Source organism: Phodopus roborovskii, unplaced genomic scaffold (genome assembly GCF_943737965.1).
Source record: "Phodopus roborovskii unplaced genomic scaffold, PHOROB, whole genome shotgun sequence".
Lineage (NCBI taxonomy): Eukaryota > Metazoa > Chordata > Mammalia > Rodentia > Cricetidae > Phodopus > Phodopus roborovskii.
The window spans coordinates 4,586,794-4,875,151 of NW_026126541.1; the positions used below are offsets into that span (position 1 = coordinate 4,586,794).

Consider the following 288,358-nt stretch of genomic DNA (forward strand, 5'->3'; position numbering starts at 1 on the left):
GCTGTGTCCTAACACAGTAGGAGGTTTCGATTACCACATCCGGAAGGCTGGCCCTTGGTGATGCAAGGCCGATAATGTCCCGTGCACCGCAGAGACCAAAGGAAGGACTGGGGTCGGAAACTGGCCTTCGGTCACCCAGCCAAGGCTTCTCCTGCTTAGGAAAAAACCAGTTAGAACGCAGAGGCTGTCTACCACTGTCCCTTTGCTACTCTGACTGCGGCCTCCCTTATCTCCAGGATCTCCCCAAGGCTTTGACATTGGGGCTGCCCGCTAGCCAAGGCAAGGGCTGATCATGTCAGTGTGACTTTCTCCAGCTCGCCAGTCCCGAAAGACACCCAGCCTGGCCTAAACAGGTACCCGAGCCCCCCCCCCTTCTCCATTGTGTCTCACTTCACACCCCGTCTTTCTTCTCTTAGCATTGAATCTACCCAGAGACATGCCTTGATCTCTCCTTCTCTTTGTCATTTGCTACAAGCATGGAACAATCTGGAAAACACATCTATAAATGCATCCACACCCAAGTCCCCTCTGTGACGGTCTCCAAGAAAGGACCGGGGGGGGGGGGGGGGGGAATTCACCTGGCCCCTTAGGAGATCGGTTAAAAGCTGCTTACCTGACATGTGAGACATTACATTAAAATGCAAGGCAGACGAAAACAATGTTTGACAGACGCCTCCCTAGACTTGGTCATTCAGAGGGAAGCTGGTTATGTACCGAGAGTCACAATAGTGGAAAATAGTATACTTCAAGCTACTGTGAAAAATTGCCACCATTAATTTCACTCCTCCTACCGTAACAATGGCAACATAATTTAGCGCTCTTACAAAACAAAAAATAAAAAGTATTTTTCCTTCTGTTAATTGTACAAAAAACAAGGGCATACGTTTCCTTGCTCACTTATTCCCTGTATTAACATCGGTTGCCAAGGAGAACAAAAGAGCCATGCCCTGGAAAGAGCCGTGCCCTGGAAGGAGCGTCATTGGCTGTGTAGAGTTACCTCTGTATTCTGACGAGCTGTTTTTGCTCCCTGGCAATATGGTGACATGTAAGAGACCCAGTCTTTGATCTTCTCCCTGGGGGTGGGAAGAGAGTTTCAGCTAGCACTGGCAACAATGTTCCCAAACTCCTTCTGAGCCCAGCAGATTCTCCGATTGCTCTTTGGGGTCAGGCGCCCACAAAACAGAACTCTTTCCCCCAGGTAGTTTGGATGGCTCACTTCTCCCTGGCTGCCCCTGTGTCTACACAGGTGAATTAACCCTCCTGGCACCTCCAGCAGGGAGCCCGGGGTGCAGGGCTTCTGATTCCCCTGGTGTCTGCCCCCTTCCACACCCTCCAGCCTTCCCCACCCCCTCAGGAAGTGTACTTTAGGAACAGTGGCATATTGGTTAGGTTTTTTTTTTTTTTTTTTTTTTTTTTTTTTTTTTAATCAGCTTGACACAAGCCCAGGACATCTAGGAAGAGGGAAACTCAATTGAGGAAATTCCTCCATCAGATTGATCTATGGGCAAGTGTGGGGTATTTTCTGGATTGAATATCAGCATAGTAGTGCCCAGTCTAGTGTGCACTGTGCTGCCTGTGGGCAGAGGGGCCTGGGTGCTATAAGAAACATCCCCCTTTACAATAGCCACAGACAACATAAAGTACCTTGGGATAACTCATACCAAACAAGTGAATGACCTATATAATAAGAACTTTGTGTCTTTAAAGAAAAAAATTGAAGAAGATACCAGAAAATGGAAAGATCTCTCATGCTCTTGGATAGGTAGGATAAACATAATAAAAATGGTAATCTTGCCAAAAGAAATCTACAGATTCAATGCAATCCCCATCAAAATCCCAGCACAATTCTTCACTGACCTTGAAAGGATAACAATCAATTTTATATGGAAAAACAAAAGACCCAGGATAGCCAAAACAGCCCTGTATAATAAAAGAACTTTAGGAGGCATCACCATTCCTGACTTTAAGCTCTACTACAGAGCTATAGTTCTGAAAACAGCCTGGTATTGGCACAAAAATAGACAAGTAGGCCAATGGAATTGAATTGAAAATCTTGATATTAACCCACACACCTATGAACACCTGATTTTCGACAAAACAGCTAAAATTATACAATGGGGGGAGGAAAGCATCTTCAACAAATGGTGCTGGCACAATTGGATGATCGTGTGTAGAAGACTGCACACAGACCCATGTCTGTCGCCATGCACAAAACTCAAGTCCAAATGGATCAAAGACCTCAATATAAATCCAGCCACACTGAACCTCTTAGAAGAGAAAGTGGGAGGTACCCTTGAACAAATTGTTATAGGAGACCACTTCCTGAACATAACTCCAGGGGCACAGACACTGAGATCGACAATTAACAAAGGGGATGTCCTCAAACTTGGAAGCTTCTGTAAGACAAAGGACACAGTGGACAAGACCAAATGGCAGCCCACAGACTGGGAAAAGATTTTCACCAATCCCACATCTGACAAAGGGCTGATCTCCAAAATATACAAAGAACTCAAGAAACTAGTCACTAAAACACCAAGTAACCCTATTAAAAAATGGGGTACAGAACTTAAGAGAGAATTCTCAGTAGAGGAAATCAAAAAGGCTGAAAGACACTTAAGATGTGCTCAACATCTTTAGCTATCAGAGAAATGCAAATCAAAACAACTTTGAGATACCATCTTACTCCTGCCAGAATGGCTAAAATTAGAAACACCAATGATGACTCATGCTGGAGAGGATGTGGAGAAAGGGGAACACTCCTCCACTGCTGGTTGGAGTGCAAACTCATACAGCCATTTTGGAGATCAGTATAGCGGTTCCTCAGGAAAATGGGAATCAGTTTACCACAGGACCTGGCAATCCCCCTCTTAGGCATATACCCAAATGATCCACATCCATGCAACAAAGACATCTGTTCAACTATGTTCATAGCAGCAGCATTATTTGTAATAGCAAGGACCTGGAAGCAACCTAGATGCCCCTCAACTGAAGAATGGATAAAGAAGATGTGGCACATTTACACAATGGAATACTACTTTTTGGGAAAAAAAAACAATGGAATCTTTAAATTCGCAGGCAAATGGATGGGACTTGAAGAAACCATGCTGAGTGAGGTAACCCAGTCACAAAAAGAGGAACATGGTATGTACTCGCTCATATGTGGATTTTAGACATAAAGCAAAGGATCACCAGCCTATAATTCACACCACCAAAGGAACTAGGATACAAGGTGTATTCTAAGAGATTCATATAAAGTCCCTCACAGAAGGGGGAAGGGACAAGTCCCCCAGAGCACAGGGGAAGTGGGGGGGGCAGTGAATGGAGAGAGGAGTAGGAGAAATACGGGGAGGAGAGGAAAGCACGTGGAATTAGGGAGATTGAGCCAGAGTAGGAATAGAAGACCTAAGAGAGAGAGAGAGAGAGAGAGAGAGAGAGAGAGAGAGAGAGAGAGAGAGACCATATAAGAGGGAGCCATTATAGGATTGAAGAGAAAACTGAACCTAAAGAAATGGCCACATACTTACAAGACTGCCGCCAACTAACAATCTGAGCAACCGTGGAAAGTCTACCATAAATGCCCTTCCCTGATAATGAGATCAACAACTAACTTATCCACCATCATGGAGTCCTCACCTAGTATAGGTTGGAAACAGAAGCAAACACCCACAGCTAAACACTGCGCCAAACTAGAATCCAGATGCAGACGGAGAGGACAAGACCATGCGGCAGAAACACATAGAGACAGCTGACCTGAACAAGGAGGAGCTAACGGCCACTAGACTGATAGCTGGGAATCCAGCATGGAACTGACTCAGGCCCCCCTGAATATGGGTCTCAGCCAGAAGGACTGAGCAGTCTAAGGGACCTCAGACAGTGGAGCCAGGATGAATCCCTGGTGCACAAAAGGACCTTGCGGACACATCCCTCATGGAGGGATAACTGCCTTAACCTAGAGACAGGAGAGAAGCCCTAGTCCCTACTTCACATGACCTGTCAGATCTACATGACCCCAACTGGATGGCATTGTCCTACATATGGAATTGGGGTGGGGGGATGGGAGGGGAGGGTGGTTAGAGTGCATGTGAGAGGGCAGAGAGGGTAAAAGGGAGGGAAGGAGGGAGGGAGGAAAGAGGGGAAGGAGGAAGGGAGGGAGGGTCAGGGAACTGGGATCGATATGTAAAGTAAATAAATAAATTAATTAATTAATTAAAAAGTAAAAAAGAAAGAAAGAAAGAAAGAAAGAGGCCAAGCAAGCCATAGTGCGCAAGCCGGTGAGTACAGCTGCACACTCCATGGCCTCTGCATCAGCCCCTCCTCCAGGTCCCTGCCTCAGCTTCCTACCCTGACTTCCCCCAAGGATGGGCTGTAACGGGATGGACTTGTAAGCTAGTGCGCCCACCCCTCAGGAGTCGCGCCATGTCAGGGTTGGTCACCGCAGACAGAGAAGGGACAAGGCCAGTGAGCCTGAGTGAATGGCTACAGCCTCTCCTCATCTTCTCCTCTGCTGCCTTACGTGACCAGTTCCAAGAAAACTTTGCAGCTTTGTGCACAATTTACAAGAAAACTTGGGCTTCATGCTTGGCTTCCGCCTCTGGCTTCTCCTCCCACACCACAGTCCCTCTCTCCGGCAGACAAGCGGGTGTGAGAATCCACGTGGGCCTCTCTTAAAATCTGCAGATGCGTCCAGGGTGAGCACGGCCCCTCGCCCTCTCTGCAGCTCCTACAGATGGTTTTGTTTTTTTTTCTTCTTCACGGAAGGCATCTGGGTGATAGTGACTGTTGTGGCTGGCTTTGTGACCCTCTCCTGAGCTACTGTGTCTTAGTTCCAGCTCCCAGGTCTCAGATGTGACCTTATGCAGAAAGGGACTATTTACAGAACTAACCGGTTAAGTTTAGATCATAATGGAATAGAGGTACCTTCTAAACTAGTAAGACTGGCATCTGTGAAAAGTAAAAAGGAGAAATTTGACCCAGCGATGTGTGAATATGGGGAATGTCATGTGGAAGCCAGGGTTTGGCTGCTGTAGCCAAGGCAGCACTGGCAGTTCTGAGAGAGAGGTTAGAGAAGAGCCTGCCTTCCACAGAGCTTCACAGGGGTGGCCATGCCTGGCTGCTGACTCCCAGCCTTCAGAGGTTATAAACCTCTGCTGTTGTAAACACGTTACAACACTCACAGGTAGCTAGCATGATTCTTTATTTTAAGAGCCAGGAAGGAGGCTTATCTGGCACTTGCTGTGCAACCATGAGAATCTGAATTTAATCCCTACAGAAGATCCAGGCCTGGTGGAGTGTTTATGACACCAGCTGCAGAGGCAGAGGCTAGCAGGTGAGTCAGCCTAGCCTAATTCAAGTTCAGTGAGGGACCCTGTGTCAAAAAACGAAGTAGACCTTCACACCCACACACACATAAGCACACACTCACATGTGCAGCCAGCCACACACTTATGTGCACACACACACTTGCATGTGCACAATACATGTGCGCATACACATGTGCACACACTCAGATGTGCAACCACACATATACACACATGCACACACACTCATGTGCAGCCACACACATATACACAAACACTCATATGTGTACACATACTCACAAGTCCAGCCACACATGTATGCACACACACGAGCACACACTCACATGTGCACGCATACCCACATTGCAGTAACACATATATGCACACATACATGCACACACACTCACATGTGCAACCACACACATGTACACACACATTCAGATGTGCGACCACAATATATGCACACACTCACATGTGCACACATGTGCAAACACACATGTGCTGTGCAAGTACACACATGAGCAAACACACATGTGCTGTGCAAATACACACATGAGCACACACACAACCACTTTAGCATACAAGGAAGACCAAAGCTCTGCATTTGCAGCCTGGTTTATGTTTACAGCCTGTCTGTTGTCTAAAGGCTCACGATGCCTTTGCTTCACACACAGCAAACATGCCACGGACATGCCTTTGCCATCGCACCACTCACCTGTCATGGCCAATGAGGAAGTAGTCCCTGCTCACGGTTCTGATGGACATCACTTCGTTGGGGTGGCACTTGAACATCTTCTGCACAGATTGCATCTTCTCCTGGCTATTTATACCAACTTCTATGGTGGTGCTTCTGAGACAGACACAAAGTAACTAAGTTGATAGATACACAGAGCAACTTAAGTTAAAAACAGACTCCTGTTTTAAATTGGGAGTGAAGCTGAACATCCCATTGACCCACATTTTAAAGACTGTCTAGTGCACGTCATAAATCTCATTTGAATTCTTTCTATTTTAGAAAATAACTCTGGATCTGGTTCATCAGTAATTGAAAATGCTCTGTTCAGCCTGAAATTCAATTCTGAAGTTTCTATTTGGGTTGGGACCCTGAGTCCACAAATTGCTGTATTTTCCAGTGTTCCTGGTACATGACTTCTGAAGAAAAGACGAAGTATAGTTGATCTAAATATTTCTTGAACTCCACCTTGGCTCTATGAAATTGGATTTCAGGGGCTCTAGCTCACTGGAAAATTAAGTGAGACAAGTCTTCAACCAAAAGCAGAATTAGTGATGCCCCGCCTGTAACATACAGTATGAAGTAATGACCTCACTTTTGCCTACACCGATCATAGTTTCAGTTCTTTTAGAGGCACAGATGCCATGGCAGGGCTGAAGCCCTTGCTGCTTTTTGTCAGAGACTCAGGGTTCTGTGTGGCTTGTTTAGTGTTTGACTTGGGGGCGTTTGCTGCCGTGCAGGTTCCCTGGTTCAGATACACACCCATCCAGCTCGATGGAGCCTCGTTGTTGATGGTCTTTGTAATAGGAAAGACTCAGGCCCTTTGCCCCATTCTGGGACAGGATAAAAAGCCTCTTTTTCCAGGAGGTCTGAAAAATGAAAAGGTTTTGCTGTTCAGTTAAACCTCAGCAGATGAGCAGGGACTTTTTTTCCCAATGCTCAAGAGCTGGTGGGAGGCTGGTTAAACCACAGCCAGTGCTTTACTTACCGCAGAGAAGAAAAGCTGAGGGGGCGGAGACTTAATGAAGTAATCTTGTTTATGGACCTCATTTCCATAATCAAATGGAAATTGTTTGCCTAATAAAAGAAAGCCAAGAGGATTCAGTTTGTTCTCTCATAAGTTTCAGAAAAGAATGGCTTTATTTGGAAAGCGTCATTTATCTTCAAATTATTCAGCTATTCCAAAGAACATGCACAATAGCTGTCCCCCCCCCCAGGGTCCTTTCCCCCCCCAGGGTCCTGTCCCCCCCCCAGGGTCCTGTCCCCCACCCCTACAAAAGACCACATGAAGAGCAACAGCTGGTGCCACCATTCGGATGTCTTTAGTGGCAGCTTCATTGGGCTCACACATGCCTGGCTTGGTTTCTACACCTTTCTCTCTTGGGGCCACAGAGCAGGAAATGCAGGAGGCCTCATCAGCACAGATGGATGCCAAGGTCTCAGCTGTGCTCTCTCTCTCTCTCTCTCTCTCTCTCTCTCTCTCATACCACCTGAACTCCATTTTCACCCAGCAGGCTTTAATCCTGTGGTAAGGTCTGTCTTTTCTGAACCCAAAGGCAAACCAGACCCACAGCCAGTGATGTCAGAGACAAATGTGTCCTTAAACACAATTTTAACAGCACTGTTTTCCTAAATGAAAGTAGCATGTAGTTCATTCAGCCAGCTTAGAAACCACAAAATAATGTTGATATGATGACGATAAAAACTGCCTTTAATTCCAAGAATTACAATGAAACAGTTAATATTTAGGAGTCTCTTTACTGCTTCTGCCACCCCAGTTTCCACAACAGGTATTTCTGCTTTTATTTGTTAAACTGTGTGTGCATGTTTAGTACATGAGCGTGTGCACACGTGGGCATGCATACACACACACACACACACACACACACACACAAACTCTTCCTCACACACTAGGACTATTGATCTATACAATGTGCAAGACACAGAAGAGTTAGGAGAGATCAGAGCACCCCACCCACATTGGACAAGAAGAATGTATACTCTCTCCAACTATGCAGGACAAGGTTGTAATTCATGGGACATTAGGTAGAATACTGAGGACTGTGCCAGATGCCCCTAACAAATCATAAAGGCAAGTCTTAGAAGACCAACTTGTTCCCAAGAAACTTAAGGTTTATAAGGTTTATAATTCAACTAGCTGAACATAGCAATGATCTGTGCAGATTATAATGATGTGTAAATGATGTGGATCTCAATAGCAGTGTAAAAGCTAGGGACGGAAAATGAGACTACATCTCTGAACGAGTCTGGATTATCTGTGAACTAATATACCATTACTTGGGGTTAGGCTGTTGTGTGTTTAAAAATATATGAGCACTAAAATAGTGGCTAAAATAATACGGCACAGTTTAATAAGCTAATGAGACAGATTCACAAGAATTGGTTCACAAGAAAGTGGAAAACGTGATGACGATGGGGAGGAGGCAGGCCAAACGAGGAAAACAGAAAACCGCCATATGATACAGTCAAGCCTGAACACAACAGTCGCGCAAAATCTAGATTGCCCAAGCACCTGAACTAAAAGGAAGACGTTGTCAAGTGAGATAAAATAGTAAGACCCAACTCTGTGCTGCTCATGAGAAACACATTATGAGTGTAAGAGACACAAGTACAGAAGAAACCGTGTGTGTCTCAGTCAGGGATTCTACTGCAAAAGCAACTCGGGAGGGGTGGTCTGTTCAGCATATACTTCAGATAACTGTCCATCACTGAGGGAGGTCAGGCAGGAACTCAAGGCAGGAATCTGGAGACAGGCACTGAACCAGAAGCCATGGAGAGGTGCTGCTCACAGGTTTGCTCCTGGTGGCTTGCTCAGCCTCTTTTGTGTGAGTCAAGGCCACCTGCCCAGGGTTGGCCCCACCCACAATGGGCTGGGCCCTCCCACACCAATCATTAGTCAAGAAAATGCCCCCAACAGGCCATATGGTGGGGGCATTCTCTCAACTGAGTTTTCTTCTTAGAAGAGGATTCCGCCACGTACAGGGGATTCTGCCACGTACAGGGGATTCTGCCACGTACAGGGGATTTGGCCACGTACAGGGGATTTGGCCACGTAGAGAAACAACAAGCAAAGAAAACCCTAGGCAGAACAACACCCCTGTTAACCCAGGTCCCAAGAAAGCAGAGTGGCTACAGTGTATCACGCAGATTTCAAAGCAAGGAATAGTGCCAGGGAATAAAGGTCACTTTATAATAATATAGGAATCAATTACTCCTAAGAGGTCATAATAACAGTAAACATGTATGTACTGAGTAACAGAGCTTCAAACATGAAGCAATACCTAACAGAATCACAAAGAAAAATAGACATTCAAAATGAAAGGCGCCCTCCCCCTTAGTGCCCTCCCCCTTAGTGCCCTCCCCCTTAGTGCCCTCCCCCTTAGTGCCCTCCCCCTTAGTGCCCTCCCCCTTAGGCGCCCTCCCCCCTTGCCCTTCACCACCTGAGGCAGGCAGGGGACTGACCCAGCCCCCACCCCCAACTGCAGCACTCAGGAGAGTGGGCCCTGACCCTCACCCGGGCAGCACAATAGAGCTGGCCCTGTTGACAGACACCCGAGAATCGTGTGGCACATCTGGCCCGGCCCCTCATCTGCCACACAGTGGAATGGGAGAGGTGCCCTCCCCACCCCACCGCTCACTGCCGGTGTCAGGGGGAAGAGCCGCCCGCCCAGGAGGTCGGGAGAGGAGAGGGCTGGCCCTGCCTCTCACCAGCACTCAGGAGAGACCCTGCACCTGGTCTGGGCAACACGGTAGAGCTGGCTGGTAGACAGGTAAGGGTGAGCCAGCCCTAAGGGCGTGAGAGCAGCACGGCTGGCCCCACCCCTTGCTGCTTCTTGCTGCAGAGAGCATCTAGCCAGGGCAGTGACACAGAGCTCACTGCGGTGGTGAGGATGAGGGAGAGACGGCAGGCTGAACCACCCTGCAACCACCCAGGCCCAGCTCCAGGGCTACGAGTTGGCCCTCCCTAACATCCACCCCATCTGTGATCTGTTGGAGCACCTGAAGAGCTTAACCTGATTGGCGCACAGCAGCGGACTGGCCAGTCCTGATCTCCTGAGAGAAACTTCAGTCAGCTAGAAAAAGAAGTTCCTTCAACCAATTTCAAGACACCTCCTTCTGTTTTAGATCTATAAATAACAGTGGAGACGATGGCCTCTTCTCTAAGCTCAAGGGCAAGATAAGGTGTTTGTGTTTGCCCTGTGCAGAGCAATAGAGCAAGAAAAGGGAACAGGATGCATCAGAGTTGGAAAGAAGTATAGGTATTGCTCGTTGCAGATGACGCCATCCCGTGGTAGTCATCTGAAACAGTCCGCAGACAGCTACAAGAGCTAACGGACAGGTTCAGTGGCAAGTAAAGTTCCAATTCAGCAAGCAGTTCTCATATTTCTATAACGTGTAATAAGATAATCTGAAAATGAAAGTAAGAATTTCCATTGTTATAAAACCTCCCCAAACAAAGTACATAAGATAAATTTAACCAACGTGGTGGAAGACTAATATGCTGAAAATTACTAGAAGAATTTAAGACAACATGTATAAATGGAAATCCATCCCTTTCCCATATTCATGTACTGAAAGGCAATAGTTCTAATAATAACATATTAACAGTCACCCCCAAAGTAATCTACAAATTCAAAGCATTTTTCATCTGAGTTCTAATGCATTGTTCATAACTGGAAAAGCTCATTCATATTATCATGTGGATTTCTCAATAGTCTTGAACAGCCAAAACGATCTTGAAAAGTGAGGAATATTCAGGTCTCCAAAACAAACAAAGCAAACCTTACAGGATTGGAGAGATGGAGACATGGCTCAGCAGTTAAGAGAGAGCACTTGCTGCTCTTGCAGAGGACCAAGGTTCAATTCCCAGCACCCACATGGCAGCTCACAACTGCCTGTAGCTCCAATTTCTGGGGATCCACTACTCATGTCTGGTCTCCCTGTGTATCAGGCATGCACAAGATGCACATGCGTGTACTTGGTATGCACATGGTACATATACCTACATGCTACTAAAACACTTATATGCATAAAAGTAATATAAATACATATATAAATACATATTTTTTTTTTTTAGAAAAAGAATCTTACTACAAACTTGAAAGAATCAAGAGCATAGTATGAAGACAGACACACAGACCAAGGGAATAGGCGGGTGAATCTAGAAACAAACCCACATCAGTGGCCAAGGCCATTCCATGGACAGAGTACAATGCTCTTAACAAAGTCCTCTTAGAGTCTGTGTGCATTCACGCAAAACCCTGAGGCTGGGCTCTACAGCCCATTAAGTTGACTCAGTGAATGAGAATGGGAGGAAATACTTGTCTCTGACAGTGACAGATAGCTGGCTGGGGGTGGGGGGATGGAGAGAAGCCACTTACCGGATTAGGGCTTTTATCCTAGAGAGACCGGATGCTTTAGAATTGGATAGAGGCTGTGCTGTATAGCATTGGGAACACACTACATCTTCCTAAATCATGCACTTTCCCTTAAGTCGGCCGGCCGCTAAGTTAAAGGCAGGCAGGGCTGTAGCTCAGAGGTTGAGTGCTTGCCTAGCATGGGAAAAAGTTCTGAGTTAATCCTTAGCATCATGAAAAAAAAATTAGGTGCTCTAAAGTCAAGGGGTATGTGATCACACACAGGCTTTTCACATACGTTCCGGCAGCTTTTCTCTGACTAAAGACAGGAAGCATCCCGGTTCACTGAAGGTCAGTGGGTTAATGACCTGTGATAGGCCTGTGCATAGGGATATTACTTAGGAATGGGAAAGAAACAAACTATTTATATGTGCAACAGCTTAGGTGAATCTCAAAGGTTTATACTTAGTGACAAGCTAGTTAGTTGTTGGGGATATAGCTCAGTTAGCAAAGTGTTAGCCCAGATTGCATGAGGCCCTGAGTTCAATCCCCAGCATTGTGCCAAGAAAGCATGTTGGTATGTGTGTGATCCTTGGGAGACGGAGGCAGGAGGATCAGGAGGTTATCTGTGGCCAGCCTGGACTACACGAGACTCTGTCTCCAAAGAAAGAAGGAAGAACCCAGACAAAGAGTATTCATAGTTTATGATTTATTTCTGTAAAATTCTACAATAAAGAATTAGCTTTATACAGAGAGAAAGGAGATCTGTGGTTACATTGGAAGGGCTGTATGAAGGTCAGAGAGGGAGGCAGGGGTGGATGGCTATGTTCATTATCTACATTAAGGGATAGTTTATGGCATTTATTTACTTATTTATTTATTTAAATCTGACAATATTTGTGACTTAGCCTAAGGCATCATGGATGCTAGACAAGTGTTCTACTGTGACCCACAGTCCCACTTGATGGTATTTCTACAGGACAACCTTATCTAATTGTAAATTTTAACACAGGGACCTATTGTCTGCCAATTATGCCTCTAAAGATTTCTAAAATAGGAAACACGTTTGAAAAAACGGCTAAACATAGTTCTGCACTATGACCCAGCCATTCCACACCTAAGCAAATTAAAGAAATATAAATGAAAGCGGGTTCCACTTGTACATGTGTGTGCATGCATACATGCACACGTCTACATGAATGTGTACACACAACACACATGTACTATATATGCATGTATGTATGCACATCATACACTTATGTACAAACACAAATGCTCATACAACCTTTTTAATGTGAAGACAGAAAGTACCCTAATGTTTCTGGATGGTGAGTGAGCCACCCAGTTATGACACACTCCCATACATGGAAAAGGGACCAAGACAATGCCATGGCTGAGCCTCAATTATGACGTATAGAATTATGCTGCGCAGAATCAGCCAGATGGAAGCATCTACTGTGTGCTCGCGTCTATGCAAAACTCTAGCAAACGGAGTGACAGAAAGACAGGCCGTGGGACAAAGCACTGGGCGTTGAAGGGAGGGAGGGTTTACAACAGGGCACAGGAAAGCTTGGGAGTGGGGAGGTAGTCACTGTCTGATTGTGGTAAAGCTCTCCCGAAGAATGCGTCTGCTGAGATCTACCGGACTCATTACCCACCTCAAAGGGATTCACAATGACCTACAGCAAAGCAGGTAAAGGCTAGGCCAGCCTAAAGTGCATGATCATGCCAAATCCATGCGCAAAACGCTTCTAGTCTCAGGAGGCCAAGGTCTAGCTTCCTCAGACTCCCTTGCGTCCCATCCTACCATAAGGCGCTGCTCAGCTCTGACACGTCCTGCCTCTGCACCACAACCAGGGCTTTGGGTCTCGCCATCTCTTCTGATGAGATGTGGCTTTTTTCCAGGAGGGAAATCACGCCTTGTACTAGAAGCCTAGCCAACCACCTGGGGCTGGTGAGACCATGCATCTTAGAAGAGCACCTCCACCATAATTCCTAACCACGTTCTAAAATGTGCCCCCAGATAAATGGGACTCACAGTTTTCACCAAAGACGCTTCTCTGTACAGCTAACGAGGAAGTCACAGAACCGACTGTGGCAACCTTGTCCCCAGTAAATACATCAACAACATAACTCCTACACCGAAGGCCCAGGAAACATCCAGGGAGAAGGAGCATAAAGTTTGCAAGAGCCAGAGGTCCAGGAAGTCTACTGTGAAACTGCATCCTCTAGAAATGGCAGCTTCAATAAGATCTTAACAACGTGCTAACCGTGAAAGGGGTGATCTCATAGAGTGTCATCAGCCTGATACAAAGAACGATGTATGACTAATGACTGTGAGAGACGGGTAATTAGCGCCTCACAGGCATGAATGAGCCCCTTAGCTGGCTACCCAATAAGAAGGGATCGGCCCTGGAATTACATACACATAAACAAAAACATGGACTCAGTAGTTGTATTTCATGTTTGTGTATCTGTGTGTGTGCTTGCATGTAATACCTATGTGTGCGTATGTGTGTTTTCATCCATGTTTATAACAATAATAAATCACAGAGTTGTTTTGATTTGCATTTTCCTGATAGCTAAGGATGTTGAGCACTTTCTTAAGTGTCTTTCAGCCTTTTTGGATTCCTCTATAGAGGGTTCTCTATTCAGTTCTGTACCCCATTTTTTAATAGGGTTATTTGGTGTTTTGGTGATGAGTTTCTTGAGTTCTTTGTATATTTTGGAGATCAGCCCTCTGTCAGATGTGGGATTGGTGAAGATCTTTTCCCAGTCTGTGGGCTGCTGTTTGGTCTTGTCAACTGTGTCCTTTGCCTTACAGGAGCTTCTCAGTTTCAGGAGGTCCCATTTATTAATTATTGATCTCAGTGTCTGTGCTACTAGTGTTTTGTTCAGGAAGTGGTCTGATACCATCTTACTCCTGTCAGAATGGCTAAAATTAGAAACACCAATGACAACTTATGCTGGAGAGGATGTGGAGAAAGGGGAATACTCCTCCACTGCTGGTGGGAGTGCAAACTCGTACAGCCATTTTGGAGATCAGTATGGCGGTTCCTCAGGAAAATGGAAATCAATCTACCACAGGACCCGGCGATCCCCCTCTTAGGCATATACCCAAATGATCCACATCCATGCAACAAAGACATCTGCTCAACTATGTTCATAGCAGCATTATTTGTAATAGCAAGAACCTGGAAGCAACCTAGATGCCCCCCAACTGAAGAATGGATAAAGAAGATGTGGCACATTTACACAATGGAATACTACTCTGCAGGGGGGAAAAATGGAATCTAGAAATTAGCAGGCAAATTGATGGAACTAGAAGAAAATATCCTGAATGAGGTAACCCCGTCATAAAAAGAGGAACATGGTATGTACTCGCTCATATATGGATTTTAGACACAGAGCAAAGGATCACCAGCCTATAATTCACACCGCCAGAGAAACTAGGATACAAGGAGGAACCTAAGAGATTCGTTCAAGGTCCCTCACAGAAGAGTAAAGGAACAAGATCTCCTGGCATATGGGGAGTGGAGGGGCAGTATGTAGAGAAGGAGCTAGGAGAAAGAGAAGGGGAGGAGAGGAGAGCATGTGGGACTAGGAAGATTGAGTCAGGGGAGGAATAGATGAGAGAGAGAGAGAGAGAGAGAGAGAGAGAGAGAGAGCTGACTCTAGAGAAATGTCCAGAGACCTACAAGACTGACCCCAACTAACAATCTGAGCAATAGTGGAAAGGCTACCCTAAATGCCCTTCCCTGATAATGAGATTGCTGACTAACTTATCCACCATCATGGAGCCCTCATCTAGTAGTTACTGGAAACAGAAGCAAACACCCACAGCTAAACACTGAGCTGAACTTGCATCCAGATGCAGAGAGGGAGGACAAGACCAGGCTACAGAAACCCACAGAGACAGCTGGCCTGAACAAGGAGGAGCTAATGAACCCCCAGACTGATAGCTGGGAATCCAGCATTGGACCGACTCAGACCCCCTGAATGTGGGTCTCTGTTAGAAGGCCTGGGCAGTCTAAGGGACCTCTGACAGTGGATCCAGGATGTATCCCTGGTGCACAAAAGGACTTTGGGAGCACGTTCCCCATGGAGAGATGCTCCCTTAGCCTAGAGGCAGGAGGGAGGGCCTAGTCCCTACTCCAAATGACTTGACAGATTTTGTTGACCCCTCCTGGAAGGCATCACCCTCCCTGAGGAGTGGGGGGAGGATGGGATGGGAGGGTGGTCGGGGGGCATGGGAGGGATGAAGAAGGAACTTGGATCGATATGTAAAATAAGAAAAATAAATAAATAAATAAACAGTAATAAATCAAAGAAAGAGAAGCCACTGACTTGATAAGGGTGAGGAAGAACCTAAGAAGGGTGGGAGGGAACTCAGAGAAGTGGGGGCATAATGTGATTTTTTTAAAAAATTAAAAGTATGTGTAAAAATTAAAAAAAACCCATTCCACAAAAAAAAAAAAAAAAAAAAAAAAAAAAACTTTCCACAGGAGACTGGGGAGATTTCTCAGTGTCTACTACAAACGTGTGAGGAGCCAAGCTTGGATCCCAGAACCCCATACATAAAGGTGGGTGTGGTGTCATGCATTGTAACCTCAGCATTGCGCATTGGAGCTCATTGACCAGTCAGCCAAGCTGGGTCACTAGGCTTCAGGGTTAGTAAAAGACCCCTACTTAAGCAATAAGGTGGAGAATGATCAAGAAAGACACTCAACATTGATCTCTGGACTCCATAAGCACACACATGTGCACATATCCAGTTGAACACACACACACACACACACATTTGTACATATATGTGCAAATAAAATAAAAATCAACCCCTGCACATACACTAAGGTGCAGCTTGGACAACTTTATAAGACTTCTCTGGTTTCCCGTGACCTCAGCATCTCCCTCCAGCTTCCACAGCAATTTGTTCCTATCCCGTGATTACACCGTGACCTGGCTATGTGTGCCGAGCTAAGGTTCTCCATACAGACATTTGCCTGTGTTTCTCCCAATTTCTCAGTGAGATTATAAGTTTCCTGCGCACAGAAACTCATCTGAATTAAGATCCTACAACCTGAAGCACACAGACTGACAGTAATGGGTTTTGTAAACATTTTAGAGTTGAATGGGATGATTTGTTTCCAAGTTCTGCTGCTTTAACTACTTTCCTGGAGTGAATTATGCGCGTGTATAAAGCAATGTGTACTGAGTGTTTGCACAATGAGCTGTCCTCCTGATAAGCCCTAGTGACAATTTAGGCAGCTTAAGTGAGAATCTTATGCAAAATTAAAGGAATAGATCCCAGTCTTAGCTGGGCTGTAATTTACTAAAGGCACCGTCTCTAACCTACAAGTGGTATGCTGAGCCAATAAAAAACAGAAAATGCTAAATTTCTAGATAGTTCAGCTTTTACAGATAATGAGTCCAACAGCTTCTCCTTTCTCTAGACCAAGAGTCACTGTCCCAGAACATCCGTGGTCAACCTGACGACTTTGTTCATCATTTTTGTTGGAAAGATGTCTCCTCCCGACATTACACCCCTTAGGTACCTGAATCCTTTGGAGGTCTGGCTTGCATCTGGATGGTTCTTCTTACCTGCCATGAGAGGGGTTAGACAACAGTTAGCCTTCAGATGTCAGTGGCCACAGTTACTAACTGTGAGGTCAGGACAGGCCTCACCAGTTCTGGGTCTCTCCAGGCTTGGAGCTCACCTCGCTGGCCAGCCAGGCCCCAGGAGTCTGCCTATCTATCTCTGCCTCCCCTGCTATCGAGAGCATTGCCTCTAGTGTGGACTCTGTGAAGTCAGGCCCTCACATCCGGACAGCAAACCCTTTACTGACGGAGCCAGTCCCTCCAACTCCATCCCTCCCAGTCCTCCAGCTCTCTGTTAGCGAATCCACCACTGTATCTCAAAGATGATGGCGATGATGGCAGCCATGGTGACAAGGACAAATCCAGGGAGCCTGTGCTCACCCAGTAGGTGATCTGGGAAGCCTCTCTGTCCCTGCCACATGTGTCTGTAGAAGGGGAGCCCCAGGGAGGCAGGCAACACCAAGTGATCAGAACAGCCCAGAGGGCAGAAGATCCGGGTCAGGCAGCATTGAGAGGCACTGAGGGTAGAGAAGCAGCCGGACAGGCTTGCTTTCTACAAAGGGAAACTCATGAGCACGGACCAGGGCCCCCTGCGCTTCAAGTGCTTTTGCCATCCGTGAGGTCACTCTCAAGATTTCCTCATGCCGAGGCCCAAGCCTGATCCCCGGAAGCTGAACCTAAGTCTAGAAAGTTGTCTGTCATCCGTAACACCCCCCCCCCCAGGGCTGTGGTTCTCAACCTGTGGGTCACGACCCCTTTGGGGGATTGCATATCAGATATTCTGCATGTTGGATATTTACGATTCATAGCAGTAGCAAATTACAGCTACGGAGCAGCAATGAAAATAATTCTACGGATGGGGGTCATTGCAACAAGAGGAATCCGATAAAGGGCCACAATGTTAGGAAGAACCACCAATTGGGGGTGGGTGGGTAGAAGGGACCTCTGCAGGGTGAAGGCTGCCGGGCTGATGGGGACTTGAGAGACAGGACCGTGCCTATGGCCAACCTCTACCTTGAATTAGTAACACCTCAGAACGGAAAGCACCAGCAGTTTGGGGCAATCAGGGAAGAGCAGAGGGCTGTCCCCATGTCTGTCCTGGCCTGATAACGCCTTTCCCGACCTGTGCCCTTAATTAGGGTCAGCCCATTCAGCCCTCTCCTGTGCTGTTTTGAAAGGACCCATGGGTTTGAAGACCCATGTGACTTTCCCTGGACTCTTCAATCTCGCCTCCTCTGCCCAGGGAAGGCTTTCCCTTCCTGAGCACTAGCAGAGGCGATTATCTCAGTGAATCACAACCTTCTGGGGCATCTTAGGGCACACACTGAAGAACCAACACCCTTGGCCATCACTTGGTGTGATGGACACATTCCATTGGGTGGAATGCCAAGGTAGACAGGCCGAAGGCCTCTGTCTCCTTGAAGAACAACTCTGTAATCCTTTGCCCTTCATTCCAAAGGCACAAGTAATTAAAAACTGTAATGTGCATTTTCAAATTACCCTTGGGAATTTTGTGTCTAAAGCATACATTTCTGGCCACATCTGTAATTCCAGCACTCGAGAGGTAGAGGCAGGAAGGTCATATGCTCAATGCTAGCCTCGGTTACATGGTGAGTTTGAGGCTAGCCAAGGCTAATTTGAAATGGTATTTTTTTTAAATTCCCTGACCTTGTTTTTAACGAGAGAACGACATTGCCTGGAGGAGTAATTAGGAAGAAATGCTTTTCAGCCATCCCTTTCCTCCAGCCTCTACACGTGCTTGGCCATCCACGAATGTAGCCTTTAGCCTGGTGAGTCAGAACGCACAGAACATAGATCCAGTAGCAGTGCCCGGGAGACAGGCTGTGAGCAACACATTTCCAAGCAATTTAAAGCAAAATTAACTGGAAAAAAAATGTTTGGAGGCTGTTCTTTGAAAAAGAAAAAAAATTTTTTTTCCTGATAAAGCAATTGTTTTTGAAGCCCATATAGTCTGTAAAGGGGAGGGATGAAATCTTCCCAATAACACCAGACTGAGACCATCCTGCTGCATTGCAGCTTGCACAGAACCCGTGTTTAATCCTCCCCCCAGCAGCAGAGCTCTGAGTGGGGGCCAGCAAGAGTACAAGCATCCCAGGCTCCGAGCACCAAAGGCACTTAGGCATCTGCATCCTTTGTGACTTCGCTTCTCAGAACTAGCCTGTTCTGAAGGGGCTTATTTCACAAGCGGGACCCTCCCTTTGAGAGACAGTGAGATGGAGTGTATCTAGTTCCCCCGGGGCAGAACTCTGGGGACTCCACACGGATGCTCACGGATACTTCCAATGACATCTGCTCTCCTTGTGCACTGTGCAGAGTATGCTTTGCGGGCAGCGCCAGCCCTGTGATGCCCATGCGTGCTGCCTGTAGGGACTGCTCACCTGTCTTCTCCCCCCACACCATAAGAGGACACAGCAGATAAGGCTGTAGGGTGTGATGGCTTGGTGTGCTAAATGTGGAGTCTGGATTTACATTTCTTCCCTGGCACAGAACCTCTCCACGCCTCCGCCCTCAAGATTGCTGAGTTTTAGTGGAACCAATCTGATTAAGAGCGCTCCGAATGTGATAAGTGTTCAGTTACCAGGAACACTAGCTACCTGGCCCTCTCTGTCTCGAATATTCTATGGTTGTATGGTTATTAATCATTGCTAGCATTCATGGAACACATAATACACCCCAGACACTCTTAGACAGGGTGCACTCAGATCCTCGTCACAACACTAAAGCTTAAATTATCTTTATGATGCTGTAACACCCAGCCACAAACAAAGAAACACTTACTAGGAAGATTAAGCAACTTGTCTTTGCAGAATTAAGAATTCAGAAAATGAGCCAAAATTCTAACGTGAAAGTAAGTAAGCCTTCAGGGTTGTGCACTTCTGCCCATTCAAGAGATGAGAACTTGAGGCGACACGTGGCTTTATCTCCGGCACTTGGTAGGTGGAGGCAGGCAGATCTCTGTGAGTTCTAGGCCAGCCAGGGCAACATAGTGAGACCCTATCTCAGAAATAAGGGATGAGAATGGAATCTTTTTATAGTTTTCCTTACACTCCTTGTCACTGGCCCCAAGTAAGCAGACAAGCCCCACACCTAAGCATATCTGTCCGATTCAGCACTTTGACCTCTTTGGGAAGATGTCCCTACCCTGTTTATTCTCATGTCTGCTGGGATTTGACAAGTGTGGTTCCGAGAGGTCCCCTTACAGCCCAAGAAGATTACAAAGAAAAAGCCTAAAATGTTAACTGCTCAACTGGGAAATTTGCTGTTTTCCAGTTTGTAATTGCTCAGTTGTGAGAAGACTCCCAGACCCAGCATCGCCCTGAGACTGCAGCCCGTCACAGTCCAGCAGTACTTACCAGGCCACTGGACAGTCCTGTGCTGTAATGTCCCCAAGGCTCCGGAACTCCTCCCGTCCACTGTGGGCGCTGGTGTGAGGCTGAGGGTTAAGTACAGGCTCTGTTTGAAATGTGAATCAGCAGGAAGTTCTCAACAAGCCCTGGGAAGATTTTACTTTTGTCCCTCCCAAATGGGAGCTGGTGCTCAGGGGAAGTCCTGGGCTTTTCATGCTTGTGGCTTGGCACAGAATCTCACCTGATGTTACAGGTTCCAGGGGGAGGGGGGAGATGTAGGAGGGGTAAAAAAAAAAAAAAAAAAAAAAAAAAAAAAAAACAAAAGCAAACAAGTTTTAAAAATTCCTGCAATACTTTGGACCATGGTAACAATGGCTTTTATTGAGGACAATGCCAACCTAGCCTTGACCTTCTGCAGTGACTACCACTGAAACAACTCCCTGCCTCCACCCCGGCCGTATCTTAGAAATACATCTTCCCTAGGAAGGACCGCTTTGTTCCCAGTGAGGAAATGAGAGTTTGGCTCCTCTAACACAGTTTGCTCCTTCAAGCGGTTTCAGGGAAGGTTGGCTCGTGCCTGCATGAAGACACGTGGAGGAGGAGGAGGCAAGAAGCAAACACAAACGGTTGCCATTTGGCAAGTGCAGTGGTACTGGACAGCTGCAGGGCTTGCGTGAATTTTAATTCGTATTTCAGAGAGTCAGAGGAGATGGCAGCATGCTAATGGGCCGTCTTGTCGGGTCACCTTCAGAAATGAAAGCACAGGGTCTTTATCCGAGTCATACCCCTCGTCTCGTCGTCTTTCACACCCCAGACTTTCTTCTTCATTGGCAAAAGGAGGATGGATAATTCTTTCGGTTTTCCTTTGAGACAAGGTCTCATTGCTTTTGAGGCCAGCCTGGAACTCACTAGGTAGTCAAGGCTGGTCTTGAACTGAGTCTGAACCCGAGCCTGCTGAGTCTGGGATTATAGGAAGGTGCAACTATGCCCAGTTTTGGGATACATAGTTCTGACTTCACAGGTCTTTCCTAAGAAAATAAGACTTCAGGTCTAAAAAGCAGCCAGCACAGTGCTGGGTAGCCTTCGGCCATAGTTCTTTCTCTGTTGTTTAGTTTTGCACCTGTGGAGGGCGTGGATCTTGTTGGTTCCTTATTTGGCCACTCTTCTGGGCTCCAGGCATCCAGAAACAATTGGTTTGTTCACCTGCCACACAGCTTTGCTTGTCTTAGGAAAAACCATCGCTTGAACTGTATTTCCAGCCTTGGACCTGGAGGCACTCTCTAGCTCCACGGGGGGGGGAGGGGGGGGCGATCTTTGTCTAGGTGTTACCTGTTAGAGCCTTCAGAAGTTCCTCAAAAGCTGGAAACCACAGAGCTACGGACAGTCTGCCACTGACAGACAGCAAGACCTAATGAAAGGGAAAGAGGAAATGACTTTACAATCCGGATTCGTTCATAACAATAAAACAGGTGGCAGGCCCATGAACTTTCCATCTCTGTCTGCTTGTCCACTCACCTCACTTCGGTCTTCCTTCTTATGTCCCAATAACCTTACACAACTTTTCAGGGAAGATGCTCAGTGTATCTCACAGGTGTCCAAGAGACATACTTGTACTGCAGATGCAACCTATAAACCGAAAACAATGTCTGCTCCTGGCATCAAATACCAACCTTGTGAGGTGTCTGTAAACATGCCACGGGACGGAAGCATGATTTTCCTTATTAATCATCGCCCACAATGCGGGCGATGCTGTCAGCCAAACATCTTTGCAAGTAAGCAATTTCTTTAACATTTCAGGCAGTCATTTGGCTAATTTCATGATGGGACTCTGCCCATGAAATCACTCTTTAATTTCCTGTTCCTCCTTCACCAAAACAGAGCTGAACAGTGTGTACTACAGGACGACACATAGTGTTTATTGGGGAATTTTAACTCACTTAGAATATCATCGAATCCCAACAGTTTTGTAGGGTAGGAATGATGACCTCTTTAAAAAAAAAAAAAAGAGGAAACTGTAATTTAGAGATGAAATAGCTTGCTACACAGCCAGGCCACACAGCCAGGGACAGACATGAAACTCTGATCTATGCTCCCATGTGACTGCTGCGCCCGCCTTTGTATTCTGCGCCTTTGTGTTCTGTAACATGTGAGACCTGAGTTGGGGCCGGTTCCTCTGGGCTCTCAGGCTGTCTGGTACTGGCTGGCAGGAGTAACCAGGCAGGCTGCCAGCTCCCTGTTCCTTAGGGTCTCATTTCTGCCCTTATTTAAAGCACCCCATGCATCCAGTCAGGCCACACTCTGATCTTCTTGCCCTTGGCTCAGTGTACAGTCTGACCAGCCACATGTTGTATGCTCAGTGTCCGTGTGGATAGGACATCCATGTGGATGCTACCAGGAACTGATGACATCAATCACACCGCAGACAACCTTTCCTGCAAGTTTGTTTTGGGGGACAAATAATTAACAGAAGCAAGGCAAGGAAGAGGTTCTACACACAAAACAATAATGGGGGTGTCCCTACAGACACCGTAAAAATGGCAGCGCTGCAAACACTCGTTTCCTATCCCATTTGGTGTCCAAATCACCCTATCTTAGTGAAGACAAAGAATTTTATGAGTCACAAGACTGGACTGATGGGCACTGTGGGTAGGGCCATTTCTACCTGCACATGAAAAAAAAAATCTCAGTGGCTAATAACTGTCAGCCATCATGCAGGGTGTCTGGGTGACGCGATCCAGAGTCAGCCTGATGACTTGGTGATATTGTGACACTGGCTTTGTGGCTGATAGTTTTGGTCATGGCTGTCTGCCATATTTATCATGTTTTCACAAGAAAGCAACAAAGCCCCAGGGAAGGGATGGGGGAATGAGAATCCCTGTTAAGTACTTTTTGCATCAGGGAGGAACAGTTTTCCTACAAGGACCGAGGAAGATCTCCCGTTACATGTGACTGGACTGATCATGCCACCTCAAGGCCAGTTGCAGAAGAGGAGGAAATGGAGTCTCCTTGGCTTGGACCATTGATGGTTCTTTTCACTATCACCTGAATGAGGTCAAGGCTCAGCCAGGAAGGCGGGGATGACAGCCCTGCACCAGCCAGGCCGGCCCCCTCTCTGGGAAGGACTCCAGAGGCAAAGCCTTTCCCTCGGTCTGGGCACTCTGGCCATCACTGTCTTCTCCCACACTGTCCCCTCCCTAGCTCACCCCTCCTAAATCCCTCCCCTGGCTAACTCCTCCTCATGCCCCAGATGCTGCTAATGCCTTACTTCTCAGGGACTCTCTCTCTCTCTCTCTCTCTCTCTCTCTCTCTCTCTCTCTCTCTCTCTCTCAGGCAAGGGCAGGATCTCAGGACACTATGTGGTCCTGTATAAATTTTGGAGCACATCTTACCACTTGCCATTTCATATTAATTTGTCTGATCATTTAACCAATGACGGTCTTATCCTCCACAAGACTGTACAAACCGCTGAGATAAACGTGTTTCTCCTGAATGATCTCCCCACAGCTAGCTATAGTTTCTCTCACACACTAGACATGACACAGTGCCTGCCATTACCGCATGCATTATGGATGCACAGACGATGGGAAAATAAGCCCTTTGGGCCAGGGAGACCAAGAAATTGATATGATAGCGACAGCATCCATGTCTTTCCTCCCTCCATGGCCACCTTACCCCTTAAAAACTTTTGGCATCCATTCTCAACTGCACCTTACGTCAAACCGATCGTCAATCGTCTCTATCCCCTGAGGCCCCAAGATTCTTGACCTTCCTCATTCCTTCTGCGTATCAGCATGTCAGCTACGGTGACTGATCTTTTCTAGGTGAAGAAACTGCCATTCCCTCACCCCCTGCAAAGGCTGATGAGCTAGGCTGGGATTTGCATAAGATGGACCCCTGAAGGGAGAGTGAGCAAGAGGCAGACCCTGGCACTGCCCTTTGGCTGGTGACATGCACAGCGGCCTGAAATGAAGGACTTGACTCAAAAGACAATGATAGTTGGCTACCCTGGTTGAAACCCTATTGCGGTAAATAAGGATCAGGATAAACAAATAAGCCGAATAGATGTTTATTCAGGGAGAAATAACTTACAACCTAGACAGATGAACACCAGGAAATTCAACCCGATCCTCTCCTGTCCGAGTCACGCCAGAAAGAGAGCGCCTTCCTGGCCCCCTCCGACCTCCTTCCTCAGGTCACCTCCGCCCATAGCTCCACCCCCCAATGGGCGTGGTCAGTGCTACAGAAGGACTACCTCACTACAATTCCCCTTTTAGTCTACAGAAAAGATTTAGGCTTAATACAAAATTATATACAAAACAGTGAATAACAAGTGTGCTCTAAGAAAAGGAAAATCGAGAACAAAATGACCTACATATCTAGTCCTAGGGTGAGGGCATAATGGAGTTTACAATAGAGTTGTCCTAAGCTGGAAAACGTAAGTCTAGTACCTAATATATCTAAATAGGAAGAGAGAATAATAGTTGTGATAGTTTAATCTTCAACCTCATCAAGACCTGAGAAGGAAAATAACAATACTAGAGTAGACAGGAAATGCGGATGGACAACTTCCAAAATGGTGCAGCAAGGACAGAAACAGCAAGCCACCTGAACAGTCACCCTAGGTCTCACAGCGACGTTGGTACACCCAGATTTGGCTAAGGCCAAGAGAACTTGACAGACCACAACAACAGCAGGGAAATAGAATGGCTGTCTTACCCTGACTTGGCAAGGTCAAGCAGTCTTCTATATTTGTCTCCTGCAAGCACATAGGACTGCATGTCCAAATCAGTGGTCAAGGTGGGGGCAATTCTATGCCCAACAGGCCATTAGCTGAGGCGAGATTGAACTCCAGCAGGAGCAACAACAGTGTCCAACATATTTTCGGGAAAATGTACGGTGCTGTCAGGAGCAACAGTGTCTCATGTCAATGGAGTACTAATATTAAAACATTTAAATGCCATGTTCTGCATGTCTATGAAGGATTGAAGATTAAGCATCTATATCTGACTAATCTCATAGGTACAGGAAATGTGAGTGAAGATAATCTGTAATACTCGGGAACTTAGCTAAAAAGACTGATTAAAACTTTCCTGAGTAAAGCAGGAACAAATACTTAAACAATATAACTATTTACATATACCTACATGTAAATCCCTAAAATAGAGGTAGAGTATAAGTGTCAAGACAAGAGGTAGAACTATAAAGGGCAGCAAGATAAATATCCCAAATTGTATCAATATACAAAATGTCTTGAACACAAGAAAAGTATACATACATAGAATATGGTAAAAAATAATGTGCATAAATATTATAAGTGGAAACATTTAACACAATATAACAAAATATAAACTTAATTTTACATAGCTTACCACATAGGAATACATAACAATGTAAGCTGTAAAATACTATCTCATTCATACTCAAATTCTCAAGGAAATAGGCTAATCTACTTATATCCCATCTAAACCATACCTTTACCCACCATTCCCTATTCCTGTCTAAAAGATAAACCCGAGTGTAAGCATCACCCAATCCCAAATAACTAAAACCAACCCAAAGACGATGACTATTATCCCAAATTTTCAAGGGTAGGGAAAGGGGGCGTAGTCATATTAAGATTACTTCCTGCTGAAATGGGACGATGATTGCTCCAATGGATCCTGTAGGAAGAAAATTTTTAGCAACCAAATTTCTTAACAGAACTGGCTGTGACATATGTAGTTAGTCACTGTGTGGCAGAAAATTTTTGACTGTAGTTCTATTTGAAACTGGCCAGGGTGTAATAAAAAGGTGTACCATTACAGCTAGCTAGTCATGAGTTGTCTCGAGCAAAACAGTCTCAAACCGGTTTTAGGGTGATGTTTGTAGTTTTGATGTATTAGGTTGAGTCAAGTGGAAATGATATTGCGGTAAATAAGGATCAGGATAAACAAATAGGCCGAATAGATGTTTATTCAGGGAGAAATAACTTACAACCTAGACAGATGAACACCAGGAAATTCAACCCGATCCTCTCCTGTCCGAGTCACGCCAGAAAGAGAGCGCCTTCCTGGCCCCCTCCGACCTCCTTCCTCAGGTCACCTCCGCCCATAGCTCCACCCCCCAATGGGCGTGGTCAGTGCTACAGAAGGACTACCTCACTACAAAACCCTCCACTCTTTGTTTCTAGGTTCTCTCTTCTGGTTCATATCTACACTGCTCAGTCTTCTTGGTTCCATCCATTTACTTCCCTGTCCACATGTAACTTCACACTTCAGAACCCTCTGAGGTCCTCAAGAGACATCCTTCCCCTGCCTCTCCCCTTGAGGATCATCAGATTTAGATCTTGGGTTCTGGAGCAGATATGGGAAATTCTTGGAGGGTTGGGCGGGGTCGGGGAGCCTCCACCCTGGGTTAGCATCTGTTAGGGAGATGCTACAAAAGAACCGAGGACTTCAGCATCCTTACAAAAGAGCACTCAAACGATGGCCCACAGAATCAAAGGGGTATAAAGAGGGTAGACATAAAGAGATAAACTCATAAAGGAAGTGAGAAGGGGCTCTTTGGGGCGTCTGGTGAGGTCAGGGATGGATGGTCCAAGCTGGCTAATAGAGGGGTGGTTCTTGGAAAGAACAAGTTTGCATAATCTTAAAAGTAGAGCAGTATGCCTGTTAGGGCGGTAGACTGTGTGCGAGGCCCTGGGATCCACTTGTCCCCCAAAGTAGAGCAGCTGCGGGAGTCAGGCAATTGAACTGAGCAGTACAGAGATCAGTGGCCATGAGAAGATCAAGGGACTGAAGACGAAGGTGTTTCATCCTCCATGTGGGTGTCCAGATAATAGAGCAAAACCCGTTTGAAGTTTCCAAAAGTGATTTTTATTTTTTCCCTTGTTTGTTTGTTCCCTAATATGGTTGCAATCTGAGCCTTGATTGTGGCCTATAAAGGTTTTAGAAACAGGGAAAACATAATGGAAGTAATGATCTCCTCCCCCTCACACACACACACACACACACACACACACACTTTATATTGCACTCATCTGTAAAAGCAAAGACACAGATGCCAAAGAGGACTGTTAGAGCCACAGAGTGCTGAAGTAATATATCTCTTTATTTCAAAATGACATTTGGGTCCACATAGGGGCTGGAGGATGGAGACAGGCAATAAATGGTGAACCAAAGATTCCAACTCAGGAGACAGCTATCGTAGTGATGCTGGGAGGCGGGAGGGATGCTGGGAGGCAGGAGGATGCTGGGAGGTGGAAGGATGCTGGGAGGCGGGAGGATGCCGGGAGGCTTCCTCCTTTTACTTCCTTCCTTTCTCTTGTCCTAAATATTCGTATTATCATTGTGGCTGGCTCTGAGCTGCGGGGTCTTGGTGGACAAGGGAAGGGACAGTGCAGTTCACAGTATAGGAGACAGAGGGAGAGAGGAGGAGGAAAGTCCCAGGAGCAGTGGTCCCCACACAGACACTTACTTTCCATGCCCGTTACATTTCCAGGCTGTAAACTGATTTCTGGTCCCTGTGGCTCAATGATGGGGCTTTCCTGCTGCTTAGGGTGTGAGTGGTCCAATTTTCAATCTCAAACATGACAAAACTGGCCATCTTTCATTCCCTGAGCTCATATAAGAGAAAGTAGGCTGTATATAAACTTATGTGAATCAAAGTTTGAGGAATCAGATAAACCCCATAAAATCAGATAATACTCCAATTGCATTTTGTTCTTGTTTTTTTTTTTTTAAATTGGGGAACGTGGTTTTTCTTCAGTGTTTTAATCTCTTTCATGCTCTGTTCTAGCCTGTTTTCTCTTGCTGGGATAAACACCACAACTTAAAGCAACTCAGGGAGGAAAGGGTTTATTTCATCACACAGGCCACAAGCATTGTTGAGGGAAAAGACAGGAAGTAAAGCAGGATCTGAAGTAGAAGCCACAGAGAAATGTGGCCCACTGCCTTGCTAACAAGGCTAAAAATTCAGCCACCTTTCTTACAATAAAAGCTCAGGCCCACCTGCCTAGGGATGGTACCACCTCCCTGGACCCTCCTCCATCAATGTGGCAATGAAGAAAATGTCCACAGGCCAATCTGATGGAGGCAGTTTCTCAGGCTGACAAACAAAATCAGCCATCATAACCTCCTATGTCAGCTGATGACGCTAAAAAAAAAAAAAAAAAAAAAAAAAGAAGGCATATTGAATTTCATGTTTATTGGTATGAATTGGGTAGGAGGCACCGGAGGACCAGAAAGAGAGATTAGAGATGCAACTGGGTATTGGTGAATGTGAGAGAAACCGCATGTGTGGGGATAATCAGTGCGTTTGTCAGTGGACACGGGAGAGTTCCTGAGGGGTATTTACTTACAGAGGTGTCAGCTGGGTGAAGGCATGGTGAAACGCCACGGCCCACTAGCTGCAAGCCTTTTTACCATGCGCAGGCCTGGTGAAATCGGAGAGAGGGAAGGGTCACCAGAATGTGAGGAGATCTGTAGTCACGGAGGAGCTACCACACTGCTGCAGCAGGGGCTCTGCAAATTCCAGCGTCGCTGTGGAAACCACCACCAGAGTGGAGAACGTGGGGGCAGTGTGAGCGGGGGAGGGGAGGGGGGAGAAACCAGCAAAGGAGTGGGCACGTGGGAAGAACCGAAGCCATGTTCAGGGGGGCCAGCCATGTCCTCTGCCGTCAAATGGGTGACTGAGACGTGTCGCCTGGATTTGGCAAGATGGAGGCCCTTCCTAGTGGCTTTAGAAGAACTGTGTAACGTGAGGTTCCCACAGCTGTTTTGCCCCAAATAAAATCACAGATGCTATATTAGTTATGAAACTGTTGGCTGATGACTAGGGCTTCTTATTGGCTAGCTGTCTTCATTATTAACCCTTTCTATTAATCTAAGTATTTCCACATGGCCTTATATTACCGAAGAAGGGTCCGGACATCTTACCTTCCTGGTCTCACATAATGTCTGCCTACGTTTCCCAGAACTGTCCTCATCTCCTAATCCCGCCTATCTTCCTGCCTTACTGGCCAACAGTGTTTTATTCATCAACCAATAAGAGAAACACATACAGAGAACGACTTCCCCCATCAGGGTGAAGGGTACTGAAATGAGAGTCTGATTAGGGTGGGAGACAGCAGAAACGACTCATCTATCTTCTGAGAGCCAAGGGGGGAAGGGAAGAGCAAGGGTAGCGGAGTAGTTCTGGAGGGTCGCATGGAGAGATCTAGAAGGAATACGATCTGGGGAGGCAAGTGCTGGAGTTAATCCATCCATGAGTAAAAGCTGGGGTGCCTCCTGCCACTCACCAGAAAGATGGCAATCCACTGGCACAGGTAGCTTTTCGTCTTTGGAGGCCACAGGTGTCCCCAGGCAAAACCACAGTTGCTGACAGATGGTCAAAGGGCACTGGCTGATGTGACTGGACCTCCCGTCACCATGGATGACTGCACAAAGGAGTGTTTAATTGGGCACATGAGTGTCCTGCACTCAGAGTTTTGAGGATAAGGAGTTCAGTGTAATGGGAGCTTAATATTCTATGCCCAACCAATGTTTTGAGGATAAGGAAGCCAAAATACACCCTGCATTAAATAATGGTTCCTTCCTCCAAGAGGTCTCCATCCATAGTCTCCCTTCCCTCTTCCAAGAAGTCTGCATCCACAGTCTCATCTCCAGAAGGCAGGAATATCTTACTTTATATGGCCAAACAGGAATTCAAAGACACAAACTGAGGGGTTGGAGATGGGAGAAGGGGCCAGGCTTATTCAGCTAGACATGATTGGCATGGGCAAGGAAAACGCTGTACCTGAGACTCTGAAGACTGGGTATCTAGGAGCCAGGGCATGTGGGTGTCCTCCATAATATGGAAAGGGCATGGGTTCTTCTCTGGAGTCTCCTGAAAGAGCCTACCCTGCAGATGGCTTGGTTTTATACATCTGGCATTCATAACCAAGAGCACATCTGTGTCATTTTAATTTACTAAATTTGGTAGTTCAATCGGGAACTCTTATGGGGAGAGTGACTATGAAATGGGTTAACGGAAGAACCGGCCGCAGAAACTACTGAGAACCCCAGGCATCTGCAACTTGCAGAAATACTGGTTTCTGCTCTGTGCACCCTTACTTCCCACAGACTTGGTAGAGAGAGTAGAACCATTCCACATAGCTGTGTAGCCAGGTACCTGGGAGGTACCTTCTGTAGGATGGACTTTACAGACAACGCACAGCTCCTCATGACGATGGCCTTACGGGTACTCACCATGCAGTGCGTACGAACTCTGCAAGGCTTTGTTATCAGTCATGCTTCAATATGAAGGAAGGCAAAAGCACAAATCTGAGTGATGCCCTCTCCTCCCGCAGGCGCTACCCTGCACTCCATCTTCACCTAAGCTGTCCCCACGACAGCCTCCCACGGGGACTTCTGCCTGCACGCTTTTAATCCCCTTGACATGTTTGCGGGGACTCTCCTGCAGCACCACAGCCGATCTTCACCTCCGCTAAAGCATCTCTAAGGGGTTCCCGTGTGTGGAAACCCCGTGGAAACATGGCTGAAAGGCCCCTCTCACCATTATCCCTGGAATGCTGGCCTTCTCGCCCTTTCTCACATAGGCCTGGTGGGAGCTGCCACGAGGTCTCTGCCTCCCTTCCCCACCCACCTTTGCTCAGATGTTAATCTCCCCAGTGAAGCCTTTGCCAGCCAGTCTTGCCTGACCTCTGGCGTCTCTGTTTTTGGGCCCCGTATCTTACTGATCTTGCTACTCAATACTTCCTGGTACACGAAATTGCATTAACTATCAGTGTTCTTGACCAAAATACAAATTCTTCCAGGGCTATTTTCTGCTATGTCCCCGGTAACAGAAGACTTCTTCAAGAAATACTTGATTAAATACACACACACACACACACACACACACACGCACAGAGGTCACTATGAATACGGTCATTTCAGGAGGCATGGACAGTTAAGGACGAAGTCTCTACAGAGCTGTGGTTTGCTGAGAATACACTGGGGCAAGCTTTTATGTAACCGCCCACACCTCCTTTCTTCATTCCCGAAAGGGAAATTGGTCTTCAGCCCCCACGAGCCTTGTCAAGCTAGAAAAGAAATCAGGAGCCAACTGCGATTTTGTTGGAAGTAAACCCTCCAGCACAGCAATTGTCAGTCACAAACGTGGTCTTTCCTGCACCCTCAAGTGAGAGAGCTTTGTTCCCACTGGGCAAGGGCATGGCCGACGGACACGGCAGTCTTCCCGTGTGCTAATCCTCCGCTTACAGCTCATGCCCAGATCTGCTTTTAGAGCGTGTGTGCTGCTCTGCCCCTGCTTGCATCGGTTTCTTTCCTCACAGTCCTGACAAAAACAGCTTCAGCGGTGATTTTGGGGGTACCATCTAACACTGGGGGGAGGTGTGGGGGCGGGGGCTTTCTCCTCCTTATCCAGTGAGCGGTCCCTGGTGTGGAGTGCGGCTGCTTACACAAGGGTGTTGTCTGTCTCCCTTGATGACTCTCTCCTAGAACATGCCTCGTGGACATGCCCAGAGGCGTGGCTTCTTGCCAGTCTTGACTCGCATCTAGTTGACCATCAGTATTAGCCATCACTTGATAATAGTAATATTTTTTTTCGATTAAAACGACGACATCCTTTTTCCCCTTTTCTCCCCCTAACGTCTCCCACACACTTGCCGCTCTATATTGAATCCATGGCCCCTGGCCCCCTTTCTCTAATTGTTTAGTCTGTATAATGTTACTTGATGGTTATGATTTCAGGGATGACCACTTAGGATTGGATAACGCCCCCCCCCCCAAGTGCTCCTTAGTCACCTGGAGCTCTTTGTCTAGGGTTGAGGCCCCACAAGATTTTCCCCTCCATGTTAGCTTGTCTGGTGGTTCCATCCTTGCTCAGTCATGCTATTGACACTTCATGGATGTAGCCTCCCTGGCATTTCTAGGAGACTTGGTCTCAGCAGACACCCTGCTCCTCTGGCTCTTACGACCTTCCCATCCCCTCTTCCCCCGTGTTCCCTGAGCCTTAGGTGCAGGCGTTGTGATTTCTACGATGATGATGATAATGATGGTAAAGCTGATTGAAGAAGTCCACTTTAGCACATTCCCTCTGCCCCCCGTTTCTCCTTTATCCAGACCCCCTATCCCAACATCCTTTCTGTGTCATAAATTATCATAGGGTCAGGCATGAAAACATTTATTGGAAGCTTTCCGTATCCTACGCATCGTGCTGTGTGCTCTGCCTCGTCATTTCATTGACTCTTCACAAGACAATGGGAAGAGGTGATAACGAGAACAATTTCTATTCTGAGATGGAACCACAGCTTTGGGTTGGTTAAGACTCACTGGGTCACTGGGTCACTGGGTGTGGGTGCAGTGGGATTGGGGACTGAAGCTGCGGTCGTCTGACACCACGGCCTTTCTTAGCTTGTACACCAGGAGAAAGGGGACACGACACGAACAGCCTCATGCCTTTACTACTCCAGTCTTATGTTTTGTTCCGCTTGGCTTTTCTGAAGCTCCCGGGCTCTGGAACAACCACTGTGTAGACCTCTGTTCCATGTGGGTGGCTCGGGAGATTAAATGTGTTATCGATATAGTGATCCTTAAAAGATGTACACGTATTCTTGGAAACCTTATTTTTAACCATGAAAAAGAGTGCCATCCCTTTTGATGAAAGCTTTTGAAGAAAAACATTGCAGCCATTGCCAGCACGCTAAACTCTAAACTGACCCAGGCACAGCATTCTTTAGACGCATTTGCTGAAGCCGAGGGGCGAGTAACTTAGAGTTGATTCTGGGTAATGGGCCAGGCCATCCCTGTGTGCCAAGAAACCACTTTCTGAGTCCTATTCTTCCTCGGCAGAAGCTGCTCTTTGTGCTTATGTAAACATTTGAGCAATTCACCCAGGCTCAAGGAGAAAACCGGTGTCCTCACACTGAGCAAAATCACGACGAGCAGCCCTAAAGCAAAAGAATTTGTCTGCTCCATCCTGTCGGTATTTGTTATAGTTGGGGAGCAGGGCAATCTGCAGGAACTGTTCCCAGGCATCTGAGGAAGTTCTATACCCTCAGAATAAATGTTTGAAGATGCTTTGCTCCCTTTCCCACATAACATTAGTCAAGTTAATATTAATTATTAAAGGCAATGCAGAAAAAAGAAATTCCCTTTAAAAACACCAGTAATGGGTCTGAAGAGATGGCTCAATGGTTCAGGGTAGGTTCTGCTCTTGTACAAGAGTTTGATTTCCCACACCCACGTTGGGTATCTCTACCGCATACACATAATTAGAAATTAAAACCCTTAAATGTCGGTATATATGGTGCAGTAAGTGGTCCCTCTTGACTAGGGATTTATCCCAGAGGCAGGAAAGGCTGTTGTCCCTATTGACGGCTGCTGGTTCGTGTCTCTCTTACACTTCACAGCCTTCCACAGTAAGTTGCCTTGGCCTTAAAATCCCTAGGTAGACTCTCAAAATTCCTTGGCAGAGGCCCTCCAGCCCTACGCACACCAATCCCCCGAATCTCCAGCCAGTGAGTGTGGGGAGAGGCTGCTGTGGTAGTCACCGTCCTCGCTGGTGTATAAACACACTTGAGAAGCGACTGCAGGGAGCAAAGTCTGTTCTGCTCACTCTCACTGCTTTAGTCTAGAGAGGCTCACGCCAGCACGGACACACAGCAGGGCCTGTCATCTTCGTACCTCAGAAAGTACACAGCCGGAGCCAGCATCTTACCTGAAAGGTCAGCTCCTAATGCCCCGGCTCTTAATTCCGCTTCATGCCCCGAAGTTCCACAGCCGTCTGAAGCAGCTCCACTAGCTGGAGACCAGGTGTCCAAACACAAGAGTCTCTGTGGCATTTCACATCCAAACCACAACCCAACAGACAGACAGACAGACAGACAGACAGACAGGCCTGCAAACAGCCAGCACTCCCTGAGCTGTGACCGTCCTTCCTGGCTGTTTAGCTTAGGCTTTGCTGAGACTAGCAAAGATGTTCAAGGGAGCCTTTTAGTAACGCCAGGAAGGCTGCCATCCCCAGAGCACTGAATCGCAAACTCCAGCAGGAGTGGTTGAAGAAAGATTCCTGGTTTTCATCCCAGACCTTCTGAACTGCAGTTGGAGCAGGGCAGACGAAGAAACTGCTTCAGAAGCCAGTCCTCTAAGGATGCTCAGATACACCAAAGCTTTGGACTCACTAAAGCAGTCATCTATCTGCGGCCCCAACCTCCCCTACCTCCATTTTGCTGGAGGTTAGAATGGAAAGTATTCTTCTAGCAACCTGTCTCTGGAGTCCTAGGCAGAGGTAGACACACAACTCTTCAAGTTTCCTGGGTGACTTAGTTATCTTTTCTGGGGTAACGTCATTTCTTGGTCACAGTTGAAAGGACCCAACATAACATGACATTTTTGGTAATGAGTTGGGTTCATTAAATGTTCACTCCATCGATCAGTAAGACTTCAGTTTGGCAGCATGGGTTATAAAGCATGAACAAATAAAGAGATTTGGGGACAGAAAAAGCACGTGGTTAATCTAAATTCTTGATTCTCACAGGATGAGTCCCACCACCGCCGCTGTCACCCCCAACATCTTCCTGTCGCCGCCATCTTTGATGCCCACTACTTGGTGATCTTCGTGCGAACATCTCTCTAAACCCTGCACTTAACATCACTTCCTCTCGTCTTCATGTCACCTCACGTGGATGACGAAACTAAAGGATTTACGTATCATGTGGTCAAAGGGCAGAGATGGAACCAGATATTGGATCAAACTCAGTGTAACTTATAGGCATTTCAATGCTTTTCTGCTAAAAAGAAAAAAATGAAATGACAAGTGGCTATGTCTTAAACAACTGAAGCTAAAACTAACAACAGAGACCAAACTCATCCTGCCATTAACACTCCCTTCTCCTGCCCTCTATAACCCTCACGCTATTTGCTCAGGTCAGACCATCCAAGCTCGAGAAGTCCTCAGTCTTGTGTACCCGAGGCTACAATTCTTCCTAATCTACACTCCACTGACAACATTTGGCTTTAAAGGCTTGAAACAAATTTACTGAAAACCGTGTTGGCAGAAATGTTCGTAAAACCATGTAAACTAAAACTAACTCCATTGGCCCATTGTATCTTCAGATGTCGATCACATACTAGAGGGCTCTGCATGCACGGATCTACAAGCTAATGGAGTTCCCCTGCCCGCAGCAATGTTGAGGTGTTGGCTGGGACTTCCCATGTGTCTTTACTGTGTTTGTGTTCATGATTTATGAATCCACAAGAATGACTTACTGTGTGATCCCAAACAAACTCCCGAGGTCTATCAACAAAGCCAAGGGCACAGCAGTTAAGAACGCGGCCGTGGGTAGGCTGCAAGGACAGGATGGGACCAGGGAGTGGAGCAATAAGCTCCCAGGCTGCAACGCACGAGAGCTTCCTTCCGGTGAAAACACGGGATGCAACACTCGCCTTCTGACGAAGCCGTCTCAAGTGTGCGGTTCACTGGGACAGCAAGTGTCCCCACTGTAGCAAATGCTTTACAATGGAGATGAAAAGCGCATAGGCCACAGTGGGTGGGGGAATGCTATGGCTTAAATGTGACTTCAAAAGCTCCTATGCCGGAAACCTGCCTTCCAAACTCACAACTCACGTTCTAACCGCGTTTGGAGGAGGGGACCTTGGGAGGTCTACTAGTTGCTATGGTAACATCTCTTACAGAAGCAATTTAAGAGAGCATGATGGTTAGTTTTCACCGTTATCTTGATACAATGTAGAGTCGCTGAGTAGGAATCTCAATGTGGGGTCATCTTGATGAGGTTGGTTCGTGGGTGCGTGTGTTGGGGGAGGGGATCACCTTCTTTACGTTAACTGAGGTGGGATGACTTTTCCCCACTGTGGGTGGAATCCTAGAAAAAGATTTTTTTTTTTCTGAAATGCATAAAAGGGGGGAAAACCATCTGGGTATTGGCATGTGTTAATTCACTGCTCTGTGCTCCTGACTGTGGATATGTGACAGTTGCTCGAGTTCCTGTAGCCTTGACTTGCACACAGTGATGGTCCCGTACTCAGAAACTATGAGCCAGACGACCCTTCTTCCTTACGTGGCTTTAGTCAGGGTATTTCGTCACAGAAACAGGAAATTAAACAAAAGGGTTTATTTTAGTTCACAACATGAAGGTATGCAGTCTATCACGGCAGGGAAGGTGTGGAGGCAGGGGCTGGGTTGGCTGGTAGGACATTACAGCAGCCAGAAAGTCAAGAGCCATGGACACTGTTACTCAGCCAGCCTGCTCCTTTGTTCCTCTAAGTCCACGGGACAACTCTATATCATCTTAGGCTGACAATGAAGATATTGCTGGAGGTACATATTTTAGTGTCGAGGAAAATAATGGTGTAAATATGTGATCTCTGAAGCTGATGAGCACATGGGTCTGGGCCCGAACTCTTGTTGAAGAAGTCTGAAGCAACCTTGGACGAATCGCTGAGATGCTGGGACACTGCTCTTGGCCTTCCTGGTTCATTTCAGTCCGTTGTTTGTACTTCTGCATCTGCAGATCTAACCAACCAAAGATCAAGCTTATCCGATGAAACTGCGTCTGTACCAAATATGAACAAATGGTTTTCTCATCCTTTCCTAAACGATACAGCAGTATGACATCTGCAGAGCTTCACATTGTACCCCATGTCATGAATAAGCTAGAGGTGACTTAAAATATAAAGGAAGGGACAGTGATAGGGGATATTCTTCTGTGTGCTGTTAATATATGATTCTCTGATTGGTTGATCAATAAAATGCTGACTGGCTAGTAGCTAGGTAGGAAGTATAGGCAGAGCTACCAGAAATGCAGAATTCTGGGAAGACGAGACACAGAGAAGTGCTCGGGAGGGAGAGGCCATGTAGCTGCCAAAGGAGAAGTGGGTCCAGGCCTTCTCTGGTAAGCCAAGACCACTTGGAAATAGATTAATAGAAACGGGTTAATAATTGAAAGAGAGCTAGCTAATAGGAAGCCTGAGCTATTGGCCAGTTTCTAATTAATATAAGCCTCTGTGTGTTTATTTGGGTCCAAACCGCTGCAGGACCAGGTAGGTCAGAAACTTCTGTCATCAAATGGTGCCCAACAAGGGGCCCGAACCCATGACCCTGAGCTAGCTCAACTGGTAGAGCATGAGACTCTTAATCTCAAGGTCATGGGTTTGGGCCCCATATTGGGCACCAAAATGTAAATGGGAGTTCTTAAAAAAACCCGGAGTCAAGAGACAGAGGAAAATGCTGAGATCAGAGAGAAGGAGCGGGCTTACCTCCTAGTGTCTCAGGAGACAAGAGAGTGGGTTCCTGTTTCTCCCTGCTTATATCCTGTTTCCTCCCAGCTACCTCACTTCCTCTCTGTCTCTACAGACCTCCAGACCTCTATGGTTAGCTAGTGGAAAGCTCCGTTCTCTGACCTTCAGACAGGCTTTATTTGTACAAGCAAGGTGCCGGCACAGAATAGGGAGTATAATACTTAGTACACAAGCAGGTTTGGAGACTGCCAGCATCGTAGACAATGCTAGGTGGGATGATGGCCTCTCTGTGACTTCATCGCCTGGAAGGCTGGCTAGCCAGCCCACTAGATGACACAGCAAGCCCCAGGCTCAGCTGAGAAGCCTTGCTTTTGTGACAGAGGAAGATTTCATAGTCTTGGACCTGTGTGCACACTTGCCAACACATTCACAGACATCCACACAACTTACAAATAAAACATACAGGGAGACAGGCAAAGGCTTATGTGCAAATCAATGTCATTTGATGGGATGTGAGCGTCCACAGACCATGATATCCTGGGCGTGTGTCCTGGAACTAGCTCTCCCATGGATACTTACAGCTGTGGCAACCACGATGAGCTGCTGCTGTAAACTGATGGCTAGCTACCACAGATGCCCACCTAGCCCACTGTTTTGAGGGAAAGGTCCCAAAAGACGAAAACTTGGCGGGAAAGGTGTGCACTCAGGACACCAAGAGGAAACCCTCGGTCACTGGAGAAGCTGCCAGTGAAAGGTGGCAGGTAATGAGCTGCAAGACCAGACTAAAGGTCAGTCAGAGCCTGTGACACATGCACAACAAATCCCACCACTTTATCCTGAGATCTGTTTTAAGCAGTTCATAAACATAATGGGCTTATGACGGTTTACAGAAATGTGTGCTCAGGAATAGAGTTGCGGCCAATCTGTGAATACATAAATAGCCAACTGCTTAAATAGGCTGGCGGCACCCCGAGGAAGAACAGGCAGAAATCCAGATCTGTGCGCCTGATGCCCACGGACAACACACGGAACACTGCCTTCCTCGTAATACCACATGCCGCCAACTCTTGTGATGAAGACAGTGCTCTGTCGGATACTCCTCCTGCAAGGGAAGCTTGGGTTCTCCACACCAATGAGAACTGGGAGGGAATGCTCATCAGGGCTGGGTTCTACGACCTCCCAGCAGCTTGCATCACAGGTCAGAATATAAAACAGTAAGAACCAGCAGGTGAAGATGCTTGCTGGAGAAGCCTGGCAACCTGAGCTTGATCCTTGGAACCCAAATAAAGGAGGGAGGAGAGAACAGATCCCACAGAGCTACCTTCTGACTGCCACACACCACAGCATGTGCACAACTCCCACAATAATAAGAGAAGTGTAGCCACAGAGCTATGAATGAACGTGGGCCCACATGAAATAGGGTATCTGATCTTGATGAGCAACATCACTGTGAATACCCAAGAAAGAAGATGCTTTCCTAACAGGCTTTAAGGAATATGAAGTTAAGTTGTGTATCCCTGAGCCAAATGCCTGGAGTCTCAAGTGTTTCAGATTTTAGGTTTAGGATTGCTTAGATAGATCTTATTGGTTGGAATCCTTAATCCTAAATTGCTCAAATCTGAGACCTTATGGTTTCATGAACTTCAGATCATTCTGGATACTAGGCGCTCAACCTGTAATACCCACTGATTGTAACCTATGCAAGCAGGGGTCACTTTCCTCTTGCTGTGATAAAATACCACAGCCAAAAGCAACTCTAGGAAGAAAGGGTTCACGTTCCCTTCTGGTTTGTGTGGGGGGAAGTGGGCAGTGCTACACACCCCAAAGCTGGCTCCCCAAGCCACACTTCTTTTTGCAAGGCCCTGCTCGCTGAAGGTTCCACAGCCTCCCGAACAGCACCACCAAAGGAAATCAGTGATTTTGATACAAGACTCTCTGCTCCCCCTTTTTTTTTTCTTTAGAAGCGAGTGGGGTTTCTGCAATGGAAAGGGGTAGTCCATGGTAACAGCGGACATGAAGAAGGACAAACATTCAGAGCGGCAGCCAATGAAACATCATGCATGTGCATACGGAGAATGTCACACAGAAAATGACACAGAATCCAAGGATCCAATCAGACAGAGAGAACGCTGACACAGAGTAGTGCACAAAAGAAGCAAGCTTGGGAGTTGCGGTGTTTGACGAAACACGGGGATTCAGGAGTGTGCCTCCATCTGAGATGGGGCAGCCCATGTCTCAGTGTTCTACAGCTTTTGATTTTAGCACACTTATGAATACAACTCAGGTGTATGATTTCATTTTAGAAACGAGCTTGTATTTTCACGTATAAAGGCTTTGGTTCATTAAAATAAATAAACAAAGCCCAGCACTTGGGATCATTTCTTCCCCATTGGTGGAACTTATAAAGCAAACAGCTAGGCCAACAGGGCTCTTAATGCAAGTCCGGTGTGCTTGGCGCCTTTATTTCTAGCCCACGTTGCTTACAACGGCCTGTGGATTCTGGTAGTCAAAGGACTGATGCTTGAGTCATGGTCTCTACTTAAACTGCGACCATCTGGTGTAGTTTTCATGGCAGGGACCAACAAACTGGCCTTGAGTGTCTTTCTTAGCGGGAAGTCTACTTTTACATGGCTGATCCTTCTTCCCAGATTAACAGGAGGCAGGCCGCCCAAGGCCACTGCACAGGTTAAATAACCCTTTTAGTGAAACGCTTGACTTCCAGGTGATTATGTGCTCACTGTGTTCTAGCTTCAGAATGAATAATGTTTGTATATGTTTGGGGACACAGTCAGCAGGGCCATTCTCATCTGGTTTCCTAATGTGTTGTCTTCTTCTATTTTTTTTAATGTTCTCTAATTTCTCACTGCCCTAAATAACTTCAATAACTTCAAGAAGAAAGCAACCCAGGCCGGTTAGGAGATACTAAATCACATTTTAATCAATAAATAGGAACATTTGTTAACTACTTTTTAGAAGGGGGAAAAAATAGGAACATATAGCGAATTCCAAAGAAAATAACACCTTGAAAAGGAAGTGCCAAGGTCTTTTCCCTAAGTGTCATTCGTAGGATCACAGGTAACAAAATATTACTCAGAAAACAAAACAAAACAAAAATCCAAACAAAAAGCTTGGAATATTTTAAAGAATTCCAGATGTGTTTGAAATACAAAAATATTACTTTGCACACGATGTGGAAACATGATTCTTCAGCACCGGTGAGGATGGTCAGGCAAACCGATGAGCAGAGGGACCCTGCTGTAAACAGGAAGACTTCGCCATCTAAGTGCACATACATCATGGGCCAGGCTCACACCCCGGCTCAACAGCTCTTGCTCTGCTCTGTATCCCAGGGGATCTCTATCCCCAGGGGCCTCACCAGCTGCTTTCGGGTACCTTGGAATGGTGAGGATGTGAGAGGACAAGCCTGGGGATCTGACTCAGCTCCTGCTTGGTTTCTATCTCAGACAGTAGCTTTGTCTTCGGTGTGGCTCCATTTTCCACAACCCTAAATGGTCCCAGCTCCTAGGAGGTGGTGCTACCACAGTTTTTACTGATGCCCAGGGAACCGACCTCCTCTTTCAGCCTGCCAGTCACACCTGAGGTAAGGGGTCTCTGCTGCTCTTTCTCTTAATTACCCACTGAAGGGAATCCCTTGTGTCAATGTTTCCCCATGGAAACGCCTGCATGCTAAAGCATTAACTGGTTTCTCACGTCCCTAGGAAGGTCTGCATCCGAATCTGTCCTACACCGATGAAAACAACCACTCTACAAAGCAGCCACCTTTCCCAGGAGAGGAAATGAGCATTTCAGCTATATTTGTTCGTCAAGAACTGGAATTCTCTCTGCCAACTTAAAACTAAGACTTTGACTTTCCGTTAATGCCACCACCAGGAATTTCTCTCCAGAGGTCATTTTCATAGCATGCACTCAATGTGAATACCAGGGAACAGGAAATTAACCGTGAAAGGAAAGCACAAAGCCATCCAATGAAGACAATTATTTTAAAAACGTCTAGAAATCCAGAATATCAGATATTGCCAGAAACTTCCTCCCTGCTGAATCAATATACTTTCCCGAAATTAAATCTCTTTTTAACATTTCCAGATTATTTTGAGAGCATCAAAAAGATAAAAATAAAATAGCAACTAGACTCATGGATGAGTGGCTGCAGGCTCTCCGCTGGAAGGCATGGATGTCAACGGCCAAAGTAGAGCTCTTTGGTGAGCATGGACACCATGCAAGGGATCTGTTTCTTCTCATTGAAGCAGGGATCATCACACTGGGACTCGAAGTGCCGGGCCACCCTGTCGTTCACTCTGGTCAGGATCTGCATGATCTCCAGGTCTTTGCCATGCTCTTCCAGGATGGAACAGAGGGCCTGCACAAACCAGGAGCCTTTTCCTGGGTTCCTCCATGAGTAATAGCCTTCAGGCAGAGGGGCGGGAGGAGGAGGAGGAGGAGGAGGAGAGAGAGAGAGAGAGAGAGAGAGAGAGAGAGAGGAGATCCATTAGTCAACCTTGCGAGCTGTGTCACCCACTGGCAAGAATGGATGCCCAGCACTGTGGGCCTGGGTGCCTGGGTGTTTGGACATCGTCATCTTTTCTTCTGCATCAAAGTCACCAAATGGGAAATTTGGGAAATGCTTCATGGTGTGAGGACTATATAAAGATGCTCAAAATGCTTGGGGTATTCCAGCACGGAAACCAATAACAGATGAGGCCACTAAAGGCCAGGAGCTGTGGATACTGCCAGAGGACCTCCTGTGTCCGGGTGCCCGAGGAACCCAGGAGAGTGAGGTGTGTGGAGAGTACCCTGGGGGAGGCGCAGGACACTTGACCGCACTGAAACACCTCATCTCCCTTCTGGATGTGTGCTACTTTCTAGCCCCAGCCCAGGGAAGAGCTGCAGAGATTTCTGGGGTGTGTCTTTACTGGCAGGAGGCACGGAATGAGGGGTAGGAACGGTTGAAACACTGCAGGGGAAGAGCTGCTGGCTGCGTTAGGGGCAGAGTCCGGGGAGGCTCCTGGTCCAGGACGGCAGGCATTGCCGGGCAAGAAGTGTGCTTCTCACGGACCACACACGGTCTCTGGAAAAGACAGCTGACTCTGGTGGGTTTTCCTGGGCCTGGACCCAAAAGTCTTAAAAGGAAACCCTAGCAGACCCAGGTGTCACACCTGACACAGAGGAGCAGGTCCCCGGGAACCCAGGACCTCACAATCACAACAGCTGCTAGCTTTACCGCCTGAACTGTGCTGAGGTCCACTGGACTCTTAACCCCTGAGCATGGCTCCCTCCCTCCCGCCCTCTGTGACTTCCAACACCTCTGACTCAGGAATCTAAAATTGCTCCTTACACATGGGAAAGCTGGCGGGAAAGTCGACAGGTCAAGTTCCCACAGCACTTTGGCACGGCTGATGGAGGACTCACACCTGCCCATCCAAATGGTTACCATGGAAACCCTAAAGTGGAGGTCAGAGGACACAAGCCCAGACAGTCAGGCCCTGGCCAGCCTCAGCAGGTCGCCATGAAGAATGAGTTCTACAGGGCAATGCAATGACGTGGACTTTCAGTCACTGCCTTTGTGATGTTAAACGGTGTCCACCGTGTTGCCTAGTGCCTTAGACTAAGCACCAAAGTCACCAAACTGTGGCCCCTTCACCTGAGAGGGTGGGTACATGGCTGCCAACGAGAGCAAGAGCCAACACAAAGCTGTACTCGGTTCCCATGACGAGCTGCGCAGAGGCGGCCTCCTGATAAGGAACCCAGATCCAGTCACAGGAGACCTGGGCCCGCCACACTGTCACCCTTACCACCCAGTCACCGCGTACGCTTCAATGAGCAGGGGACACAGGATAGGAAGATACAGGGCAAAGTACCCTTAGGATTCTCGCCTGCAGTGAACGCACTGGCAGCCACCAGCCCAAGTCAGGAAGGAGCTGGACGGTGCTGCCACCCGATGATACACTCGTTTGTAGACAAGGTCTCACTCAACTCAGTGGCCTGGCAAGGATGCACGAACTATCACCTCCCGGGCTTGTGCTTGCTGACCTTTGGCCTCTAGGGGTACAAGGAACCATTTGCAAGTACAGATGTCATCCTGTGACTCTGACCTGAAACAGCTTCCTTGCATTTTTTTTTTTTTTTTTAAATTCAGGGCAAAGTTCAGGCTGCTTGACAGCACACACAGCCTACAACAGGCTCCTTTGCATACCCTCCAGAGGCTGCCACACGCTGAGCCTCAGACTGAACTGTGCCCCTATCCTCGAGGCTCCATGTTGAGAGGTCCCAGCCTGCAGTGAGATTGCCATCGTGGAATTAAGTTAACGAGGTCAGAAGGGTGGGTTCCTGCCCCAGTAGGATTAGTGTCTTTATGAGACCATACGCCAGAGTACTTCCTCTTGCATTTTCTCTGCCATGTGAGGAAGAAGGAAGCCTTTTATAAAGCCGGAAGAGAGTCCTCTTCTGAGACCAGTTAGTTGGTCATGAAATAGATGTCTGTTGACATATGCCAACTGGCATCTATGATCCATTCGTCTCTTGTCTAGAAAGCGCACTGGGCCATTTGGCCTAGAATGGAACGATGGCTGAGCTCGGGAGTCACTTACGGCAGTAATATGTAGGGGAGCCTTCCTTACTGGCCCCTGTAGAGGAGTTCGTCCTCTTCCTCCAGCCCCTAAAGACTTGCCTGAAGCATTTACAACTGGGTGTATTCACAATGATGTCTGCTAATCCTCTCAGGGCCAACCTGCCAAGAGTAGGAAGACCAGCATACTTTCTATCTCATACAGTGCTTGAGCATGTGATGTCAAGTTCCTCCCAGGACCCAGCCGTAGATCCTGCCAGAGCTGGGTTTCTTTTCTAGATGTACTGACTAATACCATGCTTTTGCAAAAGTCCTAAAGCTGGGGGATTCTCATTCTGCGAGGGTCTATGGACAACAAAAGGCTTGTACTGAACGCACTCTGGCAATCACAGAGCTTGGTAAACAAGAAGTCACACTCCGGGCATTGTGTGGTACCTGCCATAGTCACAGCATAAACGATCCTGGTCTGAGACAATACAGAGCATCTGGGTGCTGAAATCTGAGCCTGGCCACATTTTTGAAGCTCACCCAAGTTCAATTAATTTTTCAGCTGCAAAGAGCAACAATGACTTCCTCCATTAACTATACAATTATTATAAAGATGACGGGAGGGGGAAGTTGGTTTATAGTTATTTAAAATGGCATTCTTATAATAGCATCGTTACTTATATGTACAATTGTTGCTTACCGTGAAAGTCTTGTAATTACTAATACTAGTAAGTTATGCAAAAGGAGAGAAATCCACTTTGCTAGGGAGAGAAATGAATTCTGTGGTGGGCAGAATAATTGTCCTCGAAGATGGCCACGCCTAATCTGGAACCTGCGACTATGCTAACCCCCTACACGACAAAGAGGACGTTTTAATGTCATTAAAACGATACACTGGAGATGGGAAAAGTCCTGATTGCCCAGGCAGACTCAGTCCCAGAGAGTGAAGGAAGGACGAGGGGCTGGTAGAGCAGAGGGAGAGACAGAGGTCCGTGCAGAGCGAGCTGAGGTTTCTGGCATGTGATGGGAGAAAGGGCCTCAGGACAAGGGATATAGAGGAGGTTTCAACATGCTAGGAAAAAGAAGAAACATTTCCCTCGAAGCTTCCAGCAGAGAGTCAGCCAGGCAGATTCACTCAGGGATTTGGACTTCTAGAACACTGAGGTAAGATGTTTATATGACTTGAGTCATTCTGTCTGTAGGAAAGCCTGGGCATGAGCGGAAGTGTTTCAGACTTCAGAACATTTGGATAGGTTTGACGTTGACAATGGTTTTTCTTCTTTGTGTCTGTGTTACATGTTATGTGCCCCTGTTGGGTGTCTTCTTCTACTGGATCTCCACTTTTGTTTTCTGAGACAGACTCTTGGAGCTTGCCAACTCAGGTAGAGTGACAGGACAGTGTGCCTCTAAGGGTACTATGTGCAGGCCCAGTGCTGGCCTTACAGGCACACATCGCTACATTTGCCTTTTATGTCGGTGCTGGGGATTCAGTCCTGGGTCCTCATGCTTGAACTGTAAGCAGCCTACCCCATGAGCTACATTTCTAGTAAGGAAACACAACACCTGAAACGCTACAGAATCCAGGCTTTTGAACAGGGTACCGACACTGTTTCGAACTTGGAAACATTTTGAGTTAGAGTGCTAAAACTGTAATTAGCTACTGTAGCAAAGGAGACTAATACAGTGCCTGACTGCTGATGTAGGGATGTGGACTGGTGAGGTCAGCAGACAGTGGACAGGGTACCTGGAACTGTGGAGTAGGCGAAGAGAAAGTCAGCTTCCACTGGGATCTTGTACCGGGGATTAGCATCGGTTTCGTTGATAGGCCCGGAGTCGGCTTGGACCCCGTCATCGAGCTCCGTGCCTCGGCACGCCTAAAGCATATCAAAGAAGAGATCACACATGGGCTGGACCAAAACTGCTTGTGCCGTTCCTGCTGTGCCCCAGCAGCCCAGTGGATGAAGCGATAAGCACCTGGTTTGCGTCAAATTACAAAGCGAGGCAGAGTGATGGCTTCCAGAAATGAAGCAAGTGCCCGTGCCAACCAATTCTGGGCAGAACGCCCCAGCCCCACGGAAACCCAGCATCCCAGGCATCGCGTCTTGCCTCCCCACCCGACCCCGCCCCTGACCCCACCGGCTCTGTAAGCACCTGAATGAAGAAGAGTTTCGGTTTCTCTAACAGGGTTTTGCACCGATCCCCCCTAAAATGAGCCGTCAGATCCTTTATCGGCGTCACGCCATCCTTCCCGTAAATTAGATTCTCTTCTCCGTGGCTCAGCAGGACGCAGGCGAAGCAGGCTGAGTTGCTGTGGTCCTCCTCAGAGGCTGCAGGGGAGCAACGTTTGACACTGAAGGGCTCGGCTCCACAAACGGCTGAGTTCGGGGCCAGGGAAGAGCATGGCGTCCCCTTTTCAAAGGACAGGGTTGGGCCACCTCCCTGAAGGGACTGCAAACTGCTAGGGAGAATTCAAAGATTTCTCCCAGTCAGAACCCAGGGACCTATGGGACACTGGGGAGCAGAGGGGAATGGTGGTCCTGTGGGCTGATTCTACGGTGCCACTAATTAACCTCCATTTCCTCATCTGTCTGTAAAAAGAAAGAGGTGGTTATGGTAGTTACTAAATGAGTTCATATTTATTTACTTATTGACCACAGGGTCGCACTGTGTAACTCTGGCTGGCCTGGAACTTGCTATGTAGATCAGGCTGGTCTTGAACTCAGCCGACCTCTGCTTCCTGAGTACTGGGATTAAAGGTCTGTTCCGCCACACCCAGTCACTATTTTTAAAGTTAAAGTATTTGCTAAAGAAAAGGTTAGAGCTGGCATGAACAAGGGGGAGTTCATGGACACCAGACTGATAGCTGGAGACTAGAATAGGACTGACCCAGACCCCTGATCATGGGTGTCAGTTAGGAGGACTGGGCAGTCTATGGGGCCTCTGGTAGTGAAACAGTATTTATCCCTAGTGCACAAATGGACTTTGGGAGCCCATTCCACATAGAGGGATACTCTCTCAGCCTAGACACATGGGGGAGTGCCTGGGCCCTGCTCCAAATGATAAGACAGACTTTGAAGATTCCCCAATGGGAGGTCTCACCCTCCCCGGGGAGCAAGAAGGGGATGGGATGGGGGGGCAGGAGAGGAGAGGAGGGAGAGGGAACTGGGATTGACATGTAAAACAAGATTGTTACTCACTTAAATTGAAAAAAAAATATAGAAGGAAAAAAGAAAGAAAAGGTTAGGCCCAGCAGAATAAGCCAGTCACAAAAAGGGCTTCACTCTGGTGAGACACAAAATAGAAGGAGGGCGTCAGTGGCCAGGGAGGGAAATAGTGTGTGGTTCGTAGGTAGGTAGGTTGCTTTGGCTGTAGAAGATCAAAAGAATTCTAAAAGTGACTGCTTAACTCTGCTCAACTCCTCCCTTTAAAATGACTAAAACAGTGACTTTGTATTACACATCATTTATTACAACAGAAAACAGAATATAACCCTGACACACAGGCATATCCTTGTCTACTGTTGGACCAGTCACAGTAGCCAGCCCATCAACAGCGCAGGTAAGGAAAGCGTGGTCCATAAGCACAGCAGGGTCTGTAACTGAAATCACGACATCGGCAGGAAAACAGACGGAACCAGAAATCACTGCGTTAAGTGAAATTAGCTAGCCTTGACCCCAAAGACCCTGCGATTTCTCTGGTGTGTGGAGCCTAGTTTTAAAAGTATGCGAACACGTATGTGTGTGCCTGGATATGTGTGTAGGCAGGTTATAAAACTAGAGGAGGGACCCTGAGAGGGGACTGGAGGAGGCAAAGGAGCATGCAGGCTGAGAAGACAGGAAGGGGGCGGGGCGCTGTGGAGCGGAGTGGGGGGTGTGACTGGGAACAAAGCATAACCACGTGCATATGAAACCCACTACAATGCACGCTAAACGAGAAAGTCAACAGGAAAAAACCAGATAGCTGTCAATACAGGGATCAGGAAAGGAACCACAGAGCACACCGCCGGCCGGCTTGGCTTCAATTTATCCATGGCCATGACACTAAAAACCTACTGGTTAATTCCAAATTAGCCACAGGGGGGAAAATATTTAGAATTTCAGGGATACTGCCTGTGTACCGGCACTCATCCAGGTACTTTAGGTGAATCATATGTACTTTTGAAGATTTATTTTATATTTAACTGTGTGTGTGTGTGTGTGTGTGTGTGTGTGTGTGTGTGTGTGTGTGTAAGGGCAGTATACACTCTTAATCACCGCTGACCGCAAGAAGTTAATTAAAAGGAAAATAAGGAAGATTACATAAAACCTTTCTTTTTCAGATATGTAGTTAAAAGCTGAGCCCTCTGCTGTCTCTAGGTCCCTGTCTAATGAACAGGTAGCATTCTAGTGTCAGACACTTACCCCAAGTGTGGGAGTAACCCCCAGTGGCTTCCCTTAAGGCAACCCATGGCTATGGACAGCAAGTGCCTTAGGCATGTCCAACCCATGGCTATGGACAGCATGTGCCTTAGGACAGCCATGAGCTCAGGCTCAATGCAAACTGGGAACCTTACCTAAAACATGGTCTTCTAGGATTGATTTTGTAACTCTACGTGGTTCACGAGCATGAGCTTTACAGATGCTAATGTCACTGTCACAATGTTAAAAGGCCTGGTATAGAGTAAACACACCTCTCCTAGATATGAGCACAGCTCTTAAAGTCTGATCTGGTCCCTAATTCACTCTGCAGCCTCTCTCTCACCCTTCCCAAAGTCTACCAACACAATCACAATCTACAGCCCACATCACAGGGCCCAGATCCTGTTCCTCTAGACACAGGACGTAGGACAGACAGGGACGGCTCGCACTCACCTTTCCTAAGCAGGTCTTGCATCTTTGCACAAGAGCAGTCATTGTAGACAATCACTTCGAAACCCAGACTTCGGAAGCACTTGAAGAGGGCCTCTGCGTCTTTGTCCGTCCCGTTCCGGACATCCATACCTGTGGGGGGAAAGCAAGGAGAGAGGATGAGCAACGTCACGGGCAGGTTCTGGTCAGATCAGGTGCCGGGCAGCGCTTCAACACCGGTGCCGGAAGCAGAGAAGCACCTTCCGATGTTACAGCTTAAACACACAAGGACACCAGGGGCAAAGTCAAGAGGAGGGAGGGGCTCTGCCTCCCAACAAGAGGGACTTCCTCATGGTAACAGGAAACCACCAGGGTCTTGTGATGGCCAGTATTGGCTGCCAATGCCACGAACTAGAACCAGCCCATCAAACGGGCCATTTTATTATAGCAATAGGGAAAGAAACTAAGACAGTCTCCTCGAGTCTCAGCACTCTGTTAGCTACAGCACACGGCAGGACCTCAGACAGAAAATTCTCTGCATCCCTCTCTCCTGGACATGGGATACCGCTGGCAGAGGGTTTGGCACAGCCGGGCTCTCATGAGTGTTTGGTGTGATGTGGACAAAGTTGAAGGGTGGGGGAGGCTGGCCCTGCCCAGCACCCACCTGTCACTTTGTCGAAATTCTTGTTGTTTATGATGATGCATTTTCCCATCTTCTCGAAATCCATTCTGTACAGGTATGTGGGCACTCGGTCCCGGGTGGTCCTGACGGGGCACGCAGAGGCATTTTTCTTCTTTTTCCTTGGGTTACAGAAAGTCAGTTAGAGGCACTGGAAGCAGTCTGGGCAGCTGTGTGCTCAGGGAAGCCACGGTATTTGTGAAGAGAAGACCCGTGGTGGGCAGACAGCTCTGTTTAACTGTCATGCTTAAATGGAACAAAGCTCCAGGGTAAATTTCAATAGATGCCAGAAAGTGCAAACTGCAGTCACAATGTGCCTCCCAGAGTGGCCACGGTGTGAGAATGGCTGGCTCAGCATCTGCCATGGACTTGTGGGGCCAGTGCGGACCTATCAGGGTATCCACTGTGTCCCAAACTTACACAAACCTCACAGCACAACAGCCGCCCTGGGTCGGGCAGAGGTTTTACTAGAGGACAGGGTCACACTGTGCATCGTGCCGCAGAGAGGAAATAACCCGCGGTCCTGTTACCATAAGTGGCCAAACTGAGGAATACTCACGAAACAGAGCGACACAGAGACCAAATGAACCAGGACAACATGAGGCACACACACGGCAACCATCAAGGAACACAGCAAAGAGCCAGTACATGAAGGATTACACAGGCGTGAGCGCCTCGTACAGAGTCCGGAGAGACTTCGAAACCAGAGGACCATGAACACCTTGGGGGGTGCCAACCCTGTTTATTTCAGGAAGGTGCTCCGTGGATGTGCTGCAGGCATGTGTGCATGTGTGTGCACAAGTGTGCTCACCTGAGTGTGCTGGTAGATGCCACCAATGTCAGGTGTCTTCCCTCTGTCGCCTGGATCCACACCCCGCTAGTGCTTGGGTCACAGACCCTTGTTGCCATGTCTAACTTTTATGTGGGCGCAGGAGAACTCAGGTGTGTAAGCTCCCACGCAAGTTCTTTACCCACTGAGTCTCCTCTTACACACTCGTATTTTCTTTTTTACACATTGGTGGCGGTTATACATATATGCCCACTAAAGTTCACATATGTAGACACCTTTCTGTGTAGATGAATATTTTACTAGTGGGGGACGGGGGAAGCAATGTTTAAAAGACCTGTGGTTTTTTTTTTTTTTTAAAGATTATTTCCCCCCCCCCCCACAAACTGTGGTTCTATTGAGCAAAACCACCCAGGTATTGTGGTGACAGCATGCACATCACAGGGTGGGCAGAGGACGGAGTGGGATGGAGTCTTGCGCATCCCCTCTCCAAAGTGAGCTTCACGGAGGCGAGTTTCATCCGATCTGAAAATCACCAAAGCACCCCACATCTATAACGACGCTTGCCATGTAATGTGCTGAGTATATATTCCTTATACGGCTCTCCCCAAAGACAGTCGAGTCAAGGAGTCGGCACGTGACACCCATGCACCTTTGAGGTCAGTATGTGGAGCTCCCCTGGACTCTTCTCCATACCAGTCTCTCGGCATCTCTGAAAGGCCGTGTTCTCTCTCCTCCCAACTCCTCCTGCGGTCCGGGTAGCACATGAGTTCACTATCCCCAACTACCCATTCTTTCCTTTCCCTGTACCTGAGCACAACTGCATCCTCCACCTTTGCAAGGTCAGGAATCTTCCACAGTGCAATTTCATTTTAAAGAGCATCACCCAGAAGCTTCCCCTTTTGTCTGCCCATGCTTGTCTGTGATATATTGTTCATGGTGATATATTGCTTATGATCTAATGAAGCTTGCCTGGAGATCAGAATTGAAAGCTAGCCACAGCCATGGAAGTGGGGCATTGGTGGCCACACCTTAAATCCCAGGACTCAGGAGACAGAGGCGGGTGGATCTCTCTGAGTTCAAGGCCACCCTGGGCTACACGAGAGTGCATCAGTCTAAAAGAGAAACAGAGCTCACAGCTTTAATCTGAGCACTAGAGAGATTATAAGGGGCTCAGTGCAGTCTGAGATTTGTCGAGGAGCAGTGCAGTCTGGAGATGCAATCAGAGGTTTGGTGGATCGACCCTTCGGTCTGATTATCGGTAGAGGTGAGAGCTCTCTAGTGGCTTGGCCACTCTGCTTCTCATCTTCCTGTCCTTAGAAAATAGGACACTGGGCTTGGGGTAGATAGAGTCCTGCCAGTGAGTCACAGGGCATAAGCCAAGTGAGGTTCCGTACGTGTCACAGGGCAGGGGCAGAATTTACCTCTCACTGCCACCTTCTCAGTGGTCCTACAGATGGTGTTCCCTGTGTGTCATTAAAATGCAGATGCCCCCACCGCAGGAGCTTTCTGTTCAGTAGATGTATGGGAGGTGGGTAGGGGCCCACAGGTATCAATAACAATTGACATTTGTCGGAGCCCATGGAGCCTGCTAAAACTCCTAGCTGCATCTCCTCATCGACTCTTAATTCAACTCATAGGTGGGTAGTTACCACCAAGATTCCATTTAAAGGCGAATGATGGAGGCTGCAGTGGGCGGTTAACTGGGGTGGGCGGTTAACTGGCTGGCTTCGGGGAGAGTGAGCACACACTATGTCCAAGTGTGTGGACTACAGACTTGTCACTCATTGGACAATGGTGACCCTCAGATGGGACCAAGCACAGACAGCCTTCTGTTTTCAGAGAGGTCATCCATGGTTTCAGCTGTGGTGATGTATTATTTATGATTTATTAAAGCTTGCCTGAGGATTCAGAAAAGCAAAGTTAGCCTCATGCGATAGGGATCAGGCAGTGGTGGCACACACCTTTAATCCCAGAACTCTGGATTAAGAGGTAGATGGAGTCTCTGTTAGTTCAAGGTCATCATGGCCTACACAAGGGTGAGGAGTAACAGAGCTTTAATCTCAGCGTCAGGGAGGTCTATGAGACTGGAGCAGGGTCTCGGAGCTGCATTCAGTCTCAAGATTCTCCGGCCATGTTGGGGAGAGCAAAGCAATCTGGATTTAGTCTGAGGTTTGGTGGAGCCAGGATCACGTGAGCTAGAGGTGAGAGCTAGTGGCCGGCTGCTTTGCTTTTCTGATCTTCAGTTTAAAGCTTGAATGCCAATATCTGTGTGTGTGTGTGTGTGTGTGTGTGTGTGTGTGTGTGTGTGTGTGTGTGTGTCATCTATCTAGGCCTCAGGATTCACAAAGTGGTGTGCAGGGGACCCCTGGGCAGAGTTCACTAATTCCAGCTCCCAGGCCCCACAGCTGGGTCAGCAGCTGCCTTGGGGAAAAGGGAGGTGTGGAGGTTTGATCTTCTCAGTGGTAAACACAGCCCTTGTTATCACTTAGGGTTGAACAGGGTAAGGCTCCTGAAAGTGCTTTGAAACCTATCCAGTTTAAAACAGACACAGCCTTCTTTCCCTTGTTAACACCTGCCACCTACAGGCCAGGAACTGAATAGGGTCAGTGCACACTCCCAAGGTCCAGCTGGGATGGGATTCCCCATGAATCAACCCTCCTGGTGTGTGCTTCCTCTACACATCGCCCTCTGAGCAAACACTGCCTTTGATGCTGCCATCCAGGGCAAGGTCCTCTCATCTCTCAGTTTACTTCTGGGGAAGCTGGTGCATAATCCAAGACCTTTCTTAAACCAGTTCCCCTAACCCTCAACAAAGGCAGCTCTGGGGTCGGCTTTATCCAGCATTTTCTGTGACTCCTTGGAAAAGACCAGAATGGAAAGAAAATGAGAGGAAGCTTAAGGCTGAGTAGGAGTCGTAGCATATCAAGCTCATTTTAGGGCACAATTCCTGCACCCAATAGCTGACTGAAGGCCACCCAAGGGCTATGGCAGTGTGTCCCCCAGGCTGGAGGACACACTTTATTCAGGACAACCTGGGTAGGCACAGTAGAGACACAGTTCTGCTTCTGTGTTCTGTGCTGAGAATTTCGGGGGTGGGGGGCTAGCGAGGTGGTTCAGCAGGTAAGAGGTGACCTGAGTTTCGATCCCTGAACTCCACATGGCGGGAAGGCAAAACTAACTACAGCAAGCTGCCATCTGGTCTCCACACACAAACCACGGCACACGCATGTACATGCATGCATAGGTGCTTCCTGCCACACATGAATCGTAATGTAAAAACCCAGTGGTTTCTAGGATGACAGGCATGGCCGTGGCCCTTAATTCTAGCTGTCATTACTCATCCCCAGTAATGAGCAAAACAAAACCAGCAAGCATCTTTTGTAAGACAAAAAAGAGTAGGCAAGAATGTTAAATGGGAAAACAAAGGCCTCTGCTTCCGTAAGAACAGAACCTGCACATTACTTCACTATTTAAAAAAGTAGCTATTTATTTGATTAAAAAAAAAAAAAAAGGAACAAGCTTGGGGAATAAGAACACACATGCTGTAAAGACAATAGCGCATGGTTACAAAAAGTCCCTAAAAGTTGAATTGCAAATGATGTGCTGTTCTAAATCCCTGGTAAATATCCCGGAAGAGTGGGAGGAACAATTTCCCTCCCCGAACCTGCCCCTAAAGAGAACTCCTCAAAAAGTTAAAAATTGTAATTATTTAGTATGTGTGTGTACAAGCATGCATATGCCATGGCATGCCTGTGGAGGGCATGGGACTGGCTCCCTCCCTCTGTTTCTTAGGGATTGAATTCAGGTCATCAGACTTAGTGACAAACACCTTTACCCACTCAACCCTCTCCTCAGCTGCAAACTTTTATTTTTTTTTAAAGGAAGCCAAATCTCCTCCTCTTGATGATTCGGGTTAGTCAATATCAAGGACTCCTTACAACTCAAATAGCTTTCAAGCTGTTCAAGCCAGGTATGCCCAGATCACAGATGCACACCAGAGGGTGACCATCCACCCGATTCACACCACAGATGCACACCAGAGGGTGATCATCCACCCAATTCACACCGCAGATGCACACCAGAGGGTGACCATCCACCCGATTCACACCACAGATGCACACCAGAGGGTGACCATCCACCCAATTCACACCGCAGATGCACACCAGAGGGTGACCATCCATCCGATTCACACCACAGATGCACACCAGAGGGTGATCATCCATCCGATTCACACCACAGATGCACACCAGATTGTGACTTTCCAGCCGATTCCATCAAATTTACCTTCCCAAGAAGAGCCAGCTCTGGGCAAGCAACTCTTGCATCAGCTACAGCTCAGATAAACAAAGAAACGGAGGAAGTGACTGTTGAGACAGCATCAAGACTGAACCAGGGGGGGAAAAAAAAAAAGAAAAAGAGGAACACCCAGGGTTCGATGCACACAATTTCTGCACGAATGAGTGTGAGACCGTCACCTGCCAATTAATAGCTCTGTAGTTTGGGGCACCCTTTTCTCTGTATTTCTCTCCCTTACACACCCGTTAGCCCTTAGAAACTTGGGGTGGCCATTATATTGTACACACTAATTGCTCAGCCTGTTCCCCTGACCATTAAGTGATGGCCACAGTCTCTCACAAGAGGTTAAAATGAGAATTTTCAGGGGCCACGTTTCAGCATGTGGCCTGGGAAGCCAAGAGGACGGGCTGGCAAAGGAGAGGATGGGGAAGAATTGTGGAATGTTTATCTGCACTGTGAAGATGAGTCTCTGCCTTCCGACTGGTTCAATTAAAAAGCTCAATGGCCAATAGGTAGGCTGGAGAATATAGGCGGAACTTGTGGGCAGAGAGAAGGGGAGAAGAAAGATGGATTTCTCCAGCAGATTTGGAGCAAGTTGGATGTGCCATACTGGGAAAAGGTAAAGGCCACAGGAGCAGGTTAATTTGTGTTGTGACAGCTAGTTGGGGACAAGCCTAAGCTAAAGGCCACGCTTTCATAATTAATAAGACGTCTCTGTGTTGTTATTTTGGGGGCTGGTGATCTAAAGATCATCTAATAAGGAAGCTTGCTACATTTGGTGCCCAACATACAGCAGGTGAATCCACACAGGGCCTGAAAAGGCTGGATGAAACGTTCTGAGTAGGCTGAATGCTCACTGCGAACAGGCTGTACAGAGGTGTGGCTATTTACAGAAGCGCTGGTACGGTTTGGCTCACATCGTCAGAGAAAGCTGCAGATGTGTAAACCGTCAGATCCAGATGGGGAAAACCTCTAAACAGATGCAGTATGCTTAAAAATGTGCTTAGATGCTTAAGAAAAAAAAAAATGGTCACAGACAGTCATAGAAAAAAATAGTTTAAAAATAATAAAGTCTTCAAAGAGAATAATATGACACAAAAGTAATATAAAGAGAGTAAAGTAATATAGGATAATTAAGAAACGCAGGAGTTAGTCATCTATAACAAGGTCAAACAGAGATATAGTTCAGATAGACAGATGGTCTTCAAACATTCCAGAGACATAGAGAATCTGGCAGTTAAGATGTTTTAATAACATAAAGCTTTCCATGACCGTGAGTTATGTCTGCTCCTGACAGCACCAACCAACTTCTAAACAGGATGACGGGCATCTGTGAACCTCCAAATGGAGTTTGCTTTCAACGTGATAAAGCCAGACATTTGGGCAAGAAACTGCCCTTGCCTCCACTACTGATAATATACTGTCAAAATTGGACAAGTAGGACACAAAAGAAGGTGACTGCCTGACTCTGCCAAGACAAGGTAGGGCGGTCCTTCATTCCCACGCCACAGAGAACTCTGTGGGGCTTCTAGGCCTGTAGGCCTTAGTGGACGCCAGACATTACAGAGGAACCTCAGGCGACTGTCCAAGCTAGCTGTCATTTCTATAGTTTGGGAAGTCACTTGCTTTGCATTTCCCATTTAATCAGGTAATATTATATCCTTCTTGGGTCTTTGATGGGGTGGGAGACTAGATAGTTATAATCACATTTTTCTTGTTACCAAATTCAGCAAAGAAACTTACATAAGGGATGTAAAGTTTATAAGGTTGAGAAACACAAAAGCTTAAGTTGTTTATCTAAGAAAATGTTTTAAGATCTAAAAAGGTATTTTTAGGATGGTAATACAAGTTATGATAGAAAGTGGTTTAGATATAAAACTTGGAACTCACTACGATAGGATAGATAATACGATACTTTCTCCAAATTTGCCAAATACGTATATAAATCTTACTTGATAATTATTCTTATTGTATATAATTTCACTTTGTTAAAGTTAAAAACCTTTCCAGCTGGGTGTTGGTGATGCACACCTTTAATCCCAAAACTGGGGAGGCAGAGGCCAGCCTGGTCTAAAAAAGTGAGTTTCTCTTGAAAAAACAAAACAAAACAAAAAAAAAAAAAAAAAAAAAAGGAAAGAAAAGAATAATAAGAACAATAAAGTTAAACATTTCCTTCTTTTAGAGGATACATGATAATTGTTCTTATTATATATAGTTTTATATGTTAGAGTTAAAACCTTTTCTGTTTTTGAGGCGGTGGGGGGGGGGAATGTTGAGACAGGATTTCTCTCTGTAGACTAGGCTGGCCTCCAACTCACAAAGATCCACCTATCTCTGCCTCCTAAGTGCTGGGATTAAAGGTGTGTGCCACCACCACCCAGCTAAAACCTTTGCTTTTTATTGAGACTAAAAAGGGGGAAATGTGGAATAGTATTTTTGTACACTGTGAAGAAGTGTCTTTGCGAAGCCACCTTCTGATTGGTTTAATAAAGAGCTGAATGGCCAATAGCTAGGCAGGAGAGGCTAGGTGGGGCTTCCAGGGAGAGAGAGAGAGAGAGGAAGAGGAGGCAGGTTTGGCCAGCAGACTTGGAGCAGTTCAGATGCCCTGTACTGAGAAAAGGTAAAAGCTATGTGGCAGAATGTAGATTAATAGTGACAGGTCAATTTAAGTTATAAGAGTTAGATGGGAAAAATCCTAAGCTAAGCTAAGGCCAAACTTTTATAATTAATATCCTTTTCCAATTCACATTAAGTCTGCATGTAATGATCAATGGGGCTGTGGACATGCTCAGTGGTTAGGAGCAGTTGCTGTTCTGGAGGACCCAACTTTGGTTCCCAAAACCTCAGTCAGGTGGCTCACAACCATCTCTAGCTTCCATTCCAGGGAATCCATGCTCTCTTCTGGACTACACAGGCACCAGTACACATGTGTAATCACACACACACACACAAACACACACACACACACACAGAGAGAGAGGAACAAAAACAAAAGTTTAAAAAGATGCAGCCGGCTCAGCGGGCAATGGAAACTCCATCCCAGGTTTCCCAAAGGTCCCTTGTGGTTCCTTCCTGACTCCACATGCTCAGGCCCACAGTGAGTTCACAAGGCAGAATCATGCTTTGCCCAGCTGTCCACCTTCCTCTGCACACAAGATTCCTAACATCTGACCACTGGCTCAGGAAGGACCCCGAAGCCACACAGTCTCCCAATCTGATGCCTTGTTACCTCCATGTTACCTAGACATGCTCTCCCGCCCTCTTCTTCCAAGTGAGTTTTAAATAACAATGAACAACCAAAAGAGAAATCCACGTTTGTCTCTGCGCAGAGCTAGCTATCCAGTGGGTTTCTGTTGCCTAGAAAGATGCTAACATCCTGGCCACCGCTGAGTATGCGGCTGAGCCACATACCATCCTTTCTTTCTCCAGTCACCCCAGTCTGGAAAACCATGGACTTGTCCAGCTTCTGCCCGCCACAGGCGCTTGCCATCACTCTTTCCTGTGCCCAGCCTCTCATGGCGTCACATCTCCTTCATGTTACCAGGGCTTCTGACCCGTCTTTCACCATCCATTCTGGGTCTTGCCTGTTTCAGCGTGTGCATCACGTCTCCTGACCTCAGTTGCACAGTCCCATCTGTCCTGCTAGAGGGCAAAGAGTTTTATTTCTCCCTCTCCCTCCCTCTCTCATTTTTACTCTCCATATGTTGCCTAGGCTGGTCCTGAACTCCTGGGCTCATCACGGCAACCAGCTGAGGGTAAACCTACAAAGGCCGGACTCAGACTAACTGCCTGGTGTCTCCACATTGCCTGGGTAAGCATCCTGTTCACCTGTGGGCCAGCCAGGAACTTCAGGTGAGCAGAGGGCAGACACCCGAACCCTTCCACCACAAGGTCTGAAGGGAACTGGCTTCATCGATGGGGTGTTCCGAAAGTTCTGGAGAGCCAGGAATGGTGGTCTGCCTTGGGTCTTTCCTCCGTGTTTGGAAGGTTTTCAGACTGAGGTGATTTCTCTCCCAACCCTTTCTCTGCTCCCATCTCCAGTTTTGGACCTTTGGGACACGAGGTTACTAAGAGCCTCCAGGCAGGCAAAAGCATCTTTCTTGGCACCGTGCTCACATGCAGCCAGCAGGGCAGGAATGTGTCCACTGGCTGGCTCAACCTCATCTGTGCCGGCAGCACAGATGTACAGGACCCGTGGAGGCCACAGAGGAAATCAGATTCCCGGAACTGGAGTTAGAGATGGATGTGAGCCGACACGTGGGCACTGGGAATGGAACCCGGGTCCTCTGGAAGAAAAGTGGCTCTGAACTGCTGAGCCACTGCTCCTGTCCCAGAGGAAGACTCTTAAATCATAATCACACCTTCAGCAAAGAATGAGGACGCTCCCACGGAACCAGCAAGAGGCATCGAACATGGACCCAAAGAGAGGCGTAGACAAGAGCTGCATGCTCCAGGAGAATACGGTATTTTCAGATTGGCTTGTTCACATCTCCAAGAGAGTCTGGAAGATGGTGTGATAGAGACAGCCATAGAGTCTGGGGTAAGACTGACCGCTTGAATCCCCGCTTTACCACGCAGGTGTGTGGTCACGGACTCAGGCTGCTCACTTCCCTCTGCTCAGATCCTTTCCTTTGTGAAGCAGATGAAAACAGCTTCTACTTCAGAGCTGACAGTCAAGTTAAGATCCACAAGTGTGGCATGCAGTTAGAAACGTCACTAAGTGTCTAGCTGTGCTGTGCCATCAAGAGAAGACACCGTTTCCACGCTCCTGGTGGCCATCGCACTCTCCTGTGGGACGGAAGACGGCATGCTGCTCGGTATGGTCGCTGGCCTCTCTCTACACGGCCTCCAGTGTTCAGCCCCATCCCTCTGGCAGCAAGGCCTTCTGGGAGATGCCTCTCAGCAGCCACACAGATGAGGTGGAGTCCCCCAGCACTGACAGCAAATTGAACATTATGTCACTTTACCATCAGTCAAAAGAGACCTGGGACATTCCAGTGTGATGTCATCTCAGAGCCCTGGTCTTTATACCATCAGGAGTCCCGATGTGTGAGCATAGGAGATTCAAATTCAGGTCCTCAGGCTTAAACAGCAGGGACTTTATTCACCTCTCTGGGTCTCTGGCTGAGGATTTCCTAACCCAGTTCTTATCAACTTCCTGTTCTATGCCCATCTCACACACGCACACACTTCCTCTCCCTTTGTTAATTCTCTGCTGACAAAGCTACACACCCATAGTGTCAGTCAGAGGCGTTCTTCAGGCCTAGTCCTAGCTGCTAAAAAGGAGCCATCTCCTGCCTCACATCAGCAGCTGTGGCCAAGCAGATCTCTGGACAGACAGGTGTCACTGGACAGAAGAACAGGCTCTCGGGACTCCTGGAGACTGCGCTAATTAATTAGCTCCCTGTAGAAGGCAGCAGGTCCCCAGCAGGGGCAGGGGAGGAATAAGATGCTTTGAAAGATCCAGATTAGGGACTGGCCATCACCCCTAGAGTCAGGGCTGTCTGAATGTGGCTGTGCTCATGGGTTCTCATGGGTTTTCTGTTTAAGAAGCTAGAACACAAGGGCTGTGGCCACAGGGGCCCCGTAGAGTCCCAAGGCCAGTCGAGGGACAGGAGTCTCTCTGAATGTTACACAGGGAAGAGACCCTGTAGGAACAACTCAAGGTGCTTCTCTTAGCGACAAATGATGAGTCACAGTGAGTCAGCAGTCATGGTCCAGTGGAGTCTGAGAGAGACAAAGATACAGACAGCATAAAGCTGGCCATGGGCTTTCTTCTGCACGTAAGGGTGGGCATGTGCTGGCATTCACCCATGCAGGCAATCATGGAAGCTACTCTCTTCGTTCACTACATTCCAGCTGTGTGTGTGTGTGTGTGTGTGTGTGTGTGTATGTGTGTGTGTGTGTGTGTGTGTGTCTGTGTGTGTGTGTGTCGTGTGTGTGTGTGTGTGTGTGTGTGTGTGTGTGTGTGTGTGTGTGTGTGTGTGTGTGTGTGTGTAGAGGGGATAGGGAGGGAGGGAGGAGAGAGGAGGTCTTCCACTGAACCTGAAGCTTGCCCTTTGTTGACCAGCAAGCCCAAGGTTTCCATCCCCAGTGCTACGGTTACCAACACAAGCAAATATCCCCACATCTTATTAAAGTTTTAATTAATTTAATTTATATCAGTTTTTCAAGACAGGCTTTTTCTATGTAACAGCCCTAGCTGTCCTGGAACTCACTCTGTAGACCAAGCTGGCCTGGAACTCACAGAGATCCACCTGCCTCTGCCTCCTAAGTGCTGGGATAAAAGGTGTGCGCCACCACTGCCCAGCTACTCCCAGATTTTACACAGGCGCTGAGGATTTGAATTCAGGGTCCTCAGGCTTAAACAGCAGGGACTTTACCCACCTCTCCACGTCTCTCTGTCTGAGGATTTTCTAAGCCAGTTCTTATCACTTCCTGTTCTATGTCCATCACACACACACACCTACCTCTCCAACCCTTCCTCTCCCTTTGTTAATTCTCTGCAGATAAATCTAACCTTTATCTTGGCCCTTTTCACATCCAGAAGGCCCTTCCCCCAGCAAACACAGTATTCTTATTCAGAGGCTGTCATCTGTAAGTGCAAAATCCAGGATAAAACAGACTAGTGAATTAGAAGTTCTAAATCCTCTTAAAAGCTTGAGTGTTCCACAATTGGCTGCAGATTTAAAGAAATAATAAAGCTGGCCACTAAATCATTGTACTTAGGCCAGATAATTGAGATCCCAACAGACCACAACATCTTGGTAGAATGACTTACAAAGTGTCCTGAAGGGTACTCTGAGATGCCATGGGAAGCACAAATCACAATACACACACACACACACACACACACACACACACACACACACGCCGGACAGACAGACTGCCGGATAGAGTTGCCTAACCAGTCTTGATGCTGGCTTCCCCACTGATATAGCCAAATACTGCTGTCTTCACAGCCCAGAAAGCCTCAGGACTCTTCCGGGGACAGATAACAAGAGCACTGATAACCAGGAAGGGATCAGATTATCCTGGCTTCTCAAGAAGAAAGCTGTTTCTCCCAGCCTCAGATTTCAGTGTGAGGCCCGCTCACTCATTTTCACAAGTTTTAAAACTCCGCAGTTTATTTCTATGAAGGGGCTGTATGAAGAAGTTCCAGCAACTGTTACCAGACAACAGTACGGGATCCAAAAAGTGTTCTGCCTGCTTGACTAGGACTCGAGAAACCCCAGAGCACAGGGGACTTTTACAATCCACTCTTGGTGCCAGTATAATTTTCCCCATCACTGGAGTAGATAAATACAGGTTTTATCCTCTTACAGACTCCCTGAGCTGCTCAAATTGTGAATTATGCCTTTCTACATTTGGAAGGGAATATAAGCACACAAACCCATGCCTATTTATTTTCTAAAGTGCTTCCCTGAATAGGATTCCCAGTAGCCCAGTCCTGCAGCCGTCCCTAGGCACCAGTAAACACAGTACCAGGCACAGCACTAGCTCCCTGCTGCTGATGTATTTGGAACCGAGGCTCTGGCTTTCCTAGCTGCTTTGTCTAAATATTTTGGGGATGATTCACTCATGGTTTGAACATTCCAACAGAGGGCATCCCCACAATCTTTTCCACTCCACAGCAGAGGCAGGCCAGGGTGCCGAGAGCCGGGAGCAGAGAGGTACCTGGTATCGTTGTCAGGCAGCTGTCCCCTCTGCAGCAGAACCAGGCTTCCCCCTGAGACCACCGGGAGAGAGTTACCGCCTTCTCGGTAGTAGTGAAAACTCAACATGTTTGGAGCTCAGCTGGTAGCAGGAGGCTGGCACTGGCCAAAGTCCTGGAGGCCTGGGACTGAATCAGCAGAGACCCGCCTGCTGGAGTTTTCCATAGGACGTTCCCACTGGGGCTGGGGAGGTCACACAGGCCTCTGGCTTCCCTGCTGACAGGCAGAAATGACGGGCCTGAGGCCACCACCCTAGCCCGGGGACAGCTCCCTATACACAGAGTGGCAAGTACTGGATCCAAGGGGAAAGATGGTGTGTGTGCTGGGGTACCCAGATGTCCACAAATGCCACCTTTACAAAACGTGGACGGCTGAACAGAGGGCCAAGTGTCAACAGAATAAAGCATGACACAGCTCTGTGAAAAACAAAAAAGACTGAGTAAGTATGCCGCCTACCCAAGCATGTTCACACACGCACAACAGCCTGTCCACCCCGGTGCCGGTCTACAACAGACTGTGAACACCACAATACATATTACATAGGTTTGTAAATGTGCAAACATAGGAAGTGAGCTCCTGGGGAAGACAGCAGTCCAGGCTCACGAGGTCGGCATTTCCTTCAAAGGTAGTGAGGGGAGGTCAGGATGAACAGACTCTTGTAGGGGCTTACAAAGTCCCTTCATTTTCAGAGGAGGCAGGTGGCCAGAGGCAATGGTCCAGAAACCATATGCATTCCAGTCTCAACCTTCCAAATACAACTGGGAAAAACACAGACAGGGAAGGACCCAAAGGCACAGGAGGTAAACTACACGCAGCTCCCCCAGGGCTCGGTCAGGACTGCGAACACCGACACTGGAAACTGGTGAGGGGCGGTAGCTAGCCATAGAGGTCTGGAGGTCTGTCCAGACAGGAAGAGAGATGGGTGGGCGGGGAAAGGGACATAGGCAGGGGGAGGGAGGAACGTGGGTCCTCTCAGTCAGAGGGTTTCACAGAGGCAAAAGCTCTGCCGGCTCCGCTCTGCCCTCTGATCTTCGGGCAAGCTTTATTTGTTAGGGTGTAAACGAGGCATCACCACAGCCATCCTCAGCTGGGGACAAGACAGCCAGCTCTTGACAACCTTTCCCCACTTTGAAAAAGACACAGGCAAGGTAGCAATGCGAGTTTCCAAGAGCTGAAGGGGAAGGACACGTCTGAGCCTTTAGTCCGCTCCTTCCACGACTCCAGTCCTCTGGCTTGGCAGGAAATGCCTTTATCTGCTGAGCTGTAACTCCGGCCCTGACCTCAGAATCTACACTTTTGACTTCCTGCTGGCCAACCTATACACTCACCACCAGGAGCCTTGCTAGACAGGTGCCGGCGAGTGTGGCTTTAGTCGTGTAGCACTCATCTATTTCAGAGGGGATGGGCTGTCCTTTCTCTGACCAGTGGCGGTTCACGCTTCTATCCCTGTGAGGATGTTTTGTCCCTACCCAAACACACACTTAACCATTCGAGTTATTAACAGGTAGAGGGGCCTTCAAGAGGTGACATTGTAGTTCTTCAGGGCCTAGGAATTCTTAGGACAATGGGGGCAACATAATATCTTACATAGGCCGGAACTTCCTATCCCTGGGTACCACAGACCCCAATCAACTCTGTGTAAATTATGCCATCTCGGGCATTCTGTTATGGTAAAGGAAAACAGGCGAAGGCAATCTGAAACCTGATTATTTTTTTATTTACCCCCCCCCTTTCCTATTTCCTTCATATTTTTTCTCCCATGGATGCTGACGAACACGAACCTAAAACGCCTGGGTGAGTGTCGCGTGTATAGGAGCTGCCACCTCACGCTCTCTGGACTCTGGGACCGCGCTACCGTGCTTTGTGGCTCACTGCCCCTGAGAGGTGCCCTTGGCTGTCTTCACTGGAGGGCCATCGCCAGGCCCCCTGCAGCCGTCCACACCATCCCTTAACTGAAGCGATGCGGGAAAAGGGCAGTGAGCGTGACCCACGCGTTTGCGGGTCCCCTCGGGTGAAAGGAAAAGCGCTGCGCCGTGGGCGGGCTGGTGTGGTTGCACTTGGCGCGTGGTTGGAGGCAGCCACTGAGCCCAGGTTAGACCTGCCCCTTCACTGTGTTCCTGCCGTAGACAGAGAGTAATACTCTGTCTCGCTGACCCTGCCTTCCTTGTCCATACAGAAATGAGTTTGACACATCCACCCGTCATTCCTTCTAGAGTCTACTGCTTCTTCCTCACCAGGCACAATTCGGGAGCTTATGAAGCCGCATCGCCTTATTAAATTCTCAATCCAGTGGGCAGGAAGAAATAGAGGCTAAGGTGACTGTGCGGTTCCCCCGCCCCCCTTCAGTGAGCGGGAGACTGGGCCAGGATCTCTGGTTCCACCAAACCCTCGAGAGAGCTGTGGGCTGCAAATTCAACATCACATCTTTACTACCTTAAAACAAACAGGGATGCAGGCACCAGGATTTCAGTGCTCAAAGGAAAGGTTTTTATACTGAACACCAAGTATGTGAATATAAGTTAATGTTCCTATCTTTTAGGACACTCAGTTCTGGACTCCTAGGATCAACCGGTACCCCTGCCTTCACAGGAACAGGATTCAGCCTGATTTAGCATCTTTGACTGGGGATGGGGAGCAGGGGGAGGCATCTTCGTTCTTGCCTACTAATTCCCAAGCATCGTTCCCTCTGAACTTCCCTCCTTTTCCTCTGAGTGAAAGGCAGCCACCTGATCCTTCTTATAATTACACAAGCAACACATTTTAAAATAGGGAGCTGTTTACATATAACACACAGGAGTGTAGAAACCCAACTACAGGCTCGGAAAAACGAATTAAGCGAATAATAACCAAGTGGCATTTATTAAACAGTCCCCAGGGGCTGTGACTCGAGCCTGTAGGAAGGGGAGTTTATCAGATTCCGGGGCATCCTCTTCCACAGGGAGCTAGACGGACACAGGGACCCTCAGCAGGGACATGTTAAGGCTGGAGACGCCTAGGGGATTGACAGGGTGTGCAGTCCGTTTGCTACTTTGCTGTATGCTCTTGGATTCTGCCCTGGGTGGCCCTCATGCAAGCTTTGGAATTTTGCAGGTGACATGTTGAAATACAATGTTTCTAGGGTGGGCAGACTGCTCTAAGGTCTGGATCTCTAATGACGGTTGGTACCCACTCACCATGCAGCGTCTATCTGGTGGCTTCCAGCCACTTTTCCAGGCAGAACCTGTCGCTGGCATAGTCTGACCATTTCCATATTGCCTGCCCTCCAGCGACCCCTGGCGGTTCCTTGAAAACCAAAATCCCAGTTCCTCTGGCCTTTGCAGCATCTCGGAGGTCCTAGCCTACAGCAATTAGATTATATTTTCTGTGGACATGCCCAAGTATTTTTACAAAAACTTAGCCCATGGCCAGGGCAGAGACTACATGATGCAGCTATTGGCTCTAGACCCTCAGGAGTCACCATTGCACCCAGAGAGGGCCCCCTTCAGGGTCCTGAGGGCACCAGGCCTTGTGCTATAAGCCGTGATCTATATTTAACATACACTGCCGTACTGACTTCTTCTGGAGTCAGTGCCTTACTTTGAGACTTAACATCATCTTTTGTATTTTTCCTTTTGCGGTTTTCTGTTTCATGAATGCTTTCAATAATCAGAAACGGAGAAAAATATTTTAATAAATAAACTAAGTAATGGATGGCTCAGATTATTCAGGAACAGTGACACAAAAATAGAATAAAACAATGCAGTTCTGCCATCTAGTGGCCACAATGCAAAAAAAAAATCAAAGGAGGCAAAGGCCTTAACTCTTGGGCCAAATTCCCATCCAGGCATTTGGGGGAAGGAGGTTTGTTTGGGCATGACTTCAATCCTAGCACTCCTAGAGACAGAAACAGGTAGATCTCTCTGAGCCCAAGGCCAGTATGATCTACCCAGCAAGTTCCGGGACAGCCAAGGCTACAATGAAAGACCCTGCCCCAAACAGACAACAAATCGAATAAAACAAAGCAATCCAAGCAGAAAGTTCCTGTCACTTTTTTTCACAGAGACATATCAAATCTGTCTATCTTTAGCCCGGTTTGTGCTGGAACGCTGGTAACTGCTATGTGATTTAACCTTTCTGAGTTTCACGAAAGGCTTTTTAGCTTGGGATCAGGACACAATTTACAACCATTTCTACTCTTGTTGTCCATGTACCCTGGCCACTTTGTGTGCAGAGTGGCATTTTCAGCCTTGAGACTCTTTAGATCAACGAACCATCTGGGGCCTTTTAGGTTCTGCAGTACCAAATATTCAGCTAGGGTTTCTTCGTTGTTGTTTGGTTTATTTGGGGGCAGGGTTTCTCTGTGTAGACCTGGCTGTGACCCTGGAACTGACTGTAGACCAGGCTGGCCTCTTCAGGGATCTTCCCGCCTCCTGAGTGCTGAGATTAAAGGTGTGAGCTGCTGCCCCTGCTCAGCGGAGACTTCCTAATGTAGAAACAATCAGCCACATGGGTCTCACTTGAGCACAAAGTCACTTTCATCTTTAATGAATGGTAAAGTTACACAATGCTTATTTAAAAATTCCTTTAATGCATAGGAGAGTGGGTATGTGCATATGTGTGTGCAGGTGGATGTGAAGTGTGTGTGTGTGTGTGTGTGTGTGTGTGTGTGTGTGTGTGTGTGTGTGTGTGTGAAAGCTGAAGGGTACCCTCAAGTGATGATCCTCAGGATCCAACCCCTTGGTTTGTGGGACAGGTCTCCCACTATTCTGTAACTCACTAGTAGGCAAGTGTGCCTGGCCAGTGAGCCCAGGGACCTGCCTGTCTACACCTCTCTAGGCCTGGTATCGGAAGTGCTCTACCACAGACATGGCGAATCCCAACGGCACTTCATTAACATGGGTTTCCTCCCAGGGAGTGGTTACCTACATGGGTTCTGTCAACAGAACTCAGACCATCATACCTATGGTAATCAATGCAACCACTGAGCTGTCTCACAGAAATATACAAAATTTCCTGATGGTTATTAGTAAGCATTTGACTTATATATACACCCCCTATACACACAGAAACACACACAGACACACACACATAGACACACACATACACGGACACACACTGACACATACAAACTTCTTGGGTCATAAATGGGAAGACTTTAAGGAGCTCTGATTATTTAAATAATCACATGCCTAAAGAAAGTCGAGAAAATAAACTAATGTTTCACAGCCTAGGAGAATATGACATAAAATCATCATTCATCATAGCTCAGAATTGTTCAATAATTTAACAGTCTTATACTCCATGCAACAAAATCAGCATTTAAGAAATGGTAACTTAGATACCACGCAAGACACTAAAGCCTTCTCTTGGATAACACAAACCCTGATGTTGTTATCAGCCCTGTACTGAAAACGTACAGAGCACCAGAACCAAGTTACCCAAGCTGGCTCACTTTCCAAAGGCAGAGGGGCGTACCACAGACTATCAATTTAGCAAAACAGCAGAGCTCATGCCGAGCTCTAGGTCTTCAAGCAGAAGTCTCAGTCGTCCCAAAGGCTTAGTCATTTGCTTTAAGCAAATATATGGCCAGATCCTCAACTTCCCTTTGTGTGGGTCCCCCCAAACCTTGTCTCCATGACACCCCATCCTTTCCTCCTCCCCATCCTCCCATCTCCACCATGTGTCTGGCAGAACCACGCTGCACACGGCTCCAGCCACCTAGCAAGGGGCAAGTGGGGTTTCCTGTAACGCATGAGAAGGCTGGTATTTGGGACCCGTGTGCCAAACCCAATTATACACTGGAAAGTGACCTGAAGAAATCTCTTCGCTATGTTGCAGAATGGAACAGGGTGGTGGCTTAACAGCAGTGCGTCTTTCAGCCCCACAATTCCCAGCCGTTCCCTCCTGGCAGAACCGCGGGGGGGGGGGGGGGTGGGCACGACATTTGGAGCTGGGCTCCATGCTATTCCCTCCCTCCCCCGCCAAAGGGAACGTCACTATTACGAGGTGCGGCCTTGATGGAGGAAGTATGCCTTTGAGATCTCCTATGCTCAAGCCACCATGATGATAATGGACTGAACCTCTGAAACTATAAGCCACCCTATATAGTCATGGTCATGGTGTCTCTTCACAGCAATAGAAACGCTAACTATGACAGGTGCCTAACGAGACGCTTACTAAATGAAAAAGTGTTTTCAGAGCTCTACTGAGAGAAAGCCAGAGTGGTGTGGGTAACTGCTTGGACCAGCTGCCTTTGCAAACTGTTATACAGGCTCTGCACGCCCGAACAAGCTATGTTAGCAGCTTGGCAGCCCTATTATGCTCATACATAGATATATTACAAAGAATAGTTTCGAATGCTCACAAATGCCTCTTTTTCTAACACGTTCAGTTACCCAGCTTGGCATCTAAGTAAAAGGCCAAGCGGCCTTGGAGACAACTGGCAGGAGTTTTGCTACAGACTTTTTTGATAACCCTTCCTAAAAACCGGGGGTTGAATGAAGTCGGGTAATTTCTGATTCTTTACTTTGAACACGAGGGAGCAGCTAACTGAGTTGTCATTTTTGGTACGGAGCTCAGAAGGAATTCGGGAATGAAATGGCATTACTACCGCCATGTTCTTCAATCCCATACACTTTTCATGAGTCTCCGCTGCTTACATATCTAAAAACGGGAAACAAGCAGAAGAGGGATTGACTTTGCTTCCCAGCACTGAGTGTTTCTTCACTTACTAAGAAACATTTTTAAAGCCTGCAATTTCAGCGTAATTCGCAGTATCTACTTATTTTGATGAGTAACAAGGTAATAATGCTAATAACTTATTTCTTTAGAGCAACCCTGAATTAGCAACAGGAACTCAGCCGAGTGTGAAGTCCTCTCAACATTCGGGAAAACTAGACGATGCCTTCAAACGCACACAAACGTGCACGTGGCTACATGGTTAGAGTGGACAGGTGTACGCCGCGGTGAGGACTTCCACATGACTAAATCTGAGAGTGAACTGAAGGGGAAGAGAGGCTTTAAAGAGGGCAAATTTAAGAGGAAAAAATAAGATAAAAGCGTTGTGCACCAAAGTGTCGTTTACAGTTTTTAATGAGTAAGGACAGCTAAAAGTCCCTTCCTACTTAGACTCCACTGGATGCACTGAAACACGGGATGGTCAGTGGTTAGCACACAATTCTTTTTCACATCTCCCGGGAAGTACAGGACTCCAGAGATGCACAGAGGGCTGGATGGTCCTACTTCTCTTCACCTGAACGGTACAAGGGAGTGTACATTGTTACAGTGTGACAGAGGGAGTGTACATTGTTACAGTGTGACACTGAACACTGGAAGGCCACTGCTCTACCAGGCTTTCTCTGGCAAAATGGGCTAACCTGGGCTTCTGAGCGCTCCCAGGAGTTGGAGCTGTCTCATCTCTGACTCCAGCGGATTATTCTTGAACTCAAATGACACTGGATGACATTGAAGCCCACTCTTGTGGCTATACTTTCCTGTGTCCTATCTGCGATGGTGTGGCCTGAAGCTGCCTCGGGAGGTTGCAGGTGGGGACAGAAAGCTCTGAGCACTCATCATAAAATAATCAAACCTCTTAGTGCCTCAGTTTCCCTAACTGCCAAATGGCATTAGCGACGGCACCACCTCCCTGGGATACATATGGGTTAATTGGATAGTAGCAATAATAAATAACGATGTGCTTACTCATACATTCAGATGTAGACTACAAAGTGAGCTCAGCAAATGCAGGACCCTGAGCACAGATGGCGCTAAGTTTCATCCAAGGAGCAACTCATTCTGGTACCCACTATTCCTAGCATCCAGATTCTGCCCTTCAGCCACGTTCTTTACCAAGCAGTGTCAGAAGCCCCAGCCTTGCTCTGCAGGACTCCCCGAATGAGAGCAGCCTTTCATTCCTGGGAATGAATTATCCCTCATACACATAGCCGGTGAGCAGGAAGCCCCCAAAGCTTGGGCCTACCTAAGCAAGAGGGCACTCACTGCTACACAGAGCCTTGCAGTCCACTCCCACACACACGCACAACACAGACCTCCCTCCCTATATGTGGGTGGTAATCAGGCCTAAGTGGCTGAGGGACGATGAGCGCAGCAAAGCAGAAAACTTACCCAAGAATCGATGAGATAATGGAGGAGCGGTCGGGCTTAGCATCAACTCCATCTTTGCCGGAAGGATCCACGTTTTCCATCTCTGAAACACAGTTCTGGTCATCCGCCATCTAGGAGGGAAATCAAACCAGAGAGGAACAAGGATGCAAAGTAGCGCCATTGCCTTGCAATGCGTGTGTGTGTGTGTGTGTGTGTGTGTGCGCGCTTATGTGTGTGCAAGTGAACACACATGTGTGCCTGTGCATGTGGAGGCCACAGGTCAACCTTGGGTGTCATTCCCTAGACATTGTGTGTCCCCATTACCCCCCTCCCCCTGTTTTCTCTGTCTCTTAGTATTTTTAAATGACACTCCCTTGTTCTTGCATGTTTAAGCTCCAGGCCTCCTGTACCATCTCTGTAACAGTGTAATAGAACACAAGCCAACTATACGGCAGGACTCCTCCTGGCGACCAAGTATCCACACCAGAAGCCAAAGCCCTTGACCTTGGAGCTTCCAGCCCAGCACCCATGGCCTTGCTAAACTTTTGGCGTGCGCAATAGACCGGGTAAAGCCGTCACGGTTTGTAACAATGAGGAAGGCCCCCTAGATCCCCGGCAGTCACAGGGCACCCACATTTCCCCTGGAGTCACTCAGCACACCTCAAAGACAGCACAGAACTCTTCACTGCAGGTGACTTAAGTGATCCCGCCCAGGAAGATTCCCATCAAACAGTTTCCCTGCTCAAGAATCTTCAAGATGGCTCATTGGCTGAGAGCACTGTCTGCTATTCCAGAGGACCCAGGTTCAATTCCTAGCATGAACCTGGAATCCCAGTCTCAGGGATGCAGGCATGTGGTCTAGCTTAATCAGTAGTTCCAAACCAATGAGACAAGAACTTGTCTCCAAGACAGAGAGACACAGAGAGAGACAGAGAGACACAGAGATAGAAGGGGGCAGACTCCTGAGGAATGATGCCTGAGGTTGACCTTTGGCCTATATCACACATGCATCCCCCCCCCCCACACACACACACACTATTTAAAAACTCAGTTTTTAATCTGTCTCCTTGGATTTGAGGGCCCTTCACAACCTGGGGCAGGCGTCAGCAGACTGGCCCACCTTTGCTGACGTGAGTAAGCCTGCGTGTCGTCTCTGCTTGTTCGCTCTCTGTGAGCAGACACAGACGTATTTACTACCTGGCTGTTTACACCATGCTCTCTGCCTACTTGGCTCTTGTGTCTGTCACTGTATTTGTGCCACGCTAATTGCTTGGCTCCCGAAGGACAATATAAACTCATTGTGGGTGAGGCATCTGGCACACAGAAGGTGCTTATTAAATAAATATTAACTGAGTGGAAGACAGGAGGAAATGAATACCCCCTTGGGAACAGAATTAGCTAAACACGATGCAGCTGGTCCAAGGAGCGTCCATATTGGAACCACTGTTTGCAAGTCAATCCTGTTTCATTCTGCATGGAAAGATCAGGGACGCAAGCTTCAGAGTTTATCTGGTCTCGGACCTTCAGGAGGCGTGTATGCACACCTGTCAGGGCTGGCCTAGAAGACTGTTCACACGGCTGGAGAAGGTGGTTTTATATAAAGAAGGTGGTAATACCATCTGTACCCGTGTCCCAGGGTATGATGGCGATGGCATTGGAGGTGGAATCCAGCCTAGAGAGGGTGTCCGTGGAGGCCAAGCAAGAGCTTTGTGGACTTTAGCACTGAGGTATCTCTATAAAGTTACTTTGCAGAAGATGACAGAGAAGGGAGGAAACAGAGGAGAGGGAGGGGAGGGGAGGAGAGGAAAAAAGGGAGGGGAGGGGAGGGGAAGAGAGGGGAGGGAGGGAGGGAGGGGAGGGGAAAGGAAAAGAGGGAGGGGAGAAGATGGGAGAGGAAGGGAGGGGAGAGGATGGGAGGGGAGGGGAAGAGGGGAGGGGAAGGGAGAGGAAAAGAGGGAGGGGAGAAGATGGGAGGGGAAGGGAGGGGAGAGGATGGGAGGGGAGGGGAAGAGAGGGGAGGGGAAGGGAGAGGAAAAGAGGGAGGGGAGGGGGAGGGGGAGGGAAGAGGGAGGAGAGAGGAGAGGCTTGGCTTGCGTTCCAGGCACTGGAGAAGGACCTGAGTCAGGAAGGACACACTCATGGTGGCCAGGAGAAATCAGGTGGCCACCAGCTCTGCACATCACAAGTCCCCCCGACCAGTGACCAAGAGCTTCTGGTCAGGATACAGAGCCCCAGATGTTTCTTACGAGCAGAGATGACGCCATCAGAGATAAGCAGAGGCCTGGCACTCAGAAGACACCAGCAATTTCCAGTCAGTCTTCTTCACACAGAGTCCATTACACTTACAGTGTAGCCATCAGCACGGTACATGCTCGAAAATCTTCCAAATTAGCCAGTCAACTTTTTTGCTAAAACCTAACCCCCACAGACAGTGTCTCCAACGTGGTCTTCAACCTTGACTGTTTTGCCAAATTTAACCTAAAAGGTTAAACTTAAGATCCGTAAGACAGAGAGAGAGGAGGGGTATGGAAGAGATGGGAAGGGAAAGAGAGGAAGAGAGAGAGGCAGAGGCAGAGAAAGGTCCTTGTGTCTACAGAATAGGAGGTTACAGCTCTCATCCTGCCCTAGAAGCGACAACTCTGGCCACTCCCCACAGGCCAGAACACAGCCGGGAGGTGTAGGTGTCTACCCGGATTCTAGCACCAAGAGATCAAATTCTCAAAACTGTACCTAGCAGAGAGGCTAAGAGGGCAGCTTCATGTTCCCATCATCCTTCCTAGAAGGATGGAGCAAAGCAAGACATTTTAACAGTGGATGGATGAAGAAAATGTATTACCTGTCAAACGGATAACACCCCAAACAGGAAGTCACACAACTAAATAGCAAAAACTAACAAAATTAAATATATATATATATATATATATATATATATATATATACATATAATGTGCAAAACATGTGGCTGGTTTGGGTCTGGTGTGTCCCTTCCCCCTTCCCCAAGGTCCCCAGCAGCCTGCTGCTAGAAGGCACTGGAACCCAAGGTGAGGCCTCCTGGGAAGTTTCTAGTCAGTCACTCATGCGTGTTAGGAAATTTAAGTACTTGTCCCTTACCTCTTCCTCCCCACCCAGCTGTAGAACTTCCATGCAAACAAGGTTGTTCTCATAACTTTCCGGTGCGCAGTGCAGGTGTGCCTTGACCCCAGGTGTGGGTGGTGCATGACTTCCTCCTACGCTCAGCCCATCCCCTGGCTTGGGTAGATAAGCCCATCACTCTGTAATAAATGGTGTCAGCAGCTTCCTCTTCACTTCTCGTGCTGGTCTGTTAAGTGTTTCAACCCCGACACCCTCCGCCAAGCTCGGTATCTGGCTGTGCAGGCGCGGCACATGGGTCCTCAGAGGAAATAGGGACCTGCGTCCTCTTCCTTTTTACTTCCAAGCCACAAAGCAAAGACCCCACTGATGTGACTTCAAAATGAAATGCCCTCACGTGCTGAATGAAGTCTTGGTCTCCAGCTGGTGGGGAGAGGGAAACTTCCGGAGGCGGGCCTTGCTGGAGGAAGAACGTCACTGGGGTAACGGTAGGAAGCGTGGAGTGTACCTGGACCCTTCCTGACACCTTCTCTCTGCTTTCTGGTTGCCACAAGGGATCAGCTTTACTGGATTAACAGTTCTGTTGCTATGGTACCCTGCCCGTGTGCTGAGGCCGCGCTAAAGCAGGGGTTCCCAACCTGTGGGTCACACACCAGATATCCTGTGTATCAGTTATGAAGTAGGAAAGTAGAAACCAAACAATGTTACGGTTGGGGGGGGGGTCACCACAACATGAGGTTAAGTGTTAGAGGGTCATCCGTTAGGAAGGTTGGGAACCATCGCTCTAAAGGGAGGCTCACTCTTAGTTGTCCTCTGAGGTGTTGGCTACTGAGGAAAAAGAGACCCATATGTACCAGGATGTGCTACTTCATCAGCTCAGGTCCCACAGCAACAGGCCTGGGCAGTCATGGGCTGGAGCCTCCAAAGTGGTGAGGTAGATGGAGGATATGGCGTCTCCTTCCAGAAGGATCACCTCACGCATTTGTTACACAAACAACAGAAAGCTGACGGACACAGGAGGGACCCACTTGCGGATGAAGAGCTAGGGTCAGTTTTCCTTAGGTACACCGCCTGTCTCCAACGGGAGGCCTCACACGCGGACAGATGGTTAGCACTAATTGGATTCAGCCGTGTCTTCTTCCCAGCGCCTGCACCACCGTCTGCTGGAAGCTTGTGGTGGTTTGAACAGAAATGGCCCCCACAGGCTCACAGGGAGTGGTACAATTAGCAGGCGTGGTTGGTCTTGCTGGAGTGGGCGTGGCCTTCTTGGAGGAAGTGTGTCACTGGGGGTGGGCTCTGAGGTCTTGAGTGCTCAAGCCAGGCACAGTGGCTCCCTCTCTCTTCCTGCTGCCCACAGTGCAGATGTAGAACTGTCAGCCACGCTTCACGCCACGATGGCAATGGAATAAGCCAGGCCCCAAGGAGATGCTTCCCTTTATAGGAGTTGCGGCAGCATGGTCTCCTCACAGCCACAGAACACTGACGAAGACAAGGCCTAAAGCACCTCCCTGGCTGCCTGGGGGTGAACGTCTTTGCCCTACCACACGCTCTTATCAGCTGGATGCTCTGCCTTGCCACAGGCCCACCGGAAGGAACGGGGCAAGCAGACCAGACACCGAGATGCCCGAAACCAGGAGCCAAAACACACCGTAAAGGGAGGCGTTTTGTCTAAGTCTTCAGCTAACCTCTGCAGTCTGTAAGGCTAAGCACGTTAGCTTCCTTGTTCCCATGGTGAGGACAACTCTTGATTTTGGCTCCTGGTTTCATCCCAGGAAGATGTTTCACCTTGACTCTGCTGCGCTGGCCAAGGGTCTTCCTAGCATTACTTTCCCCGTCCCCTTTCCAGGAGCTGCAAAGAACAGTCATTACAACCACAGTGCTTGCCCGCGGACAGAGATGTGTCTCTTTAAATGACCTGGAATGTGTGATGGCTGCTGTTATGGTGTTGGGGTAATTGGTCCCTCGGTGAGGGCTGTGGTGGAAGGCTAGTCCCCTACATGATGCTAGGAGGTGCTGAGACTTAAGAGATGGGATCCAGAAGGAAGCCATGCTCTTACGGGGCCCTGTGCTAGTTCTCAAGATGTTGCTTAGCCAAGAATACATGCGGCCACTCCCTGGTTACTTCAAATTCCTGCCCTACCTGTAAACACTCAGGCCGCTGGAAAGCCATCTGCTCTGAGAGTGAAACGAAGCCCACACTGATGTGTGCTGGCTAGTTTCTCAGTGTCAACGTGGTATAACCTACAGTACCCAGGAAGAGGGAGCCTCAGCGGAGGAGCTGCCCAGACGATCCATGGTAGCGAGTGTGTCTTCACGGGCACGCCCAGCCCACTGTGGGCGGTGGCATGCGCAGGCAGCTGTGTCTGAACTGTGAGCGAGCTAGCTAGTGAGTAAGCACTTTCCCAGCCTCTGGGTTCCTGCCCAGATCCCCTCAGTGATGGACTATGGCCTGGAATAGTCAGATGAAATAAACCCTGTCCTACCTGAGTTGCTTTTGGCCCTGGTTGTTTTGTTATTTGTTTGTCACAGTAAGAGAAAGCAGACTAGATAATGCTGAAGCAAACCGTGTTGAACCGTGCTGAGGCTGGTCAGGATCAGGATACTTATTTTCTTTCTTTCTTTTTTTTTTTTTTTTTTTTTTTTTTTTTCATGAGGAAACAGACTAGCCCTGCCTGCTTCCTGGCAGTGATGTCATACATACCTCCAGCCCAAATACATCCTTCCCTAAGTCCCCAAAGACCTGCCTTTGCCACCTTTCACACCAGTGTCACCCGAGGTTGGCATGGCTAGGTAACCAGACTGCCCACATCCTGCACGGAGGGCATTTGTAAGGTCTGAAGGGAGAACCGGGCCCGTAAACAGGAAACCGGGGCAGGAACCTACAAGTAAACTTACTCTCACACAAACCATAAAGGCTGAGGAGGAGTACAGGTCGGGTGTCCCCTGGAGCCCACACCACCCAGAGTCACCTCTGCCAGCTTCCTGCCTTCTCAAATCGCTGCAAGAGCCCCGAGGCTTGCAAGGGTCCCCCAACGAGGAGGAGTATTCAAGCGCAGTCTGCCCTGCTCAAAAGACCTGTGCACCCTGACTCCCTCCTTCCCGCGCACAGGTCAGGGCCGCCCTAGATTCCCAAGCTGCCCGGCCGGTCTGATAAGTTAGTCCTCCCGAGGCCAAAACCCTACCTACTTCCCTACTACACCCGTTCTCCTTCCCGTTACGTTCGGAACGGCGCCGGATGTCGCTAGACCCCCGGAGGGGAAGCCAAGGGAGGGACAAGCCGAGCAAAGCCTGCGCAGGAGGGCGTGGAGAGCCCCAGCCTCAGCCTGCAGAACCGCCAACTCCTGCAAGCCTGGGGGAGGGCGGGGACGCGCGGGAGGAGGGAGCACGCGGGAGAGGGGCGGGAAAGAGGGTTGGGGTCCAAGTTACCGTGCCCAGGGTGGCGAGCGGGAGCCCACGATGGCGTCCGGTCCTCGGCCCGGGTCCAGAACCGTTTTTAGGAAAAGCGAAAGTGAAAGTCCGTGAGCCCGAGAGGGAGGAACGGGCGGGGCAGACGCGGCCCGGGCGGGGCTGCGCGCTTAAACCCGGGAAGGCTGGCCGCGCGCCGGACCGCCGTGGGAACTGCCCTTTCCGCCCCGCGCGCGCAGGCTGCCCCGTCACACGCGCTGCAAAGCCGACTGCGTGCCGAGCGCCACGTGCGTCCTCCTGCCCACCGTGAGGTTTGGGCGACCCCCGCCGCAGCACGTGCTCTGAAAAACTGTGTGCACGGTCCAGCTCTCTGCAAAGTTGGTGGCCACCATCACCTTGGGAGAGGGGCCCTGCGAGTGTCAGCCACACCCTCACCTGACCGTCTCTCCGGCTTCAAGTCTGCAAAATTCCCAGCGCTCACCCGACAGAGCGCTAAGCCGTTTGTAAACCAGTTAAAGCCAAGGATCTCACTGCCACGCCATCCCCGAGAAAGCAGAAACGGCAAAAATGCAAACTGACCCAAAGATTTGACATGCAATCAGCAGCTCTATCCCATACCGGTCTGGTGTCTTCCCAGACGACCTTGGGGAGCGGGAACTAGGGCAATAACTCTTGTCTTAAGCAAGTCTCTACCTCCCAACCCGTGCTTGCACGGATATTGCACCAAAATCATGCATGTGTGCTCCCCTGTGCCAGACAGGTTTGAGGAAGCAGACAGTGCATTTCCACAGGTTCCTGTCCTTTGCACCTCCGACACATGTGTGCACGTGCACGCACTTATATACACGTGCCACCCACCCACCCGGGGCTTCCAATTCCCTCAGCCCAAGAGAGTACTCAGAACGGTAGTTTTAGGAATACCAGAAATACGTGTTTCTAGGACCTGCAAATTGCCAAAGCTTGTTTCCTTCTTCCTTCCTTCCTTCCTTCCTTCCCTCCTTTCTCCTCCCCCCTCTCGTTTTTTTTTCTTGAGCCCGAGAGTTTCATCACTATCTCTAAAATTTTAGCAGGTATGGACTCTCCTTCGATGTCAAGAAAGACTCGCCCCTGATAATTGTGAGGGAATAATTAAAACTGACCATTCTTAATGTGTGGGAACTGCAAAACTGACTCCATTCCATTTTGACCAAGGTCAGGGAGTTTTTGCCTGCCCTTGCTTGCTCTTCCAAGGGGAAATAACAATGATGTCTGGCTTAAGATGTAAATGTAACAGGATACTTGTCCTAGGGTGTGGTCACCTGTCCTGCCTAAACAACAGAGCACTTGGAGATAATTGCGTGGAGTTTGGGTTTTGGGGAGGTAATTGTGCTTGCTTGCTCTTTGTATCCTGGTAAGGGAGTCTTTCGCCTCCTCCCTCTCCTTTGATGGGGTATACAAAGACTGCCCAATAAACTTCAGTACACACGAACGCTCTCCTCTTTTGTGTATTTTTTTCCTCAGTCCACACATCCCCTTCCAAGCATGGACGACAGACTAGCGGTGAGACTGGACAGAAGCCCCCTTCCCCAGGGCAATGTGGGCAACTACGTTACAAGACTTCCCTGCTTTTTATTTAATGCTTGTGTCCGTTGTGGTAAATGTTGTGGTGAACCACGGCTCACACTGAGATGATTTGCTCTTTAAAATGATTCAGCTGGCAATCCTTTGAAAAATGAAGAATTCTATTAAGTGAAACCGCTCTCTGATTTATCTAAGTTGTAAACTTAAGACTTTTCCATGTTAGCCCTGGAATGTGGAAGGGACCTTAACAGCTCATGTCTGCTCGTTGGGTGGTAAAGAATATGAGGAGCCTTTGAGAAGCTGCCCATGTTCAAGCTTGGGCGAGGAAGCCAGGTGTTGTGGAATATTGTTTTGACTAGGCAAGGATGTGTGACATTGCCACAGAGTATTACTTTAACTGTGTGAATGTGTGTTAACATTTGTTTATGCTGCGTGGTGATTGATACATTATTTGTGATTTATTAAAGCTTGATTGAGGATTCAGAAAACAAAGTCAGCCACAAGCCATAAAAGCCAGGCACGCACTGAAAGACCTGCAGAGGGCTCGAACCCTCACGCCCCGACTCAGGAAAGGCGGCCCTCCCCAAATCACTCACGAGAAGCGGTCTTGATGCAAAAGCATGAGGTCTTTTATATTCCAGTGCACTGGGGTCCACAGCCATACTCCACGTGGGGTGGAGGACTGGGAACCCTTGGTACAGGGTTCAGACAGCTTTTATAGGGTTACAACAAAGCCCGCGCATCACAAACCAATCATCTCATAGCATCCAGTGTGGACCAATCAATTTGAACTATCCAAGCCTGCTCTTTGCCCAGGAAGTCTGCTTTCGATAGGGCTCCTGGGTAGTGTGGCACAGCTCATTTCCTGTTCTCATTCACTCACAGGTGCTCTCGGTAAACCCGCCCTGTCGTAAACAGTCAAGAATGACCTTTTGCCTACTCACTGCTAGGGGGCAGAGTCTAGGGAGAATTAGGCTAAATTTTTCCATCCTTACAGTAGGACTCAGGATTAAGAGATAGAGGGATCTCTGTGAGCCCAAGGCCACCCAGATCTACACAAGAGTGAATCAGTCTAAAAGAGAATCACAGCTCACACCTTTAATCCCAACATTAGGAAAATATGTGTGACAGAAGCAAGGTCTCAGAGAGGCGTTCCTCTCCAGCCACACTGGAGAGAGGCAGCAGTCTGAGACTTGGCGAAGAGCTAGTGTGTGATCAGTTCTTTAAGCCCGAGCTAGAGGCGAGAGCTGGTGGCCGGCTGCTTTGTTTTTCTGATCTTCAGCTTGAAGCTTGAACCCCAATATCAGTCTCTGGGTTGTTTATTCATCTGTGTTACAATGATGCATTTGTCTAATATGTACGGATGTGTATTTAACTATGTAAAGATGTATTGGATCCATTTCACCTTGCCTGCCTAAGGCACCTAATAGGTTTAATAAAAAGCTGAATAGTCAATAGGTGGTCAGTAGAGGGATAGATGGGGCTGGTGGCCGACAAAGTAGGAGGAGAAAGCTAGGCTTGGGAGAGAGAGGAGGAGCAGGGAATGAGGGAGGAAGAGGGGAACATGCCCAGGGCCAGGAGCCAGGCAGAAGCCAGGAAGGAAGGAAGGAAGGAAGGGAGGAAGGGAGGAAGGAAGGAAGGAAGGTAGAAAGTTCCAAGGCAAAATGTAGGTAAAGAGAAACAGATTAAAATAAGAGCGAAGCTAAGGCCAAGTGGCAAAACTAACAATAAGTCTTGTTGGTCGTGATTTAGGAGCTGGTTGGTGGTTCAAAAGAGAAGGCCTGGAACAGCCAGGGTCGTGTTGCCTCGAGAGACAGTGACGTTTCCCTCCACCAGAAGATCCCACAACATGTTACAGCATGCAGGACACATAGGCACACAGGAATCCCTCGCTGGCTCAGATGGAGAGGGGGTGTGATGAAGGGAAACTTCTCAGTTCATTCTTGTGGGCTGGCAGGAGGAGCCCCGTCATTTGCTCCAAGGCTGGATTATTACGGTATCAACGTTCGAACCCCTGGGAATACAAAAGAGAAGAGGCCTGCCTCAACTTCCCGTCTGTAATGTTATACTAGCAGCTTGAATGCAAACGATAATCTCTCCTGAATGTCACTCCAGGCTCCTCCAGCTTTGGACCATGTAATTATTTTAAGTTCACTTATATATTTATTTTCGTTAGTATGCTTTATTTTTAATTAATCAATTAATTTCCCCCAGCTCTGTGGCAGTCACCCCTTCTCCTAGTTTCCCCCCCAGCCTCCCCCCCCCCCCGCATCCGCCCCCTCTCCCTTCCACGGATATCAGCCAGCCATGGCACGTCCAGTTGCAGCGACACTAGGTACCTCCTTTCTCCTCTCATATTGAGGCTGGACAGGGCAACCTTGCAGGAGGAAAGGGTCCCAAGAGCAAGAAACAGAGCCAGAGACAGTCGGCCTCCACCCCACCCAACCCCGACTCTGCCACACCACTGCATCGCATGTCAGTTCTGCGGGCTCCCTGGTTGTCGGTTCGGTCTCTGTGAGCCCACAGGGTTTTCTGAGGTCAAGCTAATGTTTGGCCGTGGGTCCCTGCATCTGTTTCCATCTGTTGGGTGAAGCCTCTGGCGACAATTGGACACTGTCTATGACTATATCACAGTATCAATGGGAATCATCACTTTGATTTTGTTTTCTGTTTTGCCAGTCATATTTAATTCTATCCTAGGTCTCTGGGCTGTCCAGCCCCTGGGTCTTGGCCTTCCAGGCAGTGTCGGGGTGGGGGGGGGGCTCCCTCTCATAGTATGGGTCTCAAGCTAGAGCCAGGCATTGGTTGGCCACTCCCTTTGTCCCAGCATAACTTATGGGAAAATTGCAGGTCAGGGGGTATGTGGCTGTCTTGGGGACCCAATCCCTCCACTGGAGTCTTGCCTGGTTACAGGCCATGGCCAGTTCAGGCTCTGTATCCCCTAGGCTAGGGCCACCCTCATAGATTCCTGGGAGTTTCCATTGCATTAGGTTTCTAGTTCGTTCCCGAGATGCCCTGATTCCAGTCGTCTCCTCCAGTACTCTCTCCTCCATCCTCCCCCTACTTGACCCCTGCTGGTCCCATCCCCACCCCCATCCAGACTTCCCCGCCACACCCTATCCACCTGTGTACTTGTTTATGGGGTGGTGATGGTGGTGTTATGGACTGAACCCAGGGTCTTGGAGTGAAGCGGTCTACCGATGAGTTATACCCCTATTCCCAGCCATTTACTGGTTGTAAGCTTATGGAATGTACTAGTGGGAACCCTCCTCACTCCTAAGATCCCTACCAGCCATCAGATTGTTTCCCTATGATTGGCTTCTTAGCTGTTCTTGGCTTTGTCTCTCTAGATAATGTCTCTGGTCTCCTCTGGTAGTCAAGCTAAGTTCCCGTCCCTATCTGCAGGACACCTGACCCTCACCTCACCCCCAAGATCTCCCACAGCAATGTTCTCCATCTAATACTCCACAAGACATCTCTGGCCAGCCTACAACTACACAGGGCTCCATTAGAGACACCCCAAGATTAGCAGAGATGCTATTGTCTGTACCCACAGACCCAGAACCAAATTCTGGCCCGTGCTGAGATACCAATGTCCTTCTGCTAAGTAAGAACCTCACATGGGAACACAGGGCCCAGGAACAACCCTTCTCTTCCCACAGAAGGAATTCACGGTTGCCTCTCAGCTCCAGATGCAATCTGTCTGCCCTGTGAAAATTCCTTTGGACCCTTTAAGTAATTCTCCTTTGCGTGTGTTAGGACTATAAATTGTGAGGGGCGGGGGTGGGGGTGGCTGTTGAGACTCTATGGGACAGAAAGTTTTTCTTGCCATCTCAGTACCTGTTGTGCCTGCAGAGGGAGTTGACCTCTGACCTCGGTGCCAGGAGCTTCCCTTGGAACCCTCATGAAGTGCTTTCTAAACGAGGTTACTCCCGAAGACCAACTCTGTCTGGTGCCACCAGGATCCGTTTCTGTGGAGCTCTGGAGAAGGAACTAGCAAATTCCACTGGATACCTGCTGAGCCTCAGCCATGCCCTCTCCAACAAGGCTTGGACCTCAGCCGCGGTGAGAGCGTAGGAGGTGACAGAAGCTTTCTTCGTCCTTGTCCCCGATGGGATGGCTATTCTTGGTTGTCAACCAAGAAAGAACTCCGCTGAAGAACTTGCATATTGGTCTGTGGGCATTTCCTTTGTTGCTGATTGGTGGGAGGAGACCCCACCCAAGGAGCAGGAGAAGGAAACAAGCCAGTTACCACCACCCTCTGAGGTCTCTGCTTCAGTTCCTGTGATGTGGGAGTGTGGGCCAAGTAAACCCCTTCCTCCCACAAGCTGGCATGGTCAGTTATCACCGCAACAGAAAACAAAGGGGACAAAGCCCCTTAATTCAGCTCTGTGAACTGCAGTGCGTTTGGTGTTACATTACACACTGCAAGGTAACACTTGTTACAGTGTGCTTATCTCCCAGGACAATTGAGCAGGTGCCAAAGTGCTAACCTCCAGCACCTCAGGATCACCTGTGATCAGATCGAGGGTCCTTTATAAAATTGTATGTATCTTTTAATCATGCGTGCATGTGTGTGTGTGCATGTGTGTGTGCATGTGTGTGCATATATGTGTGTGTGCATGTATATGTGTGTGCATGTGTGTATGCATGTGTGTATGCATGTGTGTATGCATGTGTATGTGCATGTATGTGTGCATATGTGTGTGTACATGTGTGTGTATGCATGTATGTGTGTGTGTGTGCATGTGTGTGCATTTGCAGGGGTCCACAGAATCCAGAAGAGTATGACAGGTCCCCCGGAGCTGGAGTTACAGGACGTTGTGAGCTATCTGTCAAATGGACTGGACAGGGAAGCAGACACCTCCCGCTCAACCTCATGTGTGTGTACAGGGTGGGAGAGACTGTGCCTTTCAGTGCCAGCCCCACCTTGGCTCCATGGGCACTGGCCATCTTCATATGAATGTAAGTAGTTGTCTTACTTTGGGCTGCCAGATCCCAAATAATGACATAGAGACTTTTTATTAATTATGAAAGCTTGGCCTTAGCTTAGGCTTGTTCCCAACTTAAATTAATTTGTATTAAATTAATTATAATTATATTTATGTTCTATCACATTAATTTTACATAATACATAATATACCTATATTAATATGGCATGTTATGTTAATCTATGTTTTGCCATGTGGCTTGTTACTTTTTCTTGGCACAGTGTCTGACTTCGTTGGATCTGGCTGGCAAATCTCCTGCACCTTACAATCTTTCCCAGAGTTCCAATCTCTGCCTGGAAATCCAGCCTATTCCCTCCTGCTTAGCTACTGACTGTTCGGCCCTTTATTAAACCAATCAGAAGGTGCCTCAGGCAGGTGAGGAAGGACAGAGACATCTCCACACAGTGTATGAAGATTGCCCATGGCCTTCAGCTTCATGGTATTTACCCGCTGGTATGAAGGCCTGAGCTGCCCTGGGCCCTCTGCCACACAGTTAATACACATGAGCTCTCACCAGCAAGGGCTGATGATCAATTCCCTCTCTTTCCTTCCTCTGGTAGCTATTCATTTAGTGTGAGAGAGAATTTTTTAATTGCCAGGTTTATTGGGTTGAGAGAGTCAGAGAAGATTAATAAAAAAGCACGCCCTTTTGTATGTATGAGAAGGCATTCCAGAGACTGTTAGGGCGTGAGAGCTTTGACGTAAGGAGGGATTTACCCAAGATGGAGCCCAGCTGAGCAGACTGAGAAGTGGTGGGATTGTGGATGTGGGATCCAGTTGGAGGATGAGGGTCACTGGGGTCATGCCTTTGAAGAGGGTGATGGTTTGAATGGGAATGGCCACATAGGCTCATATATTTCAATATTTGGTGGACAGTTAGCGGAACTGTTTAGGAAGGATTTGGAGGTGTGGCCGGCCTTGTTGGAGGAGATGTGTCATTGGGTGCAGGCGTTGAGGTTTAAAAGACCCATTCCATTCCCAGCTAGAACATTCTCTTTCTGTGTGTCTCTCTCTGTCTGTCTGTCTGTCTCTGTCTTGTGGTTGTTGTCTCAAGATGACAGCTGTGCATTAGTGATCACGGCCACACCTGCCCGCCCGCCGGCTGCCATGCTGGCCAGGGACTCAGCCCTCTGGGACTGTACGCTCCCAATTAAATGCTGTAGTGTTTTCACTTGCTTTGGACGTGCTATCTCTTCACAGAAACAGAAAAGCAACGAAGGCAGAGGTGTGTCTGTTTTCTGACCCCCCTTCTCTGACTTGCGTCCCTGCTCGTTGTGGGGAAGTAAGCACATTCCTCCATCATAAACCCTCGTCCTATTTCTGCCTCCCCCTAGGTCTGAAGCAATGGAGTCATCCAGTTGTAGAAGGAATCCTCTAAAACCCCAAGCCAGTGCAGATCTCTCCTCCATTTATGCCCTTGCTTTCAAGCTGACTAACACATGTGGCCCCCTTGAAAGGTGGAGGTCGTGTGGGCTGATACGCTTTCTAGGATTTAGTGTCCCTAAAACTCAAAACTTTGTGAGCGCCAACATGATGCTACAGGGGGAAAATTCCACATCAGGAAAAGTTGCTTCGTGCACATACTTATTAAAAATATGCACAAAATTATTTCCTGGCTGTGTATTTAAGGTATTATGAAACACGAGTTTCATATTAAAAATGACTTGTTTATCAGGATGTCTCATAAAATGTGTAAACATCCTAAACTAAAATAGAAACTAAAACCCTAAACACTTCTGGTCCAATCTCACACCAACAATCTCCCCTCGTTTCCTGCCTCCACACTCTGAATCCTGAACCAGGATAATGAAAGTACTCCCCTAAATAAGGGCCTTGAACACAGGCCCTTACCTCAGCTCCTGTTGTCTGGAGAGCCTAGGCTAAGACTCACAATATCTGGAGCCTTCTCTGAGATCAGAGGAGTCCCCGTGCTCTCTGGCTTGGTGGCCTCATGGTCCAGGTGTCAGGGACAGTTGCCAAGACCTGGAGTCAAGGGGCCCGAGCTTGGACTAAGAAGGAAACCTGGAGAAGACTGGCGTGACCCAGGCGCAGAACCCATTGTCTCATCCCATGTCCTACAACCACAATAGCACTTAAGGTTCACGGCTTCATCATGAACAACATTTGGCCTGGCTGAGGGCATGGCACTGACATCCGGAAGCCACTTGCTGCTGTGTCATCCTTGGCAGACAGGATAAGAGCAAAGAGAAGGGAAGGAGGGGACAACCTCAGCCTCTCCGTGGTGACACAGATTCACTAATTCCACTGGTTAGGCTCCATCTCTCAACATTACACTGGAGAGAGAGTTCCTAAGGCATAAACTGTGCAGGACACGCTTAAAACTTGGCGTCTGCACATGGGGGAGGCCTGCGTCCATCTGCAATGGGCATTTACTTCTGCCTGTAAGCAGAGGTCACATCCCAAAGCCAGGAGGAGGGATTTTCGTCAGCAAGCCACCCGTTAGGACCTTTGAGGCAAGGAAGTGAGCAGAAAGGCCTTTTGAATATTCTAGGACAAACACCAAACTTCTTGTTTGTCCTACATGTTTTTGAATTCTAGTAAAAGTTAAACACAAAAAGTATCTTGGTAAGTTCTTAATTCTGTTACTGCAAAGTAGATAAAATTCAAATTTGACATTCATGATTCCAGGAGAGTGAATCAATTCGCCTTTGTCCCCGTATTTTGGGGAACTGTCTTGTCTGCATTAGTCAGAGGGGCTATAGCCAGCTTTTCTAATTTGATTCCCAGAGCAGATATGGCTATTTTTTAGGCTCCTTTTCTGGGGTATGATCATAGCTAGTGCTCACCAGGCCCAAGCGTCTGACCACACACACACACACACACACACACACACCAAGATTTGGTTATCCACGTAAACATGATGCTGCCATGAGTTAACTTTTCTATTTTGAGAAGCATGACAGCTCGAAATACCTCCACCTTGTCTCAGACGCATGCGTGCTGACAGAGTTGCCAAAATTGTCCCTTGAGTAAGTGGCAGCTTTAAAAACCAACCAGCTGGGGACTCCAAAGCAGAAGGTCAGCACAAGAAAGTTGAAGTTGGATTCTGAAGGTTCCAGCCTTCCCCGGGAGTTTCATAGCGGTGAGAGACTGGCCTGGGATTCTGATTGATCTTGCTTGCTCCGTCTCCCACACTCCAAGATGAACGTGCAGGCCTGCTCTCGGTGTGGCTATAGAGTTTACCCTGCGGAGAAGATCAGCTGTATAGATCAGGTCAGTAGAGATGGTCCTTGGCCTTTGGGAAGAACAATATACCTGGGGCGTGTATCTTCGCACACAGGGAGTGTTAATTGGATGATGAGGGAAGGATGTGGTCTGCCTTTCTTAGGTTCTGTTCATTTCTATGTCTTCTGTGATGCTTCCAGAAGAAGACTGTTTCATTTCAACGTGTGTGTAGCTCATGTATTTTAGTTTCATTTTATTTTCGACTTTTTACCCTAAAGTTTTTCGAGCCCCGAGTCTAGGGGAAAAGCACTAATGGCCGGATCTTTTCCGTGTCTTTCAGACATGGCACAAGGCGTGTTTTCACTGCGAAGTCTGCAAGATGATGCTTTCTGTTAATAACTTCGTGAGTCACCAGAGAAACCCTTACTGTCACGCGTAAGTGTCCGATACCCGGCTGACACAGCGTGACTTCTGGTTTTCAACAAGTAGCCAAACTGGGGGGTTGGGTTCTAAGCTCCAGGCGGGACTCTAAGCTACCCTCCCCCAAAGTGTCACTCATATCTAGTCATGGAAGAGCCCTAACATGGGACTTTAGGCAGCAGACCTACTGTACCGTGTTACCGTGTATCAAATTATAAAACCCGCAGAACATTGTAACTGCCAAAGATATGCCTAGATGGAACTTAAAAGTTTCTCTCAAATGATGCCCAGATCCATGACCGTCCTCAGTGGAAACTCATCTCCATGTTACATGTGTTGAGTTTACTTGGTGTGAACTTTTGAAGGGTAAGATTTAGTGGAAGTCAAGAGCTGAATTCTTGAGTTTTGTGCTCGTCCATATTAAACGAGACCGGTGTCCTGAGAGGTCATTTGTCCCCTGGGATCAAGTACTTTTCTAATTTTGATTTGCATTATATTTGCAGCCATAACCCTAAGAACAACACCTTCACTAGCGTCTACCACACGCCTTTAAACATAACCTTGAAGAAGCCTGTGCCAGCCACAGGTGGGGTAAGTCACTCAGCTTTGCATTTTGAAATAGCTGTTAGGGAAATCCCTGGGCTCAGATTAGGCATTTCTGTCCTACACACACACACACACACACACACACACACATACACACACACACACACACACACACACACACACACACGCAAAGTGCTCCTTAGTGACTAATGCTGCTCTTGTCCTACTGCAAAGTTAGAGGCCAGGACACGGGTCCTCGGTTCTAACATGATCTTTGTGTCTGGCCAGCCAGGACAGAGTGGTATCACTGTATGTGATAATAGGCCTTTCCTACACCAGGTAGTTAATACATAGGACAACATTTAAATAATTGAAAAAGGTTACTAAGAGTCCTTCTTTATCTCCCTCCTCTGCCGTATCTTGGAGTAGAAAACCAACGCTCTCCAGCTCCATACACCAGCACTCCCTTGAACTGAGCAGTGGCTTACAATTATTTATAATCTCACCACCCCCCTTTGTGGAGGATAGCTCAGAGATATTTTGAGAAATGGAGTTTGCTTCGGGTCGTGGGTGAGAGCACTAGGCAGGCGAGGATGGTGTGTTCATATGTCCAACAGCGAGCATTTGTCACCCATCCAGCTGTTGGAGCCATCGCATCTATTAATATGATGAATCATTGACCTTCTCACGCCAGGCCCATGAGACACTGCTCTGCTTCTAAACTTAGGAATTCCCCAGCAGGTGGAGGACTCTCTAGTAATCTCTGTTCTCCCGAGAGTCCCTTCCTGGTATGGCCCATTTGCACCGACTCTGGTGCTCACTGGACTGAATCTGAGAAAGTATGCTAATGCTGCTGTCCTTGCATTTGGCACTACAGCTCCCCAAGTGCTCCCCAAGTGCTCTGCATTGAGTTTGTGTTTGCCGAGCGTGTGTGGCACTGACTGGATAATTGCTTACATCACTCCGTACACACCCAGGGGAGCAGATACTATTCTTATCCCATCCTCCTAGGCAGCAACCTGAGGCTCAGAGACATTATACAGCCAGCACAGTTCCCTCCGATCTCTGTGGACAAATCCAGATCTGTCTGGCCATGGAGCCCGTACTATTGGCCACTTGTGCACACACCCAGAAGGTGGCCAACTACAAAAGCCAGGAAAACTCAAACGTCATGCCTCCCAGATGTGTCCGCAGTTGTGTGCAGGGGGAAGTACTTGCCCTCAGAGTGCTGTTGGTGTGTGTCACACTCTGTACAAAGAGACCTACGCTGTGTGCCATTTCCTAGTTTCCCTCAAGCATCAGCCGCCAGGTTATACAACGAGGCATGCAGTGTTTATCTTTCCCTGGGCGGCGGTGGCCTCGCTGCCATTTAACTGTGCGGGACAGACCTAATCTGGAAGCATGCTTGGGTAACCTATCATTCTCTTTTTAGTCCATAGGCAGGAATGGCAGTTTCCCAGAATGCCTGTGTGTCTATTTATTTGTACCTATATGACTATGTGACAATGTGTACATAGTCATGTTTGCATATGGGCAGTGTGTATGGGTACGAGCAAGTGTGACTAGGCATGCATGCATGCACATACAGACACACGATACATGCACCGCTGTATGTATGCATACATTCATTGTTTGTGGTATGTGTATATATATACACATATGTGTATATTTGTATGTGGTATGCATATATGCGTGTGTGGATCTGCCTGTGTGTGTGTGTATTTTTGTATATATATGTATGTTGTATATATGTGTATGTGTGCACATTGGAATATTGCAGCATGCATTTTTATTTATGCACATGTACAGTTGTATATGGTATATACATGTGTACCTGTATGTATGGTGTGCATAGTGTGTGGGCATATAAATGATAAGTGATTTAGTATTGGAACCCTATTCTCCTATTTAATCATTAGGAAAAATTGAGATGAACAATCATGCCCTTCTAGGCCTCAAATCTTTGAACTACCCTACAGCATGTGATGAATTAATTTCTCCGCATTACCCTCCCACCTCTCAGAGAGACACGACCAATTCAAAAAGAGAGAAATGCATTGCTTATGTGCTGAAATTTTCAAAAGGAAGGGAAATTGTACTTCAGTGGCAGGGAAATCGGGTAAAGACTTTGAGCTGAACTTTGTCACAGATCTATGATTTTCTGATTCACAAATGCCACTCTGAAAAGTAAATTATTAAGCCAGAACTTCCTGGTTTCTCAGAGTGGATGGGAATTCTAGAAACGCCACCTGGCAGCTGGCTTCTGTTCAGGATGACCTTACACAGCATGGCCAGCGGCATTTGCAGCCTTTGGCTGTACCCTCTCTTATTCCTGGGTGTGGTTGTGACTCTCACCCGGGGCTTACTGTGCTGGGCAAGAACGGCAAGGCAGCTCTCTGAAAGTGGCTTCTTGTTCCGGCCACATGTTGCTTATTCCTTCAGTCATGGTTCTCTAGCAGGGTAGTTTTACCCATGTAGGACAGCATTTGCTGATTGGGGACATTTGTCACTGCCACAATTGGGAGGGAGGAATTAGTGTATCTGGTGGGTAAGAACTAAGGTTGCTGTGAAATGTCCTGCTACGCTCAAGGAGTCCCCCAAAGACACAGACTTAACTGGGCCCATGTTAAGCCTTGAGGCTCTGTTCTGCTCAGACAGTCTCTCCAAGCCCAGTGAGGGATGTGTGGAGAGCTGTCCCAGCAGGCACTGATGGCCACCTGCCCGGCTGCCCAGGACGTTAATGACAGGAAACTGCAATTCCTAGGTTTAATTTTTCTCTCTGCCCCTGTTTCTCCATTGCCTGTAAAACTAAGGGTTTAAACTTCAGCTTGTAAAAACTGAAGTTTAGCGGCCCCATCTCTGATCTAACAAATTGTGATATCTTTGCTTTGGACCTAAGAACTTGTTGGTTTTTCTCTTACGGAGGCTGAGTCCTTCCACAGTTCTCTTTAAGAACCTTTGCTTGTCCCCAAATTGGTCTAAACATGGGCGTGACATTTGTACATCTGTGTCTTTGCCATCACAGTCAGAGTCCTGGCGTGATCTATAGATGCCGCCAATCACTTATAACATTGACGTGAAAATACAGAGGCTCCGTCCGGAACGGCTGAGAAATTGACGAAGGCTGAGGAAGGCAATAGGAGATCTTTGTTTCCCAGTTCCCCAGATTCCCTATATGAGTAATGCCTACTCATCGAGTGGGCAGACTACAAAGGCAGACCAGGGGATGAGAACACAAAGTCTGGCAATGAGTTGCCCGCTCGTGTGATCACTTGAATTACAAAAACAAACAGACAAACAAAAACACCCAGTGTGGTTCAGTGTGGAAAGAATACTGTTGTGGACACATGCTGTTGAGATTGGTGTTTGTACACTCAATTACAGCTAAGTGGCGGAAAAGGGATACGACTAGATAGGTGTGTGTGTGGGGGGGATTAACTTGACTCCTACCCTAACACTATACACAAAAAGCAACTGGAAGGGTAGTACCCATCAAAACAGAAAAGGAATAAACTTACATGGAAATACAAAAGGCAGAGAATCTCCATGACATCAGAGAGCCAGTGTTTAATCTACCCCCGTGGCTGGTGAGTGGCAGATTAATGGGAAAAGAGTCAAGTGGAGAGACTTTTCCCTGTGCTATGTTTGTGGAGAATTGAGCTTTAAAAAAATTACATATTCACTTGTTCACGTGTGTGCGCGCGTGTGTGAGCGTGTGTGCGTGGGTGTGCATGGGAAGGTTAGACATTACATATTCACTTGTTCGCATGTGTGTGTATGTGTGAGAGAGAGCATGTATGAGCATGTGTGAGCATGTGTGCCTGGGTGTGCATGTGGAGGTTAGACATTACACATTCACTTGATCGTGTGTGTGTGTGTGTGTGTGTGTATGAGCGTGTGTGCCTGGGTGTGCGTGTTAGACAACTCATGGGAGTCAGTCCCCTTCTTCCGCCAGGGGGGTGAGTGTTGGGGGTTGAGCCCAGCACTCAGACTTGGTGGCCAGTGCCTTCCCTAGCTGAGCCACCTCTCGCTTTTTAATTGCACCCCTCACTAGAGCTTTACACACAGCAGGAGTTCAATCCTCCTCACCTGGCTGGTGTCACAAATAGGCCACAGTGGAACCCATAGCTGGGTGAGCTTTGTAGCTCCACCAAGACTCGGGAGAACTGCCCTGATTTAGCTGCGCATGGCTTGCTTGTTTTCTTTCCCTTCCCTGATGGGAATGCTACTGACCACGCTTTCACACTGTACAGATCAATGGTCAAGAAGATGGCGAGATGTTTAAATCCGTTTTCCACTGGGACATGAAGTCCAAGGAGGGAGCAGACGCGCCCAGCCAGCGACCACTGAAGAGTGGGGTGAGTGGGGAGGAGAGAGGGCGCAGGCTTCGCAAAAGACCAGTGCTGTTGCCATTTCTGAGGGGAGCACTGGCGTTTCTTTCTCTCGCCCTTCGCTCCTCCTGTCGTTAGACCTCGATTAGCCCTGCCCCAGAGCACCCCAACTGTCCCTGCCCAGGCCAGGCTCGTCACCTTCTGTCCCCTGGCCCCAGTCCTTCCTCTCTGCTTCTCTGTCCCCCTCTGATCCAGTCATTTCTGCCTGGCCCTGTGACATTCCCCAATGGCTTCCCCTCTTCCATATTTCTTGTCCCCAGTCCCATGTGCCACACCCACCACACAGTGTGCCACACCCACCACACAGTCCATTGAGCGGCATCAGTCATGCAGGTTCTTGGATGTCCCTGACCTATCTTCTTATGGCCTGTCTATTGATGGCCTGCTCCTTAACTATCCCTAGGCTATTTATTTCTGAGCATTTTCCCAATGTAAAAGAATCTAATGTGCTTAGAGCTAACCCTTTAACCACCATCTCCAATCCAAGTTCACACAATTCCAGTGCCTACCTTACTAATCTTGCAGATATCCTTCTAGAATTTGCCGTGTACTTCTATCTGTCTGATATCTGTTTATAACCATCCCCTATCTGTGTCAATCAATCATCTACCTGTCTCCCAATGTCCTATCCATATCTAACTTCTAGTAGTTACATTTGGGCACACTTACTACCTTCCCATAAGCTGAGTTACTTAGCCACTCTGTTTTAAATTTTATTTTATTTTTGAATTATTATTATTATGTTGTACATACACACACGTAATGAATTTTAATCATTATTATGCCTCTATTATTTCATCCACTGAAAGCCCTCAAATCACCCTCCTACTTTCCTAATTGTGTGTGTGTGTGTGAGAGAGAGAGAGAGACAGAGAGACAGACAGACTCACAGTTTAATTGAGATTACTGACATGGGCATGGGTGGGAGGTGATTTACTGGAATGTGGACTACTTATCGGTAGCTACACCACTGAAGAAAATTAATGGCCAATAGTCCCTCAGGGACGGATGAGGCATCATGGGCTCCTGCATGATGGGACCACTCTTGTGCAGATAACATTTGCTGTGAGTCCTGAGTGCTAGGTTGGAGAGACATCCCCCCCCACCCTCAGACAGGGTTTCTCTGTGGAGCCCCGGCTGCCCTGGAACTTGCTCTGTACACCAGGCTGGCCTTGAACTCACACTGCCTCTGCCTCCGAAACCCCGGGATTAAAGGCGTGCACCACCACACCGGGCTGCAGGAGACTTTCGCTTGCTTGTTGGTTGTTTTATAGCGGCCCGTTTCCTCGTCCTTCAGCTCTCACAGTCCTCTTTTCTCCCCATTGCCTCTGATTTTCCTTGGCCCTGGAGGGGGTGATATAGATGCAGTTAGGGTTATGAATCTACTGTCATTTATTCTTGGAGCGTGGACCAGTTATGAGTCTGTGCCTTAACCGCTACGTGTCTGGCAAAGGCTGAGGGCGTCACTAATGTGTGGTTATTAACATAAATACCAGGTCTCAGTACCAGATCCATGTGTGTCGTAAAGCAATTTTTATTACCTACAAAGGAAACTTAAAAATTGTGTTAGCCCACAGGGCTATTGAGAAGACTAAAGAACAGATAAATGCAAAGGTGTTGGAATAGTGTCGGGTACACGGATGTGGGCTATCCTATTATTGGTAATTATATGCCAATGTATTTTCTTTCTCATTAAGCAATGTACATTATTTCCCTGATGTCTTTTGCTTGCCCTCCCACCCCACAGGCACTTGAGAGCTATTTGTTTATCAGCGTTCTTTTCAGCTGGTTGAGACCAGACGGAGGGTGTCACCCTCTTGGTGGGCAGGGCTGTCTGCTCTTACAAATGATAAAGCTGCACATTGACTCTTCCTTTGGATACAGCGGGTGTTTTCCTAGGGCAGACAATGGAAAAAGCGGGTGTTTTCCTAGGGCAGACAATGGAAAAGGGCCCTGACGTCCCAGTGCACCCTTTTAATTTTCACTGAGGTTGTCAATTGCTCTCTCATATAGGTCACCTTAAAATGCTTTATTTTCCCTCAAGTGTGTGTAAGCACGGAAATGTTTTCTAGTTGTTATTTATTTCCTTTGTTTTACTCCTGAAGTTTTACAGCAAAATATTTTAAAAGAAAAAAAATCTATCTTTTTTTTTTTCTTTTTCCTTTGCTTCCCCTTGGCAATCTTCAGATACAAAGTAAGTAGTCAGGTTTTGAAGATTTCCTGAGCAAAGCTGACTTACCTCAGACCTCTTGCCTATGGGGACTTCTCCCTGCCTAGCCTTAGCGCATAAAGGAGCAAAGAAAAGTTTTATTGCCCTGGAAGGTTTCTGTAACACAGAAGATCTCAGGGGATTCAGTTATTCAAGATGTTAGGTCGTTTTCTAGTCTGAAAAACATGAGCAGTTTGGTTGGCTGAGACCCTGCACGTAGGAGCAACTTGCTTTTAGAGACCAGATTATCTTCACAATATAGGATTGCTAGGGGGTGTGGGGTGAGCTGGGGAGTGTGGGGTGGGCTGGGGGGGGAGTGTGGGGTGGGCTGGGGGGAGTGTGGGGTGGACTGGTGTGTGTGTGTGTGTGTGTGTGTGTGTGTGTGTGTGTGTGTTGGACAGGCAAGCATGTAGGGAATGTTCTGGATGTATGCTCCTGCTTTCTTTATAGAGAGACTGTTGGCCGGGGTATGGAGAAGGAAACACTTGGTGTCCAGGAGCTCTGCCAGACCCTGAGATCGTAAGGATGGTTGAAGCTCAGTCTCTGGGTGAGGTAAGGACTTATGTACCACTTACAATCAGTCGATAACAATCCCTGTACATTTTCCTTTATTTTTAAGATTGTGTAGATAGAACACCTGCCACTTGTCACTGTGGTTAAAAACAAACAAACAAACAAACAAACAAAACACCTGGCAGAAACAAAGGGGTGTGTTTGATTTTGTCTCATGGATGCAGAGGCCTCTGTCAAACATGGCAGTAACTTCTTCACTGTTCCATCAGGAGGCAAGGATATCAGTCTAGAACCTGATGTGGATATAGCCTTCAAAGGCTGATCCCTAGTGAGCTACTTCTGACAGCCATACTCCATCTCTAAAGGCGGCATGCCACCCTCAAATAGAGCCACACGCTAAGCCAGGGAAAGGGCTCAAGGCCAGGAAGCAGGAAAGCGAGCTACAATGCCTCTCTCCCCAAGATCCCCACTCTGTGGATCCCTTTACTTGGTTTCTTCACACATCAGAGACACTGGACGATATGATTGGTTTATGGTCTGGCGGTGACGGGAAGAACCTGGCTTCTGACTGTTGCCCTACACGGTTCCCGCTAGCCAGGAGGCAGGGAGGCCAGAGTCAGAGAAGTCACTGTAGTGACAGAAGAGACCAGAGCCGTGTCAGGCCAAGAAGTGAGGAACAGCAGGGCCTGTGGAAGACAGAAAGGAATGGGACAAATTCTGCTCTTGTTCCAGAAGGAGCCAGTCCCGATGGCTCACAGTAGAGTCCTCACCCCAGGCCCACGAGGCAGGGCTCAGACAGTGCTGGAGTATGTATAAAGTGCAGCTGGTGCCCTAGCCCCTTCTCCACACGGCTCTGTGCAGAGCTCCCCGCCGAAGACCCTACTTGGGAAATTGCTGTTAGTGTTTGCAACTTGTCCCTTTGGAAACAGAAAGCAAGAGGAGCATAAGTGATGCTGTCATATTTCTCATTAGACAAGTTAACCCTCCGGTAGCTCAGACAGTAAGGAGGAAAAATGAGCCATCTCCCTTCCTGTGCCCTAGAACTCTCCCCGGAGACAGGTTCCAGCCTATGGCTGTGTTATGATACAAGGGCACCCGAGAGAATTGTGCCAGGCTCCCCATAATGTGATACAAACACTGGAGGTGACCCCCTTCGCCTTGGGGAGCATGGGTCCTCAGTCTTGATGGTGTCTGTTATTCAAGGACCATGTCCAAACCTACCCCAGCAATTGGCGTGGTTCCCGTGAATGGATGAGTCTAGCATCACTGATATCTTGCAGTTTTGTGAGTTCTGTGGTTCTTCAGCAGGGCTATGCAGAAGACTATGAACAGCCACAAGGCAAGGGGAGCTTCCCAGCCATGATCACACCTGCCTACCAAAGGGCCAAGACAGCCAACCAGCTGGCCAGCCAGGTGGGAGTCCTGGGCTTATTTTTACCCTTGATGATGGATGATGCTAGCTTTTGACATGAATGCAGCCAGCCCTGCAACCCAGGAAAACAAGAAGGAGGAGGAGAATGCTTTAGAGGGTCGTGTGGAAATCACATATTATAACATGTCTTCTGAGTCTTGACTGGGCTGCACTTACAAAATGTGCAAAGAGGGAAGATGCAGAAACCATAGAACTCACCCAAAGACTCAAGCAAACCTTTGCCCAGGTTGCTGGTTTTCTTACAGCGGTCACTGATCCACCTGAGACTGTCCTAGCTTGTAGGTTAAGGGCCCAGAGTTTAGAGACAGAAACTTAGGATTAGAATCCTGGTTCTCCCAAACATTCACGGTGTAGCTCTGGTCAAATTACTCAGCCCCTCTGTCCCTCAGTTTCTCGTTTGTGGTAAATAATCGTCCCATGGGATGTGACTGTTGAAAGGGTCACATGAGTTGTTAGTTGGTGACACCAAGAAGCATCTGGGACTCTGTAAGCTGGCACATCAGCAAAGGTCATGTTTGTGAGCTGAGCACAGACTTGGCTTGTTTTGAGCATGCCTGAAGGTTAGCTTTTGCAGAGCTATAAGTCAGGGTCCTGGAAGAGGCTTGAGGTAGGCGTGTCATGGCTTTGACTCAGCTTCTCCATACCAGGTTCAATACAAGAGAGGCCACGATGAACGAGTCTCCACGTTCACTCCAGTGGCAGATACTCCTGAGCTGCTACGGGACAAAGCTGGGGGACAGCTTCAAAGTGATGTAAGAAATGTTGTCGGAGGGCAGGGGAAATGGGTCAGTGGACAAGCATTAGGACCAGAGTTCAGATCCCCACAACCCTTACAAAATCCAGACAAGTGTGCTGCCCAGCCTGCAAGCCCAGTGCTTGGAAGGCAGAGACCCGGAGTCCCCGGACAAGCTGGCTGGCTAGACTAGCTAGCATTAGAAAGCTCCATGTTGAGTGAGAGACTCTGTCTCAATTCAGATGTGGAGAGCAATCAAGGAAGATACTGACCATCAACTACAGCCTCTCCATGTAAGCACTCACATATGCAGAGGACATGTGTGTACAGACATATGTGTACCCACTCTCATGTGAATACACATATACACATAGACGTGTACCACACACACATACACAATGAACAATGATTCAGTCCAAGGCATGGTGGTCCTTCCTTAAGATCCCTCATCTTCCTCCCTCCCTTCCTTCCTTCCTTCCTTAAGATCCCTCATCTTCCTCCCTCCCTCCCTTCCTTCCTTCCTTAAGATCCCTCATCTTCCCTCCTTCCTTCCTTCCCTCCTTCCTTCCTTCCTTTTGTTATCTGGAGGAGAGGGAAGGGATAATGGATGGGGAACGATGGTCCCTCCTGGGTACCAGAAAGAGCTTTCTGAGGTCACATGCCATACGCCAGTCCTCACAGGCCTTGCAAAAACTCTTTGAACAGATTTCATTAGATTATCCTCACACCCAGCCAGTCATCTTAGACATGTGTCAGAGAAACCTGTCCAGCCACCGCGGACCTGAGAGGCTGACTTCTGAGGATGCTCTGCCATGTCGCCTTTCATAGCCCATATGCTCCACAGTGTGCTAGCTGAGTCCAAAAACAAAGTATGATTCTGATGGAGATTGGGCACAAACCCAGCTTCTTGTTCACAAGTGACACCATCAGTTCTTCGGAGACAGCCTTGCTGCTTAGCTCAGCCCCACCCCTGGCCCACACCGGCTGCAACACAGGGATGTGCTGAACTCTATCCATACTGTGTCCTCATGAGCCAGGCATTGGGGATGAACAGGCAGATAAGATGAATGTGGCCCACCACGCTGTAAGGGCCGTTCAAGGCAGTAGGCAGGGGCTCATGGTGCTCAGATGGTCTGGCGGGACTAAGGTGGGCCTTTCTGTTACTTTCTGATTGTCCAGGCGAGGTATGCTGAAGACTGCGGAGCTCAGAGAGGGAAAGGCAGCTTTCCTGCTATGATCACACCTGCTTACCAGATAGCCAAGAGGGCCAATGAGCTGGCAAGCGATGTAAGTGTTGTGGTTATGTTGCTGTTAAGGAGGAAGCGGGAATTTAACCTGGATCTGGAAGTCCAGCTTCTGTCTGTTTTTACGCGCTTGCCAGAGCCAAGGAGTGCCTTTTCTTCATCGTTTTCCCTGTGACAGTGGCTTGCCACTTCATGTCTGAGTCATGCTCCTTAGACCCACGCAAGTGTGTGTTTTTCCTCTGTGGCTCTCATAGCGGGACTCACGGAGTTTTTTCTAACCCTCTGAACAGGTGAGGTACCACCAACAATATCAAAGAGAAATGAAGGGAAAGGCTACTTCCCTTGGAGCTGAGGGAAGGGCCCCAAAGCAAGGTGCCGACCAGTACGGCCAGGTACGTGACCTTGGTCTTCTCCAAGGCCGGCTCTGTTTGTTCCCTACAGCTGTGACAGCCACAGATGTGTGATCAGGGTCTGGGACTTAGGTCCAAACAACGAACGGGTAACAAATCCCAAGCACCTTGAAAAACAGAACCTATGCCAGTACGGTGACTTGGCCAATAATAAGATGTTTGTATTTTCCTCTGTTCACTGAGGGACAGTTAACTAGGAATCAAACCGATTGTGTTAGTTAGCACTGTATCTGTAAGGAGTAGGGTTTTTCCGCCCTCCGATGGTCTTGTCCCACCGCCGCACCAGCCCCAATTAACACACTGAGACTCTGTATTTGATATAAAGCTGTTGGCCAGTTACTAGTTTCTTATCAGCTAGCTCTGTCTTAAGTATTAACCCATTTCTGTTAATCTATGTATTTCCACGTGGTCTCATCTTACCGGAGAGCAGGCTGGCGTCCTGCTTTCTTCAGACTTTCCATCTTGAATCTCCTCCCTACTCCTTCCTCTCTCCTCCTTGTCTCCTAGTCCCTCCTATCTTGCTTTCCTATTGGCCAACAGTGCTTTATTCATTAACCAGTATGAGAAACATATTTACAGAATGACATCTCCCATCACTGCATGAATATTGAAAGGGATCAAAATGTTATGTCCTGAGGGGTTGAGGAGACAGCTTAGTGGGTAAGAATGCTTGCTGTGTAAGTAGGAGAACTTCAGTTCAAATCCCCACCATCCACATTTATTAACAAACAAACAAACAAACAAAAAACAAAGAAAGAAAGAAACAGAAGGATAAATTTAAAAAAGCTGGGCATCGCCATGTGCAGCTATAACTCCAATGCTATGCAGGGTGGATACTGGGGATCCCTGGGGCTTACTGGCTGCCAGCCCAGCTCCAATTTCAATGACAGACCGCATGTCAAGGGAATAGGGTGGAGCATACTAGAGCAGTCCTAGAAGGCATCCCTTGGCTTCTGTAACATGCATACCCACACATACACATGCACATTCAATACACACACCAAACATCTGCACAGCTTGAAAAGTATTGCGTTTTTCACTGAACAACAGAAATTACTTCCTTAGGAAGTAAATAGCTCACCTGGGTTGCTAGATAAAGCAGTGTGTTCTAGAAATCTCAAGCCTTGTTCCCAGTCCCATTTTTCCACTGGAGCACATCAGGTCAGGGAGCGGGAGGTTCAGTTAACAGACTCAGCGTGATTGGTATTTATACATCTCTGTGTTATTATGTGGTACTGGACTGTCATCAAAGTCACAGGTGAGAAATACTGGAAGAGTGTGGGTGTGTATGTTTCTGTGTGTGTTGTGATGTGTGTGTATGTTTGTGTGTGTGTGGTGTGTGGGAGGTGTATGTTTTTTGTGTGTGAGTGTGCTGTAGTGTGTATGAGCATGTATGTGTTGTGGGGTATGGGTATGTGTATGTTTCTGTGTGTGTGTGTGTTGTGGTATGTGTGTGTATGTTTGTGTGTGTGGTGTGTGGATGTGTGTATGTTTTTGTGTGTGTGAGTGTGGTGTGGTGTGTATGTGCATGTATGTGTTGTGGGGTGTGGATGTGTGTATATTTCTCTCTCTGTGTGTGTGTGTGTGTGTGTGTATCTTTCTCTGTGTGTGTGATAACGATGCATTCTGTGAGGTTGAAGGATGTTTCCCTCAATTACATGGCAGCATGTTTGAATGATACAGGAAACCACAGAGAGCTGATTTATTCTCTGTTGGAAAACCAAGAACCACGGGTCATAAGCCCGTGAGACTCTTGGGATATATGTGAAGATGGGTTTTAATCCTTTTGGAAAAATATCTGCCTAAGCAAATTACAGGCATTTGTTGTTTTAAACTCAGTGAAATTCGTTCTTACTTATCCCATGTTTTAGAAGACTCAGAAAATCTTCTATGAATCAGTTTTATTTAAAAAACAAAATAAGAGGCATGGCAGGAACTAAGTGTGTGATGACTTACATCTGTAATCATTTAACTTGGAAGGATGGGGCAGCAAGATTGCCAGGAATTTGAGCTATGGTGAGTTCCAGTCTAGACTGGGCTACATAGTGAGATCCTGTGTCAACAAACAAAAACAAAAAAACCAACAAAACAAAACAAAAAACCTTTTTCTGTGTTTTGCAAAAAATATCCAGTCTATATTTTCCATACCTTATCCACCCCCAGCCACAGCACACATATGATTTCTTTTGTGTCCACACACATTTGGAAAGCCACAAAGCCCAACTCAAAAGACCTTAGAACCATCCTTCTATCCCCACCCACAAACAGATGTGTTTTTACTAATTATGTTTGGTCTAGAACATTCTGGCAGCCAAACAGGAAGGAACACTTAAATTAACCAATTTTCATTTTTTTTTGGAGGGACTGGGTCAAAAAGAAGCCTAGACACTAAGTTTGGCCTGTAGCTGAAGTGTAATTCTGTAGTTCCTTGTTGTCAGAGCATGTTGACTGAAATTTCCAGCCTTGATGATGACAAGGTCAAGAATCAAAGTGGGTGTCATTGGATGGCACTGCCAACAGCTGTGGAGGGGATTCAGCAGCCCGGCATTGCTGTTTGCTTTAGCATAGCTTGTCAGGGCATGAGTCAGATGGAATTAGAGGCAGGCAGATAATCTATACATGTCCGTAGTGCCTCAAATACCATGCAGTCCATTCCTGCTAATGAGTAAACACATGAAAAAGACTTTGTGTTATTCATAACTGAGCAGTTGTTCCCTAATAGAAGTTAGTACCTCACAAAATGATTCACACACACACACACACACACACACACATGCATGCATGCACACACACACCCATGCACACACATATACACACACACAGAGGCACACACACACACACACAAGCACATACACACAATAAAGCTACCAATACAAAACTAGACAGCAGAAAACAAAAACCATGGAAGTGGCCATCAAAACCAAACAACAAACTTACAAACTTACATCCTTGTCCTTCCTCCCAAACTACCTTTTTTCACTTGCTACATTTGACATTTGACCTAAAACACTCTGGCGAAGCAAGTGAAAAGGGACGCTCCAGCTAGCCTTTTTTTTTTTTTTTTTTGTAAAAAGAATCCTGGCTACTTAAATCTGATCCCAGTATTTTACCTAGGAAAATGTGTGTGCTAGAGTCTGTCATGGTTCTCTGGAAGGTAGGCTCTTGCCTCAGAGGAGGGCCCAGGGAGAGAGTACTGTGCTCCTAAGGGATTCTGTAGGACTGGTGCAAGCCCTGGGCAAAGGGCTGGCGAAGAAACGTTGATTCTGCCCAGGGGTGAAGGGGATTCTGGGATCCCTTCTCACTCGTGGGGTGCCGGTTTTGTGAGAGGTTTTCTTTCTGGGAGCTGGAGAGTGGTGTTCCGGAAGGGAAGGAAAAATGAAAATGAGAGAGACAGACCTTATTCTTCAACATAAATTTACCCCATTTCAGAGATGAATAGCAACACGTGGTTCCTCTTCACAAAGTTACAAAAGGTTTCGTTCTACTGGATTTCTGGTTACACAACACTCATGGCTGACGGGGAGCAGAGTCAAAGCACTCTGAGCATAGATTGCTGTTGTTGGGTCTAAGCAAAGTAATGTTTGAGACTAACGGAATACAACCACCTGTACACTCAATGAACTGTGGGCGTGGGAGAGTCTCTGGCTTGTCTGGTAATGTGATGATTGATGATGGCAGATATGTATGTATGTGTGCATGTATGTGTGTATGTGTGCATGTATGTATATGTATTGTGTGTATGTATTTATGTATGTGTATGCATGTATGCATGTGTGTATGTATATATATGCATGTTTGTATGTATGCTTGTATGTGTATGCATATGCATGTATGTATTACATAGTGGTCCAGACTCCAGGATCTACTCATATTCACCACATGGAACATCTCTGGCAGTCACTGGAATGTCCCGTGTGGATGAGCTTTTCTGACAGCTGTCTCTTGAGCTGTCACTGCTGAGCGCCCATGCCAGGAGGGTCACATTACTGACTGAAGCTTTTGGTTGACTCGTCAGGTTTACTCAGAAGATGAACCTAGGGGAAAGGGCAGCTTCCCGGCCATGATCACCCCAGCTTATCGGAATGCCAAGAAGGCCAATGAACTTGCTAGTGATGTGAGTACTGGCGGAGTCGGAGGTGGAGGTACGGGAGTTCAGAGGGTTGCATTTACTGAAAGCCCGTACAAGTGAAAAGAGAGCCAGCCTAGCCCCAGGTCCAAACTCACGGTGTCCGCTCGCTCTGCTTATAGACTTTGAGTCCCTTTATCTGTGCACAGGGAAATAGAGCTAGATAAGCTGCCCTGCTCGTTTGTCTTTTGAAAAGACACACACTAAGTCGAACCAAAACCCACTGTGAAACCAAACCCGCATTGTGAAATCCAGCCTCTTAGGGCAAAAGCTCGCTGAAAGAATGTAACAAGTCTTTCTCTGTCTCCCTGCCCCCCCCAGCCAGCTCCCGAATAGTGACACGGAGATTGTGATTAATTATGAAAGCTCAGCCTTTAGCTCGGCTTGTTCCTAAGTAGCTCTTACAAATTAAATTAACCCGTTTATTACCTCTCTTCCATCTTGTATCTCCTGTTTCCTCTCCATGTGTCCTGGTGACGTGTGTCAACTACCTCCTTCTTCCTGTCTCTGCCCGGAAGTCCCGCCTACACCTCCTGCCTAGCTATTGACCGTTCAGCCTTTTATTACACAAATCACAACAAATACATCTTCACACAGTGTACAAACATCCCCCAATAAGAGCAATCGTGTGATTATCAAATTGGGTGTGAGCCAGTGAGTGATGAGTGGTTTTTATTTGGAGGATGCTAGGCAGCTGGCAGTCCTTGAGGGGCAGGCTATAATTAAACATGGTAAAGTGTGGTACTCACTGCAATTCTTAGCATGCCAACTTGGGCTTGGTCTCTGACTAGAGCCTCTCATGCATTTCATCCCTTTCCCCTTCTTACTGCTCAGTGAGTACCCAGGAACCCTGGACAGCGCCACCTTTGCTCTGAGGAGGGAAGTGCAAACGTTACTCCTTTCTCTTCTGCAGACAAAGCAGAGATGGGGTTGAATTTGAAGGCTGGGTGGGGTCAGAATTTCTCTTTGCTGCATCTCAAGAACCCCCCTCCCTTTCTCCAGGCAGGGTTGGAGAGCAAAGGGTGAGAGGGTCCAGGAAAAGTTCTAACGTAACTTCGAGTGTTTTCTAGACTTAACAATCTTCCTTTCTTTAGGGAATTCTACTGTGTTAGTGTTAGCATTATCTCTGGGCTTATTTCAGGTTTCTCCTGCAGAGTGCAGCAACCCCAACTCTTGGCTCTCTTTGTGTGCGTTTTCCAGATAAAATACAGGCAGGATTTCCACAAGATGAAGGGCGCCGCCCACTTTCACTCCCTCACAGCCCAGGACAACTTGGTTCTTAATCGAGCTCAGAGTGTGAACAAGCTTGTGAGTGAGGTGAGTGCTGAGCAGAGCCATACTCCTGTACCGCCCGGCTTCCTCTCAGAGGCCCTGTTTAACAATAGCACTGATGCTGGTGGCACATACCCATAACCCTGGCACTTACCTGACAGGCAGGGCTGGAGGAGCAAGGGTTCAAGGCCACTCTAGGCATGCATTGGAAACCAGCCTGTACTGTGTGAAACCCTGCCTCAAAGCAAACAAAATGAACCATGCATACTATCATACTATCTGCATGTGACCAGTTTCCAAATAGTGCATATATATATATATATATGTATGTATGTATGTATGTATATATATATATATATATATATATATATATATATATATATATCTCCTCTGTTGGCTCAAAACTGTCTTGCTGAATATTCAGATGTGCCAATCAATGGATTTGTAGTTGTCAAAACGAGTAGTAGATGATGCAACTTTTAGAGATTTGTTTTAACTTTTAATTTGTGTGTGCGAGTATACACACACACACACACACACACACACACGTGAGTGCAAGGACCCTCAGAGGCCAGAAGAGGGAGCCATGTCCCCCTGGGGCTGGAGCTACCGGTAGTTATGAGCCGTCCAACTTGAGAAGCAAACTCAGGTCCTCTGCAAGAACAGCAGGCTGAGCCCTCTGTGCAGCCCCTATGCTCCAACTTTTAAAGCTGTAAGTTGTTACGTTAGTGTGGAATCAAAGTCTAGAAAGACTGTTGTGAATGCCATATTTCCCTTATCACTGGGGTCAGAGTTCAGAGGAGCTGTGTCTACCACGTGGGCTCCCCTTTCCTTCCAGGCTGGCCTGGCTGCTCTGGGGTGCACATCGTTTGACCCACCCCATATTTAAGCCTTTCTGAACCAGGACTAGTTGGCAAGAACATTTGTCCTCTAGCTCCCTGGAGCTCTAATGTCTCTCCACAGTGAGTGGCTCCTGTCCTTTGAGTGGCAGCTCTGACTAGGGGGAAGAATTGTGGCTATGGTGACTCAGATGCTGACATGCAGATATCTTAGAACACCCTGTTACTTCTGTAAGGCCTTGACCTCAAACTGGACTGACTGGTGACCCTCTGACCTTTGACCTTTGGATGTCTAGAATCAGACTTCCCTGAGCCTTGTCAGGAGCCTTGGATGCTTTGATGTGGTTGGTGGTCTGGTGCTGAGAGCTTAGAAGTTCTAGATGATTTTGCTCCAGAGCAGATATCAGCACACGGTGGCCTTTGTTTCAGATCTGGCTCATGGCCTGAATCTAGTTCAGGGCCTATTTCTATAGATGAAGTGTCTAGCACACAGCCACAGAGTATCTGACTTCATCTTGCTTTTGGTTGCCATTAGGCTGTCATGGTAAATTTGGGCACCTAACATAGAGACAGTGAGGAGGACAAAGCCTGAAATATTTGATCTGTTTCGTTAGCCAAATGGCATGATAATGGTTATATTAATATATAATTAATATTGACATATCATGTCATATATGATACATATAATGTGATCATTCTGTTAGCTCTGGTAGGAAAGTATTGTGATATAGAGATCTCAGGGATAAAAGTAGACTCATAGACCGCTGGGTAGGTGGAGGCCAAGGACAGTCCAACCACCCAGGAGTATATTCACGTAGAAATGAGCTGTAGATGCACAGATTAAGATACATGGGACAAGGTTAATAAATGGGTTATTATATTTTATTCTGGGAGAAGTCACTTATATAAGAAATCCATGACCTGCAAGTTCCCACTCCTAGGATCCACGCCCAGGCTGCTCTCAGTGACCCAACTGGAAACCAAGAGAGCATGAGCCTTACTCCCCCTCCCCCTTCAGGGCTGCACAGTCTGTGGCCACGCCCACTTGGGCGTGGTCAGTGCAACAGGTGAGGGTGGGGTGGATATCTCACTACAAAGGGCCACTGCTTTTTCTGCAGATATGACTATGAAGACATATATTTATAGGGCTGGGAAGACGGCTCAATGTGTAAGGTGTTTACTACATAAACATGAGGGAGTAAGCTTAGATCCTGAGCACCCTAAGTTAAAGTGGCGGGGTGGGGCTGGTGGATCAGGAGTAGGTATGGCCTAGGAGCTTGCTCTCTAACCAGTGTGGCTGAAACAGCAAGCTCCAGGGTCAGCAAGAGACCATGCTTCAACAAATAAGGGGGCGAGTAATGGAAAGACACTCAGCACACACCTGAGCCTCCACAGGCGGACTTGTGAGTGCATATGGGTGCATACACACACGCACACACACACAATTAAACATTTTTTAGTCCTTAAATGTATTTTATTCTATGTGGACATGCACATGCCTGAGTATTTATTTATGCTCAGAGAGCATTGGGTCCCTGGAACTGGCGATCCCCTATGTGGGTACTGGGAGCTGAACCCAGGTCCTCTGCAAGAGCATTGACCCCTTAGCACTGAACCATCTCTCCAGCTCCCTGCTTTCAAATAAGGATGCATCCCTAGAGCTAGGATCCAAATGCATACCAGGGTTTTGTATTTTTAACTATACGTCATTTGTCAGCATTAAAATGCACCTTGCATGCTTTTGAAAGGCTTAGCTCTGCCACATAGTTTTATCAGGCACTGTAACAATTTAAATTGTATTTCCCTCAGTGAGTGATCCCAAGGGCACTCTGTTTTGTTTTGCCTTTATGATTATCAGTAAGGCAGGCCAGCTCTGCCTCTCTTTGTGGTGCTCACCATTAGCTGCAATTACCGGGGACGGACTGCCTATCTGGTAACAACAGGTATGCAACACCGGTGGGCTCCAATACCAGCCTATTTTAAATTAAAGGTGGCCTGCCTCAGTGGGATCCTCCATCGAATTCCTTAGTAAAGCATCGTTGTAAAATCCTCTTGCTGTGTTCACAGAGAGATGCATGTGGGTCTACAGTGGGAGGAATTTCTCAAGTGGATTTGTCTGTGTGGTGGGCTCTCAGAAGAAACAGGGCGTGGCTAGAAGTCTGGGTATCACATACAAGGCATTTTAACTCACGCCATTTCTAAAATCATTTTTGCCACTGTCATTATTACCATTGTGTGATACTGCAGAGCAAACCCTGAGCCCCCACACTGGGAACACTCACTGTCCCTGAGCTACACCTAACTCTTACAGTTCTTCATCTGTGTGGGGCGTTATGGTACGAGCTATGGAGAAGCCTACATACTTGTAATTTTCAGAATGAAATAACTTGTTTTATTATTTATTTTATAAAGTAAAAAATACACTCACATGCATGCATGCATGTGCGTGCACACACCTGCACATGCACAGGCACACACATACCCCCCCACACATACATACACCCCCACACACATTCACACACTCATACCCTCACACGCGCGTGCGCGTGCGCGCACACACACACACACACACACACACATATACGCGCACGCGCACACACTTTTAGTATCCCCGGTCCTACTTAGATCTTGGGTTGAAGGTTTTCTAAAGGATATCCCAGTCAAGTCTTGGGAGTGTTTTCAAGAAGGAATTCAGGTTTGTTTGTGTTAAGCATCTGGTGTTTGGTTCCCCAAGGTGGAGTATAAGAAGGGTCTGGAAAGCAGTAGAGGTCACAGTATCAACTACTGTGAGACACCCCAGTTCAGGAGTATGAGCAAGATCTCAAAATTCACCAGTGACGTGAGTTGCTACCTAAGCATCTTTCTGGGCACATTTTGTGAGTTGAGCTTCTGGCTCTCCTGAGAGATTGTCTTTGTGACTGTATCCATGTGTCTTGGAGAACCATGCCCTCCTGGGTGCATGGTACCTTGAATTTTGGTTAGGAGTGTCTTCTTATCAAATGATGTCACAACCCCAACCTTCCCTGCTTCTCCATATGCGACTGAGGCCTCAATGTACTTGTGCATTCCATCTGTGTGCACAGTGTCTGTTCCTGGGTGCTGAATGCGAGCATGGGAGCCTGATGGAGCATGCGGTGGGTGGCCCCTCTCGCTATGACTGTGCTTCTGAGTTAATGTATAATCTCGCTTCATAGTCAGTCTGAGAGCCAGATAACAGTTCCCTATTTTACACATGACCAGAAACCAAATGCTAGAGTGTCACAGATTTGGATATCCTCAGAGAAGGTTTGAAGACATATTCATTCCATTCTGGCTCTCCTTTTATTTGATAAACAGCATTTAGGACATTATTCATTATTTACATGGTTGCCATAGCGATGAATTTTTTACATCATAAGATTTGACAAAGATCAGGTTCTATATTTCGTGTGTAACCATCCCTCTGTATCCACAGGGGATTGGTTCAGGACCTCCTTGGTAGATTTTACAACCCTAAGATTCCAAAGGCTCTTATGTAAAAATGGTGTAGCAATGGGGGGGCATAGCCTTCACATACACGTCAGGCCATCTCCCGAGTTCTTGTAATTCTCAGTGTATCAACGCTACATAAATCGCTTTTCTACATTTTTAAAGAGAAAGCTGTAAGAGAACAGCTCATACATGTCTAGTACAGACACAACCTTCTTTTCAAATATCTCAGTCTGAGGTTATTTGAATCTACTGATGTGGAGGGCTGACAGCATTTCGACAAGAAGGCAAGCCTGTGCAATGACTTGGCCATGACCACACTATCAGGACTTTGTCCACTGCCAGCTTCTCAGTCTCATGGATATTTGCATACTGGAAAAGTCTGGTACATTTAAAACTAAACGTGTAAAAAGCGAACAAACAATCAGTCTGCTTGGTGTTTCCCACGAGCCGTGTTCTCTGAGCTTGTCTGCCTGTCTTTCAAGTTCTTGTGCTCTTTTGAAATTTAAGTTGTTTTTTAAACGTTTGTATTTCCCCCCCCCCCCCCCAAGTAGTGGAACTGTGCTTAGTTTTAGACTTAGCTTACCTGCACCTAGTTGGAAAATTTTAATCAAAAGTTTAATATTTTCATGTAGAATAAGTATAAGGAAAACTACCAGACCCATCTGAGAGGCCACTATGAAGGAGTCGGTATGGACAGACGTATGCTCCACGCTCTCAAAGTTGGCAGCCTGGCCAGCAATGTGAGTTGTGTGTGTGAGGTTAAGGGGCAGTGGGAGTCAGCTGGTTGGGGCATGAAGAATTTGGCCAACTCTTTTAAACTCCCCTTTAAAAATATGTATGTTTTGATATGTAAAATCAGACCTTTAAATGTTAACCAACACAATAAAGAATGTCTAAGAACTTGTAAGGCTTTCGAGGCTCAGCTAAGCCTTGGTTAAGTCTCAGTTGAGTTTTTGGCTTGAAGGCTTTATTATAGTTGGTCCAATATGACAAACTGCTCAGCGACTGAAGGACACAGTTTGTGTTCAGTGTGATTCCTGTGTGAAACGCTGTGGGACCTCAGAGCTTCGTGACTTCCAGTTGCTTAGTTAGCTGGAAACTTGGTTTCTGTTTTTTCAGTCATTGAAGACACTCTGTGACTGAAAGAACCACAGAGTGGGAAGAACCAAACTCCAGGGGAGGGACAGCACAGCAACGCCTGCTCCCCCTTTAGAACCAAACACCAGGGGAGGGACAGCACAGCAACGCCTGCTCCCCCTTTAGAACCAAACACCAGGGGAGGGACAGCACAGCAACGCCTGCTCCCCCTTTAGAACCAAACTCCAGGGGAGGGACAGCACAGCAACGCCTGCTCCCCCTTTAGAACCAAACACCAGGGGAGGGACAGCACAGCAACGCCTGCTCCCCCTTTAGAACCAAACTCCAGGGGAGGGACAGCACAGCAACGCCTGCTCCCCCTTTAGCTCTATCCATCTGGTTTCACAGATACACAGATACCGGATTCTAAAGCCTGGAGGGAATAAGCGCTTAAAGAATACCGAGTTCACACTCAAACCATCCAAATGCTGGGCTTCCTCTGCCTCAGGGTGCTGACATTGACTGTTATAACCGGAAACTCCGGAATAAAAACTTTTTATTCGCTTTCTTAAAGCTTGCCAAGAAGCACGCTCATACTATACCTGTGTGCAAGTGCTCACTAAAAATAACAACAACAAGAAACCAACAAAACAAAACAAAAAAGGAGGGGGTCTCACAATTAAAAAGAAAGATAAAATAAATATATTACACATGGAAGCTGACTGATTTTGGACCAACTAAGAATAATTTCAATTAGTTAAAGGCTGTGTGAACGTAAACGTGTGAACATTATAATTTTTCTTTTGAGGTGATGAAAGTGAATTAATTCTGTTCCTAATTATGTTTTAAAAATATTTATGATATTCAGAAAAGGTCAGGGGAAATTAGAAGCTCATGTCTCTTCGCTTTGGGTTTCAGGTTGCCTACAAGGCTGATTATAAGCATGACATTGTGAATTACAACTACCCAGCCACCCTCACACCATCCTACCAAACAACGATGAAACTTGTTCCCCTGAAGGATGTGAGTCCTCTACTCCCCTTTCGTATTATGACTCGCTGTGGAGCAAAGCTTAAGTAGCAAGATGGGAAGGAAAAAATCCCACCGATATATAGGAGTTTGGAGGGACTGGGAAAGGGGCCTGCCCTTCCTCTGGGAAGATCATGCATGCATGACTTAAAAACTCACTTTCTGTGTAAAATATGGGTGATTCTGCTCTTGTCTTAAAAGCATCCTGAAGTTAACTTATCCTTGTAGAGTATGGAGAGTTAAATCTGCTGGATACATAATAATCATTCCACAGCAATGATGACCTGAAGAAATTAGAATATAGTATGCTAAAGATCAAGTAGGTGTAAGTTAAGAGTGAGTGGTAATGTTGGCTATACCTTTTTCTCAGGGTTATATTGGCAAGCATGGATGGAGAGGTGGATGGATGGATGGATGGATGGATCACTTAGTACAGGAATAAGCCTACTTATGGTTACACCCGAACAAATAATACAATTAATTAAAATTATTGTTTTGCCTCCACAATAATGTTATTATATGACATTTTAGAAAATATAGAAAAAGGCATAAACAAAAAGATAAAGTAATTTGCTCTCTTAAAGAAGAGTTGACCTCTTAGTTTTCCAGCAAAGGTGATCTTCAATTTACAATCTAATAAGTAGATAGAGCCTAAGCTCATAGGGCGTGAGCCATACCCAGGGTCATTGCTTGCTTGTGCCTGTGCAGAGTAAAATCGAAACATAGCATAAAAAGTGCTGCTACACCGCATGTCTCGGCAATCAGCTGGGACCAAGTCATGGCTAATATAGGTACGGATGCATCTTAACCTCCTTCTTCTTACTCTCTTGCCTCTAGTATGTATTTGAGCAAATTATTTCCAATGTATATTATTAGCATTCAGGAACTTTGGGAAGTGTTTTTTTTTTTTTTTTTCAAGAGAATTGAGAATTTATGGTCTTGCCATCTGGTAGCCTTAAAGGTGGTAAAATAGCCATGAAATGAAGTACAGCATGGGTCCTTAATTAGAGGGCATTCCTTTACATGGATTTTTATAAATACTAATAGAATTAAAATGGGACTCAGTGTTTAGCATAGAGCCTTTTCAGAATGTAGATTGAAGCCGTGGCCAAACGTTAATGGAACTGGGAGGATGTGATTAATCATGGAGTCTGTTAATTATGTCCTGCAGAGAAAAGTAATTGTGTTCAGCGGCATATTTAGTGCAGAATTATCAGGAAGGAATGTGCTATTTTGAAATTACAGTTTTGTGACATTTTATCATGCATAGTCCTGAATTCTAATAAGTTTCTATTATGAGCTGATAATTTCTTCCTTCTGAATTAGGAAGTCACAGCACTCTAATCTCATTAGTGGCTGACATTGAAATGACTTCACAGTCTCCAATCTTCTCTGTATACTCTGGACATACAAAGTTTTTTTTTTCTCCTTGAATTATTAATGAAAAAACACTTAAGTGATGGTCTGCAGGGTAGCCAGCTCTGTGCTGTAAGCTCTGCCGTGTCCATATGTGCTGTTTGAGATACAGATTTATCCGTCATTTGCTTGCACATGGAATACATTTCCTGGTCTAAACGTACAACGGGGAATCCTTGTCCGTCTGCAGTACTCCCAAGCACTCCAGGTAAACTGGGCTTACAGAGCAAACCCCCAAGGGAACAGCCGAGGACCAATTTGCCAGTTGGCCTGGGATGCCAACCACAGCTCTCATACTAGCTGAACAATAACTGTGGTTCCTCATGCTTCTGTTACCACATGGTAAGGTGTGGGTTACTGCAGGGCGACTGGGGGATTAAATATATTAGGATGTTTGGAGTTCTTGGAGCCGTAGGAGGTATACAGGAAGCACCATAACCGTGGCCAACTGATACTGGCAGGAATGGATCCCTTCAAATGCAATCAGGAGGCTACAAAAGTCAGGCATGGCGGAAGAGATCCGGGGATCCCATCTCTCTCTGTTGAACTGTTTGCTCCTAATGGATTCAGGGAGAATCGGAGGAGAATTCAGGGTCATTGTCTTCAATTTTGCACCCACTGGGGACCGCACTGGAAGCCAACTGATGGTCCTGACCTGGTGTATGCTCTGGAGGCTGGAGTTACCCCCATTCATGAGCCACTTGATGTGGGTGCTGGGAACCAAACTCTGGTTCTTGTTGAGACCTGTGCACACTCCCAACCATCTCTCCAGCTCCTCACTTGTTTTACAAAGCGACCCTGCCTCCATTTTCTCTGGGCAGAGAGATCTTGTGTTTGTTCTCAAATGCTGCTCTGGATTCCATTACCACAGTACTGTCAGATGCCATAGCTACCTTGTCCTTGCCAACACTTACTATTGCCAGTAACTGTGTGTGTGTGTGTGTGTGTGTGTGCGCGCACGCGCGCAGAAAGGCATTGCTCTGGCGGATAGCGTGAAGAAAGACGCACGCGTCCCGTGTTCACTGCTCAGTTACCTGATGACCTTGCATGCCCTACTTCCGTCTGTTGGCTTGCCACACCCACTGGTATCACTTAGGAGTTTCCATTCTTGTCCTAATTCCCTGAGATCCACTACACTAAATGGCAAATGACATTCCCTGTGCCTGCTTTTGCCTAGGTCAACTACAGGCAGAGCATCAACAAACTGAAGTACAGCTCAGTGACAAACACACCGCAGATTGTTCAAGCCAGAATCAATGCCCAGCAACTGAGCCACGTATGTAACACGTCCCCACCCGACTGGGAATTCCGCAATTGCGGTGAGGCCTCTGGGTAGCTAACCCCAAGGGTTTTACTTTTATCGATGCTGGGCAATCTACTTGCAGTCATGAAATGTTGCCCCTCCTTCCAAACATTTGAGTATAGGGGATGTCAGCATATGCAAGAGTAGAGTATATTGTATTGTACCAGCTTTGATTGGTAAATGTCAGTCAACTCACAGATGGCATTGCCGTCTCCATCAGTTTGCCATCTCCATCAGAAACCACCTGTCTTCCCGGCGCTGGTGGCGCAAGCCTTTAATGCCCCCACTCAGGAAGCAGAGGCAGGAGGATCTATGAGTCTGAGGCCAGCCTGGTCTACAGAGAGAGTTCTAGGACAACCAGGGCTACACAGGGAAACCATGTCTTGAAAATCCAAAGAAACAGAAGAAAGGAATCACCGTTTGTTTATCTCTTTTGCGCACATAAGATTTAAGGTGCATTTTCTGAACTGTGCGTTTGATAGCTACACATTATCAATTATTACTACCGATAATGTTGGGTGTTTTGTTTGTGTTTTTGATTACCATCGAGTGTGTGTCTAGCCTGCTTGTAGCAAACTTTCAGCACAGCAGCAGGTTAAAAATGTCTTGTAAACTCACACACTTGAATGTGCCTGTGAGCTGCTTCATTGTTTTATTTGGCATCTTCAATCTGTTAAATAAACCATCCCACCTAATTACAGGTTTCCTTATAGAGGGCCGTTCTCAGGAACCCCCTCTCAGTGACGGGTAATCAGAGGAAGGCGGGAGCCAAATGTTCTCCCCAAGGCTTTGCTCCTACCGTATACAAACCTTGCAGATGTCTTTTAAATCCAACAGGTTAATTACCGTGCTGACTACGAGAGAAACAAGCTGAACTACACATTGCCCCAGGATGCTCCTCAGATGGTCAAGGCCAAGACCAATGCCAAACTCTTCAGCGAGGTCAGAGCAAGGTGGAGGGAGCTCGTGCATGCGAGAAACGGTCCAATGAGCACGGCCAGCTTCCTCCCAAGGAAGGGTCTTTTTAGGGTGTTCATCACAGTAAATTTAGAATCTCATCATCTTGACACTTGGTCAGACCCTGGGGATGCTCTTTGCAAGACTGCTCTATGTTGAGGCCGTGGTTTCGGTGACAAAAGCGTGATGTGTCACGCGAGACAGCGTGGCATTAGCGTAGCTCCTACCCCTTGGTAGGATGGGTTTAGACATGAGACAGATGGATTCAGAAATCACAGTGGACTCTTTTTATCTCTGTGACCCTAGCAAATATCTTCAACTTCCTGCTCCTCAGTTTGTGCGAAGATTTGTAGTTAGCGCCTACAAAGCATGTAGGAAGGGACCACACACAGTAGCTGTTGCCAGGCAACATCAGTCCCGTGCATATTGGCAGTACCTCACCAGTTTAGGGTTTGTCTTCATGCTCCCCACCCCAACTTACCTTTCCAGCAGCCTAGAGAATGATAATGCCCATTTTGCGATTGCTTAGCCCTGGGCCAGAGAGGTAATGGCCCAAAGTCACAGGACCAGGCAATGGGGGTCCTTTCTCCATCCTGTCCCTTGTGAGTGGTACCAAGGATCAGTGAACTGTGCCAAAGATTACTGTGACAGTCTTGACGATACCAGGCAAGACTCTCCTGCACTCCAACAATGGTGGAAACCAAGCTTGCTTTAAAGAAGAAAAACCTCTCAACTTCCGACAGATGGCGGCCAGCCAGCGGGGAAGGCGGGGGTGGGGATGGGGGGGCAGCTCCCACTCACCTGTGTTTTTGTTTGTCAGGTGAAGTACAAAGAAGGCTGGCACAAGACAAAGGGGAGAGGATTTGAAATGAAGCTGGATGCCATGCCTCTGTTGGCCGCCAAAGCCTCGGGGGAGCTTGCTAGCAATGTAGGTTCCTCTCGTTGACTCAGAAATGTATAAGGAGTGGTTCCGATGTGATGCCAGCTGCCAGCTGGAAAAATAATGACTGTTAACATTGTAAACATCGCAATACTTTAATCTTCTCCGGGTTTGAGAAAGGTGGGGGGGGGGCTTTTCCCCCCAGAATTGTTCTCTTCGAACTCGTTACAGCCAGAGCTGCCTCTATAGCTACTCCCTTGCTCACGCTAGATGTTCTTCCTCCTCTCAAGATTAAATACAAAGAAGAATATGAAAAAACAAAAGGCAAAGCCCCGGGAACTGCAGACTCTAGGCTTCTGCACTGCCTGCTGGTGGCCGCGATGAGCAGTGAGGTAAACTCGCCCTGCCCCACCCGGCCCCAGACTGTTGTGCCCCTGGGCATCTTTCTCCTCCTTTGTACAGACTTGCACCCACAATGCTTTTCTTTCTGGGCTTACATGAGGAACGTGTTCGCTTTCTTTGTTTTCCCAAAGCGTGATGTTCTTTAAAAGTGTGAGGTGTATGGCCCCGAGGATGACAGGAGCTACTGATCAAGGCACACAGGCGCTTGAACACATCTACTTATGCCGCAGATATTTGCCGAGCAGTTACTATGGCTAAAACACTGCGAGAGATCCGGGAGCTATGAGAGCTGAGAGCTCACAAGTTCGGCTCCCCTCCCCCCGAGAACTTAGCACAGATGGGAGAGTGTCTTAGTCCACTGCCCTGCTGTTAAGACAGAATGCTAGAGATGGCGCTACATTAATAACAACTTGTTCTCGTGATAGTGAGTCCAGCCCCGCAAGAGGCGTTCATGAGGACACATTATCTGCCCCAAGAAACAAACACTTCTACTTGCCCCCCCCACCTACTGTTGAGGAATTACACCTCAATGTAATGTGGGGGCAAATCATATCTAACCATAGCAGAGGGGTAAACAATAACCACATAGTTTACTGTGATGATGCTCTGGGTGAATCCTGTGGTCATAAGCGTAGAGCGTTCAAGATATTTTCCAGGTAGATGGGGCATCCCAGACTCCAACCAACTTGAACACTGTTGTCTGTACATAACTGGAGACTGACATTGCTAATGCCACCCAGGAAAGGCATGGTTGCAGGGGCACTGGGAAAGGAGAGTGTGGCTGGAGACTCTTGTGGTCTCCAGTTATGTCTTCCGCCCAGTGCAAAGCATTCTCCAGGGACACACGCTCTGAGTTCCCGCTTTATCCCTCCCTAGCCAAGCCATGGAGCCAGGCAGCTCTGGCCTGCAGCTAAGCATCATTGCCTGACAGGCCATTAAGAGACCTCGGATGCAGTGAAGTAAGGGAGCTGGCGTCAAAGTCACTCGTTTAGACGTGTCACAGGACATGGGTTGTAAAGTGCATGCTCGCTCGCAAAGCATAAAGAGGCAGTAAGAGTTACAACCGAGCTTTGATTCAAATGGACAACTAATTGTTATATTTGAGTAGCCGCAATCCAAAGCCAATGGTGGCAAAGCCATACAAGAGTAGAGAGCTAGACCCCAGAGCTCTCACCACCTTGCATCACCATATTTCCTCACCGTATAACTGGTGTCAACACCACCATCACTGCTACCGGCAACATCACCACCACCCTTACCACCACAGCCGTCACAGCCAGTGCTGTCACCATCACCGCCGCCACCATCACCTTACTGATCACTAACACCATGAGCACATCCCCACCATCATCAGTCATCACCATTGCTTCCGTGGATACCATTCACTGTTGCCGTCCATCATCCTCACCGCCACCGCCGCCGCTGTAGTCTCGTCATTAACGTGTGTTGTCTGCACGCGGCGGTCCATTTTCTACGCACCTTTCTGCCCCTATATCAATATTCATCACAACAGTTTCCTTAAGGAGAATGAGCCCTAAGGGAGGTGCTTTCACCTTCCAGAGGCTGCCCAGCTGGCCAAGGGCAGGTCAGGGTTGAGTTAGGTTTGTTTGGCTCTGTAGCCCACGCTTTGTTTTGCCTCTGAAAACCTCTGAAGAAGGCATACATGGTGTCCTCTCCTGTGACAGCCACGCACAGGGTGAGTTTGGTAAACGATCCTAGAGAGACAAGGGGGTAGGAAGCAAGGACAGCGTGACCTCGGTGATAGTGACTTGGGCCGCCTTTGTAACAGGTGGTCTCAGGCAGAATTCGGCATTTCTGAGAGCCCGAGAGTCTCTCCCATACTTTCACATAGCTGCTACAAGAACAACTTCTAACCAGCGAGTCCTGTTCATTGCCTTCAAGGTGGAATATAAGAAAGGGTTTGAAGAGAGCAAGGCTCATTTCCACCTGCCCGTGGACATGGTGAACCTCAGGCATGCTAAAAAGGCCCAAGCTCTCGCCAGCGACCTCGACTATAGAACGAAACTGCATGAATATACCGTGCTGCCTGAAGACATGAAGACCCGATGGGCCAAGAAAGCCTCTGGGCTCCAGAGCGAGGTGAGTGTCCACCAGCTGCTGGCTCCATCGTGCACCTGGCCTTAGGTGCCCTCTCAGAGTGATTTGGCCTTGTTCGGGGGTCCATTGTGTAACACAGAGAACTAGGAAGAACTCTAGCTGCTCCAGGTCCAGGGAAGACAGGTGAGAGAAAGAGCCAATCAAGGTAGTAGAGACTCGGGATGGGGCGGGACTCAGAGCCCGTGTGAAAGTCAGGATGTACTGGAAACGACGCGAGTCAAGGAGAAACATGTTGGAAATGTTGGCCAGACAGTATGAGACATTGTTCTAGGTCAGCCCAAAGTGTTTCAACACTAAGGTAGAACCACAGCTCAATCACAAGGGGGACCCCATTGACTTTACCACCCAAAGAACCACCTGCTGAGGATAACGGCAGCAGCTTTCTGGGTTTTCCTGACTTTCCCATCAGCTCGGTCATGTCTGTGTGTGTCGGGTGACAGCTTGGTGACATTTCTCTTGCAGCTGCAGTACAAAGCTGACCTGGCATGGATGAAAGGGGTCGGATGGCTGACCGAGGGGAGTCTCAATCTAGAACAAGCCAAGAAGGCTGGACAGCTCGTCAGCGAGGTAACTTGCGTGTCTGCTTCCTGCAGGAAGCTTTTGTTTAGTTTTTTTTTTTTTATTGTTGTTTTCTTGACACAAGATCTCCCTGTGCAGCCAAAGCAGGCCCTGAACTCCAAATCCCTGTTTCTTCTTACCTGGTGCTGGGATTACAGACTTGTGCTACCATGCCCAGCTTCTTCAAAAAGAAGGAGTCCTGTTTAAAGTGGGTTTTAGAGACAGGGCTTTTCTGCGTAGCCCTGGCTGTCCTGGAATGTCTCTGTAGAGCAGGCTGCCTCTGCCTTCTGAGTTGTGGAATTAAAGGTGTGTGCCACCACCATGCTATAAGAAGTAGTCTTATCCAGGGAATAATTTAGTGTAGAAAGTGTAGTGTAGAATACAGACAGAGCAGCTGAAAGCCTGGAAAACTAAAAAGTGTCCCAAAATTCCCAAGATCACAAACTCACATCATGAGAGTTTGTATCACACATTAAATTATTGGAAACATTAGATAAAGTTGCCTTGAAGATATAGCTATCACAAGGTATATATGAAACATAAATAAATCAAAAGCAGAGTCTCATCCCAACACATACACACACACACACGACAAATATAGACACACACACACTCACACACAGACACATACAGAGACATACTTACACACACTTACTCACACACACACACACACACACTCACACCAACCAATGGGGAGAAAGTCCTCTGAGATCTGAAAAACTTTTCACCCCAAGAAACCAACCTGTGATGTCTTTCTGACACAAAGGGCATGGACTGGGGGTCTGGTATTCGTAGTGCATGTTTGCTGCACTCTCTGGAGACTTGGGCATGGTCACTACGCCGTGTGGGCCCTCTCCTCATTTGAAAACGAGAAGGAGAGACACTTCCAGGCCCACGAGAAGGCCCATGACCTAAACCTGTGCAACCGATTATGTCTTGGGGAGCTGCTTTGGCAGCAAGCAGAGGGGACTTGGGAAGGACATTGCATGCTGCAGTGTGACTATGTCAGGAACTTTGTTTGGGATCTTCAAGGGGATTCTTGCTCCTGGGCCAGGAGGGCTGAGCGGACACATTGCAAAGGGAAGAAAGAGCCGCCATTTATAGACACGCTAATTCAGTCCTGGTGTAGTTGACTGAGCACTCGAGTGTGTCCACTCACAGTGACTGCATTGGTCACTACTGTCCCGTGTGCACAGACGCTGTGGCTGTCATTCCAGTCTTAAACAGTTGCTTTTCCACTCACAAGCAGACCCACCCAGTCCTCAGAGCCTCATGTGCCTCGAGGACTCCCTGATAATATCTCACGCATCCCCAAGCACATGCTTTGTCATTTATCCTCATTTTCCACCTTACTTACTCTCATAGAAAGGTATATCTGGTTTTAAAAGATGCAAACCAGGAAAACGGCAGGGAAGGAGCATCACCTCCTTTGAGACCCGCTGAGATCTAGGTAGAGCAAGAAGAGCGCCATCTTGGATCCGAGTGCAGTGGGGGAGGGGGTCCAGGCAGTTGTCCTTTCTGTCTCAGAGACTTGGGTGTTTGCTTCGCTTTCTCTGTCCCCTGCTGCTTTGTAAGCCTTTGAGAGGCAGTGTCTTGTTTTGTTTTATCTCTTATTCTGGTTTTTGTTGTGCTCCAATATAGTAGAATGAACTCTCAGCTCCAAAGTAAGTGCTTAGGATTTGACCAGGGCCTGCACTAGGGTGACTGAGAATTTCCAGAAGCAAAAGGGTCATGTGACTTCCCTCAATTACATGGTGAGTTTTCCCATCTGACACAGAAACTAGGGAGGACAGTCAGCAATCTCTTTGGAATATTGTCCCTAGATTTTTTTTTTTTTTTTAAGACAAGAAGGGTTTATTTTTGCTTTGAGTTTGATGGCCCAGTCTTGTCATGGTGGGGGGCCATGGTGTCAGCAGCTTAGGGTTTATGGTCCAGTCTGCCACGGTGTCAGCAGCTTAGGGTTTATGGTCCAGTCTGCCATGGTGTCAGGAGAATGGGGCAGCTGGTCACATGACAACCACAATGGATTATTGTTATTATTACTGTTATAATTGATAATGATAATGTCTGGATCCATAGTCCCTGGGATGGTGCCATCACATTCAGGGTGTGCCTTCCCTTTCCATCTGAACCCATCTTAATAGCATGCCCAGAGGCTCTGCCTCCTGGGTTGACTCTGCATTTCAGCAGGTTGAGCGTCTTGTTGCCTGTGTTGGTGTGTGTGTGTGTGTGTGTGTGTGTGTGTGTGTGTGTGTGTGTGTGTGAGAGAGAGAGAGAGAGAGAGAGAGAGAGAGAGAGAGAGATTTTCTTCCTGCACTGGGGTCTGGTGCTTGTAGTAAGGCTTCCCTTACATCTGTGGTTTCCTTTCAAACGAAGAGGATTTGAGTGTCCAATATTTCTGTCACTGTTCGGTCCTCAAAATACTGGTTCTGATAATGGCACTAAAAGTTCTGGCGGCGCCAGCTCTTAGCTCCCTACACTATCGCTTCAACAAGCCACAGAATGAGGCCACGTTTCTCATCCACTTTGGCACCTCCAGTGGAAAAGCCAGAGGAAATAATCCCAGCAAAGACAAGAAGTCCCCGTGGGGAGACAGAATTGGAACACGTGAAAATTTGCCAAATAGTTACTGGCTGTGGGACAAAGACAGACCTCAGACCAAACAGACCTCAGAGAAACAGAATGACGTAGGACCCCGTGGCTTTGCTGTTCCTCTTTAATTAGTTCCTTGGAGTCATAGGAACAGCTCGGGCAGTGGTGATGGAGACTCACCAGTCCTGTATGCCTTGCTCTTCGGTGGTGTAGAAAGAATGTGGTTGAAGTATCTGTTCCACCTCAAGGTGACAGAGCCTCCTGCCTTGCTGTTACCGTTATGCAGCTGAAGGAAGGGTGTCTTGGGTCTGTTAAGTGACAGGCCAAGTCAGGGAACTGGAAAAAGGTGGAGTTGAGATTTGAACCTGCCTTTGTAGTTTTTACCAAGTTTGCCCCACTTCACCCCTCTAGTGTCAGACCTTGGCTTGGGAGATGCACCCTCAGTGTGCACAGTGATGTGCAGGGTTTGCTGAAAGGCACAAGACTCACCAGCCATCACAGCAAAAACAAAACAGGCGCAGAGGCAGGAGGAGACAAGTTCTAGGTTCAGTGAGAGACCCTGCCTCAAAGCATATGGTGGAGAGGGAGAGAGAGAGAGAGGGAGAGAGAGAGAGAGAGAGGGAGGGAGAGAGAGAGAGGGAGGGAGAGAGGGAGAGAGAGAGAGAGAGAGAGAGAGAGAGAGGGAGGGAGGGAGGGAGATGCCCAGGATTCCAAGACTGACCTCTGGTCTACATGCACATGAAGTCACACATATTTGTACGTGTGCTCTCTCTGTTTTTAGTACTTGCAAGAACACCCCTCCTCTCAAGGAAATGCTTGAGCCATTAAAAAGTACAAAAGTGTGTGTGTTTGAGCGTGTGAGTATGTGAGTGTGTGAGTATGTGTGTGTATGAATGTGTGTGTGTGTGAGCGTGTGAGTAGTATGTGAGTATGTGTGTGTGTGTGTGTGTGTGTGTATGAGTGTGTGTGTGTGTGTGTGTGTGTGTGTGTGTGTGTGCTGGAAGAGGGCATGTCCATCCTAACGCTACGGGGTACCTTTTCTTTGCAAATAGAGAAACTACCGGCAGAGAGCTGATGAGCTGAAGTTCACCAGTGTGGCTGACAGCTCCCAGATGGAGCATGCCAGGAAGAGCCAGGAGCTGCAGAGTGGGGTGAGTCCTGGGTTGCCCTCTCGACACCGGTTTGCTGTGTCATGGGCCTGGGATCTCTGCAGACAACAGCAGATGCTGCCCGGGCACAGCTCAGGAGTCTGGACCCGGCGGCGTGCCTCAGGCCTAAGTCTGCAGATCAGTCACCAGCCTCCCTGGTCCACACGGTGCTTCTCCCCCAGTCACTAAGATGGACTCACATGCCGCTCTTTCGCCACCAGGGTTTCTTAATCCCCCTTTCCTTCTTTCTCTTTGTTCTGTCCTTTATCTGAGAGTATAATTGTGGATTAACAGAGACTCATGTTGGAGGAGGATTTGCTTTTGGCCATGTGCTACTTGAGTTCAGATAAGGAAGTCGGGACAAGCAGCTACCATTTGTATGCTTTGCTAACCTCTGTCTACCCCAGAGCCACTCCGTTAACTCCCACCGCCTGCTCTGCCTAACCTTCCTTCTCAGGGGTTCAGCAGATGCTGTCCCGGCCCCCAGAGGGCTGTCCGAAGCAGGAGAAGCTATTGCTTACAAACACATTGTGAGGGAGGGGAGAAAGGGGAGAGAAAGCAGAGGTCTGTTTCCATAGATAGGCTGGCTTGGTCACTGCCCACTTCCTGGGGTCACTTCCTTCCAGAGTATGAAGGTTGATCGTGGGGTGCAGGAGGAGTGTGCTCCCTGCCTGGCCTCCTTTGGAGCCCTCTGGGTAGGGTGGTGGTGGTGGTCAATGTTTGATGTTCACAGTGAATGTAGACGACAATGGATTTGTGAGGACAGTGGTGATTCTAGGGAAGGGTGTGGGACCCGAAAGCCTGGAGGAGAATGTCTACATTGGTCTCTGTCGCTACACAGGGTTTTCTTAATGTCTGTCCTGGCATTACACATTTGCTTTTTTTATGTTTGCTTTTGCTTTTTGAGATGGGGCTCTTGCTCTATAGCCCAAGCTGGCCTCAAACTCTCAGCAGCCCTCCTGATTCAGCCTCCCTAGTGCTGGAGTTACAGGCATAGGCGTGTACTTACTTTAACTGACTTACAATATTTAAACTTAGTTATGAGGCATAGTATTATGATCTGATAAACAAACACAATGTATAGTGATCAAAACAAGGTAATTAACACTTTTGATTATTAAATATGGTTTGTATGTGTTGGGGAACCTTGCACGTTCTTGGTATTTCTCTCAAGACTGTAAAGTTAATTGCTGTAGCCCATGGACTGTGTACTTATGTGTGTGTATACACACACACACTTAGATATACATATACATATGTACATGTATATCTATACGTGTGTGTATACACATATGTATATATGTGCTATGTAACAGAACTACCTCCACCGTCTGTATTTTGTACCCAGGACACACCCCCTCTTTCTCCTTGACTCCTGTCCTCTTTCTTGCCTTTATTTGCTAATTTTCTGAGGTCAGCTTCTTCAGCTCCCACAGATGAGTGGCATCATGTGGCCTTTGTCTGTGCCTGGCTTATTGTATTTATCTCAGTGTCCTTGATTCCATTGATGTAGTTCCAATTGTGATGGGTGGCCCACCCATATCCCTCACCAACCCTGCGCTCTCTCATCAGGTGGCTTACAAGGCTGGCAATGAGCAGTTTGTCCATCAGTACACCATCAGCAAAGATGAGCCTTTCTTCTTGCAAGCCCGGGCCAATGCTGCTCAGCTCAGTGAGGTACCACAGGAGGGTGTGGGCAATGCTTCCCTGTGTCTCTGGAGTCAGTCATCGACCCACCAGCCACATTGGTAGTGTATGGTTCAACTATAGCCTATCTGCTCATCCCAGTGGCTCTGGTTCCTGACCCTTGCTTTGGGGAGGAGGTAAACAACTTTCCTAGCAATGTCTGGCAGGGCTCTTCAGTTACTGAACAGATCACGGTGGGTGGAAGAGTACTTATGCCAAGAGTCAGAATCGAGTGGTGGAGAGAGACACCCAGATGCTGACTCCAAACTTTGGTCCTTAGCTTTACCACTTACCAAGCGTGTAACCTTAGACCGGATCTTTACAGCTGGATGCCCGTTAGTAAAGTGAAGCTAGCCCCAGCCTTTGCCACTAGGCTGTCACGATGCTGGGTTGTCCCGGGACTTCAGCGAGTGTATGTGCGTGGTGATCTTCAGGAGCGTGCACAGTGTGGGCTCCCTGGTGTGACAGTGTCCATGGTTGACCCTTCTGTCCCAGTGTGCCTGTCCTTGGCTCTCAACACACTGGGAATAGGCGGGAAGGAGAAACAGAAGGCAGAACTGATCCCTGCTCTGTAAGGAAGGGAGGATCTTCCAGAAGGAAGACCTTAAAATTGGAGGCTGGGGTTTGGGTTAGGGGACAAAGAAAGACCTCAGGGACTGGAGGCTGAGGGTGGAGGGGATGGTGTGCAGAGTCCTGCTGCTGGTGTGGGAGGAAAACCCAGGGAACAGACCTTCCAGTGCTGTCAGTGGAATGTCGCTGCATCTCAGATGGTTGTGAGACTTCTGCGTGACACCAAGGATATTATTTTTTAAAGCATTTTTGAGGTTTAATCCTTGCTTCTTTTGATGGAAGTGCAATGCACTAAGAGACCTTCAGGCAGGACAGAGAGCCCGGCCTCTCAGGCTAGGTGCCACTGCTGTAGTGTCTTGGGGTTTTCAGAGTCTAGAGAAACTGCTTCACGAAGGATGACGGCTGCTCTCTTGCGTCTCCGCAGACACTGTACAAGAGCAGCTGGGAAAGGCAGAAGGCGAAAGGGTTTGAGCTGAGACTCGACTCCTTGGCATTCCTGACAGCCAAAGCTGGGAGAGACCTGGCCAGTGAGGTGAGTCCCGCAGCCATCAGGAAGACCGCACAGCTCTGTTGCTGTTTGTCTGTCCAGGCTCTTGTCTCCCTGGGCCTCTGGGCTCCTATGGGAAAGTGGGATCATAGCAAACCCTTCACAGTGAGACCATCATTCCCATGGGCAGCTTGCTGTTGCCACATACCAATTTTCCAGCAAGTAGAAACCACAGTGGCAAGAGTCTTCCATGCCCCTCCTTCATAGGTGACACGGTTCCGATGTCTTCTGTCAGACAAACTGTGGATGGAATCCTTCTATGCCGTGTAGCATGCCATAGTGCTCTTATTTAAACAGGTTGTTTAACCTTCCACATCCAGTTCTGGTGACTGTAAAATCGCTGTGAGCACGGGAAACGAGTCCACGCACACCATGCTTCCGTGATGTGTGCTCTTTTCTGACTGAGGCCAGAGTGTAAGCAGAACTTCGTTTCCTACCTTGAGAAAGCCATGCTTGAAAGGCAGAAGGAGAAAAAAAAATGAGAGAAGGAAAGGAGAGAGAGAGAGAGAGACAGAGAGAGAGAGAGAGAGAGAGATTGAGAGAGAGGAGGAAGGGCTATGCTGGCACATTTCTGTAATTTCAGTGTTCTAGATGCAGAGACCAGAGGATCAGAAGTTTAAGGTCAGCCTCGCTACCTGAGGTCGTCCCAACTCCCACCCCCAAAGACAACCAACTAAACTGAATTAAGCAACAGAACAAAAAGAATAAAACACAAAAAAATTCAAAATAAAACAAAGCAGAGAGAGAGAGAGAGGAGAGAGAAAGGGAAGGGAGAGACATCAGGGTAGCAGCTTATCCAGTGGACTGCTGATGTGGTTGGTTTAAATTCTGCCACGTAACATGTTATAACCCAGCCTGTGGGTACACGAGGGACGTGGGATTACCCCATGTCCCATCCACAATAAATAGAGACGGGTATCAACGCTGTTGCTGGAAGATGAGAGTAGAGTTTCCCACAATGCAACAGTGATGGCATTGCGGATAACACCACCTGACTGGATTCGTTGTCTTCCTTCCGTTTCCCACTGTGCTTTGTGTGGCATATTTTGTCTTCAGGCAGCACACCCTCTTCTGGCTCTGGGACCCCTTTCCCAGCTGGGGCTGCGTCTGGGGTGCTCTGTGCCTTTTGAGTCTTGTGACTGCCTGCTTTTTAGTTATGATGCTCCCGCTATTACCCTTAAAGATTCTAAGTCAGCTTTTGCGGAGGACAACAGGTCACTTAAGAAACAGAGGGTGTGGCTGGGAAGTGATGCAGGTTGAGATCACTTCCTGCTTCTCTAGAGGAACCATCTCAGGTGTCTCACAGCTGCCTGTAACTAGCTCCAGGGGCTCTGAAGTCCTATTTCAGTCTGTCTTAGAACCTTTGTACATGTGCACGCGCGCATACACACACACACACACACACACACACACACACACACACACACAAAGCCTTAAAAAGAATATGAAAACAGACTGAGTACAGGTAACAGACAAGAATTATGAAGGAGGGTGCACAGCTAATTGTTTTTCTGGGTTTAATTCTGCCACGGATTTTTGTTTATTTGTTTCAGTGATGGATATGTGAACAAAATATATTCAATACTGAAATAAATGTAAAATTTAATACAAAGCTCCGCAGCTTCTATTCCAAATGCCTGTTCTAATTGCACAGAAGCACACTGAGCTCTGGATATTTTGGTGTGTGATATTTTTACTTAATAGTAAATTTTTTTATATATAATAAGGTTTAGAAAAATAAAAAATAAACCAAAGCATCACACACATACACACACACACACATACACACACACACACACACACAGGTGATTTTAAAACAGGGATGGGGACATGGCTCAGCAGTTAAGAGTACTTGCTGCTCTTCCAGATGACCTGGATTCAATTCCTAGTAGCCATGTGACTGCCCACAGCCATCTGTAATTCCAGTTTCTGGGGACCAGATGCCGCCTTCTGGCCTCTGGGGGCTCTGCATAACTGTGATGCAGGTACAACAGCCATACACGTGAAATAAAAATAAGTAAGTGTTAACAAACAAGACAAAGTCAAGACCAAGAAGTCTCAAGTTGAGAATGTCTCACAGAAACGTGAGGTCTATCGTGGCATTTAGCACCCAGGGGTGACATTTCATTCGTCGGCTTGATTAGAGGGAGTGTACCGTTGTCTAGTAGGATCCTACCAGGTGGCTTTGTGTTGACTCATGCCTCCCAGCATGTGGAGGACACTGACCATGTCCCTGCTGTGTGTTCACATTTAGGTGAAGTACAAGGAGGACTCCGAGAGGTCCAGAGGGAAACTCATTGGCGCACAGAGCGCACGGGCGGACTCTCGGATGAGCCACTCACTGCAGATGTCCAAGCTACAGAGTGAGCTGGAGTATAAGAAAGGCTTTGAGGACACCAAGTCTCAGTGTCATGTCTCCCTGGACATGATCCACCTCGCCCACGCCCGCCAGGCGCAGCACTTAGCCACCGACATAGGCTACAGGACGATATCACACTACTTCACAGCTCTGCCCACGGACATGAAGGTGGAGTGGGCCAAGAAAGCCTATGGCCTGCAAAGTGATGTAAGCTGTGTATATATACATTCATGTGTGTGTGTGTGGTGTGTATGTATATACTGTGTGTATGTATGTACAGTGTGTGTGTGTGTGCAGTGTGTGTATGTATATAATGTTTGTGTGTGTGCAGTGTGTGTATGTATATAATGGTGTGTGTGTGTGCAGTGTGTGTATGTATATACTGTGTATGTGTGCAGTGTGTGTATGTATATAATGGTGTGTGTGTGTGCAGTGTGTGTATCCATATACTGTGTGTGTGTGTGCAGTGTGTATGTATATAATGTGTGTGTGTGCCGTGTATGTATGTATATACTGTGTTTGTGTAGTGTGTGTATGTATATAATGTGTGTGTGTGCAGTGTATGTATGTATATAATGTGTGTGTGCAGTGTGTGTATGGATATACTGTGTGTGTGTGCAGTGTGTATGTACATAATGTGTGTGTGTGCAGTGTATGTATGTATATAATGTGTGTGTGTAGTGTGTGTATGTATATAATGTGTGTGTGTGCAGTGTGTATGTATATAATGTGTGTGTGTGCAGTGTATGTATGTATATAATGTGTGTGTGTGCAGTGTATGTATGTATATACTGTGTTTGTGTAGTGTGTGTATGTATATAATGTGTGTGTGTGCAGTGTATGTATGTATATACTGTGTGTGTATGTACAGTGTGTGTATGTATATACATGTGTGTTTGCAGTGTGTGTATGTATATACTGTGTGTATGTACAGTGTGTGTATGTATATAATGTGTGTATGTGTGTGCTAGGTTTTGTGCTTGTTATTTTTGAAGTCTTTGTTTTACCACACCCTTTGGGGCGACAGTTCAGGCTTCAGGGGTACATATTTCTGGATCCCCAAGGGGAAACACTCTTACTTACTCCTGGTTAGCTCTGTTCATCCTGTGCTGACTTGAAGTTATATGCCAACAGCCAGAGAGACAGAGCTACTTTTTTGGAATTCTGGTTGACTTACGTTTTTGATTTCTCTCTGATGCTGGAGTTGAATGCATTGGTGTTATCTGCAGCTATGGTCAATGACGGGAGTATCACTGACACCTCATCTCAGCTCTAAAGGTCCCCAGTTTTTGAACGAGCAGCTTGTGGATCCTTTCGACAGCCTCCTCCCCTTCCTCTTTGTACCCTTGCTGGGTTCTGCTCCTGCTCTGCTTTAGGTTGATTCTTGGAAAAGAATATAATGTGAGGGCTCAGCTATAGCCAGGCTGTTACACACAGCTCTCTCTCTCTCTCTCTCTCTCTCTCTCTCTCTCTCTCTCTCTGTGTGTGTGTGTGTGAGAGAGAGAGAGAGAGAGAGAGAGAGAGACAGACAGACAGACAGACAGACAGACAGACAGACAGAGACAGAGAGAAACACACACACAGAGAAGGTAGGCTGGTTTAAGATAAATTTTTCCATTTCAATAATTTCATTAAACCCATTCATTCATAGCTAGTGAAGACATGTCCTCCATGCCCCTCAGTGACAGGAGGAAGGAGTTGGCTCCAGGGGAAGATTTTGTGTGAGAGTCCCTCCAGTTGCTCCTGCTTGGGTCCAGTTGGAGGCCATCATTGTCTCCTCCCCTGCCTGCCATTCCAAACAAGAAAACGGGTCCAGCACAATGAGGGCGCTTTTGTCTGCAGGGAAGACGCCTGTCCCTAACGAGGGCCCAGGTTGACTTCTGTGGACCCCAAGTAGGGTTGGGTAGGGCCAAAAGCCACCATCTACAGGGAGGCCTCTGATTAAGGGGGCTAATTTGCATATTTGGGGCCTCACCCAGGACTCTTCAGAAGCAGTTGAGCAAAGTGTCATTTAGTCTGACTGGGCTGGCACGGAGGGCACACTGGGAGCTGTTAGCAGCTCTTTCCATGTCTGTGCAGTGACAGTGGCCTGCCTTCCCCCCGTCTCTCTCCTTTGTCAGAACCAATACAAGGCAGATGTGAAGTGGATGAAAGGCGCAGGCTGGGTCGCCACCGGGTCATTAAATGTGGAGCAGGCGAAGAAGGCAGGAGAACTCATTAGTGAGGTGAGATCTCCCGACAGTGTGCGTGGTGGGGCTTGGCTGCATTAGGCGTGCGACGTTTCTGTATAAAATTAAAATAATCTCCACTCAAAAGGCAGAGCCACATGAAAGGCCTCCAAACCCGGACTAGGTCTGGTAATTAGAGAGAAGCCACATACCAAACACATACCAGTAGGGGCCCACGGAGTCCCGGCAAAAACGAAGTGGGTGACAAGCGATGTTGTGTATAATAATGACAACCACACGGAGCTCGACCACTACCCAGCCCTTACCTTTTAATGAAGCGGTATGGGAGAGACGATGAAAAGATACATCCGTGGCACCCAGGAAACCCTTTTATACCTTCACACGTTTCACGCTTCTCCCTCTGTGGCTGCAGTGTAAACAGTTTGTGAATGTTCCCAATGTCGTCTGACATGGCGACATGGTTGGTTCTTTCTTGTGACAGGGATATCTCCCTTGTGCTGTTTTTAAATCTCGCTTTTGTCATGGTCCAGCCACCCTGGCTGACCTTCCGGTGGTTCTGATGATGAGAAACGCCTTTCCCCAGGCTCTGGGCAGCCTCACCAAGCAGCAGTTTTAAAGACTGCATGGCCATCGACATGCTGTTGATTCCCGCAGTGTCTCTCTGGTCCCTAGAAGTCAGCACACTCTGCCAGTGTCCTAGCAGATGCCCTTCGGGGGCAGAATCGCCCCTGCACACACAGAGCACCTGAGTGCCCAGCACCATAAGACTTCCCAGATTCACCCCTCTAAGTGACTGTTGTCAAGGACTGGCTGTGTCCAGAAGGCACGTGAGCATTTCAGGGCTTTAGAGTGGACTGGTCTTTCTGGAACTCTCTGTGCATACCTGGAAGACTTTAGTTTTGGCAGTGAGGCTCCTGAGATGTTTCAAAAGAGGGTTTCTTATGGAATCGCATAGTGGATTTCCAGATGGTTCCTTTATGTGTCTAAGTCTGGCAGCAAAGAATTGCAGAGGGAATATTTTGCCCTGCACTGATATAACTTTGTCATATCACTCTTCTCATTCTGCAGACTTTCTCAAGAAATTTGCTTATTTCCTTAACATCTTTGCCTCACGCTGGTTTTCAGACCATATATTAGGCAAAATATACTTTAGCAGCTTTTCCCAACTATGAGATGTTTCTAGGTTCCTGTCAAATTGGGCTGATTGACTTTCAGAGAGAAAACCAGACAGTGTAGAGAGAGTCATGGGTGAATATAGACTTGCTCACACTCACACACACACACACACACACACACACACCACATGCACTTATACATACCTGTACAAATATGTTCACTCACACACATACACATGAATTCACAAATGAATGCATATCATATACACACATTCACACATGTATACATGCATTCACTCACACACTCATACACACATGTGTGAGCATACATGCATTCACACACTTATGTACACACATTCACTTGCACATGTGTAAATGCATTCACACACGCACACATGCATTCATACATATGCACATACATGTATTCACACATGTGTAAATGGGTTCACACATGCACACACATGTATACATGCATCACATACATACATACACACATACACACATGTATGCATGCAGACACACATAGACAAACACACACACACACATACGCACACACGCTATAGGACAGGAGTCACCAGAACTATTCTGTGAAGTTCCACATAGTTAATATTTTTAATTTTGCCGATTGCATAGTCTCCATCACAAGTAGCTGAAAATGGTATGGACAACATGTCAGTGAATGTTACAGTAAGACTTCATTTGCAAAGCACAGGTGGCTGGCCGCATTTAACTGTACCTAAGACAGTACAGTGCAGCATGCACAAATCCAAGCAGACAAATGAGGAGCAGGTGTTTAGAAAATAACATGACTTTTGGGGAAAATAAGCTCCATTACGCCATTAAAATTCTAATACTTCAGGCCACGAAAAATGTGCTTTGAATGAAAGGAAGGAGAATGAACTTAATCATGTTACCCAGAGCTCCTCGATATGAGTCGTCTACATAGATCTTTCCAACTTTACATTGTTTTGTTGCTTTGTGTTTTGCTTAATGCATATATTCTAGTCCTTCGTGATAACTCCTTTCAGTGACGGAAAGGGTCTCCTTTTCCTTGTTGTAATATATTTGAGGATCACCGTAGGCTAGAGTGAATACACCTGCATGGTAACACTTGCCAAGTCCTGTGGGGGAAGGAAAACAGAAAGCTTCAATCGATAAATGAGACTGGGAACGCACTTCCCTGCCAAACTAAGATATGTAAACAACTGAGACGCACCATTTGAAGCCCTAGAAAGAATGACTTTGGGAGTATGTACCCTACGGTCTTTTACTGGTGTAATCTAATTTTGAGATGTTGTCTTTGCACCAGGTAGAAATACTTTAATGTTAATTGACATGAGGTTATTCTTAAATTGAAACAAATATTAACCTGAAGGTGCCTAGGATATAAAGATGGAGGAAGCCGAATAATAATTATGTTCACAAATTCACTCTAATCTCAAGCAACCTGTGATTTTCCTCTTTCAAATGGCATGAAAGAGCAGCACAAAATTCACAGCTTTGATCTTTCCCTGCTCAACAGAGGAAGTACCGTCAGCATCCAGAAGCTTTGAAGTTCACCAGTATTAAAGACACTCCTGAGATGGTCCAGGCCAGGATTAGTTATACCCAGGCAGTGGATGTGAGTGGTAATGTATATACATTATGACTCTGAGAGTGGGCTCTCTTTCAGCCGTGTGATTGAAGCGGAGGGGATCTCGGGCCTGCTCCTTCTGTGGTCCTGAGGATGAAGGGTCCCCTTGTCTTTTATGAAGCTTCCCTGGCAGGGTTGCTTCCTCATTAGGATGCAAATGGGGCGTTCCTGTACTGAGTGCCAAGTGGGGATCCGCACCCCACTGCCCCCTGGATGCTCTCCTTCCTTGCGTTACCCCCTTTCCCTTTTGTTCCAAATGTTGTTTCCAGAGCCAGAACTTTGAGTAAAAATCTGTCTAATTGGGACGAAGAAGCTGCGCTCGGGGCTGTCTGGGATCCGAGGGCAGGGACTGACATTGTGTTCTTATTTCTCCAGGCTTTAGAAAAATGACTCGAGTCTGATTTGTGAATATTAGCCTGACTTTTAAGCCACTTCCAGAATTCTGTATATTGCAGGAAACCAAGATTTGACCCAATGCTCAGTTCACTAGAGACTAAATAGAACATTGAGGTCTTATAAAACCTTCCCTAAGCTCAGGAATTAACTGGCTGCCACTTCCGAGCGAAGTCCTCAGATCTGTGTATAAGGCAGACTTGGCTTTGAAATATCTTAAAATATCCAACTTCTGACACACAAAAATATTTATAAACCCTGGGGATCCAGCTTTCAAAATTCCCTCTATGGTTTTATAAGAAAGTCTGGTTGTATCTTTTCTTATAGGTACCCCCAAAAGGGCCTGGGTATTCTTCAGGCTGTGGGATGGCATGGGTCTTATACTTTGGTTTAGGAATAGCTTTCTCGTATACCTGCTGGTTAGCATCACATTGAACTCTGAGAATCAGCCAGACAAGAATTAAGTCTCCAGGAAGAAAAACGCTTGCTGTGTCCTAACCATGACCAACTCTAGGGGGCGCTGCTGTGACATGTAGAACCTTGGACATGTCTGATAGGGGTTGGGATGGAAAAACACTATTTAGACATTTCCTTAGGTGGTGTGCTAACTCTGTGCATCATCTAGCAAACTTGTAGGCTGCCCGGAGCTCACTTGGAACTTACTAGGGGGGTATTGAGTAGGCCAGGGATCCTAGCTGGTAGGGAAGGAGACGAGAGTGGGAAGTGGGTTTGGGGAATCTCCCCGCAGAGCGGCCATTGCCTGTGCGTTTCCTGGGTCCCTGGTCCCTATTGCACAGCCTGAGGTGAACAGCCAGATGAGGCAAGCGTGGCCGGACCTCAGTGTCTCAGTCAGTGGTGCTTAAGAGTGTAGCATCAGCGGTGGGCGAGGTTTGCACCTGTCATGCTCTGTGCTGGAAAGTAGAGCTGAGCGGAGATTGCCAAAAATGTCAGCCAGGCTGCTGTGGTCATGTCTGTGCTGCGACATAGCAGCTGCGGGCCCTCTGTCCCCTGGCGTGCCTCACGGCTGCTGCTGCATGGGGAAGGCTCTGGGTTCAATGCAGCGTCCTCTCTTGACCCACAGAGACTGTATCGCGAGCAAGGAGAGAGCATGAAGCACCACTACACGCCTACTGTGGACTTGCCTGAAGTCCTGCTTGCCAAACTCAATGCCATGAACATCAGTGAGGTGAGATTCCCCTGGGGACACTGGGTTCAGAGACAGGAGGGCTGGGTGCCTTCAAGGCATGCACGGCGCCCCACACTGTCACTATGGTGACTTCATGACTGCTCTGAACAAGGGGATCCACTTGTGTCTGCACTGGGCCCTGTAAACGATATAGCCGACCCTGTGCAAGGCACAAGCTCACTGGGAAGAATGAGGCAGGGACTCGCCTTCCTGACGAGGCCGTTGTGTGCTGGATCCGTGCAGGAGCGCCCCAGTAAAGCTCCATGTAACGGGTGACTTTGCTGAGGACACATTTGGGGGTTTTAACTCTTCCCCTCTGTAGTGTCTATAAGAACTCTTCTCCCATCATTCCTGGACTTTGGTTGAGGCATTTGGCTATTCTCTATCTTGCATAACGAGCTATACAAACAGCCTTAAACCTTCTTAATCCAATGAGTTTGCTGCTCAGTGAGATCTAGGGCTACCCGGCTCCTAAACCTTGGCTTTTAACCAGTCCCCTCTCAGGCTTCACCTGCCAAGGGTGGGGATGGGGGCCAGGAGTTGATTCTCGGATCGTCTGTTCTGAGCCACAATGATTTCTAACCCCCAGATGGGGCTCTGGGTGGGAAAGAGAAACCCACTGCTACCCAGATTATGTCGGAGAAAACCAAAATTTAGGAGAGACTGTCAGATTTGTACCTTCTTCCCTACCAGACACGCTATAAGGAGTCCTGGAGCCGACTTCGGGATGGGGGATACAAGCTGAGGTTGGATGCCCTTCCATTCCAGGCAGCAAAGGCGGCCAGTGAAATCACAAGCGATGTGAGCATCCAATCCGGTGACATCTTGAATCCAAACCTGTTTGCAGTTCTTTTACCTCTAACTCTTGCCTTCTTTTGCCTGTGGATATAAAATCCTCTCCTGTCCAAACTGACTGTGTTAGGGCAACTGGATTAATGACCAGTGAGAGAGAGTGCATCTCACACAAAAAAATTCCCTAGCCCAGGGCACAAAGCCCAATGCCCGGCTGTAAACATGGCACCTGGGTAGATGAAATGCACCCTCCACCCAGAGTTTTCATAAACCCAGCCTATGAAGAGCTGGCTAACAATGCCTGCACCTTCTCCCAGCTTGGGCCGCCCAAGTGCTAACGCTTCTGCCGTTTCAAATCGGAGCCCTTTAGTCATTGGGAGTCTTGCATATGAAAGAATAGACTTTTTGACGACTCCTGCGCGTTTTCTTTTAACTCACCCAGTTACTGTCAAAAGAACAAAACATTTTCTCCCAATACCCACCTCTTCCATTCTGTGTCCCTTGTCCCTGAGCCGCTGCTCTCTCCCGCTCTCTTTCCCTTTAGTACAAATACAAAGCAACATTTGAGAGAATGAAAGGACAGATGCTTGGCTCCCGGGGCTTGGAAGGTGACCTCAGCCTCGCACACGCAGTACACGCGACCTCGCTGCAGAGTGCTGTAAGTGGGAGGGGACGGAGGGAGCTGTGGGACCCACTTGACGATGCCCCTCACACAGCCAGCTCAGGGGGCCAGCTCCTTGGAAGTGGATGATGCCTTCTGCTGCCAACTTGGGTTGTAGGTTCTCCCATAAAATGAGGTTGGCTTTGTGGAGCCCCCTAGTTCCTTTCTGGGATGTGAATTCTTTGAATTGGATTTAGGTGGTCTGTGGGATGTGTTTGGTCTGCAAAGATTTTTTTTTCTTTTGGGGGGGGTATGTGTGCTCTACAGACTGAGTTCCTGCAAATGTTTAGAAATGGAGAAAAGATTTATATGAGAAATTCTAGATTGCTTGTTAGAAGGTAGTCTGGATCCTGGAGGCTATAGTCCATTGTAGTTACTCACAGTGTAGCTGTATAGATGGAGTGTGTACTTATGTACTTTCCAGACATGTGTGAGTGTGTGTGTGTACACACACTCACACACACATACACACACACACGCATGCACACACACTCACACACACACACGCACACACACATGCATGCACACACACTCACACACACACGCACACACACATGCATGCACACACACACACACACACACACACACGGCACTTCATTCTTATTTGTGCACACATACATGTAGGCACCTGGTTTGCTACTGCCCTCTGACAATTGGTGTGGTCCTGTGGACTCTGGTATACATGTTCATACACAACCTCCTTGCACACGTGTGAGGGGTGAATGTCACATGTTATAGAGGTCCAGCCTAAGCATTGTCTCACCTAACCGTCTTATTGATAAGAAGGTCAGTCCCTCGCCCAGAGTCAGCTAGAAAGAGGGGGTTTCAACGCGGAGGTGGTGCAGCTCTCTCTCTCTCTCTCTCTCTCTCTCTCTCTCTCTCTCTCCTGCCCTTCTGTCCCGTGGCTCCTTTGTTCTCTGCCATTTTTCTCGATCTGTCTCACTTCCCCTTTTTCCAACTGTGCTCTCTGTCTTGGGCTGCTGGCCTCCGAGTATGGAATTAGATGGGAGGCCTTGTCCTTGTCCTAAGGATGAGAGCACTATCAGTGACTCCAGAGTGGGAAGTTTGGGCCAGGGGGTTGGGTAGAAGCATCAGAGGACAACTGGCAAAAGGAAAAGGCACCGACTCTGCGCCTGGATTCCCAGGAGAACCGCCAGCCTCACACAGTTCCTCCCAAGGCTGCCGGGGCATTTTTCAGGCATGCGTTGGGCTTGAGGGATGAGTATCTGTCCTCAGAACTGGCTTTTCAAATAGCTGTCTACTCCTACCAGCTCTAAGATTGGCCAAGGCTCACATAATGCTTGACGAAGCTCTTTGCCGGGTGGGGTAAGGAGAATCTGTGACCGGAGCAGACATTGGGGAGAGGTACGTTACGTTGGGCGGAACACCGATTGCCCGGGAGCATTCTCAGCACTCTGAAGTGGGGCCACATAGGAACTTCAGCAAGGGAGTAATTGGCATAGACAGGAAGCTCGTCTGTATTTTCGCCTGGTAAGGGGGCCATGGCTCCTGTACCCAGGCTGGTGACTCCCAGGGATCAAGAGTGGCTCTGAAATAGTGGCTGTTGATCTGTCTGCCTCTCCAGGTGAATTACAAGAAAGCCTTTGAACACTCAAAAACTCACTTTCGTCTGCCGCTGGACATGGTGACCCTGGTGCATGCCAAGAAGGCTCAGAACCTGGCCAGCAACCAGGACTACAGGCACCCACTGCCCCAGCACACATCCTTGGCAGAAGATCTGAGACTGAGCTGTGCCAAGAAAGCTCACAAGTTGCAGAGTGAGGTAAAGAGCCCGAGCCTCTCTGTAAGGGCCTGTTCCTGGCATTTCATGTCGCAAAGCAGGGACCCTCAAATTCCTCTTGGCTCCGTGGAGCCTCCAGAGGTCAGGAGTCCCAAACTCTTCTTAGCCCAAGAGCTCCCACACAGTACGGATGCACAATTAATTACAGTGCCCTAGTGAGAACAGTCACTGCTCCTTGAGTGTTTCTGCTGCATTCAAAGCATTGGAATTACCTCATCTAAGCCCCACAATATCCATGCATCAGCAGCCCCTATTGTCAAGAGAAATTGTACAAGGCACAGGGAGGATGGATTAGTCACCCCAGGTGAATCAGCTGTACTTGAGGAACATTCTCCAGTTTTGCCCCTGGTGTCAGGTTGGGTGGAAGCCCTTCTTGATGTTTTGTGGGAAGAACAGAGAGCAGGCCCAGGCGGTTAGGCCCTGGGATGCCTCTTAGGGTCGTCTTGGTCCTTGTGAGGCATCTTCACTCCTCTGGTATCATGTCCAACCCCTGAAACCTGTTCTGCAAAGCATGGAGGCACAGGGGAGTTAGGCAGCTTCGCATTCCCTTAAGAAGTGAGGCGTGTCCTCCCCAAAGGCGGCAGGAGCGGCCCTGGACCTGCCTTCCTTCCCAGCCTGCTAGGTTCCAGACCTGTGCAGGCAGCAAGCCGTGTGGAGGAAAGTGAGACCCCTTCTTGGTTCAACAGTGTGCGCAAATGGAGCAGTGCTCAGATTCAGAATCTGTCCTCTCTTGGAACTGTGCCTGTGGACGATGACTGCTGAACGACGTGAACTGTCAGGGACCTGAGCGCAGCTGTAGGGTTGAGGGAACGGCTGCACTAATCTTGGCCGTTTGTCACCTACCCACCCTGGTGCTTATCCTGTCCAGTGCTGTGGTGACAACTGGAAGGCAGGAAACTCAGGGGGCGCTTTGCAGGCTGAAGGGAGCAGATCCGGGGATCCCCTAAACTGTCATTCCCAACCACTCAGGTGTTCTTGCTCCGTCCCACGCAGGCGTGGACCCACGTGAGTCTGTGTCAAGTTATTCTGGATTCACCCATTACTTCTTCCTTAACCCATGATTAATTAATACTTCCTGCCATTGTTGGCCTATGTTTGAAAGATCAGTTAAACCATTTGTACATTTGCCCCAAGACTCCTGACTTTCTAGCCACCATCCTGTCCAGCATTTATGGTTTGATAGCCCCCAGTAAAACAGAAGCCCATCTGGTATCTCCATCGCATGTCACAGCTATTCACAGAGAAGTGGCAGCCGAATTACTTCCTCCTGGCCCACGTTTTTCCCAGATGAGTCTTTATTGAGGAAACGTGTGCATTGTTGTTGAGCGGCACCATATCTATACAGACAGACAGACACACATCCATGCAGATGCTGCTTGGGGTTCTAGACGCGCGCTTCCGGACAATGCCCGAGAGCCTGGCTGCTCCTGCTTCTTTGTCGAGTCTGGCTTCCCTGATGTCTCTGTGTCCCTTGTAGAATCTGTACCGTTCAGACTTGAACTTCATGCGTGGCATCCCCTGTGTTATTCCTGGCACACTGGAGATTGAAGGCAGAAAGAGAGCGTCAGAGCTCATCAGCGAGGTAACGTGGGACTCCAGAGTGGGTGATGGAAGCCTGGGATCCCAGGGCAGATGCCCCAGGGGATCTCTGTCCCCCTGCTCAGGCAGCTGGAGGTTAAGCTGTTGCCTCTTACCTGGAGCGTTTATCCTTATTGCGGTTCTACTCAGGTGGCTTAGCGGATGGAGCCCAGTGAGCAACACTCACTGAAATAGTCAGGCACCATGGTGCATGTCTGTCATCCCAGTTATCCGGGGGTGGAGGCGGGAGGATCCCTGGAACTCACTGGCTAACGAGTCTACCTGAAGCAACGAGCTCCGTGCTCAGTGAGGGACCTGGAGTGGAGGGCGATAGAGAAAGTCACCCAACATTAGCCTCTGGCTTCATGCACACACATACATACATATACACACGTGCACACGTGCATACACACGCACGAATGCACACACAACAGGAATATCAAGTCATTTCTTCCATTAATACATAAGACTGATTCATGAGCTCGTAAGTTGCGCTTTTCCTAGGTCCTTTGAAGGGCAGCCATATGGTACAATGGAGAGCTGGCAGGCTTTGGAAACCAACAAGTAAGGGATTGAAATTCCAGGTCAGCTCTCACTGACTTTGTGACCTCAGCCTAGTTACCTGTCCTTTCTGATCCCCGGCTTCTAAATTAGTCACATGGGGTTATACAGAACACCTCGGTTTGGCTTTGTAAGGTTCGGTACCGACTCAATCTCAGGGTTTCTCTGACGGCTGTGTTTGAAACGGCAGCTGCCGTCTTGCTGATTTCTTGGTAAAAATTAAGTAGTCTCTGAATCCTAAGCTGTCTCAGTGCATGGGGAGCTTTGCGTTGATGCTCATGGCAGACTCAAGGGCAGGGAATGGGAATCATGGGTTACACGTTTGCTCCCAGACTGCATGCTAAGGGGACCTGGGCTCTGCGTTCTCAGAACAGTCTGCATCAAACCTGCACAACCCATGCCCGTCAGGGCCTGTGTGGCTCTTCAAAGAGCAGAGAGGATGGGCTCTGCCAGGGCGGACAGGTGGGGTGTTTGTATGCACACGTGTTTGAGTGTGTACCCGGGGCCACTGTGTGAGTGCGTGCGAATGTGGACCCAGGGTCCCAGATGTTCTGCGGGAGTCATCAACCTTGCTCTGTGAGACAGGGTCTCTCCCTGACCTGAGACTCACTAAGCAGTCTAAGCAGGCTGGCAGCGAGCCTGTGTGTGCCTCCCCAGAGCTAGGATTACAGATGTGGGCCACATCTGGCCTTTCTCGTGAATGGTGTTTTGAAGGGCCCAGCTAGCATTTGTGCATCCTCAGTGCTGAGGACAAATCTTGTCAGGCACAGATTGTAAGTATAGTTGGTTCTGTTCACCTGGAGAGGGGGCTGGCCAGCTGGACTCTAGAATGATAGGCTGGGCAAATGGAGGCTTTAGTGGTGATAGTGGCATGCACTTTTAATTCCAATGTGGGGAAAGGCAGAGGCAGGAAGATTCCGGGGCTCATGTCCAGCGACAGACCTACCTCAGAAAGCAGGTATTTATAGTGTTTCTGAGGAGCAGTGCCCCAAGTTATCCTCTGGAATCCACATGCATAGATTCACACATGTGCATATGCATACATGTATGCACGCACACGCACATACAAACCACATGCACACAGAGATTTAATTAAGATTTACAGCATTAACTGTTTTCCTTAACCTTACCAAGCCTTTTTTTTTTTTTTTTTTTTTTTTTGTCCTTAGAGTAAATACCGCCAACATCCTGGGTCATTCAAGTACACAGCTGTGGTAGATACTCCTCACCTTCTGCAGGCCAAGTTCAGCAACCAGATCACCAATGAGGTGAATTCTCCAGTGGCTGTTCAAGAACAGCTACATTTAAAGAGAAAAGGGGGATAGGGGTGGTGGATTTTTATAGGTTGAAGAGGGGAAAGGCATTCAAATTTATGGGGGGATTTGGAAAGAAAAGAACATTCCGTACAGAACCTAACACACCTTCCAGAGGAAAGGAAGGAATCGGGCATCTGCTGCAGGCTGTAGTCCGGCTCCCCTGGACCAGGGGCAGGCTGGGATCCCAGCCTCAGGTCATACCATGGAGTGGCTGGGTCCAAGGCCCCACCAGACAAGGCCCTCAGCCGGCTCCTTTGCACATAGGAATCTGTGGCTCTACTCCTGGCAGGAGTGCAAACCAGTGCAGTAACGCTCATTTATGCAGGGCTTGCGTCTGCCCAGAGGCAGGTCTAGAGCATGGCATCTGTCTGAAGGAAGGCCTGAACTTCTGCCTGTCTTAACCTCGTTCATTATTCACTCAAATGTATTCATCCCCAAATCTACTATTCCCCATAAAAAAATGAAGAGAAGGGTTCTCTTCGCCTCCGCATCCAACCCAAGCCTTCCGAAGCTGGAAGTGACGCCTAAGGATAAGGGTGCCCCAAGGGGACAGAGTTCCTCATCTTGCACACGAGAGAGGGCATCAAGTTAAAGTTCTTGCTTGCCTTCGCTCCGCCTTTCCAGACTGGGAGCTGTGGGGTGACTGTATTTTAGGCTGACCTCTGACCTTTCAGAAGTCCGCAAGCGCCCACCCGTTTCTGAGCACAGGGACAAGTCTTCCAGGGAAGCCCCGGCTCAGCGTGCTCTCAGAAGGGACCCTGAGGTGCCAGGGAAGGGTGGAGACCGGGCTGCCTCTTTCCATCAGCAGCCTTCAGTTACTACAGGCTGAAGCTGTGTGCCAGGAGGCGCCCTGCCCTCACGCCTTCCCAGCTACACATGCAGGACTCACACATCGTGTGTGGTGTCTTCTCCCTGATTTTTACTTTTGATTGGGGTGCAGCGTCTCTATAGGGCAGCTGGTGAGGATGCGCGGCACCAATACACAACCACCCTTGGTTTGCCTGAGTTCATCCGAGCAAGAGCCAATGCAGACAACCTGAGTGAGGTAAGCCTTCCTCCCTGCTGCAGGCCAGGCGTGTGCCAAAGCCAGCAGCATTGCGCTGTGCAAGTGATCCACCATTTGTTGAAGCTTCTGGAAAGGCGCCCGTTTTAGAAGCCCGTGTAGAATGTATGTGTGTTACAGATGCATGTATGCTCAGAGCCGACCACAGGGCACGTGCTGATGGGAGTTTGCTCTGTGAAACACCCATTGTTTGCTGCTCACAAATGGGTTCCATGCTACAAGTGAAAGGGCATGCGGCCTTTGTTCATGGATTCATGCGTGTGTGTGCGTGCGTGCATGTGTGTGTGTGTGTGTTTTAAAGATGTACATGTGTTCCTGTCTCAGGCAAAATACAAGGAGTCTTGGTATAATCTCCGTGCTCAAGGCTGCAAGCTGACGATGGACGCTCTCCCCTTCCAGGCTGCGCGAGCCTCCGGGCACATAGCCAGTGATGTGAGTAGGTTGCTCTGACCTTCCATCTTGCTTCCTCTCTGTTAGCGTAATGCAAAACAATGTGTGGGGCTGATTTTTCCCAAGTTCACGCAAATCTACACCTGTGCGAGACGGGACGTCACCTGCGGAATATATTAGCTCCGAACGAGGTCCTTCAGCAAAAGGCTAAATCCGTGCAGAGGCCTGTGGCTGGAGGAGCTGGTGACTCGGGTGTCACTGCAAAGTCCAGGCAGCGGTCATGCGACAGCCGCCTGTCTGTAGCCCCACCCAGAACGAGCAAGGACGAGGAGGAGATGACAACCGCCTCCCTCTTTGGGCCTCTCTCACTCCCCGCCACAAGCCACCAGCTGCGCTTCATATGCCCATAGCTCTGGGACATGAAGGTGACTTTCTCTTTCCGACAAACAAATCACAGGAACCGTGGACTTCAAATGAACAGAGCCTGTCTTTGGGGTTTAATGTTTTTCCAAACGCGAGTAGATAGAATACAAGTGTCTTTTTTGCCCTTTTCTGATGAAATTCCTTTTGGCCACAGGGTACACAAGGGGATCTGATTTTAATTAGACAGAAAGAGAGGTCTGATGTTCTCACCTTCAGCCCTGAGGGAGGGAAGTGGGGAGAGAGGGAGGCAGGCATGCTTTGGGCCAACTGCCTGTGGTATCTCTTAGACTCGCCACTTCCTAGAAGAAGAAGAGCTGGCCCCTCCCCCGGGGCCTGTTACGCAGGTGGACACACACGGGCTACGCGCTGCTGTCCAGTGGGTTTGAGTTAGCTGGCCCTGACCAGCTGGCTGCCCTTCCAGTTTCTCTATAGGCACGACTTCGTGAAGGAGCGGGGGCAGCTCATCGGGGTCCGGAGTGTGAGTGATGACCCACGGCTGAGGCACTGCCAGCGGATGGGCCAGCTGCAGAGTGAGAATCAATACAAGAAGGAGGCGGCCAGCAGCCAAGCCCAGTGCCACCTTCCCATGGATATGGTACACCTGGTCCATGCCAGGAAGGCCCAGGCCCTGGCCAGTGACCGTGACTACCGGACACAGTGCCGTGAGTTCACCGCGCTGCCTGAGGATCTGAAGATGGCCTGGGCCAAGAAAGCCCATGCCCTACAGAGCGAGGTACGGCTTATACGGTGCCGGCTAGTCCCGCCCTCTTTCCGCTACACCTTCTGACCCTCTGGACCCTCTCCATCCCAAATGTGGCCTATGACCCCCAGGGCAGGATTATTTATTCTACTGACTTTTAGTGAGCAGCTACTACATGGCCAGCACTTTTGTGGTTTTGTTTCTGTCTCTCTTCACCTGAGCCCTGCTCTGAGTTTCTGACCTTCCCTCTCCCCTCCTCTTATTCCTCTCCTCCCTTCAACGCTTCTCTCCTTCCGAGAGAGTGCTATTGTCAGCAAGCGAGTGAAAATCATCTCCAGTGCGTGTGGAGCTTCCACCGCCTTGAGGGAAATTAATGGTGTTTGACATGGCAAATGTCTTATATCTCAGATGGTGATACCCGCTAGGGAGATAAAGGAACACATTAGTGGGGTGGGAAGGGGTGTGTGTGTGTGTGTGTGTTCATGCATATATGCCATGTTTATTTATTTATTCATTTACTTTTGAGGCAGGGTCTTGCTATTTAGGCCAGCAGGGCCTCAAATCTGAAGTGCTCTGATTAGGGGTGGAAACCACATGTGTGCCATTTACAGTAGGGCATTGGTGTAGTTGTCATTGGAAAGGTGGCATTTGAACAAGGGCCTAAGGGAGATGAGGAGAGGGGGTAGAGAAATCTGGGCAAACAGAACAGTAAGTTGCGAGGCAAAGCCATGAGCAGGAACCGTCACGGCATGTTTGGGGACTAACGGGAGCCAGAGCTGGGGGGATGGCTCAGTGAGCAAACACTTGGTACAGAAGTGAGAGGGCTAGAGTTTGGACCCCCCCAGAACCCACGAGAGAGCCAGATAAATACGGCAATCGCCTGCAAATACAGCGCAGGTCAGCCGGATCGCTTAGCTAGCCAGAAATCAGGAGACTTCAGGCTCAGTGAGAGACCCCGTGCCAATCCACAGTGGACAGTGACTGAAGAACGTGCCTGATGCCAACTCCCACTTTGTACATGCACACACACATATGTACTCACACACACACGTGTGCCCACACATATGTTCACATGCCTACATACACCATGAACACCACACACACACACTAAGACAAGGATGAGTGATGTGGTCTCAGTGGGGGGGCAGGGCTGGGGCAGGAAGGGTGTGGATACGGCTAAGGCAATGCAGCCGTGGCTGGCACTGACTGTAGCCTTTACCCCTGCTGCAGCTCTGGGAGCATCGGGGAGGGTAGGCTTGGTAAGATGCGCTCAGACGCTGCCCTCTAGACTCTGACTCTCTTGAAGGACCTTAAAGCAGTAGGAATCTTGGGTCAACAGGTTTAGACCCCACAGCTCTCAAAGGTGAGATGCCGCCCTATTCAAGAACAAGAGCAAGTGTGTGTGTGTGGGGGGGGGTAGGAGCAGTTCCACTCCACGTCATGGAAGAAGGCTCTGGAGTCATAGCTCTGAGGTGTACATCCTATCCCTCCATACTGGCCATGTGAGCTTGCACTCCCAGCTTTAATAATAATAATGCTATAGCCATTATTAAAATGTCCATCTTACGGCTAGGTTATATAGAAAAGGGAACATGCTGTTTTAAAAATAGTTGTTTGTGTGTGCATGTGTATGTACACGGCGTGAGTGTAGTGCCCGCAGAGACCACAAGGGGGCATCATATCCCCTGGAACTGCAGTTACAGAAGCTGTGAGTTGGTTTGTATGGTTGCCAGGTGCTGGGAACTGAAGTTCGGTCCTCTGCAGGAGCAGGAAGAGCTCTTAACTGCAGAGCCCCTCAACAGGAGTTCATTGGTTCAGCTGCTTCTGTATTTCCCTGTCCTGGCCAGGAAGAAAGCATTGGGCTGTACTCGCAGGCCTGAGAGACGCTCCTCACTTGGGCTAAACCCACCGGGCCCTGATTACTGACGTCATGTCAAGTTCTGCTTTCCTTTGAACGTCACTTGAGATGTGCAGGCTAGCCTGGGGGCATCCGTCATGAACACGTGGCAGTGACCTCCATAGCTTGCTTGGTCTTTTATGAGTCTGCTGTTCTCTGCTCCAGCATAATCTCATACCAGGGCCGTAGGAGGTCTTGAAACATACTGTGCTGTTTTTTCAGGGTGGTAACTTTAGGTTGACTCTTAAAGCACCCCATCAGAAACAACAACAATGATGGCTAAAATGTACAGAACCCCTACTTCCTGGCCCAGGTATTAGTATTCGCACAGGCGCAAAGGCCCTCATCATCTCAGTCATCTGCCTTGGGCTCAAACTGGCAGAGAAATGTTTTCCCCAAGACCCAGAACTAGAAAGAGACGGGGGCAGGGCTTCTGAACTCCTGACCCCTGGCCTAGTCTCTCTGGTTTCCATAGGTGGCTACATTATGACCCAGGCACTCTAGTCTGTATTCTTGATGACTTCCAGTGTGGCCTACCCAGAGCACAGCGGCCCATAGTTCTTCCCACTCTCCAAAACATCATTTGATCACAAAAACTATTCAGTGGGTGAGAACGAGAACCCCTCCTTTGCAAGACATTCTGTTGAGATAATGAGTCTAAACAGTCCTGCTTGGGTAGTAAGGATATTACTTCTGATCCACATGTCCGACATACCCTTTCCTCCAGGTACCACCTGGGTACCTACACTCATTATCACTTTGCAAGAGATTGCTCCAGAATGGGGATGTTGTGAAAGTCTCACCCCTGAATTCTCAAGTGGCCTTAGTATAAGGGAAAACAGAATCTGCCGTTGGGGTGAGTCAGACTGGGGTGGGCAGTTTGCGAAGGTTTATTCTTAGACTCTTTCTCTGAAGCTGTCTTTGGTTAGCTGACTCTTCTAGGCTTCCCTCCTTTGATCATGAAGTCTGGGGCAGGTGTGTTGATTTTAGGGTCTGTGTGAATAGTCAAAGCTGGGCTGGGGAGATATCAATAGATGATGTGTTTATCAGAGTCAGAGGCACAGCCGGATCTTTGGGGACCTGCATCTTGTTTCCCAACTTACCTGTAATCGTACTGTTCAGCTCAACAAAAGACAAGTTGAAAGAGTGCTCCCCACCTGATCTCTCTCATGAAAGGAGCAGGGCCTAGCTGTGAAGAGGCCCTGTAGGATTATTCTCTCCAACTTAGAAATTTATCCAATTTTCTCTGCTCTTTATCAGAGTCGAAGGCAAAAGCGTTGCCGGTGTAGACTGAAAAGACGCCGTATGAAAAGCAATCTTACTGACGTGGGGTTTTGAAACCTGCTCCTGAGCCCGAGTGACGCCTCCCTTCACCAGTCAGAGAGCAGTGTGGAATTGGCGCAGGGGCATTAACCGGCAGACAGTAGATCAGAAGCAGGCCTGCTTTGAGGCCAGCTGTGAGGAGCGCCGTGCACCCCGAAATGAAAGAGAACTAAAAAGGCCGAGAGCCTGGCGTCCGGGGCGATGTTTTGCGTTGCAGCAGGACTTATATCTAAATTAGAGAAATGCCATCAACTTCACTTAGATCCAAATTTCAGATTTCCTTAGAGACCCTTTTGCCACCTTTAAAAAAACACCCAATTTCCATAAAGAGGAGAAGAATGGCGTTCGAGTGATGGTGTCATTGTAGGCGACGCAGGCAGATCAAGGACTCCTAATAAGATCTGACAGTTTAGGGGCTCTAATCAGAGCCGCGGGTGTAAAGCTTCTATTTATTTTCTCTGGGAATTGTGCTGTTGGCCTAATCTTCAGAGCCCTAAAAATGAAGAAAGAGGCTAAGGCTTTGCCTGATAAGTTACTGCTGGGGGATAGAGGGTAAACTGAGGCACGGACGCACTAAAAGGTGCTTACTCGCTGCTAGCCCATCATATTTAAATTGGTTTTAGTTTTTAAATGTCTGCTGTGGCTGACGCCTGCCCCTCTGTGCCCGCTATCTGAAGGACAGAAATCTAATGGCCTCTTGTCCCTGGGGTCTCTCAGCTTTTCGCAAGGGTTGTTTTGACCTTCAAATGTGGCAGAGAGACTGAGTTGTGTGTTGGTAAGGTAGTTTGCTCTGAGTCATGGCAGCTTTGATCCAGGGCTCAAAACCCTTTCATCAGCTGAATGGTGTGTAGATGGTTCTTGGCTGGCAGGTGGTAGATTGCCTCACTGGCAGAATGAACCCGAATAATCCTGGGTGATCCTTGGATTTGAGCACATAGATCTTTCTTTAAATGCTTGTCCATGGATGTCATCGTTGTCGGCTTCAAGTCTCGCTAAGGGCAGGGGCGCTTCTTGTACCTTTGTTGTAACTCCATTACCTTATTTGTGGAAAATGTGCAAACTCTAAACATCTGGATATAGAACCTTCTCTCAATGCAGTCACTGAACTGTTGGGATGAAGTATGATTGCAAAGCATGATTTATTATTCTTATTACAAAACCAGGGCCTTGCTGAAATGCCCTCAGGGTACTGTGCATGGGCCTGACAGAAGCTCTTAACTTCCTTTCTGCAGTTTCGCTACAGATCAGACTTGATGGGCATGAAGGGCACAGGATGGTTGGCTCTGAGATCTCCCCAGATAGAGAATGCAAAGAAGGCTGGAGAGCTCATCAGTGAGGTACCACCAGCTCGACCTTCCTGAGTGACATGGGCAGTATTTCCTTTGGAACAGAGAACCTGTTTATATACTGGGGGTCATGCCAGCGTGGACCCAAGGCTGATGGACACCCAGCATGTTTTCTTCTGGAGATACTTGCAACCCAAACCTTAAACAATGATATTTACCTGCAACCAATTCACTGCTGAGGTGTTGAAGGCGTTCAACACATTAGTAGCTTCTTACATCTATGGTTTTCTTACTAATAGAACTTGTTTGCAGAGGGTCTAGGCAGGGTTGCATGGATGCCAGCCACTCCCTTTGCAGTAAAGAATCCCTTCTTTAAGAAACTAAATGTCTGTCAGACGTGTCCTTCCCATGCTACTGGTTGTCAGGTGTTTATCAAACAGAGTGGCTTGTCTTCTGATATGCCCTTGTCATTTACACATTTGGTTCCGAGGAGCCAGCATTGAAGATGGAAATGACATTTAACCATGTATATGGAAATCTTTTCTTTCACAGACCAAGTACCGTAAAAAACCAGACAGTATCAAGTTCACCGCGGTGGTAGACTCTGCAGACCTTGTTCATGCCAAGGACAGTTACAGGCACTGTAACGAGGTAGGGTCTTCCTCTAACCCTGGGCATGCACTGGGACGCTGTGGCCTGGTGGTGGGTGGGCTGCATGCCGTCTGGGTGCCTGTGGGCCTGTTGCTGATCTCTTGGTCTCTTCTCCCTCCCCTTTATTTGAAGGAGGAGTGGGCATTAGAATCGTGAGGGCAACCACCCCTCATACAGTTGAGGGAGTTAAATAAGCGAAAGCAAATAAAGTTAAAGTGAGAACCAGGAACAGCAAGCACTCTATAAATGCCCTATTATGGTTTGAGTTATAACCATAGTATTATTGGTGATCTCACCAAACTTGAGATCAGATGCATCTTAATTGCTGATGGATGCAATGGAATTAAAGGCTTCATAAACCCTGGGGGGGGGGAAGGAACGGTTATAGTCAAAGCCCCCGTCCCCTCCTTTGTTGCCTGTGTGCTTTAGGCCTGTTTCCTATTTCAAGACATAGGGGGCTGCATGTGTTTCCTCTGGATTGTCAAGGGTTTCCATTCTTCATGCCGTTATAGGACCACCCCCTCCTCCCACGGCCCAAATGCTTCCCATTTTCAAAGCCTACTTGGATTTGGGAACTGAAGGGAATGGATAGTCCACACCTATAGAAATACACAGGACCCAAATGATTCTTAAGGTTGTTGGCAAGGCTTAAATTCTAAGGATGGAAACAGACAAAACAACCTTAAAATCGTGTCTTTGTGCAATCTGGGTAAACCATGAAAACCTTAAGGCCTTAAACACTAGGACATTTAATAAATTTTATAATAAAAGGGCCAATTTGTTTTTTATTACTACTATTTGCGTTGAACAACAGAGCCTCAAAGGCCTGGGAGTTGTCTCTTGTAACCAGTGAACACACAGATTGGGTTGCAGAGGGTCTGAAACAGAGCCACACAGGCAGAATGAAGTACACAGGCATGGCCAGCCAAGGAGTTGGTTTATGGTCCATTTGGAGCAGATCATGGTAAATATTTTAACTGTTCACCATCACATGACCCTGGCCACAAAGGAATCTTCTACTCACCAGATGCTCCTAGAAGGATTGTTTCTAACGGGGAGAGCCAGGATAGGGCATCAACCACTTTTCTCTTGAGCTTTACGAAGTATGATAGTATCTAGGCTCTGTCTTGACTGTTAGTCTGTCTCCCCCACAGCGCCTGTACAGGTCAGGGGATGCAGACTCCATGCATAGGTACACCCCAATCCAGGACCACCCGGATTTCACCCGAGCACGGCTGAATGCAATGCACCTGAGTGACGTAAGTAGGGCTTGTGTGGTGTGTGCCCGCTTCTGTAACATTTCTGGGCCCCAAATTGATTTTTTTTGATTATTATTATTTCTAAGTCCTAAGAAGCCAGGACCCAGAGCAGGAAAAACTGTCTGTGTGACTTCCTACCACATCCCTCACTTGGCCTCAGTTTCCTTACCTGTAAAACAGGAGGGAACGGAGCTGAGCTAAATGGAAGTCTCTTGCAGCTTTAACATTCTAATTCTAGGCTGGGCTGTGAAGACTCCGGTCATGTGCCAGGCAATGGCCAGGGGTATGGTCCCCAGGCTCTGATAGGTGTAGACAAACCCGTTCCCTTGATTTCTTGAACATCTTTCTTTAGCCGTTCAGAGGAGTATGACTGAGGAGATAGGATGTCACCATCTCATTCCACAGTTTGAAAAGATGTTCTCAATGTAGCTGGTTCCTTTGTGCATGGAACCATGCCTGCCAACACTCCAGCTTCCCCCGGACATATGCCCTTTGCGTATGTAAGCAAGACACTGTTTCCTAAACTCAGGCTTGTTGTTGGCAGGGGTTGGAGGCCCCTGGTTGTAATAGAATAAGCAGCCACTCAGCCAGCAGTGCTGTGATCCCCAGCTAACAGGTAGAGAAGCCGTGCAATCAAAAGACATCGTAGGATTGGAATAACACAGGCTGAGTGTGTCAGCCTGGGGCAGCGAGCGGCCTCCTAGAGTCCAGCCATTCTTCCTTCTCTGGCCTGCCCATTGTGTCCTGGGGCTGCATGTGGATCGACAGCTGCTGCTGTTCACCCCAGAGGTGTCTGCCTCGCAGGGGTTGGAGAGAGGCGCCTTCTAGTTAGCGTGTGTATTAGTTTGTTGCTGTTGTAAAGCCCTGTGGGATCCCACATGGTGAATGCTCTTGTGCTTTGTAAATATGAGTTATTGCAAGCATTTGATGCTTTTGAGGGATGAGCGAGGGATAATTTTAGAACAGCAGCTCTGGTGGGCTGGCCTCCATCTGGGGAAGCTGGACCGCCCCTTCTACAGAGCTGGCACAGAAGGTCCAGCTCATTAATTCCAAGGATGGGGAGGCCAGGTCTCCACTGGAGTTAACCCTCTGAGGACCACAGCCCAGACACAGGGATGAAACAGTTAGTTCATGGGGGTGTCAGCTTAAGGGGGACAGCCACCCCAGGCTGGTAAGGGCAGTGTGGTCCTCTCCCAAGGCGGGGGACAGTGTGCAGAGTCCTGGAGCTGAAATTAGCCGCCAGGGCTCAATGGGTATGAAGAGCTCGTGGACCTCCTTTGAAAGAGCGCTCCTTCAGGGGCGTGTGGGACACGCACAATTGCATCAAGTGCTCTGTGAGGAGGATGTGGCGGGAGAGTGACCTTCCTGAGCAGAGGAAGCCGCTGTTGAGATGTGCAAGGCAGCCGAAATAACTCAAAATCAAATGACTCTAATGTGTGAGGACGAGGACAAACTGTGATCAAGAGGAGGGATGCCCAGGGTTCCGAATCAAAGCAGAATCTAAAGAATTCGAGAAGCGAATCAGAAACCTCAGCAGCACAGAAAACACGGGAGGAAGCCGCCATAAGCAAGCAGTGTGTGTGTGTGGGGGGGGGGGCGCTAGGAGGCACACTGGGGACAACCCCAGGTCAGGCCACTGTCTCTACAGCTGTCCCCGAGTTACCCAGGCTCCAGGGATGAGGCGCCTGGGCCACCCACATGGTCTGGTGTTGGATTTGAAGTTTGTGGGTGTCATTAACTGGTCCAGGAAGGAACTGGGTCCCCGCATAGAGTATTTAAGGGGTATCGCCATCTCCATTTCCTACTCAGAGATCTTTGGAAGCCACCAAAACAGGAAGCAGACAGCTAAAAGGGATTGTTGATGGGTTATTGTCTGACGCCTCCATCTCTTGAAGACCTTCCAGTCCTCACAGTTAAACTAGGTACATCTAAGCATTTGGTGATGGCTGGCTGTGAGGCAGCAGCTGGGCAGATTCTCATGCCAGGCTTGGGCCTGTGTTCCTTGGCCCTTGTGTATTTGGCTCGGTTGTTGGAGTTGGAGGTCATGGTGAAGGTCACACAAAGATGTTGATATCTATGCTGCTTGGCCCAGGCACTCCACGGTCCCTTCCAGTGCTGGGCACAGAAGGAATGTGGGTAGAGAGCTGAGCTTTTCATCTGCCTCTGTTCAGTTCTCCAAGACTCCGCAGAACAGAGACCCAGCCCCGACTTCCCCTCCCAGGCAGCAGAAGGAAGGTTCATCCGGGGCCCTTGACTTGCTATAGCCCTCAGAATGTGCGAGCGGCCATCACAGTCTGGGGCTGGATCTGTTGACTCTGTGATTCTCCTGCCCTCCTGCTCCTCTTAGACTGAATAAAGAACAGCTTCTGCCGGGGCCCCCGAAGACGCCTCTCATGGAGGGACTGCCTCATCTTGGAAATAAATAGTTAGCTGCACAAAGGCACAGAAGCCTGTGGTGCCTCCATCAGTGGTGTGCAGAAGACCTGAGAGGGTGTGGTCACAGACCCCCAGAGGGGCTTGGAGCAACTTGAAAGGGGGAGGGGATAAAAGCAAAGGAGAAAGCATGGGGGTCAGGTGCCCTGCCAGGTAATCCGTTTAGTTTAGGTGAAGGCTCTGGAATGCATGTGGGCTGCAGCATTTCTCCTGGTGATGGATGGGGTTAGGCACGACAGCTAGACTGAATCCCCAACCTCGGGGAGTCAGAGGGCTGAGCAAGCCCATGGATGACAAGACCCAGGGAGGAGAGACCCAGGCATGAAGGAGCAACTGGCTTCTGGAGCTCCAGGTTCTGGGGTCAGGAGTCTGAAAAGCTGAGACCCAGAGAGGGGTTGCAGACACAGGAAGATGGTGCAGCCCCCCCCCCCGAGAATAGCAGGGTGCAGCAAGCCAGCTAGACTCGCAGACCACAACTCCGAAGAGCCAGTTCTTTATGGCCAGTCCCTAGAGCCGGTTCTTTATGGCCAGTCCCAGGAATGCTAGAGCCGGTTCTTTATGGCCAGGAATGCTAGAGTGGGGGAGTCCCCAGACACCACAAAGGGCCTGGTCCCTGCTGAGGCCAAATAGCCTGCAGGCAGTGGTTACTCCTTACTCACCAGCCTTTCCTTTTCCTCAACCAGAAAGTCTACAGAAAGGCCTGGGAGCAGAGCCGGGCTGGTGGCTACGACTTCAGGCTGGATGCCATCCCATTCCAGACTGCCAAGGTGTCCAGGGACATCGCCAGTGACGTAAGACTCCAAACTCTGTGGCTCACACAGTTCTTACCGGCTACCCAAGCAAAGGCACAGGACAGCCTCCTGGGCCACCAGACTGCCTTTCTCCACACTCAAACAGAGTCGTGTTTTAAAGGAAAGAGAACACAGGCCTGTGTGTTGGGGTTGTAGTCATGAAATTTGAAAGGATTTTTTGTTTTCTTTTGTTTGAATTTTCCCCAGCAATTCTTTTTAGGAGAGGTACTCAACAGTTGATGGCTAGAATACTAGAAACCAAGGAACCTGTGGTTCTGTGGTTGGCTGCTTAATTTGTAGTAAAGGACCATTTCTGAAATGGCTTCTGTGTGAATGTGAGGACTTATTCAGACTTGCAGATGCCATGGAAAGCCAGATGTGGTAGCATGCATCTGTAATCCCAGATGTAGAGGCATGCCCCTGTGACCTCAGGTGTGATGGCATGCACCTCAGATGTGGCAGTGTGTAACCACAGCTCTCCTATGGTAAGATGGGAAACAGAATTAGGGAAATCCCCTAGAGGCTCAACAGGCAGCTAGCCTGGCCTATACCATGGCTAACATTAAACTCCACCTTAAACAATGTAGCAGGCCAAGACAGACAGACACTCAATGCCACCTTCTGTCCTCCGTAAGTTTACTGTGGCACACATGTTTTCCTACTCACACACAAGAATTCATACATTTTCTTACACACACACACACACACACACACAAACACACCATAGAAACAAGAACAAATGTAGCTATGTAAAATGAACCAGATGCTTCACTTTAAGTAATTTGAGAAGCATTAGACTAGGTGCCTGCATGCTGGGGGAGGGGAGGAGGAATGGACTCTTGCATTCCAGTTGGAGTTGTCACTTGCAGCAGCCATACAAATGGACATCGCCCGTGGGAGCCTGCTGCATTCCAGTCCTATGCCATTGACTTCTCTCAGTATCTCTCGGGGTAGAGATTTAGTCTCCTGCTTTATCAGAGGCTCAGAGGCTCAATAGCTGCCCCCAGGCCACGCCCCTGGCTTTACTTGACTCTGAAGTATATGCCCTTACCCACTCCTGAGCTTCCTGGGGAAGTCCGGGGCTGGTCCCTCTGGGGAAGCTGGCTCTGACAGAGAGGGGCAACCCCACTCCTCCCTGCTTCTCTGACTTGCAGTTCCGGTACAAGGAGGCGTTCCTGAGGGACCGGGGCCTGCAGATTGGGTACCGCAGCGTCAGTGATGACCCAAGGATGAGGCATTTCCTCCGTGTCGGCAGGCTCCAGAGCGACAATGAGTACAAGAAGGACTTTGCCAAAGGTTGCTCCCAGTTCCACAGCCGCACTGACCAACCTGGTTTCCTCCAGGCCAAGAGGAGCCAGCAACTGGCCAGTGATGTACACTACAGGCAGCCACTGCCCCAGCACACCAGCGACCCAGAACAGCTGGGCCTGAAGCATGCCCGGAAGGCCCATCAACTGCAGAGTGACGTGAGCCGCCTCCACATACTCCGTTACCTTCTGGGAGAGCCAGCTGAAAGGGCACAATGCAGCTATTGCCACTTCTGCCTGTAGCGAATGCTCTCTAAGGATCAGCTACTAAGCCCTCCAGTCCTGGGACTGCCTTATCTAACATAAGGGACCCAAGATATAGGGGAGTTAAACTACCTAAGATCACACGGGAAATAAGTAGCAGGTGTGGGGTATCAGACATGAAAGCTCAACTTCTTTTCCTCCTTTCTTTCTCCTTCCTTCCTCCTTCCTTCCTTCCTCCTTTCTCTCTCTTCCTTCTTTGTTTCTCTCTTTCCTTCCTTCCTTCCTTCCTCTTTCCTTCCTCCTTCCTTCCTCTTTTCTCTCTCCTCCCTTCCTTCCTCCTCCCTCCCTCCCCCCTCTCCCTCCTCTTCCCTTTCCCTCTAGCTAAGGATTGAGCCCAGGGCCTTATGCATACTAACCCCTGGCGCTTAGCAGAAGTGCAGTCTGAGAGCCCAAGCCCTTGGTGTCTTTGCCTTATTATTTCCACGGCGTCTAAAGACTTATGCCAGTTTTGTTCTTTGCCCAAACTCAGAGAGGGGAGGTGAGTCTTCTGAGGGCGCAGGGTTCATTAAGACAGGAGCTCAGACTGGAGCCAGGTGTCCCCAGTCCACTTTGCCCCACCGCATGGGAAGACTCCAGGAGTGGCTGCCTGGAGGCCAGCTCATTATACCCCAGGCTCATTGTGCATCACGTGACTGCTTGTCTTATTAAGGATGCCCATGTGGTCCATACCTCCTTGCTGCAGTTTGAACCCCACTCGCTCAGCGGTCAAAGCCCCCAGTCCCCACTATACTGACTAGACTAACCCTCTTGCTTCTTTCCTCCCTCAAGGTCAAGTACAAATCTGACTTGAACCTGACTCGAGGTGTTGGCTGGACCCCTCCCGGCTCCTACAGAGTGGAAATGGCTCGGCGTGCTGCAGAACTGGCCAACAGGAGGGGCCTAGGTCTCCAGGGTGCTTGTGTGAGTAACAAGCTGCAAACTGCACCCTGCCTTGCAAGACCACGGGAAATACAAACTCATTGTTGCTTTTCAAAGTTTGTTTTTGGGCAAAGGTCAGCCAGTTCTAAAGAAGTGTGAAAGGCAGCTGAACAAGGCGCCTAATTTCATGGGTCTGAGATGACCGGGCGGGTGACACAGGGGTTAAACTTCCCGCAGGCTTCCTCTGAAGTCACAGCCATTAGTTCTGCAGAGGCAAACCTACCAGGACGACATCAATCCCGGGCCGGGGCAGCCCAGGCTGTGCTGAGTGCTTGCTCGTTATATGCAGGGAAAGGGTCAGGGACTTGCTGGCTCCAGCAGTCTGCTTTTTGAACCCTACTTTGTTCAGAAAAGAGACATCACATCTAAATGAGACACGGGCTTTGCTCCTTCTCATCTTTGCCTTGAGGGTCCTTTTCCTTGGGCAGGGTGGAGGAGAGGACAAAGAAAGGGAGGTGAATGTGTTGGATGTTTGGCCGGCATCTTAGCAGGGCTGTGGGAGCTTCATGTGCACTCAGGCGGGGCTATGTGTGATTTCTGCAGGCAGGGCAGGAGGGAGTGGGGCATGGAGATCATCAGAGCCGGGAGGTGAACCCAGATGCCGCGGAGATTCTGCACATTAAGAGGAAGAAGACGCTGCTGATGTGAGCAGTAGCCTCCAGCTGCATCCCCGAGAGACAGAAGTACCACGGAGGGTTGCAGGCCAGAGGCAGCCTCCCACGGCTTCAGTCTGCACGAGTTGTTAAAAAACGGAATGCCCTCCCCATCCCCACATCGGCCTTTATTAAAACAACAGCTCTGAAAGCAAACACTGGAGCTCGTGTTTCAGGGCCTCTCTCTGGCGGCTGGGTGAGGTCGGCTAGTTCTGCACAGGACCCTGGCTTTTGGTGTGGGCTGAGGAGTAAGAGTCAAGGTGACATCCCTGGAGCTGGCGCTGGGCATGCGGGAACCTCACATTTGCAGTTGTCCGGGGTGAAGACAGTCTCTGTGAATTCTGCTTTTCTAGAAGGTGCACTTGTCAGAAGGGGAGCTGAAGTTGTCGTATTTCTCATTGGCTCCCAAGGGGAGGCAGGCAGAGTGGGCCTCAAGAAATGGTGCCGGGAAAGGCCCAGGCTGGGGGCACCGTCTCTGTCCGGAGCATGGTCCTTCCGCTACATGGTCTTCTGGGATGGAAGGGGCATCCCTGGCTGCCCAGGAAGCCCCTCTTGTCTTGTGCTAAAGAAGAGGGAGGGACACCCAGGCTCTGGAGGCAGCGCCTCAGAAGCCGGCTTCCCTGTGCATGGTGGTTTTGATCCAGTTCAGGAACTTGGTGACTTGAGTGTAGACTCCTGGCTTCTTACCGCATTCCTGACCCCAGCTCACAATCCCGTAGACGAAGTAAGTGCCATCCTTTTCACAGGTCAGAGGGCCTCCAGAGTCACCCTGAGAGAAGAGTCATAGGGTATCAGCCTTGTCGACTAGATTCAGAGATGTCCCAAACTGCCTACAAGGGGGTGATGGAGTCACCTGCTAGCTACCCTGAGCTTCTCCGGAAATCAGGGCCAAAGCTCTTTCTGAGCTTCCTATGATGCAAAGCTCCAAAGGGAGAGAGGAGCTAACACCAGCTTCAGTGTCTGTTTGGAGAAAGCTTGAAGCCCTGGGCCGCAGCCACGGTGCCGTGGGCAAGTGATGATTCCCGGCTTTGAGTGCTAAGGGCTGCATTGCCAGTTCCTAGGGGCCCTCGATGTCAAGTAGCTGACCACGGTAGGCAGGGACCCAGAGGCAGCCTGTGTGTTCAGTCTGGGGCCTGGCTTTTAGCGGAGAGCTGTGGGTAACCACACGGGAGCCCTTCTCCCAGTCTTTATGCAGTGCGTAGACCAGGCGAGAGACAAGCAGGAGGGAGGCGGTGAGGAAAACAGCCGGCTTAGCCGCCACACCTAACATCTTTTGTCACGTGACCTTGTCCTCCTAACCTAATCATCGCCTCTGCCTTGTGATCTTATGGTCACATTGACACCCAGGCCCTATGATACAAGGCAGAAGCAGGCTTCAAAACCATGGCTACCTATCAGCTTTGAAGTCCATTCAGGATAGCCCTGGAATTATCTAGAGAACCGAGTAGCCTGTGGTTGGTCCCACTCATCTTCCAAAAGCTTAAGAGAAACCACATCCACTTGTCTTTCCTGTCCTGAGTTTGTGGCTTTCCATGCATAGCAGAGCCACAGACTCTAGAGAGAGAAACTCCAGTTTCCCAACCCAAATGGGCTGTGGTTGGCTTGAGTCCCTTTGTAGGTAGGTTTTTATCATGATATAGGATGAGGATGTAGCCATGCTGGATTTCTGAGGACAGTTGGGCAGAGGGTAAGGACAAAGAAACAGCCTAAGAGGAGCTGATCTTGGGAGCCTCGGAAGGATGTATCCCCCATGGCAGGAGCCCTGGACTGAACAGAGTATGGGCTGTGCTTTGGGGCAGGGACTTGAGGTCCCCTTGGCATAGGGTTAGGGGAATCACCACCCTTCTTTGTCCAGGAGCACCACCGAATCTCCGCAGATGTCAGCATCTGGGAGTATGCCAATATCACAGTGGAGCAAAGTAGCAAAGGTTTTGGTGTCCACACACCTGGATTGTTCCAATCCCAGTCCTACCACTTAGTACACTGCTGTTATTGGTCTTGATAATGTCTCCAAAGCCCTGCAATATATTGATGGTGACATCTCCTTCAGAGGATGCTGTGAGAGTTAAATCAGGTAATGCAGCAACATGGCACTGTGGTTATTATGCCAACTCACCCCAGCTTGATGGAGGCTTAGACAGGTCTGCCCACCTGTGTCTAAACCATGAAGAAGGTAGTTTGTAGACCCTGGTTCCCACCCCAGAGCTATAACAGGCCCCTCTTCTCAGCTCTGTATTCCGTAAGCCTCTATCTCCAAGGACTACTTGGAGTTTCTGACCTGGCAGGTGTCTGATCCAGGCTTCTGCAGGTTTCCTGCACAGATCATACTGTCATCAATTGTGTGGTCATAGAGTCGGCGGGAGTTGCACAAAGGGTTAGAGATCAGCTTGACCTTAGCATCCAGGAGCTGGCGGGACCCTTCCCCTGTGGTAAAAAAGCAGTCAGTGCCGTGAAGACTGGAGTGATACCTACTCTACTAGAAGTCACCGTTAGTAAAAGGGAAGCCACTGGCTCTCAGTTGAGGGAGAAAGGTATTTTAATAGAGGATGGGAAGGAATGTGCCACCTTCCAATGCATTGCCACTTTCCCACATCCTCGTCACCCCATGCTTGCACAGACTTTGAAAGCTATTATGATCACATGTGAACAAATCAATCGCTCCATTCTCCACCTTCTGAGCTAGATCCTGGATCCTGGAAAGTAGGGATGGTTTGTTTCCTACATTTAGCAGAAGGGCTAAGACATAGTAGGTTCTGAAGGATTGGGTGGAGAAATGCAAGGTTGGTCTCATGGATGCATGGATGCATGGGAGCAGACGGACAGACAGACAGATGGATTCATAGATGGATGGTTGATGCACCCTGATATATTAGATTGTCTGCTTCCCTGAGAAGATACCCCTTTCTCAAAGATAATGAAATTTCTCAAAGCGTCTTTGACTTTGAACATAGTCTTAAGGACTATTTGCGGAAAATAAAGACGTTTTAACCTAAGGCCCTATAGGATTCCCAACTAAGACACCGCCTGCTGAGCGGACCCTTTAAGGACAGCAGAAGTGGAAAGATTACAACAAAGAGCTGCAGAAACTTTCCTTGTTGACCTTAAGTCCAATTAGGCAGAGATTTTCTTTCCCCTGAGCCTCTGGCAGATGCGTACATACATTCCATTCCCCTCTCTCCATGCATCTAAACCTATTCAAAGTGGTGTTTGCTGTCCGTTATTAAGTATATTATTAGTAGGGGCTGACATATTTTGAGTATTCGGCAAAGACTTAAAATACTCTTCTGAACTTATCTGTATTTAAGAAATACTTTTGGTGCACATAATCCAAGCCCTGGAGGAAAAAATGACAGATGACAAAGTAAAACTGAGCTGCCTGCGGGGGGAGGAAAAAACCAAGAATCTCCTGCAAGAATACCCCACACTGAGGAACCATCCAATGCAGTAGCTTAAAGCAGTGCTATCTCTATCCCCGAGCTCACACATGCTGTGCACCCAGCATCCTGCCAGGTACACATGTGCACACATCTGCTATGCACCCAGCATCTTTGTAATTTGCTTGGAGAAAGAGAGTTCTTCCCTGATGTACAATGAGTGCTTGGGAAAAGGTCACACATCTAGAGCAGGAGGCCGAAGGCCACTATGATGACCACAGGCTCACAGGGAATGTTCCATGTAAATGGTTTCATTCAAGTAGAGCCTGAACAATGAGGCAGATGCATTCTTTGCTGGTTCATCTTGAGTTTGATTCAAGAGCAAAGAAGGCAGATGGCATTGGTCCTTTATTCTCTGGATGGTGTAGCTCTCCTGTGTGTATGGAGGGCGCATCGCCAGACTCACCTGTTTCTGTTACACCCCAGCCGGAGATGTGGCACTCAGTCCCTGAGGGAAAGGAGTCACTGGGCAAACATATGGTCTTCACATACTTGGACTCCAGAGCGCAGTGACCATCCACTGGCTTTAACTTGAGCAAAGCTGGATGAGAGAGAGGGGTGGGGTATTGGCCTCACCTTGCTTTGGAAGACAAGTTAGCAAGCCACAGTACTTCTCCCATGACAGAGAAGCCTTTTCATCCACATTTGATGGTTTAAATGTCCAGAGAGGGTTAGCCGAGGTTAGCCAAACACAGAAAGAATATCAACAGTTAGCAAAACTAATTAGACTCTCAATCATTCTTCAAAATCAGGCTGAATGGGAAGGGAGAGTGTGAAGGAGAGAAGAGGACCCCATATTGTGCAGGGGGTAGGACACAGCGCTGAGCATCCAACAGCCTGAAACAGCACCACCTGTGTACCCGAGCACCTATTAGGTGTCATATGCGTGCGCGTATACATTGTCTCACAACACACAGTCATCTGAAAGCTGTGTGACAGTGCCCTAAGTTTATGGAACAGAAAACCAAGGTTCAGGAAGATGACCTGAGTCCCAGCTAATGAGAGAGCTGGAATTCAAGGCTGCGTGCTTTTCATGATACAACATTCTCCACACCTCTTCCCTTCCATTGAAAAGCTTTACCCAGCAATCAACAATGCTATCATACACTCCCTAGACATAAAAAGCTTTGAAATAAGTGATACACCTTGCAGGATCCCTAAGGGATAAAAAAACTATCAAGGGGGTCTTCTGTAATCAAACCCCAGATTTCTATCATTGGAGAAATCCACCCGGGACGAGGCCCGCAGGAGACTGGGGGATACTTGCCAATGTCGTTGTGAGGAATCTCGTCTTTTTCAATGTACCGACTGTACTTCAGTATCTTTTCCACCCTGAAGGTCTGCTCATGCGATTCTGCCTTCTTCAAGTCCTGGTCCCCTAGCACGACCTTTAGATGTCGGGTGCTGATGCTACAAAATAAGATAAGATGGTCGAGAAATCGCCCTGAGATGTCAGAGGCAGAGCTCTGCCCCTAGGAGACCATGTGACCTTGGTGAAACCCTGATCTTCAGCTTCAACATCCTTATCTGCCGTCCTTGGCTCCCTTGCAAGACTCTGCTTGGGTTCCAAATAAGACAATGCAAGGGAACTTCTCCATCAGTGGATGGAGAGTCCAGACACACACTTGTGGAATATTCCTTTATGTTGTATGAATATGTGTCACTGTGATTGGTTTAATAAAAAAGCTAAATGGCCAGTAGCTAGGTAGGATTTGGGGGGCAGAGAGAATGCTGGGAAGAGGAAGGGTGGAGTCTGAGGAGTCATGAGCCAGCCACACACAGAAGAGGCAACATGGGGGAGTACACAGATGAGGTAAACGAGCCTCGGGAAGCACATAGATTAATAGAAATGGGTTGATTTAAGTTAGGGCTAGCTAAGAACAAGCCGAAGCTATTGGCTGGGCTTTCGTGATTAGTAAGAAGTTTCCATGTGGTTATCTGGGAGCAGCTATCAGGACACAGAGAAACTTCACCTGCACACACTCATTTTATCTTACTGCTCTGTCTCTGGGCTTGGCTAAAAGTCAGCCTTGAAGTCTTGAACAAATCTGCAGCAATTCATGGGTAGATGCTAATGTGTGTGACTTCTCTTAGGGGACCACACCAGATTCCCAGAGGATGAGGTAGACTAGAAGACAAGCAAGCTGCCTCTCAAGCCAGGGCTCACGGGACCATCCCTGACCATGGACTTAGGGAATGTGGAACAGGTGATAATTTCTCGGCTCCCAGAGTGTAGGTGAGGATGCCTGACCTAGAGGTTCACTGGCAATGGGCTGTTTTGCCCTATTCGGCGTAGACTAAAGAAGCAGAAAGACCCAAGGCCATTCCCACTCGCTGGCCTTCTTTCCCCGACACTTTAGACGTCAAACTTTCCTAAGACCCCTGTTCCCTTTATAAAAAGGGAGGGACAATATGTCTTTCCTTCCACTAACACTTACTAAATGCTATGTGGAAAGGCCGCTGTGCTAAAGGCATCACGGACATCACAATTAACCACTCTTGGTATGGTAGCTGACTACGTGGAACAGCTGTTGTAACCCATGGCTGCTATGTCCCCACTCATTTCAAGATTCCCTTCTTTCCCCTCTGGTGCGTCTAGTCCCAGTCCTGTGAAAACTTCCAAGATACCACTTAATGGGAAGAGAGCCTGTGTGCACCCCAGTCACGCTGCCCCCCTTCTTGTGGGCACCTACTCAGTACAGTGGGCTGCGGTGAGTACCCAGCAGGGGTGAATCAGGGCGCCCCCACAGAAGTGGCCTTGGGGCATGGAGGTGGTCAGCGGCAGTGAGGTCTGCAAGGACACCTGCCATGGGTGCTTGCCTGCAGTGCTCTTAAAGCCCCCATAGATACGCTTGACCGCGTGCTCGGCTATCTCTGTCTTCCCACAGGAGTCGAACCCTGGCAGCTCTATCCCGGGCTCCAGAAGGCTTCCCTCTGGGTCAGGAGTATCTGCGGGGCACATGAAGATGAGTTACATGAGCCAGCCCCCCCTGTTCCTGCAGAGGTCACAGCTAGAGTCGTGACTCTGGCCACATTCTAACCAGGCATCCAGAGCCAAGACACCAAACACCTTCAGGGTTCTGTTTGGTGAGGGACCGAGGTTTGTTGGACAACTTAAGTTAATATGAAGCAAGTTCTTAGAATTCACGATAAAGATGTTGCTGTTTTTTTTTTTTTTTCATATTTTGGAGCGCTTGCTCCTAGGATCTACAAACGCACATGTAAAATATACAAATCCATCATGTAGCAAGCCTAGTTATGGCATCATTATGTCTTGGGGCTGTTTTAGTAGAATAGGGGAATAAGCGGCTACTCGGAAAGCTGTGGCAATGGTTTGTGAGGCTGTGACCTTGTTCCGTCCCTGGAGGTTGTTCAGAGAGAGAAATGACACCAGATTCAAGAGATCAAGAGGGGTTGTCAGAGGAAGGGCTGCTTGGGGTCAGGTCCCAAAGACTGCCCAGAAACAGACAAAAGCAGACATGACAGATCACAGACAGATGCCTCAGAACAATGAGAAAGGCATTGGTCAGATCGATGGGGCGTGCCATTTCAGATGTGGGCGCAAAGGTGAGTCGGGGAGAATGAGAAGCTGGGCTTCAGACCGTCGTTCATCCTGAGAGGCCACGAGGACCCAACAGCGATGGCCACTGCACACATCTGACACACAGCGAATGACCACCAGCAGGTGACGCTGAGGATGCCGACTGGGGGTGGGAGGGGAAGTTCTAGAGACGACGGAAGGGTCCCTCGGGCTACAGAGGAGTAGGAGTGATGTGGACGTCACTGTGGGATGGGAGTGGTCAGGTTCCGGGAATGTCACTTCATCATCTCAGGGCCCTCTGGATAGCCGTGGACAGACTTACCTGGGGCCGCACAGACTGTGACATCACAGTATTCCCATTTCACCTTCTCACTGTTAACCTTAACGAAACACCAGGGCTTGTGGTCTCCATCTGGGTTTCTAAAGCAAAGAAATCAAAGTGACTGACTGTCAAAGCTTGGAGGCCTAAACACTGTGAAAACACCCTAATCAGGGGACGCCCAGTCCCCGCAGTCTGGCTAACAGTCTTCATTTGAGTCCTCTGATAGGTTAGCAAACTTTGGCATGCGAGCGTGGTCACAGAAGTTTGGCAAAGTCTAAACTTCCAGACGAGTATCCCGAGGACCAGGAAGTAGTTTCCAACCTTTATCCTGGACCAAGGGACATGGGGACCCTTTCATGGGAGAAATGAGAATCCCATTGAAGAGCTCTTCTCCACATGCTTAGAAATGGACTACAGACCGAGAGACAAGATGAGACCTGGAATCCTGCCTGGCCCCAAGCTCTGAACTCCAGGCACGAGAAGCCTTTGTGAAGTTGTCATGGGGTTTCCCCATGAAGACTGGACCACAAGAAACCATCTCACAGTGAGCATGAGGAGAACAGGAACCATTCAAAACCAAGCAAAACATCCCCACTCTCTATATGCAGCTCACTTTAAGTCATTGGCCTTGGTTAGACAAAAGGTTAGAACAAGGAAATGGGCAAAGTGGCCGGAGACAGAGGACCAGGAAAGTCTAGTCATCTCCAGGAAAGGTCATTACACTCTCCTTACTAGAGAGCACAACCATTCTGGGCAGGATTATAATGCTCACCAGACACCCTGTTTGGTCCTCAGCCTCCTCAGACACATGCAGCATTAGTAAGAAATGATCTTCCATGCATGCAAGCCCCTGAGACTAGGGGAGTTCTTGCTGTTATAGTAGTGCAGCCATGCCTATCCTGGGAAGGATAATCTCCTGCTCAGAAAGGCTGCAGGCTCGAAATCTTTTCCTACAGGAGACAGTGATTGTACCTGCAGAAGTTGTGTTCTGCGATCCCGTGGGCCCCAGCGTCCTCCATGAACATGTTGTAATTCTCCTGCAAGAGGAGGTGTGAGTTCCAGTAAAGGCATGGGTTCTGGTTGACTGTCCTGCTCACTTTGCCTCGGTAAGAGTAGCCGTCACCGACATAACAGTCGTCCGGACCTTGGAGAGAACAGGCCGTCTGTGAGCACTGTCAGTCATGGACACGTTTCCCCAATAAGCGTTGGTGGGAATACCAAATGGGTCACGAGACTGGGCCTGACTATGTATTGTCTTTGGGTTTCATCACAAAGCTCCAAAGTGTCCCACATTCAACCTGAATTAAAAACATGAAATACCCCAGTTGAGGAGGTGGGTGATTACAAAATGACTAGGGGAGGTGGAAAGGGGCCCCGATGAGGTCCTGACAAAGAGGTGATGGTCTGGGGTGTGGTGCGTGCAAATCAACCCTCCACCCGGACCTCCAAGCTCTGTCCCGAGGTTGGAAGAGTGAGGAGTTGCAGAGCTTGGGAAAAAGAACCCTATGCTTACGAGACACTTGAACAGAAAAGGCCTCTAGGTCTCGCTTGTCTTTGATGACATGGTTGTGAAGATCCCTACCTATTTCACAAAATTTCCCCCTGTAGTGGTCCGGACAGGCACAGCTAACCCTGGACCTCCGCCTGTGTCGGGAGCAGATCCCCCCGTGCTGGCAGGGATTTGGTCTGCAGGCAGGAAGCACTGTGAAGACAGGAAATGGAGCCCCGAGGGCAGGTTAGGAGGAGACGTAGCAGCCATGATGGTGGCACACTTCTGGGGTCACCCTCTTCCAAAGGATGGTACGCCAAAGGCACAGACAGATCATTGACACACTAGCAAATGTCACAGAAACCCAAAGGACATAGAACAGTGTGGGTAAGCCATATGGATGGGGGCCAAGCAAGGGAGAAAAACAAACAAAAAAAAACCAACCCCTGTCCCCACAAATAAGCTGTGTATATGGGTTACCAAGTAAGGAACAGCAGCCAGAGGCATAGGCAGATCTGGAAGTTTTCAAATAGTCTGAGCTGGGCAGAAACTTGTATGTGCCGGTGAGAGCTGCTTGACTATGGACGAGTTAATGTCTCAGAATTGCAGGTTCTTAACCTATGAATTTCCTCCTTGCATAGAGGAGTGAATCTCTTGGGATGGTGTCCTTCTCACAGCTGAGACTCAGTGTGTGACTCCCTCACACAACCCATCTCAGGAACAGATCAGTGCTCAGTGTGTGTGTGTGCATGCATGCATGCGTGTGTGTGTGTGTGTGTGTGTGTGTGTGTGTGTGTGAAGGCGGTGGTGGTGGTGTGTGTGTGTGTGTGTTTAGGAATGCAGATACTAGTGAATTCTCCTTTAGTTCTCCAAGGAAGGTTACCTTTTTTTTTTTTAAATCATAATTAAGAGTGCCACAAAAACTTCTGACCCACTTCCATACAGTAAGATGCAGACGCCGTGGGCACCGGTTACGGCAGAGAAAACATTTCGTGTAGAAGACCCCTGTCACCCACCTTTGGAGCAGTTTGGCCCCGTGTAGGGGTATTTGCAGGCACAGCGGTAGTAAGGAGGCTTCTGGGTAATGAGGCATTCGCCCTGGAGACACGGGTTGTCCTTGCACTTGTTTTGGGCTGTATGAGATTTGCAGAAGTAGAGAATGAGGGTCGGCACTATTTGGTGCACATTTGACTTAGAGGGGCACATGTTTACCTCAGTTTTAGTGGTGGGAGCAGCTGACTGTGTCTGTAGCTTTGTCCACAGTTCTGAAATGCCAGGCTGTTCCAGGGTAAGGTTTCTCCCTTAACCTAAACAAGGCTTCTTGCTGTACCTTTATTTACAGTGATGCACAGCTCTACAAGAGTTCTAAATGCAGACACCAGGAGGGTAGCGGATGGAAAAGCTCAGAGCAGGAGTCAGGGCACTGCTCACACCCTAACTTGTGTGGTCAGGGACATGACTGCACCTTCTGTCCACCCCTCTCACACTGGCCCTGAGCCCTGAGCCCTTCCTGCCATCTGATTTCTGGATCGTATTTCTCTGTTGTGGTTAGTCTAGAAGCAAATTTCCCAGTGTGGGCCGTCTTTGGGTTAGATGCTGTGTCTCCCGTCTCTTTCTCTGCAGAATGGACCCACGAGTCCACGCCGAAGCATGGCGGCAGAGTGGACAGAGATGGAGGCCTGACATTACCATGCATGGTCACAGATGCAATTGTAACCTTTGCTCCAGCCTCATCCAGTGCCTCCCCACCACCCTAGACAGGGGCCAGGGGGCTTCATGCTTCACCTGTAGGGAACAGAAAGGAATGGACTCACCATTCTGACACCGACTTCCCGAGAAGGGGGCTGGGCAGTTACAACGGAAGGTGTCCCCTCTGATGAGACAGTCCCCACCATGCTCGCAGGGGTTGGACTGGCATGGATCTAAGACACAAAGGCAGAAGTCAAGGTCAGAGAGACGGGAATCGGCAGAGAGGCCTCACTTCTCCCCTAATGTTGGCCTCCTGCCCCAAACGAAAAGTTAACAATAGAACTGTTGCCTGGACAAAGGGGAAAACATGTATCATCCTTCAAGATCAAGGGCAACTTCAGTCACATGCCCGGGAAGAGGGATGCAGGGGAGCCCGAGGGGAGGCAGGCAGACACAATTGTCACTGTGTCCCTCAGCCCCGCTTTGGACCAGGCTCTCTCATTGAGAAAGTTCCCTTCCTCTCCTGAATGTGCTTCTCCCCCCACCTTGCTGGGAGTACACTGGGGTCTGTCTCTCTGATGCTGAAGGCATTTCACAAGCCCGAGGACCTCCCCTACTTACAGTGCCCAGGGGTGGAGGTCAGGCAGGAGTGTGCAAAGCTAACCCACCCCTCACGGAACACAGGCTTTCTGAACATCAGGAGAGCAAAGGCAAGAGGGTGACAGAGAATTGACGGCACAGAGGAAGTGACCCAGTGGCCTTCATCTTTCTTCAACTCCTTGTTCAGTGAGATTTTGTCACATTTCATCTGTGCCGTTGGCTTTTTCATGGCTGTCTGAATGGATCTTCCCTTGGGGAATTCTTTGTCCTTTGCTCACACGCATTGTCCTCTGGTTCAGGAAGTAGGATCCTGGGGCCCGGCTCCTGTTTTGATGGTCTCTCTGATGCTCTCCTGGTACCCTGTATCTTGGCCCTGCCTTCCAGGCCACTTTGCAAGAGCGCAGCTTTTATGCCAGCTGCTAAGCGCTTTCCACGCCTTCTCTTGGCTCAGTCACATGGCTTTGCCTGGACCCAGCTTCTTATTTCCCTTTTTGCCCTATTGGTCAGTCTAAGAAGCCATATACCAAAACCAAGCATGTGAATACATGCACATGTACACAACCACACTCACACACACACACACACACACACACGCACGCACGCACGCACACACACACGCCCGCAAAACAGACACACCTATACTCATATGCATATACACACACAAAACTACATTCACACACACACATATACACACATACAACCACACTCATATACACATAAAGCCACACTCACATATATACAAATACACACATACAACCACACTTACACATACACATGCAACCACATTCACATATACACCCAGATACACATACAACCGCATTCACATATATACACACAACCACAATCACATATATTAGATATATATTCAGATATGCACACAATCATACACACAACCACACTCACATATGCATACACTATATACAGTCATTTTCACTCACACATACATATAAACATACAAATTCATATACACAATCATTGATACACACACTCTAAAAGCTGTGAAAACATTCTGAATAAAAAGCTGGGCATGGTAGCAACTACTTACAATCCCAGCACCCAGGAGGCAGAAACGAGCAGAACCCTGGGGCTCACTGGTCTCTGACATAGCGGGACCCCACTGGTCAGCCCGCAAAGTTCAATCAGGGTAAGCTCAGGCCAGTGAGAGGCCCTGACTCCGAAATCAAGGCAGATGGCTCCTGAGAAAGAACACCAGGGGTGGCCACTGGCCTTTATATGTACACATGCACAAGCACATTTACACATACACACCCCAACATACACAAAACTTACATATACACACACACACAGAGAGAGAGAGAGGAGAGACAGAGAGAGAGAGGAGACACACAGAGAGAGGGAGGAGAGACAGAGAGAGAGAGGAGAGACAGAGAGAGAGAGAGGAGACAGAGAGAGAGATTATAAGTAGCAAAAGGAGAAAGGAAGAGAAAGGAAAAGGGCTAAGATGGAGAAGCAGGGGAACTCTCAAATCCACACTGTGGATGCTGCAGTCTAAGTGCTCAAAGAAACCCTAGGTTCTTCTGCACCGTTAGGACTTAGCTTAGGCCAGACACAGCGCTGGCCTTTGGACTTTGGACTTGACTTCTCCTCACAGTGCTGGGGGGAGCCAGATGATGGGCATTGCCTTACAGTGTGGCCTAGGTCAAGTCTGTTCCTCCCTTAGCCTCCCTTACTTCACTTATCACTCGAGGGTAGACGCTTCTTAGCACCTTCCCTGTCCTGAGTGTAGGATGCAGCAGGAGGAAACCCAGCCCATGAAGCTCTCCCATGCCTATTTTACCATGTGGGCAGAGAGGAGGGAGGGGGAAGCTCCTGCATATGGTCACATATAAATTCCTTCAGTCATGGTGGCTCCCTCCAATCGGCACCCACCATCGTCTGCATAGTACCAATCAGGGTTCTCAGGGGAGGTCGGCATGACCCTGGGGACTTCGTCTGGGCTGGAAAGCTCGTAGCTGTAATAGTCATCCGGCTTCCAATCTGCAGGGCAGGGAAGGACAGAAGACAGCCTAGTCATTAGGGCCTGAGGAAGTCAGTCTTTGGCTTAGGGGACACCCCAGAAAATGCAGTATCTTTAAGGAGGAATTACACATCCCCAGTGATGCAGGAAGACAGGAAGGTCAGGCTTGGGGGTGTTTAATTTGGGGGGTGTTAAGGTTCAGCAACTGGTCCAGTGCTGATATTTGGCATGTCAGTACCTGACTAGAAATAGAGAAGGAGATCAAATCCCAACTTCCCACCCACTGATTTCTCCATGCCTTGGGTTCTCAGCTCTGAACACAGCAGGAAGCATCCAATGGCCCTTCAGGCCTTCATAGTTCTGCATAGCCTCTGCCAGGGCTGGAGCACAGGACACTGCCATGGAGCCTCCCTAGCAGCTTTGTGGATAGTATTTCTCTCGAGGCTTCATTAGTCACCTCAGCTTAGTGAAGTCCAAGACCCTTGTCACTTCCCTCTTCCGCCAAACATCTCTCAGTGGCATCTACAGAGCATTTAACCGCTATTCTTTACTGAGCCTTTACAAGGCCGTGTGCTAACCACTTGCAGGTACACTTTCCTTGACCCTCATAAAAGTCCGAGAAGCTGTTCCAGGGATGTAGCTGCTCATTTGGTAGAGTGCTTGCTTGCCTTTGTATGCAGGGAACCCTAGACTTGATCCCAGCTCTGTATGAAATGGCTGTGGTGGTACACACCTGTAATCCCAAATGTCTTAGTTTCTTTCAATGTGCTATGGAAACACACACGCACGCACGCACGCACACACGCACGCATGCACGCACACACACGCGCACACACACACGCACGCACACATGCACGCACACACGCACACACGCACACACGCACGTGCGTGCGCGCACACACACGCCTCAATCCCAACAAAGTCATCTTAAGAAAGTGGGTTTTATTCTGGCTCATGGTTCAGGGTCTAGTCCCCATGTCGGGGAAATCACAACAGCAAGGCCCTGAAGCACTGGTCTCGCTGGATCAACGATCAGAGCACGGGGATGAATGAATGCTAGCGCTTGGCTCACTGTCTCTACTTTAGACCATCTAGGTCTAAAGCAAATGGTGTCACTGTCCTCAATGAACGCTATCAACACACTCCCTCATATGCATGCCTAGGCAGAAAACAATCCCTCACAGGTGGGCCCCGGGCTTTGTCTCCTAGATAAGTTCAGAAGTTGTCATGTTAACAATAAACAGCATCACAGCAGAATCTAGGAGGCAAAGGCAAAGGGTCAAAGATTCAAGCCATCATTGGCTGTAGAGAGAGTTGGAGGTCAGGCTGGGACACATGGGACCCTATCTCAAAAAAAAAAAAAAAAATTCTGGGAAGTATATGTTGGCTATGCTTTAAATTGTGGGAGCTGATACTCAGAGAGGATAAGCAACACACTCAAGGTCTCATAGCTAATTCACAGCTAGATTTAAACTAAAGTCTGTCTCTGTGAATCACCATGTCTTTCTAGTTCAATGATAGTGCTCCATTGATTTAATTAGCTCCTTCCATTGCTTTACACACACACACACACACACTCATACACACACTCACACACATACTCACACACACAAACACACACAGAGACACATTCACACACACTCACATACTTACACACACTCACAAACACACTCACATACTCACACACAGTCACACAATACACACTCACACACCCACATACACTAACACACAGTCACACAATACACACTCATATACTCACACACACTCACACATACACACAGTCACATACACACACCCACAAACACACACACAATCACACACACACACTTAAGCAAGTATCCCCACTGAATGTCCAGCCTGCTACTTAACAACCACCCAAGTACAGCCCTCAGACTGTTCTGGGACCTTGGTTACCAATGGAGACAGAATGTGGTGATGTCTACAAGTGGAAAGTTCAGTTAGACAGTCAAACAGGTGTGTGTATGTCTGAAGTCAAACCTTTGGCTGTGTGGAGCCTTGGAAAGAGCTGGAGGCTCTGTGAGTGGTGGAGAGAAGTTTGCAAGGGGAAGAAAGTTGAGTTCACTCTGCCCTTTGCTGCTGACGAGAGGATGGCAAGTTGGCAGCTGTGAGGAGACTCTCCAGAGAGACAGGATAATGAGGCAGGAACAAACGTGACACCTGGCCTGAAAGGCCACCCAACAGCGTCAGTGCTGGCGTGGAGGGCGCTCTCTACCCAAGCCTGCTTACCCCCAAGCCTGCTTACCAAGCGCACTGTCTCAAGATCTCCCCAACACTCTTATATATATAGTCTTTGCATCCATGGTTTCTGATAATTTGACTTTTGCACAATGGCCGTCTTATATTTCCCATTAAAATGGAATTATCTTTTTATTTCTTTTTTGAATACACCAAACTGGTTCCTTGGCAAAGTTTCACCTCATTTATCACAGTGTCAAGACAAGACTCTCTTTTCTTGCTCATTATTTGTCCCTGGCTGCTTTCCCCAGGATGAAAATGTTCCCAGAGGAGGCCACCTCTCCAGAGATGAGGATCTAGGCTAGAGATGAGGCCACAGTCTCCCTGGAGCAATGAAGTCTCCTTCCATAAATACGATAAAGCAGAGAAAGGGGGAGAGGAAGGAGGGGGAAATGTTTTTCCAAGTTGGCCATGGAAGATTTCCAACTGACATTTGAAGGAGACAGAGAGCTGATTGCAATGTTGATTTATCTCTGTTTTCACTGGAGGACTTACTTTGGCTTTTCCTATACATGTTTATAGATAAAGGTCTTTCGGGGTTCTAGTCTTTCCTAGACCCCTCTCAATAGTCCCATGGATTGAGGGCACATTGGCTAATCTTGAGTATTGTTGAGGATCCCCTCCCACACCCCTGTTTTGTGGTTAGGGAGAGGGCTCAGTTGGTAGAAGGCTCTCTGCTCAAGCTTGAGACCTGAGCTCAGATCTCAGAGGATCCGTATGGTCCTAGCGCTGGGGCAGGGGGTGGGGGCGGAAGATCCCTGGAGCACACAAGCCTGCTGCTCTTGCTGAAATGGTGAGGGTTAGGTCCAATGAGTCCCGATTTCAGGAACTAACATGCAGACACAAGTGAATAAATGCGTGTGTGCCTACATACAAGCACACACAATCACATGAAACACTCAGATCTGTACATGTACACTTTGCAACCATACACACATGGGCATGTACACACAAACATACCACCCACACATATAAAAATCAATGAACACAAACCTGTACACATTCCCTTACCAGTCTCTCTCTCTCTCTCTCTCTCTCTCTCTCTCTCTCTCACACACACACACACACACACACACACACACACCTTAAACAGAGGACATGCTTACACATGTGGAAGACTGTGACATTTTAGGGGACAGGCAAAAGGCCTGTCGTGGGATTTGGACTTGAGCCTAGTCCTATGTGCAAGGTGCGCTCATTTTTCAGTGAGCTGAAGAGCAATGGAAACATGCCAGCCCTGGATCAAATCCTTCAGAGCAAGGCAAGAAGTCCCTACAGGATGTGAGGGCCCCAGGTCCTAGGCTGAAATGGATTCAGTGATAGAAGGCTTGGCAGGTCGTGATCTCCAGGAAAGAAGAAACCATTCATGGGGGAGAGAGGCAGTGTGGGCCTGCTGCCGAGGCCTTTCCAGTTGGGCGGATTCCCATCCCTTGTGTCCTGTGTGCACTCCGTCCTACTGTGTGTGAACAGGGTGTAGCAAACCTGCAAAGGAGGAAGTGTTGTGCCAAGGAGCGGAAGGCACCGGTGCCAGCCATGGCATACTATGACACGAGTATGGCATGGTCATAGAGGAACCTCCAGTCGGAACGGCCTTGAGGAAGAGAGCAGAACGAGGAGACCGAAGCGCGGTGTAGAGGGAGAAGTCAGGTGTGCCTACATGGAGCCTTGGTGCCTTCACTTTCAGGGTTGGACACTTGGCTTGAACCAATCTGATGACAAGGATGCCCCCGATTCTCTACCCTACACGAATCTGTACTCTCTGAAATCAGGACTGGACTCCCAGTTCATCATGTCCCTCCCCTTGGTCTGGGGCGACCGGGACTTGCTTCAGCATCTATGGTTGAAACAGTGCACCTGTTCTAAGGCTGACCCCGAGAACCTTCATGGCTGCCTTCTTGCCTTCTCCTTCTCCTTCCTCCCCTCCCCTCCTCCATCCTTTCTCCTGCTCTTCCTGCCCACTTCCCTGGACCCTCCTGACTCCTTAGTCTGACCAATGTTGTCACATGAGTCAGCAGCATGACCAGAAGTGGCCTTAAACATGAGAAAGCCAGCCAATAGCAAAACAAGATGCCAGACCAACCTCCCACTGGCTGAACATGCAAGGAAATCCAGCTCAGATCAACTAACTAAACCTGGTATAGACCAGAACTTCCAGCAGAACCCAGACTCACTGCTAACCCAAGGAATCAACATCTAAATACATGGCCATCGACTGCCATCTCCAAGTTTGAGGTCCTATATTATGCAACAACAACGGACATACTTGATGGACACACTGGGTTGTTCATGGGATTGGGGGTTAGGACACAAGGGCATTCCTCTCTGTCTCATTGGCTGTGGATGTCCTTGCTGGAACCTCTTTGTTTCTCTTTGGGGCTTAACCCATCTATCTGGTTTATTTCCTTGAATCTTAACAACGGGGCCACTTCTGCCCTTTTTCTTCCCTACGCTGCTCAGCACAGAGCCCTATGTGTATGTAGCTGTCACATGCAACAGATTGATTTTCCTCATGACCACGCCTCCCTGCCTTCTGATTGGCCTACCTTAACACAGTATGAATGGGAACCTTCGCTAGAAAAAGGGTGAGATTTGCACCCTTTGAAAACCCCTGATGAGCTCTCTACACATCTATAAAGTTGTCTAACTGTTTTCTGGGTAGAAAGGGACAGTTGCCTGCCATGGAATCTGGGCCCCCTCTGGCAGGTTGGAGAAAACTGCCTCTGCTTTGGAGAGGGGAATGGTAAAGAGCCTTCCCAGAAAGGAAGGGAGCCTGAATGCAACCCCCAGAGTCCACATTTAAAAGAGCGTGCGCAGGGTTGGGGGCACAGTTCATAAACTTCTAACCCTAGTGCCCAAGAGACAGAGACAGTGTGACCCCTGGGTCAGCCAGGCTAGCCCACTATGGAGTTCCAGACCAGTAAGAGACCCATCTCAGAATCCTCAGAAAATGTGGGTCAGGTAGCCTGGTATTCCTCATTCATGGCTATCAAAATGAGACTGTACCTCAAGCAAAGTGAAAGGTGAGGTGACCCTCTGACCTCCAACATTGCAGCATGTATGCACATGTGTCCATCATACATGAGCATCTATCATCTACCTATCTATCTACCTATCTATCTACCTACCTATTATCTATCTATCTATCAAATCATCTATCAATCTATCATCTACCTATCATCAATCAATCTATCTATCATCTATCTATCTACCTATTATCTATCTATCTATCATCTGTCTATCTATCATCTATCTATCATCTATCTATCTATTTGTATATACACATGCACACACACAAACAAATGAGACAGAGAGAGGGGTTAGAGATAGAGAGATAGATAGATAGATAGATAGAGAGAGAGAGAGAGAGAGAGAGAGAGAGAGAGAGAGAGAGAGTCTAGCTCACAAACAGGAGTATGCCTGAGGTTGCCCTCTGGAGTCCACAAATATGCATGCACACATACAAGGGCTTCTTGGGGCTCACATCAGGTTACTCGAGACCTCTTCTGAACTACTAAAAAAGAGGGACCCTTGGGGACACAGGGTGCTCTTGGAGGCTTTTATATTAGATATAAAAAGAAACCCATGGCCTTACCACTTCATCAGAGCCCAGCTGGAAATAACTATGAGGAGTGTTAGGGTATCCTGAATTGACACAGATACTTTCAATGTTATTACATATTAAATATTTTCTGTGTGTCGGGTACTCTATACAACTATGAATGAACAAAATTTCACTTAACTTTCAACCTCTGTGGCGAGGGTAATCGTCATTACTATTCCACAGATCAAAACACCTAGGTTCGCCTAACTCCAAGTTGTGTCCGACTTTTCATGAGCCTGGCATCTCTGTGGTTCAGGTTAGAAAGCCCTTGGCCCTCTCCAGGATTCCTGTGGTCCATGGTGAGGGCCTCTTGGAAAGAGTTCACAGTTAGTGCTGTGGGAATCTCACAGCTGCTCTGCTAAAGGAGCTTGCCAGATGTGTGGAACGGAATGAAAACCTCTGGAATGTCACCCGGTTGGCTTCATTCATCACTGTGCCACAGCTGGCTCCTCTGAGGGCCTTTCCCAAACCCCAGCCCTGTCGGCCTGCATGTCAGCCCTGCTGGCAGGCGAGTACAGCCGAGAGCCTTGCTGGCAGCCGCAGGACAGCTGATGGATGGGCACAGCCTGTGGTGCTGGGCAGAGCCAAGCCAGCTTTGAAGATGTGTTTCCGCAGGCCTGCCGGCTGTGCGTCACCTGCTTTAGGGACATGGGCAGAGCTTGTGCTGTTTGATGGCCACCTCCTCTGCCACCCACTGGGGACTTGGGACCAGGCACCTTCTGCTCTAGCAAGGCCCTTGCCATGTATTGGCATCAGAAAGACCAACCAAGGAAGAAGCTTGCCTGAGGGCGTGAGCCGGGTGTCTTTTCCACAGACTGTTGTCTGAAGGGAGCACGGAGCTCATAAATTTCATCAAAGATCAAGCCCATGCACTATGGGACCACATGAGGAGAGGCTTTAAATCTAATGCCTTCACTCCGCAGCCAGAGGCCAACAGAGCACCCGGAGAGAGGCTCGGGGGCCCAGGGCAAGCCTGCTTCCTTTACTCACCAACCCTCAGAAGTTGTCTGTAGAGATCGGTGTCCTGGCATACTATACCCCACACTGCCCACTCCTGTGTAAGTTGTTTTCTAACTTGAGTCTTTGCCCTAAATGACTCTGATGTTGGGGAGTTCACTGAATTCTGGAATATTCTAATTTTAGGAGATTCTTCCTGTCTGTAGGTCAACTCCGACACTATGTTTTGTGATGTGCTCAACTAACCCTTATATGGACACATAGAAGGAATGAATCTACCCCTTCCCTTGTCTACAGGGTCATTACACTTATCCAACCAGCCCACTGTCTAATCCTGGAGACACTGTGTACAACTTTCTAGGAGATGGTGGTAAAGCGCTTTGTGGTAGCTTCCCATTTTTGTGTGTGGGCATGAGCACGTGGAGGGCAGAGGTACAAAGAATCATCCTTCCACTTTGCTCATCGAGGCAGGGTCTCTTAATCAGACCCAGAGCTCATGGATAAGGCTAGACTCATAGGGATCCCCCTGTCTCCATCTTCCAAGGTAAGAATTATAGGATGGCTGCCATGACCATCTAGCATTTGCCTGGGTTCTGGAACTATTTCTCATGCTAAAGCAATTATATTATCCACTGAGTTATCTTTCTGGCCCACAAAGATACTTTTGTTGTGCTTTATGTTTTTTGAGACAGGGTTTCTCAATGTAATAGCCTTAGCTGTTCTGGAACTTGCTTTGGAGGCCAGAATGGCCTTGAACTCACTGAGATCCGCCTGCCTCTGCCTCCAAAGTGCTGCAATCAAAGGTGTGTGCCACCACTGCCAGGCAATACTTCTTAATCCCCACAGTTCAACTATGGACTACAAGTGGAACTTCTTTTTAGACACTTGAAACTGGGTCCCTTGGCTCTTCTATACCCTGACTCCTTCTCTGTTCATCCCAAGGCATTCACAGCCCTGTCTTTCTTCCTTCTCTGGTCCAAGAACCCTTGGCCCGGCAGGGAAATGGCCTTGACCTCTCTTCGAACTCCACGCATGCCTGGAGCCTGCATTGGAGCCTTCTGGGCTCCCACTTTCTGTCTTGCTTTGGAGAAAGTTGCAGAGTCCCCTCTGCAGTCCATGTTCACATGGGCACACATTTCTATTCTATTCCCAAAGGTCTGGGTCACCTGTTCTGAAGTGCCTCTCTGCCTATGCAGAACTCTTTTCTGAAGAATATTGATGACTGATCAGGATTTGGCTAATGGGTACCATCTTTGCTCTAAGTAAGTCCTTTATCCAAACTTGAATCTCATCTGTCATCTCCATGCACGGGCTGCCTGTTCTGGTCTTCTGTGCATGGCCAATCCAGTCTATTCCTGCGGGGATGTCTGCCTTTGGTCCCTTGAAGTAGTGAGAGGAATTTCTACCCCAGACTCAAGCAGGTGCTATGATGTTGTTCATCCCACTGTGGTGTGGGCACTAGGCAGAGGAAACAGAAATTGTGCACGATGACAGAGTCTGGGAGAGACAGAGAGCCTGTGAGAAATAGCCCTGCACACTAGGCAGGGGAAATCTGTGTGTCGGGCAGTATATGACACAACCTCTTAGATGCAATTGTTTTGTGTACTTGTGGTTTCTTTTAATTGACTGTTTTGTGACAAGGTCTCTTATAGTCTGGGCTGACCTCAAACCTGCTCTGTAGCTGAAGCCTGTCCCAAACCCCTGACCCCACTACCCCCATCTCCCAAGTGCTGGGATTACAGGAGCAAACCACCATGCCCAGCTTTGAATGCAATCCCAACACCATGCCATGCTGGACATGACATCTACCTCAAGTGCTCTTGGTGCTGTGTGCCTTGTTATTAGTCTGAGACTTCCTATGGGTTTTCTGGACACACCAAACCCAAGGACATTGGTGGAGTTAACGGTGCCATGGGCGAGGGGGGGCATCGCTGGGGTGGCTCATCCTGGAGCTGCCTGTCTTGGCTTCCTTGTGGGGGAATGGAGTAAGTAGGACGGCCCCTTGCTCAGTTACACCCGGTCTTTCCCTCAATCGCTAATGGACAAGAAGCCTCAGTCTCTTTCTCTGTAAAATCAGGGCATTTAGCCATACTAACAGTTTCTCCCTTAGGTGGCCGGGGCTGGCACCTCAAAGCTGTGCCGAATGTCACACAGCCACAGGGTTTCTGGGTAAATTTTGAAGGCTCCTGGGACACCCTGGAAAGGTGATCCTGTGCTCTGGCTCTTGGCTGCTGGAAGCCTGGGGTGACGGATGGCACACTCACCTGGGTCTGGGGGTGCAATGAAGGACATCAGCGAGAACTGAAAAATAAAACCACACAGTGAGCATCTGACAGAGCTGCCGGCGCCTCCCCCAGAGGCCCTAAGCCAGAGGTCCCTGTGCCCCAGACACAGGCGACTCCCTGCAGGCCTAATGGAAGGCACTCTCTCCTGCACACACCTGTTGGGACATTACAGCTTGCCTGCCATCTGCCACAATACTAACTAGTCAGTTGCTCCTGGACCATGAGTGGCATGGTTGCATTGTGTTCCCATGGCAACCCCATCGGAGGAGGAGAACACTTAGGTTTTATTCTCGTCTAAGGGATTCTTAGGGTGACTGTCCTTGTAGATTGGGAGTGGACAAATGCTTAAAACCCTCCAGAGGTTTCCCAGTGTTCTTGGGATAGAACAAACACCTGCCCGGAAGGAGACTTGTGGCGTTACTCTTTAACTTTCCTTCAGGTTTCAGCAGCGACCACAAGAAACTAGGGAGGGGAGGGGTAAAAAAGAAAAAAAGGGACCGTGACTCTGTTTATTGCCTTACAGTCCCTCGGCCCTGTTTTTATGGGGAAGGAGGCAGGGACACACGTTTCACTGGAGGTCGGGAGATGGGAAACAGAGATCACCTGAGTGCTGAGGAGGAGCTGGAAGGAGGGCCGTGTGGGGGTGGAGGGGGCCCCAGCCCCCCCCCCCAAGGAGGAGTGTTGCCTTCTCCAGCCTCACTCCCAGAATGGTCAGTGGCTGTACCTCAGATCTGCTTCCCTGCTCTGCCACACCTCCTGACATTGAACTGGTGTGGACCCATGCTTTGTGTCTCTCTCCACCCAGGGAAATAGTACTCAGCCTTTTCTACTTGAGCTGAGTAGGGCGGGGCCCAGGCCTGGCTACACCTGTTTGCTCACTCAGAGCCTGAGGGACACCTGATGCTGTGCCGCCTGGAGCCAGCAGGTGGCAGACATGCTCTTTCTAGGCATGGCTGTGGCGGGAATGGAAACTGAGCTTGGGAGGCTTCCCAGCAGAGCCATCCCAGCCCTCCTCCACCCCATGCTCTGCATGGACTCTTTTCCACTCACAGAGAGGCAGCCCAAACCAGACATACCCGGTTTCCAGACGCTAACCTCCACTGTGTCAGAAGCAGGAGGTGTGGATGCCATTTGTGTCCCCCCACCCCATAATTCCACTCTGCTTCTTCAAAGTCAATGGAATAGAAGAGCACCCACTCCTGGGACTCTAGAACCCAAAGATGGAAATTAGCAGAGGAAGTGAGGGGGGGTGTGTGTGGGATAGTTAAGAGTCAAATAAGAAAGTGGAGGGCTCTGTCCACTTATTAAAAGCTGACTGAACCAGGCCGGTGATAACCGTTTTCCATACACATTGCCTTGTTTGTTCTGAAAAGCACGTGTGCATTCCAATACCGAAATCGTCAGTTTATCCCAAAGCAGCTACCAATGCAGACTTGGAATGTGGATGCCCATTTCCATCAGATTCCGTATTCCTAGCCACCGTGCCAGAGTCTGGGAGCCATAGCATAGCCACACTGGCCTGGTCTATCACTGGGGAGGAGCACTATGCGCTGGGTGTGGTAGGACACACCTTTAATTCTGGCACTTGGGAAGCAGAGACAGGCAGATCTCTCTGAGTTCTGGGCTAGCCTGGGCTATGTAGTGAGATACTCAAAAAAGGAAAGAAAGATGGAGAATAACCGAAGGAGATATCTGACGCCAACTTCTGGCCTCCAGTGCATGTACACACATGTACAGTACACACACACACACATACACTCATGTGTACACATACTCACGTATAAACACAGGCATGCGTACTTAAGCATACAGGTACACACATGTACACTCGGGTACACACACAACTATTAAAAATAAGCCTGTAAAGTAGGTAAAGGTGAGTGTGTGTAACAGGAGTGTGGCGATGTCAGATTAGGCTGTGGCAGTTTCTCAAGTCTAATTACTTGGTTGTCTGTCTGGCAAGACTGAGCTCTTGCTGTCAGGAAGTGAAGCTTCCTGGGCTGAAGAGAAGCCTCCAGGAGGAGCCTACTTCCTCCCTTGGTGGACACCCCAGCACAAGCAGGATTCAGAGGCCACACTGTAGCCTGACATCTCTGGTTCCACGTCAAACAGACCTGTAGTCTTTGGATAGAGCCTGGAGTGACCACCCATATCACCATGGCCAGGAGCATGGAAACTATGGGTTTGAATTCAGCTCACTGACGTGAGTGTGTGCCATCTTGGACAGGTTGCTTATGTTGCTTGTTTTGTTATCTGTGATATCAGAGTGACACTGGCCCTAACTCATAGGCTGGTAGGGAAATTCAAACCACGAGGGATATGTGGTTAAAAGTCAATAAATGGCTGGTAGTACTGTTATGAGATGTCATTGCCAATGAGTTAATCTCATTACTATAATTACTTTCCAATTGCTTGGTGCAACAGTGTGGAGGGGCACGGCATGTGTGGGGGCATGGTGTGTGGGGAGGGGCACAGTGGGGGAGGGGCAGGACCAGGAGAGCCCCTCAGCAAAGGTCTTCCAGGAACTTATTACTTGGGTCAATCACAGGCATGTCACATGAGCCCCCTCCCCCATCATTTTTCCCTGGGATCCTTGCCAAACCCTAAGCCAGGAAACCTTGTTATATTAATTATGAAGAGAAAGCATGTTTTATTTAAAATCCCGGCTGCTAAATTTTCTGCCATGCTGTTTCTGTGTGACAGCAGAATTTCTTTTGCATTTAGGAAACCCTAATGCATTTAGAATATAAATATATCCATGCTTATATACATACACACGTGACTTCAGCGACCTGATTTCCCTAAATACCGGTGTATACTGCAAAGCTAATGAGTTCAACTCCTGCTTGCAATCAAGTCCCCCCCCCTTGGAATTTAGTCCTTTCCTTTATCCAGAAGTCTTTGCCTAGGTTGGAGAAGAGGAAGGGACCCCCTAGGCATGAAAAAGACCTAATTCTGGGATGTTTGGGGTTTCACCAAGGGTGGCTCCCAGATTCTGCCCTGGGGCATGTGTGGATCTGAGTGCTGAGATTGGGGACTGACCCACTAAACACTTCAGCATCTATGGTGTGTTTGAGCAATAACCGCATAATCTCTCTGCCTCTCTCCCTCCCCTCCCTCCCTCTCTCCCTCAGGAGGCGATGAAGGCGTAGAATGGCAATCCATAGGAGAGGGAGACTTGTGCATGCCCCTTTGCGGTACAAACACGAATGTGTGCTCACTGCTACCAGAATATGCAGTTTTTATGAAATCTCGGAGAAGCACTATCTATATTTGAGGTGCTCTGCTTCTCAAATGCTGCCTGGCAACTAAAACACAAAGAAGATGCTCTGTAGTCACAGCAAGCAAGACTGGGCCGCGAGCAGAAGAAGGTACTCCAGTCTGCGATCTCTTGTCTACACAGGCCATTCTGTGGTTGAGTGCCTAGGAAGACCCCAGGAGTAACAGTACAGAGATGTAAACAAACGAGCATTTTGTCCATATGTTCCTTTGTGCAGAGCAGCAGAAACCACCGTCTTTCTTCCTCCCTGAAGCAGGAATGAAGGTCAGACGGGCTCTGCCCGGCACAAGGGAGTCTAGCACCCCCAAACGATTTCTTCTTTGGGGTGCAGGGACGACATCACACAGCTATGCTAGTTTATACATAAATCGATCTAGACCAGACACGAAGGCATATGAATGATGTCTGCGGTTCACGGTCATGGTGTCTGAGCCATGTCTGTCCTTAGTGAGTTTCTAAATGAAATCAAATCTCAGGTAGAGGCCAGGGAGAAGGCTGAGCAGGTAAAAATGCTTGCTATGAAGTCTGATGACCCGAGTTCAACCGCCCCCCCAGAGTCCACAGGGAAGAAAGAGGTACCTGACCCCCACAAGTTGTCCTTTGGTCTACACACAACACACACACACACAGACACACACACAGACACACACACTCACACATACACACTCTCTCTCACACACTCTCTCTCTCACACACACACTCACACACACACTCACACACACAGACACACACTCACACACACACACTCTCTCTCTCACACACACACACACTAAGGTGAAGATGATAATGAGGATAAAATGTTTTACAAAGAAGAGCTTCTGATATAGATGATCCCAAGAATAAGTTAGCATGACGCACAAGGCACCTCCTGCCTCAGCGCTGATGCTAAGGCTGTCATCTTTCCACTTCAGAGGCACATGGAGTCCATCGCTCCCTCCTCTGCAAATGACCTCCAGCTAGGATGTGGCCCCAATGCCACATGCACCGAGAGACGCACTTAGATGGTACTCAGGGACCCAGGTCTATCTATCCTCTAAAAGTTTAGAGTTTCACTGTGTCATTTCCCAGCTGTGGGACTTAGTTCTATGTGTTAAATGGGAACCGTGACAGTAGCTAGGACTCGGGGACCTTTTGGCAGTGACCCAATCCATAGCAAACTTAGGGGCTAGCACCAAGGATGGACTCTACCATACACTACCATTTCATTATATTTCTCATATTATTGACGAAGGGTCTGGCCTATGCAGCTCACTGTGCAGCCCAGAATGGCCTGGAATTCACAATCCTCTTGCCTCAACTTTCTGAGTGCTATCAGACAACTGGTTATTATTTTTATCTATGTAGGTGGGAAAGACCATCAGACGATGTGGCTTTGCCTTCCCATGAAGCCTCAAACCCTCCCAAACATCCAACCTGGCTGTTTTCCCCTGGATACAACATGCCAGGCAGGCCGCAGAACATGGAAAGACTTTCTGGCCACCTGGCACGCGCCTAAGTAAGAAAGCGTAGGGAAGTCATGAGTCCTTTCTTTGGAGTTGACGAAGATCATTGCCTTAGGCTAGTCCTCATATGCTTTTATCCTCTATTGACTTAAAGTTTCATTGATAACCCCCCCCCCACAAAAAAAGAAAAAAGATTTGTGGGAGGGTTGGGGGCTGGGACTCTTATCCTTTGGTGAACATCCAACAGTCGCGTTAGCCCTTCTTGCCTGTAAACTCTAGGCTCAATGGTTTCCCATTGGTGTTTTCTCTGGGTCTCTCTCTGATCATTGCTGCTGCCTTATGTACAGCTGTGGGATAGCTGCTCTCAGCCCCAGGTACTCACCAGGCATCACATGACCAGGCTTGACAGACACAGGGAACTGCAACCGCCATGTCTTTTGGCATGGGCATCTTTTCTAAAACAAGCCACTTGGCAAACTGCATCTGGTACTAAGGAAGGGGTCTGAACTAAGGATGTTATCACATGAGCGTGCCAATGAGCGAGGCTATCATTAATTCCATCCCCCCAGGAAACACCCCAAAAGGGAGACACAACTCAAAAGCGATTAACCGGATGCAGGAAGGTTAGCCGCGCTGAGCTTTCCATAGCGAAGTTGCTCATATCCTGGACATTATCCACGAAAAGAGCTCACACTCGGTGGGAATTCGTCCCACTCGTAGAGAGCTAACCTAGCACACACTAAAGATCTTGGTTTTGATCACCAATGCCACAAAGAAAACCAAAAGCAAAGGAACTAAATTTTTATTGGAAGCCACACATACGGCCTTCTGTTATCATGACCTTTACCAAATGAGCCGAGACTATTGTGGCAAACTCAACACTATTGCTGCCTCAACACCCAAGCCTCGGCCTATAGTCAGCGTGGAGACCCCAAGGGTTCCGCTCCTCCCTTCCCCAAAGATCCTGTTGGCAGCTGCTCCTCAGGGGGACACGGACTGGCCAGCATCTCCGTTACTTGTCTCAACCCAGTGCTCTAGGCAAAGCCTTAAGTATCTCCCTTCCTGGCCCACCACATAGTTTCACTCCCTTGGGTCCTGGCTCATCTTCTCCGTCCCATCTACTATGGTCACGAGAAAGAGAAGAAAAAGTTCTAGCCACGGGGCTTCTCCTCAAGTCAGATGCAGCTAAGTAAGTAGACCCTTTGTTGGGCTCCCTGAGCCACCAGGGCGTCCCCTGAGGCCAAAGCCCAGGGTTCCCTCTCTTGGCACCCCCCGGAGGGCTGGAGAATCTGACAGGTGTGGTAGGGCCAGTGAGCTCACGTGCTTTCCACCATTTCCCAAAGGGTGCATGCATACAGTAGAGGAGTTGTGTGTACCAGTCATCTCTGTTGGAGTGAATTCACGGAGGCTGTGCTACAGGAGACTCGGTCACTGCATGTCATCAGAAAGCTGCTGACAGGCCCACGAGGCAGTCCACATACACTCCTGCAGTCAGGGCACATTCAATTTGGCACACCAGCCATTCTACAGTTAAGATTTTCTTGCTCCAAACCTAGATGGTTTGATTTTTCTAAAACTCTCATAGTCCCTCGACCACAGAAATTCGAAGTGACCACTTACCCCAGTGGCTGACTTCCCCGCTAGGACGATTAACAGCAGAACACGCAGATCCAGCATCCTGACCAACATCTGTGCCCTTGAAGGCCTCTTGGTTTGCTCTCCTTACAATTTCTTTTCTTGTGTGTGCCTTTGGGGGTGGGGGTGGGGGTGGGGATGTCAGTCTCTGTGGATTCCGGAACAAATGAAGAGGATGCAAATTATTAACTAGGCATCAAATACTGTTTAATGTTTTGCAAACCAACTATCTTGATCAAACAAATGGTAACTTGGGGGTTGGGCAGAGCCAAGGGGTGCCTTGTCTTCTGCAGAAAAACAACAAATGTCTCCAAAGATAGCGGCGAAAATAAAGAGCCCATGGCTTGTGGTGCAGGTAGTGCTATTGAGTGTTCAGTGCTGTGGTTCTGGATGTCTGGCTGGTGTCAGCCACGGGATAAATGGCTCCAGAACAGGCAAGAACCTCTGCCCCCACTGAGGATGCTGGCAGATTTGTGATCTCAAGTCTCGACCAGAACTAAGGCATGGATGGGCCCTAATAACATCACACTTTATATTCATGAAAGATAAATTAAAGGATGCCAAACTGCTATTGACAAACATTGATTCTGGGCGCTTTGAAGTGCTGCCCATAGTTGCTTGTTGGCTTCAAAAGTTTTTTTTTTTTTTTAAACCTCATTACGTAAGGGTTTTCACTTTTTAATTATTTCCCCTTTAGTTGGAGACTGTCTTTGATCTGTGGGAGGAAAAACAAGCATGGTGCTCATTGTTTGGGACGTTGTTGCTGGCGTTCTCTGTTTAGCAGCACAGTTGTAGGTAGGGCCATGGAAAGCAGCAGTTACCGGGCGAGGGCTGGTTCTTGTGGACTCAATTGATCTCCTCAATTGACAGGATCCCAAGCTCCTGTCGGTCCACAGTAATCTATGTTTAGGCTCCAGGAATCCTCCCACCCGATTCTGCAACGTAGGCTTGAAACTGTGCCAACTGATGCATGGGTTAGCACTCACCTCTCCCAGCAGCCATCCCACAGGGCATGTGCAGCCAGCGCTCAAACAGCGGCTGCTCCGGTGGTTGCTGGTAACTCTGGAAGCCAAGCCTTCACCATGCTGGATCCCACAGGCCCAGCCCAGGAGAACCCTGAAGTCAAAGCCCTCACCAGATGGGTTTTGTTGTGTCAACTAACTTTTCACAAGGCCATCCCATCAAGAGGTACCCGGCTTATTATCTCTTTCACAGTATCTGCTCCCTCTCTGCCTCCTTAGACTGAATATTCGTGAGGCTGGGCATTCTGATGGGTTTCCAGCGAGCTCCCAACGTAAGTGGACGGACACTCAGCGATTTATGTGGGCAAGTGAGTAAGTGAACAACCACTCCATCGAAGCAGCAACTGGGCGTTTCACATCAAGCTGCTCAGCAGAGGCGGCTCCATGTGGACACGAAAGTGGGTGTGAAAACTCAGAGGCATGTGTGAACTGTCCAGCATAACACTGCTTGTTCATGAACACATTAATAGCCTTAACATACTCACAGAGTTCCACTATGAGCTGGGAACTGGTGATTCGGGGTGAAGGAAGTGGCCATCAACTTCAGTCCTTGTGTGCGTGTGTGTGTGTGAGTGCGTGTGAGTGTGTGTATGTGTGTGAGAGAATGTGTGAGGGTGTGCGTGTGTGTATGAGTGTGAGTGTTGTGTGTGAGTATGTTTGAGTGTGTGAGAGTGTGTGTGTTTGTGAGAGTGTATGTTGAGTGTTGTGTGTGAGTGTGTGTGTTAGAGTGTGTATGAGTGTATGAGTGTGTGAGTGTGTGTGTTTATGGGTGTGAGTGTGTGTGAGTGTGTGACTGAGTGTGTGTTGTGTGTAACCGAGTGTGTGAGAGTGTTTTGTGTGTGTGTGTTTGAGTGTGTGTAAGGGTGTGTGTGTATGAGTTTGTGTATGAGTGTAAGTGTGTGTAAGTGTGTGAGTGTTGTGAGTGTGTGTGAGTGTGTGAGTGTGTGTGAGTGTGTGAGTGTGTGTGTGAGTATATGTGTGTGTGAGTGTGTGTGAGTGTGAGAGTGTATGTGAGTGTGTGAGTGTGAGTGTGTGAGTGTATGAGAGTGTATGTGAGTGTGAGTGTGTGTGAGTGTGAGTGTGAGAGTGTATGTGAGTGTGTGAGTGTGTGAGTGTGAGTGTGAGTGTGTGTGAGTGTGAGTGTGAGTGTGTGAGTGTGTGAGTGTGAGTGTTGAGTGTGTGAGTGTATGTGTGTGTGTGAGTGTGTAAGGCAGAAGGACACATCTGATGTCCTCTAATGCTCTTTACCTTGTTTTCAGAGCCTCTCTCCTTGTACCCAAAGCTCATCATGTCAGCCAAACTGGCGACCAGCGAGTGTGTGGGCCCCTCCTATCTCCTCCTCTCCATGCTGAGGTTAGAGGTGTGTGACGTCATGTCTGGCTTTGCATGTGGGTGCTGGGGATCCAAATCCTGACACTGGACCTGCTGAATCACATCCCCAGCCCCTGAGCTTCACTCCTAAGGGACAGGCTGAGGTTGGAAAAGTAAATTAGTTAACTGTCCCTAGTGGTTAGCTCAAAAGGTGAACTAGGTGGCGGTATCGGAACGGCGGATGGAAGGTTTGAAAGCAGTGAGTGGGTCCCTGGGATGACCTCACGATGATGCCGTGATTATCCGAGAGCAACACGAGCTCAGAGGCCACACGGGAGGCATCTTCAGCCTTCTGGTTTAGAAGCTGGAGTCTAGCAACAGCCCAGGCAGGTGTCCCTGTCGCCGCCCTGACGGGACACAGGCATCTGGGCTTTCTCTCTTCTGTCTCATTTGGTAGAGAGATTCCCAGAGAACATGCCTGAAGCTTCCCTTCCCCTGTCAAAAGGAAGTGACCAGGGCAGTTTGGCTGTTCGGTTTTGTAATCTGGATCCATGTCTCTATGTGACAATCTTTCCTTTCATAGTAAAAAGGTGGGGTTGGGGGCAGGTTTCACTTTTTGTAATAGTCACAGGTCTCCAACACATTGTCTCTTGTTTCCCCAAAGTTTTATTATTGTGATAACATGAATTGAGTACATTTCTACACTATACTTTCTAGAGAGAATTCTCTAGAAGACACTTAATCCTTTGGTTCCACAGGACAAAGGGGACTGGCTTGTCCTGTGATCTGTGCTTTCCTGGGGAGTTGAAACAGAGTCACCAAGAGCCATGGTCTTCACATCTGAACAGAGAGCCTTGGCACTGGCATGCTGGTTTCAGGGGTCACGGCTGGCCCATCACTGGTTACTCCGGGCACCAGACTCTCACGTGTTGGGTTGCATGCTTCTGAATGGGGTTCTGTCTTGTGTCACAAGCCTGGGGAAATTTGTTTCTAGTGAGCTTTTCCTTCTGTTCTCAGGAAAGGCACCCACACAGAGACCTGGCCAGGACCTGTCCTTTCTTGCGTGCCCAGGACTCACTAACAGAGGCCACGTGTTGTGGCTGAATGGATGTGACTCATGTTTGTTCACAATCTTCAAAGCCAGTGTCTTCTCCCTGGTAAGCCTCCGGTGTGCAGAAATGGCAGCCTGCACTCACAGTAGAACTAGCCACAACAGTCTAGCCCCTTGCCCACACCAACCTTGTAACTCTGGGCCAATCTTCTACTTTCTCAGAGCTTCAGTTTTCCCACCTGTAAAATGGGCCAAGGGCAATGTGCTTAGTGAAGAGACTGGCGGAGAGTAGAGCTCTGTAACATCAAGACTTTCCACGGGACGGCCACCTTTTTGGCAAGGCCCCATCCTTAACTCTACTCTCTGGGAGAAAGGCAGTCAGACTTTTCTAAACAGTCCGGAGAGTATAAGTATTTTCGGTTGTTTCTGGCCACGGTTTGTACATCTGCTTCTCGGTCCCACCACTGAGTCAAGAATGCAGCCGCAGGCCAGGCTGATGCCAGGCACATGGCCGTGTTCCAGGGTAATGCAAACAATAGGGCCACAGCTTTCATGGTACTGCCATAGGAGAAGGAACACACAGACAACTCACACGGCCCCGGGCGAGGCGGGAAGGGCCCTGGACTGCTGCAGCATGGCCTTCCTCAAGCCAACCCAGGAAGCGCATACCACAGCAGACATCTTTGTGGGGTGATGGACAAAAGCTCGCTTAGCCACCCATCCTGCAGGCCTTACTCAGTACCTGCCTTAGGGCTGGGCAGTGTTGCAAATAAGGAAGACAGACCTGGTTTTAGTCTCAGAATTGACATCTCTCAAAGACCCCACTCAGTCACTGGCCCGTCTGCGGGTGGGTTCTTTGTGCCACCCCACTAAGAGCTTAAGGCACAGGGACACAACTCTTTCTCATTGTTCTGATTCCTGTCCCCTTGTTTGAATGGCTTGCTATCCCCTCCATTGACTCCCAGGGACACTCAGTTGGGAAGGGCGGGGATGTTAGCTTTTGTCCACTCAGGGATCCTAGGCAGTTGGTATTTTCAAAACTGCTGCTCTCTGTGTTCTCTGGCCTGGAAGATGCTGGGGTGTGCTCAAGAGCGTGAGAGACATCAGCATTTATTGGGCAGCTTTGCTTTCCGGGGACACTTACAAGCACTCTGAGGTCTTTTTAACTCCCATGCAAGGTGCTTCAGCCCATTTTTTTCAGTTAAGTGAGGTTCAGAAAGGCTAAGCAATTTGCTTAAGGTCTGGTAAGTAGAGGCAAGGCCAGGATTCCAGCCTTTTGGTTTCCAGGCAAATGTTCTTTTTTGATATGGCAGACTCCTGGGTGCTGGGGTGTTTTCCCACAAGCTTATTGGCAAAGGTCATCTGTTTCCTCTTCAGCTCACCTTTCGCTCTGACTATTTCCTGTCAGGGTGACCAGTCCCCGGAGTTTATTGAAGAGATGTGTCTTCCTGTGGTCTTAGGCTGGATATCCTGGGCCCAGACAGAGCTACTGAAATTTGGGTGCAGGAAGTTTCTAGGGGTTATATTTTTGGGATCCATATGAGCTGGGGAGGAGACAGGACTAGGCAGAAGGAGGAGTTGGGTTGCAAAACAGTCACAGCAGAGGCATATCCTCTGGAAATTCTGGAGCTGTGCACCCCTCAGAACTGTCCTGCTGTGAAAGGAGGCTCAGGCCGCTCTACTTGGATGTTTCCCAGCAGCTATGAGACAGCCCACAGGAGGACTGTGACCATATGTCACTCTTCAGTGGTTCTTCCAGTGAGGAACTCAACTGAGCCCTGGACGCCAGTCCCCTGGTGGCTGAAGGACTGGGTGTCTCATTGCTGAAGAAGGATCTGGTGATACCTCATAGCACTGTCTCCAACTAGGAGCTGGACTTCTATTCTGCATCCTCTAGGACAGGTGCCCTATGTAGGGAAGTGTGGCTGGCTTAGAGGGCTTTAAATGAACTTCCCTAGTCTCTGGATGGTCTAATCAGATATTGCGGAAGTCACAGGCATGGTCAGGCAAATTTACAGGCAGACGACAGATGCTCTGTGGGTTAATCAATACCCAAGAGAAAGCCAGAATGCTTCCGTGGGGATGCTTGCCCAATGGTGTTCTAACCATGGCTGAGTTCTGATGGAGAAGTAGACACCTGATCATTGGTCATGGTTTACACCACACAAAGTCACTGTGTTAGGAGAAAAGTGGCTCCCCGTCTGGTAAATGTTCATCTTTAAGAAATCTCAGGATCTGATAAGCACAGATTGGAGTTGGATGCACACAATGGGAAAGCCCAAGGACTCTGAGAAGCCTGAATTCCTGGAGGGGCTTTAGCATGGGCAGAGGAGTGTGGGCCGCTGTGGACCACCGAGTCCGGATGGACCCATGACAGCCGCTCTCTTCTTCTCCAGGGGAAAGTTTGAATTCCTAGCACACAGTAGGTGCTTACCCAGTGCCAGCCATAGCACACAGTAGGTGCTTACCCGGTGCCAGCCATAGAACACAGTAGGTGCTTACCCGGTGCCAGCCAGACACAGAGGGAGGAGTGGCTTGCCTCTCCCAAGCTCGCCATTGCCAGTAGCACAGCACGCTCAGGTTTCAAAGTTGCAAACTTGGAACTCACTGCAGATCTCTTCCTTTCCTGTCTTCCCAGTCCAAGTCACAGGCGTGCCGATACCCCAGAAAGCTTCTCCTGTGCCCCAGCCCTTTCCTCTTGGTTAACTCATGCTTGTCCAAGTGGACACCGTGTGCTGACTCCTGGGCAGCCCTCACATTCTTTTCCCTCCTATCTGCTGCTGAAGTTGTTTCCGCGTGTGAAACCCCGATGGGATCCCGTCACAGCCCTACACAGAACTCTTCAGTACCCTCACGGGGAGCTGCCAGCAAGGCCCACATTCTACCAACTCCAGCAGCCCTGCTTTGTGCCTTGCTCTCCTTAAGCACAGTCTCCTTAGTTCTCATATGTTGCCTCCCGCTTAGGACATGCTACGACCCGACCCTCGATAAAGATCTGTTGGATGGAGGCATAGATGGGCGCGGGGGATAAACAGATGGCTCAGAGAATTGAGAAATGGTCGGATGCTTAAACAGAGGGCGGATCAATAGAGGGATGAAGTGTTGGAGGGATGGGGCTGGGTGGGGGGCTGATCGAGGGGTAAATGGGTGGATAAGTGGGGTAATGTATGAATGGATGGGGCTTATGGCTGGCTCACAAGCGAATGGATAGATAGGTAAATATGGGAATGGACGTACCTGGGGACCAATGCACAGATGAGGTATGGATACAGGGGAATGCATGCACACAGGACTAGATCAATAGATGGGCAGATGGGTGGATGAAGGAACAGTGGACAGCCATGCTTGACGAGAAGACAGGAGCTACTCTTGTGGCCGAAGTTCATGGCAAGTTGTGAGTTCCAAACTGCGTGGTGTCCCCCTCGCCCCATGGATGGACTGTGGCTGGAAGTCACGGATAGTTCTGACTTCTGTGCCCTGTGAGCCCTGGCAGGGCCCTGCCGGGTCTCGAGTACACACCGTAGCCTCCCTCTCCAGCGACTGACTCGCCCATTTGTACTTGTGTCTTTTCTTTAATCTTCCAGTGCAGCTTCAGTATTTCTGCTCGCATTTGAAATTTCCTCCATTGAGACGGTTGTCTAAGGTGGGGAGTGTGTTCTCCCCAGTCTCCCCCATCCCATCATTCAGTTCCGCGAGAACACAGCCTGCCACCTTGCATCTGCAGCCTCACAAAGAGCCACCGCCCGAGCTGTATGACGCGTCTTGTTCTTGACACATCTTTGATTTATTAAACAGTTTTTAGTAAAATTCTGCATACGTTTACCACATGAAAAAACCTGGTAGAAAGCCTGGGAGAGGGAGGGGTCTAGAGATCTGGGCGTTTAGACTTCCTGGATTTCTGAATACAGTGTGCAGACACTTCCAATAACACCTCTTCACTTTGAGGGAAGAGAGACCTCTAAGTCCCCACTACAGTCAGTTTCCAGACATTTCCTCGCATTGCTGGCTTCCTACAGTACATTTGTATGTGGTTTTGTGCCCTGCTAGCAACAGCCCGGGTTGGCATCAGACAGAGCTGATAGAAAAGCCATCAACTTGCTTCATTATCTTGGGTAAGCTGTTTAATCTTTCTCAGTCTGCCTTAAAGGAACTTTGTGTTTCAATGTACAAGATGACATTTGTGAAATGGCCTGAAACACAACAGACACTTAATTTGTATTGAGTTGCCTTCCTGTCTCTTCCCACTTTAAATTGTCCCGTTCCTATGTGGGGCTGGGATTGAACCCGAGGCCTCACTGATTCGAGCTCTACTGTCGAGCTGTATGCCCAGCATTCTCCTTATCTTTCATTTTGAGACAAGTGTCTCGCCAAGTTGCCCAGGTTGACCTTGAACTCACCTTGCAGTCTTAGCTTTGAACTCAGGATGCTCCTGCGTCAACGTCGCGAGAACTGAGATTGTACATGCGTCCCTGTGCCCCTCACGGGAAGTATACACATCGTTCTCCAGGCGGGCACAGCAGGAAGTGGCAATTTTATAAAAATGAGTCAGGCAAGGGACAGACAGTAAGAGACACTCAGACAGGTGCCACCCAGGTGTGTGACACCACCGTGCAGTGGGCATCATTGCATTTTCCCCCAGGGCCATCTGTGTGGGAAAACACAGCAGACAGATCCTCAGACACTCACGAGACGGGGCCTTGCCAAAGTACCTGCAGCTGCAGGAGGAAGGCGTGTGGGAAGAATGGTGGGGATACATGATTGCCATCCGTCATGGCAGGACACAGATCCTCACCCTTCCTGTGCATTCCAACCACAACCACAGACCTTTATGTAAACAACACCAATAGTTTCCTGGGCGAGTACCTTCACCAATATGCACTTGGGGTGTGTGAGTGTAAGTGTGTGTGTGTTTGTGAGTGTGTGTGTGAGTATGTGAGTGTATGTGTGTGAGTGTGTGTGAGAGTGTGTGAGTGTATGTGAGTGAGTGTGTGAGTGAGTGTATGTGTGTGAGTGTGTGTGAGAGTGTGTGTTTGTGAGTGTGTGAGTGTGTGTGAGTATGTGAGTGTATGTGTGTGAGTGTTTGAGTGTATGTGAGTGCGTATGAGTGTATGTGAGTGTGTGAGTGTGTGTGAGTGTGTGAGTGTATGTATGTGCGTGTGAGTGTGTGTGTGAGTGTATGTGTGAGTGTATGTGAGTGTGTGAGTGTGTGAGTGTGTGAGTATGTGAGTGTATGTGTGTGAGTGTGTGAGTGTATGTGAGTGCATGTGAGTGTATGTATGTGTGTGTGTGAGTGTATGTGTGTGTGTGAGTGTGTGTGAGTGTGTGTGAGTGTGTGAGTGTATGTGAGTGCATGTGAGTGTATGTATGTGTGTATGTGAGTGTGTGTGAGTGTATGTGTGAGTGTGTGTGAGTGTGTGTGAGTGCGTGTGAGTGTATGTGTGTGTATGTGAGTGTGTGAGTGTGTGTATGTGTGTGAGTGTGTGTGAGTGTGTGTGAGTGTGTGTGAGAGTGTGTGTGTTAGGACAAGCTTTGAGTGTATGATTGGGGACGAGAACCCTCACTCAGCCTTGTTTTTGAGTTTCACTTTCCTTCTGTGGCACAGGTGATATTAGGACACACCTTACAGAATGGCAACTGCATGGGTTAGGACAGCTGAAGTTCAAAGTGCTCGGGCTCCTCAGAAGGTATGGAAGCGGCCCACCCTTCAGTGTCTACAAAAGGATCTTCCTACCTTACCATCTCTGGGCTCATTACCAAGCAAGCCAGAGAACCAACATGGGACTTAGTGATAGTGTCTCAGGTTGCACCAAGAGCCCAGTTGGTCAGTGTAAAGATTTTTCAAAAGACATTTCAAACAAATGAGCCATGCTGAAGTAGGCAATTAAGTAAGGGAATGAGCAGACACCTCTGCCCCAGTCTGTGCAAAATAACAGACGTGGTTAGGAGGCTTGCTGTCCGTTGCCTTCAGTGTGCACGTTCAGGTCTACAAAGCCCTTGGGCAGCTCACCATTGGCTGGGCTGTGTTTGCAAAGTGCCCGTTTCCCTAAATGGCCAGTGAGAATGCCTGGAGACTCATCTGGGGACGGATAGGAACGTCCCCCTGAGTGGCTTCCTGTCTCTGGGCATGCTGTAGAAGGTAAGCCACTCACTACATGGTAAGAGTGAGTAGGAAAGAGGCGTAGCTACAACCACCATGTGTCAAGAGAGTCCCCATTGTTTCTAGAAGACCCCGGCAAATACGGGATGGTTGGTTGGCTCATGTCAGTCTATAGCTTGTGAAGCAGCAGTTCTCAACCTTCCCAATGCTGTGACCCCTTAATTAATGCAGTTCCTCATGCTGTGGTGACCCCAACCATAACATTATTTTCATTGCTGCTTCACAACGGCAATGCTGTTACTGTTATGAATTGTAATGTGAACATCTGATATGCAGAATACCTGATATGTGACCCCTGTGGAAGGCCATTCCACCCCAAAGGGGTTGAAATCCACATGTTGGCAACCACTGCCCTAAAGGGTTTAGAGCTGTGATTGGCAGGTGGTGTAGACTCCAGGGCAGGCTGAGCTGCTACTTCCCAGTGTGTGGAACAGACGACACAGGTCCCTGAATTCTAGGGACAGGACAGCAGGTCTCTGACTGGAACCTGGATTGGGGTTCATTTCCTTGGACCATCGCTGTGCCCTGGAGCAAGTAAGTGACTCCCCTGTGCCATGGTCACGTCACTATGAGCTACAGTTCTTTTGACCCATCGGGACAGTGTTGTTGTTTGCAGCCGGCATGGTTCAGAACTGCAGTGCCCTGCCTGTCAAAGCACACAGCCCAGTTTTTCCTTGCTCCTGCTGGCCTGCTGTTTCCCAGCCAGCTGCACACGGATCACGGGGCATGACTGTGCTCTGCGCTCTGTCCTCTCTTCTGCCACTGACTGAGTCATCCCCGCTTGACGAATGGCCTGGCAGTGGGCAATTTTGTCTTTTGAGTGGCTCCACCTCTGTCTGGGGTTTACGCGGCCCTCTGACCCGCTGACTGAGTGGGAGTAGCTTGCCCTCAGGTGGACAGGTGTGAAGGAGCCAGCCAGCTGCCTGTGCACCTCAGCCTTCTCGGCCCAGCTTCAGGCCAGGCCTGTGGCTGAGGCTACATCTGTGCCTGGGCCAGCGCGGCAGCCTGTGGATTTCAACCTTGTTACTCTTCTTTGTGATGGATGGACCCAACCCTAAAAGGCCTACCTGGTGTATTGCTGCTGCTCATGGCCCACAGGACAAAGTTCAGAAGGATTAATGTGGCGCGAGAGGCCCCACTAATCTGTTCCCAGCTGCTTGTGCGTCCCCCTTCCCAGCTCAACTCTTCATGACCATGTCCACTCGCTCTGGCACATTTGCTAAGCAGGTGTCCTGCTTTCTTCGTACTCCGAGGCTCGATGCTGAGGAAAGCCTTCTCACTTCTCACTTCCTGGTCTTGGAGAGTCTCACACATCTTCTAAAACCGAAGCTCAAAGGTCTTACCTTTCCTGGGATTTGCAGCTAGCTTTCCCCTTGGCTACTTTGTGGCCTTACGCCCTCGTGTTCCACTCTGGGGACGCTTTGGCGCCGACCCTGTGGTCAGCCGGTGCTCAGCATTGTCTGTTAAAGGAATAAACCTGGACGCATCATTTTATGAATGTGTGAGAAAACCTGGACCTTACGGGGGTGGTCGGGAGGGGGGAGTGAAGGAGAGAGAGGAATAGCAAGGTGGGTTTACCAACGGAGTAACAGAGATGCAGGTCCCCGAATTCAGTCTGAGTCTACTGAGACGCCGGTCTTTATAGTTCTGTCCACAGGAGCAGCAGCAGCAGCCAATGAGTAAAGGATGCATCGGTAAATGGGCCTGTGGGAAACCAGTTCTCTCTTCCTGCGTTCCACTTTGTAGATCTGATGTCATTCAAACTGATCTCAGACTGGAGGTGTCTCCTGCCTGGCTGCATACCACCGTGTCTGATTCTCCACTTGTGAAGAGGCCCTCCCTACACCCCACTGACGGTGGTCATGGGCGCTGACTCAGCCTCACCCTCCTTCTGGCTTCCACTCAGATCGATGTAGGTTGCCTACTCTGAGGCCTGCCGTCCACAGGCAGGAACATGGGAGCGAACGCGCTCAGGGCTTGGATCACGAGGCACCTGCTTGCTAGCTCTTTCATACTATAATATTTGATATTAATGTGCGATTTGGGGATAAGCAAGAAAGAAAAGGTTATGGTTCAGTAATAATGCATTGGTGTGTCAAGTCGACAAGGGGTCAATTGTCCTGGCTAGTTTTTTTTTTTTTTTTTTTTTTTAACATGTCACAGGTGAGAGTCATTTTGGAAGAGAGAGCCTCAGTTGAGAATGTGCCCCTGCCAGATTGCTCAGCGGGAAAGCCTGTGGTACCTTCTCTTGAGTGGTGATTGATGTAGGTGGTGCCACCTGTGGGTGTGTGGTCCTGGATGGATAGGAAAGCTGGCTGAGCAAGCCATGGTGAAGAAGCCAGCAAACGGCCCTCCCCTCTGAGGTCTGTCCTACATTCCTGCACCCAGGTTCCTGCCCTGACTTCCTTGGATGATGAGAAACAAGCTGTACGATGATATAAACCCTTTCCTCCCTAAGTTGCTTTTAGTCACGGGGTCTTATCACAGCAGTAGGCACTAGGGCAGTGATCTGGGCTTGCTGTTTCCTGTTTTCAGGTTGGCAGCTTGAAGTCTGCTACGTGGGAATATTTATAGCCCAGAGATTGCTAGATGCTGTAAGAGCCGGCATCCGCTGCACCTGCTGGAAACGAGGCCCAGAGAGGTCAATCTCTCTGTCATCTCTGTGTCACATTGCACAGCAGTTAAGGTGCCCTAGGAAGGGCGTTTTAGAAACTTCGAGTTGGACATCAGGTAGGTGCAGAGCAGGTAGAGTGGGGGATGGATCCACACTTGGTTACATAGATAAATGCATTTATAGTACGTACAGCGGCTTCCAAAGGTGCCCATCCATCCTTCAGAACCCGTGACTCCAGAACTTTCTGTGTCAAAAGGAAGTTTGTAGATGTGATTAACTCCACAGACATTGTGACAGAAATGTGACTTCAGATTACCTGGTGGGCCCAGGTTTTTGTTTGCTTGTTATTTTATTTTTAAGCCATGAATCCTTAACAGACAGCAGAAAACCTTTCCTGGCTGGGTCACAAAGATGAGGGATCCGTCACCAGAGATGTGAGAGGTAAGCCTTTGAAGTCGGACAGAGGGGACCATGAGCCAGCGTGGCCTTGCCAAGCAGAGAAATGGCCCTCTGCTGATAGCTGGCAGGAAGGGACAGATTAGTGTAGCTCCCTGCCTACACCTGGATTTTAACCCGTGAGACCTGCGGCTCACAAAAGCATGCTTGCCTGGCATGCCAGAGTCCTGGGTTCAACTCCCAGCTCTATATGAACCTGGTATTGGTAGCACCTACCTATGTTCCCAGCACATCAGGTGTTCAAGGTCACCTTCAGTTGCATAGGCCAGCCTAAGATATATTGAGACCTTATTTGAAAAAGGGACAGGGGTAGACAAGAGGAATCAGAGCGGGAGTAATTCCAGGGCTCTGATGTCAATCAAGTGACAGAGGTAATGACAGCTGTGAGTGAATGATGCCTGGGCTGCAAACACAGATCACTACAGAGCCTGGGACATCACTGACAGTGAGTAGGAAGGGGGAGGGGAGATCAGGGGGAGGGGAGATCAGGGGGAGGGGAGGGGACAGCAGGGGGAGGGAGGGGACAGCAGGGGGAGGGGAGGGGACAGCAGGGGGGAGGGAGGGGGCAGCAGGGGGGAGGGAGGGGGCAGCAGGGGGGAGGGAGGGGGCATCAGGGGGGGAGGGAGGGGGCATCAGGGGGGAGGGAGGGGGCAGCAGGGGGAGGGGGCAGCAGGGGGAGGGGGCAGCAGGGGGAGGGGGCAGCAGGGGGGAGGGAGGGGGCAGCAGGGGGGAGGGGAGGGGCAGCAGGGGAGGGAGGGGGCAGCAGGGGGAGGCGATCGTGGCACTGAACTTCAGGGATGACACAAAGGGATCAGTGAAGGCCTTTGGTCCACCTGGAAAGTCCCGCCCACACCATGACCCTCTGGAGTCTAGTTCCCGGTGACCAGAGAGTTTGACCTTGTAAAGAAAAGCCACCAGAAATCTGAAATCTGTCAGATGTCTGAGAGTGGCTGCCAGCTTCATACCCGTACGTCTTCTGAGTCTGGCCCCTCTCCGGGTTTTAGGGTCCCCTGTTTACTCTCTCTTTGCAGTAAGATAAGCCCCAAGTTCAACAGTATGGTCTTAAAGGAGACAAGGGCTGGCCAGGCTGGTGCCGTCTCCAAGATTATTTACTATGAAAAGCAGGGGTGTGGTCACCCCCTCCTAGCCCACTCCGCCTCCAGAGAAAGGGCAAGGGGGAACACATTGCACTGGCTTGTTTGCCAGCTTCGCAAGCCCCAGCTTCCCCTCGGAGGAAGCCAGGCTGGGGATGCGGTTCAGACTCGCGCTGATGGTGCGCGTACCTCCATTCCTGGCTCTTTCAATCCCGCTTACTCTCGCTCGGATTTTGCAGGAGGGGGGCATTTATTTGAATTTATTGCCAGAAATTTATCTGTGTGGACAGAATTCAATATTTTTCTTCCCCAAAGCTACTATCTACCTATCTATCTGGGGTAATTGATTCCTACTTTTCCAATAGCGCTAGACTGAGTTTGCCGAGGAAACAATTCTAAGTGGCAAATCACGCAGACAGAGATAGTCAAAGCTATCAAGGTCACTCTCCGAGATTTTCCTCAGCAGGAATTGCCACAGGGGTAGACTGCTCTTCCGGACAGAGGGAGCGAGGCCACTTCATCGCTATGCGATGCCATGACATCAGAATTGCAGGCTCTGCTCCAAGTGAGGCCAGTTGCACAGCTCTTCCGGGTTCGCTGCTTGGGGCTGGCGTAACCTTGGACAAATCAATGCCCAGTGTCATGACGTGTGGTACCTGCAGAGAAAGCTAAGGGAGGTTTTTGCTGTTGCTTGGCTTATAGTTTGGGACGCAGTCCCCTGAGATGGGAAGACAACGGTAGCAGCATCTTGAAACCACTAGTCATACTGTGTTCACAAGTAGGAAGCAGGGAGGCGGGCTCAGACACTCAGCTGCCTCTTCCTGTTAATCCAGCCCCTGGCCACGTGCATGGGATGTCACTGCTCACACCCACGGTAGGTCTTACCGCCTCTCCGGAAACCCCTCACAAACACACTCGGAGGTGTATTGCATGCTGATTCTGAAGCTGACCATGACGACTGGATATCACACCAAGGAGAGCTTTGGGGGTGCAGTCGAGTGGCTTGCAGGCTACCTTCTAGCTAGTCCAATGATGGCTGTCTACCGACAGAAACTCCCAAGAGGCAAGATCTGGTCTTCAGTACATGCTAGAATCCTGAAGAAGTAGGCTACAAAGCCAGCGAAGGAATGACCTTGCCAGAGAGAGTGAGGACAAACAGCCAAAGACCAAGAGCTCTCGTCTTCCATGTCCTCTAAATAGGCTGCCACCAGAAGGTGTGGCCCAGCTTAGGAGTGGCTTCCCACTTCAAACGATTTAATTAAGAAAAATCCCTCACCGGCGTACGCAGCCATTTGGGTTTCAGTTAATTCCAGATGTAGTCAAGTTGGCCACCAAGAATAACACCACAGTTGTCAAGCAACCTGTTACATCAGAATCTCTGTCCCTGTAGAGAGTGGCCGCCTCGGTGTTGCTGGGAGTACACCTCCCTTATTCTTAGCGGTCTCGGAAGTCACTAGCTTGGGTGGTGGCACAGCTGTAGAGCAGTGTCGGCTCCCGTCTAACCTAGCCATCACAGCACCTTTGGAGATGTCATCAACCATCGTGGCCTAGGCCGCTTTCAGGGCCTGAGGTAAGGTAAGGCCTCACTGGGTAGTGGGGCTAGCTTTGAACCCCTGAGCCTCCTGCCTCAGCCTCCGAAGTGCTGGGATTGCGGGCGTGGGTTGCCACGCCTGGCGTTGAAGGAGGAGGTCCTTCTGAAAGCACTGGCTCTTCACTTGGGTCTGTAGACATGCGGTGGGTGACCAGAACTGGCTGAGAAAGTGCCCCAGCTCCCGCCCTCATGTTCTGCCCATTTTCCATGTCATCTTAACCGCTGGGTCAAAAGCCACTCAGTTCTGCACATCAGCGTGTCCAGTTATGAGAAATCTGCCCAGGGCTATGACAGGGTGGCTGGATCCAGAAAGCGTGGAGCAGTCGCCATGACCACAAACACCATGAAGGCGTGAAATGAAGTGACATCTAGTTCCTGGGAGATGGCAGCTGTTCCCAGAGGAGACAGGACCCCTTGCCTTCATCAGCACGCCTCTCCCTCCCATTCTGTGTCTGTGCTTTCTCACCCTCCCGGGGCCCAGGGCTGATTTGCAAGTCAAGTTCTCTTTGGTCCGTTCTTGGCCCTCTGAATAAAGTGTGTCCTAACACTTGCCCACAGATGTTGATTGTTCTCCAGATGTTTGGACCTTGGTCTGGCCCCCTCTGAGTGCCTTTCAGGGTCTTTGTGAAGGTCAGACGGGGGCCTCTGTTGTCCCTCACCCCATCTTGTATGAATACACAGCCTAGTCTGTGTGCACACATATGTAACAGCCCTCACACACGACACGCGGCACACTGCCTGTGTTCTCGGGCCCAGTCCCTTCCCTGCTCCACTCTGCATGGTGGGAATGCGTTTCTTACATGCTCTTGCCCTCAGACTTCTCGTGGGTGTAGCCACTCATGGGCGCTAGAGAGAGATTAGAAGCACTTGCTGGGGGTCCCTCCTCTTCCTTTCTTTCCCGTCGCCACTCTGGGTATGTCTGGGTGTCCTCTACCATCCCAGAGCCTGCTCAGAATCTAGTGGCGTGTGGCGGGCTACCCCTGCCAGCGCCCCATGCCCACTATTCAGTGACTACCTCATTTCATCTCTTCACCTCAGTAACCCCGAGAAGAGCCTGTTCTAACCATTAGACCCACTTTGCAGATGAAAACACTGAGTCTCAGAGTAGTGAACTCGTCTGCGACCATCTGCTGCCGATCAGTGACGCGCCCAGGAAGAGACCCGGGTCACCAGTGTGTGTAAGGCTGTGGCTGTTTCACTAGTGGGGCATGGAACAACTGCGCAGACCTGGCCCAAGGCTCACTTCTGCCAGCCAACTGCGACCCCGATCTCCAGGCTCACCCTAGCGCCCGCCCCACGCTGCAGCTCCAGGCAGCCGCAGGCAGCCTCCCCAATCTGTGGCAGTTACTCGTGACAGATACCCGGGCCAGGCAGCAGGAAGCTGCTGAGGCTTTGATGGGAGACCAGATAGATCCCATGCTGGCACTCCCAGGGTATGGCTTGCTTTGAACAGATCACTCGCTATAGAGAAGAGGAGAAAGTGAAGGGGTGGAGGAGGCAGGAAAGGGAGAGGGAGCCCCTGATGTCACAGAGCCCAACCCCACAAGAGTCTCTGATGACCAGGGAACGGCTTTGAAAAATGGAGGGCAGCATACAAACCCACTCCCTGAAAGTGGGGGTGGATCCTGGCAGATACCACGTGGGGACCCCTGCTGTGGAGCCAGGGGGACCTCGAACGAGTTCAGGTGATAAAATATATATATAAAAGTTAATAGAGAGCTGCCACACTGTCTTCTAATTCCCAGTGGGAACCCTGGGGGCAGAGCGCATGAGGCGGCTGCTGCTTCGGGCCCAGGCACACTCCACACATCCTGAGAGGTTGCTCCAAGTCGAGGAGCACTCCGTCAGCTTGGGATGAAAGCCTTCGTGCTAAATGTGCCATGCAGGCATCTTGGTTTGAATGGCTCTCCTGCTACATCCTTTCCTTCTAGCAGATCCCCGAATCCCGAATGCCTGCTGGCTACAGGGGATAAAGCCTGTAAGGACCCCAAAATGGGGCGTGCATGCCTCTGGTTAGAAAAGAGGGGTCCTGTGGACGCCCCAGGAAGCGTGCCCTTCGGCTCCCAAATCTGGGTCGAGTTGCTTCCGTGTTGCAGTCGATTGCTGCCTTCTTCCTGGTGTGGTAGAAAAAGTCAGAATGCATCATTAGTGGGCGAAGCAGGCCCTGTGTGGTCCCGCCTTGGCTTTTGTTCACTTTACCCTGGACCCCTCTCCCCTCTGACTGCTAAACTCCAAGTGAGCAACATTCCTCCCCGGTTCCGTAAATGCCCTTCTCCGTGTGGTCACTACCGCAGACTCTGTCTCCTTAGACTCCCCTTCAGTCTCTCACATTGCCTGGCCTCAGCTGCTGACATGCTGGCTTCCATCTTTCTCCAGAGAGGAGGGCTATTTTTTCCTAACTCACCGTTTTGAGAGATTCCACATCCCATGCTTACTTACTGTCTCCCCATTTCAGCGGCCTCTCATGCCTCAGTCCCAGGACGCAGAGAAGTGTGTGTGTCTGTGCCTGATGGGTCCTCGGCATCCAAGCACAAAGCCCAGGCTGGGGAGATCTTTGTGAATCCCACGGCTGGTTGGTTCAGGGAAGGAAGGGGAGTAACAGAGCTGGGAGGCGCTGCAAGATGTCCAGAGGGGACCACATTCCCGGGGCAGAGAATACAGTCCAAAACTGGGAGAGGGTAGGCCAAGGAGGGGCCGAGCAAGGATTTCCAACTTGGCTACGGATGCCCTCCCCTCTACTGGAAAGCACCATGTGTGTAAGTGTGTGGTGATACAGGCATTGTCCTCCAGCCCTGCACCAGTCTGAGTTCTGGGAAACACCTTGGGTCTCTGTTAATATTCACTGCACAGTTAGACTGTGAAGGAATTTCCGGAGAGTCTTAACCAAGGAAGGAAGATGCCCTGAGTGTGGGAAGCAGGCTTTCATGAACAGGGTCCTGGACCGAGAAGAGGGAGCGAGCTGAGCACCAGCGTCCACCCTACTTTCCTGACTGTGATGGATGGAATATGAGCAGCTGCCTCAAGCTCCTGCAGGCCTGGGGAACCATATCCTCCAAAGGCCGTGCAAACAAACCTTCCCCCACGTAACCCGCACAGTCATGGGCCTTGATGGGGATCCATTGAGCAGCCAGACAGCAAAACTGAAAGGTGTCCTGAAGTCCACAGCCCCGCAGTGGCAGGCTGGGCCCCTCCATGGGGACTTGGTGGCATCTCAGGGTCCTCCCCAATGTGCTCTCCTGGGGCCATTGTCCACAGCCGGTGTCCCTCATCTTCACTTGGCTCTGGGGCTTGGTCTGTACCCTACCTAGCAATGCTCAGAACCTTCCACAGGAAGTGAGGGCCGGGTGCCCGCAGGTTTTCCTTTCCCAAGCTTTCAGGCCATTCTGAGCTCAGTCCACTGTCGCAGTGAGCTTCCTGACACACAGGGTTCCCACACACCTCTGCTCCCGACAGCTGGCTCCTCCAGGTCTGTCTGCAGATGCTGGAGTCCAGCCTTTGTAGAGGTGACAAGGTGGCCATCTGACTGTTGTTTAAGCCACCAACACCTCCAAATAAGTCCTGCCCTCTCTGAACCCCTGAGGCCACTGGAAGACGAACCAGTTTTCCCCAGCTGTTTTGGTCTCTCTGACGCCAGCCCAGTTCTTACAGCCTAAAGTCCCTACTCTGAGAAGACCAAGGTCCCGGAAATAGAAATAGGTGGCTTCCTCTGGTGATTGCTGAGGTCCTCCTGCCAAGGCTGGCTGCCCTGCATCTCAGCCTTTGTATTGCCTGAGGCCATGATTTCCCGTGGTCCGAGGAGGAAAGATGTCACACGCCTTTACAGGGTGGGGAGGCATCACCCATGCAACCTCCACCCCTTTCCTTACTCGTCCGGCCGCCCCTCGTCCGGCCGCCCCTCTGTTGCTCACCCTCTATTTGCCCTCCACAGGCTAGTCTCCGTGCCCTTGGCTGCCAAGAGAAGGGTGTGGCCTGCTGTTCTGCAAACTGTTCAATGTCAGGCTTTGCCAAGGGGGCTTTCTCTTATCTCCTGCTCTCCGTCCTCAGAACGATATTCAGCGGGTTTCAATGTGGGGATTAATCTAACCCAAGTGAACCGTCTACCCCTCTGCACGGAGAATCCTCTCAGGTCTGTTGTTTATCTGTCTTCCTTCTACCCCACCCTAATCTTTGGAGCTTAAAAGGCTTAAAATGCTTCTTAGGCTTGGAATCATGCTTATGAAGCAACTATTGATGAGCTAAACAGGAGTGATTTGAAAAGTCAGTGTGAGAACTTTACTCTCCAACTCCACTGCCATGCACCAGGCAGAAGAAAATGTCCTCACATTATCTCATTTCCTAACATTCTCGGATGCTTTCTCCCCAAGGATGCTTACGCATGCCATGCCAGCCCATCCCTCCATCTACTCATCTGATCAAACGGTGACACCCAACAAGACTGCTTTGCACCATCTCAGCTCAAGGGTTGGACACTAATTCAACCTAGAAGTGTCCTCCTCCCCCTCCTCCCCACTCTCCTCCCCATCGTCCTCCCCACCCTCCTCCCCATCGTCCTCCCTACCTTCCTCCCTACTGTCCTCCTCACCCTCCTCCCCACCCTCCTTCCTACTCTCCTCCCCACCCTCCTCCCCACCCTCCTCCCCAGTAGCTGCATAACCACAGATCAGAAGAGCATTGCAGCTCAGGAGCTACTTTGGCTGGCATTGTTTCATTTCCTGCTCACAACCCAAGGAGGGGAGGAAGTTTCTAGCTGGGAAAACAGGAGTCCCAGAGAGGGGAAGAGCCCGCCCCAGAGCTGTCAGTCATGCGGCACAGTGCTAGGTCTTAAGGCTCTGACTTACAGACTTCCTGTGGCCCATCATAGTCTGGATATTTCAGCAGTGAAGAGGAATGTGGGCAGTGACCGAGGGCAAGCATGGGCAGAGTGTGAGCTTGCTGGCACACACCAAGAGAAGGGAGCCCTTGGGCCATGCCCAATGGAGCCTATCGCAGCCTTATCACTGGGAGGAGATGGAAAGACCCTGGGAGGGCATCATGCTGACTTGAGCAATCTACATCAGTGCTTGAGGACTCAAGAGTCCAGTGACTGGAGCCACCCGAGTCCCGCTATTGTTGACATTGAGCATGAGGACGGGTGACTGCTGCCTCTTCTTGGGGACGTGTAGGAGGAAGACTAGGCGAGCCTGTGCTATATCTCATGCTGCATCTCTGCCAGGCCTGAGCTGACTGAGGAAGGGGAATTTATAAAGTGTGACGGGACCCTGTAGCCTCCATTGGGGGTGATTTCAGAGGGGACTGGAAACAAGGTTTTAGGGTACGAAGTGTGGCTTGCAGGCAGCAGCTTCGCAAACGTCCACTCACCTAGTTGGGAAAACCAGAAGCCCTCTTCCCAGGGTTTGCACAGTCTCGCTTCGAGGGAAGACCAGGTTAGGCATGAAGCTGAAAGCGGATGGTAGAAATAAGGGCGGGGACTGGGACTCCTCGTTCGTGGGGATCTGTGGATTTCCCCCAGCTTAAGGGGCAGCAAGGCTCCGGGCTGTCTGTGGTCTACATCATCTACTCAGGGACCACAGAATACACAGTCCTGTCCTGAGTCCTCCTCCCCAGTATTCCTATAGGGAAGACTCATCATCCTCTAGACAGGGATGGGGCTAATAAATCACACATCCCACCAGGATGCAGGATACACACAGCACCAGGAACACACACACATGTGCAAACACACACACACACTCATACATGCACGCACGCACACACACTCACACACATGTGCACACACACACACACACACACACACACACACACACCTGGGGCTTGTAGGTGTCAATGGCAGGAAGTGGCCTGCAGTAGGAAGTAGTCATGCAGGGAGTATTTACCCTGGAACTTGTTGTCCAAGAATGTGTCTGCTACTTTTAGAAGCCACCGTCACCTCGAGAGACCTTTGTCAAATCCTGGGTCTTCCCCCAGGTCCCCAGGGCACCTGGTGAAAATGTCCCACCCTGTAGGGCTGCTCTGAGCTTTTGTGGGTTTGTAACATTGTCCCCAACTCCTGTGTGCCTTGTGCCTCCAATGGCTCACTTACTGATGACCAGGAATGGTAAGTCAGGCACTATGGAGTGTCCTAGATGGGGAGCTAGGCAGTTTGCCCCCAGCTGAGAATCACTAGAGAGACATAGACTGGCTGCACCTTTCTGTTTGACTATGGATCCTCCTGGGAGCCTCCTCCCAGCCACAAATAGGGCGCCCAGCTGGCCTCGGCTGTTCCGGGCTTCTCCGTTCTCTGTGGCAGCCATGTCAGTCGTCAGTCTCCTTACTACTCTCCACACACGTACTTGCTAGGTTTTCCCCATCCCTAGGTTTGGAATGTTCCATGTGCTTCTTTAATCCCTGGAATCTGTATTACTTGTTTCCTCACTTACTAAGGTGCGTTGTCTAGCTGTTGCCTCTAGACTGAGCCCTTCCACCCAGGAGGGGGCAGGGAGAATTGTCACACATCCCGAGGGAAACAACACACCTACCGGATTTCCCGTGGCGGTGCCCAGCTGGGGTTAAGTTGTGTAATCAGCGCACACTGTCCTGGCCCATGACCTCCCAGGGGAGCTCCCTGCAAGTCGCATGGGAGACTTGGGTTTGCGGCCTCTCTACGTCCTTGCCTATGCCGCCCGTGGTGGGCGTTGTGGCGATGCAGCGCTCATTTATTTATCTCCCTGTAGTCACCTTTAACCCGTGCTCCTGTCGCCAGCTACAGTGAACTCATTAGCCCAGCCAGCTTCATTTGGGGGAGCTATTTCTTCGGTGACTCAGCCCTGTCTCTCTGCTTCTCTGCCCTCTCTCCCACGAGTAGAAAGAGTCTCCCCATTTAAAGTGTCACGGCAAGTGAAACTCTGGGCAAACACCTCTCTCTCTCTGCCCCCCTCTTCTGACACCAACTGAGTGGGACCCTCATCCCTGACACTCTAGCTACGGCTGACACGTGCATCTGCTGCGGCATTTCACCTGAGCACCGGCCTCTAGGGACAGGCCTCTCCCTGCCTGTTTAGTTACTTACCGTACACTCAGCATTCCAGAAAGGTCCAAGAGGCTTTGGGAGGTGGGTCATGAGTCCTGACATTGTTTGTCCATAGCATGAGGTGAGGATAAGACAGCCATGACAACTGACTTAGAAGGGCATGCTTGGAGGCCAGGAGAGCGCCAGCCCATTTGCCTGACACTAAGGACTTGGCCTGGAACTAGGAATGGCAGCATCTGTAGGTGACAACCACAGAAAGCTAGCAGGTCCCCAGGGCAGGGAGAGGTGCTTAGGCTGCTTAGTGAGTGATATGAGGCGCAGGCTGGCCTTTGGGAGACGGAGGGCTGCATCAGAGAGCATGCAAAGTCAAGAGAGATTTGACCAGGGTGGGAATACCAACAACAAAGGGAATGTAGAGGGCTGGGGGCAGTGCCTGCCCCAGAGAGACGAAAGGGGGCTGGAGCATCGGGCTCCCCATCTCCATTTACACGGTTCTTGACGTTCAAAACTCCCGTCCATCCTCCATGGTATTTAATTCTCACAACACAGTAGGGCAGGACATTCTTTCTCGGTGACCAGGAAAGAACAGCCTGGGGAATACAGATGGACATAAAGAATGGCGAGGTGAGACAGGACCAGATTCTAAGCCAGGTCCTCTGACTCTACATTCACTCTGATTTTCAAAGAACAGAAATGTGATGAGAAACGCTTTTGATGCCATTGTAGTGATAGTCACTGTTTGTTGCAGGCTCCGATGTGCCAGGCGCTATGCTAAGAGCCTTGAAGTCATGCCTGTGTTCATTGTCACTGTGTTCCTGTGAGGAAGGCCTTCTAATCCTCCACCGTGTGCAGGTGGGGTAGCTGAAGCCCAGAGAGATTAAGACACTTGCCCACAGGGCAGAGCCATGATTGGAACCAAGATGAATCTGGCTTCAAATCTGTGTGTGTGACCTTTGTAATATTTTGCCTTATCCTCAAAGAGGATGACGCCAGGGGTCCCTGTCCCCACGACCCGGTGCCGTTTGAAAAGGGGAAGGCTGCTCTCCACACCTTCAGCGAAACCAAGCTACAGCCAGCGCACAGCTTCCTTGAGATAGGTAAGGAAGAAGGCTGGCTGAGCCATGGGGACTTGGTCCACGGTCTGGGGAGGACATGACAGGGTGCCTGCCTTCCCCCATGCTGGGTAAAGTCAGTTGGCCAATATCTTCCCAGTGGAGGCTGTAATAAAGGACTCTGTGGTGGTTAGCATTTGAAACATCTCCACAGGCTTCTGTTCAGAACATTCAGCTCCAGTTGCTAGTAGTTTTGAAGACCCTAGGGCTTTTGAGAGGTAGGGCCTGGCGGGAGAAAGAAGCCTTGGGGCTGGGCCCCTGGTTCTGGCCCATGTTTTCTACTTCTAGATCAGCCGCCACGTGAGCAGCTGTTCCAGCTCATGGACCGCCTGCTATGGATGCAATGCTCCTGCCTCCCTGCCAAGATGGGCTGAAAGCCCTCTGAAACTGGGAGTCAAAATAAATCTTTCCCTTCTTGCTTCAGTCAACAACCCAAACGTAAGTGATAAGTTACTGTGGGGTCTCTGAATTCCCAATCAGTGATTTGGGGATGGATACAGGGGTGCCCAGAGGTACCTGTTCCCCAAGTGTCCTTAGAGAGCCTCTCTTCAAGCTCTCAGCTCACAGCAGGACTCTGCGCACAGCCAAACACTCCCCAAATAAAGGCAGAATGAAAGAGCAAGTCCACGAGGGGCATGTTCACAGTCCCTTCTGTCACGCTCCTATGCCTGAACTAGACCCGGGCTCAAGACAGCCTCGGGGGTCTGAGTACCCTACTTCGAAAGTGTCCATGTCCGAAGGGTGGATGGTTTTCTCCTCCTGCGTCCACTGTCTCTACCGGAGACCCCTGGGACTCATTGCCACACTCTGCCAGGGGCTGAGGTGTGGGGGCCCCGCCCTCTGAACCCTCTGCACCCCCAGTCTTGCTGGGCGCCAGGTGGAGGGTAAGGAGTGGGTGAGCCTCTGCTACAGTTGCAGTTGTCCACCAGCGAGGAGGACAGTGAATGCCATAACAGATGTGTCCATGCCTTGTACTAGAAGGTACAGAAGGGAAGATCGCTGGTTTGCTACAGGGAAGTTGTATATGGGAGAAATTGCGTCTGCCTTCTGTTTATTCCCAAGTGAGAGTGGAGACCATAGTCTCGAAGCCCAGCCGCCTCTGCTCTAAACCTGCTTTAGGACTCATTGCCTGTAAGATTGGTCAAGGCCTCTGGGACGCAGTGACCACGTGAAAAATGGGGTGATCCTTCACAGGGTTTGACAAGGGTGAAGCAGGTGACAGAGATACCCACGCCCCGGGGTGGTGGCTGGTGAGCTGTGCTGTCCCGTGCCTTCCCAGATCTCCTACGCCTGCTCGCTGGATGGTGTGGAGGGCTTACATGGAAGGACTCGCCCTGTTGACTTAGAGCATCATGTTCCTCTGTGTCCCTGGCAGGTGCAAGGGGCCATGTCAGCCATGAAAAGACAGATTGGGTGTTTCAAATTGGTCCCTAAAGCAGGCGGGTGATTGGATAAAAAGACAATTCTAATCCACCCAATTATGTGTCAAGTCCTGCACTAAGCCTGCATATGTATTATTTCGTTTGATTGGCACCCCAGCCCTATGAACTCCACACTCTATTATCTCTGTTCTATGAGTGAGGGAACCAAGGTTCAGAAAGGCTAAGTATCTTGTCCAGGGTCACCCAGCTAGGAAGTGGTAGAGCCCAGGTTCAAATCCAAGTCTGTTTGACCTTCAAGTCCAAGGGACCTTGTTACCCATTAGGAAATGGAGTCTTGGAATAAAGGGGTTGTCATTTTGACCCTGCTTCTGATTACTTGGAAATTCCAGTTAAATGTGTACGTTCTTTCTTAGCAACGGGGACATTAGGGGACCTGTGCATGAGACTCTTCAAACCGCAGGACCAAAAAAAATCCTTTCCCTCCTCATTTTAGGCGACGATGTGAACGGAACACTTGACCCAGATACGGAGTGTCTCTTCCAATAAGCAGATCGCAGGGAATGCCTCTTAATTAAGCCACGACCTTCACCCAGTTCAGCTGTTTCCTGCCTCTGTCTTTCTTCTCCTACTTACTCTGCTGTGAGTGAACACGAGGCTGGGCCCGAAGAGCTTTAGCTGTCTCCTATCTTTCCTCTCCATCACTCCACTCCAGCGCTGCCTCTGACCTCCCTGCCAGCTGCCCACAGGAGGTCACAGTTGGATGCCCCAAAGCCCTGTAAGGCTGGGAAGCAGGCATCTCCTCTCTTCTCTCCCCAACCTGTTTTCTGGTGGGGTGGCACTGTCCCTCAGCAGATGGAGTTCAGGGACAAAGAAGTCACGTGAGCGGGCACCTGTTCTTTCTCTCTGAGGGTCCCCCAAGGCCCTGTTCCTCCAGCAGCCTCCCTCCCGCTGGCCAAAGCTCTAGCTGAACTCAGTCCCCCGTCTGGTTCACTGGCTGTGGCTGCCAGAGGTCATGCCTCCCAGGAACAGCACCACACCCTTACCTGTCCAACGCTGTGTGCGGTCCCCTGCTGCCTCTGACATCCAGGGAGCCTGCTGTCAAGGGCTCCATAACCCAGCCCATCTTTAATTCACTTCCTCTTCCTCTTAGATCTGTCTTTTCACTCACACTTCATCTTACTCTGCTGCCTCTGGCTAAAATGCCTTCCTCCTTCCTCTGTGCAGCTTTAATCTACCCAGGTGCCATGACCTGGAAAGATAGCTCCCATTGTCTGACATTTCCCCACTCGGCTCAGCCGTGGTAACTGCCTAGAGCCCTCTATGATGTATACTCTGAAACAGATACATGATCTACACGAAAGGGCAGTGATCAGCGATGTATGCCATTAGTACAGGAGGAAGTTATTGATTAGTGATGTCTGCCATGGCTATAGGAGGCAGCTGTTATTGATGAATGATGCCTACCCTGGATACAGGGGTAGAAGTGGAGGGTGGACTTTGCCTGCAGCTAATGGACACCTGCCTCTCCCATGCAGCCTATAGCGATGGCTTGTCTCGCTTACCATAGGCTACCATATCCATAAACACCTTATTGCAGGGGCTGGGGGGAGGGAGGGGGTGGTCGGGATCATTTCCGTCCTCCGTGGGCATCAAGTGTCATTGTCAAGGGTGGTTCTGACGAGAGCTACCGGGTGCCACGTGTTGGCACCACACTGAAGTGCTGCCCCTGTCCATCTCATTGTCCCCTCTGTGAAGGAGGGTCTCCACCTGAGCCATTGGGCATGGGGGAACACTTACAGCGATAGATAAAGTGTCCTCTTCAGGGCCAGCTTGACAGTAAGTGGCAGGACCAAGACTCTGGCCCTTAGACTAACATGAATCTCAGTTCCTTTCGCAGTGTCTACTGAGACACTTGCTTTGGGTGAGGTTGCTACAATTATATTGCAGAGTCTCTGTGGGCAGAAACTTGTCCTGTACTTTATTGCATGGGGGTACCCACCACAGCCAATCCAGAATTGATGTGTCTCTGCTCTTCTGGAGTGGGTCTACTTGTCATCTTACAGTTCTCTTATACTTGGGGAAATATGGGATGAAGGCCACAGGTGCATATGGAGTATGGGGCTTGGCTGGAAATGGGTCCTGTGGAAGTTTCCAACTTTCCCAGATGCAGTAGCAACATTTTTCCACAAGAGGACAGTAAAGACAAGGCTACCAAGCCCAACCCCTACACAGGCTTGATAAAGCCAGAGGAGTCCAGTGCAGAGGGTGTTTGTTTCTTTTATTGTGCCTGCTGCATTAATCTCAAACCACTTGTACCACAGCAGGCTGATGCAAAGATCTAATGGATAATTTCCTTGCAACTTCCAGCAGAATGCGGGAATGGGCGTTTAGCCATCTCTGTCTTTGTCCAGCCTATATTTATTGAGTGTCTACAGTAATATAGCTCTGTACTGTCTGTGAAATGTGTGTGTGTGTGGGGGGGGGGGTATGTAGACTGGCACACTCTAGTGCATTTGTAGAAAGATGCCCGGAGACTGGGAGGCCCAGAGTTTGTCTGAGAGCCAGGAGGGCATCTTGGAGGAGGTGACATCTGAGCTTACATTGGAAGTCAAGGTGGGCACACTGGGTAAACAGAACTGGAGAGAGAGAACCCTGGGTTTCATATCTGAGGCTGGTCATCTAAGTCCCTTCCTCAGAGGGCCGGAATGTGGATCCAGTACGCCTGAGAATCCTGGGGGTGAGGCTTGGGGTAGTGTTTGTTAGCACCAGGGCCAAGGGCCTTGGGTTATTTATTTACCCTGGGAAAGTAAGTATTAACTTTGCATCAATTTGTGGACCTGCACCTGGGGAACAGCAGCCTGCGAGGTTGTAGAAACTGACATCTGACACCTGGGGGGCTCTAGAGAGTTCTCAGCCCTGTCTGGGAGGCAGGGGGAGGAGGGGCCGTGCGGGTGGAGAGGTCCTGCTGCGCTGCTCGGCTGGGTATGGTTGTTGGTACCTGGAGTCCCAGCATTTGAGAGACTGAGGCAGGAAAACCAGCATGGGTCTGAGGTCAGCCTGGTCTTCACACACAGACACAGACAGACACACACACACACACACACACAAGCGCACATTCACACTGATGTCGATTAAACTATATCGCAATGATGAAATGCTATGTGTTGTAAGAAACACGCACATTTGGGTGCTATCTCATGTAGTGGATGTTTTTTTCATCCTGTGGTCCCTACACAGAACTCTCAGCCTAGGTGTCTTGCTTGGAGCCTCTGCTGATTGCTCATGGCGCTCATTACCCACATTGCCATCTTGCATAGGGTCCCTGTTGGAATTCCCTCTGCCCTCGGGGAGTGGGGAGCACCTCACGAGCACTTTCTTCATTCTCCCAAGAGCAAGAACTTTCTCCCCAGGCAAGAACTTGGACCCAAGTCCCTTCAGAAACAGGGAGAAGAAAGTACCTTGCAAGATTCTCCGGGAAAATTTGACTCCTCTCTGTTCTCGGCAAGCCTGTCAGACTCTTCCCTGATTCTTTGAAAGTTTGAACATTAGCTGGGTCAGCAGGGAGCCGAATACACAGAAGCTCTGTGCTCTAGCAAAACTTTTCTGCCTCCTAGGGGAGGCTAGGCGAGGTGTGATGGAGTTCTCTTCCAACCCCCAGCCCAGGGCACTTGCTCTTAGAATGGCGAGGCCTTTTCAATTGCTTGAAAGGCAGCCACAGCCCACCGAAGAAGCCAAGGCAAACTCGGAGGCTGCCAGCTCTGGAGACCCAGAGCAATGAGCCTGGAGCCCCTGTCACTCACAGTTGGCAAGTTATGGAAGAGACTAGTCATCTATCAGTGGGCAGGGCAGAGCTCCCTGCCTGGCAGGGTCACGGCGTCTGGCCCTGTTACACACAGAGCCTCTGTATTGCCTCAGCCTCATGGCTTTGGGCTCTACTGCACACACGGCTTGTCTATGGCCATGTCTCTCTCTCTCTCTCTCTCTCTCTCTCTCTCTCTCTCTCTCTCTCTCTTTTTTTTTTTTTTTTTTTTTTGCTTCCATTTGAACAGAAATTCGGAGGAGAGAGCAGTAGAGGCAATCCAAAACACTCTGCTTTTGAGGAAGGCTGGCCTGGGCTCTGCTAGGACTCAGCTTTGCACGTGGCCCACAGGCTCTCTCACACAGACAAAAAGCAACCTGTCCCAGACCCCAGTGACCCCTAGGGGATATTCTTCAGGGGCAGGGTGATACCTACATGCCTGCCCCTTGGGTCCGGGTGATCTCCTGAGCTAGATGAGGACCTTGCCTGATGCTCTGGAAATGCTAGCGTTCACTGTTCGAGACCCATCAACGACTGTCCCTAAGCCATGTGGCCCCCCCAGGCAGAAATGTCAGTTGAGGTTCCATTTTTATTTTTTGTGAAAATGAGTCATATTTCACCCGTTGGCCGGTCGTCCTTGAGAACGAAGGAGGAAGAAGCAGAGTTGACCTAGGGGAGAGAGGTAGGCAGATCTCTGCTGGGGAGGGTACCACAGCAGCTGAGGGACTGGCTCGGGGAGAGGGGGGGGGAGGATGCTCAAATTCCGGAAGGCTGGAGCGCATATCCCAAAGAGACAGAGTTGTCTGAGGCCGTCTCTGGAACCAGGCCGAGATGCAGAGTCGAGGTCCACCTTCCTCTACACCACACAGACCCAGCCTCCTGCCTTTCTCAAAGCCAGCAGGCTGTTCAAGTAGAACGGCTTGCCATGCTCACCCACCCATTACCACTAACATACACGATAGCAGATGGTTGTGAAGCCAATTGTAACTTTTGTGTGTCTCACCAAATGTGAACATTAATAAAATTTCATAAAAAAACACTAATCTTCCTGATCAGAGAGTGTTGCTACACAAATTATCCATTTCTTAAGATCTAAGAGGGAAAAATAATATCTCAAGATGGGCTTGTGGCTCATACTTGTAATCTCAGCATTCAAAGTTTGACACAGGAGGATTGCTCAAAGTCCTAGGCCAGCCTGAGCTACACAGTGAGTTCTAGGCCAGGTCGGTCTGGGCCAGGATATAAGAGACCTTTTCTCAAAAACATTAACTGGTACTCAAGAGGTCACAGCAGGGACCATAAATTCAAGGCTACCTTGGGAAAGTTCATGAGACCCTGCTTCAAAATGAAAAGAGAAATATAATCCCATACACATAAAAATGTCTCAATTTTAAAACGTGCCAGACTCTGTAGAGCTTTGGATAAAGACCTTCCTTAGAAGATTGTCTTGGAAATTAGATGGAGACTTGTCCCTTTCCCCTTCCTGGGGGCGGGGTGTCCATGTATGTCTCTCTTAGGGTCCTCCTTGTTTCCTAGCTTCTCTGGGGTTATGGATTGTAGGCTGGGTATTCTTTATTTTATGTCTAATATTCACTTACAAGTGAGGACATACCATGATTGTCTTTCTGTGTCTGGGTAACCTTACTCAGGATGGTTTCTTCTAGTTCCATCCATTTACCTGCAAATTTCAAGAAATCAAATGGAGTAATGCATATAATTCACCATGCAAGGTTTGGGACGTCCTCCTTAGTTCTCCCACGTCTAATTCCAAATGGCTTTCCTGCAGGTTTGGGGCTGCCAGACATGATGGCCAGTAGACTCGAAGAAGTAGGTCTACCCCTCAGGACACCACAGAGGAGCTTCTCACAGGTCCAGGAGACAGCCCAGCTCTGTGTTCTTGCTCCAACCGTATTTCTCCCAAAGGATTCAAGCACACAGGCCAAGCTCCCTCTTCCCATTAACAGAAAGGACGGCCACGTCACCCCCTTCCTCCCCTTCTGCTTCGGGTTGCAACAATCCTTGTTGATTATGAGGAAGAAAATGCATTCACGTCTGCCCTTGATCTGCTGAGTCAAGAGGGGCACAGTAATGGGCTGCACAAAGCGTTCTTGCCAGCCCCTCCCGAAGGGCAGCTCCCATCCACCGACTGTGGGCTAGCAGGAGCTCCCTTACATGTGTTTTTGATGCTGAGACTGCAACATTTGACTTTCTTCTCCTGCTCCAAAGTGTTATCCAAATAAATAAGAATTAGAAGATGTTTGTTTAAACCTGGATACGTGACCTGGGGTTTTTGTTCCTCTTCCGACTTCAGCATAAAGCCTGCCCTCTTAACCCCCACACTTCAAAGTGGGCCACTCATTTATGTATTTATTTAATCAGGTCTGCGTATGCTGTGGATTGCCTCTTCCTTGGCAAATGTGCAGGCGTGGAGGGTGCTTGATAGTCTCACCAGCACTGAAGCCGCAGCCCTCTAGACACTGCCCAGGCCCGGCCTTTACCTGGGCTGGTGGGCATCTTTTGGGGGCTCTGCACCCCAGTGCTGTACTGGAGAATTTAGGGTGAGTACAGATACTCCCCACCCCGCAGCACTGGGGGAGGTGATCATCTTGCTTTTAGGATAAGGTCCACATCTGGACCCCGGGACTCCGGGTGGCAGGACCTTACTCTGGTCGTTTCCTGCGTCATCTGGTACCAGGCCTCCCCTCTGTGTAGTCCCCAGCACACTGGCTTGTTCTGGTTTCCACCCATCTTGGGTCCTTCGCATCTCCCCAGTCTTCCTCCTGGTACCCCCCTCACTGCCTTTTCTTGGGTCATTATTTTCCCGCCGTTACCCCTGTTAATGCGTTCCTCAGCCTGTGATCTGCTGTTACCTGGGGTCACTGATCACTTGTGGTCTGTGACTGCCTTTCGAATTTCTGGCCCAACTACCAGATTTCAGGTTTCCCAAAACCAAGTCTGTGTTTGTTAGTGCTTGAGTTTGTGATAGCTAAGACAGTGCCCAGGACATCTATTTGTGGGAGGACAGGAAAGCGAGTCGGGAGCGGCAACCATGAAAGAGGAGAGAGAGAAAGAAGAGGAAGCAGAGAGAAAGTGTGCCCACACACTGAGGATCCCACCACAGGGCATTCCGGTGTGTAGGACCAAAATACTTTACCCAGAGTCTCTGTCCATACTATATGGTATCAGGGCAGACAGTGTGCCTTGTTCTTCTGTATTTTATTTTGGCAATGATTGAGATGAATGACTAACCAAAAACCTTGAGAGCAAAGGTCTGGAAGGCCGACGGGATGGCAAATGCAGGCTTTGGAAAAGCTCAGATAGACATTTCCCCAGGACTTCCATAGCTCAGGACCAATTCCAGGTCAGGGATGAGCCAAGGAGGCTCCAGGTTCTCAACTGTGGCAGACCTGCAGATACCACACAGGCGGGGAGTTAAGGGCAAGTTGACATCAAGTGTCTGCCCCTTGAGTGCTGAAGACATGTCCTCAAACACCCCCAGAGCCCATCTTCAAAGACTGGCAGTAGGTGCCTGCTCTCTGTCCTTAAGGAAAGCTCTGACTAGATAACCGATGTGCTACTAGAACAGAGATTCTGGTAGTCTTGGATGATGGGTGACGGGAATACAGGCATGGAAATATCTGTCTAGAGATGTCACTACACAGGCAATGACTGTGGATGTTGACTGCACACTGGCTGGGCAAGTGTGTGTGTGTGTGTGTGTATGTGTGTGTGTGTGTGTTGGATTCTGATTTCTAAGGTGGCTATGTCCTAGCACTAACAATGATTTCTTAGCAATCTAGTTAGCTAGGTAAAAAGTTAATTATTTAAAGGGGCTGAGATGGCTCAGCCATTAAAGGCTAGACTCACAACCAAAAAACATAAAATGTGTTCAAAGACCTAGAGGAAATCATATACAAAAAAAGACAAAGAGAGGAAGGAACGAAGAAAGCCATTGGAACACAGCAAAATGATGTGAATTTTAAATTAAATTAAAATAAAAAGAACCGGGATATAAATGCTTTGGTTTGAAAGAAACAAGATGAAAATATATCAAGGGTACCCAACAACCTGCTTGAGTGAGGAAAGAAAAGGGAGTCGGCAAAACTAGAGATGGAGATGCTGGAGAGAAGGCTCAGCCAATAAGCTGAGCCCTGTAAGTGTGAGAGTCAGAGTTTGAGCCCAAGCACCTCTGTCAAAATGTCTGCGTACAGTGGATCCCACCTGCAGTCCCAGGGACAGAAACAGAAGGGTCCTGGGAGCTCACTGGCCCAGCTCATCCACTCACAAAGTTCAGGAGGAGAGTGTGTTTCAGAAAATAAGGACGGGGAAGCAATTGCTGAAGATATCTGAAGTTGACTTCTGATTGCCACACTCACACACACCCATAATATGTACACGCATATATGCACACACGTACACACATGCCTGAAGAAGGCAGTAATGGTAGAATTGAGGTACAACTATATATATGTATGTATGTGTGTGTATGTATATATATATATATATATATATATATATTTGAATTCTTTCTTATCAATAATTACTTTAAAAGAAAATGAAATTCATCCAAAGCGACCATCTGAAAGGCAGAGCAGAACTGTGTGCTATGTACAGGAAACTCATTTTAGGTACGGAGAGGTCAAAAGTGTGAAGTGGAAAAATCTGTCTAGAAAGAATGGCCAAGAGGAGCCTGAGTAACTGTTGACACCCAGCATGGCAGACCTTAAGACAAATAATCATTGTTAAAGAGACTACAGGGATTATGTTACCAAACATACCACTCTAGAAATGTTTCGTCATAACAGTGACCCATACAACTCAGAGCACAGACCTAATGATTTTTTTAGGTAGGCGATGGTTGATAAAACATGACGTCAAAAATACCAGCTGTAAAAAGGAAAGCAGTAAACTAGATTTCACTGGAATTACAGTTTTGAGTCAAAGGGATATTATTAATGAAATGAAAAGGCAATCTATAGGATGAGTATCCACAACAGAGAAAGAATTTCCAAAACTCTACACAAGGAAGAATCTTATTAACAATGGGCAAAAATTTACTAGAATTGACATTTTTTCAAGAAAGACACGTAAACGGACAAGAAACATGTCAATAAAAAGTGCAGCTTCAATAGTGGTTAGAGAAAACGCCCACCCAAACTGCAGTGAGGACTTTGTACCTAGCAGCATGGCCAGCACGAAAAAGTCCATGGTTAGAGTCAGGTGTGGTGGCTTGTGTCTCAATCCTTCGACTCTAGGAGCTGGGTAGGAGTTCCAGGCCAGCTTGTGCTACAGGGTCCCTTATCTCAAAAAAACCCAACATGTCACTGGGGATGAGAAACCATTGGAAGTTTTCTGCATTGCTGTGGAAATGTGAATTGTTGGAGCCACTGTGAAAAATGGCTTGGCAGTTCCCCAAGAAGTTAAAAATAGAATTTCTATGGAAACCAGCAATTCTACTTCTAGGTAAATTCTCATGATCATTGGAAACATCTGTTAGGACAAAAACTTGCTCCCGAGTGCTTATAGTGGCATTCTTCATAATAGCCCCGGAGTGGAAACAACCCAAAGGCCCATCGCCTGGTCAATGGATAAGCCAGACATGAAGATCGGACACAGATTGTTCAGCCATGAAAAGCACTGTAGCACTGATGAATGCTGCACCATGGATGCACCTTGAAAATATTATGCTATGTGAAAAAGCCCAGACTAAAGGCCATGCATTGTTTGATTCTATTTCTATGCAAGCTTAAGAAAAGTCAAGTCCATGAAGACAGAGAGATGCGTGGTTCCCAGGAGCTGGAGAGGGTGACTGCTCAATGGGACTGGAGTTTCCTTCATGAATGATGGAGAGGTTTTGGCATTCGATAGTGGTGGCATGTATGCTATTATGAGTGCACTAAACACCCGTGAGTCAGAGGCAGTTCCAGTCTAGTCTGAGCTACATAGTGAGTTCCAGGCCATTCTGGGCTAAAGCAAAAGACTTCATCTCCGAAATACTGAAAGTATAATGGTGAAAGTGGTATACTGACTCTTAATTTTGTCTACAAAACATTGCCTGTCTGGTGAAGAAATTTGTGCAATACCCTCAGGATTGCAGCTTCATTCTGTTGCCATGATACAACACTCTGCCCAAAAGCAGCATGGGAGGAAAGGGCCTCCCTCTCTGGCTTGTACTTCCAGGTTATAGCCATCGTCAAGGGAAGTCAGGGTAGAAACTCAAGCCGGAATTTGGATCAGAAACCATGGGAGAAAGAGCAAGCTGACGTAAGTTCTAATTCATGCTTTCCCAGCTTTCTTATCCACCCAGGACCACCTGTCCACAGAGCAGCATCGCTCTGAGTGGGCTGGCCCTTCTGTACCGACAATGAAGACAGACCCGCCCCCTCAAGACAGACATGCTCACAGGCCAATCCGGGCTTGGCAATTCCACAATTAAGGCCTCCTTTTCAGGTGACTCAGTCTGTCAAGCTGACAGTTAAAGGTGATCACCACATCTACAATAGTTAGATCTACCGTCTGCTGTAGTTAACGTAAAAGGATGTACTTGAATGCAAGTATGCCCGAAGGACCTTTTAAAAATCTTTTTGGAATGCTTCTGTCTGCATGTAAGAGAAACCAAACCAGTAGTGACTCGGCTGTCAGGTGTTGCCTCATACTCAGCAAATCATCGGAAGGGAAATGAACTCTTGGTGGGTCTAAAATAATGGCGTGGTTGCCAGTGAGCCGTGTGGCTTTGAGGAGTGTGTCTGATTAGGAGGAGGGAAAGGTGGGACACTAGGACTAGCCCCTGCCGTCGGGACAGTGAAAGGCTCCCCAAAGTGTCTCCAGTATCTCAACTGGTGCACCCAGGGCCACACTTAACATCAAGAAGGGTGTGAGGAAATCCCCTTTTCTTTTCTCAGTACTTACTAGATGAAATACGTTATCACATGATCTACCAGGGAGAACAAATATCCATTGGGGCAGGGAAGGAAGTAGCTTTCCCCTTGAATGCTACCACTGATTGATGAGAATGTCTATTGGGAAGGGTTTTGAGAGAGGCTCCAAGGACAATGTAATACTTAATGCCTTAGCTAATTTATTATTGCTGCTTTCAATGGATGTGTAGTGTTCACGCTGTCTATTTATCATCCTGCCACAGGAACAATGACCAAACGGGAGACTCAAACAGTGAGTGTTTGCAGTGGGTAAATTTGCTAAGTGCAGAGGAATTCTCCTCGCCACAGAAGAGGAGGAGGATACGGAGCCGCCTAACTTTCTTGCACCAAAAACAAGGGGACTGTCTCACATGCCACTGGGCACATCCTGATTTCTGCTCTCAACACTGAGCTCATGTTTCAACATGGCTTCCAACAAGGAAGAGAATGTTTGGGAGACATTTGACTGCAGGTCCTTCCCTGCCTTCTAGCCATCTTGGGGACTTCTGGAGTTATTTGATCCCCGCTCTGCTCTCTGGACTTGTCTCTCCACCCCCTCCCCCTTTGCTTCTCCGAGGGTTTCCTCCTTGGGGGTTTTGCATACCCTTCCCAAGATATAAGAGGAGGAGACCAAGAAACATCTCCAGGGTGACGTGCAAGAAAGAACCGAGGCGACCCTGGATTTTTTGCTTCCGAATCCATCCTGTACCTGATACATTATTTTCTTTCTACGAGCGGGGGTCTTTATCCTGTAGACGATAAGGACTCCCTCAAAGCTCTTGGTAGCAGAGTCACCGCTCATGGATGGTCCGTGTTTGCCAAGGACCCAGGGGTTTTGCATGGGGCATGTGTGCTTGAGATTGTCACTCTGGCTTCAGTCGACTTTGAGGACAAATGGCAGGCGTGACGCAGCAGACACACTGAGGCCCCAGCAGGGATCTGGGGCTATGGAAAGCAGTGGGGGCCTCAGCAAAAGCTCAGGGCACCGTCAGTCACCCTGTGTCTCTGTTTACCTCATAGGTAGAAGCAGACCCACACATTTCACTTTCTTTAAAGGTGTGTGGGTTTGGGGGACACTGGAGGGTTGCAAGAAGCCCTAAGCTGGAGGAACATACAATTACATGAATGCATGTGCTTGTACATGCACACAATGCAGCAAAAACAGTGAAAATGGGTAAAAAATGCAGGGCAAAGGGGAGCAAAACTAGAGGAATCATCTCCCGTCAGATCAGAAGGAGGCTGGCTACATGCATGGGTTGAGATGTCCTCCCCATGAGATGCTAGCCCACAGGCTTGGGCTATGTTGTCCTTCCCATCTGAGGCTAGCCCACAGGCTTGGGCTATGATGTCCTTCCCATCTGAGGCTAGCCCACAGGCTTGGGCTATGATGCCCTCCCCATCCGAGGCTAGCCCACAGGCTTGGGCTATGATGCCCTCCCCATCTGAGGCTAGCCCACAGGCTTGGGCTATGATGTCCTTCCCATCTGAGGCTAGCCCACAGGCTTGGGCTATGATGTCCTTCCCATCCGAGGCTAGCCCACAGGCTTGGGCTATGTTGTCCTTCCCATCCGAGGCTAGCCCACAGGCTTGGGCTATGTTGTCCTTCCCATCTGAGGCTAGCCCACAGGCTTGGGCTATGATGTCCTTCCCATCTGAGGCTAGCCCACAGGCTTGGGCTATGACGCCCTGCCCTGGGTCCCTACATTCCCCACAGTCAGGGAGAAGCAGGGAAAACTAAGTTACTCCGTTTGTTGTTTCTATAAGGAACTCCTCCATGTCTTGGCTGGATATTAGAATAAAGGAAATTCTCCAAGAGTTTTCCTGGGGCACCACTGGTTATACCAAGGCCAGTGCCCCTAGTGGTACCCTTCCTGTATGAAAGGACAATGTAATGTAGCACTTCACACAGCACCCTCCATGGAAGCTGATGGCCTTCTTGATCTCAACAGCAGTTCAGCAGTGTCATTGGGAAGGGTCAAGAGCTGCTCTTCTCTGGTGATCCCTAAATCCAGATACTGACACTGGGGGAGATGGGCGAAAGAGGTCCATGTCTGCTTTATTTGCTCAGCTGTGCCTTCAGCAATACATCAAGGATCCAGGAGCTGGCGGGCGTGCATCCTCTTGGGCCAGAATTAAGAGGAGGCTTCAAGGTACAGCCTTGCAGTGAAGGCTCCTGCAGTCAAGACTAAAGACCTAAATTTGATTCCTCAGACCCGCATGGCAGAGGGAAAGAACTATCTCGTGCAAGTTGTCCCATGACTTCCACACACGCGCCCCCATCAATTAATCAATTAATTAAAAAGGTAATAATTTAAAAAGTAACGCAGGGGAAAGCTTCTGGAATACAAGGGCATATTGTCAGAGTCTACACCCAGACCACTGGGTCCTGGCTGGGCTGACATCGGACCTCCCATGAGGAAAATGGAGTTTGTAATTGGATTTTCCCACGGGGCTGATAAGAGGTGTAGCTGAGACCTCCTGTGTGAAGTGTATAGTGGCACTCAGTGGGCTCTCCATCAATACGAGGATCATCACTCCAGGGATCCGGGGAGCAGGAGGTGTTGCTACGGTGCACACACTCTGGAGGAAGCTGATGGGACGCTGGGATCTGCTCTAGAAGCAAGCTCCACGCTACCCCTGCCCAAGAGCACCTTCTAAGCTCCTAAAAGGAATGACAACCTGGATCAATTTTCGTGAGAGGTCAGCTACTTCATCCCACCCTCTCCTTCCCAGGAAAGTGCCCTGCTGCTTGATGGCAAGGACACCCCAAAGCCTTGTTGTTCAAACAGGGCAATGATTAAATAAGTCAATGAAGAAAGCTTTTACTCCAGGGAACCCTTTTTTCCCCCTTCATCCAGGAAAACCTCCATCATTAATTAGAGAGTGTCCTAGTTCACCAAAGTCATCAATAATTTACAGACTTGCTTTTGAAATATAGGACAAAAGACAAGTAAAGCCAACCCATTGTAATAATGACACCTCCAGTGTCAATGAATGCATCATTATGGGATCTTCCGTCTCCCGCCGACTGTCCTCTGTACTTCCTTTCTCTCTCTCTCTCTTGTATCTCTGAGTTACTGCCACTTTTTTTTTCCTGGAAAGTCTAGGGCACTGGAGCGACTGAAATGTGTTGGTCAGCTATTGCGCCGATAATGCCAGGTAACAAATGCGGTCGTAAGCTTGACAACAGGCACGTGCTTTCCTTACTCAGGGGTTGGCTGGGCAGCTGTGCTCCAAGGTGTGGAGTCGGCTCAGGTGTCCTTTGGGTTACTTGCTCTTCGTCTCATCTCACAGTGAGTGTCAGAATCTTTGCAGGGACAGATAGAAACGGAACGCAATCTTCTGTCAACCTAAGCGCAAAACCGGCACATCCCTGTCCCCATTACAAGGTAGGGCAAGCCACCTAGCCAAGCTTGACAACAGAGGTACAGAGCCGTATACCCCACTCACAGGGAGCAGCGCACGGGACATCACAGAAGGGGACATCATAGGATAACTCGCTCACCCCACAAGCCTGGGTGGAAACCCAGAGGCCTGGCTGTGAGGTGCTGTAAAGCTCAGGGGCTGAGGGAATGGTAGGAGCAGAAGATGCCCTCTGCAGTCCATGCCTCCCACTGAACCCCAGAACAGCATATCATTTCCTCCGAGTCCTAGGTGTGGCACTTTGAATGAGACCGGCTCCGTAGGCTCGGGTATTTGAACATTTGACCATGGGTTGATGCTGTGTGGGGAGTTTTAGGTGGCGCAGTCTGGACGGGGGACATGTGTCATCGGAGGCCGGCGTTGAGACTTTATAACTTGCCTTTCCTTCCATCCTTCCACCCCACCACACGCACAATACACTTCCTGCTTGCTGGTGAGGAAGTGAGGTCTCAGCTTCCTGCTTCGGATGCCATGCCTGCCTCTGGGACTGTCGCTTTGGTTACGGTGTTTTCTCACAGCAGTAGAAGAGTCACTGATGTGCTAGGGAAGGGGACTGTAGAGCAATGGTTGATGCTTGCCCAAAACATCCCATTTCTGCTAAAGTAGATCAGACTGGGGGCCCTGCATACACGGGGGCTCAGCAGGCTCCACTTAGCCAGTCCCTGAAGGACAGCAGATGGGTCATTGACTTCTCCTTTCGACGTTGCCGTTCTGAAACAGGGTGCCGCGTAGCCAAGGCTGGCCTGGAACTTGCAATGTAGACAAGAGTGACCTCCTGCTTCATCCTCTGGAGTGCTTCAATTACAGGTGCTCACCTGCAATCACACAGTGTTGATGATGCGGGGCTTAATGCTTTCCTGGCAAGCACTCCTCCAACTGAGCCACACCCCAGTCCTCAGCAGCTGCCCCAGGAAGCAGCCTGAGGAGAGACCTACCTATACTGCCTAGACATCCCTTGAACAACATCCTGTGCTTCTGCTTTCCATGTCATCCGTGGACTGGCCACCGGAGCTCTCCCCATTGGGACGAGTAGTCATCAAGGTCAATACCATGGGACAGCAGCATGCTAAGAGGCCTCGGGCACACCCACCAGGGAGTTCTTAGGTTGAAACATGGCTGAAACAGCCCGATCTTGTCTTCTTTCACACAGAGATTCTTCTAGGTGGGGCTTTAGTCCACTGGGTGTAAGGGAGTCCACATAGTGACTCATATCCCAGTAAAGGTGACACAGGAATTCAGAGTGTTTGGTGCTTGTGAAAGGCAGTGTCTTGGAGAAGGATCGGAAGGAAGGTATGAGGAGCAGTGAGATATTTGGAAGACAGAAAAGAGGCAGGACGGTCTTCGGGAAGGGACCAGATCAGCCCGAAGGGCAATGGAAAGCCAAGTTGCAAATCACAGGAGAGTAATACGCAAGGCCTTTGAAGTGGCAGGCTCAGACAACATGGGGTGATGAGGTCTAAGGACCCTAAACTTGGGATCTGGATTCACGGAACCAAATGAACTTGTCTACCCTAAACCATTTGCCTCTCAGAGCTGAACCCCTTTGTGTATATGAAAAACCCATCCTGCGCTAGAGTTGGGTGTGGGTGGGTGTCCTGCTCAGGGAGTTAGGTCATTCTATAGGGAGGAAATATGCCAGGCTTTGGGGTCAGCTCTTCTGTGCAAATCATCAATTCTTCTTAGCACTCTCATTCTAGAAGGTTCCTTCTACAGAAGCTATTCTGACAAATGCTTATTGGAGGAGGTGTAAGTTAACAACTAACTTTACAGTCCGGCATAAAGGGGTCACAGCTGTAGAGGGGTCATGGATGTAGGGGGTCACAGCTGTGGGGGGGTCACAGCTGTGGGGGGTCACAGCTGGGGGGGGTCACAGCTGGGGGGGGGTCACAGCTGTGGGGGGGTCACAGCTGTGGGGGGGTCACAGCTGTGGGGGGTCACTTGGAGGTGGAAGATGGGGCTTTTCCATATGGTCTATTTCTTGGCTCAGTGTATTCATTTGGGATCTAAAGGGTCATACTTAGGTAGTGACTGTCAAGTCTGAGAATTCCCAGTACCCTCCAGGATGAGATGAAGACGGTGTTTTATGACATCACAGTGGCCCATGTGGACATTTAAATCTTCTCCCCAACCAGGAAAAGGCCAGGAACATTTCTGTTTTGTTTCTAATTCCCATTTTTAACTGTTTTCCTAAATTGCTCATGTTTTCAAGAAGAAATCTTTTTGTCCCTTTGGAAAACTAATGCAATTTTTAACTCTTTATGTTTACCCGACTCCAAATCACCAAAGGCCTTGTCGGGCAGGGCCACTATCCATGGCTTCCAGGTATAATTAGTGCCCATTATAACTGTCCAAGAGACCAATCACAGATGGCTCCTGGGGGAGCCCGGGAGAGAGACTATTAATAAAGTCATACTTAATAGCGCTTCCTCCTGCTGGGGTGGGGGTGGGGAACCCATCTGTCTGTCCCCTACCTACCCCATCCATCCCTTGCAGGTCCTTCAGGCATCCCTGAGGAGAAACTCTCACAGATGTGGGCAGCAAACAAGCTACAGAAGAGAACCACACAGAGAAAATGGCCGCAATGGGTGTTTATGGGCATTGCCAAAGAGCAGTTGCCAGTGTGCTGTGAGCGGCTGAAGGCACCTTGCGTCCAGGAAAGAGAAGACGATGACAGAGTCAAAGGGGCAGTGCTTTTCACCTATGCTACCTGAGGTGGCTGTGTCCGGGTCTTCCCTCTCTCGAGGCTACAACAAACACACCAGCCAGTGAGTGGCAAGTCCCAGCCCGACCCTCTCTTCTACTCTCTCCTGAAGAAACACAAGGTTCCCGTTTACAGAGGCCAGCCCCTGGAGGCAATTAACAATGCATCTCAAAAGAGCACCGGGCTCTCTGTCTACAGTAAACTCCACCACCAGACAGGACCACAGCCATGTGCATCCTAAGCTTCTGTTGGCTCCGTCCCTCACTCACGGAATGGACATAAATTCTTGCAGTCATGGCTTCTGCTGGTTGGAGGGCAAAGGAGTCAACATCCCCATTTAACAGAAAAACTGCAGGGATGCCACACCTTAGTCAAGAGGCAAGGTCCCTTTCTGCCCTCTGAAGTGTTAGTTCTACCGTGTCATTGTATAATAAGGATGCTTTCTTCTAGTGCAGTGACAGTTTGGGTCAACTCCTTTCCTGTGTGTTCCCATATATAAAAACCGACACTGGAAAATAAGTTAAAAGAAGATGTCACTAAATAGGATTTTTATATAAGATTTGGGAGCTGGCAGTTGACTTGAAGTATGCATAGGTTATTAGGGAGAACCATGCTGTGGAGCAGTGGTTTAAAAAAGTTGAGATACATAGATAGATGATAGCTAGAGATAGATTGATAGATACAAAATAGATGGTAGATAAATAAATAGCTAACAGATGATAGATGAGAGATGAAAGAGATATATAGATAATAGACAGACAGACAGACAGATAGGAATCTCAGTTCTTAAACAAAGAACCATTTCAAAAGCAACAAGATGAACAGCTAAGAGGAAGGCTTCGGGGACAAAGGTGAACCGGAAGTGATGGGCAGGAAGGAAGATAGAAGGGTCTTTGAAGGCAAGAGGGATTCTTGCCAAGCTGATCAGAGAAGCTTTTTGCTGAAGGTAGTCTAGATAACACCACCAAGGCTAAGAAATTCTAAACCAACTTAGCAGAATTTTCTGGCACTGACTGGGTCCTAAGTTCCCGCAGAGGATGGGCATACAGGGATCTTACCCTAGGAGTTGGCGTCATGTGGTAGGCACAGTAAGTGGGCATCTCTCTTCTGATTTCAACTGTGATAACGCTTGCTTCCTGTTTTACCTTAGGGGAGAGGTTAGAGGCTGGTTTTCTATGTCACTCCCATGCAGAATCCGTCCCTAACTGGCTATGATTCAAATTCTTCTGCTTTCTACTTTTCTCACCTCTGGAGTCGGAAGCAGAGAATTGAACACACGGATTCCAAAGGGCACTTTGACCTTGAGGAATCTTGGCTTCCAGGGCACACGTGTAGCCCTGTCCAACTCAGTACCTGCAACCGGGAGACCACACTGCGGTTAGAGAGTGAGTTGGGAGTACAAACTGAACCTCACCCAGAACCCCAAAGAAGCTTTTATTTTATTTTCATATATTTGTGTTCTAGGGGGCATCCGATTGGGGAGGGGTAAATAGCGTTGGAAATCTCAGTTCACCGGCTGTGGATGTTTTGTTCAAGTGTTGTCAAACTTGTCCTCATGATGTTGTTTTAGCATATCTCTGGAACAACTCTTTCTCCATGGTGCAGATGGAAGCTGGGTAACAATCTGGGAGACTCTCTGGTTCAAACCACACTACTCAGCTGGGAACAGGGATGGTATGTACAGCTCCAACCTTAGCTGGTCAAGGCCTCATCATCCAGTGATCCAGAAACAGGAAAGAACTATAAAAAAGGAGTGTGCAGGAGCTGAGGGCTAAGCTCAATGGCAGAGTGCCCGCACAGTGTGCAGGGGCCCCTGAGTTTGGGCTCTACTACTTGGAGGGAGAGGTGTGGTCAACATTTTTCTAAATATTCTTTTTTCTCCAAAGCCTTTCACAAAAAAAAAAAAAAAAAAAAAAAAAATATGCATTGCATGGCTGGTGAGATGACTTGGCTGGTAAAGGCACTTGCCAACAAGCCTAAGGACCCAAGTTCAATTCCTACAGCCCACAGAGTGGAAGAGAGAACAGAGAGAGAGACAGAGACAGAGACAGAGAGACAGACAGACAGAATGTGCACGTGCGGGCACACACACACACACACACACACACACACTCAGGGGTTCAAAGGGAAGGGACCCCATTACCAATGTCCAACATCTCAGAGACCATGACACGGTGCAACAGAAGGTCCTTCCCTTCTTTCCCTGCTCTCAAAAGCCAGGGGAGCCCATATCTGGCCTCTGAGCCAGATTCTTCAGCTGCTGTAGCTGCACATGACCCCACCCCGCTGCACACTATTGAATAAATATGTCTGGCCCAGCTCCATGAGGGAGTTCTGGAGAGTCACAATTGTTATTTCCAGGAATGTACAGACACCAGCAAAAATTCATTTCCCAAATGTATGGCTATTTTGAGAACCAAATCTCCCTTGCCTTAGCAATCAAACAGGGGGCCTTTTCAAGTCTTGCTCTACAATAGAAACCTGTTCTGCCTTCAGCTGCCTTTTGCCTACAAGAATTCAATAAGAGAGAGAGGGGGGGGGCTGTTAGCATTTCCTCTCTCCATTTCTGCTCCAGCACGACATGCTTTCCTGGCCAACTTTCTTGACTCTGCACCTTAGTAAATTCCTCCTGACAATAGTTAGTGACAAGCGTGTCAGAAACAACAAACTCTGCCATCTATATGCCTTATCAATAATTTAGTCTTTCCCCCCTTGTGAGAGCCTGTGTGTTTTACAATAATGAAATATATGATTTTAAAAATAAATAATAGGCCGTTGTCAACCTGATAGTAGCTGCAAGTTATGAATGTGATTGATTGATTGAACATTTGACTTCATCTGCTCCAGCAGGATCAAAGAAAGGCTCTTCTACCCGCCTAAGGCCACTAGCAATTTATTTAGAGACTATGTTCATATCCCAGCAGGTAGCAATATTGGACTGAGGTACACAGAAAATCAGCTCTTTGAGGTTTGTTTTTCTCGCCGAGTCCAAGGGAAGCAACAAATGAGGATTTTTTTTTTTTTAGTTCATTAAATCATTAACCACTTAATCACTAAAAACAAGACATTATAAGTGTTCCCTTTAGCTGGGAACAGAAGGGAGGCCGCTTTGCCGAGGTCTAGTATGGCAAGGTGGGCTCTTTTGAAACAATGTGACAGTCTGTAATTTTTTATTTATATGGTGCTGTATTTTTTTTTTTCTTCATCTTGACTAATCAGCTTGGCAACAGCCACACTGACATTCCAAAGTGACAGGTGTCTGAATTGCAATGAGCTTTCTATGCAACAGCCAAAGTGGGGGAAGGAGGAGACAAAAGAGCGGAAGAGATGTTTGTAAAACAAACACTGCAACTGCCGGAAAGTGGGGTACAGGAAAGACCGGAGGGGGTGGGACCCAGCCCCCAAAACTCCTTCCCTTGGTGTCTGGTTGGCTTGCAATGGCTGCCCATGTTTCCAAGCAGTGGGAAAAGGTCAAGCTGAGAGTCCATCCCTCACCAGCTTGCTTGAGTTCAGCCCCGGGAACCCAAGTCTCCCCCAGGACCGAGGGGGCCGTTTGGCTTTCTGGTGAGCAGACTTGGTGGGGTGTGGAGAGTGGTCCTAGCAGGAGTTCCGTGAATACAGGAGACAGGATGTGAAGCCCGAGGACATCCGCACTCGGAGGGACGGCCCGTCTTAAGAAGCACAGGTTACTGTCTTACTTATTCCGGCAGGGGAATGGAAGAAAAGGACAGTGTCCTCCTTCCGGCTTCCCTCGCCCTGTGCTGTCTGACCTCAGGCAAGGCAATTTAATAATCACCCAAACGCTTTTGACTTCGTAGGGCTTTCATCCAGGATCTCAAAGCACTTCGCAAATTCCAACTCATTAACCTTCGCAGCCCACCCTGGGGGACACGGGGCGGGCGTGCTTTCCCTGCGGTGGGAACACTCAGCTTCCTTCAAGGTCACCGGAAGGTTGATCAGGAAACTTGGGAGTGCGTACTGGAGCAGCTGGCATCCACGCTGAGAGCTGCTGCTGCTGGGCCCTCTGAATCAGATACTTTTCTTGTTCCCCTCCCCAGCGTAGCTGATACGAAGGGACTTGAGGGACGGTTTGTGTTGGCTTACAGTTCCAGCGGACACAGTCCACAAAGGAAGAGAGGGCTCGGTGACAGCGGTCCCTCGTGCACTCACTCACACCTTGAGGGACCTTGAAGCACAGAGTGGACAGGAAATGGACTGAGTTATAGAATCTCAAACCCCACCCCGAGCAACTCGCCTCCTCCAGTTTCCAAAACAGCGCCTCCAGCTGGAGATCCAGTGTTAAGCGCAGGAGCCTGTGAAGGCCATTTTCCATGGGCTGTTGGGCCCTCTGTACCGTCTGCTCTCGCACAGAGCGAAGGCGCCTCAATACAGCAAGGGCTGGCTGCAGCCTATGAGAAGCACTTACACATTGCACGCTTCATTTACTCCCTCCCTGGAATTTCTGGGTGTCTACAGACTCCCATCTTCAAGGCAGACACGGAGGCCAGGGGAGCTTGAAGAATTCAACCCAAGGTCATGGAACTCATAGCGCTAAAGCTGATCTACTTTTATTTAGCTAATGACGATGATGATGATAATTATGATAGTACGGTGATATTCCCCACTATTTTGGGATGCCACCTGGGTGAATACTGTTCTTTGGAGTCCATGGCCACCTCATGAGCTGGTAAAACAGGAATGCCCAAAGCCAAGAAGGCCAGAAACTTGCCCCATTTTCAGAGGAAAAGGTAGAGGGAGCCCGGTTGTCCTGCGGGGGGGGGGGGGGGGGGGGCAGCAGACAACAGAAACTGGATTGATTGGGGTTCTTTCCACTAAGTGCTGGTCACTTGGCTAAGCTCAGGCTCACAGGGTGTGTCCCTGTGGTCCTGAGCACAGTGAGTGTGTGCCTATCTTTTGCTTCAGGAATTAGCCTCAACCCTTCTGCTATGGGCGGCCACCACCTCACCAGTGGGATTCCCTTGAGAAATGAGCTTTCTGTGTCACCATGACAGTTCTTTCCATGCAGCTTTGCTTTGTCTCTACATGGTCCTCGCAGATAGCAGATCGCAGATCGCAGATCACAGGGACTCATAGCGAGAAAAACCTGTTTCCACCAGTCTGTCCCTTGTCATCTTCCTGAAAGTCCCATGCTCTGCTTGTTACCAGGGCCTACGACTGGAATATTCCGCTGGAATATTCCGGAATATTCCAGAGCGTCTCTCACTTGCTCATCCTTTTCTCTGCCGTGTTCTTTTTCTGCCATGTTCAATCCCTGCTCCTTTTCCATTTGTAGGGACAAAAGGAAAAACATTCCGGAAGCACTGGCTGCTGTCCAGGAGCACAGAGAAGAAGAGCAGGCAAAGCAAACAGCGGAGAAGAGAACCACAAAAGAGAAAACTCAGGGTAAGCTGCTTGCGGGCCCTGCAGAGCTGGCCCACAGGGTGGGGCTATCTATGGCTTCTTTTCCCTCTTCCTAAGTGTTCAGTTCAGGGTTCAGATTCCAAGAGTCAAAACAAGGAGCACCTGGAAGTTGCTTGCCAATCAATATGTACCCCGGGTCTCTAAAGACTTTACCTGGTTTAACTGTGTTTCTGAGCCTGTCCAGAGGGAGTGATCCGGCTGGGTCCCTCTAGAAGCAGAGGCTGGGAGGAGGATTTGCAGCAGTTTCTCTGGGTGGTGAAATAACCCAGGAAACACGGAGTGGGGACCATGAGAAGCAGGGCCGAGAGGGGAACTTAAGTGGGGATATGCTAATGAGCTGTGCGCTGGGTAACGGGACAACGCTCTGAAGATTGTCTGAAAGGCTGCACAGAGCTGACCCTACAATTGTCACTTGGAAAAACAAGGGATCCGGGACATTGTCTCCCAACTTGTGTCCCCATTGGGGAGGCACTGCTCAGCGTCATCACCACTGGTACACCCAGGCTGTTCTATATCTACATGGCCCAACTGGGCAGAGAACGAGCTCAGACAGGTGACAGTCAGGGACTGTCGGGGACTGTCTGCAAGCACATCTCAGGAGGGCTGACATAAGTGATTGCCAGGATGACGGTTTCCATTATTAATCAGCCCAACGGCACCACAGTGTTGCATACTGCTGTGTGTCTGAGGGTAGGCTCCAATGACCCCACTCGACCCCACTCAGTGCTCGTTACCGTTTTCTTCGGCCACATTTACCAGCAACCCAGGGCTGGGTTCCAGAGTCACTGAGATCAGTAAAGACAAATGTGGCTCTTGCCTTCAAGGTTGGCCTCATTTGCATGTTTGGAATATAGTATCGTGTATTCCAGGTTGTGGCCTCAACCTTGCTATGTAGATGAGGATGGTCTTGAACTCCTGACCCTCCTGAGTGCTGGGAATACAGGTTTGGGCCACCCTGCCTGGCTTATGTGATGCTAGAGATGGGACCCAGGGCTCCATCCGCTAACGGAGACACACCCCCTTCTGTTTCTAAGTCTTGGAGGGACAAGACTGAAAAGACACACCCACTCGTTAATAGGACTTCTTTCTGGTTGATGGGAGTTTCTTTGTGTCTGGCGTTTCTATTTTGGCGAAATTTTCTCTAACAAGAATGTATTCTTCTTTAAAAAAGAAAAAAGAAAAAAGAAAAAAAAATTGCTTGAAAATAGGAGGGAAAGAAATCACCTGCCAGACAGAAAGGTACATATATCTGGCCTTTGTCAGCAATAGGATCAATTGTGCCCCTAAATGGGATTTCATCTCACAGCGTCAAATATTCCTACATCACAGAGACTGTTAGGGAAATTGTACATCTACATATATGTCCAAAACCAGGCCTTGGAATAGTCAGAATCACTAAAGCACACTTAAGAGGTCACGTCTCAGAATGTACTCCCTGTCTCAACAGCACCCACCACCCCTAGAATTGTGAAGGATGTATCTTCTGGGCCTCTCTCCTGTCATACTGACCCGGAGACCCCAGGGTCTGACTTGGGAGGTGTGTTTTAGTTCTGTGTCCAGAGGGTAGAGACTCACTTCAAGCTCATGTCGAATGTGTTTCATCAGAATTAGATTCCCTGATGCTGTGTCAGGCATTCAGGAACGTAACAGAGAATTTTTAACCTTACCTTTGGGAGATCCCAATGCAGACCTGCATGAAGCAAAGTTCTAAGGGAGTCTGCATGTGAACAGGGATCCCCCACCCCCTTCCCCACCCCCTCCCCCATTCCCCCAATCCTGGGCTTGGGCAGCACTCAAGTCTAAACCTATCACCAAGTATTGAATTCATGAAAGGCTGAAGAACTGAAACATTTCTATCCATCAGAAGTCATTTAGAATCTCCGGGTTTGAGGGAACCCAGGGAGCGTGTTTCCAGAATGCTCTCTTAGCTCTTCTAGCATCATGGAAAATACTTCAAGACTAACTTTGCCAACTGTAACTGCTGAAAAACCCACTACACCAGATATAAGCTCTGTAAACACAGCCCATGCTACAGTTTGAAAGGCTTTACACTCTTGGTTTAGGTACCATCTTTCATCCCTAAGTCTCAAGACTCTACTAGAGAAATGATTGTCCAGAAAATTTCCCAACATGGAAGTCCCTTCTCCAGAGAGATGGTGACAGAAGCAGGGGCACTGGCAGACACCAGAGTCACTGTCTGACAATTGAAGATGCCATCAAAGTTAATCAGCAGACCGAGGGGGTCTGCCTGGACAACTATTGGCTTCCTATTTCCATGAATTAATTTAAGAAAAATGAAAGGAATATGGTTCTTGTTCTCTTTGTGGTATCCTAAGAACTTCACATTTCAAGAGACACTTGATACCTGCAGGTCCCAGACATGCAGTCGAGGGAGAACAGCGGTCTTTGAGGCCACCTAAGCTGACATCGAGACTACCTACACCACGACCGCTGTCTTAAAGTTAGAGTCTGTGATTACCCGGATGAGATCCTCCTACTTCCTTGTAGAGAGGGGCCATCTGAGATGCCCATTGCCTTACCTCCAAATGCATGTTTGTAGTTCTCCCTCGACTGCATGTGATCTTTGCAGGGTGGGTGCCAGAGTATATAAGAGGTGGAAAGCTGGGGTCCAGATGTCGGTGACACAGCTCTTGTGTTGATTGCCATCACTTTGTAATGACGCAGTTGCCTGAGTCACCACGCTACAGTTACCTCTGTGGGTAACTCCGATAAACCTCTTGTTCCCTACACTGAACTGGGGAAGGTAATCTCTCCGCTCTGTCTGTGCCCTCTCACAGGAGGGTAGATGCTTCCCACACCTCCACAAGACAAGCAATACAAGGGGAATTGCCGTTTTTACCTGATGTGGTGGTGAGCTGATGAACTGGGCCAGCAAGCACATAGCATTTGGCACCATGCTGCAAGGCTGGTGCCCCAAAGACACGATGCAAAGGACTTGCTCACGAGATATAAGGCAGGAATTAGGAAGACGAAGTGAGGCCCAGGACAGAAAGCAAGCATGCTTGGCTGAAGGTCTGGTCCATTTCCTTTCAGTACTGTGGTCCTGCATTGGTTTGTCAGCGTAGGGCCTGGGTGAGAACTCAGATCCCCCAGGGAGGACTGGGGGTTCCAGAAACCCCCAGTGTCAGACATCACCAAGCCTTGGACTTCTCCCACAGACCCCATTGCCCACATCAACACACAGTAGGCACTCATTAAATATGTGTTGAAAATCGATGTATCTGACTGAAGAGTGGGGGTGACTTGACCCCAGGAGCCACTGAACAAACACCGAGGACTTTGCTTTAGTCTGCCTTGTTTTTTCCTCTCAGAACAAACAGAAAAACCAAAACCAAAACAAAAATATAATCAGAAGGAGCTCTGCAGCTGGAAGGGTCTGAACAAACACATTTGACTCGTTATTGCGGGAAAAATCAATGGCTCTTCTGCCCACCACTGAGCCCTGGGCGTTGACTTGGAAACACTGACTTTGTCCCGGACCAATGCTCTCCTGAGACCATGAGCTGAGTGCACAAGGTCCAGCTTCCCCAGCTGACTGAGCCAGTGGGAAATCATTTCCTTCTTGGAGCACAGCCATGGCTTCAGGTATTAACACACACAGTGGCCCCTGCCTTCCAGCTCAGATAGCAAATGGACATTTAAAAATGTGTGGGGTGTTGCAGGGGGAGCAGAGTAAACCAGGCAACTGTGGGATTTAGAGGCTTGGAGAGTGAGTCTTGGAATCATCTCGGGAGGATTTAGTATACATAAGATTGGCCCAGAGCTCGAACAGGAGTCTGGGAACCTTTCAAATGACAGATTCCTCTATCTTACCTGAGACCTAGACCCATCTCCATCTTAAGACGCCCTTTAGGACATTTTGTTGTGAAGAAATGGCAGAGAGCCTTTCTGTTTAGGTCCTGCCTTTGCTCTGAACAATCTCCAATCTTCCACACCCAACAAAGGGTCTTGGGCTGGAGAAAATTCCTCTGCAGAGCAACATTTGGGAGGACTAGCCTGGCAAGCTTAGAAAGGGACATATGTTCTCTAGAGAGCACACAGGGTTAACCACATTCATGGAAGCAAAGGATGGAACTATGGTTTCCAGAGATGGGAGAGGAGAAAATGTGGAAAAGGAAGCCATGAGGATAAGTGTTCAATTGTGAGAAATGAACAACTTCAACTTCCAGAGGACTCAGGAGTAGAGCACTGGCCTAGCATATGCAAGGCCCTGCCTGGGTTCACTCACCAATAAATAAATAACTATACTGCACATTATATCTGATAAGAGTGTTGACTTCATGTTGAGTACTGTTACTATACGAGCTTCTTTAACTATTAATGATTTTGCTTACTTTAAGAATGAACAGAAGAACAGGGCATTGGTGGCACACACTTTTAATCCCAGCACTGGGGAGGTAGAGGCCAGCCTGGTCTACAGAGCTAGTTCCAGGAAAGGCTCCAAAGCAACACAGGGAAGCCCTGTCTCAAAAACAAACAAAAAACAAACAAAAAACAAAGAATGAACAGAAAAATAAATATAAAACAGAGAAAAAAATAACTCAAGGCTGGGAATCGTGGCTCACATCTATAATTCCAGCTCTTGGGAAGCTGAGGCAGGAGATTTCTGCAAGTTGGAGGGCAGCCTGAGCTACAGTGTGGGACTTTATCTATGAGAGGTCACCTTGACTAGTGATTGATGAGCAGGGCTTGGCTCATTGTGAGCAGCATTAGGCTGGCAGGCTAGCCTGGGCTGTATACGGAAGCTGTTGAACACGAGCCAGCAAACAGCTTTCCCAAGGTTCTTGTCTGAGGCCCTGCCCTGACTTTCTCAACATTGCACTATTATTTGTTAGCTGAAGTATAACCTTCCCTCCCTGGGTTGCTTCGGTCACACTTTATCACAGCCGTGGTAGACAGCAAACGCATCACTGACTCAAATGCACTAGGGCCAAGAGGATGTGAGAGGCAGCAGTGTGGGCAGGGTCAGGACGACAGTGTTGGGAACACTCTAGAAGACATTGTGAGCCGGTCCTGAGCTCATCATTAGTTGGAGTGCTTGTGAGTGCTGTCCTGATTCTCAGGTCTTCCTTTGGGACCAACTGCTGCTAATAAATAGTCATAATCAGAAATAATATTAGTTCATATAGATGCATGTGTTTCTCAACCCCAGTTAATAATACTCTACTCTCACGAATACTAATCATAGGAAGTCAGCCTCCAATTGGCAATCATGGTGTGATCCTTTTTATCTATTGGCTGGAGCCTTGAGAACCACTTCACGTGAACGCTGCCCAGTGATATTCACCAGTATCTTTCAAATTTTCTTTAGTTGTTTTAGACTGTCGTTATATGCAAATTTCCTGATTATAACTGAACCGACAGCCGGGAAACCTGCATGGGACTGACCTAGACTCTCCTATCAGTGGGCGCAGGGCCTGTCTCTGACTCTGCTGCCTGCTTTTGGAATTCTTTCTTCCTATCAGGTTGCCTCATCCAGCCTTAATAAGGGAGGAGTTGCCTGGTCTCATTGCAACTTGGTATACCAGGGCTGGTTGGTATCCATGGGAGGCCTGCCCTTTTCTGAAGAGAAAGAGAGGAGGGAGGGGCAGGATGGGGGAGGGACTGGGAGGAGAGGAGGGAGGGGAAACTTCAGTTAGAATGTAAAAACAAATTAAATAGATACAAAGGAAACAAAAACAATATGTTAGATACTTACAGTAGTGCACAGATAATGTGAAGATCACTAAGATGCACTAAGTGCACAGATAATGTAAAGATTACTCTTCAGGGCAGACTGTCCGCAAATTACCAGTAGTTAGTTCCAAGATCACCTTTGTAAACGGGGGATATTAACACTGAGTAGTTAGCATCAATTCCTGGCACGGGACTGTTGTGAAGAGATGGTACATTCCAGCCTTTTAGAAGGTAACTGTAGTCCTGACCAGTTTGCTCAGCGGGCCATGAGTAGAAGTGAGAAGGCCACCCAGGGGTGTGTCTTTGTGAGGAACTCACATGTCTTTCATCCTCCTTCTCTTTTCCTCCTGACTCGGAAGTGATGAAAACTGAAGGAAGGATCAGGAAGTGAGCACGTGTCTTAGGGAAGTCAGAGCTGAACGAGTCCTCTGAGAGGGCATCATGTTCCGCTTCTAGAATTTAATCCCCTGTATTTGGGTTATCTTAGTTATGGCAGCTTATAGCATACACGGGAACGTACCATACTATAGTGCCACTTGATGAGACATTCTGCACAATGCATGTGCAATAGAAGATTGATCACTAAAATACACACGAGGAAGGATGGGAGGGGTTTGGCTCAGGGGGTAGAGTGATTGCCTAGCAACAGCAAGGCCTCCGGTTCTGAACTCAGTGCACATAAAGGAATGCCCAGGAGATGGCTGAGATGTAGCACAGTGTGTAGAGTATTTGCCTAACATTCGTGAAACCCCGGACTCCATCTCTACCTGCCAGAAGCAAGCATGACAGCACATGCCTGCAATCCCAACACTTAGCAGGCAGCTGGAACAGAGGTCTGTCTGAGGTTCTTGGCTACCTAGTGAGTTTGAATCCAGCCAGGGCTACATTAGACCTTATTTTTTCTTTAAAGAAAAAAATATTTTAAAGTAGAGGGAATGGAGGAAGGAAAAGAGTGAAGGGGAGAAGGAGGGAGGGAGGGAGGAGAGAATATGGCAAAACAGCAGGAGGAAAGAGAAAGGAGGAGCCAGGCCTGGCGAGGTTCTGGAAAGAATGAGGCGACACTGGCTCAGTAATCATTTAACTAACACTTGAGGGCCCTGCTCATGTTTGGACAAAGCGAGAACCCGCGTCAGGAAAGACACAGGCCCGTGCTATACCTGGTATCCCGCCCCTCCAGGGGAACCCAGCCAGCACGAGGACAGGCAGACATTCTTTCCAGATGGTTCTGCAGAGTGGGGCATCTGCGAGACCAGGGCACAGCAGGGGCCCTGCTTTCTAAGGCTGGTCATTGTCAACACGCCTGGAAGTATCTGGTGGCTGCAAGAGGTGATTCTTGGCAATGGCTAGGAGGGGCCCAAAAGTATCCATTTTGCTGTCCTGGTCCTGCCTCTCCACTTCTGGGACTTGGTCTGGCTTCCCTAGCCCTGGGGGACAGAGATTAAGAACATATCAGGTTCCCAGTAAGCTCTGTGACCAAAGAACTCACTTTATCTGAGAGCACCTGGCTAGCTTTGGGGCTACCGTTTTGGGAAAACTGATAGCGTCTCTTTGCCTTGGGCTGGGGCACGGGTGGGGAAGACAAAGAAAGCTGAGCAAACACAGGCGTGGAAACCGGCCCTTGCCTTACAGAGCAGCTTTAAGATAGCTTTAATTTTTGTGGATTTGTTTTTAACCAAGAAATTCCAGTGTTTTGCTTAGCAGAAGTCATTAACTATTCTGTAGGAGCCCGAGCCAGGGAGAAGCAGTACATTCTCCGTGGAGTGATGGTTGAGGTCTCCCAACCCATCCATCCATCCTCCTGGCAAAGCCAGTGGTCCTGCCAGCCACCACCAAGGGGCTCTGGCACCTATCTGTCAGGATCCCTTCTTTCGACAGAGGCTGTGCATCTGAGAGTCGCTTTAAACAGCTGAAAAGTAATGAAGGAGAAATCACTGAAATCACCCAAGCCCTTGACAGCAGGATCAGAACAGAAAGAGAATTAGCTATGTGCCCTAGGCACCACGGGAACATCGTATATGCCACACAGTCAGGCCACAATAAGGAGTACCGCAGAGCTGAGCATCTCTCAGGATGGGAGTGAGGATGAACGCCTTCCCCTGGGGCGTTCTGTACAGAAGACCTGGCTCTCAGAGCAGCCCCCGCTGTGCTTATCCGGCCTCTTCTTCCTTGTCTTTATGAACAGATTTTACTGAAATTGAGAACATGCCTAGGAAATTGAATACATTTCCTAGTCTCCTTTCTAATTAGAAATGGACAGTGACATTTGTAGAAGTCTAATGAGACTTCTGGGAAGATGCTCCCTTCTCCCGGTCTATCTTCCTGCTTAGAAAGGAGGTGTGAGCCATCGATGGGGTCCCAGCAGCTGTCCTGGCACCATGAAACAGTTTTGGGGTTAATTCATGCACTTGAGATAAAAGAGCAGAAAGACAGGAGAAGGTCACGTGGAGACACATGGAGCTGTCCTGCTGCTACTGGTTCTTACGCTCCACACACGTGCTCCGTGCTCCACACATTGACGCTGTTAATCTGCAGCTCCCCCCCCCCCACATCTCTCCAAGAGCCTCTAAAGTCTTGACCTACCTACCAACCAAGACACTTAATTTACAGGGCACCTTGACCCCTGCCAGGCTCACTTCCGGGAAGCTGAGCTCATGTGAGCCCTTGCCCAGTTTCACGCCCCGAATGAGCTCAGTACGCATTCAGCCTTAGCGCTCTCTAGCTGCCCACTCGAAGATGGCGAGTATAAGCTGCTAGAGAGTGATTAGCGTGCCTCAGTGACCTGGTGTCCCCCCAAATCCCTGTGCAATGCCTCTGTAGCAACCGGGTGTCTAAAGGGGGCTCTTCTGCCTCACCCTGCCTAACTAAGCAATGGTCACATCTGAGAGTCAACCTAAGAAGTCACCAGGGTCACTGACAATGTCTGTCTTTCCCGTCATGTGCTTTGGGGCTTAGATGTGACACAGGGTGGCGTGGTTTCTCTCTCTCAGTACAGGCCTTCAGTTTGCCTTGGCTTCCTCAGCTTAGTCAGACCCCAGAAGGCATCAAGTACACCCCAAGACCCAGCCCAGCATGGGGATTCCTGATGAAGAACCTTCCAGCCATTCCCTCATTCCTTCTGGCTCTGGACCTGCTCATGCCCAGTGTCCATTCCCTTGACATAACATAACATTACCTTCTCAGAGTAACCCTAAGGAAAGGTTGGTGTAGAAAGGCCTGTAGAACAAAGTGAGCCCTTGATAAACGCTGGCAACCTAGTAATGATGTCATCCCTGTCAACTTGACAAGGGTTAGAAGCCCCCTGGAAACACACCTCTGGGTGTGCCTGTGAGGGGGCACCCATCTCAGACGGAACCAAAAGGAGAAATAGCTGAGCTCTCTGCTTCCTGACCATGGCTGTCCCTCGAGCTCCCGCTGATACGACTTCCGGGCCCTCAACTGTCAATCATACTAAACCTGTCCTTAAGGTTTTTTCTCGGGTGTTTTCTCACAGCAACAAGAAGCTAATTCTGGTGTAAGCCGTGGTTCCCACCACTGTGAAGACGGTGACGGATAGACCTTAAGGTGTGGGCATAGCCGAGGGGTCCAGTTCCATTTTAGAGGTAAGGGGGTCATTTAAAAAAAGTTACCTCCTCCCTTATTTTATTTTTCTTCTATTTTTCTTACCTCCCAACTTTATTTCCCATCCCTTGGTTTAGTGGCATCATTATTTGTTCTTTGGGTCATAAGAAAAGACGATTCCAAACCGAAGTCTCACCCAGCATCATCATCCCCCGGGGGGGGGGGGACTGGCAGGCAGTTCTTCTTCACGTCAGAAGTTTGGGTTTACATTTACCTGCCTGTTTCCTCCCTCAGACGCCCCACCCCCTCTGTGATTTCTGAGGTGTGGTAAGACAGACAGACATGTATCCTGTGAGGTAAGTGTGCAGATTCAAGAGAAAGGGCGAAAGGGCCGTGCTGACGAAAACTGGGAGTTGTTGACATCCAAACCACTCACAGCCCAAATTAGACATAATAAACCTCGGAAGGAATTTTTAAATCCAAACTGTTCACCACCCGGCTCACCCAATATTTCTCCCAGCATCACACAGAAGAGAAACACAAATACTCGGAGGACACAGGAGGTCAGGGAAGATGCTGCAGGCTGGATGGAGCAAGGTGCAGGTTGTACATGCTGATGGATTGGGTCTGAGATGCAGGAGCTGGAGTGACGTGGTAAATAAGAACCCGGGAAACGATAGGCTGAATTCTCTATCCACATGTCAGTTCAGGGTGACAGATAGGAGGAGCATGCCGAGCCTGCCAGAACTAGCTAGGCAGGAGCATGCATGCTCCAGGGCACCCTTGGAAAAGGCCCTTGGGACTGGTGGCCCACATTGCAGGCCCAGCAGGAAGTAGCCGGCCTTTAAAGAACACCTCCACACAGACCTAGCTGGCCGTTCCTGTGGGACAATCAAGCCTCGTGTTGGCCTGCAGCTGGGCCTGGTGGTACAGTTCTGTAATTCTAAGTACCTGAGTTACTGCACACGGCCTGGGCAACTTAATGATACCCTGTTTTAAAAATAACCCTTCACAGAGAATTTTAAATGGGGCTCGGGGGCCGTGGATGGGGTGGGGGTGTGGATGGGGTGGGGGTGTGGATGGGTTGGGGGTGTGGATGGGGTGGGGGTGTGGATGGGAAGTGGGTGTGGATGGGGTGGGGGTGTGGATGGGGTGGGGGTGTGGATGGGGTGGGGGGTGTGGATGGGGTGGGGTGTGGATGGGGTGGGGGTGTGGATGGGGTGGGGTGTGGATGGGGTGAGGGGTGTGGATGAGGTGAAGGGTGTGGATGGGGTGGGGTGTGGATGGGGTGGGGGGTGGATGGGGTGGGGGTGTGGATGGGGTGGGGTGTGGATGGGGTGAGGGTGTGGATGGGGTGGGGGGTGTGGATAGGGTGGGGTGTGGATGGGGTGAGGGGTGTGGATGGGGTGGGGGGTGTGGATGGGGTGGGGTGTGGATGGGGTGGGGGGTGTGGATAGGGTGGGGTGTGGATGGGGTGAGGGGTGTGGATGGGGTGGGGGTGTGGATGGGGTGAGGGGTGTGGATGGGGTGGGGTGTGGATGGGGTGGGGTGTGTGGATGGGGTGGGGTGTGGATGGGGTGGGGTGTGGATGGGGTGGGGGGTGTGGATGGGGTGGGGGGTGTGGATGGGGTGAGGGGTGTGGATGGGGTGGGGGTGTGGATGGGATGGGGGTGTGGATGGGGTGGGGGGTGTGGATGGGGTGGGGGGTGTGGATGGGGTGAGGGGTGTGGATGGGGTGGGGGGCAGTGGTGGGGCTCAGGCAAGCATGTGCAAGGCACCAGGGTCAGTCCCCTGTGCCACACAAAATAAGCACATCTGCAAACAAACAATAAATGCTGGACACTTTAGAAAGCAAACGAGCCTGATGCTGGCTGGCGCTGCCTGGGTGGACCAGCCGCTCCTGAGCACGGGGACAGGAGGCTCTTTTCATCTTACCTCTGCAGCTCAGTGCTACAGGCCCACGGATATGTTCAATTACTTTTCTCACCCTGCTTTCTTACTGCAAAATTAATCTGGTCTATGAATTCCACGCTGGCTCAAAGCACAAACCCACGCCCAAACTTTCAAGGTCACAGACTCAAAGATTATTATTATGTCTTTGAATGTGTTTCGTAATGCTTCCGAATGCTTCATCACGCTAAACCCACAAGAACAATGGTTCTCAGCCACTCCGGGACGCTCAGGGTAGCTTTGGCCCGCGGGGTACCAGCACACAGGGGGTGGAGTGTGTGAGGCGGAATGTCAGGGGCTGTGTAAGGGCTGAATGTAATTCTTTCTCTCCAGCCCTGAGTTTGAGGCTTGTACCTCAAGCCTCCTCCCGGCTTTGACCCCCTGGATGTGGACAGTGGCCGTGCTGGGCTCTGTGAAGATCCAATTCCAATTCCGGAGGGGGAAGCAGCTTGTGCGAGCAGGAAAGGAGAGTCCCGGAGCGAGGATGAGAGAAGCAGCGCCCCACTCTAGCAGCAAGAGCCGGGGACACCAAAGGCCAACTCTCCGTGTGCCTCGAGGTGTGGCCAAAAGAAGCACACCCTGAACACAGTCCCCCCTTCTGGGCCAGCAGGCATCTCCTGCAACCGAGGCAGCCACTTCTGAGGGCTGGCGCGCTCTGCTCAGTGTGCAGAGCCATCTCAGGAATGGCCAAAACAACAGCACAACAAAAACCAAAGGCCGCGCGCCGCTCCCCAGCCTGGGACTGAGCCCTCAAGGGTTGCCTGCTAATCACCACCGTGGGGGAAGTTCCCGCGCCCACGCCAGCCCCACTGTGGCAGCGCAGACACAGAAGAGCCTCCCCACAAGCTCGCAGGGTCCTCTGGCTTTGTTCCCTAGAGCTCAGGCACCAGGGATGCTCAGAAAGATCTGGAGCTTGTAGAGCATTGTGGGTACCGACATGCAAATGAGCACAACCAAGCGTGTCCCACATTGCTTCAGAGGACTTGAATTTTTTATGGTCTGTGTGCGTTTTTGATGTTTTCATTGTCTCCCAGCATAACTGATATGCATCCCGCCCCTGACAACTAGGAGTTGTGGTGGGAGTTTTCTTTTTTTCTTCCTTTTCTTCTCCTGGAGCTGGGTTTCAATACCTTAAACAACTATATATGTATGTTACAAGAAAAAAAAATCAAAAAACAACAATAAAAAATCAAAAATCTACCCCAACAAATGGAGGTTACTTTTAAGTAGCGAAGCATTTTCATAATGCGCCTAGAAAAGGAAAGCATGCCCATTCCCTGGAGTCCTTGGGGTAAAACTATCCTGCCTACCTCCCTCACAGGGACAAAACCCAAAAAGAGCGAATCTGGGGCCAGTGGGTTTGCCCTTTAATGTGATGGGGGATTGGTGAAGAATCCGTCATCATTATTACCCTTCATCTGTTAGTGCTTGTTCTCAGTAAAGTGAGACACACACACACCATACCACATCATACACACCACACCATACACACCATACATACTACACAACAATACACCACACACACACACACCACACACAGACACCACATACACCACACACCATACATACACACACAACATACATACACACACAACACACACACCATACACACCACACACATTACATATCACACACACACACACCACATACATACACCACACACACACATACCACACCACATACCACATACCACACACACACACACCACATACACCACACACATACAAACACTACATACACCACACACCACACATACACACACAACACACATACCATACACACCATACACATTACATATCACACACACACACTACTTACATTACACACACCACACACACACACACACACCACATACCACACACACACACCAAATACATTATACACCACACAACACATACACCACCCACACCACATACCACACACACACCACATACATTATACACACCACACCACACATACACCACACACCACATACCACACACACACACCACATACACTACACTATACACAGACACACACACCTCACACCACACATGCTCCATGACTTTTACAGCCATTTGTCCTTAGAAGATCCATCACTATGCTGCCAAATATCTCAGGGGTGGAGGCATTTCTGCTTTGGCTGAGGGGTGGATCTGCTAGCCCTGTCACCAGAAAAGCATCTCTGAGAGGCTCCTGCCAGTTCCCCAGCCCCAGTGGCCCTACAAGGACCAGGCTGAGCCCAGACAGCACCTTCCAAGCACTGAGCAGTCCTGCTTCATTACCACCCTGACCATGCAAAACCAGCCAACCAGACAGACAGACAGACAGCAGCCGTAGAGACCCTGAGGAACTTGGCTCTTCCCTCCACAGCCTCCTCTTCCTGGGTCTTGCATCGTATTGTTCCAACTCCGTCACGAACCACCCCCTGCCTCGTTCCAAGCTGGGCCTCATCTCTCACTTTCATTCAGCACTGTTCCTGTGTCTCCTCGAGGTTGGGGCTCGACACCCTCCAAATCTAGGGCAATTTGTGGACCCCTTTGATCTTGCATACACCTTCTCTCTGCAACTTTACCCCTTGTGGTCCTGCACGCTCCTTGGCTGAGACCTGAAGTGTGGAAGTGCCCCCATCGTGGAGCCACCCACTGCTGCTACCAGGGTCAGACGGCATCTTCTCCCTGTACCTTCTCTCCAGCCCTGCTCCCACAGCAGCCTTCCTGTATGAAAACATACAGCACTTCTGTGATTACCAAACTGCAGACACACTCTGTACACTTCCCACGCAAGGTCTCCTAGGTGACAGGTGCCATTCCATCACGGACAGTGAGCACATGACTGCCCCCCAGTCTCCAACCGAGAGGCACCCTGCTTCTCTGGAGCTAACACTCAGCGGTGCCCTTTCAAACTCCCTGTGACCTTTCACCAGGGCCCTGCGGGAGCTCTCGGGGTAAACCTGTTCCGTCAATGTCTGAGTCCCGTTATCTTCCTGGTCGTGGCCTCTTTTCCCATAACTTTCCTTGGAGTTAAAAAGGAGCCCGACTCTCCCACAGCCAATGCTGCAGGTGGGTGGGAGATGGGCCAGCCGGCAGCCTCACAAAACCAGGTTTCTCTTTCTAATTACAAAGCCTTTAGGCACTTGCTCCTTCAAGCCACCCTCAAGACCACAGGAATTTATGATCCTTCTAAAAATACCCAATGAGTCTCTGGAAGTTTCTGAGGTAGCCAGAACCTAGCCCCAGAGACCATATAAACACACTCAAGTCCCCAGTAAATGGTTTCCACTCTTCTATTTATGAGTGCATACACTCTAAATAGAAATGCTGGCCGCCACCCTTTAATAACGCTACTTATATTTAACACAGCCGAGAATAAATAGCGGTGTCCTGGGCTCTTGCACTTTAAACCTCAGAGCCACACACCTCTCTTTTCTTGCTGGTGACAAAAATAACGAAGGACACCAGTGTCCCTACCTCCCATCGGTCTCCCAGCAACGCATCTTTCAATACATCCAACTGGAGGTGTGTCAGAGGCTGCCCACCGTGATGGTGAAAGATGCCAGACTGGCTGGGTTTCAAGTGGAGATGAAGAAACTTAGGTGCGGAAGGCTGTGTGGCGGTCACTACATACAGTAGGGCTCAGGACATCTCAGGTGGCGCCAATTAGGGCGGGCACAAAAAGAAACAATGTCCTAACTACGCATAAAAGCTGACCAAACTCCCCCACTGGGACCACCCCACCACCCGCCCGTTGTTCAGATCCCCAGCTCTGGGAAGATGTGGATTTCTTCTGACACTTAATAATGTCTGTTGACATGCAACATCCCTGCTAGGCTTTTTATTTTTTTATTAAATGATTAAGTTCTGTAACCAATACCATTTGTCATCAAACATCATAAAAACCAATCATGCCTCAAGTCATCAATATTTATTGTCTCCAGTAGGGGGAGAGGCTGTTTTCAGTTGTGGGCAGATGGGTTTAATTTTTAAGGGGAATGGTTGACGCAGACTGGACTGGTATAAAATATCAGGCCAGAAAAGATCTGTAGACGGGGTATGATTGAGATGTTTAGGAGACAGAAATGATGAGAGTAAGACAGATGAAGAAGGAGAAGGGGGGAGAGGAGGGAGTAGGCAGGGGGAGGAAGAGAGGAGCAGGGAGGGGCAGGGAGGGGAGAGAGGGGGAGGGAGGGGGAGGGGGAGGGGAGGGAGGGGGGGGGAGGGAGGGGGAGGGAGGGGAGGGAGGGGGAGGGGAGGGAGGGGGAGTGAGGGGAGGGAGGGGGAGGGAGGGAGGGGGAGGGAGGGGAGGGAGGGGGGAGGGGAGGGAGGGGGAGTGAGGGGAGGGAGGGGAGGGAGGGGAGGGAGGGGAGGGAGGGGAGGGAGGGGAGGGAGGGGAGGGAGGGGAGGGAGGGCTTCCCAGGGAAGAGCATCAAGTATTGGGAAAGGAAGGAAAAGGGTGACTCCCGGCAAGTCACGTTATGAAACACATTATGAAGAACGGAACGTCAGCAAGGCACAGCGGCTTGTCTGTAATGCAAGCACCCAGGAGGCTGAGGCAGGGGGATTGCAGTTTCAAGGAATGCTGAGCAACAGACAGCTCATAGCCCACTTGGGTGACACAGCAGGAGTCTGTCTCAAAATGAAAAATGGAACAAAGGAGGCCTGCTGTCGTGCAAGCGCAGGACTTGGTGAGCGGGAAGACCAGGAGGGCAAGCTCATCTTTGTTCTGTGGGGAGTTCAAAACCAGCTAGAGCTACTAGAGACCATGTCAAAACCAACCAGCAAAAGGAAAATGTTAAAGGAGCCAGGATGGAACTCAGTGATGGTGTTTGCCTAGCATGTGCAGGGCCATAATGTGCTCCTACTAACAGCCTCCCTTCATACACACATGACTGTGCACAACTCATTCTATGTCTACAGGTATGGTCCAAACAAATGAAGTGAGAAAAACCATGTTTTTGAAACCACAGGCTGCTCTTTAGAGTGGGCAGGGGCCCATAGAGATGCTTGGCTGTCAATAGTGGGTGTGGCTCCTGCACAGAGCATGGGTTGGGTTCCCAGTATGCTCTTGGGGCAGCTTATGACCGTCTCTAACTCCAGCTCCGGGGGACCCAATGTCCTCCTCTGGCTTCTTGGAGGGCCTGCACTCAAACCCACACCCGAATGTATACATACAAGCATTTTAAAAAAATAGGACATAATTTTTAAAAATAGACTCTTAAAAGTTGAAAAGTGGTAAGAGAAATCAAAGGGGATGTGGGGAACAATAAAATTATAAGGAAATACCACGAGAAAGGCCAGGATAAAGTATGAGAGAAGAAAGTGCCGGTTGTGATGGTGCCGGTTGTGATGGTGCCGGTTGTGATGGTGCCGGTTGTGATGGTCCACCCGTGTAATCTTACTGAGGCAGGGCGATTGCTGTGAATGTAATCCCTGCCTGTGAGTAACAGGACAGCCACGGCTACAGAGGAGGAAGAGAGGGCATGAGGAAAATACAGACAAGAGAAACTAAGGGCAGATGAGGAAAATGGAGGACAAGAGAAGACAGAAGAAGGAATATCAACGTTACAGAGACAAAAAGACGGTTTCTGGAGGATGTAAAAGTAAGGGAAGGTTTGGGTAGGAGAGTCACCCACTGCTGGGGGGCCTGGCCAGGCCTGGCAGGTGGTCCTGTATACTGGGGGCTCTGTGAGGCTTGGGACCATCCAAGCCAGAGCTAGGAGTGAGCGAGAGCTGTCTTAGGCAGCCTCATCACAGCCCCCTGTGCTGGCTTCTCCCTCAGAACTCTGTATGCATCCTGATGGAATGCTCTTATGCTCCTCCTCAGGGAAGTCTGTGTGCATCTTATTCATACTGAGGTGTAAACGACTGGCAGAACCCCCTTTGGAGAGTCCTTGTTTTCAAGTCTAATGACCCATCCCCAGACATGGCCAGGCAGGGGAGAAGCTAGCGGCACAAAGCTGGTGTCTGGCACAGGCAAATCTAGCTTGTCCCCTGGTGTGTTCTGCTGGGGACACACTGTGGACGGACGCACTGATCCTTTTGGAGAAAGGGGTTTAGGAAGTAAACTAGGTCTTAGGGCTAGGTCAAATGCTGGGCCCTCAGGCCTCCACTGGGGCTCCTAGCCCTGGTCAACAAGGAATCAGAAGGAGGGACCTGAGGAGGAAAGCTGGGGGCTGGAGGAGCAACCTTGTTCTTTGTCTTTGGGGTGCAGTGAAACTCTTATGGGGACCTCAGGGTGAGTAGGGGTCCGGGACAGACTCAGAGCGCTGTGGTGGCTCCGAATTCCCCCGTTCTGTCCACACTAGCTTCTGTGTTGATGTCAAAATCAGAGGAAAGAAAAGAAGAGTGGATGAGAAATCTTAACAAAGAGAATTTTCAAAAAATCTCCTGGTGAAAAATAAATAGGTCAAACCTCAAAGGGCCCCTGCAAATGCTTCCTGTTGCCTGGTTATATAACGTGGCCCCAGAGACAGAGTGGGGGCGGCGGCCTGTCCACAGCATTGCCTGGCATTCTGAGGCAGGGAGGGCCCACAGAGTCCCCCACAGTGTGCTAAAGGCCCTCGCTGCTTTCTGTCCTTGGAAGACTGTGAGAGGGAGTTGATGCTCAGGACCCTAACACCCCATGCCGGATCTGTATACACCCCCACCCACTCAGTGCTCATTGACCAGACACTGAATTCTGTACTTTCCCGTCTCATGTGGACAAGCTACAGGACCTGAAGGCCACCAGGGTGCAGGCCCTGCAGGTCTGCATCCTGGCTGCTCTTTCTCAAGGACACGGTTCAGAACCTGGAGCTCACCATCACGGGTAGGACGTCTCCGGCTTGCTGACGGCTGGCACGGGGCTCTGTTGCCCACATCCTCACCAACAGCAGCTCTCTACTTAGGACTCACAGTTGGCAGCCACTGCATCCTGTTGCCGTTCATGACTTTTACTCAGCAGTGGGCTTCAACATTTCCCATCACGCTTGGCACTTCCCATTCCCCTTCTGGGACTGTCCTTTCTCCCCCTGGATTTCTTGCTTCCATCCTGCCAAGGGGTCTTGTAGTCTAGCCCATTTGCAAGATGGGCAATGCTCGCTATTTGCCACTCATTAACTTTGCCTCTGGTGGCCATGCTTGCACATATCTTTTTAATGTTAACGTAATCAAATTCACCCCTTTTTATTCCGTGGCTTATGATCTGTGTGTCTTACTAAGTCCTGGCCACCGTCAGGTCAAGTGATGGAACTTTTATCAACACCTAACCTTTCTCTTTTGCATTTAGGACTTTTTAAAAGTCGGTTTTGGGTGTGTTTTGAACTGGAGCTACAACTTCATCCTCCAGTCTTCATTAGAGTTGCAAAGGGCACCTTCTTCACGATCCATTCCTTTGCCGAATCTGGTGCCTCCTCTTCATGGGTCACGGTGGGACTCTCTGAGTTCCTTTCTTTACTCCATTTTCTTCCTGTCTGCCCCATGGCGTCCCCCTGTCTTTATGGCCATGCCCTGTAGAATGTCTAAATATCAGGGCAAAGTTTTATTTCTTTGCTCCTTAGTTTTCATAAAATGCCTTTGCTATTTGTACAGATTTTATTAAGATCCAATAAAATCAAATTACTCGTTTTGAATATAAAGAATTAATATTGAGGGACTTGATGTCAATATGTTCCCAAAGGTGTTCTATAACTCTATTTATTCAGGTCTTATTTTATTTATGTTTTTCTGTGTAAGGTTTTTGTGCAGTTTTCAATTAATTCCTAGATATTTAGGGTAGGCAATGGAGGTAGGGCGGGCCATTCATGGCTGAGACTAGTAAGTTGTTGTTGATATACTGGAGTCTTTCCTCAACACCTTTTAGTTTTTGAAACATCTACTTTATTGAGACAAAATATTATAAGCAATAAGACAAACCTCATTTTAATTTTAGACTTTGTGTGTGTGTGTGTGCGTGTGAGTGTGTGTGTGTGTGAATGTGTGTGTGTATGCGTGTGTGTGTGTGAGTGTGTGTGTGTGTGCGTGTGTATGTGTGTGTGAGTGTGTGTATGCGTGTGTGTGTGTGTATGCGTGTGTATGTGTGTGTGTATGTGTGTGTGAGTGTGTGTGTATGTGTGTGTGCGCGTGTGTATGTGTGTGTGCGTGTGTATGTGTGTGTGTGCGTGTGTGTGTATGTGTGTGTGCGTGTGTATGTGTGTGTGTGCGTGTGTGTGCGTGTGTATGTGTGTGTGTATGTGTGTGTGTGAGTGTGTGTGTGAGTGTGTGTGTGTGAATGTGTGTGTGCGTGTGTGTGTGTGAGTGTGTGTGTGTGTGAGTGTGTGTGTGAGTGTGTGCGTGTGTATGTGTGCGTGTGTGTGTATGTGTGTGTGCGTGTGTATGTGTGTGTGTGCGTGTGTGTGTGCGTGTGTATGTGTGTGTGTATGTGTGTGTGTGAGTGTGTGTGTGAGTGTGTGTGTGAATGTGTGTGTGCGTGTGTGTGTGTGAGTGTGTGTGTGTGTGAGTGTGTGTGTGTGAGTGTGTGCGTGTGTATGTGTGTGTGAGTGTGTATGTGTGTGTGTATGTGTGTGCGTGTCTATGTGGTGTGTGAGTGTGTGTGTGAATGTGTGTGTGTGTGCGTGTGTATGCGTGTGTGTGTGAGTGTGTGTGCATCCACAATCAAAACAGCCTAGTTTATCTGCCCTGCTAAGTTCCTTCTTCCTCCTTTGTAATCAGTTCCTGTATCTCCCATCCACCCCAGGCCTTTAATCTAAAATTTTCTCATCTTATTTCTTGTCCTAGGACCTCCATTACAATGCTGGATAGACAGACATGCTGAGAGCAAGTGCCTTACTTTTTTCCAGGCTTTAAGAATTTTTCTTCTTTTACTGTCCATGTCAACTATAGAGTGTTTTATAGAAGACCGTTATCACTTTGAGGGAGCTCCCAGTAGGAGGAAAAGGATCCCCAGTACAAGCAAAAGAGCCAGAAAGTAGAAGCAACTTATATGTCCCTCAACCAAAGAAGATGTGCCGTATTTACACAAAGGAGCATTACTTAGCTGTTAAAAACAATGGCACCATAAAAGTTGCAGGCAAATGGGTGGAATTAGAAAAATTCATCCCAAGTTAGATAACCCAGATCCAGAAAGACAAACATGGTCTGTGCTCACTTATCAACTGTATTAGCTGTAAAGTAAAGAATAACCGTGCTACAATCCACAGACACAGACTAAGTCACAATGAGGGCTCGAGGGAGATTGCATGGATCCCCTGGGAAGGGGAATAGAACAGATTTTGTGAGTGGACTGGGGGTGGGCTGGGGTTGGGAACAGAAGGGACCATGCAGGGGGGATGGAGGGAGAGATGACTGGAATTGGAAGGCATTGGAGACTGAAATAGACACGTAGATAGTGGAAACTTCCTGGAATCTATGCTAGGGTGACTCTAGAGAAGTCTCCTAGTAATGGGGGACACACAGCCCAAACTGACCATCTTCCATAAGCAGGCAAGTTTTCCATGGACACAAAACCTTTGACCTACAGTCTGTCCTGCCAGCAAGATGTGTTGGGGTAATGATGTTGCAGGACTTGTGTGAATGGCCAACCAATGACTAGTCCAACTTGTGGGCCACTCTGTGAGAGCGAGCCCATGCCTGACACTGCCTGGATAGTCAAGAACCAGAGGAAGGACAGCCCGGAGACTCATGATAGACCCAAACAACCGGCCAGAAAAGGTCAGTGATACGGTTCTTAATGATCTCTGCTATACTCCCATACCAGAGCCTAGCATAACCATTGTTGCGAGGCTTCGTCCAGCAACTGTTGAGAACAGGAACAGGGGTCCACAACTGAACACTAGGTGGAGCCAGAGGGACCCTGCAGAAGAGTGGAAGGAAGGGTAGCAGAAGTCAGAGGGTGAGTCAAGGACACTGCAAGAACACAGGCCACAGAATCAACTAACGAGGCTCTTAGGGGACTCACAGAGCCTGAACTGACCATCAGGGAGCCTACACGGGACTGACCTGGGTCTTCTCTTCATATGTATATCTCCTGTAATGTATGCTTTATTGCTTGGTGTTTTGGTGTTCTTGTGGGACTCCCAACAGTGGGAACGGGGGCAGTCTCCCACTCTTCTGCCTGCACCTGGGACCCTTTTCCTCCTACTGGGATGCCTTGAGATGAGGGTTCATGCCCAGTCTTATTTGTAACTTGTTATGCCACCCATGGTCAGTAGATATCACTAGGAGGCCCACTTTCCTTCCCTCCCTCCCTCCCTCCTTCCTCCCTCCCTTCCTTCCTTCCCTCCTTCTTCCTTTCCTTCCTTCCTTCCTTCTTTTCTTCCTTCCTTCCTCCCTTCTTTCCTTTCTTTCCTTCCTTCCTTTCTTCCCTCCCTCCTTCTTTCTTTCCTTCCTTCCTCCCTTCTTTCCTTCCTTCTTTCTTTCCTTCCTTCCCTCCTTCCTTCCCTCCTTCTTTCCCTCCTTCCTCCTTTCCTTTCTTTCCTTCCTTCCTTCCCTCCCTCCTTTCTTTCCTTCCTTCCTTTCTTCCTTCCTTTCCTCCTTCTTTCCTTCCTTCCTTTCTTCCTTCCTCCTTTCCTTCCTTCCTTTCCTCCTTCTTTCCTTCCTTCCTCCCTTTTTTCCTTCCTTTCTTTCAAGGAAAAGGAGGAGGAGGAGATCTGGGGAAAGGGGAAGTGGGGGGCTTGGAGGAATGGAGGGAAGGGAAACTGTGGTAGGAATGTAATATGTGAGATACACACACACAAATGCCAAACTTTTTTTAATGTGATAAAAATGCTGACGTGTAGATCTTCACAGTTGATGGCTTCTTGTGGGGAGAGGGTGGGGAAAGCCTTAGCTGTCTTTAAGGGGCTGGCCGCTGGGAGTTTGAGGATGCTCCTAAGAGTTATGGGCAACAGAGATTGGACTTCTTGTGTGTTTTTTCTTTGCGGGGATGGGAGGGCATAGGACTGGGAAGGTGGACCTGAGAGGGAGGAGAACTGAGTGTGATGCAGTATATGACATTTCTAAATGATCAATAAGAATATTACATTGTGAAAAGAGATCAAATTAATTTACGAGGTTTGTCGGATTAACTGGCATAGTATTTTGATAATATTTACATTTGAACATCAGTAAGGTCTATAATAATGTCTTATTGTTTTATTACTAATTCTTCTGTGTTCTTTTTCTTCTTGATCAATCTGTCTTAAAGTACATTAGTTTTACTTATACTTTTAATAAACTAGCTTTTATTTTGTTGATTTTTTCTTGTTTCCTCTGTTTCATAGTCTCCCACTTTTATCTTGAGTAAGTTCATCCTTCTACTAAATTCTACAGAACTCAGCTTGTCATGTTTATAAAATATTTTATTTTCCAGTGAGAGGCCCCAGCCTGGAAGCAACATCAGAGGGCGGCATGAGCCTCAGACCCAGAGCAGTAAAGGGAGACCCCAGCCTCACCCCCAGGAGGAAGAGTGATCCCCAGGTGAGGCAGCAGCAGCGGCTTCCAGAAAGTATCACAAGAAGTCCCTCTGGGAAAGAGCACCTGTGCCCCAGCCAGCATCCATTGACATTTCTCAGTTGGAGATACCCCACTGCTACATCAGCCACTGGTCCCTCAGCCCCATCCACACCTCCAAGGAAAGGAGCATCCACCGGAGCTGTAGCCCCAGCTGCACCTCAAGGAGTGACGACCTGAGCATGGGGCCCACTTCCACCATGAGGAGCGTTCACCGGAAGCTCTACTCCATTGTGCCTGAAGGAGGGGTCGATGGAGCCACAGCCCCCAACTATAGCAATTGGAGAATGAGAGAAACCCTGAAGCACAAGCTCCATCTATACCCATAGGACGAAGAGATGCTTAGACAACAAGCTAAAGCACACTCAACAACATAAAGAGAAATACAGCACCACTAGATACTACAGCAGCAAGACCTGAACATCCCAACACGGATGAAGTAGAAGAAAATGACCTAAAAATAACTTTATGAGGGTGATTGAGGCCCTTAAAGAGGAAATTAAAAGTTCCCTTAAAGATATGCAGGAAAAGACAAAAAATTGGAAGATATCAACAAATCCCTTAAAGAAAACCAAGAAAAACCAAAAACCAAAACCAAAACAAAACAAAAAATAAAACAAGTGAAGGAAATGATTCAAGACATGAAATCTGAAATAGAGGCAATTAAATAAACACACACACACACACACACACCAAGGGAACTCTGGAAATGGAGAATCTGGGTGAACGATCAGGAACCACAAACGCAAGCATAAACAACAAAATACAAGAGATGGAAGAGAGAATTTCAGGCATTGAAGATACGATAGAGGAAATAGATTCATCTACAAAGAAAATTCCAAATCCAACAAGTCCTTAACACAAATCATGCAGGAAATCTGGGACACCATGAAGACTGAACCTAAGAATAATAGGATAGAAGGAAAAATCCAACCCAAAGGCATGGAAAATACATTCAACGAAATCATAGAAGTCAACTTTCCCAACCTAAATAAGGACATGCCTATGAAAACACAAGAATCTTACAGAACATCAAATAGACTGGACCAAAAAAAAATTTATTTTCTTGAGATAGGTCCCTACTCTATAACCCTTGACTAGCCTGGAACTCATTATCTACAACAGGCTGACTTTGAACCCACAGAGACCTGCCAGTCTCTGCCTCCTGAGGGATGGGATTGAAGGCGTGTGCCACCATGCCTGACTATTTTATCATTTACAATTGTGTGTGGAGGGGAGTATGTGTGTCTGTGTTGGGGGAGATGTGCCTGTGTGTGAGTACTTGTGGACCCCAGAAGAAGCTGTTGGATCCCCGGGAACAGGAGTTACTGGAACCAACCTCTTGTCTTCTGCAAGAGCAGAAGACAGCTTAATCACTGGATCATTTCTCTGGCCCCTGATTATATTTCTATCTATGCACATTTCTCTATTGTATTTATACTGTAAGTCCTTGAACATATTTATATAAGACACTTTAGAGCCCTTATTAGTAATTCCGTTGTTTCTATGATTTTTGTGTTTCTTTTGATATTTCCTCCCCACCCCCACCCCCCCAGCCATGTGTAATATTTTCCTGCCTCTGGGTATTTGTAAAAGCTGTACTGACTTCCATTCACTGAGAATTTTGTGTTGTGTACTGGGTTTACTGTCCTTACGGCTGCGGAGCTTGTCCTGTTGGTACTCTAGTTACTTGCACATTGGGTGATTCCTTGGAGTCTTGCCTTTAAAGTCTGTTATTAGGATGGGCTTGGAGTCAAATTCTCTCTGGTTAGTAGTGTAAGATTCACACAGTCTACCTAACCGTTAGAACTCAGGTGTGTCTCATGAAGTCCTAAAGCCACCTGGAGGCTGTTGACTTCATGGTCTCCAGCGCCGTTTGCATCGCTTTCTGGACTTTCCATAGATGCCGCAGTGGTCATGTGCTGGCCCCTCCTCTTTGAGTTATATTATAAAATGCTCCTCCAGGCAGGGATCTGGTGTTAACTTCTCTTGTTTCACTTTTTTAGGGATCGTAGCCTTCCACTGCCCTGTGGCCCACTGTCAAAAATTCTACTTTTCTTTGTCATAAGGTCCTAAGTCTAGTCAAAATGACACCAGTGTGGCCACAGTAGATGTCAGAGGTGAAGCTTTGTCTGAGGCGTGTAACTTGCTATTGATACGGCAACAGTGTTGGTATCAGCGCGCCGCAGAGACTCAGTAGGCTCTGGTCCTGTCACTGTGGGAGTGATCACTACCCTCAAAGTACGCAAACAGTTCCTTCTTATTCTTCGAATGTCTGCATGTTGTTATTTGTCTTCATACTGTGGTTGTGATAGGACAACCCTGCTAGATGATCTCAAAAGCGACAGCGTATATTTTTGTCATCTTGGCAATGTCCGTGGAATCCTCTGCACATTTTCAAGTTTACTCTTTGCATGACTGTTTGTATTTTAGCATTTATCAAGCTAAAGAAACATTTTAAAGAAATCTTCTTGTCTGACCTAAAATAATAATTAGGCATCGAATTTTATTGAAAGCATCCCAAACGCATTGATACATGCACAGGCTTTCTCCTCCAGTCCGTCAGTATGCTGAACTGGTGGCAATGGGCTCTCCTAAGTTAAGCCATCTCTGCGTTGTGAAGCACACCTGGCCTTGTCATTCTGGGTTTTTCCATGTCCAATTCAGTTGGCTGAGCTCTTTCTAGGATATTTTGGGTTGGGATTATCTCTTCCTTGACTAGTTAACAGAACTGATTTCTGAAGCCTTCTGAAAGTACGGCTTAGCGTGGAGAGCTGCGCAGCCATCACACTCAGCCTGCCTAGTCTAGATGCAAAGCCAGTGTGCACACACCACCTCTCCGTGGACCACTTAACAGATACCTTGGTTGTCATGGTTGTCACCCTATCATTGTGCTTATGTTCAAATTGCCCTTAATCTACTTAACAACCTTCCCAAAGTTCAAGCCCGTGGGGCTGGCAGAGCCTCCCCCAAGAGAAGAAGTGAAAGCTCTTGACTTAATAAAGACAGGGAAAGTGTGTCAGCTAGCACACTAAAGACAACCACTGAAATGTGTCCTGTACTAAGGGATGAAAACAGACCAAGAAGAAGCCCATGTTCAAATTCTCTGATTCTCCCCATGTTCTGCATCTGTCTGTATCTGAGGCTAGTGGCCTCTCTGTGATCTGTCTGCTGTATGTATTGTGCCTGATGCCTCGTAGCTGTGGCTCTTTCTGAAGACTGTATACCCATGTGTGCCTGAATCTGTGCTTCTCTCTCTCTCTCTTTCTCTCTCTCTTTCTCTCTCTCTCTCTCTCTCTCTCTCTCTGTGTGTGTGTGTGTGTTTGCATGTGTGTGTGTGTGTGTGTGTGTCCCTAACTAAGGGCTTTAGTTTGTATTGGACTGCACAGAAAACATGACATGGCATTTCTTTGCAGAGATCTTTAACAGTTTTTACAAGGGAAGAAGGAAGTCATTTTACTTGTCCCAGATGACCCAGAAACACACAGTACTGCAAACAGATGTTATCAAGCAAGTCTATTCCAACCTGTTCCCTGCTTTTATCAAATGTTAGTGGTGACACACACAAATGCATTACCCTTTGTCAGGGGCATGGAAAACTACATAACCTGGGGTTAAAGCTGTGCATTTAGCTTAGGTTGTAAAGACTGATAGTAGGGAAGTCTAAGGCTGCGTGTTTTGTGCTGTTCTCTTAAACTAGGCAGGTTACACAGGTCGAGTACACAGTAGTGCATAGTCCTAAATGATATCAAGGTGTGTCATTAACTTTGTCTTGAGGTCTGCCATAGGGTCGAGAGATACGTTCATAAAAATATATCACTAGAAAAATATCCTTTGCTGAGGTTGCTAAGACAGAATCTTCTATCTACAAAGAGATTCATGCGGTAATTTTGTCAACACACCTCAGATTGCAAGGGCATAGTGCTTAGAAAGAGTAGAGAAGGCATGGTTGTAAGTGGAAGACATAGCCAGGAAATGTGTCCCAACTGCTGGCAAAGTGATCCCCCAGAACACACCGAGCCTGTGTGGTGAGCAGTGCACTCCCAGAACCAGTGGCCAGGGCATTGACTCTGCCCAAGGAATGGCTGCACAGATTCATGGCTTCTTGTGCACAGGACTTGGTGCTAAGCATCTACCTTATGTAAGGGGGACCACTGAGTTCGCTAATCTCTTCTGAAGCTGTATGTGCGTGCGTGCGTGCTTGCATGCGTGCGTGCGTGCGTGTGTGTGTGTGTGTGTGTGTGTGTGTGTGTGTGTTCATTAGGTGAGGTATTATTTATTTCTTCTCCTTTTTTAAAAATCATGAGAGAGCTTTATGGTTGAAGCATTCTCAGTCTCTGGAAGAGAGTGATAAATACCTGAACTACTCACATGAGATGCAATAGTATTGATCTAAGTTCACAAACATGCACAGTTAGATCTCTCTCTCTCTCTCTCGCTCACACACACACACACACACACAGAATACACATAACAACTAAACCTGGGCAATTATGAATTAAATCGAGGTATTATATCAATGTCAACACCCCAGTTAAGAAGCAGCATTGCAGTTTTATAAGATACTGTCGCTGGAGAGTCTGGGTTAAGAGCATATCAAGCTCTGTGTGTTTTCTTGCCTTCTCCTAGAGCAGCTCGTTTCCTTCCTCCAGCCATGTGCTGGGCTTTAGTGGTGCATGAGATCCCTGTTTCACAAGTAGCCTCCAGCAACAATTAGTCCTGCATGTAATTTCGGAATCAAGGTTGGCTTTGGCTGAGCTCAGGAGTGGGTTGGAAGCAGATGTGGCCCGGGTGAAGTCACCCCTGCTTCTGAGAGAGATGAACAGGGAGGAAGGACAGATGCACCCTGGAGCCTGCTGAACAGACCGTAGCTCCAACCCAGCTGCCCCCAAGATGTCTGTGCTGAATCAACAGAACCTGCAAACTTGTCACCTTGTGTGACAGAGGGTACTCTGTGGATTCCCTTGAGGTTAAGGACCCGGAGATGGGTAGATGATCTGGGATTGCCTGGCGGGTGTCACACAAAAGGAAGACCTGTTCTTAGATGTGACTCAGAAGGACTATCACCGACACGCCCTGCCCTGGCCTTGAAGATGTGTCCAGGAGCCATGGGACCCAGGTGCCCTCAAAGGCCAGGAACTGTATTCTTCCCTCCATGAGGCCCCTGGCCTTAGCTCAGTGTCCTGTAGTTATTTTGCTATCTCAGCAGCGTTTGGTACCACAGCGTGTACTGCTGAGCCTGGCTCCATCCTGTTGCCTGTTAAGCCAGATGCTTTGACGTGGAGCTGAATGCTTCAGTCTGTAAAGTGGGTCTGCATCCAGTTTCAACCGGTCAGACTGCTAGCCCACACAGACTGGCAAGATCCGTAATACTGCGTGGGCATGAGCCCCTGCCCTGAGCACGCTGAGGCAGTGGCCATGGTAGTTCTTGGTGGAGGCACTCCAGAGGACAATGGCCCATACTGCAGGCCTGTACGAGTAAGGTTTTCCCTGCCAATCTGGTCCCACCACCACGCCAGCCCCAGTTAATCCACTGAGACTCTGTATTAGATATAATTTTGTTGGCCAGTTACTAGTTTCTTATCGGCAACTCTGTCTTAAGTATTAACCCATTTCTATTAATCTAAGTACTTCCACGTGGTCTTATATTACCAGAGAGAGGAGTGGGCATTCTGCTCTCCCCAGTCTCTCCATGTTGACTCCTCCCTACTCCTCCTGGAATCCTCCTTGTCTCCTAGTCCCGCCTATCTTGCTTTCCTATTGGCCTACAGTGCTTTATTCATTAACCAATAAGAGAAACATTTACAGAATGACATCTCCCATCACAGGCCCTCTCAAGAAACAGCCTGAAGCTTTCCTGCTGACTCCCCACACTCACCCTAAGCTTAGAGGCTGAAGGAATACTCCTGATCTATCTGACACTCTAGTGCAATGCTCACCCACACCACTAAAGGCGTGGCTCTGGGGGATTTGATCGATTGATTGACCTGGCACAAGGAGTCATCATGAACTCTAGGCTAGCTTGCAACTCAGTATACAGACACTGGCCTCAAATTCATGGTTCTCTTGCCTCAGATTCCCTGTGCGAAGGAAATTTCCAAGTCAGGCTTCCTGGAAACCTTTAAACTTATAGATTCCTGGCCCTTATCCCAGATGCCATTTCAAGACCATGCAAACTATCATTCATCTAAACAATATCAGGAGGGGCTGGGAGGTAGCTCAGTTGGTAGAGTGCTGGCCTTGCGTGCATAAGCCCCCAGTTCAAGCCCCAGCACCTCATAAACAGAATGTGGTGGTACAAGCCTGTGATCCTGGTACTTGGAAGACAAGGCAGGGGGATCAAGACATTCAAGATGGTGCTTGGCTCCCCAGCAAGCTGGTGGCCAGCGTGTAAGACCTTGTGCAAAAGCAAAATCAAAGAAAAGAACATCAGGGAATGTGGGGAGTATGGGGGTTGTCTGGGTTTTTCCACTGACTACCCTGTTTGTGTCCTTGACTTGAGTCCTTGACTCTTCCCGAGTCTATTTTCTCCTTACTTAAAACCTGAAATTGTTTACCAGGGCGATGTCCCCTTTAACTAACAGACATTCATGTGTAACAGTTTGCCTTCCATTTTCCCTTTTCCTATTATGCAGATAATATTTTATTAGTTTCTTTAACTTGCATAGATGAGACATTTCATATTTAATCCAGTTATCTCCATACAGGTGGAAAAAATAAGATTAATGTTTCTAGACTAGTGTGGCTTAGGAATGAAATTGGGACACATTTTCTCCATTGTGAGAGATTCAAATTCCATGTGCAGAGAAGTAGATCTATACGTACATATGTATATGTGTGTGGGGAAAAATCTGAAGTTTATTGGATCTTAAGGGAGAATGTCATTTTTCTCTGTACAAAGCTGTCACCATAGACTTGGGTCACTTGGGTGAAAAATCATGTGGAAAATGAATTTGTTTTGAGACATGTAAGTGTTTAGTTCATAAAAAATTAAAGTAAAAACTGAACTCTGTGTGTGTTTATGAACTTCCAGAAAAAAAAACTACATACCAGGAATGTATAGGACATGTGTAAGCTGGGCGTGGAGTTGGGTGGGTTTGGGGGTAATGATGGGAAATCCGGGACAGGGAAGAGTCAAGCTTCTCCACAGAAGCTTCTTAGAGAGCCCACCTCTTCCGCAGCCTTCCTTGGGTTGCCGAAGGAAGCAGGGCAGTCTCTGGACCTTTCTACAAACTGTTGGGTGTTACTCACCAGTAAGCAGTTCTGCCGCTCTTCCTTCCCAGCCTTCCGGGGCATGTCGTCACTCATCTGACCCAAGTCCACAGACTAGGCTGTGCTGTGGTAACAAACAGCCCTCACATTGCTGGGACATACCGTAACAAACACCTCACTCCTGTTGACGGACTTATTCTAAGTCTACCCCGTGTTGGTATGGAGAGTCTATTAATGGTGGCCGTGAGCCAACTAGGCTGATGGTGGCTACCCTCAATCAAATAATCTAGATTTGAAATCCCAAGGGTGAGAGCTTCAGAAGTCTAAAGCAGTTTGAGAGGTGCTCAGGCCATTTCTGCTCAAACTCATTAGTCACATCTAACCCGGAGGCTGGAGCAAAGCATGCTGGGGTTGGGATGAAAGCCCCACCCTCCTGGAGGAGCTGTGTCCCGCAAAGGGCACTTTCTCATCACCTGTCCTTGAGTACTAGGATGTTTTTGCCCCCACTTTCATGGAAGTCCATATGTAGTGTTCTTCCCGGGGCTACGGGGTAGGAGGGACACTGACTGCGATCCTAAACTCCGGAACTGACAGTGTGGAGCCCAGGTCCCAGCTGTACGCTGGGCTGCAGTCCCTGCCCTGAGCGGCCATAGGTGGGCTGTAGTTACTTTAGCTTCTCTGTTCTGAGTTAAGGGGTCCCAGCAGGCCTGGGCTGTGGTTCAGGGACTGCTTCACCCTTCTGGGAGGGCAGCCTGCCTTAGGCGCCAGGGTGGAAACCAAGCAAGCACTGGGGTGTCCTCCCCTTTGCCCCCAGGCTCTTCTCTGTTGTGCAGACCTGTGGTTGTGAGGCTCACTCTGGCCTCTCACACGGTAGGCCTGCAAGCATCTGGATGAACTGTCCTTTGCCCTCGAGTCCGGCACACGCTTAAATCTCAGTTCGGTGCTCCGCAGGCCCCGTAGGATCCAACCTGGTCTTCGTTTCCTCTTTCCCTCCCCCCCCCTCCTTCTTTCCCTCTTCCATTCTTTCACCTCGGTGATACACCCAACCTCCCCTCTCTCTTGGTGAGACGGTCTCACTCTGCAGCCCAGGCTGGCCTTAAACTGGCGGCAGTGCCCGCTTCAGCCCCATCCATGCTGGGATGACAGACTCGAGTGACATAACCATGCCCAGCTTTCCATCCAGCCCCCTTTTCTGTCATGATTCATCACCTTCCCTCACCCCCCCCCCCACCTCTTCCTCCAGAGACCCGATCCCCACAGATCTGATAACTTCTAGGAAAGCTGGGAGCTGTGCCATATTCAATTTTCTCAACCTGTAGGTTTTCCTCAAGGCAGCCTCCGTGGGCAGAGCGGCAATGGGTGGGCACACCTGCACACCGCTCTGCGATTGCGATGCAAATGCGAGGCCTTGATCCTCACCGAGGAATCGCCTGTCTGGGCTTTATTTATTCAGAGTGTTGCAGACGTTGACAGGCTGAGAAAGGGCGAGTGATCTGATCTGTTGTCACAGTGTAGTCTCCTTGGGCGTATCAAATGCCTACTCCATCTAGAATCCCAGGGTCCACGCGTGGGGCCCCCTGATCAACAGGCGCTATCAGCTCAGATCAATGTTTTAGTGTGGTATTATCCAGTTTGTGATCAAAGTTTTCAGAAGCTGAGAAGAATTCTCATGCCCATCCTGGAATCCTCAGTCTCAAATCCCCACTCAGGACCAGCTGCTCTGACGGGCATGTTTGGCTTCTACCGCCTGCACCCTGAGTTTTGTCCCAGATGTGAAGGATTTCTCCTTGCAGGTTTTGACAAAGTGCTCTGTTGGGAGATTCCTAAACATTTAAAAGGGCTCTCCAGTTCCTTTCTGGAAAGAAAATTCAGAAATTCCAAATAAATTTTCCTCCATTCTGCTGATGCCCAGCTAGGAAAAGATGGGTGGGGGAAGATGAGCCAGCTGGATGGAGCTCAAGGGTTGGTTTGCTAGATGGAGCTGGGGGAGCCACCTTGCTCTAGCCAGTAGGTGCCACAAGATGGCAGCATTTCTGAATGTTCTCAAAGGGCTGGGGCCAGCCTGCAGGGCTCTGGGCTGCCTTAGCCTGGCAGCACCCTGTGTTAAAGGGTGGTAGGAGTTCCGGCCGGGAGACCCCGCTCTGCAGGAGAACCAAAGGGCTGGATCTCCAAGGTTCATGTTCAGTCCTCTCAACATCAGCTCAGTGGCAGCTTGGATGTTGGTTTGGGATGACTTCACTTCTCCAAGAAAATGCCTTTTGGCCAGATGAGGCCAAAGGACTCTGGTGTGCTTTAGGAAGCAAATCCTCCAGGCCTCAGCCTGGGCACTGAAGACTTCATCTATTCTGCCTGGCATCAAGACCGGTATTCCTGTTTGTCCAACAGTCAACATCAGCACCAGTTGCTGTCTGTGACCTAACACACAGTTTTGTTATGAAAACCCTTCTTGGTGTCTACTCAGGTGGTCCATTCATTTATATATTTGCAAGTAAACATTCATTTGGCATCTTCTGAGCTATATTCTCTAGGGAAATGGGGCAAAGCTTTTCCATCCTGGAACCTCCATCTAGGATATGAGGCTGGAGGCCAAATTCGTGGAACTCTTTTGCACAGTGTCTTGTAGGTGACACAAAGGACACTAGAAGCCTCAGTCAGTTACCAGCTGAGCCCTTGTGCTTGGTCTCTGAGATGTTGTATGGAATATTTGTAGTAATTAAAGAGTAAAAGGATCGTGTTGGTTTATAAAACGCCAGGTGAGAGCGGCTATGCAGCCTCCCAACACCAGAGGGCACCATTTACATAACCTACACAGGCAGCCTCTAGCCTTTAAGCCTCAGTTACCTATCTGTGATGCAACTGAAAGACTGTTGAGAGGATTAACTAAACAAATTAAGTAACTAAGTTGATCTCCATAGTGGTGTCTGTCACTATTATTAGGTTTAGATGCCTCAATTGTCAGAGGTAAATGCAAAGATTTAAACCTTCGTTCGAAGTCCTAACTAGGACCTCAGGGTAGACTTTAGAATGTGCATTGGCTGATTAATGACCAACTTCCATCTGAAAATGAGTTTTCCTTCCTCTTTCTTCCTATTGCCTGGAGGACTTGTTCATGCTTTTGAATCGGCTATGAATCCACACCACTCCCTCTGAGCACTCATGGTCTGACCAGTGCCAGGCTCTAGATCACTGAAGGAGGGTTTGTCTAACCAGTTGGACAGAGACATTGGCAGAGAACCATTCAAGGGAAGGTGGATGGATGCAGGAGACCACACCTGTACTGAATGATGTCTACAGTAGGAGCTACTGACTTTCTAGATGCAACCCTCAAGGCAGCCCAAAGAATGGGTCATGCATTTTAGCATCCATACTTTACAAAACAGGAAGTGTGGGCCAAAGGCACCCAGGAAATGTGTTATCTTGAATGTGTTGGTAGAAGGAACTATAGTGCTACACCCAAGCTGGTCCCTAGTCTAACAAGAAGCACTTAAGCGTTTGCTCAGTCTCCAGTTTTCTGGTTTGAATGGGTTCTGCTTCATCCCCAGAGGTGGATCCATTACAAGGGCTGGTCCCCACATCTGTGATGATGAGATTTTGGTAGTGGCAGGATTGGAGGAGATATTTCAGCCACACCAGATGAGAATCAGTCCTGAGGTTTTGATGGAGCATGTTGACAACACACTTTCTCTTTTCCAACATTGCTAAACTGGCTGTCCATTGGCCTAGAGTTTCTGGTGGTCACAGGTATTGCCTCTGAGACTGAAGCTGGCCAGAGGGTAACGGAGAACATCTGAGCAATTAGACACACTGATGGGCTTTCCACTGTGGGAGTTTGTATTTTTCTTTAGGTATGTACAACTTGAAATTGAGTTTCTGTCTCCCACATCTGCAAGCATCTGTGAAACATTTCTAAAAATAAATCGGCATATTAGGTGTTAACACAATTAAAATGTTATTTATTTAAAATTTCTCTGGCACGTAGGTAGCATCACCTTATTATGTTACAGAGATGAAAGATACTAGAAATGCCCATTTTACACAATTGAAAAATAATATCAAGCCATTATACTAGACCTCATTCCCAATAAGTGCCAGAGACTTGTGCTCTAGGTTCAGAAGGACCAGAGTTTGAATTCATGCTCTGCTAATTTCCTTGGGCAACTGTAGAACCTACAATCATCATGGGTCTCTCTCAGCTTACTGGTCTGTAATACGGTGACAGTTTCAGAAGTACTTGCACCACTAGGCCATTAAAGGACTATTGTTTGAAGCGGTAAGACTAGCCCGTTTACAAACACCACCATGAGAGGCAAGAATATAAGAAACTTGCCCATGATCAACCAACTGATTACTCAAGGCTGAGGTTTGGACCCAGGCATGTGGCGCAGAGCTTTGCCTCCTGGCCACTGTATCGACTATCACTTGAAACTCAGAGAAGCTTTGAAACTTGCCCCATGTCACATCTCACTTGAAGGGACCTGCCTGTCATTTGTTCCTAAACTTGGTGAGCCTCAAAAGCTGTTAGAGAGAGCACAGAGAATTTGATGACTTCATTTCAGTGCAGGGCTGAGTCTACAGGAGATCTAGTTTTATATGAAGAACACGTAAATTTGGGCAAGTTGTTTCTGGCCTTTGGTTTCTTGGATATAAATCAAAGATGTCCCCATCATTGGTCCTCAGGCCTCCCACGTAAACACAGACAAGCATTGAATTCAGGGGAACAAGAGGCCCAGGCAATACAACTGTATAGTGAGGAGCCTTACTGAAGGCAGCGGAAATAGAACTCTACCCACCCTGTCGTCATCTGCAGGTATAGGCCCAGTTCGAGGCATCCACACTGGGTCTTCTCTACCGAGGTTTCCATCTCTTGTTAGCCTGGACCATCTCCAAAAGTAAGGAAGGAAAATGGGACCCCAGATTGTACTTCTTGGAACCCGGCCTGGGCCTCAACCTCCTTCCATGTTGAGCCTGCCTCGTTTCCATGACTGAGTTCCAGGTCTTTCCTGATCATTTAAGAAAGCTTTTATCACATCTGAAAATGTTTCCCAAATGGCAACAGACTCCCAGAGTAAAACAGTGTTTTGATGAGTTAAGTGTAAATGAATCAAAACCATATGCGTTAAATTTCCCCTGAAATACACTTGAATTGACCGTTAAGGACAAATGCTTTGGGACAATATGGGCTGAGGAGGGAGGGGCAGATTGGGAAAGGGTGGGGAGCAGGGGGCTGACTGGAAAAGCCTCTGTGTCCCTTGGCAACAGACTTATTTGTTCCACAGTGTGTATGCCCCTAATGCCCCAGACGCCCTGGCCAACACTCAGTTTTTAAATGGATAAGCTGATAATCTTAAACAGTAACTTAATGAGACCTGGGAGGAAAAATCCAAGTGATCAAGGACATCTTGCTCTGGCCACTCTTGCTGTGTGAGTCTCTCTTTGAAAAGTGGTAGATTTGTTCAAGGTGACAAGCACCTGCTGTGGTTTGGGGATGGAATGTCCCTGCCAGAAATCTTGTTGAGATTTAATTGCCAGTCTAATGACAATGAGAGGTGGTAGAGTCACTGAGAGGTGTTGGATCATGGGAATTCTGCCATCTTGAAGGGATTAGTGCAATTATCACACGGGTAGGTTAGTTACCATGAAATGGGTCCCTCTTAGTCCACCCCTCCTCCCGTCTCTTTTCCCCATTTGCTCGATGCCCTTCGGTTTTTCTCCGCCATGAGATCTACACCACAGGTTAAGGAGTTTGTGCCCCATATGGTGGCTCACAACCATCTTTACCTCCATTTTTCCAGAGGAACAAACTCACTCTTTTGACCTTGAAGGGCACCAGCCAGCACGTATGGGTTACACACACACACACACACACACACACACACACACACACACACAGGCAAATCACTCATGCACATACAATAAATATTTTTGCTAGAGAGAGAGTATTCCACATGACCCTTTGATTCCAGCCTCCAGAACCGTGAACTAAATACACCTCTTCATAACTTACGATGAACGAGTGATTCAGACTTGTATTCAGTCACAGAGACAGAAAATGGGCTAAGACAACTTTAAACGAAGAAGTTGATCTGTCCATTCACTCAAAGGTTGTTTGATGAGCGCCCAACGTGTACGAAACAGCGCAGAGTGAAACTGAAAACAAAGATAAACAGAGGGCGGAGTCCCTGCCCTGGAGAAATCCAGCTCCTCAACCTTTTTCTCAGGACCTCATCGCAGGCCAGTCTGAGACTATTTTCTCAAGATCTTGGTTCAGGCTGGGAACATAACACATGGAAATCCATCTACTCTCACACCTAAATGAATCACTTATTATTAGAGCCTAGGGTCTTTCACCCAAACAGCAAGGCAGCCTGTACACTGGTCATCCTGCGTTTCTTGCCCCATCCTCCAGGTCAAACCTACGTTCCACAGAGGAGCCAATGGGCATCTCTGTAGTGACAGATGCTCACCTACGCTGATGTCTTCTTGCTCACCCCTTTCCTCTGGACCCTGCACTGTGGTAACACTAAAGCATCTTCAACATCCATGCATGACACCATTTCTCTCTTCTCACACTTTTTACTTTGTGTGTGTGCGCGTGCATGGTGTATGGTGAGTGTCATCTATCAATCATCTATCTATCTAAGATCTATTATCTATCATCTGTCTTATATCATCTATTTATCTATCATCTATCTCTTTATCTCTCATCTATTATTTATCTATCAACTATCTACTTAACTATCCATCATTGCCTATCTATCAACCATCTATTTTCTATCATCTATCTATCTATCTATCATCTATCTATCTATCTATCTATCTATCTATCTATCATCTATCTACCTATCTATCTACCTACCTACCTACCTACCTATCTATGAGAAGGAGAACACATTGGTAGTTTCCAGGGATTGCAATAGAAGGTAAAGGCAGAAGGAGATGGGTATAGTTAAAGACAACAGGGGCCATGAGACTGCCCTGTGTCTTGACTGTGGGGTTAGGAACACACATCTAGCTGTGTAACAGCCTGTGTAGAACTGAGCACATACCCTTTACCACAAGGTGGGAATATTAGCCCTGAGAATGAGACTCAAGAGGTGAAGAAACCAAGAAAAAAGAGAGAAAGAAAGGAAGAAAGAAAGAAAGGAAGGAAGGAAGGAAAGAAAGAAGAAATTTGCCCACACTTGAAGTGACTACTTGACTATATGGAAGATTGGGACAAAAGAGCCGAGAGATACACATAAAAACCCTTCTTGTTTTGGTGGGTGGCTAATGAAGTGACATGATGTTTCCTGTATGAAGTGGGCATTGTCAACATCAAGTTCTGTTTGGTGTGGGGAGTAGAGGAATGAGTGAATAAAATCCTGAGTGAATGTGTGCTCTTAACAGGGGCACAGCCATGTTAAGGACCCACGATGCCTTAGACCCAGGGGAAATGGCAAAGCCTTCACCATGCAAGCAAAGACTTGCACTGGTCCATGTGAGATCTGGCCCAGAAAATGTCCACCGTCGCTTTTCCCCCTGGATGTGGATGTTTACAACCTGAAGACTTCTCTACGATAGAGACTGCTCCTACCACGCTTAGCTAAACCTGCCTCCTTGAGTCAGCTGTGCATTGTAAATCTCACACCCTTGAGTCAGCTGGATACCCTGCCACCCTGTTCAACTGTGTATAATAAACACATTACCTTCAGGGGTGCCGTGGCTTCTCCATTGGGTAGACCAGCTAATCCCAGCTTTTCTGTGTGTACCTGTCCATCTTTTCATTCACTCACTGACCCAGTCAGGTCAAGTCCTTGGAGCTGTGCAGGAAATGGCACTTTCTGTGAGGGGAGAATGCATACATAAATCCTTGAGGGGCGGACGGGGCTATGAAGAAGGTGCATCAAAGAAATATAGGATGTTCTCACCTTCCTGAGGAGAAGAATGGGGGGGGGGTAACTGGACCAAACTAGAGAGATGCTGAGAGGTGAGTTTGTCAGCCCCAACTTAAAGATTTCCACATGCAAGAGGCTGAATCTATCAACAGATACAATAAGTATATAAAGACAGGACTTGTACCCACAGCCTGAGCTACTTCCGATCTACAGTGAGTCCTGCAAAAATGAAGATTTCTAATAACCAGAGAATTTCTCCATATCGTCATCTGTGTCAAAAGTATGTTGTGAGTCTGTCTGGCTTGGACCCAACTGCCATCTCTAGTGACAACATCCAGGAAAACAAAGAGTAAATTCTGTGATGACAGTCCAGGAAGCCAGAACTAACTGACAGCTATCTCTAATATATATCTAATATATATATATACATATATATATATAATATCTAATATAATATATATCTAATATAATATCTCTAATATAATGAAGATAGCCAGAGAAAGCTGACCACTGGGGTTTAACTAGTCTGACGGATGCCCCTTCTAGCTAACTCATCAATAACTTAGTAGTCAATAGCCAGGGCACACAGCAAGCATGCTTTCCCTATGAGAACTCCTCCACACTCTCTTGCCTGCCTCTGAGTCTTTACCCAGCACAGAAGATGGTGACCTCTGCCCGGCTTCAGCAGGCTTGAAGTGAATAGCCCTCGCCTTCCTCATCTGCTCGGTTTCTAACCCCATGCATCTCTCTACATACTTGTGGACTATGTTATGTCAAGCAGCCAATGAGATCACCCACTTTCCTGATTCAGTCTCTTGCCACACCAGTCAGTGAATGGGTACCGCTGCTGGCCCTTCCTTTTCTCTGGCACATGCCTGGATGCATCCACCGAGGAACAGGTCAGATGGGCAGTCTCAGTCCTTCTGCAAGAGCTCAGATAGTCGGTACCCATTCTCATTGCCCCATGCCTTTGCCTGCCTGGTACCAATGCACACTGGCTGGTAGGTATGTTGGACATTCTGATGGACCAGCCTGACTCCATCCTAAAGATGGAAGCCATTTCGTTATGAGTTCAGAACAAGTTCATTTATGTTGTTGCCCAGCTCAAGTTGGCCATGCTTTAAGCTGTTTCTGGAATTTGACATGTTCCCTGCCCTATGGAGTTTGACTTACACCTTGAATATAGCCTGATAAGATAAGATGTTCTGTCAAATACTTTTTAAAATGTTCAACCGAGTTCCTATGGAACCAAAAGTTTTCTGGAAATCTCCCAAACCTTAAAAACAAACAAACAAAAAACTCTTTGTCTTGCAGTTTTTTTTTTTTTTTGTTTTGTTTTTTGTTTTTGTTTTTGGTTCTTTTTGTTTTTTGTTTTTTTGACTATATAAACTCTATCCTCTCCTGGGTTTAAAGCTATGTTTTTCAAACGCAGCTTTGGAAGATAGCTCAGCCTGACAGAAAACGAAAGTTGCTTACTTTGACCAAAGAATTTGGGTAATGGTCTTTACTCTCGGCCAGTGGGATCAACAGTTTCCACCATATGCACATGCCACCCCAAGCTAAAGTGCTGCTGGTCCCTCAAGTCTCCCCACAGCACCATGCTTCCTACTAGAAATTACCACGGAGGAGAAAGAGTCATGTGTTGCCTTCCAGTCTCCACACTCATTAGCAGGGCCAGCCACATTCCCTCGATGATCCTGTCTCTGTTACTGGATGGAACAAAAATCTTACCATCGGTCTCTTTTCTGCCAAACTTCGAGTCACCTGCCTGGCTCTCCTCAGCCCTCATGCAGGTAGCATGGCTGGCAGAAGCCTCTGAAGAACCACTCTGAAGAATGTCCTGTCGGAGGAGGGAGCTCATAAAATCTGTACTGCCCGATGGACAGAGGCCAAAGCAAAGCAGAACCAAGTTCCTGTTTCCTGCAGTGGATCCAATGTCCCAAACGGTACCATTTAGCACCGCCAACTCTGGAGCTGCCACACCCTTCATTATCATTCACAACTCACAGTCCCTGTCCCCTGGAAACATGTTTCTCGAACGCAATGATCTCAGAGTAACATATGTTGCCGGCATGCGACATTGTAATATCTTTTATTTTTCTCCCTGGCTTTCTACCCCTCAGCCACCCCTAAAACCTGTTCTCATTCAACATCATTAAACGCTAAACAAAATACAACATAACACAGCACAACACAAAATCCTCACTCCCTACTTAGAGGCCCAAGTCCTGGTGAGCTGGAGCACAGGAGAGGCTGTCTCCTCTAAAGTCCAGAGATACAAATGACTCTCTCCTTTCAGCACAGTCCCCTGATGCGACTCTATACTCAGTATCAAACGCTCAGTGGCAAGGATTTCTGTCGAGCCTTCCCAGCTAAAATAGATTTCACCTGCCCGTGGCTCTTTGTGAGGGAACAATGGGCATAACAATAAGGGTCTGCTACAGTGGTCCTACGTGAATAGTCTCCATTCTAGGTATTTGCTGTTGGGCCCCACAGATTACCTGTAAAGAATGTCCGGCTCCCTCTGTGGAGAGAGGTTATGCCCCAGGCAAGCAAGCTAGGCTGTTTTGTGGTAATGAATCAATAGAGGCCTGCAATTAATGGAGTCTGATTTCCATGGTAGGAGTCACCTTTGGAAATGGGGGTCTGTTTTCTCCTCTAGTCTAATTGCACAGCCCAGGGTATCTCCAGCTTGAATGGGTCAGCTTTGTGTGGATGCGTGGTTGGGGGGGGGCTTACAGGAAGGAGCAGAGGGTAGCAAGCGAGGTTCCTCTGGAGGCTTATTTGGGTGAGCACTCTGGGAAATGAGACCCATATGTGCCCCATTAGCATGCAGCTGGATGCCAACACAGGCCAACTGAAAATCAAGAGTGTGTTCTGGGGTTTCCAGCCAATGTTTTTTAGGGGAGTGGGGGTGGGGATGTTGGTGACTGGGATGTCTGCTGTGGGCTTCAGAGTGAGCACTGAAGAGCTCACAGCTTGCGCATGATAGGACAGGGGTGAGGGGGGCATTCTTTGAGTATAGCACACCTAAAGCCAAGTCATTGCACCGTCACTGACCAGCGGTGTGATTGGAGGCAAATAGCCGGAAGAGTTGTGCGGTTAATCGAGCAAGTGCCACGACCTCTATTCAAGGGTCCTGCTGCATGGTAACACACTCATCAAAGTAAAAAACCAGTTTCCCAGCATCCCCTGTCACTGGGGTAACAGTGTAATGTAGTCCTGGCCAATCAGGGGCGGTTGCCAGCGGGGCAGTTTCCTGGAAAGCTATTGGTCCTTTTTTTTCAATAAAAGGGAAGATGAGCATCTGACACTCTTCTTGCATGCCTCTGCTCCTTACTGGAATACAGTCATGATTGGTGCAATCATGCGCTACCATTTTGCAACCAAGAGGACTAGCTCCACTAATGTTTAAGGGGACAGCATGGAAGCTGGAAATATTGGTACCAGAGCCCAGCTGCCCCCATAGGACCTCCTGTGAGGTCCTGTGAGAACAATATTTTCCTCTGCTAGCACTGTCACTATAACTCAGCCACATCTCCAAAAGATGCTTGTTATTTCTTCAAGCTTGCATAGCAAGGCTTTAGAAATCTCCTTCGAGACTGACTCAGAGAAAAGGAAAGAACTACTCTGAGAGATGTATTATAAGAATCTAATGCTTCAGAGCTTCGCCACTTCTTGTCATCTGTTAACCCAGGCACCTGAGCATCACCAGCACCACCATTACTATCACCACCATCACCACCATCACCATCACCACCACCATCACCATCACCACCATCACCACCATCACCACCACCATCATTATCACCATCACCATCATCATCACCATCACCATCATCATCACCACAACTATCACCATCACCACCATCACCATCACCACCACCATCATCACCATCACCATCATCACCACCACCATCACCACCATCACCACCACCACCATCACCACCATCATCATCACCATCACCATCATCATTACCACAACTATCACCATCACCACCATCACCATCACCACCATCACCATCACCACCACCATCACCATCACCACCACCATCACCATCACCACCATCACCATCACCACCACCATCACCATCACCACCATCATCATCATCACCATCACCATCATCATCACCACAACTATCACCATCACCACCATCACCATCACCACCACCACCATCACCACCACCATCATCATCACCACCACCATCATCATCACCACCACCATCACCATCACCACCACCACCACCATCACCACCACCATCATCACCATCACCATCATCATCACCATCACCATCATCATCACCACAACTATCACCATCACCACCACCACCACCATCACCACCACCATCATCACCATCACCATCACCATCACCATCACCACCACCATCATCATCACCACCACCATCATCATCACCACCACCATCATCACCATCATCATCATCATCACCACAACTATCACCATCACCACCATCACCATCACCACCACCACCATCACCACCATCACCACCACCATCACCACCATCACCACCACCATCACCACCACCACCATCACCACCATCACCACCACCATCACCACCACCACCATCACCACCATCACTATCACTACCATCACCACCATCATCATCACCACCATCACCACCATCACCATCACCATCACCACCATCACCACAATCATCATCACCATCATCATCACCACCACCATCACCACCACCATCATCATCACCACCACCATCACCACCACCATCATCATCACCATCACCATCATCATTACCACAACTATCACCATCACCACCATCACCATCACCACCATCACCACAATCATCATCACCATCATCACCACCACCACCATCACCATTATCACCACCACCACCACCATTATTACCACCACCACCACCATCATTATCTACCTAGGATTCTTTGCTTATTAGTAAATCAGGGTTTCTGGGAAAACGGAGTTAAACTAAGGCAAATCAGAGGCAAAGATGGCTGCAGCACTTTGAGTAATTGTATGCGTCCTGGAAGGAGCCAGACTGAATCTAGTCTAAGCACAAAGAATGGAGGCCCTGCCCACTGCACTGGCTGGGACAACCCTGCCAAGGGAAAGCAGAGGATCTGGGCATCAAGAGGCCCCAAATCTTTTTGTTTGTTTGTTTGTTTTTCTGACAGCGATTCTCTGTGGCTTTGGCGCCTGTCCTGGAACTCGCTCTAGACCACACTGGCCTCGGACTCACAGAGATCTGTCTGCCTCTGCCTCCCCAGTCTTAAGAGCAATGAAATTTAAAAGGCCCCTTCCCTTACACAGAAACCTTTGCAGAATTCCACCCCAGAGAGACAAACAAGCTTTTCCAGCCACCCCAAACTGGCTTTTCATGGGAACTTAGGAGAAATAGGGGCGTGTCTTGGCTGGAATTAGTATAGAGCTCGTGGCCCACGGGGAGATCTGGTGAGGAGTTTCCTAGAGACCTGTGAAGGGAAAGCAGATGACCCCTCAGCTCTGGGCACTGTGGCTTAAAGGCTTCCCTCCAGGACAGCAGAGTGAGAGCGAGTCACAAATGAGCTAATCAGCACTAATGTGGTGGCTGAGGCTGCCAGTCTGACATGCTTCCTAAAGGCTGACAAATGTCAGGGTGACTTGTGCGCTTCTCCTCTTAATTGAATTGGTTAATTAGGTCCCAGAGGCCTAGCTGCTAATTACGAGCTCCAGCCAAATATGAGGGTGGAAAAGGAAGACAGGAAAAAAAGATGCAAGGAAATTAAGACAAAAGAGAAAATACTCGTACATTCCACACACAAGCAAGCATCCGGACTGTTCTGAGTGCTTTGCACTGTTTGTAGTAACTGCCTCTTCATCCTGGCTTTCACATGCTGCTATCTTCTTCTTCTTGATGTGTTCAGAAAGAATTTTTTTTAAGGCAAGAAAAACTCCAATTTTGCCTTTTTTTTCCCCACAAGGAACATCTGCTCAGACAGTACCTCGTTCATTAGTTTTCTGCCAATTAGCAAGGTGGAGGGAAGAAGTAGGGGAAAAAAGCCCAATTTACAACCTAAACGGTTGGATGCAAAGGTGGTAGCTATCTTCCAGACCCAGCTTGCTTTTTAGCAAAATGGTTCCAGAGCCTCCTAGCTCTAAACACAGAAGAACACAGTCCTGGGAGCTGAAGGAGGCTTCCAGAAACTTAAAGCTGGAGGTGACTCCAAGAGCTGCTGGCCTCCTTGGTACCAGAGAAATGGAACCAAGGTATGAGGGAAACAGAAGAGAAGCCTGAAAAGATCTCCAGGGAAAAAGCAGACTCTTGCTCCCCGAAGTCCTGGCAGCCATAGCTAGACTCTTGAGGTCTGCCCTGTCTGGCTGCATGCTTGACACTCTGAGGGTGGGAAAGGGGTTAGCATTGAAAATCGGTGACTAGCAGCTTAGAGCGTCGAGCATGTGTGAGGTGTGTGGCCCAAACTCACTCGGAGCTAGCAGCCTGTGGTGGATTTCCACGGAGGGTGAGTCACACCACCCATACTGCTGTCTGTCTTTCCAGCCAGCTCGAGTTCAGAGCTTTCCTCCTCTTGGTTTCTTCCAGTCTGAAGTTTCGGCCTCTCCAAATCCCAGTCTGTACTTCTGGAGATGACACTCAGGCTGGCTCTGGCTGATTAACGCCGTCTCTGATTTCCACAGTTCTGACTTTCAGAGACTTGAGGAGTGATGGGCAGGGACATAAGCCTCACTTGGGCACCTTGATCTTAAGTGTCACACACACAAACATACACACAAAGTGTTAGTTCCAAATGTCTTTATCCTATTGCCCTTAAAATCACAGATTGGTCCAACATGGTATGACCGGGGCACACAAATTAGGAAAGATGGCCACTGGAGAAGGCAAAGGTAAGAAAGTTGGAGACTAGTCACAGAGTGGCCACTTCCCCCCCCCCCCTCCAGCCAGGCAGCAAGGCCTAGATCTTCCTGAGTGGAATATTGACTTGGTGCTATTGACATGCCACCTGCTGAGACTCCTGTCCTTATCGATAACCAATGGTGGTGCCGAAAGTTCAAACACTGCTGGTCGGCTTTCATGTTTGTAAACAGTATTGATGTGCATAAATCAGGGGCCATCAGACCGTTGCACGATTAACACAGATGGAGGAGAGATTCCTTGTGGAAGAGGCTAATTAAAATCAGAGCTGGGAATGAAGCTGTTGCTACTGGCTACTAATGTAAAAACCTTCACTCTAGGACACCCTCGTCCTTCTGTGCAGGCTTTCCCACGCTATGGCAGCAATGTGGTTTCCTTTCCTTTAGGGAAAGATGGGGGTCTCACACTACCCTTGGGGTACCCCTGACAGCTTCTTAGGCCAGTTACCAGGAAGCCAGCTCCAGAATGAGGCCCTGCCTTTAAATACTGGTGGGTAGTGAGAGAAGAAGAAAAAAGACCTATCATCCACATGTTGAACCATAGTATTCTTATGTATCCTAGAAAACAAATGCTTGGAAGTTCAATGAAACAAACAATAAACCCTAAATAAACACTAAATGTAGACACTAGGGACACTTTCCACTAAATGCCAGAAGGGCAAAATTCAAGGACAAAATTGTACTTCAGACTGTCTCTTGGCTCAGTGTTTGTTACTTCAAGGGTAGTGTCCATTTGCTTGTTGGTGTCTTGAGACAGTGTCTGGCGTGTTTCAAGCTGGCCTCAAATCACTGTGCAGGCAAAGGCAAGCTTTGAACCTATGATTCTTTTGCCTTCGCCTCCCAGGGCAGGAATTAGAGGAGTCTACCACTATGCCTGACCCTAAAATTGTTTTTTTAAACAGGGCATGGTGGCTTATTCTTGTAATCCAAACATTTAGGAGGCCCGGAGGCAGAAACATTTCTGCAAGTTCAAGGCCAGCCTGGATTACATAGTGGTGGTTGTGAAATTTTGTCTCAATAAAGAAAAAAAAAAAGTCTTTACATTGTGATAGCTGGAACACAAGGGTGCCATGTTAAGGTTCCCTCACTTAAAATAGCTCTGCCCACACCTTCCACCTCATTTCTGGGGGTCACAGTCAGGATGGAGAACTTCTTTCCTAAATGGTTCCTCAGAAAATGTGGACCCATGCTCATCAGTGCCACACTTAGGGAATGGCTGACACTTGGGTAACCCTTGCTGTGTGCTGGGCACGTCATTCGCACGTGTGTTCACTCCACATTTAGTAACAGGACAATATAAATGCCGAGAGAGACAGACAGACAGACAGGTGGCCTTGGTGAGGTGACTTTGCTTCGCCAAGACCTCTCAGTGGTAAGGCAAACACTGTTAGTGACACTTTTGACATGAGGAACAGAAGCCTGGGATTGGGTAGAGGGTTGAATTGTTTGTCAGAGCTGGTCAGCTAGCAAGGGTTCCCCATCTTAGGGGACATGTGGCTAACTTATGCTTTGTTTTTCTTTTTCTTTCTTTCTTTCTTTTTAGGTGTCATACAAAATAATGAGTGTCATTATGACACATTCATACGTACATGTACACTGGACTTTGTTCATATTCACCTCCCATCTCCCCTCCTCTCCTCCTGATGCCAGCCCACCAAAGGTGTCTCTTATGCTTTTCTGTCATGAGTACACATTCCAGAAAAATGTTTTACTTTTCTTCCTCCAGATTACCCTCTCTTGTTTCCCTTCCCCCCCAAAATCCCTTCCTTCTATTACACACACACACACACACACACACACACACACACACACGCATACACAACCGGACCCCCTAGACAGAGAAATCCCATGCACTTCTAAATTCTTCATGCACAAAAGAAAACAAGAAGTCTCCTTCTGAGTCTCACTTGTTTGTCTAACACTGCGGTCTTCAGTTCCATGCATTTCCCTTAAAATGGCATCATTTCGTACTCTCTATGAGGTGCCCTGCTTTGGAAGTCGCACTTCTGCCATGGCCCATCCTTTGCCTTCAGGAGATGTTTACCAGCAACAGCCATGGCTGCATCTTCTCGATGCTGTAGGAAAGGATGAGAGATGGTCACTAGCATTACACTGTTACAGAGAACGTAGAGATCAAGGCCTTAGAAAAGCAAAACTTACAAAGATGTGTTGATTTTTATCTGGCCAAAGGACTTCTCTCCAAAAACTGACCTCAAGGCTGTCGTTTTCTTAGTTGGTCCCAACTCAGGTGCCCGACTGGGCAGCAAAGACCTTCCCCCTGTAAAGGTTCTGGAAAGAGAGCCAGGGCGCTGGTGAGTGAGCCATATCACGTTCCTGGGTTTTGGTAGCTCCAGGACTGGAATGCTTAGTTCATGTGGTTTTCAAGATTAATCATAAGTTACAGCAAGCTGCTCCCCTTGGGGTATTTCATTTGCATCACTTTTTTTTCCTCCCAGAGGGTGAAGGAAGAAAAAATATCCTCTGCACAGCTTTGGAAATTAGTTGCTTGTCGCTCATGGACTTGGAATGGGATTCCAAGCCTATGCTCCATGCTCCAGAGCCCTGGACCAGCTCTGCAGCAAGCAGGAGACAGACAGATGGAAAAGACCCATTCCAAGCACTCGAGTAGAGGCTGGAGAGGGGCAGCTCTGGAGTAACCTGAGCTTCTGGCTCCCGAGCTCTCCCATTTGTCCGTGGTCAGTCGTGTGTGTGTGTGTGTGTGTGTGTGTGTGTGTGTGTGTGTGCGCGCGCGCGCGCGTGCGAGAGAGAGAGATAGAGATAGAGAGAGAGAGAGAGATCAGGGACAAGCCAGCATATGCTGCTCTCTGTAGAAAGAAGACGGTGATGTTGAGTGGAGCAGGGAGTATCCTGATGTCATTGGCAGTCCTGGTGATATAGCTAGCCAGACTTTACCCAGGCTAGAAGGCTGATAGTTTCAGAGAGATGACACATTGCTAGTCTTGCGTTATAGAGTGTCCGCCAGAGTTGGGTCCAGGGACTTGTCAGTTCTCCAGATGTAAGGCTTGTCTTGCCTGAGGAAGGGTTCTGTGGGATGGTGACGTAGGTGGCTGTTGGGGCCTAGAGGCCAGGCTGATACTCATCCTCTGCATCTGGAGTGATGGGGATACTGAGGTGGAAAGTACAAAAGGCAGGTAAGATTGAGACTGGGGTCCTCCTTGGCCAGTCCAGTGCCATAACATTCACGACAGACTCCATCTCCGCTGGATGCTTCAATATTTTGTTTTTGAAATAAGATTTCATGTAGCCAGTCTGGTGTTAAACTTTTGTTTTAGTTCAGGCTGGCCTTGAACTCCTGATCCTCCTGCCTCAACCTCCCAGGAACTGAGATTATAGGCAGGAGCACCTGGCCAGGTCTTGGTGCTGTAATACCTTGGGCTTCCCAACTGTGGAAGAGGATGGCTCCCAGGAGTGGTGATCGTGGTGATCCTCTGGATGGCTGTGTCTGGACACCGCCGAGCCACATTCCTAGGCAATGGCTGAAGTCACTGCCAGGGGATCGTAAGTGCCAGAAACCTGACCGACAAAGCAGGCTCTTCAGGCGCCTGGAGGGAGATGTTCTGAGTCACAAAAGTCCAGCTCTCTTGAATCTTTCGTTACTTGATGATTTATTATGCCAACTTGGGTTCCCTTGTTCCAGTACATTGGTTAGTATTAAATTTGACTGTTTACAAACTCAGACCCTTATAGAACCCTTCCATAATGATCTGGGACAACAACTGACTATCAGAGTGAAAACCCTTCTGTCCCACCATTCATCAAGGGTGGGCCCAGGTTAGGGTCGTTCAAATCTTCTGTGATGAAGCCCCGTGACCTAAAGCAACCTGAAGAAGAGTTTCTTTTGGCTCATGGTTCCAAAAGGAGAGTCCACGCCTCTGACAGAGGCGTGGCAGCAGGTAGCTAGGGCTAGACGGAGCCTCATCAGATCTTTGACCACGAGAAGAAAGCAGAGAGAGCTAACTGGAAGTGAGCCAACATTACAAATGCTTAAAGCCTGCACCCTGTAATGTACTTCCATCAGCAAGGCTGCACCTCCTAAAATTTCCGTAACCTTGATACACAGCACCATCACCCAGAAGCCAAGTCTATGGGAACATTTCCCGCTCAGACCGCCATGGTGCCTAACCTACCTCTCCAGCCCTGCATTAGAGCTGCATCAAGTACAAGCCAGTCCTCAAACACACAAGATGGTGGCCCACGTTAGACTCATACTGATGTTTCTCCCTGGGCTAGTATGTCTCTACCTCCCCTGCATCATTTTTGGGGGAAATTACTCTTTGTTTAATTAATTAACTAGCTTTCATTTTATGTGTAAGGATGTTCTGCCTGCATGTATGTCTGCATCATTTGCATGTCTGGTGTTCATAAAGACAAGGGAAGGTTGTGAGACCCCCCTGGAACCGGAGTTACAGATGGCTGTGAGCTCCGGATGCAGGAAAGCAAATCTGGGTCCCCTGCAAGAATAGCAAGAGCTTTTAATAGCTGAGCCAGCTCTCTAGCCATGCTCTTTAGTCTTCATAGGTTCTGGTTACTGTTGCTTGTTTTTAATAGGGTCTCATTGTGTAGTCCAGGCTGGCCTCAAACTCATGGCAACCTGAGTGCTAAAATTATAGGTTTGTCCCATTGCATTTAGCCCCCAATCCTATTTTTATTTATCAGATGGTGCCCGACTCAACGGCACGGTTTGTTACAGCTCTAGGGCTTTCATCGGTTGTCTAGGGCTGCTGTCCCTAGACAAGTGGCCTACATGGTAAAAATGTCACCACACACTCCTGACAGCTGCACGTCTGAAATCAGCGTGTGTATGGGATCGGTCATATCTGAGAGCTGTGAGAGCTGTGAGTAGAGTCTGTTCCAGACCTCATGGGTGGTGGTCTTCATGCATGCATGCCATGCTCTCTGTGAACCTGTCTCTGAGTCCAAATTCCTCCTTTATAAATAAGCACACCAGTCATTGTTACTAAAGCTTGACGAGTGATCTCTTCACAATCCCCGTAAAGACTCCATCTCCAAACATGAGATGTGCTGAGGATGAAGAAGACCCAGTGTGTACGAGCCTTTACAACAAGATACATGAATGATGAAAACAGAAAGGAGCCTAACAGATCTTCCCCCTCTGCCTGCTTAGTGTAACACATGAAAACTGAGTTCTGGAGAGGTAAGATGTTAGCCCAAGTTCCCTCGCAAGCAAAAAAAAAAAAAAAAAAAAAAAAAAAAAAACCTTGAATCTTTTGGATGTTGGGGGCTGGGTTCTTTGTGATGGTTAGCTTGTCAACTGGACAAAGTCTGCAATCTTGGTGAGGAATTGTCTAGATGAGCTGGCTTCTGTGTGTGTCAGTTTGGTATTTATGTTGAGCTGGGAAACACCACCACTGTTAGTGGTTCCGTTTCCTGAGCTGGGACCCTGAACTATGCCAAGCAGAGGAAGGAAACAGGCATGCATGCATTCATTTCCCAATCTTGACCATGGACATGACTGGTCGCTTGTCCTGACACTTCACCTCTCTGCTTTGATGGACATCGCCTGGAGTTGTGGCCTAAGATAACTCTTCCCTTCCTATATTATAGTAACCAGAGTGCTTTCGTCACAGCAACAGGTAACAAAACTGTTTTAAGACACCATCCCATGTCCCTTCCCACGGTGTTTTACGTTCATTATTTCTTCCATGGAAAAATCTGAGGCAGAGGAAGTAATCAACCTTTGTAAGAATTGTAGAAATGTAGTAATATGCAGACGTCACATGACTCTAGTGTGCAAAATTTTGCTGCGTTAGAATTCCCCCTGAAGTGGCTTCACAAGCTGGCAGATCTTCCCACACACTAACCATTCATTTGACACATGCATGTAGGTGTCTGATACTGTACAGCTGCATGTAAGATGAGGGCCTCCGATTTCGGAGTCGCTGGTTGGCTGAGAACATTTCCTCCCATACACTATCATCAGTGTATCATGGATTAATAAGAATCTGGGGGAACCAGATAGGCTGATGGATGTTTATTCAGGGAAACAGCAGAAACAGATGCACCCCGCAGGTTCCCATCCCAAGGATGCCTCCGGATGCTCTCTGTCTCCAACCAGGAAGCAAGAGAGAGCACTGGGGTCCCCAACCCCAGACCTAGTTCCCCCAGGTCCCACGGGCACCTGCCCCCACCCCCAATGGGTGTGGCCAGTACACAGGTGAGGGTGGGGTGGATATCTCACGACATCAGTGTATGTGGAATTCGGGAGGAGATAGTTGGAGAATGATCAGGACAGGGACTCCACACAGGAGCTCTATCTGACCGGACCAAAGCACAGACAGAACTAGAACCATTCGGACTCAGAGGAGCTTTGAGGATGGGAGGAACTAAGTACACTTGCTTATTAAGATCCTAATGTCACTGGCCAGGGTACCACCTTGGTTCAGGGTCAGCGTTCAGATTCAGAGCTCTGTGGTGTGAGGTAAGAAGGCTGATGATGCTGAAGTATGAGACCATCATTATCTGGCCATTGAAATTGCCTCCTCCTAAGTGGTTCACGGTGGGAAAGCAGAGAGTAGAGGCCTCATGCAAGACAAAGACAGTGTTTCCTACATGTTCACAGGGGCCCACACAGACCCCGCCCCACAGCATCCCTGTGGGACCCAGGAGGATGACACACCCTGTGTCTGCAATAGCGTCTCGGATAAGGCCAAGAGCGGGACTTTGCTTGCTAACGCTCTGCAAGAGGGAAAGGTATTGGGAAATTTATGCATTGCTCCTAGGTTTCTTCTTGGGTAACGCTCACATGTCACTGGCCAGATGAGGTTGCACATCCAAGTCTTGTGTGAACAGGCAGGAGCGTATGATCCTCCCACAGGAAGAGGGGTCTGGCATGAGTGGCAGAAATTCAGTATGTAACTTCGTTATATCCAGTCACGGCTTAGTTCTTGGAGGACCAGTAGTTTGGGATATCATTCACTGCTGTGCATCTTAGACTACCTGATGGGTTCATGGGAGTCATGATCCTGCCTGCCAGACAGCGCCCCGTGAAAAGCCATCCTAAGTATGCTATGAAGCTGTCTGCACAGAGATTCTTAACGCACCCTACACACTAAATGTAAGGACTCAGGCATCACGCTGGCCTGCCCCTGTCACCTGGCAGAATGCGCTCAGGCAGTGCTCTGGTCAGCCCAGGGTTCATGCGTACCAGTCTGCAGGCAGGTGCAAAGGACCCTTTAAAAGTCAGACCCCGCCCTCTCTCTCTCTCCTTTTGTTCCCGGTGTCTCTATATCTCTTCCCTTCTCCCTCACTCCCCTTTCTAAATAAACTCATTCGAGCTCTGTCTGCCTGGCGTGTTATTCCCTCCGCCTCGGCCACCCTCACCTGCTGTGGAAGCTGCTATGCTCTCCCGAGTGGTCCCCCCCCCCTTGGGACCCCACACGGGAGCACCCTCCCCCTTAAGTCTGTTAGAAAGTCAGTGTGTATAAGGTGAAAGGTGACAAACAGGTGCAGTGGGGGCTGGAGAGATGGTACAGTGGGCAAAGTGCTAGCCTTGTCAGAGGGCTTGAGTTCGAGGCCTAGAACCCATGTACCAGAACCTGGGCCTGGGGGTGAGCACTGCACACACACATATGCACATGCACGCGTGCGCGCGCGCACACACACACAAACATGCATACACACACTCAGGCACACACATGCAGACACACACACTCATGCACACAGACACACGCTCATGCACACAGACACATGCACACATACACATGCACACACGCTCATGCACACACACGCTCATGCATATACACACACACATGCTCATGCATACACGTGTGCGTGCCTGTATGCGCACACATACACACAAAGAGAACAAAATAACAACAGAAGACAGGTTCTATGCGGTATGCCTGTGCAAGAACAGAGCCTGAACTTCCCCAGAGCTTCTGGTAAGAAAGGGAGCCTGGTGTGGTTGGTGAGTTTGGTGAGAAAGTGCTTGCAGATGCAGCATGGCTAGCTAGGAGGATGAGGATGAGGAACAGGGTACCTTGTGACCCCAGCTGTAATGGACTCTTTCCTTTAAGTAGCTCCCCTCATCCGCACAACCTTAGCCAGCGCAAGCAGACATTAAACAGACAGTGTTAGTATCTGCTTTGTAGGTGAGGATTCGGCCACATGTCCAAGGTCACACAGTCGTGCGGAACACATATGTTCTCTTTTAATCGGTTTGTATTGATGAATGTTTAACCCTTGTGACTGATGTGTGAACTGGGTGAGTTCACTGTCCTCACTCATAGATAAAGAAACTGAGGCACAGAAATGTTAAGTAATTTGCTCATTATCAAACAGTTCAGAGAGCCTGGTCCCGAGATGAATCATCCCCACACACATGTACACACACATATACACACATGCACATACATGCACACACTGCACACACATGCACACTCACTGTAACGTCTCTGAAACTAGGATTGTCCTTTCATTATTGACATGTCATAGCTTGAATCGACTTTTTTGTTTTGCTTTCTTTGTGACATATAAAATAAAGGTTCCTCTTAAGATTGATGACATCTTACTTAGAGTCTGGACCCCTTCTCGCCCTGCCGCTCCCCACTCCCCCTCATCAATCTGGCATTTAGAAATGGCTCTTCCTCTGGGCTGAAGGGGAAGCTGAACCCAGCCATAATCCTGTCATCATTTTGTCCCTTTCCCTCCAACCTTCTAGATGCAAATTCAGAGGGAAAAGTAGCCAGAGTAGCCATTCCCTGGTCTTATACAGGATGGGCCTGCTTTCCCTGGCAGTGGTAAGAGATGCCCCCGTTTTCTGCTGCGCAGAAATGAAGCCAAATAGGAACTCAGAGGAAATGCAGATGGCACGCTGACCGTGATGAAGTTACTGAACAAGACACGACTCCGTATCCATTTCTTGGGGTGTGTGGGGGTAAATGCTACCACATGTGCCCGAGGCTTTCACATCATTTAGCCTGTGCTGACATGAATCCCCTTGGAAGAGTTAGCTTTTGGTTAGGTAAACGTTTCCCCTCTCCCTCCCCTCCTCACGTTTCCCCTCTCCAGCAATATCTTGCAGATGTTGGGCGGCGCGCGCTGATGGACTCCGTTCCCACACTGGAATGCCGGCCTGGGGAGGAATGAAGCAGAGCGCTCTGGACGTCTCCAACCTCCCCAGCCACAGCCCCCTACATTCTGTGTATCAAGCCTTCGGCTGCTTGCTGCCAAGTATTAGGTGCTTGATCCCCAAGCCTGGTGTAGATTATCACTTCGCTGTATAGATGTATCTAATAGAATTAAATAGTTGGCTCCTGCCCAGTAACAGATGTGCTACATATAATGAAATAGTAATGGGATTGAAACCACCATGTAATACTGAGGGAAAGTGGAGGCTGGCTTGCGTTTCTCTAGTTTGGGAGCCAGCTTGGAGGAAAAAGAAACCGGAGGGGTAAGCCACGGACTTGCACTGTGGGGGCTGTAGGTCTGGTTCTGGTTTTGTGCCTTGCACAGCCCCACAAGCACCTATGAAATGGATATGAAGCAGATGGGGTGACACTTGTAGCTGGAGGTGGTCTGATCCAGCTCAGAGAACACCTGCTCCCCCGCCCCGCCCTCCCGCCCCCGCTGCTGCCTGAATGTGGGTTGCTGTCGTGAGCTCAGAATAGGGCCAGGCGGCTCCAAGGGACGAGAACCCCAGGCCAGGGGGCACTACATGGCCAGGGGGCAGGGGAATAGATGAGGACAAATGGAAATCTGGGCACTGCTCAGTAGACCCCTGATGTCCCAGAGGGAGAATTCCACATTGACTCCGGAGCCCGGGGTGCGGTTCTAGAACCTTCCTCACAGTGAAGTGGCTGCGGTACTGTAAGAGTTGAGAACTTTGCTTCTGGGGGCTTCTAGAAGACTTGGAAGAATGCCACAGCAAATGGGAAGCCCAGTCCAGGCCTGAAACTAATGGGGTTCCTGCTGGGTGAATCCAGGTAGTGAAGTTTTCCGAGTTATTTATCTATTGGTCCCTCAGCCTGTGTATTCTTCTCCTTTGGCCCTCCTTTCTTCTACTCTTCAGTATAATAACTGTGTCAGTTAGTCATTGCTGAGTAACAAACACGTCCAAACTTAGCATATTCTTTTTTTTTTTTTTTTACTCACAAGTCAGCTTTCTGATCTGCAGAGACTTCAACACATCTGCGTGATTCATGTGTCAGTCTAACGGCAGATTGGCTGCTATAGGGTGGTCTAGGTTCCTGTGGATCTCACCGCCCTTCAACAACCCCACTACAGTGTGATCTGAACCACCAACCACCTCCACCCAGCTCCAGGCCAGTTTCTGAGGGTCTTCCCTTCCAGAGCCTCCAAACCCCCAGAAAAGGGGTTAAGCCACAGACTGTCCAGGGCTTGAGAGGAGTCCTAAGTGATGGAGAGCCAAGCAATGGACAAGGCAAGGTCTCCCTCATAGCTAGAGCCCAAGCTAGCTACAGCCAGGGCTGCCTGATCAAGGGGACGAAACTTAAGATCTCATCACATGTTCTCAGCAGGGTTGGTTTAGAAGAGGCCAAGGCAATCTGCTAGGCATATAATTAGCGCTCAATGAGTATGTGTGGACTGATTGACTGAGAAACCATCCTAATAATCCGGTGGAATCTAACACAGGGCTTAGGAACAAAGACAGTTGAAGTATGGAAGCCTGAATTATTAGGAGTAGAAACAGCAGGGAGATGATTTAACAGCCGATGGCATATCTATGTAATGCTATGGGATCCAGTTACTTAACATGATGTTTTACATTACATTTTTATGACTGGGGAGAAGCTCGCCATGTAATTTGAAGTGAAAAAGCAGGTTAGGAATTATGCACCGTGATCCCAAGGAGGCATGACGTGGCATGGCTGCAACACGGCTTGTGAGGGATTTCTGTGTCTTGTGTGTGTTTGCCACGTTTCCTGTAACCAAGGTATTTCCTTTACGGATATGAACATAAGAAATGATGTAGAAAGAAGATGGACCCTGCTTTTGAAACAGACACTGAGCTACTAGCATCTTGTAAGGTTGTATGTGGTCTTTCTTGTGACTGCATCTGGAATTTACTGGAAGTGCTCGCCACACGTGATGTGCCATTGGCGGTCCCTCGTGGGACTTCTCCAACAGGGTGTGGATTCCAGGAGGCCACTGATTTTTCCTGTCTTGTTTGGTATGTTCGTCACCACAACCTTACAGACGGCAGGACCCTTAGTAAATACTGACTGAATGCAGAATAAGGACATTACTGCATGGTCCCAGCTGAGTGTTGTGGTGGACTAGAAGGCAATGCTTAACAGGGTGTAGCTGTGGAACAGAGGAACTCCATACAGAATGCCGAAGAAAGGCCATTCAACATGACCCCTGCCTCCCCCTTAAGATGCCCAACTCCTGATGACTCAGAATTAGTAAAATCGTTCCTGGATGTCAGCACCGAGAGTGTGTGGCCTCCGCTTTGGGCAAGCGATACTTGTCCCCAGCTCTTGCTCTACAGCGCTCTCCACCCACCGAGGCTCACTACTGCATGTCAACCACGCCATCCTTCCCAGGGCCAGCAGGACCAGCTTCCGCAGCCTGACCACACGCTTCCCTCAGACACCAGATTATCCTGATTTCAGTCCCTTCTCCACTCCCCTAGCTATTTCTCTCTCGGTTCTATTCCTGCCCCCAAGCCCTAATCAAACACCACTGAAGACAAGCAGGGACAGAGAAAAGAGAGAATGACTAACGATTAGGAAGAAAACCTTCTCGGTCTCAGGTCCTCAGAGCCCCCTTCATAGCCCACTGCCCAGCCTCTACAGAGGCCACATCTGTTCATCCAACAGAGCTCGCCCGTGCTGCACTTTCTGTAATGATAATGGCTACCCATCCGGTTCTTCCTCACACCTAGACAGTGCACGGAGGGCCAGGTCTGTTGGCTTTTAATTACCCCAGCTGCCCGTGGTGACAACACTACTTTTGTTCTCATTTTGTAAATACGGGAACGGAGGGGCTGGAGCGCTGGCTGCTTGTCCAGAGGACCTGAAGTCTGTCCCTAGAACCCACGCGGTGGCTCACAACCACCTGTAATTCCAGCTTTAAGGTGATCAGAAGCCCCTGTCCGACCTCCAAGGGGACCCTTCTCATACACACAAAGAAAAATTAACAAAAACAAATGCAATGGAAATTTTAATATAGAAAAGAGGCTGAAAGAGAATGGAGAACACAGTTAACGTCTTCCAAGTCTGAAGACACCGTTTCTATCACTCTCATGCACACATGCACGTGGGTACATTCACACGCCCTTGCACACATACACCTGCACATGGGTACATACATGCACATGGTCACACGCACACGGGCACGCACATGCACATGGGTACATACATGCACGTGGGCATACACATGCACACATATGTCAGGAGTACACACTTGTGCTTTCTGAGAAAACATCAGTATGACTCTCATCATTGTAACAGGTATGGATTAGGGCAGTTTTGCAGCTGAAGACTGACTTAGCCCCCTCTTTTATTGACGGGTCAAT

The 288,358-nt window shown here is 48.6% G+C and overlaps 4 protein-coding genes across 4 annotated transcripts in view; 1 reads left to right on the forward strand and 3 right to left on the reverse strand.

The window, feature by feature from the left end:
- Positions 1-7,111, reverse strand: part of Plekhs1 (pleckstrin homology domain containing S1) — a 19,060-nt gene extending 11,949 nt beyond the window's left edge. Inside the window, exons 1-5 of the mRNA XM_051199751.1 lie at positions 7,019-7,111; positions 6,793-6,899; positions 6,013-6,147; positions 998-1,073; positions 38-151 (exon numbers count right to left, since the gene is read on the reverse strand). Coding sequence (XP_051055708.1) covers positions 38-151; positions 998-1,073; positions 6,013-6,107 — 285 coding nt within the window. The 5' untranslated portion in view covers positions 6,108-6,147; positions 6,793-6,899; positions 7,019-7,111. The remainder of the gene's footprint in view (positions 1-37; positions 152-997; positions 1,074-6,012; positions 6,148-6,792; positions 6,900-7,018) is intronic.
- Positions 7,112-41,596: 34,485 nt separating this feature from the next.
- Casp7 (caspase 7) lies at positions 41,597-77,142 on the reverse strand. Its single transcript, XM_051199838.1, has 7 exons — positions 77,090-77,142; positions 70,595-70,704; positions 49,676-49,812; positions 49,036-49,164; positions 46,337-46,512; positions 45,930-46,059; positions 41,597-42,039 (listed from the first exon to the last, which is right to left on the reverse strand). The coding sequence occupies exons 2-7, from the start codon at positions 70,702-70,704 to the stop codon at positions 41,810-41,812; spliced, it is 912 nt and encodes a 303-aa protein (XP_051055795.1). The 5' UTR covers positions 77,090-77,142; the 3' UTR covers positions 41,597-41,809.
- A 9,624-nt stretch (positions 77,143-86,766) lies between these two features.
- Nrap (nebulin related anchoring protein) lies at positions 86,767-155,792 on the forward strand. The gene is made up of 42 exons (XM_051199765.1): positions 86,767-86,853; positions 87,146-87,240; positions 87,729-87,816; positions 92,025-92,129; positions 94,822-94,923; positions 96,193-96,297; positions 96,964-97,068; positions 98,229-98,336; positions 98,584-98,685; positions 102,719-102,817; positions 104,030-104,146; positions 107,675-107,779; positions 109,044-109,151; positions 110,407-110,511; positions 113,111-113,209; positions 114,074-114,178; positions 115,014-115,121; positions 115,364-115,465; positions 117,378-117,575; positions 118,056-118,160; positions 121,796-121,894; positions 123,464-123,568; positions 124,572-124,679; positions 126,949-127,260; positions 129,174-129,278; positions 131,880-131,978; positions 133,465-133,569; positions 134,263-134,370; positions 134,906-135,019; positions 136,608-136,805; positions 138,301-138,405; positions 140,132-140,230; positions 141,219-141,323; positions 141,666-141,773; positions 142,576-142,887; positions 147,307-147,411; positions 147,913-148,011; positions 149,166-149,270; positions 152,387-152,494; positions 153,649-153,960; positions 154,834-154,965; positions 155,527-155,792. The coding sequence occupies exons 1-42, from the start codon at positions 86,782-86,784 to the stop codon at positions 155,629-155,631; spliced, it is 5,181 nt and encodes a 1,726-aa protein (XP_051055722.1). The 5' UTR covers positions 86,767-86,781; the 3' UTR covers positions 155,632-155,792.
- Positions 155,746-192,301, reverse strand: Habp2 (hyaluronan binding protein 2). Its single transcript, XM_051200023.1, has 17 exons — positions 192,239-192,301; positions 191,927-192,174; positions 186,765-186,849; positions 185,132-185,207; positions 178,865-178,995; positions 177,768-177,804; positions 168,602-168,709; positions 166,237-166,344; positions 165,439-165,555; positions 164,516-164,635; positions 163,906-164,077; positions 162,934-163,031; positions 161,764-162,019; positions 160,338-160,480; positions 159,477-159,611; positions 157,915-158,060; positions 155,746-156,405 (listed from the first exon to the last, which is right to left on the reverse strand). Exons 1-17 carry the CDS (start codon positions 192,299-192,301, stop codon positions 156,241-156,243), a joined length of 2,208 nt encoding a protein of 735 aa, XP_051055980.1. The 3' UTR covers positions 155,746-156,240.
- Between the last annotated feature and the right edge of the window lie 96,057 nt (positions 192,302-288,358).

What these genes read in the sequence shown, in the direction of transcription:
- Casp7 (XM_051199838.1), bottom strand. Translation starts at nt 70,704, where the DNA reads ATGGCGGATGACCAGAACTGTGTTTCAGAGATGGAAAACGTGGATCCT. An exon ending in ATTATCTCATCGATTCTTGG is followed by an intron (nt 49,813 to 70,594) that starts GTAAGTTTTCTG and finishes CTGTAACCCAAG; the next exon opens with GAAAAAGAAGAAAAATGCCT. An exon ending in GAATTTCGACAAAGTGACAG is followed by an intron (nt 49,165 to 49,675) that starts GTGGGTGCTGGG and finishes TTCCCCCCACAG; the next exon opens with GTATGGATGTCCGGAACGGG.
- Nrap (XM_051199765.1), top strand. Translation starts at nt 86,782, where the DNA reads ATGAACGTGCAGGCCTGCTCTCGGTGTGGCTATAGAGTTTACCCTGCG. An exon ending in TCTCAAAATTCACCAGTGAC is followed by an intron (nt 107,780 to 109,043) that starts GTGAGTTGCTAC and finishes ATTTTCATGTAG; the next exon opens with AATAAGTATAAGGAAAACTA. An exon ending in TTGGCAGCCTGGCCAGCAAT is followed by an intron (nt 109,152 to 110,406) that starts GTGAGTTGTGTG and finishes TTTGGGTTTCAG; the next exon opens with GTTGCCTACAAGGCTGATTA.
- Habp2 (XM_051200023.1), bottom strand. Translation starts at nt 192,301, where the DNA reads ATGACGGATGGCAATCATGTATCCCCACCATTCTTCCCACACGCCTTC. An exon ending in TTGGTACTATGCAGACGATG is followed by an intron (nt 166,345 to 168,601) that starts GTGGGTGCCGAT and finishes TTTGTGTCTTAG; the next exon opens with ATCCATGCCAGTCCAACCCC. An exon ending in ACCGCAGCCCACTGTACTGA is followed by an intron (nt 160,481 to 161,763) that starts GTAGGTGCCCAC and finishes CTTATTTTGTAG; the next exon opens with CATCAGCACCCGACATCTAA.